The 245,676-nt window shown below is 40.1% G+C and overlaps 4 protein-coding genes and 1 long non-coding RNA gene across 15 annotated transcripts in view; 1 reads left to right on the top strand and 4 right to left on the bottom strand.

Annotated features, from left to right (window-relative positions):
* Positions 1–20,145: 20,145 nt before the first annotated feature.
* Positions 20,146–43,615, bottom strand: lrrc24 (leucine rich repeat containing 24). 3 transcript variants are annotated; one of them, XM_044135409.1, is made up of 5 exons: positions 43,257–43,615; positions 27,635–27,829; positions 26,646–26,924; positions 26,202–26,370; positions 20,146–22,285 (listed from the first exon to the last, which is right to left on the bottom strand). In XM_044135409.1, the coding sequence occupies exons 2-5, from the start codon at positions 27,794–27,796 to the stop codon at positions 21,039–21,041; spliced, it is 1,857 nt and encodes a 618-aa protein (XP_043991344.1). In that variant the 5' UTR covers positions 27,797–27,829; positions 43,257–43,615; the 3' UTR covers positions 20,146–21,038. The 3 variants fall into 3 exon arrangements, with proteins under 3 accessions (XP_043991344.1, XP_043991345.1, XP_043991346.1); XM_044135410.1 differs by having other exon boundaries at positions 43,261–43,615; XM_044135411.1 differs by lacking the exon at positions 43,257–43,615 and adding an exon at positions 43,026–43,124.
* A 22,525-nt stretch (positions 43,616–66,140) lies between these two features.
* slc6a9 (solute carrier family 6 member 9) lies at positions 66,141–158,783 on the bottom strand. Of its 6 annotated transcripts, XM_044133943.1 has the most exons (15): positions 158,218–158,783; positions 158,055–158,136; positions 131,005–131,309; positions 88,595–88,751; positions 85,390–85,521; positions 84,899–85,175; positions 83,433–83,565; positions 83,212–83,346; positions 83,014–83,117; positions 80,366–80,603; positions 79,017–79,151; positions 78,833–78,932; positions 76,523–76,623; positions 74,440–74,610; positions 66,141–73,544 (listed from the first exon to the last, which is right to left on the bottom strand). In XM_044133943.1, the coding sequence occupies exons 3-15, from the start codon at positions 131,032–131,034 to the stop codon at positions 73,278–73,280; spliced, it is 1,980 nt and encodes a 659-aa protein (XP_043989878.1). In that variant the 5' UTR covers positions 131,035–131,309; positions 158,055–158,136; positions 158,218–158,783; the 3' UTR covers positions 66,141–73,277. The 6 variants fall into 6 exon arrangements, with proteins under 6 accessions (XP_043989878.1, XP_043989879.1, XP_043989881.1 ...); XM_044133944.1 differs by lacking the exon at positions 158,055–158,136; XM_044133946.1 differs by lacking the exons at positions 158,055–158,136; positions 158,218–158,783 and adding an exon at positions 143,725–143,808.
* A 9,921-nt stretch (positions 158,784–168,704) lies between these two features.
* On the bottom strand, positions 168,705–229,003 carry klf17 (Kruppel-like factor 17). The gene is made up of 4 exons (XM_044135095.1): positions 228,708–229,003; positions 171,153–171,237; positions 169,922–171,020; positions 168,705–169,781 (listed from the first exon to the last, which is right to left on the bottom strand). The coding sequence occupies exons 1-4, from the start codon at positions 228,935–228,937 to the stop codon at positions 169,606–169,608; spliced, it is 1,590 nt and encodes a 529-aa protein (XP_043991030.1). The 5' UTR covers positions 228,938–229,003; the 3' UTR covers positions 168,705–169,605.
* LOC122841627 lies at positions 210,059–211,023 on the top strand. Of its 2 annotated transcripts, none has more exons than XR_006372414.1 (3): positions 210,059–210,172; positions 210,479–210,564; positions 210,751–211,023. It is a non-coding gene; the product is annotated as an uncharacterized LOC122841627 (long non-coding RNA). The 2 variants fall into 2 exon arrangements; XR_006372415.1 differs by having other exon boundaries at positions 210,678–211,023.
* An 11,306-nt stretch (positions 229,004–240,309) lies between the features above and the next one.
* The window catches only part of rnf220a (ring finger protein 220a), a 289,741-nt gene continuing 284,374 nt past the window's right edge, over positions 240,310–245,676 (bottom strand). For all 3 annotated transcript variants that reach the window (XM_044135093.1, XM_044135092.1, XM_044135094.1), the window contains one exon: positions 240,310–242,050. In XM_044135093.1, the coding sequence (XP_043991028.1) occupies positions 241,979–242,050 (72 nt within the window). In that variant the 3' untranslated portion in view covers positions 240,310–241,978. The remainder of the gene's footprint in view (positions 242,051–245,676) is intronic.

The raw sequence follows: 245,676 nt of genomic DNA, 5'->3' as shown, positions 1-245,676 counted from the left end.
GCGGATAGTCTTGCAAAACCGTCGCGTACGTTCACACCGATGTCTGCTGTCAATGCAATATAAGAAAAAGAACTTCTTTTTTTTTTCATTTTGTTAGCGTTTTAGTATTTTTGACACTTTTTGTTTGTGAATGATTTGCTGTTTGGGCCAAAACAAACAAACAAACAAAACCTCCGGGAGATTTCTGCTGGCGATGTTCAGAGTCGGCCAACAACAATAGCGCCAGGCTGTTTATGCAGAGCTCTTTTGTTTCAGTCACAACAAAGGTTAGCCAGGCCTTCTGCTGCTGCGGCCACCTGAGGGCCTCCGGGGAGCTTCAAGGGTTCAGCAAATAAGGCGCGTTGGGTATTCTGCGACTATATGTCCATCCATCCATCCATCCATTATCTGAACACCCTTCTTCCCAAATGGGGTCGGGAGGGTTGCTGGTGTTTATCTCCAGCTGCGTCCCGGGCGAGAGGCGGGTTCACCCTGGACAGGTCGCCAGTCTGTCGCAGGGCAACACAAAGACATACAAGACAAACAACCATGCACACACACACTCACACCTAGGGAGAATTTAGAGAAACCAATTAACCTGACAGTCATGTTTTTGGACTGTGGGAGGAAGCCGGAGAACCCGGAGAGAACCCACCATGCACAGGGAGAACATGCAAACTCCATGCAGAAAGACCCTGGGCCGGGAATCGAACCCAGGACCTTCTTGCTGCAACAGCTCTACCAACTGCGCCACTGTGCAGCCCGCGACTATATGTTCAGATGAATATTACAGACGCCGAGTTATAGGTCACTGTCTCTCACTCGGAACTTGGGCTGATTTTGCCATAATGTCGGGCGAAGCACCCGGATTTAATTAGAATCACACGGTTCAGTAAATGTGACAGAGGAGCTAAATCTGACCCACCCCCTGAAATGGGAGCTCTCTCTGCTTCGTTTTGTACAATATTTCCTATTGTTTTTGTTGCTGTTTTTTTTTTTTGTCTGTATTTCAGTCAAACTTTTTCACTTTCGCCGCTCGTCTTGCGATTGTGACTGCGTCGCAGGGTGCATTTGTAATTTCACACGAGTCACACTCATTAAAAGCGTGGTAGTTTTGTTAAATAGGATTTGTCATTTTCAATCAAATTCAATTAATTGCTGCGCTGCTCATTGCAGTGTCACAATTTGGCTCCCGCTGCTTTCTTCGAAACGTTCAGCGAATCGCACTGTTACATTCTTGAGTGTTCATGTGTCTCTATTGTAATTTGGGTTTTATGCTTCATCTCTCTCTCTCTCTGTTTCTTTCTCTCTACATTGTGGCGTCAGAGAAGCTCCATCATTAATCTTGACGCCTTTCAAGCTGAAGCGGTTCCGCCACTAGATGGAGGTCAACGCTGCATGAAATGCGTTCCTCCCATTATGCGTTGTTGACGGCGGGTGCCCATTCATGCACAAAAGGAGTGTTTCTTTTGTTTCCCTGTTCAAACGGGCACATAAAGCGGAAGAAAAGCAGGAAGGCTGTTGCTTCTCCCCACAGGGCTCTCTGAGGCAAACTGCAGCGTCTTTATATTCAAACACTGGTGTTTGTTTTCCATTCGCTCCTTCGGAAAACGCTCCACTTCGGGTTTATGTCCACATACATTATAAATTGCATTGCGTTTTTCGTTTTGTTTTTCTTTCTCGGGCTCCGCTGTTTGCAGGCAGCAATAATCAATGCCTTTTCTGCTTATTTGGTATAATGCCCTGTCGGATAATAGGGACATCATTTTTGAAATTCCAAAAGGCCAGGCTGAAGACTTTTCTTTCTTTCTTTGTTTCCTTCTGTCACTATTAGCACGAAGGCCAAGCATACGCACACAACGACAGAACCTCTTGTCCTAGTGGACGGAGCAGCAAGATTGCCTCTTAGAAAACATGAAAATAGCTTTGTTGCCGTGAGACGCATGAGTAAGGAATCCAAATGAAGCATTTAAAAGAACACTTGGTTATAGCACCGGCATGTTTAAGTGATCTCAGCACTTTTCATTTCTCAAGCGCGCTTTGAAAATGTACATTCACTTGCTCAAATGCTTTTCGGTTTATGTCGGAAATACTCGTTGAACGTCCGAGCCGCTTGTAAAGCCCACAGAAACAGGGATGTACAAACATATGGAAGTCGTGGGGAAAAAGGCTGGAGAAGGAAGTCAAGAGAAGCTTGAATGTGCAGTCATGAATATATTTTCCTGGGATTTTTATGAGGTCCGACACTCAGTAGTTCATGAATGGGAGGTGGGAGGAAAGGTATGTCGTTTTCTATTTTTCTTTTTATACATGCTTAAAATGTCGAAAAGAGCGGCTTGCCTTCTTGTCCAGTCCTCCAAGGCAAATACAGTTTCGAGTACTTTGTAGTGCGTCTCCATCCAACTTTACAAATCCAGTGAGTGAAAATTTTGCCCATTTATTAATTTACAAGCTGAAGCTCAGTCGGATTGGACGACTAGCATCTCTGAACGGCAGCGTTCGAATCTCGCCAAAGATTCTGAGTTGGATTTCCATTTGGGACCGGTACAGACTATTCGAAACACATTTCCTTTGTAGCTCTGCATGGTTGAGGTGGTTCTCCTGCTGGAAGGTGGACACGTTTGGAGCCTCCGACAGGTTTTCCTCCTGGATCCAACATCTGAATCGCCTCCCAAGTGCAGTCAGGTTCTCCAGAGTCCTGCTAATGACCTCATCATTTGACTCAGGTGTGTTGAAGTAGAGATACATCTAAAGGTTGCAGGACACCAGCTCTCCAGGACCAGAAGTCCTGGAGAGCTGGTGGAGAGCCCACTCCTGGCCTAGATGGAGAATGTGAAGGGAGATTAGACGATAGCGGAATAGCGTAGGAAGGAAATTGCCAGGCAGCTCAATACGGCAGTCCGCTCTGTACCAAACCTTACTCTTGACACAGTGCAGCCAGGGGAGTGCTGCTCCCCAGGCAACTGGCAAACCCCGACCGGTCATCTGGATGGCCAGATAGAGATGCCTGGTTCGTCCCTACAAAGAACACATGTCCTCCTCTCTGGAGTCCAGCGACAAAGTGCTTTACACTTTGCAGGTGATGTAAGGCTCGGGTGAAGCTGCACAGCCATGGGAATTATACCATGAAGCTTTCTGTGCACTATACGCTCCTGAGCTAATCTGAAGAAAGTAGGTGACCTCTGCGCATTCCACTCCATGAGTTTATGTGACCTGCCATACTGTTGCTGATCTGCTTTCACCCGAAAACTTTAATAATAGCAATAATAATACTTCTACGTGCAATAGTTACCAGCGTGGGAGGTTAAGGACCTGACATATTGCACATGTAGCATTTTATTATGGTGGCTATCCTGAGAACGATTAGAAACGCTCCACATTTATATGCTGGATTTCACACAACCGTGGGAATGGAAGTGATTAAAACGTATCTACAATGATTGGGAGGAATAGTAAGCCTCTAATTTGTTTGTTTATTTGGATTCTATCTTCTTATTTAAAAATAGGATAGGAAATAATAGAATATAAATATTATTTATTGCCCCACAGTGGGAAAATTATTGTGTACTAGAAGAAAATTAAGGTTAGGTGGAAGCATACATATTCACACAAAGGTTAAAGCTTTACAGTAAGACCACATTGAAAAGATTCTGAAAAATAATTGTGTACAGTTTCTTAAAATAGCACACTCAGATCAAAGGAAGTGTCCAACTGAGGGTAAGTTGAATAAAGAAAAATGGGCCAAACAAGAAGGTTAGGGTGAAAAGTTCGTTCGCAGGATAAGTCATTAAAAAAACATGCCGCGCCATCCTCCTCCTACCACTTGATGTCGCCAGTAGTAGCATCCAGTAGTTGTTTTACAAAATACACAAAATTCATCCTACCCCAAAGAAACCCCCAAAAACCATTTTATTGAAAAGCATGAGCTTTGTGTTGCCCTGTTTCCATTAAGCGCATTTATTTTCGTAATTGCAATTTGTGTAGTTTGTTTTAAGGTCAAAGGAAAGACAGCCAGTGACTTTTAAGCCAGAGTTCTTCTGTCTCCCACCACCCGCATTGGATGGAGGGATCATCCGAGCACAGAGCTTATTTAGCTGCTTTTTTTCCCCCCCCACAAGACACAATTAAAATGACCTTTCCCAAACTTGACATGCACTCCTTACCGCTCATTAATTGTTAAACCTGTTTACTCAGTGAATGAAAACAAGGTCCAAATGTCTAAAAGACTGTCTGTACATTATATTACCATTAACTATCAAATGCAAAGCTGTACCCTCGTTATAATTAAAAAGTTTCTGCGTCATCCAGGTAATATGCTGCACAAAACGTAATTGGATATCTTGTCCTGCTCGCATAATAAAGCCCTTGAGCTTGAAAGAATGAACTTCACTGGGGGGAAAAAAAAAAGAAGAATCTTAATGGGTCATTCAATAAAAATGGTCTATTTGATAACCACTAAAGGCTGTGCAGTTCTACTACTTGGCTTTTCTGTCTGGTGTGAATTAAAGTAATATCCAATCTCACAGCATAATGTTAAATAAAATCAGTTTTCAATTCGTTTTGGCAGTGGGAGCCACAAGAGGCATTTATTTTCTATTTTATTTATTTTTTTGCTCTTAACGAAACCAGGGAACCTGTCTCACATCACACTAACACAGAGAGAAAAGATATAGGGCACAACAAGCAGAGAAACTTTTATGTTTATTCATACCCCAGTGCCCACGCATGCGAGAGCTGCAGATGTTTAGGATTAATGTTTAGCGTCACTGTAATTTTCCATGCATGAACATTTATTAGGGTTGTGGTCACCACAGAAACAAACAAAAAAAACAAACCACTCAGCTTCGCAATTACAGCAAGGATTTATTTTCTGACCTCTAATCTACACACACACACACACACACAAACATACACAAAAAAAGGTTTTGAAGTGGAGCTGCTCATTTGAGGAGCAGGAAAAAAACCAAAGAAAAATGATAAAGTTTCAACCATTCACATACGGGAGGGGTGTGCTGTGCTGCGCCGTGCCGTGCCACGGTTCAAATCCCTTCAAAATGAGGATTGTGATTTTAAATGTCAGTGCCGGCGTGGAGCGGCGTTCTTCACAATGCGGCCGAACTGGGTCAAGAAGCATTGTGTTCGCATCATCTGCAGCTAAATGCACATTGATAACAATGGGGGACGGCGAGAACGACGCGGGCCCACTGCGAATGTGATGCTGACTATCTCTGCCTTCCAGAGAGAGAAATGCTGACAAGAGTACAGCAAATCATTTGATTGGACTGTTATTACTTGGCAGCTTTCAAGAGAAAGAAGTTAGCAGAATATTGTTTTCGTAGAATAATATTTAATCTGCAGAGCCAGCCTGGAATAATATGAGGCCCAGAGAGGAATCTGATTTTGGGCTCGTCTTCCAGCGAAGCCCATCGCCCACAAAATCCGCAGCGTCGATTTAAATGGTTCACCCTTAATTGTTTGCCCGTTTCAGCGTTTTAAACCCCTGGTTTTGTGGCATAGCAGTGAGCCAGCAATTAAATTGACCATATCATAGAAGGTGACTTGTTTCACCCTCACAATGTTCTCGTCACATTATTTATTAAGTATGGCACAGTAATTAGATTTTTTTCCTGCTGTTTGACCTACTCATTTAGCCTGGCAGTCATGTCCAGTGTACAGCTTTTCAATACAGTCTCAGTGGTTTTAATTTAATGGGCAGTGCTTAAAGGGACACACACACACTTACGCATTATTAATGAATTTGCAGATCCAGTGAGCAAGAAAGGTGACTTCAGCATAAAAAGAATTACAAATATACTGCATTATCCCACAGTGCAGTGAAAATCCCAGTGCAACAGCAGCAAAGTGGCTGACAGTTGAAGCATATGGGTTCACATTTCAGATAAGAGTCTAAATTGTTATCTAATTATGTTTTGAAACAAGGTGAGAAATAGGTAGCCGTAAATATATATTTTGTAAACCCTGTTTTGCTTGTATTTGACATAGTGGCTGTAATTCTTGTTTTTGTCAGCATGTGGTGCTGTTGTTACAGAGAGCTCTAAAAGCACCGGAAGTTGATTAAAAAAAACCTTTACGTTTTTTGGCATTCTTACTGGTGAAACGGAAGAGAAGGAAAAACGTTTGAGCCGAGACCTGATGGAGAAGACGAGGTTATGGCCACATGAGTGAAGAATCCAGGTGTTCAGTAATTAATGTCTGAACTGTATTATTTTCCATGTAAGAAGCTGAAGCGATTTTGCAGACGCCATGTTTGCCTGTTTGTCCTCTTTTAGAGGACAAAAAGTTTGTTACGGACTATTTTTTTTTCTATTTCAGTTTTCTATGGAGTTGCGTTGATACTCTGTGTTGAGTGCTAATAGTGCTGCTAACGTGCAATTTTGCTTTAGACCTTGCTAGTTAGGAGTCTTACACTAGTATTACACGGACCATTCACGTAACAAAAAATTATCCTTGCTCCATATCTTGAACTTTATATTTTTAATTTTTGCAGCTCAGATAAAGTTGTTCTTTTTGATAATAATAAAAATATTTTATTACCCCTTGTTGCCCCCTTTTTTACACCTATTCCTGCTTCATACGTTCCCCATTTTTGCCATTGTTTTTTAAAAATACTTTGGCCAACATAAAAAGCTGCTCCGGGAGCTAAATATAAATTCACATCACATTTGTCAGGTTTGCTTTGCAGAACATCCTAATACATTGGCATTTGTGGTTGTAATGTTCCCTTATGTCTGGGTACGGTTCTGATAATTCTTTTAATGACAACAAGCAATAAGTAAGGAAAAAAAAAAACCATTTAACAGTCTTTGTTGTCCTAAAATACATCTCAACGTGAGCCCAGTTATAACTGACAATTACCTTTCTTTGCGAGAGAGATGATGTTGAAGAAAACAACAGCACTTGGAGTGATCAATAACTATTTCAGGCTTCTCTGGTACCGGTTCCGACACACTGTTTATTGGAGCGATGACTCAATTCTGACCCCCCTCCCCCCTGTGAGGCATAAGGGAACATTAGGGTGAGTGCGATCATTTGGACACCAATGAGGACGACTGTGGCTTTTATGTTACAGCTCGAAGAATCTTCAGTACCGACTTCTCACCAGCGCAGCTCCGTCTCAGCAGGGTCCTAATGTTGTCTGGTACTTGGCATTCCCTGTGGGCCTTGTGTCTCGCCTTTTTCCCTTTCGGGCATCTCTGCTCATCCAAAAATCAGCGCTGGTGGAGTCATGTTTTTCTTTCCTTTTTCCTCCCCTCCTCCATCCCCTTTTGACAAGCCCGCTTGATAAACAGCTTTGGATTTACAGGCACGTTCAGCATTTGCATTTTTGTTGAATTTGCAGATGGCAGCTTAATGGCTTTGTTTATTAGCGACTAAAGACAGATTGCATCGCAGGATTTTCCCTGTCAGCAGTGTTCCGGATAACTCGCGGTTCTAGCCGTGGCCTAACTAGACAGCATCGTGGTGTTGATTGGCTGACACACAGCTAAGAGAGCCTGATGCAATCTATCAAAACATATCAGAATCTCTGCTAGCTTGAAGCTAGCCCGGAGGAGTGAGATGATGGTATGTTTGATTTTTGCTTCGCATTGGATTGAAAAGGGTGTTTACATGTGCAAATATCACTTTTAGAAATAGTTTTGCCAACTTCTTTTAGTCTGGGGAGTCAACTTTCCAAAATGGAATAAAAACAGATGAAGTAAGTCAATGGGCTTCATGTGCCTGAGCTTTTAAAGGTCTTAGCCGGAAGTCTTTACCTTTGTGCTTTCTAATTAATGGGATTAGTCACATTAATTAGCCAGTCTGAGATAAATTCACACACATGCATTTTGTTCCTTTTCTTGTCTTGTGGAAAACATTACAGAGTATTTATAATTAGCAGCCTGCTGGTCTACATTCCCTCCTCAAAGGGTTCTTCACATTCCATTTTGCCTATTTGAGCAACAGAGGTTGACGTAAGTAGTCCTTAACCATTTTGGCTTTCTTTTCACAGGCCCTACGGTCCAGTCAAGTCAGTATTTGCTTAAGTAGGTAGACACTAGTGACGGGGCTACGATGTGACACTGTAAGTACTGAAGGCAAATAATGAAATTGAAAAGAAAAGAAAATGTACAAAGTGGTGGCTGCAGGGTTCATACTGGTTCTACTTTTCAAGGCCTGGAAAGTCATAAAATGTAATTACAGGTGATAAAATTTGCAAATGAAGGCAATTTTTTTTTTTTTTTTTTTTTTTTTTTTTTTGTGGTGCATGTGTTTCTGTGGGTCTCTTTTTGGATTCGACCGCATTTGGTCTCGTCTTGGCATCAGACATTGAGGACTCTGAATTTTATTTCCAGACCAGTCAAGACCACAAGTGTAGAATGTTGTTCACTGTATTTGTCAACATTCAAGTTATTTTCACTGGATGCCAAACAAACCGATTTAAATCCAACCAATAACGCGACCTACTAAATATGTAGAAGGAAACAAAAGGACCCAGTATTACACTTGCATTCTATTGGTTGAGAGGTTACCAATGACAACGGTACATTTCTGCTCCAAGCATTGCAGAAAATGTTTCGCAAGAAAGCAGAGACAAGTTTTGAGCGCAAAGAGAAAGGTTTGAGAAAGCACAGTGAATAATTGGAAAGAGAGCAGAAGTTTTGAGTACAAGCATTACAAGTTTTGAGAAGAAAGACATGAAGTCCTGGTTTCAAAATGAAAATGTAAACACAAGCATGAGAAGTTTTGAGAACAAAAGACATGAAATTCTGCTTTCAGACTGAACGTGTGTGCTCTCGATTTATGGCAGAAAATTTCCCCATAATCTTGTTGCTATTTGTGTGTGTTTCAGAAGGGGGCAGTAGGGCTTTGGCCATGTTGGATATGTTCAGTTATGTGATAGCGACTCAGTGTAGGATTAATATCGGATATCAACATCAACTAATTTCTAGGCCTGTCACGATAGCAAATTTTGCTGAGCGATTAATTGTCTCAAAAATTATTGCGCTAAACGATAATATTGTTTGAAATAAGCAGAGAGACATCCACTTTGGATGAAGTATGCGAGAGAGGCTGTCGTCTCCACCTATCTTGTTCCACTGATCGCCAAGAGAAATAACTTTTGACCAATAACAGGTTTGGTTTGTGTGCCTTTGTTTAGGAACCAAGCATTTTTCATCAACAGAGAGCATTTAACAACACCGAAGAAGAACGTTGTAGCAAGATGATGAATGCCTTACATGCCTTACTGTAGTCCCTGTCTACCCCCAAGCTTGTGGTTTCTATGTCTCTGGCTTGAACATCCAAAGAGGTGAAACCACGGTTGTTCTTCACACCGAAGAACCAGGCATTCCACTGCGTCTCACTGGAACCAGATTTGATGTTAGGAAACGCATGGGAACCAGAATAGCCTTCGCTCAATGTTTGGTAGTTCTTTAATCACAGCTGATTCATTCTGCTTTTCACCACTATCTCAGTTTGTGAATTTTAAGTATTCTTTTTAAGATATTCTTGTCTTTTTGCACTTACTCTGCCCCACTTTTGCCTGCATTTGGATCCTTACAAACACTTCACTTGTGACTTTGGCTTACTGAAACTGCGTCAGCGCCACTTGAATTTTTTGCCTTAAAGTCCTTGAAACATCCTCGAAAGATTAATTAGACTAAAATCTTAACAAACAGCAATATCCTTAAATGTGAAACCCTTTGATTCAACAGAGTGTGTGCTTTATTGGAGGTAGCCAAGGTTGACATATGAGGAATGATTTCAGGCTCCACTGCCTAGAAATGTGTTGAAGTATGTTCAGCAGGTTATTTTCTGGTAGGTCTAAAAATGAAGTTTCACAAATTTGCATTCAGTTTTATTTCATTTCAAAATGCATTCTCAAAACTTTTGGTTTATTCTCAAAAATGATAAAATTAAATATACTCAAAATGGGTTTCGCCTTTATTTCTTACTAAATGTACTTTGATTTAAAAGAAAAAGAAATGTTTTCCAATTTGTGCTGGTAGTGTAGCTCAGAAAGAAATTGTGGTTGCAGCATTATTGCCGTTCAGTCTTCACTGGTTCCATATTTAGAAGTTATCTGAAGCACGGCCAAGGTCTGCAATCTCATCTAGCCGCTCACATTTCTCTATGTGACATTCGTCTGCTGCGAGATGATGGGGAAGGATGCAGCCACCGTGACGGTTAGGGATGAAGGACACGTGCCGGAGCCGGAGTATCATTTACATCAGGGTCACAAAGGCAACGCCAGCTTTCTTTGTCTCCGTATGGAATGCGCCACGAGATTACAAAGCTTTGCACTGAAGATGGCACTGGTGATAAACAGCTTATGGACCTTCAGGTGCGTTCTAAAAGTAATAAAACTTCATGACAAGCTATAGAAATAAATACACACGTATTCAGCATGGCAGATTATGGCTATAGTTGTTTTTTTTTTTTGTTTGTTTTTGATGGATGTGGTCACCATAATGGCATTAAAATAAGTACTCAGCAAGAAATGAATCAGTACATCAGGATTTAATGATATGTTCTGTATAGAAATGAAATCGCAATACAGAAGCACACCTTAATGGAGGAGATGCTATTGACAGAAAGGCTTAAAGCACAGGTGTCAAACTCCAGTCCTCAAGGGCCAGTGTCCTGCAGTTTTTAGATGTGCCACAGGTACAAAACACTGGCATGTAATGGCTTAATCACCTCCTCCTTGTGTAGATCAGTTCTCCAGAGCCTTGCTAATGACCTAATTATTCTATTCAGGTGTGGCGCAGCAGAAGCACATCTAAAAGTTGCAGGACAGCGGCCCTTGAGGACTGGAGTTTGACACCCCTGGCTTAAAGCAATCAATGATGCTAGTCAATGCTCATCAATATGATGTAAATAAATAATAAAGCTGTTTGGTTTTGCTTGTGACATGGATGAATTAGTGTAGCATATTTGCAGATTCATTAATGTTGAAAACACAACTTCATTTCATTGGAAAACTTGTCCCACAGGCAACTGCGAGTGCTGTCGCCGTAGCAATATATGCTGTTTGACAATTATTTCATCAAAAGAGAGAGAGAGAGAAAAAAAAGACTGCTTTTGTAAGGACTCTGCAGTCTGGTGTGTGTGGTGATATGAAGTTGAAAGATTTTTCTTTTACATTTTTATATTGCACTTATTCATAAGAATTTAACCTGGATACAGTAAGTAGCCATTATAGGGAATAAAAACTTGAAAGGACAATCATCCATTGTGGCTGGCTATTGATGGTTCATGTAGGTACAGTGCAGAGCAGGGATAAGTTTACCATTAGAGTCTGAGGATATTTTTGATTATTGTTCATATTGCACTGCAGGTTAAATGGGGAATTAAAGCAACTTCCCTTTGAACTTAAGTTCAGTCTCTATGCCACTTCTGAGACAATCACTATTGTAAACTGCTATTCTTTTGTGTTGCACAGCTTGAATTTTGATAATTTTGATTTTTACTAATGTGTTTATGAATAGTCAAACAGAACAACTTGCTTTGTCCTGTCCTTCCAACTTATGAAACTTACTTATGAAAGTTATAAACTTTATTTCACCTTGCAGACAATCCCCCATCAAACAGCCTCGGTGCAAATGCACCAAAAAAACAACTTTGCTTTAAAGATAGAAAAACTAAGCATCGACCAAAGACTGACTTTGTGAACTATATTGATATGTTTTTATTTTATTTTACTAGTTTGGAGCAGTTGGTAGAGCTGTTGCCTTGCAGCATTAGGTCCTTGGTTTGATTCCCGGCCCGGGGTCTTTCTGCATGGAGTTTGCATGTTCTCCCTGTGCATAGTGGGTTCTCTCTGGGTTCCTCCCACAGTCCAAAAACATGACTGTCAGGTTAATTGGTCTCTAAATTCTACTTATAGGCGTGTGAGTGTGTGTGAATGGTTGTTTGACCTGTCTGTCTCTGTTGCCCTGCGACAGACTGGCATCCTATCGCAGGGACATATTTGACTCATATTTCTTCTATAATGGGCCTATTATAGAAGAAATATGGGGAAAAGTAAGAATTGATTTCTATGTCTTTTGAAGCTGAAATATATTTCATGTTCCATGAAATATATTTTATGGAACAAGGATAAACAAAAATGCTAACTTGCTAATAGACAGGGGTAGCCTGGTAAGAACCAGCGCCTTGTGCTACACTTTGCTTTCTGGAGGCGTGGACTCTGTTGAAGTTTTAAATGTTACCCACTCGCTAAAGTTTGCCCATGACATATGTAATGTGTGCCAGTACGACGCTATGAAGCTTACCGGAAGATGCCTGGACTGCAAATAACCGTCCTCCACTGCACAGAGAGAAGTGCCGAACCGAACAAGATGGATGTTATTGTTGATTCAATATTCGGAAACGTGGCCAACACAGCCTGAACGACTTTGTTCACTTCCTCCGTTAAAACCACAGGCAGACTACAACTCTAAAACAGCGCAGAAAATCTTAGTCATCGTTCACAACTTAGTCTGCTGTTTGCTGATTGGTCCGGTAAAATTTCTACTGGAAGTAATCTAAGTCAGCGGAATAAAGCCTAGACAGTACTGCAAGCAAGATTTGAATTGAGTGGCAAAGTGCAGAAAGGCAATATCCAGGCTAACCTAAGGGTCAACTTAGGAAACTCAACTGAACCCAACATTTATGTCAAAGTATCCAGTGAGTACCCACAAATGCACAGCGAACAGCATGTAAGCTCCACACAGAAAGAGCCAAATCCAGGGTTTGCAGCCAAAAGTCCTTACTGTTCCACCATGCAGCCAGCTTGAAGTTCTGGATGTTTACCTTTTTTCCTGTTTGTGTCCACGGCTGTCTGTTCGTCTACGCACACAACCGTGATCAAAGCTCTTCCGTCTATGTAGCGCTTGACTTTTCAGCTGCTCTCGTGCTGTAAGGCAGCTGAAAAGTCTTGTATGGCATTATTACACCTTTTGGGGTATAATCAGAAGTGGACAGCTCTAAGTGTTCCCAGGTGGCAATGAAATGTGTCAACATGTACTGAAACAAACCTTTCAGTGAGCCCACCGTGTCACAGCTGAGCTACAAAGGAGGTAGCGCAACATGAGATGAATAACGTGTGATCTTTCACAGCTCAGTGTCGGTTTAACTGCTGATGGCACACAAATACACACTGAAGTTGTTGGCCTTCTTCAATGCCAGTGTCTCTCAAGCAGGCATTCGTTTCCCTCTTCCAAATCTCATTTATTTATTTTATTGGTAACAGACCCAGCGGTCCATTTCAGGAGATCTTTCCTCCCCAGAAGCGCTTCTTTTCAAATAATCTTACAGATTTCTGCTGCGTCATTTGAAATTAGCAGGCAGCTGTGTCTTATTTTCACACTGATTTAAAAAAAAGAAAGAAAATCCCCTAAAAAGAGAAGGTGAGGAAACATCCAGGTGGCAACGCTGCTGCTGCTGCTGCTCTGTGCTTTTCCACCTGCTCTCAGCTCTGCACAGAAACGACTGGATCACCTACGGGGTGCGAACTCCAGTTCAGAGATAGACGGGGCGTTTGTCCTGTGACTGGTGGGAGGATGCATTTGCATATCTGCAAATGCGGTCAAACTTCTGAGGACGGTTCGGCATGCATGCATGAGAGCTTGTGCGTGTTTGCTACTCATGGCGTGTTTGTGAGGAGTTTAAAATACGCAGCATTTACGTATTAAATACGCGCCGATTTAATACGTAAGCATCTCCGTTCACCTTAGGTTCTGCATTTCGCGGGTAACAGCAGATGGTTATCACAAGAAATTTACGGTTCAGGATCAGACGCCACACATTCACCACAAAGAGGAACTAAAGGTTAAACAAAAATACTGTTACCTTCGATTTGGAAACAGATTTAAACCTCAAGCACTTACCTAATTACCCAGCAGTCTGTTTATGCTCAGCACTGTTTGTCACATTCCTTCAACTCCGTCCTCCCTCATTCCCCAGTGTTCATGCTTTGTCCTTCCCTACCTCTTATCTGTCATCCCTCATTCCTACCCTATTTCTCAACCCTCATCTCTATCCATTTCGTCACCCCTACCTCCTTTCTTCTGAATTCCTACCTCACTCCTCTCTAGCCAGAAACTTACTCATTCGTACTCTCATCCATGGTGTCCACTTCCTTCATCCCTCAACGCGGCCTGCTGGAACCTCATTCCTGCTCTGCGACTAAACCATTCACCCATTTTCTTTAAACCAAGCAGAGCAGAAGGATGGGGGAATTGCCAACAGTTAAAAAGTTATGCTTTCTATGTATTTGTTCAAACTGTCACTAAGTCTTGACAATATGAGACAGATGATCTGTGAAAAGATTGAGCTCCTCCACTTCCTCCCAGTGCTATTAATGCCAATCTATCGAAATGTGCCGCTCCCGGTCAAAAACAACCAAATAGAGATAAGAAGAAGGTCTCAGCGCTGTCAGTCATCCTTGGGTATGCGTTGCTCGATGTGCTAATGACGGAGAAACGACCTACTAAGCCTGCTGACAAGCCTGATCATTCATGGCTGGCTCCGTTGTGGTGAGCTAGCTCTACCGTAGTGGAGTGCAAGCGGTAGGGTCTCAGCAGCGTATACTAGAGAGTGATTGACAGCGCTAAGGTCCTCCTCCAGACTCAACCAATGTGCTGCGGATGACAGCAGGACAGGGGAAGGCAGAGGAGCTTGATTCCCCTCCTCCCCTCACACACACAAATTTTTTATTATACTGTTGTGACATAAAGACAAAAGAAAAGTTACACAATGCAGCTTTCGCCAAATGAGGATGAGGATGTTCCTTTGTACTTGACCCTGCATGTATCATTTTGAACTTGTGTGGTGGGCTACACCCAATTCTTGCTTTGAAAAGTGACTAAAATTGTATGCGTTTTCAGTTTAAACTGGGAAATCGGTTACAAATGACCTAACGTGAATTTAGCATGCGTGCTGATTCTAGGCGTATGTAAACTCCTAGCAGGAAATGTTGGGCAAAGCTGCAACATCGGCAGAGTCTTGCTATTGGTGCTATGAAATGAAGCAGTTTGGTCAAGAATTTTTCTTCATTTTTTGCAAAAAAAAAAAAACTCTCTAGAAAATCAGTATTGTTTTAGGGAACAGAGACTTTGGCTAGATGTTGATGGAACCAACATGCAGATGCCCAAATTCAGACTGACAGTTGTTCTGTTTTCTTGTTAAGCACTCTTTATTTTATTTTTTACACAGAAGCCAAGAAGTGCTCATTTGAAGCCTTTGTATAGCCTTTGTAAGCTCTTTGTATATACATCAAACGAGACACTTTGGCTTTGGCGCAATTCATCACTATGTTTTCTTTCTGCTGAATTATGATCCTGTAGATTTTCTGATGGGGTGGGCTTTTGTTCTCTTATTTTTGAGTTTTATTTTTTTATTATCTTTTTTTTTTTTTTGTCTGTTGTCATATTGACTGATGTAGCGGCTGGTTTAAAAAATGTAGCAGTGATCTGAATTGATTTTTCTCGTTTTCTATTATCCAGGGTGAGCGACGCTGTTCATTCATGCTATGAATAAAAATAACCTTGCTTAGTGTTCGGCATTGTAGCTAAACTGCCTTTTCCCTCTGAGAAGTGTGCAATCAAATACTGCTGCTTTAAAAATACATATTTAATCTTGTGTGGACATAAAAAAAAAGTGCACACAGCCTTTCAATCGTTGATGTTTTTAATTAAAGGTAAATAGGATTTGATTTTAAAACAAAACAAAATAAAATAAGAATTGCAATGCCAGATGTAAGTGAAGCACCTTGCAACTGAACATCAAAGTCTCTCAGAAAAGGGAAAGTCCAGCGTTCTCACAGCGACGTCAAACATGAAAGAAATTTTGTACAAACTCATCTCCAAAGAAAATCCGTTGTTGAGACCGGGCCGAACCGCATCAATAATTCAGCCCGAGAAAGCTCACATTTGACCTCATGCAGGAATTCATTCTCTCGCGCCGCGCCAAGTTCATAGAAGAATGAGAGCCGATGCTTGAAAGAAACCAGAGGGGAGAAGGAAAAAATAAAAAATAAAAAAAAGAGAGAGAGAGAAAAGGAGAGCAGCATCTGTATGTGAACCGTGAACTCTCCCTGCTTTGTTGCATCCTCTCTGCGCATGGTGATTGATGGGATCACGGGCTGCCTCGGATGTAAAAAAAAAAAAAAAAAAAGATGGAGAGAAATCAAATTTGAATAGATGGAAACCTCCCTCGCCGATGAAGTCTTTTGCAGAGTGTACCGTGATGCTAAAACGTTCGGCATCCTGACACGTGCTTTTTAAAAGTGCAGTCAGAGAAGCGACACTGTGAACCTCAAAGCTGTCCTTGACCATTAAAAAAGGCACCTATTCAATCTTATCAAATGTATTCAGTTTTAAGGGCTTTACAATGTGCTTTCGACATGGCTTGTGCACACTCTGCATGTAGGCTGCATGACAAAGGGCCACTTGATTTCAGAAAAGGTTACTTATTCTCTGTGCTACTTAACCAAAATGCTTTTAGCATGTGTGAAAATGCTAAGTCCCACACTGCTCTCTGACGTGATGCAATTTTTTTTCTACCGCTCTTTTTGCCTGACAAAGGAGAAGAGAATGTAAAATCATGGGCGAAAAGAAATTCAACAATATTTTAACTGCAGCGTTTTTGTCCTTTTTTCTTCTTCTTCTTCTTTGGCTCCTTCGTTCTGTCCACCCACTCTGACTCTGAGAGAAAGAAAGATGCAGCCCTGTGACAGCAGCATTAGTCTGCTTGCTTACAAGTATCGAATCCATTGTGCCCATGACAACCATTGGGCTCAGTCGGGACATGCAATAACATGGAATGAGAATTATATTATTGCACACAAAAGAAATCCATATCCTTCATGGATGACCTGAATAGAAGCGTTCGCATCCGCTGTGCAGGAGGACGCGAATGCAAGCAAGTCGCGATAGAGAGATGTTCAGATGGGTTTATGAGATTGTCACGTCTTTTTGTGTCTAGTGTTTTGTGGGGGGTTTTGTCTTGCATATGCGGTATGCTGATTTTATTTCACTGTAGCGTTATCTAACTGCCTTTTGAATCAGATTTCCATGTGTTTCAAAGTATATGTCTGATTCCGGAGAAAGGCATTGTCCACAAAAGCTGTGCTAGAGCACCCAGTCAAATCAAAGTTGCAGTTTCAAAAAGCAAAAATCTGTGCATACATAGGCATAATTTTAATTAATTTTTTTTGCTGCTTTTGCTAAGTTAGGGGAGTCATTCGTCCAGCGGCCCGTCGTGTTTTTGAGTTAAAAAATATTTAAAGTTGGCAGGAAATGTGAAAATATCACTTGATAATGATGTGTTGTTGAAAGATTGAACACCAACTTTAAAGTCTTACAAAATACAAACCTTTTAAAAACATTTCAAATAAATAAGTAATGCTTAGCCTGGTGGCCCGCCAGGCTTATAATACACTGAGGGAAACCCTGTAGCTAAATCATGATAATGTAATATTTTAAATTTTCTCATCACAACAAATGAAATGGGGCTTCCATCCACTAACGGCCATGAATGACAGCTTTTAGGGTATGACTGAGGTAAAATGGGGTATAGGAGAGAGTTGAGTTTATTGAGATTCTTAGTTGATGTCCAAAGTACAAACTACATTGAAAGTTGTTTCTTTGCCTTTCTTATGGACCGTATCTCTCTGTGAATGCTAAATTAGGAGATATTTCTCATAATCAATCAAATATAGAGCATCCATAAAAAAACTTGGTGGGGAAAAAAATGTTCCGCTCCTTAGTAGAAATAGTCTGACATCAACGTTTAGAAACCTTTGAAGCTTTTCCTGTGACTGCTTTTTTTTTTTTAATTGACAGACTATTTTGTAAAAGTTCTCGGCAATAGAAACTTTCCTCACATACTATTGTATTGACAGTCTGCACAAACAAGCCACGGCGGTGTTCTGCTCCTCCATATATCAGACATCATGCTCGCGTCCTGCAGTGTTTAATGATAAAATTCTGAAATAGCAGCCGTTTGGAGAAAAATATCGACATGTATTTGACTCAGAATCAATACAACATTGGGTCTTTGTGCAAGGCAAAGACGACTTTTCTTTTTTTTTGACTGCGTGAAACACATTTTCAATAGCACCAATCTATCTCTGCAGGTAGTTCTGAAAGCGCATCTCGAACCAAAGTACTTTGCGGCGAAGGATGCGTATGAACCGTAGACCTCTTAGACTGAACAACACAATTACTGACAAGAGTCTCTCTTTAAAAACACGTTTTCGCAGAGTGTTGCTCACTCGGACTTGCTTACGAGTTGAAAAGTAACAAGACATAAATGTGTCAGGCGTCAAAGCCGTACCGAAGGAACGCCGACAATGATCAGAAAGCAGGACAAACAAGGACTCGTTTTGAGACGTTTTAATGTATACAAATAGGAAACTCGATGTACAGTATTCACATTCAGTTAGTTGTCACAGTCTGGTGTTAGCAGGGTAAGTTGTCGTGTTTTAACACAATTTTAGTCAAAGTGGCTTTGATGTGCACAACATCAAAAGCAATGAAAAACATTGAAAAACACAACAAAAATGGTAAGCATTTAAACATTTTTGTATAAATAATAATAATAGAATATTAAATCAGGAAGCAGAACAACATAACAAAATACACAATGTGTTTTATTGTATTTTCTCCAGATGTTATCTCTATGGTTGAGTTAGTTCAGTAAAATATTGGTAACACTTTATTTGACAGGTTGTGAATAAGACTGTCATGACAGTCTTATTCATGACAGTCTTACATAACAACCTATCATGAACATGAGTAACTCTTCACGAGTATTTATGACTGTTATCATAAAGTCTCGTTCGGTAAATCATGACGCTTTAATGCAAAGTTGACATTATTCAAAATGTCTTTATTATGTCAACTTGACATTAACCAAGAAATTATGATCTGACATCAATTTGTTATTAAAGTATTATTGATTAAACTTTAAAAATGATGTAGCTTTATGTTATTAAAGCTAAAGATTAATCAGTAATAGTTTTATAACAAATTTATGTCAGATCATGATTTCTTGCTTAATGTCAAGTTGACATAACAAAGACATTTTTGTCTGGGTTAATGTGTGGTTAAAAAAAAGAAAAACATGTGGCTGATCACTGTTAAATCATTAATTTTCACATACGGCTACCGGTTGGTTGGTTTGGGCCTCAGACATTTATCCGTGCAGGGGGGGGGGAAGAGAAAGCTAAAGCAGAACAAATCTTAAAGGAAACAAATACTTTTTTTCAAATTCTCTACTTCCACCCGTGTTTCTATCTGAAAACAAATTAATTTGAATGCGCCATGATTAACCAGTCAACATCAATTAGACAATCTAGACAAATGATCATAGCCTATAAGCTCACATGTAGCTAAATGTAATCCCAATTTTTTTTTATGATATTGGCCTATGCTTCTGCTTGACTTACTGACTTCTGAAATGTGACTGAAAATCAGGGAAAGCTACTTGAAGTCATCAGTTTGCCCCAAAATGGATGTGCAAGTTAACCCATGGTTCCTATGAATTGTTTTGTTGCAAGAGGCTTTTATTCCTGTGTTGTTGCGTTTTTTTGTATAAAATATTGTCTATGGTTTTGTTGTGTCATGTTTTGTGTTTTACTCCCAAGGACCTCCAAATAATATTCCAGATCAAACCTCCTGTTTTGGGGTTAATGGCATAAATGAAGAAAACACAAAACATGTTCAAAAGATAAAAGTCTACGGTGAAGTGATGCAAACGTTGAGAACTCTGACTTTTGCAACATTTGTTGGACCCTTTGAATCCGCTCTGGCCACATAGTGATGATGAATCTTCCATTAGACGATTGTTGTTGATCTAATTCTAATGAAATTTGTGACAGGGTTCACAAAACAGCTCTACTTCACACGAAATTAACTTCAACATACCTGGAGACAAAACATTTAAAATAAAACAAAGAAAAAAACATTTATAGAAAATATTCATTACCAACCACTGACACTTGTTACAACCATACACCGCACAGTTTGGGGGTGGGGGGGTTAATTTAACTGCAATATAGACTTCTGGTGAAGTCAGCCACTTGTAATTATCCTTAAAGGGTTTATTTGGAGACTGAAACCATTGGTCAGTTGTTATTTTCTCTGTAATTCCCTCTGTCCAGTCCTCAAAGAAAATCAGGGAAACTACTTGAAGTCATCAGTTTGCCCCAAAATGGATGTGCAAGTTAACCCATGGTTCCTATGAATTGTTTTGTTGCAAGAGGCTTTTATTCCTGTGTTGTTGCGTTTTTTGTATAAAATATTGTCTATGGTTTTGTTGTGTCATGTTTTGTGTTTTACTCCCAAGGACCTCCAAATAATATTCCAGATCAAACCTCCTGTTTTGGGGTTAATGGCATAAATGAAGAAAACACAAAACACGTTCAAAAGATAAAGGTCTACGGTGAAGTGATGCAAACGTTGAGAACTCTGACTTTTGCAACATTTGTTGGACCCTTTGAATCCGCTCTGGCCACATAGTGATGATGAATCTTCCATTAGACGATTGTTGTTGATCTAATTCTAATGAAATTTGTGACAGGGTTCACAAAACAGCTCTACTTCACACGAAATTAACTTCAACATACCTGGAGACAAAACATTTAAAATAAAACAAAGAAAAAAACATTTATAGAAAATATTCATTACCAACCACTGACACTTGTTACAACCATACACTGCACAGTTTGGGGGTGGGGGGGTTAATTTAACTGCAATATAGACTTCTGGTGAAGTCAGCCACTTGTAATTATCCTTAAAGGGTTTATTTGGAGACTGAAACCATTGGTCAGTTGTTATTTTCTCTGTAATTCCCTCTGTCCAGTCCTCAAACACGTCTTTTTGTCACACAATCAATTAGAAGTGGGTATTTGGAAAGCTGGAAGCAATCGAGTTCTCCCTCTGCAATCACTATCTGAGTGTCTCTTCTTTGTCGAAGGCCAGATAACGATCTGATGCTTTAATTTCTTACAAGATGACTGGTAATGTCTTTAAGTCCTTTGACATTTACTTTCACCCATTAAAGACGCTTCAGCAATGGATCTCATAGGCAACCTGAGATCCAAACAGAAGGCTCTGGCTGAGAAGCAGTTCTTCTGGATCTGCCGTTAGCGGGCCTTCGCCACCTTCAGTCGTGTTTCTGCGAAACCCCAGTCCCCCCGATCTAGTCAGTGTCTGGACCATTTCGTGTTCCAGGAGAGCTTCTTTCATTCCCTTCTGCTGGACAAAGCCGCTCATCATAGGACACCTGGATGAAGCGGCGCCCATGACGGGCTTGGTTCGGTTGAGGACATACATCTCATGGCCGTGATCATCGCGGTACTCTTCCAGTTGAGCAAAGGTTGTGGGTCCGTCAGAGTAGTCATTCACGTAAAGGATGCTCTCCTCTTTGCTGGTGCAGTAGGAGCCATTGTCCTCTTTTTGATACTGCTGGTGACGAGTGTAAATCATAATCAGGAGAAGAACCGCAGTGAGAGCCAGCAGGGAGATCCCAATAGCGATGGCGGTCTGTGTGGCTGGACCCAGAGCGCTGAAGTCCATGCTGTCCTGCTCGTACAGGGGCTCCTGGCTAACATCCAGAACTTCTGGCTGATAGAAGGAGCTGGACGACGACGAAATGTAGGAGTGCGTGTTCAAACGAGGCCAGAGCTGGGATGAGTACGAGGAAGAAGACATGTTGACAGCCAGGTGAAATGTAACCCTCGCCACTCCACCCGGGTTCCAGGCCTCACATTCATAGCGTCCGGCATGTGCTACAGTCACATTACTGAGGAACAGCATGCCGCTGCCCATGTCCGGATCAAAGCTGTCTCTTTCACCGCCTTCTTCGGCCCCTCGCACAAGTCCCTGAATTCCTTCGGCGCCTCCCACCTTGATCCCCCCGGTGCTAGGTAGGGCAGTCACCACTCCGCCCGGCCCTGGCCGGAATAACTCCCCGTTGGGTCCCAGCTCTTGAAAAAGACCTCGAGGTGATAACTGGGCCTTGCCATGGGAAGCTTTTTTCCACGTCACCTGAGGCTGTGGGTATCCAGAGGCCTGGCAGGACACTCTGAGGCTCTCGCCGAGTCGCACAGTCAGGTGGTTGGGCTCCAGCTGTACCACAGGCGGAATACACACCAGACTGTTCGGAGCAACCTCTGCCAGGCTGAGGTGGGAAAGACGAGGGGGTTCTGCACACATCAAGCGACGCTGCTCTGCCGAACTTAGCAAACGCTGTCCATCTTCGCCAATCCATGTTCTTAGCCACCCGAGAGCGCAATCACATCGCCACGGGTTCTCTGAAAGAACGGAACAGGAGGACAAAATTGCAAATTACACAAAGAGTGGTTTTGAAGTCATGTTTGGACTTCTAAATGATAAATTTAACAATATTAATTCTTAATTTCTTGACGTTCTTGAATTTGATCACAATGCATCCAGGTGACTGGAAGCACAAATAAACTCTTGATACACTGCCTGGCATTGTAGTACTAGGACAAAATTAAATCTTTCAGCTGGCAACAAGTTATTTAACCCAGCTGATGCAATGAGTAACTCCTCATTTCTTAAACAACCATGGCAAAGACACATCCTGTGGTCGTGGAAAAGACGTTAGTCTGTTTAAGAAGGCTCAAATCATTGGCATGCATCAAGCAGAGAAAACATCTAAGGAGATTGCAGAAACTACTAGACATTAAAAACATGAAGGATGGTGGGGAACCATCGTCTTCCAGCGGATTAGAAGAAATCCTGAATGATCGTTATCGGCGATTACTTAAGCGTTTGGTCAAATCAAATCAGACAAAACAACAGTAGAACTCAGGAGTATGTTTAATTGTGAACACAAAAGCATTTCCACATGAACAATGTGAAGGGCTGGTTGGCCGCTGAAAACCTCTAATCAGTAAGCTAACCAGAAAAAGGCTTCAGTTTGCTAGGGAGCATAAAGATTGGACTCTGGAGGAATGGAAGAGGGTCATGGGGTCTGATGAGTCCAGATTTACCCTGTTCCAGAGTGATGGGTAAGAAGAGGCATTCTTCTGCTGGAAGTGATGCACCCATCATGCCTAGTGCCTACTGTACAAGCCTGTGGGGGCAGTGCTATGATCTGGGGTTGCTGCAGTTGGTCAGGTGTAGGTTCAGCAACATTGTGTGCCCAAAGAATGAGGTAGCTGACTACCTGAATATACTGAATGACCAGGTTATTCCATCAATGGATTTTCTTCCCAAGTGGAACAGGCATATTCCAAGATGACAATGCGAAAGAGTGGTTCAGGGAGCATGAGACATTTTTTCACACATGGATTAGTTAATGACCACCGAGTCCAGACATTAACCCCATTGAGAATCTTTGGGAGGTGCTGGAGAAGGCTTTGCGCAGAGGTAAGACTCTCCCATCATCAATACAAGATCTGGGTGAAAAATTAATGCAACACTGGATGGAAATAAATCTTGTGACACTGCAGAAGCTTATTGAAACAAAGCAAAATTCAATTATATATATATATATATATATATACATATATATATATATATATATATATATATATATATATATATATATATATGTATATATATATATATATATATATATATATATATTCAATTCAGTTAAATTCAAAAATACTTTGATCCCAAAGGGAAATTTAAAGTTGTTGTGACTCATACTAATTCAAATTCTTCAAAGGGTTATTGTAGATGGTGATGGCTGTTGGCAGAAATGTTCACAATTTTTAGAATTATATTTTCAATTATATTTATGTTTTGATCATTTTCTTGTTTGTTTAGATTTGTTTGTTTTTTCATCTTCAGTTCATTCCCTGTTTTTGGTTTGACATGCACTTGGGTCCTTTTCTACCACGTACCAGACACTTTTATTTTATTAGTAATGGATAATTCCATACTTTACCTAGAAGTAGGTCAGCAAGATAACTTTAAACTGACTTGTTTTTAACCTAAATGGTTTTTTTTTAGTTTGCTCAAACACACATCCAACTTTTTTTTTTTTAAATCTATTTTGTCCATAATTTATTTTAGGGAGCATGCTGAAGCACTTGACTCTACTCTTCTCTCCTGTTCTGTGGTTTGAAGAAAGCTGCATTGGAACAAAATACTATTTCCCTAATCCAAAAACGAGAGCCTGTAGGATTTTTGCCTGACAGTTTACAGCATAGCAAACCAAGTGCACACAAGCGCTTGGCAAAAGTGCACATTTTTTTATTCTGAAATACTAGATTTCCCTCGCCGACACTTTCACCAGGGATATTTGGAGACGGTCCATCTTTTTGACACAAATTCATTTTGAGACCTCTTTACTTGGTCCTAGTTATTAAAACACTGCATCAAATCTACAAATCCTGGATAACAGACTAAACTGCCAGGCTAACCAGGCAGTTTACTCAACAATCTGCAATCACAGTGTAACGCCTCCATTACATATTAACTCTTCTATACAGACATCATGGAGAATTAAATCAACTGTAATGTGACACATATATATTTTATATATGTTTGTTTATTATATCTCACTTGAAAATACCGGGAAAAGACATTCCTGTCTATAAATAACTTTGTAAGATGAATTTTTAATGTTTTCCGTATTTGTAAGTAATGCAAAGAGCAAATATAAAAATCTATAAATTCCCACAAGCGAGACGCAACCTAACGCATCATGACATGTTTAAGCTAGGAGGAGATAAACACCAGAGGTTGGATTTTTTTTTTTTCTTCAGACGACAACGCACGCAGTCTCGCGCGCAGCTGGAGGTTTGGCATGAATGCCGTCCCTCAGGGATTCTCCTTTTTCAAACTCTAATCATTTCCAGAATCGTTTTTTTTTTTTTTTTTAAATCCCTATTTAACGTGAAAGAGTGAAGTACAGACTAGACCTTAGGAATCCCATCTTGCTGTTTTCTAAATATCGGAAACATTTGACAGCAACTGTATAATTGGAGTACTAAAATAGTGAACAGTGTAGCTCGTTCATTCACAGAACAAGTGAGTTGGCAATCTAAAAGTTATTCTGGGTGCAAACTGAAATGAAGTCATTTTGTGACGCCCCCAAGGGACGTCCAGAGTGGTGAGCCATACGGCCCTGATCAAAACCTGCCACTGCTTTAGGCTTTCCGAGGCCTTTCCACACGAAACTGCCAAACTCTATCCTTTTCCTGTAAAAAAAAATAAATAAAAAAAAAAAATCATGCATTGGACTAAAATTGTTATTTATTTTTTTAGCAACTTACTACTTAAACGATGCCGAGCACAATGTAGGATTATTGTCATTTCACCCCTTCGTCATTTTAAAGTACTTTTCTGTATTCTAGTGAAAGTCAGTGATCAAGAAATAGGGTTGTATTACTCCAGTAAAAATATCGTCCAGCACACGGTTGCCGAGTCATTTTGATTTGACCAGAGTCTATAACCAGTCATATTTTAGAAGAGTCAAATGGCCGGTACAGGTATGAGAACCCGAGAAAATGGAAATAGTAATATAACGTCTATAAAGACACAATCGTTTTGAATTATATTCGACATTTGGGCATTTTTATTCCAATATTCTCCATGAGTCCTGAAAATACTTGACTAATATCAAAACTGGGTTCATTTGGTTGCAAACACAAGACGACCAGTCATGTCGTAAATCAAAACTGTCGGACTGAAAACAACACTTTAAGGTATAATAAAATCCCAACTGTCACATAAAATGTGTCGGGATCTAAGTGAAGTAGAGTAGCTCAGTCCCACACTCCTGTGTCACCTGTGCACAGCTGACCAATTACTGCTAGAAGTATGAGTGAATGTCACAGCGCTGGTTTGAGAAAGTTGCAGAAATGGTCGGCCATTACAAAAGGTGCGAGAGGAAAAAGTCCCAAAGCTGGTTGGGATTTACTGGCTTCCTAATTGGCCTCTATGCCAACCTTCCTTTAATTGGATATTTCGCCATTATGCACTCTACAATGGTGTCTTGAAGTGCTGTTTTTAAAAGCAAGACTTTGGTTGGTCAAATTTCTTTAATATGCAAAAATTTGAAGGGCTCTTCATTTTCTTTAACCGGAGTATTTCTTCATATAAAAAGATCAGGAGCAACTCTCAGTGCTTTGCTAAACGTGGTGTTAATTCTTTAATATTCTGACATAAACTATATTTTAATGATTCAGGGGAGTTTAGATTGTAGGGGACTACGTGACAGTAATATAAAATACAGTATGATTTAACCTGTGATTCGGAGTACTTGCAGGCTGACGAGGGGTTTGAGGGACGAGGCTCCCAAAGTGCGGAGATGATTCCTGCTGAGGTCCAGCAGAGCTAGAGACGATAAGCCAGACAGAGCGTGCTCGGCCAGCAACTCTATGCTGTTCTCCTGCAGGTGCAGTTCCTGCAGGCGCTGCACATAGAAGAAAGACATAAACCAAACAGAAAGACAGGCATGGAAAAAGGTTGTCAAATGCCGACAGGTAGTAAAGCCTGCAGCTGAGACAATCTTTACCGCAGTAGGAGGAAGATAAAGATTAGCAGAATCGATTTATTTTTTTATTTATTTATATCAGAATCAATTTATTGCAGATGTTATTACACTTTATCCAGAAAAAGTCATCCTGCGTTTAATTTGTTGACATCTAAACTCAAACATCTTTATCTTTCCTAATAATCTGACCGAACCTGCAATCCCCTGAAGGTGTGGTCTTGGACGCGAGTGATCTGGTTGCCGGCAAGGTAGAGGATACGGAGGTGCTCCAGACCCCGGAACATGTCAGGGGTGACCAGGTGGATGAGGTTTCCATTGAGAGCCAACTCCAGCAGCTGGCCCTGGTTGAGAAAGGCCCCAGGTTCCAGTGCTGAGATGCTGTTGTTCTGGAGGTACAAATAATGGAGGCTTCTCAGGCGATTCAGATCCTGAAGACGAATCTGCACTATGGCGTTGTCCTGGAGGAAGATCGTCTTTGTAAAGCAGGACAGAGATAAAGAAAACGAGTGATCAAGATGTGCAAAGGTCAGCGGCGTAAGCCGTTTTGCAGGGCACTGTATTTTCCTGTGCTTTGCAGAGTTTCACAAGAATATTGACAAATACCAAAGGGAATGAGCTAGTCAAGAATCAGGACAATAAATCGATGTAGTGGCACTTCTCTGTTTTTTGTTGTTCCTTTTGTTAAACATTGCAGAGATCTGCAGAAACACTTGATTGATTTCGTCTTCATGAGAAGTGCTTTGCAAGTTTTAATCCACAATCCACGGGCACCCGCCTGATTGCTAATGCAACTTCGTCGTGCGTCGAGGTGAGCTATGATCGACGAGATAGACCTGCTGATTGAGGTTAATGGAACAATTTATGCGAGACTCGCTTTTCATCAATATTCATGAGCTGCGGTAATGTTGGAGGGTCTGAACCCTGTAGGAAAAGACGGTGTAATGTTAAACATCTTCTTAACAGACGATCAGTGGGTGTGCGAGAGTCACTTTCTAAGGTGGGATGAATAATTACGCAGCCGCCGGTGCAGTCCCTCCCTCAGGCTTACGTCAAAGAGGGTCACAATGAATTGATTAATCACAATCACTTCAGGGTGATATGAAGGGATGCAATGGGAAGGCACCTGAAAACCACGTCTCCGCATGGCTAGAGTCTCTAACTTTTAACCAGTCGGCCAACTGACCTCCGTGATGGAGGGAGCACCCTGCGGGATTTCCTTGATCCCCAGCGATCCGCACTCCACTGTAAGGCTGTAGCAGCGACATCCATAGGGGCAACCCAGGGACCGAAGAGGGATGAGGGCTGAGATGATCAGGGCGAGTCCGGAGAACCGCAGGAGGGTCATGGCAGTGGCACAACACCCCTTCAGAGACTAATCCTACGTAGGGAAGACAAAAGGCAAGTAACAATCACACACCACCTCAGTGGCACAGGAACAAACCTTTTGGTCCAATGCAGCAATATACTCTCATAATGGACAATATCTAGGGCTGCAGATGTATTGAATAAGGAGATGATTGTCAAATAGCAAGGGTGGATTTAGAAAAAAAAAAAAAAAAGGCAAGAGAAGTTAAGCATGTCTCCTCATCCCCCGGCTGATTACTATTCAGCTGTGTCTATTCAGTGGAATTGCAGCAGCTTCTATTATAGGCTTCAATAAATTAAAGATGTGATAAAAGATGTGCAGGTTGCCTCAAGGACCTCTCTCTGTTCTTTTTAACTCGTACACAAACCCAATCTCTCAGCTGCTCCGTCTGCGTCTTCCCAGCACATTCGTACGTACGTGAAGCGAGGGAAGAGAGGGCGCGCAGTTGAGCTCCGTAATCTCCGAAGCCACCTTCACCACGTCGACGCAAATCCCACGAGGTAAACAGCTCTAATGATCTGATCATGACCATCAGGGTTGGCCGCGTGGCGCACCTCGCGGCGATACATCCCTTTGATATGAACTCATCACTGAGCAACTCATCCGTGCACTGCTCTGTTTTTTTTATTATTATTTTTTATTCCTATACTGCCTGGAAGGAGTTTATTGTTCTGTCTGACTGCTCACATCAAAACGGCCTCATATACTCCCTCCCCAATAACACGCAGCCTGGCAGCATATGCAATCGTTCCTTGGCTGCAGATAGCATGAAGGTACAACGCTGCTGGAGATATAATACAAGTTGAAAATGTCACACTGCGCTGGTGCTGCTGCTGCTGCTGCTCCGATGGAGGGTGGAAGAAGTTTCTTCCGGCTGAGTTGCGCACGTCTCCCCGCTCCGATCTAAACTCTCATATTATCATAAATGATTTATGAGCGGCGTCTTCTAATCCTGTTAAGTTTGTCTTACATGCAGAATTTCTGGTTTGTTTAAGGCTGCTGAGTTGCCCAGGTGGCTCACAAGTTCACGGCCAGCTCTAGATCACTTGATATTCTGCTTTATTAATTACAGGGATATCCACAGACCTTGTTTAAGTCAAGTGATAAAAAGGCCCTGCGCCTGAAATAAACGGCCACTTATTAATATTTAGTGCCTGAGCTGCTCTGTGAGATTGATGTAAGCATGTCCCGTTTGTAATGCTTTAATCCGGACTAGTAATGTAATGCCTAAGCATAAAAGCAAGTCGGAAGTCTTAGTTTTAGTGGCCGAGAAGTAATTCCCAGTGCAGCCGTACGGCATTATTGAGCCAATAAGCAATGAACTGAATTTTAATGTGGCACATTTGATTTGGAGCACATTTGCGAGGATAGCCAGCCAGATTAATACAATGTGACCTACATAAGCTCTTCTGTCACTGGTGGCTCACTCATTAACAAAAGGGGGGGATGCCGTGTCTCTTCTCCAGCATGGAGAGAGAAAGCATGTGTTCCATTGTTAGGGACCGAGGACATGAAAATTGACTGGCGAGCAAGGTGCTGGTCTGTAATATTGTTGCTTCTTACAGTGTGGCATTGTCTAAAGTTTGACTTGGGTTTGAAGGAAAGAGAGCAAAGCACCCATCTGCCCCCAGCTGCAGTGCCTCGAAAGCCCTGAATGTTACACCAGAACTTTTTATATGTTCTATGTAGTTGCTTGTTGTAACCGCAGGGTGAATCAAGTGCAAATCATTGCCATGCAGGGTGTTTCTGCATGTGCATTTATTGTGCAGTGTGCTTTCATTTAGTTTTTTTTCTGCGCTGTATGCATTGTGTAAGCTTATTAAACGCAGAAGCACAAGCCTATCCGAACCATCGAGCAAATACTTTTGGCCCCACCTGGCCTGAATGTCAGGCCAGTGTGAGCAGTGGTATTATCCCACCGTTAGCCTGACGCTGCTAAATAAATCTTAGTTTTCAGAAGTTTCCCCAAGAACTAAATTCAGAGAACCAGTGGTTCTTGTTGGGAAATACTAGTGAACAATCAGAATCATGGAGTCCAAGGACCACAGCATTCAGATAAGGTAGAATGAGGTGGAGAAGCTTGGATTGGGGTTAGGTTATAAAACCTAACAGTATCGCAAGCTTTCAACTTGTAACGAAGCCCACTTTGATCCAATCAGCTAAAGTTTGGAAAAATAGGTTCCCCACCTCATCTGATAGACTGGGAAAGAAGGGGCAAAGACACCCGTTTTGTCAGTCTGTTTTGCAAAGTAATTTAGGAGACAAAGATAACATGGAGGAGGTTCTCTGATCAGGTGAGACCAGAAGACGCAGCGACTTTTAGCAGAAAAATAAAAGTGCACATGTTGAAGCACGGTGATGGCAACATCATGCTGAAGTCCATGCTGCCTTTCTTCAGCAAGGACAGGGATGCTGGCTTGGGTTTGAATGGTGAACTTGGTAGCAGATCTCAAAGTTTTGACTTCAGGAAGCCAGATGGAAAACACTTTATGGCTTTTTGACCATCAAAAAATGAATACCTTGTGCCACAAATCCAGTGAAACAGAACGGCACAATTTGGTAATGTAAAAAAAAAAAACACTGGAAAATGTGTCGCGAGGGATTGTAAAAAGTTGCACATAACAGATGTCTGGCTCCCGACTTGGACATAAACGCAAATGACACCCTGCCATTTAGAGAAAACAGAACGTCTCTTCTCCGCTCTTTCATTAGAGGGAAAAGAAAAGCCCCCTGATTGACAATCGCTTTGCTGATAAAAAAGTGTGACGGCAGCCTGATGGGACGCGAGCAGGACTGACGGCGTGACCAGGATCGGCAAACGAAAACTGAGACTTTCTTTAAAACAACGCTGCCCAGAGTTATTCTCCAGCGTAAAATGGGTCCAGATGTTTCAGATAAAGCATCAAGTATCTGTTCTTGACCCACTTTTAGGTTTTTTACTGGGAGGTCAATTTGTTCATTTGAAGCTGAGTAGTCCTCTGCGGAACACGCGGTAATCTGCACAATCAGACGCTTGTTAGCTAAGCCGCTGCAGGCGCCACCTCATTCTACCTCATAGAAGGGGGGTGCTTTGTTTACTGGAGAACGAACCAGGTCAGCAATAAATCGCTGTTGCCGGTTGAGTTTAAAATGTGTAAATTGGATGATTAAAGCTTAATGTTGTGTACACAGATCAGGCTGTCAAACGCGAGCAGCTGCAAAGGGTCTGCGATGCCAGATGTCAGTCAGCGAACGCCAAAAGGAAATCAAATCAAGGCGCGCGCCCGTCAAAATTTACCTCCATCAACCCGAGTCCCAAAATGCTTCTGCCGACACTTTCACTCCAGGGTTTGTTTGTTTTTTTCAGGCGTTTCTGAAGATTACACTCGGCACTCTTATTCCCGACATGGCGTTTTATTTTCTCACTCCAAACAAACCGTTCTCCTCTGAGCAATCACAGCCTCACTCTCGGCCAAACATTCCCCAGGAAAAAAAACCAAACATGTTCCCTCGTCTTTCCATGATGATTGTTATCCAGGAAGAGGTGGGCGTCGGTGTGTCGGAAGCGATGCAGACAGCTGAAGAGCTGGAGGCTGAAACAAAGTTCACATCCCTGCGCTGCCACCCGTACAGGTCGACCTCATCTGTTGTTATGGTAACTCCTGTGATGAGGTAAGGTCGGCTCACAGGGCCCGGAGGGCAGCCCGGGCTCCCGTGAGCCGCTGTTAGACAAACAACACTGCAGGAATAGAGGCTGTCATTTCCAACGGAAAATTTCTCCCAACCACTCGAGCTATCTGATGACCCACAGCTAAATTCTTTTTCACTCCAGCTTTTCATTTCCCACCTCCACCCCAACGTCGTCTGTTTGCTCCCTTTCTGCTCTATTTTCCCCTTTCAACAATTCTCTGAAAGATCATTTTCCCTTCCTGAGTCTCTGACCTCTGCCTTTTCTCATCTCCCACCCGTCTTCTCTGACTGGCAGGTGCTAAATCATTTGTCTTAGAGCATTCTTTTGTCCACAAATAGACCGAGGCCAAGCCACTAACCCAAGAATAACACACCGACTTTGAGAGATTGTCTCGGTGCGCAAAACCGCGCACGCGCTCTCGCGCTCATGCGCATACATGACATGCCTACAAAGTAGCAGTTGTGCACAAACGCCGGCCACCTACATCCAGGGGACACACACACACACACACACACACTCAAGGTTTGTGTCTAAAACAAGCAGCACCATCATCATTCACCTACGAGTCAAACACACGCGCCCACACATATTTTATTTTATTTTTTTCTTTTCCGTGTGAGCATAGTAAAGGAAGCTCTGCTCAGTTAATAAGTCTGCATTGATTTCTTTACTTTTCCACAACTGCCCTGTCGTTCTTGGCTTCTGCAGCCATCGATTTTCAACACGAAAACTGACGGGGAGGGGAAGGTCGGTTGGCATTTGCGAATGTCTGTGTTGAAGAGAAACAGAGTAAATGAGTGGACTTTTTATTTATTTTTTTTTCCTCTAATGGACCGTGTGTGTGTGTGTGTGTCTGTGTTCAGCTTGCATGTCAGACTGCCTCCAGCAGAATCACCCTCTGAGCAGCAGCAGCAGCAGCAGCACTCCACCGCTGCTCCCAGAGGAACGTTTAGACTAAAAACCCTCCATCCGTCTCCCCCTTGTGCTCAGAAAAAAACTTTATGAATGTTAGCTTTATACAAGTTCTCACGATGCACGGTCCTGACAAATAGATGCGGTTACTCCTGGGGGCAAAGGGAGTCGGCGCTAGATTTATTGATGCAAAAGCAGCGATACATGAAATTTGGATGCGCGTTAAAACAAATGGTACACATCAAATTTCCACATTTCAAATTATTCAGCATTTAATAGGTGCTGATAATTGTTTTGTTTTTTTTCTAAATACATACCAGGACTTGTGTTTCTTTTTAATTATAATTTAGTTTATAATTTTGCCATGTGATTTTATAAATTTCTCAAAGCATCTCATCCCTAATGCTCAGACCATATGCTGTACCTGAGTAGTATCACTTTGCATGCACACGTTTTCAACACTTCTTTATGTAAACACTTAATGATCTTATAACTTATCTTTATTGAACAAAGGACACATTTTTCCATTTTGGACTGAAAGTGCTACGAAAAAGCATTTCCTTCTGTTTTGCTTTTGCTTTGTCCCACTTAAACATTTGAGGACATCAAACCCATCTGTAATTGTATACAAAGACACTCAATTGATAACTTCATTAATTAAGGCTAAAAAAAAACCCTCACAGTTTGGAAAATGTTATAAAAAGTAACTTTCCTGCATCGTGGACCGGTTGCTTTTCAATCACAAGGCAACACAGGACAGAAAAATATGTAAAAAGGAATTCAGTAGACATAACAAGTCATGTTTGACTGTAGGAGGAACATGACTGGAGTATCTGGTGAGAACCCACAAATGCATCAGGAGAGCAAACTCCTTGGAGAAAGACCTGAGACCTTCTTACTGCAAAGAAGTAGTGCTACAAACGGTGCCATTCCCTGGTTAAGTCATAAATTCACGCGATTAGCCACGTTTTTGAAGAGCCAAGTTCAATATCACAAGCCACACTCTGGATTAATTACTCTGTGACCTGTAAAAATCAAGAAATCACTTGACAATATGAAGTAGGCTAAGCGATCCAAAAGCAGCACATCGTGCCTGGGGTGAAAGAAATCCAACGACAGATAATGTACAAGGTCATTACTGTCTGTCCATCTGAAAACAATTACAAAGCCGTTTCTGCAGTAGGTACATAGCTTTGCAGCGAACCAAAGTGAGAACCTTTATCTACAAATGGGTGAATCGTGGCTCTGTTGTGAGTCTTTCTATGAAATGTCAGGCAACTAAAACGGGTCCACCAGTGACTGATCCAGGAGGTCACAAAAGAATCAGAATTTACCCGCCTCACGTAGGATCAGTGGTCGGGATTGAAAGAGTCAGCAAAATTGGTATGGATGGGCAAATTTATTTGACTGAAACGGACAGGCCGGACTCACATAATCCAGACATCATAGCCCCCAAGACGTCTGAGGAAATAAAATGTTGAAAGTGGAACATTACATCTAGTGGGGTTACTTTGACACTCCTGTGGGACTTGTGGTATTGTTGGAGCCATGCAGTTAGCTTTCTTGCTGAAAATGATTAGGGATAATTTTAGTCCATTCATGAAACTTAGCCTCACACTAGCAAATCCTGCTAGAAAATGAACAAAAAAATTGGAGTGGCCTACTCAAAGTCAAACTCTAGACTTACATCTGACATAACTGAAATGTTATCTGACCTTAGTTACTGTCAAAGATACTAAAGAAGCAAAACAATTTTGCACAGAAGAGTGGGTAAAAATTCCTTGCTAGCTATGCTTCAGGTTTGCTGCACAAACAGATATTCAAATTAAAAGCTCAAATGCTCTTTTTCGCATTTGGGGTGAGGTTAAGTTGTAAATCTTTTTTTTTTCCGGCCCCCAAACAAAATCATCACATTTGCTCTGGTTGTCGTCATCTGATATCTAAATCTCATTAATGATCTGAGCGATTCGGCTAGAATTGAAGCGGAAGAAATGTTTGAGATAGCAATTAGTTTTTCACAGTGCACAGCTCTTCCATTGCACAAGAGAAGACGAATTCAGGATTTGGCAGGATTAGCGTGTAGTAAAATACCAATTTTGGCATCATAAGGGTTAATACAGCAGAAAAAAAACTTGTGGAAGACTCTAAACTGCACCAAGCAGCGGCACTGTTCCTGTAACAATACCTGGGGGAAAAAAACAGACTTAACAATCCTGTTTTGTCTCCTTGCTCTCTCAACAGGTTTCAGTGGTTTAATCGGGGTCCATTTGATTTGAGTCTGATAATTGTCAGCGACAGGCACAATGGCAAGCCGCATGGCAGCGCAATCAATGTCCATTTTCCATGGAAGATTTATTTTTCTGCACTCGCTGCTCAGACAGGGGTGATTGTAACATCACACTGTGATTGCTCAGAGCTTAAAAAGAGATTTGAAATCTCATTTAAGCCTCTGTGCGTCCTTTCTTCTAAACCCAACCGGCTTTATCTGCTTGATGAAACAGAAGCAACGTTGCAAAAGCTCTTTGAAAAATGCATGACTTCCAAACAAGACAGGGCGAGCACACCGACAACACTCACATCGCTCTCAAAGACGGATGCAGCGATCAAGATGAAATTAGAACAATACAAAAAAAATTATACTAATGAGGACACTTAATAAGAGAACACAATCAATAAAATTGCTGCTCCCTAAATGTCCGACTATAAAACAAATCCCTCAGTGCCTCGTGACGCTCTTGTTATGAATCATGCTAATACGATAGACGCTATCATAGGGTATTTATAATGCAAAGGGAATCGCTCGCGTCTGCTTGGGGCATCATGTTTCCTAATAGATCCTAAAAACAGTCATCTGCCTGAATGTAGTTTGTCAACAGCTCAAAGACAAGAGCGACGTCAAGGCAAAGAAAGTGTGAAAAGTGAGCGCTTTTTAAGGAAAGGAGCAGGCAGGGAGGCTATGTACTGAGAAAACAACTCCACCGCAAAGAAAAGACACACAGAGGCCACAACCATAATCACACAGTGTTAGAAAATGTATAGTTTTGTAGAAAAGATCTTTATATTTGTAGATGAAAAAAGAAACAGTATTTTTTTAAGCAATTTGTGACAACTTAAATCTAGCATATAGGTGATTTGATACGAGCAAAATGTAGGCTATGAAGCAGTGACACTGTTTAGTATCTCTCTATGTACTTTGGTGTGTGGAAACTGGTATGTAGCAAGGGCGTTAATGTGCCCTGTTACATCCAGGGAGTGTGTGTGTGTCCTTTTTGAAGTACCCTTGTGTTGTATAGTGTGTCAAGCATCTATGCAGGATTTCCTTTGTCCAGGGTTGTTGTTATCCCTTCCTTCCCCCTAAACGCCTATGGATAAAATTCAAATGTTCTGTCCAGAGTCTTTGGTCGAATAATTGCTAGTAGAAGTAATTAGGAAACAATTAGGAAATGTACAGTAGCACAAAAAGTGTGCATAGTGTAGCATGATATTAAGTAACATCTGAGTGGGACTTGTGTGAATTCCCTCACTGTGGTACTCATCTGGACTAGTTTTGGTGCTTTAGAGACAAAACAGTGAAGTACCACAGAATTTTTAATGTCCAAAGTATCTACGACACCCTGGCTCATCCGAAAACCACTTTATGCTACAGTATAAGCTGCGGCTAAAAACAAAGATCGCATTCTCTCTGTTAGCATGTTAGTCAAAGGAGCAATGAAGAGATCGCTTGTTTTGGTGTTCTACATCTCCAAAGGACCAACAGGGTTTTAAACACAGTTTTTGACAATTTATTTGATCAGAATACTTAGTAAAATTTCACTCAGTGGAGGAACAACTTCCCTTTTTCTGAAATCTTTTCTTTTTCATCTCTCGAATCAAAATTGGTACCAAATTTCAGCACTGTTTTTTTTTAATCCTAACTCCATAAGACAAGTAGCACTGTTTTTCCAAAATCTGATGCTCGATGCAGTTTTAACTTGCACAACTAAGCAGGTGGCACACTTTAGCAGTAAATACATTAACCATACATCAAAAAATGCCGGTAAGTTTCATGAGTACATAGATTCTAATTGCTCTTTGAAGGTTTTTAGGTTAGCATATCTACAGGCATTCTTTGTACATTTTTCTTTTTCTTTTTTTTTTGTTGGTACTTTACAGAACTGATTGTCAGGAAAACAATCTAGGAAATGGGTTAAAATAGTTCTGTTACTGAGCTAAATTAGTTCAAAACTTACTTGACTGATCAGGAGCACTTTGTATAATCTGGCAATTCTAAATCTGATTGAACATAGATCACTTGTGGGGTACTTTACGTATCTGGCACCACATAACCAATGATTTTAGCTTACATATTAGTCTCAATGTGACTCTAGAATATACCAGAGACTTAGCTGTAGACATGAACGTAACGACCACGTATCCTAATTGCAAAAATTAGGGGTTTCCTGTAAAACCAACACACTGAAAAGCTAGTGCACGCCTTTTTTGTTTTACAGTAGATTAAGTAATGTTAATGGTGTCTCTACCGGTCTCTGCAGAAATTCAATCAGGCAGCTAAAGCTTTTTCCAAATGTTGCTCCCAGAGCTTCAATATATCAGACCAGCGTCTAAATCATTGGACAGCTGCTTTCTAAAAATACATATTTTAGAATGAAACTCTAATGATCCCAAGCATTTCAGTTCAGAGTTGAGTGTCAGGTCTTAGTTGTTTTTTCCACTGTTTTCTGCAAAGTACGCTGAAATGCAGAGTGTATGAACGGTGCCACACAAGCAATTTTCAATGGCCTTATTTTTGGCTGAGAAATCTAAAAGAATAGAAAATGTGGTCGGCATAAAGACACATTTACACGTTGTTATCTTTAACAATCTGCAGGAATGTTTAATATTTAGCTCCATCCGTCTTCTTATCGACTCTGGCCAGATTCCCTTGCCTCGGCTGGAGAAAAGCATTCCCGCATCATAATGCTGCCACCACCACGTTTCACCATGGGGATGCTGTGTTCTGCCACAGATAGTGCGATAAAAACAAAACGTTTACGTGGCCTGTGGCAAAAGTGAACTTCTTTACACTTTCTTCCTTTAACCCTTCCAGGCCGAACGGAGACAAATTTGCAGTACCACAATTCCGGCACATTTTGCGCTATCTGTAAAAAAATTTCAACAGTTTCTGAAAGGGGGAGACGTTGCGCTTTCCAGCCAATATCGGGTTGTTAAGGTAGTTTCACCCCCCGCCGCAGCGAAATTCATCTGAGGGGCGATCTTTCAATGGAGGGTAAATTGCGAAAATAACTTGAAAGTTCCAGTTGTTGTCGATAAATGGGCAAATACAGATTTACTCACAGGACATTTAAAGAGGGCTGCACAGTGGTGCAGTTGGTAAAGCTGTTGCCTTGCAGCAAGAAGGTCCTGGGTTTGATTCCCGGCCCGGGGTCTTTCTGCATGGAGTTTGCATGTTCTCCCTGTGCATGGTGGGTTCTCTCTGGGTTCTCCGGCTTCCTCCCACAGTCCAAAAACATGACAGTCAGGTTAATTGGTCTCTCTAAATTCTCCCTAGGTGTGAGTGTGTGTGTGAATGGTTGTGTGTCCTGTCTGTCTCTGTGTTGCCCTGCGACAGACTGGTGACCTGTCCAGGGTGAACCCGCCTCTCGCCTGGAACGTAGCTGGAGATTGGAACCAGCAACCCTCCTGACCCCATTAGGGACAAAGGGTGAACAGAAAATGGATGGATGGACATTTAAAGAACTGCGTACAATTAAGATAAGCAAAAATATCCAGGTGAAGATTTGAAACTTAGGCCTTTTAAGGTTAAAGACAGAGTTTTAGTTGCACCACCAATGGTTTAATCTCTTCCACCTGAGCTTTGGAACGATGCAGCTCCTCTCGTGCACCTTTTTGTCAGTTTGCCGGGAGCTGAATACAAATACATGACACAATGTTCAGATTGTATGTTGTAAAACAAAATGTGAAAACCATGTATGCTTTCCCTCCTCACAGTGTAGTTAGAAACCACTCAGTTCTGGATTATCAGACAAAAATCCCATAAAAATCGATTGAAGTTTGTAGTTGCAACATGATAAAACTGCAGCTCTGAGATTTTTTTTTTCCACGGTAGTGAGTACTTTTGGAAGCCACCATTCAGTCTAGTAATAAATGTTTTTTGGCAGCGGCTGTCCACGATTTCCTGTTCCTCTCCCCTTTTCCAGAAGGCACATCTGTCAGTGTCGCGTTTCCACGTGATCTGTTGTGTCACTTCCTTTCAAACACAACCGTCCTCTGGCGTATTCCGGGGACTCGACCGCCGTGGGCGCACAAGGCGGGCGCTGGTCGGAAGAGTTGATCAGAGTGGATGCGAACGCCGTCGGAAGAGAGAGAGGGTTCTTAAAAGTTTCTCGGTTACTGGACTGTCTGTGATCAAAAACGAGAAGCAGGTTTTGTTTAAACCTTTTTTGTTTTTTTTTGCTTTTGCCCCGTTGTCGCAGCCCTCTCCTTGCACAAGTCACTGATCCATTTGCGTACGGCGATCATGTGTGACCGGCGGCTCACTGAAAAGCAGGGGATTTTGCAGCGCGGAGGGACGAACGAGATCCAACAAGTTGGAAGATGGATGCGGAAACAAAAGCCACGCTCCTCTTCCACTCAGATCCAATATTTCTTCCATTTGGATATTTGTGGAAACGTCTTCCATTCTGCTGTTTATATTAAACTTTTTTTTCTGTCTCTCTCTCCTATGTTCCAGATGGATGAATCTGGAGTAAATGAGAAAATTGCTTATTTCTTCTTTTTTTTTTCTTTTCTTTAAGGCAGTTGATATGAAACATCAATAAGAGTGAAAGATAAAACGTGTGTCCCAAACAAAAAAAAAAGAAAAAAAAAGAGAAATTGGAATATTGCCTCTATAATGATTACTTATCAACCCCACTGTATTGCATTTCTGCAATATTGGCTGTGTAATGGTGTCTGCAAGAGTCAATGAATCCTCAGAAATTATGTTTTGTTGTTGCCATGGAGGTGGCAGCATCGGCCGACTCCAAGTGATGGATGTCAAATTACGCCAAGGCACTGAGCCTATATTGGGGTTATGTATACAGCCACACATATAGACAGGGGATGATGAAGCTGTGGGGGGAAAAAATTATTTATTTATTTTTTGGTCAACTTGTTTTGTTTGTTTGTTTTTTGTCTTTTTTTTCATACATCTTTCATTTCAGCTTGTATTTACAATCATCCGCCCACGGTCGGGACGGGAACCGAGACGACAATACAATAAAGACCCGTGGAGGGATTTCGGTTATCATTGTCTGGCAGACGGAAGCCGATGAAAAATTAAAAGTCTCCGCAGGCCCAAGGAGTCAACTTGTCCATACAGATCCGTCGGTGCGAGACAGACAGATCCCAAGACGCAACCCCCCCACTCCACAACCCTTAGAGTTGAACAAACGAGGTCCTATCTAGTGGCCCGCTGCTTGGCTCCACACAGCGTCCCCCGTGCAGAATAGTAATTAACCGCAGAGCTGTGCATTTACAACTCTGACATGAGGGGCGGAAAGGGGAGAGAAACACCTGACTCTGAGGCTCGGCGATGAGGATGCGTAGCCGTCCTCCCTGTGGGGGACATGTAATATTTAACAGTAAGCAACTGCTAACCTAATCACAGCGCATCGCTCCTGGCAGCTCCCACGGCGTCGTTGCAATGTTTCTGCCAGATTCCCATGGAGAGTGTGCTGCGCTCAGCAGAGAGCGACTTAAGCATCCTTCAGCCAATGACGACAGCGTCACTTTTCACGTTGCAGTCGGATGCGGTTGACTTGACTTGCGTCTGCGTTGCGACCGTAAGATCAAACGGCGGGCGTTTCCGAGCCTTTCCAACCAACCACTCACCGAACTTATCCAGTAATTAGAGTCACGCAAAGCAAAGCGCGCCTGACAGCAAATCCTGACTGACGGAACAGGAGATCACCACAATTGTCAAGGTGTTGGGTTCAGTAACTTCGCCGGACCAAACACTGCTGTAGACAACAGCCCTGCTGCCATAAGCCAGAATCTGTGCTGGTCAGAGAGAGTGTGAGGACCTGAATACAAACTAACAGAAGATACATTTTGTGTAACTTTGTGAGCTTTTTGTATTGTGCGAGTGGCTAATTTGGTCTGCTTACAAAAACAATTTGTACTCCTCAGTTGGAGTAGGTGTCCTTCAAAGCTCATGTCTCCTTGTTGCCCACTGGCCCCCATCTACATATGTAAGATTCTCTTAAAAGCCGTACATATTTCTCTTAGAAAGGGGGAACGGGGCGAGAAACACCCATTAATATATTGGCACCCTTTTGGGAAGACTTCTCAGCGGTCGTAAAAATATCGTCATTTGTTGCAAAAAGGTTTGAGAAAACATTTTAATTAGAGCATAAAGCAAACGTACGTTAAGAAGACCATGTTTGTAACATGATGACTGATGCAACCGCTCAATAGAATCCCTTTTTTCCCCCTTTTTTTTAACCCCTGTTGGACAATAATCGAATCTTCCACTGTAGCATTTTTCACACCAACGGATGTTGGTGCCCTCCTGAGCTTACAGTAAAGGTTTTCTATGAGAGCGAAGCCTGTGGGTGACGAGGAGTCTTTGTTTGATTTTGATTGGCCCAATGATCTTCAGTGGGTCTTTTATGAACTTCTATGGACAGAGTTGACCCGTTAGGCCTGCAGAAGTTTGGTTCGCTCATATTTTCAGTTGTAGATTCCACCACGTTTTAATTTGAAATCCTCCTTGTGATTTAAGCTGTTTTAAGATGTGAAACAGGCCCAGAACATCATAGATCCTCTTCCATGCCTAACTTGCCATTATAATTACTGGCAACTACGGACATGTTTATTCGTGGCTGTTTTCACGTTTATTGCGCTGTTCATATTGGTCTCGATGTTTGCAGTTTTCTGGGGCGCAGCGCGAAGCTCGACACCATTCAGAGGTAATATATTAACTTGACATTAACAAAGACACAGTGGGACGGATCATCCGGGAAATGATGGACAGGGAGAGACTGATTAAAACTACCTTAATGACGGACAAATTCTGGGATTTATTGAGTCTCTGCTTATTTCCAAGCCCAAATGAGCAACTTCACGTTCAAAAACGAGCCCAAAAAGGCGCAACCCGCCACTCATTAAATCGGCAAGCGACTTTAAAAAATGAAGCCCAAAGCCGCTTGTAATAATCGGACTTGACAACAGAAACTCAAAATGGTTCCAGGTTTTCCCCCAACAAAATGCGCATCTCCCTCCATTGTTTACATTTCTGTCGCATAGAGACGTCGGTCACTCGACAAGACGCGTAGAGGAAATACGATTAAATTACAAAAGAAGATAGTAACGCAAAAATGATTTCGATAAGTAACTGTAGTCTGACTACTGGATTTGAAATTGGCAACGCGTTAGATTACTGGTTACTGAAAAAAGTGATCCATCATCTCCCCAAAACTTCAGTCTTCGTCTCACTTCACCAAAGAACAGAAAGCTCCAGTTGGTAAAGATAAGTGGCCGTTGCATTTTCAGGTGGGACAGGAATTCAAAGACAACCACTCTCCATATATCCGATGGTTGCTATAGAGCCTCTGCGACACCAACACTCTACAGTTTTGGTGCGGTTCTGTCACGGGGAGCTTTATAGATTGTTTCACCTTCCTCACCGTCCCACTCACTATGCGTGGGGGCAGGATATATATATGGCCCCTATTCCAGAGGAAAATGGGCCTCGCTGTCATTTCATATTTCTACCTTCAGGAAAACAAAAAGTCACAGATTGTTACTTAAAAGTTCCTTAAAAGCCTCTAACTCCAAAAAGTAAAGCAGGGATAAATAAATACTTTGGTTCTGTTTATTTTGAAGGAGTTGTTAGAGCTCCCTGTAGTTTTATAATGTTTCAACTGTTGATGACTTTGTATTTTTGTGTGCGGGGGGTTATGATGTAAAGCACTTTGAACTGCCTTGTTGCTGAAATTAATTATACAAATAAACTTGATTGATTTATTGATCTTCAGAATTTGCCAAATTGAGCTGGTTTTTACAACAATCACTGGGGGAAAAAATGAAGGATTTTCTGAAAAGAAAGCACCAAATGTCCATTGTTGGGTACAGTAGAGAACCTGTGACTCTGTTGGTATTGTATCAATATATATATATATAATATATATATATATATATATATATTTCCTAACATTGGTTTATATATATATATATATATATATATATATATATACATTTTCAGAGTGGATTCATACTAATACCAGAAAAGATCAACTGATTATTAAACATTAGCACGTCTCAATATCAGCTTGATTTTTAGCAGCATCGCTAAAGGTTTGGTCCTCTTAATAACTTTCACATTCATGCTTCATCCATTACTTCCAGCAACCACACATTAGGTTAGCTTAAGTCGAAATGCATACAAAGGAGGTCAAACAGTTCAGTTCTGATTCTTATCTAAACGATAACAGTAATATTAATAATATTAATAATAATAATAATAATAATAATAATAATAATAATAATAATAATAATAATAATAATAATAAATAAATAATAATAAAAAAACATCCTCTCACTTCGGTCGCGTCAATCACGCGGTTACTGCTGTCACACAACAACCTGTTTTTGTTTTTGTTTCCTCCCAGACAGTTTTGCGTCCACCAACCGGGAGGCGTTCTCCTCTCGCATCGAGGGATTAAACCTATCAGCGTGAACTAAGGTCGGGATGTTTTTAAAATAAATAAATAATAAAAACTCCCTCCGTGTTAGTACCTCAAGAGCATGCTTCCTTCTCCGTTTTATTGTTTTCTCTTTTTTTTTTTTTTTACCCACAATTCAAGAGACACCTACCTACCGTTTACTTGAGCTCACAAGCAGAGTTCCTACTTGCTCCAAGGACTTGAAGAGAGAGAGAGAGATAAAAAAAAACAATCCTCGGAGAGGTTAAAAAAAGAAAAGGAATAGAAGCTGCTGCGTCCCCACTTGAAATCACAAAGGAGAGCCTCTCCACCGCCGCTCCTCCGCTGCTGCCTGCCTGCCTGTCTGTCTGAACAGCGGCTTACAGCCCGGCTGCTGGAAGCGGACGCTGAGGGGATAAAACTGGAACGTCAGCGCCGATGATGCTCCACTCAGGCTCTGATATTGTTATGCGGCTTTTGATTCCTTTTTTTTCCCCCTGCCTCCACCGGATGCTCTCCACCAATAATGACCCGCTCTTCTAGTTATCCGTGCCTGAATGGACTCCCGCCCCCTTCTCTCTCTCTCTCTCTCTCTCTCTCACTCTCTCTCTCTCTCTTTCTTTCTCTCTCTCTCTCTCTTCTTCATCTCTTTATCTCTGAGCTTGATTAAAACAGAAAATAAAGGGGTGAAGGGAAAGTGGGTCCATATATATATATATATATATATATATATATATATATATATATATATATATATATATATATATTTATATATAGTTCCTATTTGCTCACTTTAATTGTGCTGTCTCGTCTGTGCGTGAAATTCATTGTTATAGATAATTTAAAGTGTGTGTATGTGTATTGGAGGAACAAAAGCCACTTTCTAGTGAAAACAAAACTAAAGCTGCAAGCAGCCTCAGCTCAGCGCCGCTCCGGCCTCCTGGTGACCCCGCCATAGCAAACTCTCTCGCGCAGTTCCTGCACCCGTCCACCAGGCGATACGCACCGATACGCACCGATGCGTTCGGCAGCGCGATCCGACGAGGCACCAAAAAATCTGGTGGAGATCCACTGATGCAGTGAGGAGATATGATATCTCAGCTGTATCATATATTAAGTCAAATTACTTAATTTGACTTAATTTCTGTTAGACAAAATTAAATATTTGGGTTTATTTTGGTTCATCGGAACCAGAACGTCAAGGTTCTCATTGTTGAGTGTCCCTTGCAGCTGTGGTCAACTGTTAAAAAAATTAACCAAACCAAAAATTAACCAAAGTGGTATCCAATGCTTTTACAATGCATCATGGAATGCCTTGGACATACAGACGTCTCGGTCATTTGCACTATTCCTGAATATGTTTAAATTGTCTGTTTCATATGCTCTTGAATTTAAGCCAGGCACTTAATATCTGATGTTATGCAGAAATGTTGCGGCAGAATGGCTGACTCGCGTAATCATACTGACCAGATGAACCCAAACACCTTTACGTGGGCGCCAGTAGTTTGTCATCCTTTCTGCTTGTAGGACATATTGTCTGAATCCAGGAGGGGGAAAAAAAATACAAACATGTAATTGTGGTGGAATTTTAATAGCTCCCAGTGAGGGAGAATCGTAATCATATTATTTCAAAATAAGCTTCTGTTTTATTTAAACTGCGTCCATCTATTTGCCTTGAGCTGCAGTAACAACTTAACCCGTCCAAAACGCTTTGCATTTTAATTCCTTTTTTTTTTTTTTAAAAAAAAAGGGAAACGTTACATAAACAGCTAAGGTCACTTAAGGGCAGGAGAAATAAACCCAAAACATGCTAATTTAATTGTAATTCAAGCTAATGCTCATTCGTTTGGAATAGGGTTTCCATCCATGTTGCACAAATAAGCAACGCGTGGCAGTGCTTCTGACCGCTCCGCTGTATACGGTCCAAACCAGTCTCCGGTCACAATGCAGCCCACTAATGAGCTTGTTAGTATTCATATTGTGGGACTTGACGGTATTGAGAGACTTTATGCAACCTTTCTAATGGATACCTGGAATGCTGCCTGAAAAAAAAAAAAACAATAACAAAAAAAATTGTATAAATGTTTTAACATTTCGCTTTGTGTTTTTTTTATTATTATTATTTGTTTGATGTGTCATTTCGGTAGAAAAATCCATTTTATAACAGTCTCGCGCTTCTTCTTTTTTTTTTTTTTTCCTTGAAGCAGAAAAAAAATCAAAGAAGCGTGACACATTTCATCAAATTCAGTTTTGTTTACATTGATTCAGTTTACAACGATCAACTGATAGGACGGTACAAAACTATTGGCATTTTCATTCCAATACAATCCCGTTGCCGTTCAATCCAGATTTAAACCGAGTTTCATTCAGTCTGGTGCATTTACTCAGGGAATGACAAAGTATTAATCACAAAAAAAAAATAAACAAATAAGTAAATATGGAAATTAGTTGAACTGATTGCGTCAAACTTTCACTTTGGTTCCCATTCAGCTCTGATCGCGCACAACGGGGGAGAACAACTAGATGACAGAACACGCTCAGGAATGGAGCCATCTTTCTCCGTCAGCTGGGGAGTTGAGAGTTCTTCATATGAGGAGGAAAAACAAAGAGAGGGTCACAAAATTAATGGCAGCAATAACTGCAAATACACACATAGGCAGCCGGCAGCAGTAAAGACAGCAGACTGAGGAAAAATGGTCCTCCTGCCTGAGGGATGGCTCAAAATAACCCGTTTATACGCAGACCCCTTCAATAAATTCGAATATTATTTGATAGTCCATTTATTTTTGGAAGTTTATCACCGAGACGCATTATATAGATTAATTACCCACGTCGCTCTCTAAGATTACGTTGATTTTCAGAAAATATGACATTTCAAAAAATTCAAACGTGGGCTTAATGAAAAGGTTGTTATTTTCTAAAAGGCTCTTTTTGTCTGACGAGCGAGACTCAACGGGGGACGTATACGTTCTAATTTATTGCATGACTAAGTTCGGTGAAAAAGACAACTTTGAAGTCTACGCAAAAGGGGGAAAAAAAAAAAAAAAAGAAAAGCATTTTGTCCACATGGCTCAGATGAAAACCTAAAACAAAAGTACAAACTAAGAATCCAGACATGCTTATAGGCTAATTACTACCTGATTTTATCCATGTAGTTTCATCAATAAATACAGGAAGTGCTGTACAAACTCTGTAAAAAATACAAAGAGATAACTCCCCCTGACGTCAAACCAGATAACACATTTCCTCTTATAAGTCAGATCAATCATTCGATCGGCGAAGATTATTTGCACATTTCAACAACAAGACCTACAGCACGTCACACAATGGGGAACAGAAACAGACGTGAAATTTTGCTCTATGTAAATGTCTGCTTTTAATTGTGTAGCAAATCCGAGTTTCAGCAGAATAACAATGGGAATTTATCTTGTGGAATCATCAAAAAAAAAAAAAGAAAAGCGTTGTTCTAAGCACTCAACCCATGACAGCCATCACTGAACTATATCCTTTCTTCAATTTAAAGTTAAATCGTAGAATCGTTTACCAATCAGAGAGGCAACCGTTTTAGTGGTTTATAAACTCATCCTTAAGACATCCTAACTTGTACAATTTCAGATTAAATCTTACATAAACAAGAAAAACCACAGTGGGTTCTGGCCACGAATCAACCAGCGTTTCTTTCTCAACGTTCAATGTTTGTTTCGTTATTAATCGTCCTGCTGGTACAAACAAACGATGACCTGAACCAAATCAGAGCTGTCCTCTCATATCCTGAGCGGCAACATCGAAATGTGCCAATAAAGGTTTGGAGGCTTTGAGGACGGCTAATTTAATTTGGCTAATTCAGGTCAATGGCACGGCCCAGCTTTCCCCCCCGTCTCCCTCATTAAACCAGGTTGAGACCCTGGCGAGCTCAAGGTCGACCCAGTCAAACACATCAGGTTTTCAGAGATCGCAGACGTCTAAAAGACAATTAGCGCATTTAAAGCGACCAAAAGAAGAAGAATAAGAGGAGAGACTCTAAGAGCAATGACACTATTTCGAGTGAAAGTGGTGAAGATGTACTGTCATATTCTTATTTCTGATTCCTTCAGTCCTCGTCTCCAAACTGCCACTTGCAATCTTATCTTGGGCAAAATGAGAAATCAATTTAGCTGGTTGTACCAACAAAAAAAAAAAAGATAAATAAATAAAAAACTGAATGTACTTGTCAGCTGTTAGCAATACATCAGTAGTGGATTAGCCGACAAAACTAGATTTATTTTTGAACCTCAAACAAAATGAATCGATCCAGCTCATCTCCCCTCTGCTCTTCATTTTTAAAATATCATATCATCTCATCTAATTACGAGAATCCCTGTGGAGAAATGGAGCTAAAGACCAAACTGTGCCACTGCCTGCGAGTTTTTCGTCTCCTGCGTCAAACCAAATCTATTATGGAGAGTGCGGAGCTTGACGCCTAATTATCAAATCAAGTCGAGTTTGTTTCTGTAGAGCATTTCAGCAACAAGGCAAGTCAAAGTGCTTTCCGTGGCGAAACACAACGCAGTAAGCTAACAGAAAACGCTGCACTGCAGTGGCAAAATAAAGAGAAGTAACAATCCAGGCTGAAACTAATCAATCATCTTCTAGTTGGTATTGGTTTTTAGTCTCATTTGAAAGGAACTCAGTGTTTCAGCATTGTTTGCATCTTTGTATATGTTTGAATAAAAAAAGGAGGTATTTCTTTTGGTCGCTGTGCTTTGTTGACTGGGTCAACTAATAAATAAAGCTTCCATAAGCAGCGGCAGACGGGATGTGAGCCATACAAGTCATGTGGATTTTGTGACAAGCTAAATACGGTGTTTGATTTGAAACTTCCTAGACTAAAAGTCTTTTCGTTTTTGACAGTTTTCGATCATCACGGACTGCGTTTGCTCAGTCAGTCATTCATCTACTAATTCATTCGTCGTCTTCTGCTTACCCGAGGGATCTGACACACGGGGCCAGGCATTCCCTTCTCCCCAAGGCTAAATCGTCCCTCCAGTGGGCTCTGCCCCTCGGCCTCCTCTCAGTGGGACTCGCTTGGCAAACCTCCAAAGGGAGGGACCGAGGAGGCATACTGATAAGACGCCCGGGCCGACTCAACCGAATTGGATCAATGCGAAAGAGCCGCTCTGACGCGTCCCCGGCCCCCGGATCACGGGGCGCCTCAGCCTGCCTCTGAGGCCCGGCCTGTCCTCCGCCGGTGAAGAAAAGAAAGCTCATTTCAGAATCAGATGCCCGTGTCTGGGAGATGCGACTACAATCCGCAAACTAATCAAAACTGATCGGGGAAACTGTTACATGGGAATGAGTTCTTTGAAACACAGTTTAGGACGGATGGAGATGTAATGGATTTGTTAAAGCTAAGAAGCGCCGGCGCGTCAGACGGGTATGAAAACCTCCATGTGGCCGACGCAAATCCAGACTGGGATTGTTTACACTGAATGCAGATTCTTCAGTTATGCAAAATCAACTTTATTGAGTTTAATATCATGTTAAAATGCTATTCCCTTGTAAAAAAAAAAATCTAAATGAATAAATAAAATACAAAAAAACAAAAAACAAACCTGGAGTGTTGCTTTGATCCTTTCCTGCATGTTTGAGGAATCCTTGAATCTGCTGTGGCAGCACAACTGTATATAGACCCCTCTGTCCTGAAGATGCAGTTTAACACTACTAAAAATGGTTGCAAACAGCATAATGAGAAGCATTTTGCTTTCGCTCGCTCAAGACGGCCTGTCGGGAGGAGCAGGAGCTTCTTAAAGAGACACAGGTCCAATTTCAAGGCGTCAAATTACAAAGTCCATCTTAAATTCCATCATGTTTGATATGTGCAGCTTTTTTTTTAATAACAACTGAACGTAAAATAGTTACTTGATTGTGCTATCAAATGGCACGATGTGGTTGGAAAATACATGCTACCGCCCCTTTAAAATGTGTGCATAGAGTATTCCTCTCAAAATAATGAGAAAATCCTCTCAAAGGCCTCAGCCGACCACTTTGTGCTAACGTGCTAACTTTAGCCTCCGTACCTTCACCGCTCAATAGGAGACTATTTTTGTAACTTCTTCTTTTTGTTGTTGTTGTTGTTGTTGTTGTTAGCAGGTCCTTCCATGTGCACCTCCTTCAACACTGCTGTGGTTCACCTGACATAAAAAAAAATAAAAATAAAATAAAAAAAACGGTTTGGAAGCGCATCAGTTGCTCGCACTCGCCTCACCCGCAGGCCTGTTCCCTTTGATGATGGTTCCAACACACAGAGCAGAAAACACTGTAGTTAAAACCACACTGACCCACATTTATGTTAGCTTGATTAACAGCTGTCCGTGTGGGTGTGTGTGTGTGTTTGACTTTATGTCGAAGCATAGCTCCACGCGAGAGCAGACACATCGGTTCGTGTCGTGTATTGTGTGTGTGTGTGTGTGTGTGTGTTATGCTGTCGTGCACGTTTTGAGCTCTGATTTTAATGATCTCCTCCCAGCCCCTCTGGCGCAGCGTGAGCTTACTTCGACTCACATCAGGATAATTAATATCGCACTCAAACCCCTGGAAGAGCGCATGGCTCCTTTTCACCGGCTTTTCCCACACCCCGCTGTTCATAACGCGCTTATTTTTATTTATTTATTTAATAAAAAGAAATTCTTTATTTCTCTTGGTTCACCAGAGAAACAAAATGCGTTAAACAACAAAGTTTGGGCAATTTTCAGGCGTGCAACTAACATCGTGGACACAAATGGTGTTAATCAGACCCAAAATCATCCCTCAGAGACAGTCTGTTTGGCTCAATAAGGCCGCTGTTGCTAATTTAAAGCAGAAAAGTCACTCCTATATGCACATTTTCACTTCTGCCCAAGTTCTGGCTGAAGTGCGTTTGAACTTGTCCCAGTTCCACTAGAGGTTCTCTGAAGGACTGAGACTGTATGGTCTGTTTCCAGGTGTATATATATATATATATATATATATATATATATATATATATATATATATATATATATATACATATGTGTGTGTGAGAGAGAGAGGGTGTCAGAGTAATTTGTGAGAGCATTTAAATAAAAACCCTTCATCCTTTTTCAAATACTCCCGTTGGAATTTGCTGTAATTAGGAGTCATCTTTCTTGCACACTTTCTCTCTCTCTCTCTCAAAAAACTTGGCTTGCAAATGAAAACATCTCCTAACTGGGAAAAAAAAGACCTGCTGCACATTAGGTCTATTCTTACTATCGAGCGTTTTCCACCTCTGATCTTCAAACAGAGTGCCTTTGTTTTTCCATTTGCTTTTCTTTGCAGTCCAGAAGCCTCATGTGGGAAGGAGATTTTCTTTTCTATCCTTTCTCTCGTGTGCGGGAGGCCCACAGGAAAGAGAAGGAGAAAAAGCTCAATACAGAAGTTGACACAGGCTCTTTGTCATCGTGAGAAATCTAATTGTAATTGATTCATTCGTCTCTTTGTTACTAAAACTGACAAGTATGAGCGACTTTCAAGCAGGCAGAAGATATAACGGGACAACACGATTCACAGTCGGATGGAAACAGGGAAACTGACAATAACCATTTACATATTTTATAGCAGTTTAAAGCAGAGTAATTTCCATATGAATGTAAAGGGAAAAAAAAAAAACGTGACCAAGTGAGGAAGTGCTCTGGTGGCTTAAAATCAATAACATGCAGAAGCAACTAGTTGGGAAGATAATAGTGATTCAATGCAAACAAACAAAAAACAAACCCAGTGCACACCCACACATTCAGACCATGTAATGAGATGATCTCCCAATAAAAAGCATGCAGGACACGAAAGCTGCACAAATGGCCGAGAAAACAACAGCTGTAATGCGACAGGCGGACATTTGTTCCACTAATCACTGGGGGGATTGTCAAATGCATTCGAACACAAGCTACTGGAGACTAATGTTATTAGGCTCTGTAGCAGCAATTGCACAACACACAAATATACACACGCGCACACACACTAGGGATGATGCCGTCGTCCAGCGCTCTGTGGATCGGTCCCCACACCTTGACAAGCTGTCACTGATTCTGACATGTAGGATGGCAGGATAAGGGGATTACACTGATCTGGGAAGAAAAGGCTCCTTTCCATCAAATATTTCAGAGGATGTAAGCTTCGAGTCAAGTAAACAACGCCGGGTGTTTCATGTAGGGTGGCTTATTTAAATCAGCCACTTCCTGTCTCTGTACGACAGGCTTTCAAACATCTGATTCTGAAAAAATATGTTTATAGCAACAGATTTTTTTTTCTCTCTTTTTAGAAGAGCCAAAGCTTTTATATTTTATTGTATTACATCATATTATAATTATGCATTTTATGACCACTGTAAGCATGGTAGAGGATCTGTGATTCTGTGGGACCTTTGTTGAGATCATAAACTATTTGTATAAATTAAAAATAAATAAATAATTATAGTAATGATAATAATGCTCGGCATGTTTGCTTTGAAGGGAATGTTATGGGTGCTATGAGTGATTTTGTTAAAATACATCGACGGCAACGGATTTGTTTTCCCCACAAACCAAATGTACAGGAATGGAAAGTTGGATTTTCATAAACCATCCAGTTACTGCAGTAAAACTTTGTTCATTTGAAGAGCTTTATCACGACCAGGACTGCGTGTCTGTGTTTTTGTTCAAATCAGCAACCTTTCCAGGGTGCGCGTCCTCTCTCGTCCCGTGTCTTTTCGAGTGCAGGCGACGCGCGAACAAGTGTGTGCAGCAGGCCGCCCTTCTGTCGCCGCGACAACAACGTCACGGTAACTGGACCGCGTCGTAGTTCCTGTTCATTCTGCCACGAACGCCGGCTGGCACGAAAACGCACGAAGAGGTCAGAGCAAATTAGTTTCCCAGTATAATGTGGTGCCGTTCGCACCACAGCGTGAGATTTAGTGGTTTTGAGTAGTTTTTATTTTTATTTTCATTCTATGACACAAACTCTTTCTTTTTTTTCCTCTCTCTGCTGAAAACACCAGCGAGAGATCAGAGATTAAGCTGGAAGAGTTTTATCTTTAGTTTTAAAATCAAGTCCGACTCTGACAGCTAGCTACTTCCGCTCTAGGTTATTGTGACCAGTGGCTGTTTCTCCTATAACCTTAAATAATTTCTGTCTAAAGCCTTGAATGAGTTTAATTAAACTGGTGGACAGAAGTTAAGTAACTATATTGTTTTTTTGTTTTTTTTTATAGCTAGTATGGTAAACTTTGCAATGTGTTGGTCAGTATTACCAGTCTGAAATTTAATTACCAGTAAAACTGCACTTTTATCACTGCTAAAGAAAAACTGGGTCAGATTTTGATTATCCAACAAATAAAACTTTCCAAGAGGAAGGCGTTGAAAGACCAGCTGGGATTTATTTATTTATTTTTTTCTCTATGGAACACCAGTTTGGTGTTTTATGTTTTTGTAGATATTTTCCTGTCTACCACATCAGATCTTTGCACTCACTCTGCTTGTAGCTGATGCTCAGAATATTAAAATGTAGATTTTATGCCTCCTGTTTAGCTTGAAATGTTTCGATTACATGTGCAGGTTTGTCAACATGAGGTAACGCTGCCAAAATTATCTACAAAGGCCTGAAGTCATCTTACAAGATGTATTTTAATTTTTTTTTTGGGGGGGTGGCTTCACTTACTTTTAGATTTTCACAATAAGAGCCTAAAATATGCCCAATGAACTTCTAAAAGCTTAGTAAAACATTTTCTCCTTACAGATTTTTTTTTTTTTGCTTTTCTCACTCCTTATATGTTCAAGAATGTCCAAAAATAGACACAAATAACAAAGTAAATAATTAGTTGTATTAGTAAATAAAAAAGTTATCCGAACCCAACGTGAAAATATGATTATACTGCTTATTAAGTCATAAGCAAATTCATTGGACATTGTTATAGGGTCATTGTAGATTAAAGGAAAAACAATACCATGTGAAAAAAGGAGTGAATATCCACCAAGAAAACTCAATGATTTCTAGGTTATTTTACCATATTTACAAGAAAAATGGAGATATTCTTTGACGATAAATGATCATTTTCATTTTCTATGATAATACACTAAAACCCTAGTTTTATGCTCTGACTTAAGTCAGACATTTGAGACAAAAACCCCCAAAACAAAACAAAAAAAACCCAACATCCTCTAAGCAGGTTCCACTTTATAACCTTTGTAAATCTTGCTTCTTCTTACAAATGGATTTTTTTTCCCCCCATATAAAAGTGACACTAATCTAGAAGTGTCTTACTTTTTCTTTTGCAGAAACATACTCTCCTGTGGTCTTTTATTCACACCGGCCGTAATTCTTCGTCCTAATTGCTGCCCATTTTCCTCCAAGCACACTCCAAAGCCGTGGGTGTTAACCCCCCATCCTTAGGGTCCACGATTTCTGCATGTTTTAGGTGTTTCCCTGCTGCTTCACACCTGACCTAAGTGAACGGCTGGCTGCCAGGCTTCAGCGGCACTCGGGCGACATGCTGAGGGAGGTAATTCAGTCATCTGAGTCAGCTGACGCTGGAGCACAGAGAGATCTGAAACAGGAAGGACAGTCGGCCCCCGGAGGACCAGGGTTGAGAAACGGCGCTCTAAAAGCACCGCGGGGCTCATTTTGCATCAGTTAAGGTGAGTCCTCATGATTGAACACTTCCCCCACAACTTGGCTAAAATTGCATCCACTGGAAACTTCCTCAGCGGAAAACAAAAAAAGACAGAACTAAGAAAAAACCTACTGATGACCGAACTGAAAACAAAAGCAAAACAGAAAATTAAATCTTGATGATTTTCCTTTGACTAGAGAGACAGAAATACACTCGGTGATTTAACTGCAGCACCGTCCATTCCAAATAAAACATCGATGCCTGGCTAAAATCTCCCCAAGAGAATTTTTTCTTTTTCTTTTATAGGTCTCATATCATAAAAGTTGAAGTTTGAGCCACTAACCCTAAAGAAAAGTGTGGAGGAAACAACGCAGGAAGAAAAAGGAAAAAAAAAAAAGATAAAAATGCCACAGTGAAACGTTTTGGTGGCAGCATCTTCACCTGGGGTTTGTCTTCTGCAGAGGGAGTTAAACTTGGAATATTTTTTAGAAACCAGTCAGATCTGACCTTAGAAAGCTGCAGAGTGCAGACACACATGCAAAAAAATAAAAAATAAATGGAGAGAATGATTTCACTGGAATAAAAAAATAGTTCTCGTCAGATTTGAAAACTTAATGTGACAAAAATAGAAAATCTCCAGAGAGCAAACCTGAAGAAAAATCGACAATCCTGTGTTTTTATTAATTCATTCCAATGTAACAGATAAATGTGTTTCGCGATTAAATGCCATTCCATTTGTGAAACCTTTTTGAAATGATTGATTATAGTCTCATATTTTGCAACAAACTAACACCTCGTATTTAACAGGGTAGACAGACTTTTGATAAACAACAGGGAGAGCTGTAAACACCACCGTCCCTCTGGGTGGAAGTCCAATAAATATCGCATCAGTTATACGCGCTCGTGTTCAATTCGGCAGCGCCGCATCTTCCTGTACTGGATTAGTGACTTTATCCCAGGCTTTGCTTGCAGTCCCAGGAGGCGTCGGCTCCAGAAACGGCCGTCTGATTGGTAATTATGTAATGTAGTGAAACGCAATGCAGGAGCTTCCTCGCTGCTTACAGGAAGTGAAGACGCAACTTTGCAGAGCGAGGTGATTAAAGTTTGACGCATCGAAACAAGAGCAGATTGATCTTGATGTGGTTTGGGGGGGATCTTTCAATACGTTTATCTGTCAAAGAAGTCCACAGAGATGGAAAACACAGAACGGGGGGGACTCCTGTGTGGCACACGCACACGATCAAACAGATAACAAGGCGCCAACAATCAGGGGAACAGCGTTTCCCTTCTTCCAGGACGTCCCTCCCCCACGATGCCTTTTCATCAGTGATTTCAGGAAGTCCATTACTATTGCAGAAGGGTATCATGCTCCTGCTCCGCAATCAATACTCTTCCATTAAGGTGATGAACGGTCCGTTTCCCCAACCGTCTGCAGTCAAGACAAATTCTCAGGACCCACTGATCCGAATCAGTCAGTGTCAGCGTGACAGCACAACAGCCCGGCGGTGTGAAGGGTACGGAGAACGACTGAACGGGGTGGAGGGGGCCGGTGGGGGGACGTCGAGCTCACGTTTGGGCGCCTGCGGCGTAAAGGATGTTGTCCTTTACCTCAGCAGAGAAATTAGACTTTAGTCGGCCGTTTCTTTTACCTGGACTGGCCCGGTATTTTTATTGGTCGAGTCTCCGGGGTCGTTTAAAACTCCTTTTCAACGCGAGTTGTGTTTTTCAGCTTAGCAGAGGAAAGATATCATGTCTTGGATGTAAAAAGAAAAACAAACAAAGACACATAAGTGCAAAGTTATCCAGAAATAATATCCAGGTACCGACCTTAGTAAAGTAGCCCCTCCACCTCCACACTTTTTTCAAATTAAGCACAATTGGTGTCAAACATTTGTGCCGGTTTGTGCTGCAATTCGGTTTGTTTGTGGCACTCTGAATAAATCTCTCCAGAGGTCATGAAAGGTCAAGCGGTCCCTGTCCCCCCCCCAAGTTACCCAAATCAAACTAAATTGTTCTCCAACTTTTGTGCAGCAAAAGTTTTGCTTGCGACATTATTGTGCCGCTATCTTCATAAATGATAGCAGCACAAACGCTTGGCACCAATTTCATTTGATTCGGATGGGTGGCGGCTGGGGCCGGTTCATTAATATCTCTAAAACGATGCCGACACAAGTGGAAGGTTTTGCTGCACAATAGCACAAACAATATGACACCAATTTTGTTTGATTTGAAGAAGGTGGTGGCGGTGGGTGTGGTGGTCACTCAGGTTGCCCCCCTCCCCAAGTCAAAACCCCTCCACTGCCATGAGGACTTCGGTGTCTTCACGGACTCATTGACTTACATGGAAGTGCTTTGAGGGAGACAGTTAAGGGGTGAAGTGATGGAATTTAGAAACCTTTGTGTTGAGTGGAAAAGATCCCCCCACCCTCCCACCCACCCTGACTCCTCCGCTGCTGCCAAACCCTGGAAGTACAGCTACAGAGGAACATCCGAGTTTGACGAGCCAAAGCGTCTTCAGACTCCCCAAATACAACACAACAGACAAACCGTATCCATAAAAACCGACAAAAATGTCTGCCAGAGCAGTCGTTATCTGGAGGCTTGGAACATGAAAGAAATCCATAAAAAGAAAGACGAGAGCAAACCGAGCAATCAAACTGGGGGCAGGGGGGAAAGAAAAATATGAACTGTACACTGAGATAAATGAAATTCGGGACAAAATTTTTTTCCCAAATTATTAGAGTTAACACATAACTAAAATGAAGTGATTTACCGTTGTGGTGAATAAACAAACCCAAACTCTGTAAAGAGTTTCAGAGTGGTTTTCACTCACATACTACTGCCACAGTGTTGCTACTCTGGTTTCAAAAAGTCCATTTATATAGTTAAAAACATTTTTTTCTAAAGTTAAAAAGAAACTTGGAAGTCAATTCAACTTTGTTTATGGAATCAAAATTCTTTACACCAGGGTTTAAGAATCGTTCTAGCATACGCTCAGTGCAGCTTGAAAAGGAAGTTGTTTCGGATTCTGTGATAAATGGCCATGAATGACACTAAATGGTCTTTGTGCATGTCACAAATAATTCAAAGTAGATGCTCCCTACAACAGCTTCAGGAAAATGAAACAATGGGTTCTGCTAAAATAAAATAAAAACCTTCGCTATCCTTTTAATTCACACAATACATGCAAAGTCACCCTTCAGGAAGCATGAATTACGTTGCGTTTCACTTCTGGCACAGACGTGCTGTGAAAGCCTCGGCAGAGACGGCAGCATGTAATTTAATAAAGTCTGAGTTGCTAGGTCGCTCAAGGAACTGTCCCCCCTCCCCAATTTAACAGCTGACGTGCTCCGCTATCTATCGGGTAATCCGAAGAGGAACGCGGTAGCGGCAAAGCAATTACTGGGTGACTGACAGGCTCACGGTCGCACATTCAGCTCAGCCAACAAAGCAAATTCTGCATAATGCTCAAACAAAGTTCAAATCTCTCTGTGGCACGGACAGAATGATAACGATAAAAGGCACTCGCTACCGTGCCGTGTGGCCCTGCCGCACCGTCAGACAAATCCGGTGATAATTATAAATACAAATGGCCGACTTAAATGCAATTAATAACCAGGCCTAATCATTTGACGAGCCAAAGCGTTCCTTGTTTCAAAGCAGAACTTGGGTTGATTTCTGTTGATTTGCTGCGCTGTTTGTGTCTCTGTTGTTTCTGCTCAGTTTTGAAGAATTAACTAAATGAACATGATTTTGGTCTTGGATGGATTTCTTTGGTTTGAGGCCACAGATTCCTCCACTGTTCGAGATGGCACCAGTGCTGTTTTTTACTGCAGGTCGTGTTTCGCCTGATTATACTCTGAATGTTTTAGCTTCGAGCCGCACATTCTCGGGGTAAATAAAAGATGCTCAGTGTCTCATGAATAGTACATTCAGCAGATGTTTCAGGTTCGCCAGGTTGCTTAAAGTTTAAAACACGCAGGTAGAGTGTGCGACTGAAGCCCGGTGGCCTGTCTGCCTTCTGGAGATTATTTTTTACTGCTGTAAAAAAAAAATAATAATAATTTTTTTAAATAAAAAATGCAAGAAGGTGTTTTCTAAGATGTGCAAACAACAAATGGTGAAAGCTGCGTAACTGAACTAAAATTATAGTAAGAATAACAATTTGAAAATATTCAATAGACTTAAAAAAAAAAAGAAAAGAAGAAATTGTTGAAAAGTTTTAGGTCAAACTCTGGAGTTGTATTGTTTTCTCCTGCTTCCTCTTCATGAATGCAAAGAGATTTCATTTACAGCGCCATCTACTGTTCTAAACAATAACTTTACTCAATGTGCTTCCCCATTAAGCCAGGGCATGAAAACGTAACAAGGACTTTCTGCAGGTCCAAATCCTCTTGAGAGAGCTGGGAAGCGACTTCATTCTGGTTCTTTTGAAAGCACTCACAGGTCTCCCAGTCCTCATGACTGAGTCTGTCTACCAGCTGCAGTCAGAGACAGAGATGTTCGCCTCACATTGACCTGGCAGCAAAATAATAATAATAAAAACAAAATCACAAATGCTATTGGCTGTTTATCTATTGACTCTTTTTGGTCCATTTAGGTTGTCACTGTCTCTAGATAACCATGAGAGTTATAGTTAAAAAACAGACCCAAACCTTTACTCTAACCCTAACCCTATTTCTGAATTGTCGAGTGGAAAAAATTTTTTAAAAATAAAGACAGAAAATGATTGTTGTGGTTCGTAGCCGACTGCATACTCCATTTTCTTTCTTTCTTACAGCCTCCATTACGATTGGAGGAACAAGATGATGCAAATTAGATGATTAGGATAAATTTTGCAAGAGTTTCTAATGACTTCTAGGGCTGGCAAAACACATTTTCCTCACTGAGGCGTTGGAAACGAAGGATTTAGCAGCTGACAGAGCAGCACATGTTGACATAGAAATGTTTTTCTGCTGCCTGTTATCGGTTTTGTGAATAGACGATTTGTGCCAAGTCATTCATTAATAGTAATTATGTGGCAAAATCCACTTTTAAAAGCTAAAAGGTCTGCAAACCTTTGTGGCTTTCTGCTGTAACGTTTGGGTTTTGTTTGGAACTCAAAAAGCTTGGTACGGATCGGAAAAATTCTTCATCCACACAACCGGATTTTTACAGGCAGGATGATGACAATACTACGGATTTTTCTTTCTTTTGCAGAGGTCTTTGTTGATAACCAGTGCCTACATTTATACTCGCCGCACTTTAGTGAAATAAGATAAAAAAAAGTAAACCAGAAAAAGAAAAGCTCAGTTTTTCTAGGGTGGTTGAAATCTGCAGGACTTCTTATCTCTGCACGGTGAATTAAAGCCAGACATATGCCTTCCTTTGATACTGGTCCATAATTTTATAGCGTGACGTGCCTTTTTCTCATGCTGCAGTGTAAAAAAAAAAAGTAGGATGTTTTTTCTGTGTGTGTGTGTGTGTGTGGCCAAAAAAAACATGTATCTGTGTGTTTAAAGGCTTCTGGACTCTCCGCAGCTTGAAACCCCCCCACCTCACAGTCGCTGCTCTTTTGTTTCAGGCTCCCCCGGGTCTTCAAGTTTCACATTCATTGTTGGGATTTGCTGTGGAAAATTGCAGTAAATGTCTCCCGCACAGATTATGAAACGCTCTTACACCCAGCCTCGGCTGCAGCGGTTCGTTCTCATCAGCAGCTCCTCACCTCATTTAACTCAAATAACACGCCCGTATATTTAACTTTGTCCGCCATTAACGGTTCCCAACAACACGACTATCTCAGCATCAGATTTGCTAGATATTTCCCACGTAGTGTTAACAGCGTAACTTTGGTTATCTAAGCAGTAAGGGACCCCGCAGGGGAAATGAAACAGAATCTAGCGATGCGGAGAGAAATATTGTAATGTAAGACTGATGATTAATGACGGACAGTGATTTGCATTCATCACTGGGCTCCTGGATTATTTCTATCTTTGGTGTTTGTTCAAACGTAAGCCAGCTCAATAACTGATTCACAAGTGGATTCCGGCTTAAACACGGATTAATTATAGATTAATCCCTCCGACAAGAAAAATGTAAGTATTTTTGAAATTAAACTGCTGGCATTATATATATATATATATATATATATATATATATATATATATATATATATATATATATATATATATATATATAGTCAAACCAGGCAGAAATAAACAGTACTAACGAGTGCATTTCAGGTTCTAAAAGTTTGCTTTCCTCCCAAAAAATGAGTCATTTTTTCAGAGATAATAATATAAAATTCTAAGAAGTGTCCTGGACCCTTACAAAAAAAATCCCATGAAAATCACATGTGACTTTCACATGTGATCACATGTGAAAGCACATGTATACGTGTGATTTTGGAACGTTTCGTGGTAAAATCACATGTGATTCACACATTTCCACGTGATCACATGTGATTTTCATGGGATTTTTTTGTAAGGGGAGACAGAGAGTCATACAGAGCTCCATCTCTGAGGATGCCGCGGTGCACGGTTACGTGTTTCAGGAGTGTCCTGCGTCTTGTCTTTCGTCCGCGAGCGTTGAGAGAAAAGGCGGGAAAACATTCTGGAAATAAAACCCGCCGTCGGACGGCTCAGGAATTCCAAGCACACAACAAACACCTGACTGGACGGGCGAAAGGACAAGTGACCACTGGGGACTGTTTACGCGGCAGCCATGCGAAGAGGACAAAACTAAGTGCAAGTAATTAGCAAACTCAAATGAGGCGTGTAGAGGCGACGAAACCTGAGAGACACCAGATAAGCGACGGGTCGAACTCTCTCTGCAGAACGAGGATGCAGCACAGAAATCCGAGGTCTGTGGCGTTACATGAAGAGAAAGGAAAAGAGACGGTGCTGCGAAAAAGTCATTCACACTTTATGGATTTCTTCTATTTTTTGCTTTTCGACCAGTCAGATCACCAAACACAGTTTATATATATATATATATATATATATATATATATATGTATAACCTATATTATTATTTTAAAAGGAGAACCTGGAGGAATATAAAAAAAGTTGTTTTAAAATTATAGTTTTGTTTCTTAAGAACAAAAGCTAACCACGCTTAGTATTGGTTAGGTTTATGACCCTAACAAACTGGCTGCACTGTTGTTGTTGCAGACATAACTTATAAAACCGAGCAGCACTATCATACGTCTCACTCCGTAGAGGAATGTCGGGCCACTTGACTTTGCAGGATTGTTTCAATTCGGCCATATTGAAGAGGGTTTCAGCCTGAAGAGCCCTTTTAAGGTAAAGTCACCAGAGCTCTTCTTCTTCTCCTTCAGCCTTTCCCTCTAGTGTTTGCCACATCTTCATTTCGTCCTCCTCCCTCACTCCAACTACCCTCGTGTCCTCTTTCACTCTCCATAACTATTCATACTAGGCCACTACAAAAACTTTCGCTTACTTTTTCAGGCGTTCAGACTTTGACCCGCCTTGTTGCGAGACCATGAGATGGCTTAGTAGATAATCTGATTTCAATAGGTGAGGCCAGGATTTGTTTCTTTTTAAAATATTTTTAGCCTACTTCCTGTTGTCAGACGTGTCCTGTTTAAGTGACATTTTTTTCCGATTCTACAAGTGAAATTAAACAAAAAAAAAAAGTCTCGCGATTCATGATTGCGACTGCGTATTTTGAGGACAGACGGTTGGGTTTCCTGTGGAACTACAGTTAAAACATGGTTGAGCAGAAACCTTGACCTAAGAGATTAACCTGCTGCTGTTTACCAGACAAGGAACCCGGTATTCTCACATAAAAATAACATTTGAATGAACTTTTTAAATAAACGTTTTAATTAAAAGTGTTTTATTGTAAAAAAATAAAATAAAATAAAATAAAATAAAGAAAAGTTCTAATTCCTCTTGACCTCTGAACCCAAACGTCAAAGCACGTCAGAGAACATGAGTTTATGTATAATCGGACGTCGCATCATGGTTTAGTGTACAACCGTAAGGTCTTGATATCAACAACACACAAACAAACAAATGTATATATATATAAAATTTCCCTTCTCACCCACCGCGGGTGGTGATTCTTCTTCCTCTTTAGCTCGGGTCCTCTACCAGAGGCCTGGGAGCTTGAGGGTTCTGCGCAGTATCTTGGCTGTGCCTAGGACTGCACATTTCTGGACTGAGATGTCTGATGTTGTTCCTGGGATCTGTTGTAGCCACTGTTCCAGTTTGGGGGTGACTGCCCCGAGGGTCCCGATGACCACAGGCACCACTGTGGTCTTCACCTTCCAGGCCCTCTCCAGTTCCTCCCTTAGGCCCTGGTATTTCTCTAGTTTTTCATGCTCCTTTTTCCTGATGTTGCAGTCACTTGGTATTGCCACATCCACCACAACGGCTTTCCTCTGTTGTTTATCCACCACGACTATGTCTGGTTGGTTCGCCCTCACCATTTTGTCTGTCTGGATCTGGAAGTCCCACAGGATCTTAGCTCGGTCATTCTCCACTACCTTCGGGGGTGTTTCCCACTTTGATCTTGGGGGTTCCAGTCCATATTCTGCACAGATGTTTCTGTACACTATGCCTGCCACTTGGTTGTGTCGTTCCATGTATTCTTTCCCTGCCAGTACCTTGCACCCTGCTGTTATGTGTTGGACTGTCTCAGGGGCCTCCTTGCACAACCTACACCTTGGGTCTTGTCTGGTGTGGTAGATCTGGGCCTCAATTGCTCTGGTGTTTAGGGCCTGTTCCTGGGCGGCCATGATGAGGGCCTCTGTGCTGTCCTTCAGTCCAGCTTTTTCCAGCCATTGGTAGGACTTTCTGATGTCAGCCACTTCGGTTATTTGCCGGTGGTACATCCCATGCAGGGGCTTGTCCTCCCATGATGGTTCCTCCGGCACCTCAGGTTCTGTTCCCCATTGTTTGAGACATTCACTGAGCACATTGTCTGTTGAGGCTTTGTCCCTGATGTATCTATGGATCTTGGATGTCTCGTCTTGGATAGTGGTTCTCACACTCACTAGTCCTCTGCCTCCTTCTTTGCGGTTCTTGTAGAGTCTCAGGGTGCTGGATTTGGGTGGAACCCTCCATGCATTGTTAGTAGTTTCCGGGTCTTAACATCTGTGGCCTGTATCTCCTCCTTTGGCCAGTTAATTATTCCTGCAGGGTATCTGCATAGCTGTTTATTGCACGGATCTTGTTCTTGCCATTGAGCTGGCTTCTCAGGACTTGTCTTATTCGTTGAAGGTATTTGGTTGTGGCTCTTTTATATATATATATATATATATATATATATATATATATATATATATATATATATATATAGATAGATAGATAGATAGATAGATAGATAGATAGATAGATAGATAGATAGATAGATAGATAGATAGATAGATAGATAGATAGATAGATAGATAGATAGATAGATAGATAGATAGATAGATAGATAGATAGATCTATATCTTGCCTTCAGCTCAGCACTCATTTTCTCTGCTTTGAAAAATAACAGCACTCAAAGCAACAGTAAAGCAGCTTTTCAAAGAGTCCAATTTGCACCGTGGGAATAAATCCAACTCCCTGGAGACAGAAATTGCCAAACATCACGGCAGATCTTAAGGACTATTCTTCCTTTTAGGTGGCAAAGGGTTCACATCACGTCAGCAAACACCGTCCTGCTCTTTTTTTTCCATCTAAGCTGAAAAGGTATTTAATAATAATAATAATAATAATGAAAGGCATGAGATTGGATTTATTTTAAAGCTGTGCATACTTTACTCCATCCCTGTGCATGCAGATGATTTTCTCTGTACGGACATGCTGCCCTCCGTTGACTCTCGCCGGTATTGTTCTGATTTAAATGGAAAGAACTACAAGCTCCTTTGATACAGTTCACGTTTAGTTTTTTTGTGAGGGTGAGGGTGATAACGTCTTCATTTTCCAGTGTCGTCCTCTCCCGACCTCCAGGCCTGCTCTGCATATTGTTATTCGTTGCAAGCTTCTGTGGCAAACACCTGCAGCACTAACCCGTGCTTAGGAACGCGACTACACATTTTGTGCTTACGTTTAGGGGGGGAAAAAAAGCTTCTCCGATTGTTTTAATGGGAAAACAATCAGATGGCTCTCCACCAGCCTCCTGTATAGTTGCTGCCTGAGGCTAAGTCAGCACAGAATTACAAACAGGCCAGAGAGGTGATGCTGCTGCAATGATGTCAGTGGGCGGAAACTTACTTTTGTACCCACAGTAGCCTACAACCCGCAGACACAAAGGCAGTAGAGCTTCCTTCCTGTGCTGCGATCTATTGCCTTGTTTCGCGAGGATAAAAACTGGACAGTCCAGAAAGAAGTTGGTTAACTGATGGTGGAGGAAACACAGCGAGGCTCCGAATGAGGTTTCATAAAACGGGATTTTAGTAACACTTTTCCTGAATGCTTTCAATTCAAATGATGGCTTGTGAGGTGGAGGGAAAGACACAACTTTGCTTGCAATCATTTGTGAAAAGCGTCGAACCTCTTTTACGGAGCAGCGTGTGGCGTTACAGTGACACCTAGCGGCGAAGTGACAGATTGCAGTCAACTCAATGCCTCTCCCAAACTGCAATGAAACGCAGTCATTTATAAAACCAGCCTTGTTTTGAGGCAATCTTTCTAGTTTGTAAGATAAATAAGTGTTTTGTTTTGTTTTTAACACCTACAAAGTTAAGAATGGCCGCACCAAATAAATGTTAATATCTGACAAAGAAAGTATGGAGCACTTCTTCAATAATGTTTTAATTATTATTATTTTTATTTTTCAGAAAACAGTCTTTCCTAACAAACCTTGCTCTGTGTGGAATAGTAAACCTGATAACTCGTGATGCCGTCCTTGAAGATAACAGTTGACATCAATTAAAACGTGACCTTGAGTCTTTTAAAATACTCTACATGAATTTTTTATGTTTTTATTTTGCCACCTTGAAGGGTTTTCTTGCCTCTTTGGGGTCATTTCACTGAATTTGAGTTCATACTTTGACTAGGTCACTCCAACACTTACATATTTTTCCCTTTGAGTCATCCAGAGGTTGACCTTCTGGTGTGCTTTGTGTCATTATCTTGCTGCAACTGAACTTACGCTTAAAGTCATAAACTAACAACCTTCTCCTGTGAGGTTTTTCTGCTAAGGAGGAAAATTCATGTTTCTGTCGACTACGGCAAGTCGTCCAGGTCCAAAAACAGCAAGGCGGCCGCAGACCATCACACCAACACCCACATCTCTGACTACCGGTGCGACTTTCTAGTTCTTAAAAGCTAGTTTTACAACCATTATACATAAAGATGTGCACCTTCAAAAACGTGTTTTTCTCCCCTCAGTGCGGCTTTTATTTAAGCAGAAATGTTTGGACATATGTAATACAAGCAAAAAGGCTTCGTAGCATTTGTGCATCCAGTTTTAGACCAGTAATATTTTTTTTACAATTTATATTTATATAAATAGATTTATTTACTCTTGATTGGTTGATTGGTTTCATCGGATAATCAGTATTTATGGCCCGAAGTGAAACAGAAGTGAAGTGAGCTGTGGTTTAATCACGTCGATGCTCAGGAGCGTTCAGCCGACGTATGAATTTCCGTTTCTGTTGCCATCAGCCAATACATTCTTTGCTTTCTTTTTGAATTTCTTCGACACAAACAGCCTTTATGTCACTTTTGCTCCAATTTGTTTATACGTTTGTCCTTCAGACTGACTGATAGGGCACCACTCTTCTATTCTCTTGTGTTTCAAGAGGGATCTCTGAACGTTCCTCTTTTTTTACAATTTGCAAGTATGTCCAGATTCCTCTCTTATCCTCGCTTGCCTTCAGCTCAGCACTCAGGCTTTCTGTAACATGTAGAGCTGTGCCGGGAAATAAACATGATTCGTGTTGAACTACGTATACATTTTGAATCGATAGCTTCACGTTCCACCGATATTTCAATCCTCGGCCATCAGTACTTCGGTTCTTCAACGAGTTCTCGATGCCCCACCGCAACAGAGAGCACGTCGTGTTTTACACTGTACGACACTTATTTTTATTTTTTTTTGTGAAAAAATATTATTTCCACCAATATAGAAGGACAGAAATTTCAGCCCGGCCTGAACGTCTACTTTGGATTTACTTGACTTTCCATTCTGCTCCTTTATTAGGAAATTAAGCTAGTTTAGTACTTAAAAAAAAAAAGAGCTAACACAAGGAAACGCATTTCAACTTCACGTGTCCTTTTCGTTAAAAACACACACACAGAAAGTGATCTTTAAAATAGATTTTATTTACCATTTTGTAATTCAACAGTTTACGATATACAGGTGACAGGACTAAGACAGTTCAATGGATTTTGGCCCTAAAGGTTGAAGAACAAGAAAGAACACACATGGTTAGATAAATACACTGACAGATATATATACATATATATATTTATATATATATAAATATATATATATATATATATATATATATATATATACATATATATATTTATATATATATAAATATATATAAATATATATATATGATAGAAGGTACCAGAAGAGCTGTGTTCTCTTGTCAACCTCTCCATCCCACCAAATGCAACACTGCAATTTCTCTCCGCCGTAACCTTGGAAAACAAATGATTTTCTTTTCTTGTGCTTTTATTTTTTTTTAAAGAAAAACAAATTGACATTTCTATATTCTGCTCTTAAAGAGGAAAAAAAAAAAATCTCACTAAAGTGCTGCGGTATGAATATGCTCGTATGAACAGTAGTAAGAAATTCAAGAGGTAAAGTTCTGTCATTTACATGAAACCACAGAGACGCAGAAGGTCACAGTTTAGAGTTTTTCTTATCGCCACGTTTCTGTTTGTCTGCTCAAGAACAACAACAACAACAACAACAAATCCTAAGTTTGTATATTTTTCATTAACATCAGTATTTGTGGAGAGATGACGTGAGTGAGTACTGATTAGTAGCTGGAGACCTGGATCAATTCTGTTTTTCCTTTAGAAGTAGTTTAGGACATTTCTGATTTCTGCCACAATCAGAAAGAAATACAGAAATAATTCAGTCTTTATGCAAAGTAGGAAATACAACAAAAAAACTTTAGATAACTATGTTGGCGTATGTAGAGGAATAAATAATCAGTAATCATCCCTACTGTTTTGTTTTGATGATGCTTTTATTTACTCACTTCCACTTTATTACTTTTGCATGTTTATTTCTGTACTGGTTTACTCTTATTGATTTTATTTTCCCCAAATGTTTTCAGTATTGTGCTTTACTTTGCCAGAAAGCCGACACTTTCAGATTCACGTTTTAAAAAAAATTCTTTACTCATTTTCTCATTTTTAACTTTTCGTTTTTACTTATCTGACCGTCATAAACAAAAAGAAAAGCAATACAAAGCTTTTCTAAATATGTCCTTATGTCAGTAAATGAAAGAAAATACATAAATGAAAATTTAGAAGGAGGAAATAAATAAACTAGAGCAGTTAAAAAGATTAAAATACAAATGACAGTTTATTCCATATTGCGAGGATAATCGTTAAAAGTATTCTTTTTTTAATCATTTGTTGGTGGTTTTGCAGTCAAACTAGTTCAATTTATTTCTGCATTTACTCTTGATCATGGCAAACGTGACTCTCCGTGTTGAACACGCGACAGTTTACGTTTCTGATTCGCTACATCTGGCATCATTTGACTGCAATGTCACCATAGAGACAACATCTCCCTACTACAACATGCCCAGAAACGCGCAGGTGAGCTCTGAGTGCGGATCCGGCCTCGGCTGCAGAGTGATTTTGGTGTTTATATTCTGCTTTTCACACGATTGGATCGACAGAAGCAGCCAGACGGCTCAAAACTGAGGCGGGCCGCACGCTAACACCAAGGTAAACACTGAAATATTGTTCGCACTGCACAGCGTTAAAACAGCTTAAAGATGTAATACTGTTAAGGAAAAAAAAAAAAAAAATCAACAACAAGAAAACAAAAGCATTGTGATGCATGAGTCTCCATTCTGTTGTAGTTCAAGTTTCAATCCAAAGCTTTTTTGTTTGGCAATGTTTTTTAATATCAGCTGGCTTTTTTTTTGTTGTTTAAAAAAAATTAAAAAAAAACTTCAAAGGGTACAACTTCAAAAACAAAGTGTCGTGAAAGATCGATAAACAATTCCTAAAATACCAAAATTAACAATAGTCTTCTTTCTCAACTTCTAGTCCAAAATCTGTTCATTTCTCTTTTTCCCCCACTAACAGTTTTCACTGGGTGTTAGTAGAATAGCACAGAGCTAATTCCTGTGGATTACGGGGTACATGGACATCGACGCTGACAGCAGCCTGCTCTACATGCAGGTTTCTGCAGCGAGAGCTAATCTATTACACATGTAATACATAATACACCTGACATCGTCTACTTTACTTTACACTACCAGAAACATGACAAGTGAAAGTCAGTCAAAGCCCGCTCTCCCTCGGACCCACGGACACACAAACGCGCTCGCACTGAAGCAAACACAAACAGTCTGATTATGTCGTTTCTTTTTTTTTTTTACATTACTGTACAATAGCAGGAGGAGATGAAGGGTCCAGCAGAGTTAGTAAGGGGGTCGGTATGTATGGTGGTCACTCGAAGACAGGAACAGGACGATGCCTGAGCTACATGGTTCCCACTAGATACTGAGTAAAATACCTTCTTCTTTCATCTTTCAGCAAGCAAAACCCTATTTTTTAATTAATTTTTTTTTTTAATTTGATGATGCTCATCAAGAGATTTAGAAAGAGGATGATACTTCCTGGGGTCAAAAGGCACCTGCTTTTGCTTTGCCTTAATATATATATAAAACATCGTAAAATACCCAATATGATTGGAATGATTGGTGTTAAAATATCCAGAGTTATTCGATCTAGATTAGCCAGGTTGCATTTCTCTGAGCTTCTCTGTACAAAGGCTGGATCACAATATGTGCTTTGTTTCAGAATGTCCACTGTGCTTCTTTGCATTTAACTTTATGTGCTCTTATTTCTTTCTTTTTTTCCTTCTTCTTCTGTTTGGTCACGTCGGTCTTGTGTCTCTCCCTCTATTTAAATTTTGTCAGCATTGCTCCATCTTGTGGTCTGTTGGAGCAACTGCATTCCCAAATTTAAATCTATCCGTATGTGCAAATCTAGTCCAAAGAAGTGCTATCGTTTGTCTTCCAGAAGTTGCAAAACAGCAACTTTCACAGAGAGGTTCACCATTTCTAGATATGTGCCTTGCTGTGCTAGAATCAGTCAAATATCAAAATAAATGTTTTTCTCATAAGGAGATTGTATTAGCTTTGCTTAACTTTGCATAAAGATTAACAATAGGCACATAATTTATGTCCAAAACGCCTTTAAAAATGATCATTCTATATTTTTGCTACGCAAAACTGTTAGGTAGTGTAAGTGTTGCTAGGCTGTCGGTTCAGTTCGACAACGCAGTTTTTTTTAGTTTTTTTTAAGCAACAACAAAAACAAAAGAAGTTATGACTGGGAATGAGCCTTTATGTGATTCTCATGGCATTTAAAACCTTCACCTAAAAATGCCACACAGTTTCACGGTATTAATTAGAAAAATGTAAGTGTGAGTTTTTAAAACAGAACAGATCAAATTTTCCTCTCTAAAGAAATACATGAAATAACTGATTCTTAACGCATCGTTAACATTATTTATAACATTAATTTAGTTTGATTTTGATACACAGATTCAAGCCATGACATATAATAAAACATAAGTGTAGCAGTAGTACTTATTTTATGAGAATAATGTTTTAACTTTTTTAGCATTTTGCTCTTTGTATATGGTGGACCTCCACTTAAAACTGGCTGTTTTTTTTATTATTATTTAAGCACCAAAAATATCTTAAGCAGAATAATCTGTAAATATGTAAAAACTGAACCACAAACAAACAGGAAAACAGCAAGCTGATCTTAGCTAGCTGGTTAATTAGCTATCTTATTTGATAGCCAATTGGTTGCTTAAAACTTTAAAAAGAGTGAATGATGAGTGATTTATTGGCCTTACAAGTAAGGGGGAAGTTTAGTAGTTTTGTTTTTTTTTTTTCCAGCTAGCTAAAAACTGAGCACCTCTTTGTTACCTTTTGTTGCACACACTCCACAGTCACAGGGAATTTCTTGGGCACTACAAAAAACTTTTTTTTTTTTTACTACAGGAGAAAAATGCTAAACAGTTTTTGAACATAATTCTTTTAATCCTAGATGTACTTTGAAACCAGCCCATGCATAGTTACGCCAAAGTAGCAAAACGGTTTGAGTTCTTTTAGCATCAGAAGCCGATGCCTCAGTTGAGCCTGCTTCAAATCGTTTTGCAAGTTGTTTTAGGGCAACTTCTATCGCCAAAGCAAGCTAATACTAACATTTCTCTCTCCATTTGAAACGTTTAAGTACTGAAATGTCACATTCACAGTATCAAGTGTGCTGTGAATTTATAGGGAATGTTAGAAATGCAAATTATTTATCCTAGCAATTTAACGTTTCATATGAACAGCAGCCAAATCAATCAAATCTGAGGTTGGCTGGGGATCTATGATATTTAATGTCACAAAACCAAATTGAGTATTCGGTTAGATTTTTCTCACAAGGAACTTGGGAATTCAGACTACAGTACCGCTCGAAAATGATTCTGGGTAGTGTCAAATTATCGTTACTCAATGTCTGTTCTTAGCTACGTAGCCTATTCACTTCTTCCGCTAAACTAAGTTAACTGGCAGTGCAATGTTTGCAGCTAATTCCAACCAGGAAGTAGTCTATTTCTACATAGGAATGTACAACATAACTCTCGACTTGAAGTTCAAACATGTTCTCAGTGCTCGCTGAAGCATAACAGTCATAAAAACATGAGTGTCAACCTGAGGAAACGACGTCACGGTTAATGTCATCTATAAAAAAAGTGGCCTCTGCTAATGAACCCAAAACCATTTCACCATGCGGAGTCACAAAATGACATTGTAAAGTTTCTGATGTAGATGTGCGGATGGGGTATAATTAGAAGTCCCACGAGGGTCGGTTCTGTCTTTACAAACGCCATGCGACACGCCACTGAACCGGACAGTTCCCGGTCAACACTCAGCCCAACAACCTGCGTCAGAAAGACGTCTCTCCAGTGTAAGAAGAGGAAACCAGGTAAACATGGTTAATCACAAATCTATAGCTTTTACGTTTTGTACAAAATAAACATTTACTGTCTTTATTATTATTCACTAAGTTACCTTACAATGAGAAGTAAAAAGACGACATCTACAGAGAGAACAATAACCGTCGCAGCTAGACAGAAAACTACTGATTTCACTGCAGAGTTTTAGTCCGTTGTCTTCTGGAAACAAGCGGCGTCTCTCTGCCTTTTGTTTCTCTAACAGCTTGGCTCAGAGCTTGAAAACAAAGAGTCTCATAATACACTTAAGGGTTCCACAGACGGCAAAGGACCAACACGCACCGCGTCCGTTTCTAAATCGTAAAATGTGCAACACCCATGTAACTCAGGTTGCATGCCAGATGGGTGTAGACGGCTATGACCCATTAGACACTGACTATAGTACACAGGTTTTTTCTTCACAGATCACATCCTAAGACGCACTTCACTCAAAAACAATTCCTGGAAGACTTAAGAAGAGATGGCACTTCAGTTTGTATGCTGAGAGTTGCATCCACTCACGTGGGTGTTTTCAGACAGCGGGTAAAATTCGGTGGTTTTAGTCGCTGTAACAGTTTCCACAGGCAAGAAACCGCAGAGTTTACCTTCACTTGGACCCTGAGAAATGGGGCAATAGGACCTCTTCTATCAAAAATGAAGCAAAAATGCTTGCGAGAATGAAAAGACAGCGTTACCAGTACAATTCATTATTATTATTATCATTTTAAAATCTAAGCAGCTTTAGTGAAAAACAAAGTAACTACTGGGGAAATTCCCGCAGAAGATCAGTCTCAAGTACTATTTATATTCTTGGGTGCAGTTAAATATTTGTGCTCTGTGTGGTTCATTTGAAGAATAAGCAGCATAAGAAAACAAGAGGCTTAGTCCTAAACTGAAATCAACTAAGTCTGAGGTCACTGTGTGCTGTGGAAAATGCTCTATTTAGAGTCTATGTACGGAAGGCCAAACCTGCCTTAGTCAGTGAAAACAGAAATCGATAAATGGCTCAATAGAGCAATTAATGGACCGAAAAAAAATCCAACAAAAACGATTGAGATATTTGAAACATTTTTTTTTTTTTTTTTTACAGAATAATAAAATGGCTAAAAAAAGTTATCATCCCTCCTTTTTATTTGGAGAATTTTTACTTTATGCTTATTTTCTTAGTTATTTATTCCTTACCATTGGGTTCTTTATTTGTATTTTTAAGACATGCTTATTTCATGTTTTATATTATTGTTTATTTAATTTCCAAAGATTCCATTTTCATTGATTGCTTTTTCTTATCACTGGTCACTTTGTCAAAAAAAAAAAAAAAGAAAATAATAATAAGGAAATAAATGATCATATGCTAATAATAAATCTTTGAAGAATAAAATTGGTGCCCATATATTTAAAAAAAATGTAATCATATTCGTCATTTTAGAGAGGAAAAAATAAATGCATGTAACAAGTAAGTAGATTAATTGAAAAATGAAAACAACGCATAAATGTGTAAATGAATATATATGTATGTAACAGAATTAAATAAATTGACATGAATCATCACAAATATTGAATATTTTGACAGCTAAAAACAAAATACAAAAATCCAATTTATGCGACTTCTTACGCCATCATACGTTTGGGTGCATTTGTTGCCATATTAGTTTATTTACTGGGCCACTTATTTCTTTCTGTTTGAGTAAAGCAGGTTCGATCCTTCATGTCTACTAGCGCGATTCGGTGTGTCCGCCTCTTTTTCTGGCTGCAGAACGAAGCTTATTTCCATTTTGTCCGTGTCAGATGCCAGTGCCGACACGGTTCGCTGTCCCCCTGCCCCCCCCTACGCTACAGCACCACATCAGATCTCCGGCTGTCTGACTGCCGCCACTACGACGTTCGTCCGTCCCGAACGGACCTGGCCGACTGGATACCGGAGAACGGCGCGCGTCTCTTTGCGGCTGCACGCACAAAACGAGCACCTGCAGCTCCACGATCTACTGTACCTCTAACTGCTGATGATGAGGATGACATTTACAAGTTTTACACCAAAAAAAGAAAAAAAAAAAAAATGAAAAATGAAAGGAAAGGAAGAACAAACTCCATTATTAAATTATGCGGTACAAATCAACAACTCACTCCCGGCACACATTAGCGCACGCTTACACGCCTGCGGCACAAACACGCAGACCTTTTGGATGATGACCCAAATTCCTTGATCCTTTCATTTTCTTTTTTTTTCTTCTTCTTTTGTCTAGAGATAACACGCAGACAGATAGAAGAGGTTAGGATAGATATAATAAGCCCTTACAATATGTAAAGGTCTCCAGCGAATGGGATCTCCCCCACAGAGGACTGTGGGAAAGTAGGGTGAGGATGGAGGAGAAGTGAGGAGAAGGGCGGAAGAGAAGGAGGAGACGGTGGCCCAGTAGCGCTGACAGAGAGAGGCGGCGTCTATGCACTGGGGTTGGGGTTGTTGTGTGTGTTGGTGGAGCCGTTGCTTCCCTGGATGGTGAGGCTGATCTCATCCTTTTTCTCCGTCTCCTTCGCTTTCTCCTCCTCCTTGTGCTCTTCTCTTAGCTCCTCCTTCTCTTTCTCTTTCTCCTTCATGGGCCGGGCCTCGATGGTGTCAGCGGGGGCCGTGGGGGCGTAGCGGCCTGTTCTGTGCTCAGCCAGGGCCGGGCCCCACTTCGGATGTGCTTGGCAGGCGTGCTTCAACCGCTGGGGGGGGGAGAAAAAAGGCGGAGCGACAGCGGGACGTAAACGTCAAGTTGAAACTGCAAACTTTAGCGCGTCGTTTTTAGTCTGTGCGACAGACCAACACAAAATAGTCTAAAATCGAGAACAGCAAGGAAAGTGACAGATTGTTTACGAATAAGAAGCTCAAATGTAGGTTTGTCTTTTTTCCCCTTTTACTCAGATACCCCATCTATGCACGCTGACAGACTGGACGAGGAGAGCATTAATCACAGAAACAGCCATGAAAATTGTGGTAACTCTGGGGGAGCTGTAGATCCATGACATTTTACCGTTTTCTTAGGTATAAAAATCCAAAAACAACACGTCTTATTCCTTTCACATCATTCTGTGGTTACTTTGTGTTGGCCCATAGCACACAGAGTTTGAAGAGTGCAAAAGATTTTGCAGAGGGCTTTACTCTAGGTTTTGTTGAGCACATTTCATTCTTACTTTTTTTTTTTTTAAATCCAGGTTACATCACTATTCAGGAAAAGCCTCTGCTGGCCTCACTGGCAAGAACCTAGGCTTTGTGTTGCCATCAACACACTGAGCTGATGCAGTAGAAGATCACAGCATTTCCCCCAAGCAAAAAAAAAATAAAATTATTTTGCTAATTCTGGATTGCAAAACCTCTGCAGCTACAAGGATTCACACAGCACCAAAACTGTTGGAGTTCTTCTTTTCCTTTTAAAATTTAAATTGTGTATTTCCATAAACTTTTTGCTTTGCAAATTATAACGTTTTAGGTTCGACAACTTTCCGATTGAAGCTGAAGAAAATGGTACTCGGATGACTTTTACAAACGGATTAACTTGAAAAAAAATATGTTTTTTTGGGTTTTTTTAATGTATGTTTGAGCGCAGGTTTCATACTGTACCTCTCTAAAGGTGGCCCCTGGGGACCTGGAAATCTTGTACAGGCCATAAACAGGTATGCAAATCACTGAGGACATGGCCATGGCGAAGCCAATAGCCAGGGACCAGCCGGGATACACGTAGTCATTGTAAGTGATGGGCTTGTACTGGATGACCGTGAAGATCAGGATGAACTGCAGACACACGGAAAGAAAAACACACTTAACGTCTTAGAGCAGCAACATTTCAAGGAGTTTTGAAGAAATGTAACATGAACTCCACATGAATGTTTTGTTTTGTTTTGTTTTGTTTTGTTAAATGTCCTTAGAAATATATACACACAATTACATATTTTGCCAATATGATTTTTCATATGGATTTAGAAGTGCAAGAACTTCACTGTTGAATTGATTTTTAGCGTTGGAGGCTGAAAACGTATCGAACACGTTCACGTGATGCTCATTCAATACTTTCTAGAAAAGCCTTTGTTTGGTAATGACAGCTTCAAGATGGCTCCTGCACTCACAGAAATATTTAACCCTAACTTTTAAGACTTTTAAAACTTGTGCCATTTTATCACGTGACTAATTCCCTTTACCTATTTTAGATCATTTTAATGCAAACATGATTCATATTCATCAGTCTATTTATTTTCATCACTTAGGCTTTATTACACTGATGAATACGAATCATGTTTGCATTAAAATGATCTAAAATACGTAATCACTTAGGTTTATGTATTGTATTCAGTCAATTATTTTTGATCACTCAAAGCGCTTGAGTCACATTCACCCACTCAAACGCACATTGTGCGAAAGAAAGCTGGAATCGAACCCACAACCTGCCAATCACAATACGACTGCCCTACCCACAGAGCCACAGTGACATATTTGTCACATGGACCTGAGTGTTGGGTGAAGTACAACCTCTTCTTCTTTTACCGACTTAAGACAGACGGCAGCCAACCTACAGGGACTTTGTGTCCGATTTCACTTCAATGAAAACAATTCACATAAAGTTTCAATACCAGAATCTTGTTTGGTTTACAACTTTAACAAATTAGACTTTGTTAGTATATATTAGCTAATTACATTCAATGCATTCTAGAATTGATTAGATCATGTATACAGCGGTTCACCTTTCCCGGCCTTGCTGCTTTGTGGATTTTTTTGTGCAGTTTTTTTTTTTTTTTCACAGTGCATTGTGTTCTGCATCCTGATTGGCTAAACAGTCTCCGCGCTTCTTCTCTACCCCTGTGTGCCGATAACGTTACGGTATTTAAATATACATAATACAGCTTGGCAAATTTTGGCAAATATTTTTGCCCAGAAGAAAAAAAAAAAGAGCGACAGCAACTACAGATAACTTTGTTCTTCTCTCGAAAAAAACTCACCTGCACCACAGAAGAAAAAGACACTAGAGAGCAGAGTGCGGCTAGTACAATATGAGTTTTTAAATAAAATCAAACAGGTGTAAATGCACGAAACTTAACTCTGCCATGAATCATTTCTGTAACAAACTGTTTCACTTTGTTTTTTTTTTTTTTTACCAACACCTGATGAATACTGAAAAATTGACACGAATCATTCAATACCTCAATACTTATTTCACCTGCTGCGTAACACAAAAACACAACAGAACAAGCAAAAGAAAGCATTTCCTTCTCTCGCAGCACGCAGGAAGTTAAAAATAACACACCCAACACCCGAGGTCAGAGGCAGCTTTAAACGTGGCGTTTTGTAGCCGGGGCATCCTATTGTGCGGTGAAGTGCGAAAGAGAACAAAAGTGCCCAAGATGTGACCAGTAATCCACAACAACACATTTCTCAGCTGACAGAGTGGGAATGAAAGGACTAATTTGGCTGTTTGGGAAATACTATTGACTGTAGCTCCATGCTTTGAGAGATTTAGACTGCAAAGAAAAGCAGTGAGCGAGGAGATTAGCCGGAATGTAGGTCAGGTCCCCAACAACTGGTCAACAAGTCAAGAAACGTTTCTCTGTCTCTTTTAAAAAAAAACAAAAAAAACATCCACTCTACTGAGCCACATTGTTCCTGGCTTCATGTCACACCGTGTGCGTGTGTGTGTATGTGTGTGTGAACTTACAGAGATAATGACAGGTGAGATGAATCTCCAGCAGACTTTGAAGAAGAGAGGAGGTGGGAAGCCCAGCATCATCTCAACATCCTTGAAGTAGTTCCTGTGACCTGGAAAGAAGAGGAAATAAATGTTCATCCAGGAAGACAAGTCTTACAAAGACTCCTATACTTCATCCTTTAAAAAAAAAAAAAAAAAAAATTGTTAACATCTATTTGTGTGCTTTTTTTTTTTTTAGGTTTTTCAGGGAACAAAATCCTGATGCATCGATCCTTTTTCCCCCTGCCTGTTGATACTCTGACAAAAGCTGATCTATATTCCTGAAAGCGTTTCAAACCCTCGGTGCCTTTGCTCAGAATAACAACGCCTCTCCTGACGCTTCTGCTTAGCTCAGCTGACAGGTTTGGTGGTTTAGTCCTAATTGGAGGGGAAATGCCCCCGCTGGAAACCGGCGGATGAGTCATCTTTAAAAACAACCGAACGGTGACCGCAGGTTAATTTACGAGAACAAACGCTCTGATGAGGCGATTAATTGTTTCAGTGCTGCTACAACTTGTGAAATTCTGACATTTGGCGTTTTAATTAGAAGACAGGGAGTGTCATTTGGATCGGTCCGATTATGGAGAGGAATACCAGAAATCTGGAACGTTTAAATAGGCCTGATCAGTTCATGAGTTGGAACTTTTTTGTGTGTGTTGGCGTGTGTGTGTGTGTGTGTGTGTGTGCTGAACTAGAGCTTGTGTTCCAGGAATCACACAATTGTTCATGGTCAAAATTACAATGAGGAGTCAGACTTTTGTTTTAAGCAGAAAAGAGAATGCTTTACTAGCTTCTTTGTTGTACTGACCTCTCTTACAATTTCAGCACAGTGGTTTCTGCTCTTATTAGGATATAGTGTCTTACAAAAATATTTTTACACCTTGGACTTCCTCCCATTTGTATGTGTTGTGCATGCAGGGCAAAATGTTCAGATTCGGACGTAGGGGACTGGAGCAGCTTCTTAAAACTGTTTGCCGTGTCCTCCTACATGGCCTGTAGCACCAAAAACACCAAAAAGAAAAACAAACATGATTTTTCTTTCAGCTGTAGAGTTCTGCAGCTCCTCCAGAGTTATCATGGATTCCTTAGAAACTTTGGTAACACTTTATTTGAAGGGGTGTGCATAATACTGTCATAATCATGATATAACACCTGTTATTAAGGAGTCTTCATGAATGTTTACGACTGTTGCCATGAAGTGACATTCAGTAAACTTTATAGACTTTTAATGCTAGGTTTAGTACAGCGTTGCATTAAAAGTCTCATTATTCACAATGACACAAATGACACTAAATGACAACGGTCAGACATTTCTCAAGAATCCTTCATGTTCACAACAGGAGTTATGTTATGTTTATGAAAGTATCATGTCAGTCTTATGCACACCCCTTCCAATAAAGCAGGGGCCTCAAACTCCAGTCCTCGAGGGCCGCAGTCCTGCAACTTTTAGATGTGCCTCTGCTGCAGCACACCTGAATAGAATAATTAAGGCTCTGGAGAACTGATCTACACAAGGTGGAGGTAATGAAGCCATTTCATTCCAGTGTTTTGTACCTGTGACACATCTAAAAACTGCAGGACTGCGGCCCTTGAGGACTGGAGTTTGAGACCCCTGCAATAAAGTCTTAGCGAAACTTCATAACTAATGCTTTCTTAACTTGGTTGAGGTGGACGGCCGTGTGTTGGGAGGTTTCCAGCTGTGCCATACTTTTTCTATTTTTCAGCCCCCATCAGCCACACCGTCTCTTTGCTAGTGTGTCCATATGTCTTAATGAGTCAATTTGTCCAAAATTGGAAAATTTATGTTACGTCAGTTTTACAATTTGTGTAACACTAGGACAGAGGAACGGTGGTTTTTCAGATTGCTCAGGTTTTGTCAGATATATTGTGTATTGTGACAAATCCCTAACAGTTAAGGGTTTAATATATAACGATATATAAATTAATATATAACTTTCTGCTGAAATAATTTAGAAGTCCACCGAATTACAAAAACAAACACACAAAATACACTGGACATTTTTATAGTATGACCTTATATACACAATAAAGTGCATCCTTTAGGACCTTCCATACTTTTGCTTTTCTGCAGGCATGCTTGTGCTGACGAGTTCTGAAATGTGAGACCTGAGTAGCAACAACTAGCCTAGCATAACTAAATAAAAAGAAAACTTGTCCGTTTCAATCAGATTTTGGTTGGTTTGCATAACAACCAACAAAGAAATATTGCCAACAGTAACATGCTGGATATTATACATGCTTGATTGTCACCCTGCGTACCGTAGATGTACATGACGCAGATACACATGATGCAGGAGATGATGACCAGAGAGAAACTGGCAGCGTAGTTGTCCATCAGCAGCAACCAATAGATTCCTGCCTGGAGACAAACAGAAAGCAAGACTTCGCTGAAACGCGTCCCAAACAGGAGAAAACGTTCAAACACTGCGGCGGCAAGTCTCACCTGCGTGGTGAGCGGGACGCCCAGCAGGAAACCCACAATGGCGACAGAGAGCGTGACCACGGTCTTGTTTCTGATAATCCAGTCTGTGCCGATCTCGTCCACGATGGCCGTCACCAGCGTCTCCAGCAGGCAGAACTGTTGCAAAAAAATAAAAAATAAATAAAAAGATACAAGAAAGAGGTTTAGGGAGTGAGCTCAAAATGTGGATTAGAACTGGAAAAGCTCTAATTCATACTGAGAGGAGATCAAACTGATCCTTGACAGTTCATGGACGGTCCTCACACGCTGGCATTTCCCGCGTCCGCTGGGTGGAAGAATGTCATTCAAACTTTGACATTTTGGTGGGGGAATAATGTTAATGTTAAACATGTGAGTTTGACTATGGAGATTTATAATACCAGTATTTTGTCTACTTAAAAAAAACCTGATTGTAAGCTCTAGATGTATAAAAATAACCCCACTTAAGATAACCAACTTTATTAAAAATGTATGTTTATACATCCTAATTTGTGCTAAAAATTTCACAATTATGAGTTTGATAATTGTAAAAAATAATAATAAATTTATAAATCCAATTATAGAATAACATATGGTTAATATTATAAGAATCAGTGCAGTGAGAGGCAGTGACAGTCTCTTGTTGGGGGACAGTCGTCACATAAATCAAATAATGTTTCAGGATTTTCCAGCTAAACCATCAGTGAAGAAGTTAGAGAGTCTGGACACAAGTAGTCGTAAAACTGAACAATAATCCAACTAGTCTGTAAAAAACCATAAACTATTAGGTTTTGTAAAAAATAAATAATGTCTTTTCTATTCTGTTAAAGTTCCAACTTCCACTAATAAAAAGAAACTGAAATGAAATCTATCTAAACTAAGATCTACATTTGGTGTTTACTCTTGTTCTTCTATCTTTCCCATTTTGAAAGAGACGTTATCTCACCTTATATTTATTTCAAGCATCATGAAAAGATAAGGTATTAATAGGTGAAAATAAACACTGTTGTTATTGTTATGAGGACAGGTTCTGCAAATGCTTTAGGCCAAAGGAAATCTTTTAAAAAGAAAAATGGAGACTCAAACAAAAATACTAATCTGCTGGTTCACCAGTGTTCTCCTCAACTCCATCGTTACCTTTCAGTACCTCCTGTTTAAGTTTCATTCATATTTTCATATTTCAATAATAATAATAATAATAATAATAATAATAATAATAATAATAATAATAATAATAATAATAATAATAATAATAATAATAATAATAATAATAATAATAATAATAATAATAATAATAATAATAATAATAATAATAATAATAATAATAATAATAGGCCTTAGCCTGTTCTCACCTGAGTTCCCAGCCCCAGGAGGATGAGCATGAAGAAGAACAGCAGCGACCACAGAGGTGAGATTGGCAGCAGGGTGAGGGCTTCCGGGTACGCCACGAAGGCCAGGCCGGGTCCGTGATCGGCCACTTCAGACACCGGGACATTCAGGTTGTGCGCCATGAAGCCCAGGATGGAGAAAATGACGAAGCCGGCGTACACACTGGTGGCGCAGTTAGTTATGCTGATGATGATGCTGTCTCTGTGTATCGGAAAAGGAAGGAAAAGACGCAGAGACTTTGGGTAAACCGCAGGGGAACATGTTGTTCCGATGGCAATAACACTGTCCTGCAGTTCAGTGCCAAACACTAAGAGTGAATCAAGACACGGTTTTATTTGGTTGTAAAACAAATACAAAACAACTAGACAAGCTCCGAATTGTCCAGTAATTTTTCCGTTTCCTTAAATGGATCAAATCGGAAAACTTCCACCATTTTTTATCTACAAACAAACAGACTAACAGCTTTTGCTTTGATGGACTTTTTGAGTTGAATCAAAAACTGACAGATAGCAGATAAGGCCTGATTTGTGCAGAACCTTGGAAAAAGATTTGGAGTAGGGATGCACAACGTTGGAGTCGATATATATCTGATATGCCAAAGTACTAAAACTCATTTGGCCGATAACCAATACCGATATTTTTTTTTCCTAAACTTGCCTACTGAAACTATATGGTTTTTTTCTAAAATACTGAATTATCTTTGTCAATTTAGCCTGCTACCAAATGCAAAAGGTAAAAAGGAGTCTGAAAATGATGTAAGACTTTCAAACATACATTATGTTTAATGACGAATTTTTGCATGACGTTTGCTCTGTCTAGACAATGACAGCACTCAAGCAGTGCACATTAGACATCATGCTGTGATGCTTTGCCACACCTTTTATATCGGTGACTTCTTTTGACAGAATGGTCGAAGTCCGATATTAAATTTTACAGCTAAAATCGGCCGATACCGACACCGTGCCGATAATATTCTGCATCCCTAATTTGGAGTAAGCTGAGCTGGTAGGGATCGATCAAAACTTTTTAAGTCTAACAATTCTTTAATCCTAAATGCCAGAGTTGAGTTTACTCTGTGTAAAGATTGTACGTGTAGTGAGATGAAATGAGACAGGAGTCAGGATGGACGCCTGGTGACAGCTCACCGACTTCTTCTTCTTTTCATCCATTCTCTGTATTGCATTTACTCAAACTTTCCGGTAGTTCAGGTCCAACAGGGGAATTGCACATTTTTTTCCCCTTCTATTTTCCACTAAGGTTATTGAAGAGGATGTCTGTCAGAACATAAAGGCCTGTTTTATTTATTTATTTTTTATTTTTTCCACCCCTGCGACTGCTCTCTCCTTCACTTTGCACTTCTGCTCATGTGCTGACTGGTGGTGTCTTTATGGGGAACAGAAGCTCGTTGGCACCTCTGTGTATCTGCCTGGGCAGATAATGCTATCTCAAGCTGCTAGCAGAGGAACAAATTATATCTTCAACCTTCCTCTTTGCCCTCTGGAGCCTGTTGGCACCGTCACTGTCAACATGTGGGGACAACCTTTGGAAATAAACGACAAGTCCGTTCCTTTTATTGCCCATTTCCTATGTTTGAACCTTCTCCAGTGCAGCTTGCTCTCTCTCCCCTGTTGACCAAGCACAGAGCAAACCGCCTCTAAGCTCAGGCCAAAAAAATTACCTTGCTCTGTCAAATAGTTTTAAAGCTATTCTTACTTACTGTGGATAGAGCAGAGGTGGATGGAGTACCCGAAACTCGTACTCAAGTAAAAGTAGCACTACTTTAACATATTTTTACTCAAGTAAAAGTAAAAAGTAACCATTCAAGAAATACTCAAGTTAGAGTAAAAAAAGTATTTGGTAAAACGTCTACTCAACTGATCAAATTATCCATCTTTTAATGTTTAAAAATTACATTATCAAATAAACCGTAATAAAACTGAATTGAAAATGTTGATATTTTGAAAATAATTCCTATAAGAAATGAAAAATAACAAAATCAGGCAAATTAAAAATGTTCTAAATCAGTTTCTTTCAATAGTAATAATAATAATATTTTTAAAAAAGTATGAAACTTTACTAAAAACTGCAGATGTGTGTCTGGTGATTTTTTGGTAAAAACAAGTTTGTTTTGTCTCAGTGTCTCAGTGGTTAGAGAAACCAAACATTTTACCCAAGTAAGACTAGCGATTCTTCATAATAAAATTAGTGAAGTAAAAGTAAAAAGAACAGGGTAGTAAAATATTCCTAAAAGAAGATTTTTCCAAAAAACGTACTCCAGTAAATGTAACTAGAGCACTGAGTATAGAACGGTTTCACTCAGGAAGATGATTGGCCGTACACCACCTCCAACCTCCACTTCCTGTTTAAATTATAATCATCTGTAAGTAACCGACCAATTATGGTTATTTTGGGACGCTAAAAATCCAAGTTCACCAGGAAATAAGAACCTTTAAAACCCTGAAATGTCCCTTTAACGCAGTTGCAAGCACATTTTAGTACTTCAGGTAAAGTCTCCTTGTGCCGTTTTCCCACTTGTGGTGGACTTTGAATTCATTTCTGTAAAATTACTACAGCACCACTCCTTCAAATCACATGTTTCGTCAGTCTTTACCTGAAACAGTTGTTGTGGAACTTGTTATAAGAAGCCATCGTGATGAGACCGCCCCAGGCACAGCCCAGGGAGTAGAAGATCTGCGAGGCAGCATCTCCCCACACCTGCAGGCACAAAACCACAAAGAAACAGAGGCAAAAAAAATAATAAAACGCTTCAATTTAAAATAAATATTTCCCGAGTTAGATCAGTACACACCTTTGCATCAAGAACCTTCTGCCACTGTGGAGTCAGGTAGTACTTAATGCCGTTGATAGCGCCGTCCAATGTGATCCCACGGATGAACAGAATAGTCAAAACGACATAAGGGAACGTGGCTGTGAAATACACCACCTGCACACGGACACAGTCGACACGGAAAGCTGCTGAAATCGGTCGAAAATACGAGAAAGGCCGTGAATTTGTACTTGCGACCTGACCTTTCCTGAAGACTTCACGCCCCTGATGAGGCAGAGGAAAACCACGAACCAGGAAACAGCCAGGCAGCCCAGGATGGGGAGGCGGACCTCCCCGAAGTTTCCTATGTCATCGGAGATGTTCAGTACGTAGTGCCTGAAAGGAAAAGCCACGGAATCATCAAATAGTCGACACGTTTCATTTACTATTCCCCACATCTTTATATTGTAGAGTAAAGAAAGAAAGCTACCACAAATTAGCTGTTCTCCATCCATGTCTTCTCACATTTTGTTACGCAACAACCAGAAACTTCAACGTGTTTATGCGCGTTATTTTTGCTGACATTTTCTGTTTCTCAAGAGAATATTGTAATTGTTTTATTGCCTGGCACTAGGTTTGGCTGTCTGCCCAGGCCCCTGAGTTAATGTTTATATGTAACTAGAGCCAGTAGTTTAACGCGTTCATTTCAATGGATTAATTACAAAGATTTTAACATGTTAAAACGTTTTCAACACAATCATTTTTTCCCCCTTTTTAGCTGGAACCTCTGTATTTGCGTGTTTCCGGTGCTCCTGTAAACCTGACGCACAAGCAGCGTCTGCTAACAACAGCGACTGACGACAAAGTCGCTTCTCTTGGTCTGCTGGGGGTTCACTTTTGTTACAAAAAACTTTCTGATGGGATGCTGGAGAAGAATTATTGTTGTGTTGCAAGTTGTGGAAAATGAAGTTTGGCTAAAATCAAGGCTAAAATTGCATCTCAAGCGTACACATTTCTAAAGCAGTGTTTCTTTTAAGTTTTTGATGAAAATGTGATTAATTATTTAAGTAGAGACCCTGCAGTTAGCTCTATTAAAACTTTTTAGTCTTTATCCTATAAGGATCCGAAATTAAAATCAGATAGATGTATTATTATAGGTTACTTATAATTTAAATAAAGTTGTTGGAGCGCTGGTGAGTCTGAATACAAATCCACAGCCTAACATTTCGTACTTTAATTTGCAATTGCAACTTAAAATAATGCGCCACTTTCAGTTTGCGTCCACATGATTTGTGGCTGTAGCCTGAGGCAGTAGGAAAACATTTCCAAGGGTGTAAATACTTTCGCGAGACGCTGTATGCCACTTGTGCTGGTGCAATCCAACGCTGTCCAAATGCTGTCGCACCTTTAGTCACATCTTGTTCAAATATTTTACGGCTGTCCGCAAAACACGAGCCATGTTTAAGGCAAGCTTATCTTGGCAGGTGTCGTTTCATTTCGACCGGCGTAGATAGAATCATCATGTAGGGCTCAGTCGACTGAGGTTAGCTGGTCGACGTCTTTTACTGTAGTGATGCATACAGATAAAAGTTGTTCAGTCTGCAACATTTCTTTGGTACACCGACTGTGGGTTGCTTAGCAAGGCTTTATGCAATTACATTTGTACAGACAAGAAAGAAAAAAAACGCAATTTCTCTCTCTGCCTCAGAAAGAGACTCTGTAATCTTACTTCCAGTACTCCTCGCTGGGGCTGGTCCTCTTGGTGCGGTTGACCACCTCCGTCACCCCGGCTGCCAGGCTGGCGGTGGCGTTCGCCAGGCTGCCGTTCAGCTGGGCGCCGCTGCCGACCACCCCGCTGCAGTCCGGCGTGTTCCAGGGGTTGTTGCAGTACGTCCAGGGCAGCAGGTTCGTCATGGACATGAAGAAGTAGTAGAAGGCGATGCATATGACCACATTGTAGTAGATCCCGATGTAGGTGGACACCACCATCATGCCGTAACCAACGCCTGCACGGGGAGAGGAGAAGAAGAACGAAAAAAATATCTGTAACAGAGGCGTGAAATGTCCTGCGAACGTTTCGCTCGACATTTTTGCAAGAAAAAACAGCCACTGTCGGTTTATTACTGACTAGAAATGTGTGTTCACAACGTTTCCTTCATCCTGTTTGCTTAGTTCGTTCTCAAAACCCAAAGTTGGACAAAAACACATTCGAATGGTTACCTTTGAACATAGGGCTGATCTTCCAGACACCCAGACACCCGAGGCTGGCAAACTGACCGAAGGATAACTCGAGAAAGAAGAGAGGGATGCCGCAGAATACCAACATGATGAAGTACGGCAGCATGAAGGCACCTGGGGCAAAAACACGGGCAAAAACTCAAGATACAATATTTCATCTGATTTTACAGGTAATTAAAAAGAACTAAATGCTGCGAGGGAATTTTCCATCTACACATTAATTGCTATCCAAAAAACAGAGGCAATTATGCACTGCATCATTAAACATTACATAAGTAGAAACGGGGGTGGGAGGGTGGGGGGGGCAGAACTGTTGTTAAAGTAAAGTAATTTAGTTATGAGTCAAACTAAGCTTCGTAATTAGTAGGTGGAAGTCTGGTAGTTTGGGACTTTTACAGAACTCAATATCCATCCATTTATTTTTCTTATTGCTGGGTTACCAGAATGAATTAAAGATATATCAAAAATGACTATTTGTGTAAAGGTGGAGCCATGCTCATGTCTGAACATAAAGTTGAAAACAGCACACGTTTCTCCATAAACTGCACGCTTTATGAAACTTTATGCTGATTATGGATAGTCTGCCTCCTACTTGCTTTGCAGGACAGAGCAATTCTGACTTCAGAGAAAAATCAATAATGATTTGTAAGGCCACCGACCAACAATTACCACAGGACTCAATTTTCAATTGATCCCAGAGAGGACTAATTGTAATGCATTATAATTTTGAGATACTAAAAAAGTTACCGTTTCTATTACACAACAATGAATCACATTTTGGCTAAGAATCGGATATTAGCCTCCCCACGGTAACATATATTTCTATAAATGACACCCTAAGTGTCAGATTCTACAAGAGAACCGCTGCTTACAACACACAGATTGTGGGAAATATTTACCAAATACCGTAAACTAGTGGGAAAAAAAACAAGAAAAAAACCCATCACAGACAGTATCAATTATTTGTTTGGTGTTTTTGAAAATCCTTCTGCTAATCATGTCAGCGGCACAAACCGTCCATGTCAAGTGCAAAATGGTTTAGAAAATGACTGTAAACCGAAGCAAGATCCTAATTCTTACACTTACAACTTATTACAATTTGTACAAAATATATGTGTTCACATATGTAATAATTGTGGGAAATCAGATAGACTTTTATTTTTTATTCTTTTCTTGGACTAAAACCAATAGGGGAGGAATATTCCTCCATCCTTTGAACTTAACAGCTTTGCATAAACATTCCCGTCACTTGCTGATGGTAGAAATACCAACCCAAACAGGATTCCTCCACGATCTGTACACCGCCTGCAGATTTCATGTGTGCAGTCAAAAACTGGTGACTGCAGTCGGGAATATTTTTGTCTTTGCAAATTTTTTATTGGTTATTTGTGGGAGGAACTCGTATTTAGATAATGAAATGTGGAGTTAATAGCACATTTTAGTGGATTTAGAGCTACATGTCCGAGAGTGAATGCTTTGTCCACTTTATGAATAATAAAATTCAATGTTGGTCTCAAGCACTATTCTTGACATGCATCTCCCTGGAAACATTTCTGAGATGTGTTTGTGACAACAAATTCAACAAGATCCAAATTCAAAAACAGAATCCAAACAGGAGCCAAAAAAAGAAACATATATATCTTTTATTTATTTATTTTCTATCCTATTTCTTAATTTCCTCAAGGTGATTAACTAGGTATGTGTTAATTGCAAGTTGACTGGTTTCACTTTTGAAAAGAAATCAAACCTGCATCTTCGACTTGGCAGGAATACATAGCAGTCCAAGTAAAGGAAAAAAAATAACAAGCAAGCAAAGATAAACCTCATCTGTGGTGAGAACATGTCATGTGTTCGCTGAGGGGTCAGTAAATGTCCAGCTGAGGGCGTCCAGCCGTGCTCAAGCAGAAATTAGACGGCCAACCGTGAGAAACATCTGCATGTGTGTCTTTCGGGTGTAATTTGTCCTACCAGCTGATCCAAGGCAAAGTTAGAAACCTCGTCACTACGGCTAAAGAGTCAGCCATCTTCTGCATGCTACACAACATCTACCGACGGATGCAGAGTCAGGGCGTGTGGATGCAGCTCTCTACCAGGATCCCACCTGTGCGTCAGATACATGAAGTACAACCGCTAAACAATCTAGGAGTGACAGTTTATGGCTGTAACTGTGATTAAATTCACTTTTTTCACCACTTAGTTGACTTGTGAACTGGTTCTGCTGGATTTTGTTTACTGTTATCAGAGTAAAGGGAGCTACTTACACGTGTACACCACACTTTTCAGATAAAAAAAAAAAAAAAAAGAATATCAAGCAGTGTTACCTCCACTTTAAAAACAAATGTGTGTTGGTCTAGCAAGAGAGTCCAAACAAAATATTAAATCCAAAGCTTGTGGGGTTTATTTGGCATGTTTTGTAAAAAAACAACAAAAAACAAAAAGAAAAAAAGTGCATATATTTTTTTTACAAGGTAATGCTTATGTAACAGTGTTGTTTGAAGTGTTGTGGTTCAATTGTAAAAGATGAAAACACAGATTAAATAAAATCAGGCAAGTTTAATTAAATGTCTTTCAATCTTCTACCACAGAGAAACTCCACAGTTTGGTAATTTTCTCTGTGCAACATTCCTGACAGATATCTGTCCAATACAAGCCACTGGCACTGAAAACTTCTTTAAAAAAATATTTAACAAAAGGTATTAATTTTTAAGCCAAAACAATTCTCTCTAAAAACAACCCAACAAGAAAAAAGCTAGCTAACTAGCTAGCAATGGTTTTTTTCAGCAGCTAGTTAGGGGTAAAAAACAAACAAACAAAAAAAACCTCTCTAACTAGCAAACAGAATGAAATGAAGATGTTTCTAATAACACGTTATCTGTGTGAAACTGCTTTTGTAATAAATGTTGTTTCTATGATGTGGTAGCCATTTTTACAAAGTTGACAATGGCTCAACTTTTGCCTGACAGAAAAGACTCAAGAGCAAAAATAAACTACATGTGATATACAAGACTAAATACTCCTGCCACCACAAATTTAATACCTCTTATTGATCAAAGGGCAAATACGTTGTCTTAAATTCATTTTTAAATAAATTTAAGACATTTTAAGGTCTTGATGCTTTTAAGACTTTTTAAGGACACCCTCTGTAACGCCACTACAGTCTTCATCCAAAGTCAGCTGGAACGCGTACCTCCTCCATTTCTGTAGCAGAGATAGGGAAACCTCCAGACGTTGCCCAGGCCCACTGCATAGCCCACACTTGTGAGGACAAACTCGATCTGGTTGCCCCAGTTTCCCCTCCGGGAGTTTTCATCCTTCTTCACGGGCTCCCCTGGAACGGCTCCATTCTGCAACAAAAAAAGAAAGAGAGAGGGAGAGGCACACAGGTGAATACAGGCTGCAGAGAAAGCAAGTGGCGTTCCGAGATAGTGTTGCTACAGTGAGTCCAGCAGTTTCACATTAGAAAAGAACAAAACAAAACACCTTACTGATCCCGTAAACTGGCCTCAGCCTCACTTCTAACAGCTCCAAGACTCTGCTGGGAGCATCTGAAGGAGTCATCTTTTCCTCTTGATTGTTCAGCTGAATGTGAAGTTCGGTTATTCAAGTGTCACAGTTATTATCAGTTTTTATTATCTCCTCTGCCCCGAAGTGGAGCATAAGGTGGGCTCGCTGGAGCAGAAAGGATGGGAAGTGAAATCAGTGCCTTTAGAAAAGCCTCCCAGCATTCACTTTGTGCCGCCCTGATTTCCAACTTCTCCTCTGCTCTCCTCCCTCCATCGCTCCATCTGCTGGCATCAGATGGCCGCTCTCCCGTGACCCCTACGCCCCAGACCCTCAGCTGTGTGTCTTGTCGGCCCTGTTTGTGTCTGCGCGCTGCTCACATGAAGGCACTTGTGCCGCTGCTGCGTGACGGACAAATACCGCTAACTCAGATCGCCGAGGTAGAGCTCGAGGTGTCGCGCACGGACTGGAAGTAATCCGACGTTCGACTGACTGAGTTCTGCCGATTCAGTTGAGCAAAAGCAGCGGCGAAACGGCAAAAAAGGTGAAATTGTCCAAACGATGGGCCGGAGAACACGAGCGAAAACGTTTGACTCTAGTACTTTAGATGGGGAAGAGCTCAAAACATGTTTGAACATCTCTGCTTCCTCCCCCCATCATTTTTAAACACTAATTTCAGCTTTTCAGTTTCACGGTGTTCAGGCTCGACGACGTGTCAAAGAGAAACGATGTGAGCGCAGAACCGTCGTCGGGCTGCAGCTGCAATGCAGAGGTGTCGGTGTTGTCAAGGTATCATGTCACTGAGTAAAAATAACCCACTATAATAGTATTTACGCATATATTCATAAAATCATTTGACTTTTTAAGACAGAAAAGGAGGAACAGTTGCTACAGTTGCTAAAGTATAACACTGATTGTTACAATAACAACTTGCAGGTATTAGAGGCACCAGAATGACTGGCGTTTTCTCTGGCTGTGTTGGAGAACAATTTACTTGCACCTGTGCACTGCCAGTCAGCTGGCAGAAATAAGGCCTGATTCCTACAACAGAGATAGTGTAAGACTCATCTCTGACTGAATCATTTAGTAAAACAGTAGCAGTAGTGTTAGAAGATAAAAAAAACCCAACACTTTTTGCTTCTCCACAGCAAGCATTGACAACTACATGTACGTTTATTCTGCATTTCTATTCATGTCTTTGTCTTGTTAAAAAAAACATTAAAAGTTAACATAAGTATAATAATCAGTATGTTCTATCAGTTAGGACATGTTGTCTTTCTTTGCTAAGTAACACAGTTAGGGCTCATTGTTTCACATATACCTTGAAACTGTGGTTTCATAAAGTCAGTGTTATTGTAGTGTATGCTAACACACAACGCAGAAGTGGTACATTTTCGCTGATAAAGACTTTTTTCCCCAACAAACACAGCTCCTACAGACACATCTTGTTCATGAGCATGAAAAAAGAAATAATTAGACAAAATAGCAACAACCACATAAACAGCTGCCGTATTTTCTGAGAAAACCCCCCAAAAAACAAAAACCCCTCTCGTCTGTGAGTCCAGATGTGCGGGCATGTTTGGAGGGAAAACAAATGCAATTTCTCCGGCTTCCTTGACCTCTGTTTCCGCAGGTCTTCGCACTGCAGGTGCGACAGACAGGAAAGATCAGCAAAACAAGCTCCGTCGCTCGGGGGAGCCTCCGAGTGAGCCGGCGGCTGCAGCGGTGCGTGGGTGGAGACCGCCAGCAGAGACGCCGCCGTCGCAGCGGGCGGCGCATTACAACATCTCCGTCCCGGAGTTGACTTTGGAAGAGCAAGAAGCGGCGGAGCACAAGTGTGCAGCTGTGTGTCGGCAGTACTTCTTGTGCCGACCGCGAGCGACCAGGTGTGGGCGTGCACGGAAAACACACGCACATGTGCAAACACACGCCGTGGCAGGTTGCGCTCGACTCTGCGACAAGACAAACTAGGGCAGGAGACGAAACTCATGGAATAGCAATGGTCCTTAGATCTCTGGTGTTTGTTCTACAAAAGCTCAACTTGATGTGCCCAAGACAGGCTCACACACACACACACCTACACACACACACACGCAGTGTGTGTAGAATCTGAAACTAGTAGCACAGGGACCGAACAGAAAGTAAATCTTGAGTGCAGGTGGGCTATGCTACACAGTGACATTTCAGCTTATAAATTCTGAAACAAACATATTTTACTTACACTTTCTTGGCTACATGAAAGTCATAAAAGTGCTTTCAAGAAGATTCTGAAATATTTCTTCTTAAAAGTTTCATGTCATCAAAGTAATACTACTAACAGACAATGGAAAGTTGAGTAAAAGCTTCAAATTTCAAACAAGAATTTCCTTCAATCCAAACCAATCTGGCAATTGCCCCACCTGTAGAATTTCGAGTTTTACTGCGATTATGCTCATTACATTTAGTTCCAAACAAAAGTTTGATCTCTGGAAGGCATATAGAATCAGACAACAAAAGCCTGACAAGATGAAGTAGAATTAAATATCTAATAAACCAGCACTTCAAATGAAACCTTTTGGAAGGGCAAAGTTGTGCTACATTTGGCATAAAACTAAAAGAACATTGAAAGGACCATCAAACATGGAGGAGGCGGTATGATGGTCTGGGCCTGCTCTGATGCGCCAGGACTTGGACAACGTTTTCTAGTTGACGAAACAATGAATTACACTCTATTTTCTTGAAGAAATTCAAATTGTAGCGTGAATGGCTGACTTAAAAGAAAGGCTTTTTATGGCCTAATCAAAATCTGGACTTAAATTCATTTCAGTTATTCCAATGCCACCTTAGAAAGTCATGCAGGCTCAAAAACCTGTGTGATGTGACTGTATGTTACACAGATTTGCAAAGAACAGTTGGCCAGAACTCTTCCAGAGTGGAAACCTACCAATTGTTTTGGGGATAAAGTTTGATTGTTGATCTGAAACATGCGACAGAAAAGGAAAAACAGCGAGAAGAACAAGGAAATAAGTTTTTCTTAATCTGTCAAACGTTCCAGTTGGAACCTTCGTGTTGGCGCGTTTCTGGTACTCCCGTAAATCTGATGCACAATCAGCAAACCGGCCAAAAATGTCAGACAGTTGTGCTGAATATTACATAAATTTAATCTGGTGACTGCAGTGTTGTTTCTCCAAACAGCCATGATGTCATATGCGAAACATTTTTGCTTCATAACATGAACACAAGCTACATATTAGAAACATCAGAAACGCGCATCTTCACTGGCACACTGTTTGGAAAGCTGAGACACCGTTTGGTCAGAGGATGTATTGTGAAACTTGAAACCTGACCGTACAAATATACATGCTAGAACCTTCATCAAGATATCTACCGTAAATCTTTTTTTTTTCCCCTTTACAATCACGTTCCTGTGCTCAGATGTCTTCAGAAAAGTGATGGTGAAGGAAAGCTAGCTGCAACAAAGCTCTTTGTTAGAACTAGACAGTTTTGCAACGTTCAAGACAACTTTTTTTTTTTTTTCTGCAGGTTTTGTCTGCTTATGATGAAATTGAACTTTTAGCTGTAAAAATCTGTTACAATCCAACATTATTATCACAAAATGATGTCAAAGCAAAGAGCAGGTGTGCTAACATTAGCATAGTGCTAAAATGAACGGCTTCACCTGAAAACAAGATGTCAGTTTAGTAAGACATTAAATACATTTTTTCAAAGTTTGGAAATAGATGGCAAAGTGTTCGGTGATGCTTTAGAAAATGTTGTATTGGATATTATGCCCAAGTTAAGTTAGAGCAGCATATTCAGTGACTATTTTTACTGAACTTTAGAGTTTGTCTGAAAGCATAGGTGGACTAATCTGGTAAATTGAAGTTAAGATGGACTTGACTGAAATATCGAATGGGGACTCTACTTTAGCGAATACCTCTGGATTGATGACTGAGATTTTTACCCGGGGAGACATAATCCTGACTGGGACCTTCTTATTAATAAATAAATGTATTTAAGACAATACTATAGTTGGGTCTGACACAAAAAAAAAGAGAAAAGAGGAGAGAAGAGAATATTCATAAGATTGTTTTTGAAGCAGATGGCTTTAAGTTGTGCAGCTGACAAACCCTGAAGAGCCTTCATATATGTCTGACTCATTCCCTGGAGATAAAGAGCCAGTGACTCTCATTTTTACTTAACTGCCATGAAATGAAAAGCGGCACATGTTGAACAGGGATCTCATTAAGACGGACCCAACGTGATGACTAACTCTGAGCTGCGACAACTAGCTGAACCCTGAGGGCGACATCGGTATCTGACCACGGAGCATCTCTGTGCCCAGGTGTTGCTAGCCTGCGGCGTTAGCTCCCTGGACCTCCTTGTCGGACATGCAGCCGCCATTCTTCCCTCCCTCCATCCACTCCTCCGTCACATGATTCTCCAGGACCATCTGGGCTTTATGCAACCATCACTCCCCTCTCTTCTGTCCTTCGTTTTAGTCCGTAGCTTTCACCAGATATATATATATATATATATATATATATATATATATATATATATATATACTTTTTAAATAACCGCTCTGACCTTGCTCAAACCCATGTCACTTTTGGACATTTCTGCCGTCGTACAAGAGCAACACAGATAAAACCCAAGAGCAGCTAACAGGACAAAGTTCAGGAATAACCAGCAGAATTTGTTTTTGGCAGATTTCTGCTTTGTTTATTATCGTCTGAGTAATAAAAACATCAACATCAACCATAAAACATTTTTGTCATGCTGGAGCTGCAAAAATGAAAGTTTTAATAAGGATTGTTTTATCTGCCAGGTCCACACAAAGTGGAGCATCGCCGTGAAGTCAACATTTTTTCAAGTTACAGATGAACAATTTTTGCTTTTTGCATCTTTACTTTGTTATTATAGCTGCACATGTTTTGAGGTATTTCTGATTTTTACTTTTACAGGTTAATCATTTTTAAGTAATAATTTAAAAAAACCCATCAAGTCTCATCATAGAGTTTCAATCGGATTTAAGTTTAGACTTCAACAGGGATATTCTAACCAACAACTTTCTTGCCTTTACTCACAAATTGTATAAATATTAAAGGGGGTGTTAATACTTTCACAAAGCGCTGCAAGATCAGCACCGACTAGACAAATCCTGAAAGTGATGTTACAAACACGTACTGGCATTTTAAGAAGCGATTCGTCCCCCTCATAAACTGATGATCGGCCACAACATTCGCTCAACTGGTTTCTGAGCGCCAAAATTAGACTCGGGTCCCCAGAGAAGCTAAACAGATTGTTGTCATAAAATATTCTGCCAGGGCATTCACACAGGTTTGAGATCAGCACTCAGTCAAAACGTCCTGTTACGAACCGTTCCCTCCGCCGAGCTGATCTCGTAAAGAATGCCGGCTCAGTGCCTCGGATGGAAATGCCAGCAAAAGCCGCTGATCGGCTCTGTGCAGACTCAGACTCCGAGCGCAGGGTGTGACATAAGTTGGGATCACTGCGGTTTATCCAGAAGGACGCCCTTTTCCAAATATCTGCGGTTGTAGTGCAAATTCTTCCCTCCAGGTAGATGAGGTGCTTATTGCACACTCTTAAAGATCACTGTTAACGTTCGGGCAGCTTGCTTTCAATAGCCGCTCCAGGACTTTTAACTCGGCTTCACATAAGGATGCAGTGATTGAGTTAGATACTTTTAGCTGCTTTTTTTTGTCATTTCTTCTTCTCTTTCAGCAGCGCAACAAGCAAAATTCAATCCACTTTTGGAAAAAAACAAAAAAGTGTTAGGAAATGTTTAAATCCCAGGCAATTTCTCATGTTTTTGTCTCTTTTAACTGAATTCTCACTAGTCTCACGGCAGCATTCGCTAAATACACAGCTAATGCTCCTTTGGTCGAAATAAAAAAGTTAAGTGCTCGTTCATTTTCAGAGTTTCTTTCCTGATTCGCTGCAGAAGCGCAGAAGCTCATGATGGATGTCTAACGTAGTTGGTGTTGTCAGTGCTATTCTCTTGAGTTTTCAGCTGTCCTGGATCTGCCTCCCAGGGTTTTGGGATATTTGATTTAGATCAGGTACTAACATTTAAATCTTCAGGCTGGCTTGGAGTAATTGTGAGCAGTCTGGGAAAAGGTCCATCACAAATTGAATTCAGTTCAGTTTATTTATGAAGCACTAAAATTCTGACAAAAGTCATCTCAAGGTATTTTCACTCCCTACCCAGTGCATTAAGTGCCGCTACTCTCCTAATCTCATACTGGACAGAAACATGGGTAATGATTTTTACACAGATCTGTCTATCGACCAATAGATCACTACATTTTTGTAGAAAAATGACAAAAAACAAAAGCAAAAGAACAGAGGCAGTTCTACATCAAATCCGCAAGACATATTCAGCGCATCATGGAGCCACTCGTTACCTTTAAGCCTCGTGATGCTTTCACGGTACTTAGTTCTTGGATGTTTGGGTTTTTGGTTTGATTGTTATTTATGGGTAATTTGTGCTTCATAGTTTCGGCCATATTAGTTTGTTCCATTATGATTGTTTTCATAGTTTGTTGTTGTGTTCCCTTTACTGAATATCTATCCATTTGATCCTATCATGACCTACAGTGTTTTTGCCTCCCCTCAGGTCTTTCCACATTTCTGTGCAGTCTCCTGTATCGGTCATTGCTCGAGAGCTCTTGCCATATTAATTAATCTCTTCGTATTTTCTTTCTTAGCTTTTTATTCTGTGTGCATTTCTATCTACTTTCTTTAGATCAGTGTTAACCTTTCTTCCTTGTTTCCTCTCCTGTTATTAGTCTGCCTCCTGTTTCTGATTGCGGGGGCCAGCTTTAGTCAGATGCGCTCCCCTTAAGTTAACAGTCCAGAGACCACTGTCGCAGCTGTAATGTCTCTAAGTTTCTAAAATACTTTTTACGTTGTTTTGTACAGTTTGTACAAATTTCCCAAACAAGCAAAAAATGCACTACATTTACCATATATCAAGGTTTAAATCTAACAAACTACAACATAAGCTGTCTCAAAGGAGTGGAGGAGAACCCTGGAGGCCGGTATTAGAGAGACCAGAACACACTTTGGACACTTCAGTTCCCAGTCAGCTGAAGCCAATTCTAAAGTGGAAGAAGATACTTGATTCTAGCGGGACCAGCAAGATTCCTTTCACGTAGTAAAAAACGGTGACAAAAAAATACAAAATAAATAAAAAATCCCATGCACCTCACAACACTGTTGGTTCAGACAGTATTAAAATTAAAACACAGCGCTCTTATTTGCTCTTCTTTGCTCTTCTTTTTCCTATTTAACTGATTCTTCTAATACTTCCGCCTTCACTCCGACCCATTAGTCCTATCTTCTTCTACAATTGCAACGAAGCAGTCAGTAACGCGCAGAGCTCTGCACAGGCCTGATAATCTCTACAACAGAAAAGTGATTTTCTACTGCACCCTGTGCGTCTCATTTGCCGTCTGAAAGAATTTTATTTAGACGTTCCCACTGAGGAGCGATGACATTTTACCGATTGCTCAGCCTTTTTTTTCCTCTCTCTCTCGCTCTCAGAGGAAGCTACGGTTGTTGCAGTGAAGGTTCACACTGCTGGTTTAGGCAAATGAATGTAGGTTTGTGTTGTTTGTAGAGTCTGAATTTTACGCCCCGTTTTAGTTCTCCAAATTTTAGATCACCTGCTTGTGCCAGTTTTGTCCAAATCTAATTTTTAAAACCAGTTAGTGGACAAGCAGCTTTAGTCGTCTTCACTCGGTAACAGCATTCACACTAAAAAGTGGACGTGCTTAAAGATGTTCAGAAACATATTTGGATTTTAAGGTTAGGAATACAATTTTACGGTACATCTACGGGTATATTTTTGGTAGATTTTAAGTCTTAAGTGAATGTTCAGTTGCATTTATCTCAACACTGCAAAAACACCAAATCTTACCAAGTAATTTTACTGTTGTTTATAGTGCAAATATCTTACTACACTGTAAAATGTAATAGTATATCTTACTCAAAAAGAAAAGTGACCTGAACTCATTCCAGCTTACTCTGTTGACTATACTAACTTAAACTTAGCAAAGACAACTTTCTACTGAGGCAAGTAATCAAACTCATCAGCAGCAAGTAACCCGAACTTGGAGTTATGAGTGAGCAAAACGCATCTGCATAACCAGCAGAAAACTCGGCATCATTCGGCAGCTCTCGTTGAACGCACATGCGCATTGGACACTGACGAGTGACGACGTGTTTGAAAGAAGCGCCAAACTGTCAACAATACGGCGGTTGCTGCAGCTAAGTTTGGTCACGGTAAGTCCCACTGTTTTTTAGCAAACTTATATTCGTTATCTCGGCCGTATAATTCATCCGTAAGTCCAGGTTTTGAGGTTAACTTTATGTGTAATGATTTAGCGATGCCTGGGACTAACGTTAGTCGAAAATATCATGTTTATTTAGTGGCAACAAGATGGCGCGGCAGAGCAAAAAAGCTGTCTGGGGCGCAAAACAAAAAAAGGAAAAGGGATAAGGATAAAGATGTTGGCGCTGTACTGTCATGGAAGGCTTATGATGAGTAGACTGCCATAGGTAGGACAGCTGTAAACTGTAGGAGAAGCAGCCATGAAGAAGAAGTGTTACGTTGATATGTAATTGTGGTGTTGCTTCTATTGTTGTTAGGACTGCGAAGACCCAGACGTGTCTCACACCCCCATTGGGATCCTGACCATCATTCCTGAGGACAGGCTGGCCTCCACTGACTCACTGCACCTCCAGTCTTCAAGTACTGCCATCATTTTGGAAGGAAGTCTTGTCATGAATGATCTTGGAAATCTTCCACATACCATGTGCTCTTTGGACTTATTTATTCTCTGAATTTGGAGTACCCTCAACAACTGAAGTACACCTTTGACTTCATCCAAAGGGTGCTTCTGTCACTTGGACATAAATCCCTAAAACCAAAAATACAATCACTCAAAAATCTTCTGATGCAATGAGTGAATGTGATGTGACATTATGGATCAACGTTGATACCTTTACCCTTATTGGAAAAGTGATTTTTATTTCTTGTTTGATTCTTTTTTTGTTGGAGAGAGCATCATTGCACTTGCAGACTACTAAATGGTTATGAAGCCTAGGCGTAAATTCAAGCTGGAAGACTCTTTTAGCCCCACCTGCATCATCCAGCCGGAACTTCCGGCTCATCACCGTTGATTGCTCAACGCCGGTCCAAGACTCGTCACGTCCAATCACCGTCCAAGCCCCAGCTGATAAGGACAGCCATCCATGGCGTCGTGCGCTTTCCAGCAGAGCTCAACCCACCTCCACCCCTTCACCTCCACTCGCTCAGCATCAGGCCACATCCTTCATCGCCTCCACCACCAGTGCCGGGTCCCGGGGGGATGACGTTCCTCTCAGCATACGGAATGCTCATCCAAGCCCATCGCAAAGTTTGCGATGATCAATGTCCTTAGCCGGGGCTCAGGCACCAAAGATTTAAATCATATTGTCATTAAACTTTTCTAATGGTTACCCTTTGTCTGTCTGAGTCGCTACAGATTGAATTATGTTAATGAGGAGAAACATTACTTCACTTCACTACTTCATTATTTACTTTATCAATGTTATGATAAATGTTAGGCTCTAGTATTGAGAATTGAGTTTTTGTTTCACACCAGTCAACAAAGACATTTAAGCAGGGATTCTCAAAGTTTTAAAGACTGAGGGCCATTTGAAGGATTCAATATTAGATTGAAAGCTACCCTAGAAAAAAAGTCGTGTCATTTTTTTTCCCTAAAAAAGTCTATGGAAAACTTTTTTTCCAGGTTAGTGTGTATGTAACCACACTTGAGAACCTTGTATTTAAGATAAACTTGTTTAATTATTAAACATTTTTTTCCATTCAAACTGTTGTCTGTTGGCTCTTCGTTCCAATAACTTAACACTTTTGGTTCATCTTACTTGAACATATCAAGGCAATTGGTTTCCTGATATTTTGCAAGTAATGTGAACGCTTAAATGTGTAAGTATAACTTATTTTTATGAGTACTGCTTAAATGACATAACTCACAATTTGAAGTAGTCATAATTGACATTTTATAGTCAACTTTACTAATGATTTTGAGTTAACGGCACTCAAGTTTACTGCCTTTATCTGAGTGGTCTAAACATAGTTATTTATAGCAAAAACACCTTAAAATGAATTAGCTACTTTACTTGGAGATTTTGAGGCAATCGGTTTCCTAACTTTTTTTAAATAAAGTGAACTTATTACATTTTACAGTGTGCACTTGAAATAAGACAAAACTGACTTACAAGTGTATATTCAGTGAGATACAGAAGCTTGTTTTAAGCCAATAATTCCTTAATGTTGGTGAGAAAGTGCTAGTTCCATTGGCAGATAAATTTACCTATAACAAAAAAAAAAATTTCCCCGAGTTGTAAGTGAAATAACCTTTAAATGGAACTTGTACTTTTCATTCAGTATCAAGTTATTACTTACCAGAAACAAGCTTCTATATTTTGCTAATGAGTTACTTTTAAGTGAATTGTGTCTTAATTCAAATTTACTAAGATATTTGCACTAGAAGTGAGACAAAAAATACTTGGTAAAATTGTGTTTTTTTGCAGTAAAAACAATTTGTAATTTTTCTTTGGAAGTCAATACATTCACCGGAGGCACAACAAATGTTCAGCAAATAAAAATGCACGATCGTTGGAAAGTCGAATCGTAGTTCTGCTCAGGAATGTAATCAGCTTTTCTACAGGTGAATAAAAAAAAGCAGCTGCAATTGATGGACTTGAGTGACACCCAAACCCTTTGTTTCAAAAACCATGAGATTTTTCCTGCCAACATGTGAGAAAATTGTCTTGTGGAACTGTTTTTGTTTTTATTGCTTGTTGCCGCAGATATTTTTGCCGTCGCCCCCTGACTACACAGCTGTGGCCTGTGAACTCAGGACGTTCTCTCAGCACAGGCTTACAGCCCACAGTGTGTTGTTCACCCTCAAGCTCATTTCATTGTTTTGGGAAATTTAAACTAGGGACAAACTTTACGTTATGACGGGACAGACAGACAGGAAATTTGGTTGTAACTATGACCCATCCTTAGTACTCAGTATCAGACTTTTTTTAATTAAGACGTTATTGAAAACAAACATCCGTCGGGCTTAACTCACCGGTTCAAATTCTAAATATGCAGATTAAATTAGAAAACTCTGTCAAAAATTTGCTGCAGCTTTTGTCCAGGATGGGTTAGCTTCTTGTATTTTCAAATTGCTTATAAAGGCTTAACCAAAGTTTCATGAGCCTTTTTGAAGGTACCTCTAATTCCATCCGCACTCAAATTTTTGGACATTTCTGTCATGGATGGATAAACCTACGACCGGACGGATTCATAAAACTATTAAAAAGTTTTATCTTAAAAAGCAACAGTGTTAATTGTTAATTTTCTGGTTAGAAAATATTTTTTCTCACATTATATAGGAACCCTGCTTTTGGAATGTTAGAAACCTAACCAGGCATAAGAATCCATCTCATTTCTAATGCATAATGTGAGTTAAGAATCCTCCATAATCTATCTATAACAAGTATCTGGGGTTATATACCAATTGTGCTACCTGTTTCTGTGAAAGAGGTGCTGGCTGGTTCGCAGCTGTCATTTGTCAAGGCTACACCATCTTTAACTTTGAGACAAAATTACACAAGAGTTGTGAGCACTAAGAAGTCAGGAGCTGCTCAGGCAAACTGTCAGCTTGAAAGGAAAAGGGGGATGCAGAAAGGATGTGAAGAAACTGCGTCGTCACCGTCGACATCTGCTTGACGTCGAAAGCAGAAAGGTCACGCAACTAAAATTAATATTGGGTGTGCCCTCAGAAGAATAGCTTGCACTGAAAACCTAAAATGACTTGTGGTTTCCATTGTCATGTTGCTTTTATTGTATTTTCTGTTCGGATGATTCGTAGCGTTTGTGTACCTCACGCAATGACAGTGAAAGTTGTATAGTGTCTGGAGGCTTGGAGAGACGCAGCAATCGGACTTTTTGTGCCCGACTTTTGATATGTGGCGCGCGTGCAGCGTTGACCACAGTCTGTTCCTAGCTGAATGATCTACACTAAATCGTCAGTCAAATATATATTTCTTTGCTTTCTCTTGCCATAAAACAATCTGAAAGCAACAATATCGGCAGTGGATTTGTACGTTAACTCAAAAACTAAAAATGCTATTAACATTCAGCCTTCATAGTGTCTGCTCTCTCTGTTGCTCTCTCTCACAACATGAATGGACCATGGGACTAACTCAGCTTTAAAATAGTCTCAGAAATCTCCATGTTTCCAAGACTGTTGTCGTTAGTTGACATGCAGTAAGCGGGGTTAGGCGGGGTGCATTTGATAAATGGGAGAAAATCGGATTTTTCAGTGTCAACCCCTTTTCTACAGGAATATGCTTTTCAGGTCTGATAATACCTAGCAGCAAACAGGGCCAGTGAAAAATCCAGCAGCTTATGTCCATTTCAGCGCTTACTAAAACATCCATCAATCCATCCAACCATTGTTTTCCGCTTATCCAAGATAAGGTCAACTTAGTGAAGCATGCTGATGCTACTCCTTCCATTAAAGTTGTGCTTAAACCTCAACAGCGCAGATGTAAATGTTGCAGACATCAAATTTGAAGCTCTCCCTGTTACTCTCTTGAGTGAATCTCTCTTCTTGCTCTTTGGTAAAGCCCAGCCAGTCCAAAATTGCTGAAAAGATTCCCGTGAAACAGGCAAAACAACATGTTGCCATTTAGTCCAGGATTCCCAGCCAATGGTCACCCTTCCACTTATTCCAAATGGCACACATAATCTCCCCTGCTGCACCTATGCAGAGTTTAGTAAACATGTCTGTCTGTGCCGACTGAACCCTCTTGGCTATTGTGGCACAAAAAGCCCACCGGATCCCCCCCGAAACCGGGCAGCTCAAAGCGTCTTTTATCGGTGGGCTGTGAGGTGTGAGTAATGGGCCTAAAGACAGTGTAGACCGTAGCTTCTCAACCTGCTACCACTGGGACCACATACCAAAGGATCCCAGTGGGCAGGGATTGAATAAATCCCCCTCCAGGGCTGATTAATTGAGTCCAATAGCTCGGGTGTCAGGAGCAAGATGAGAGGGATTCGGGTGCTTGTTAGATAAAAGGTGGGAAAAACGAATGGTTGCTCGGCCAAGAGTCACTTACACGGCGCACCTCTTCACTCGCTAAGTAAATCATTTCCAGCTCATGGTCATAGAAAGCATCTTGAAATGTTGTCATATTTAAATCTAGCATAACTTCTAAGTGCAGGTGTCTGTTCATTTTACTGTTCCAAGGCTTAATCTTTGTATCAAAATGAGGAGAAGTGTCAGTATGGGATTGTGAACGACAGCACCAGTTTAAATTATACCTCGTCTCCAAATACCTGTGCAATCCAACACCGATCTGTTTCGTGGCTGAATCGACTTTTAATTCAGACAGTTCAAAACGTTTTGACTGGAAGTGACTGAAATGATTTTCAGTCGAATGGCCCAAACTGATGACTGGTCAGTTGGAAACCCGAAAATCCAAATTTTTATTTTTCTGATCAGTTAATCAACAATGCACCATCACAATAACAACAATCTGCAGTGTGAAAGTCGTTACTGAGAGAAGAAGAATGTGTAGGAGCGATCAGATTAAGATTAAATCTGTAGCAGCAAGACAAGGCTTTAGTAAAAATATAAGCTGCTAAATCATATTAAGCTATGAACAAACTGACAAAAACAACTGTTTATAATGAAATATATAAATCCAGGTAATTTTCTGCTTAATGAAACAGAAAGACTAAACCAGCTGTTAGGAAACTCTTTAACAAGAAACAAAAACCTTTATATGAATCCAAAACTTAGTTTCTCAATATCAGAACTGCATAATTTAGTCGCAGTAATTGCCAGGTAATTTGTCCTGATTTAATGTTTTCGTAAATAGTTTTTAGAAACAGGTGTCAATAGCAGCAGCAAATTGAGTAAAAAAAAAAAGTCATCTGCAGTAGAATGAGGCACTCTACTATCATATTAAGATTTGCTTTTTACATGCAGACAAAGGTTTAAACTCAGTATTCTGTAATAAGGAACCAACTAATGCTAAGAACAAATTCACATTAGCATTAATAAAACCAGATTTCAAAATCAGCTATCAAAATGTTCACAGTATGAGACAAGCTGTAGTCTATATGTGAAGCAGTTTAATTAAAACCATAATTCATGCAGATTAAACATCACAATTGGTCTCCTCGGATTAAAAGAAAGGTATGAATTGCATGGCTTTCATCTTGCAGTGCAAGAAAAAACTATTACTAGTGACCAATGCTTGGATCCGTTTCTCAAGATCTTGAAGCATTTTTGTACCATGAGAACCTTTGTCCATCTACCTATATATAACCAATAGTCATTTCTCACCACTGAAAAGTTTTTAACAAACTGCACAAGAGAAACATTTTTTAAAAGACTTTTATCCAGTTAATTTTCAGTAACTACGGCTGCCTGCAGACACCAAATCTTTTTGCTCCGTTCCTCTTTTTCTACAAGTGTGGGACGGCGGCGGCCTGTCGGCGCATCGTGAAGCTTCAGAAATAGGATGTTCTCGGATTAAACAATGGCATTACATGAGCCTCGGCAGAAGAGATCGGGACACCTGCAGCGGCTGACTGAAACAGAGACAGACACAGATGTCACAGAAAGAGAGCTGGCAAAGGAGGGGGCAAAGGTCAGGGGAGGTAGGGGTAGAGTTAATAATAAGACTTGATTTTGTGCGGAACAGCAGGCAGGTTTAGCGAGAGCTGCTACATCCTTTCTCTCTCTCTATTTCGTATTCTCTCGATTTTGCTTAACAAGTTCATTTGTGCGTAGGCCTTCATCGGGATATGGCAAGTCAAGTGATGCGCGAGACTGGCCCGCGGAACCGTTGGCCCTCGCAAGCTGTTCACCTGCACCCCTCCACTCGCAAACACACACAGACCCACAGACATAAGCAGCGTGTTTATGTTAGTGCAAGAGCACTAGATACCGCATCCAGAACTGCCACGAGCCTGAGCAAGTGCTGTGTGAGTCGTCTTCTTCAAGCTGTAGTATTTCCACAACATCGGCTGTGGAGTCAGAATTGAAGGAGGCTCACAGACTTGTTTTGTTGATCGTAGCGCCAACATGCTTAGCTGATTAAAGCGTCGGTTCGAGGGCGCAAAAGAATCGCGCAATGACGACTGACTGCTTTAGAACTCATCGTGGAAGCTTGTGGTTCCTCCTAAAGCATGGTGATTTTCTGCGTTTTTAGAGCTGGAGTCTTTGTCGCAAAAATCACAGAAAAGGTCTTTTTTTTTTTCTTAAGAGCGGCCAGTTTCTTTTAGGTTGCAACAAATGGCTTTTAACACATGGCTTTGAGTCAGACACAAATCCAAACGAGGATGGAGCGTTGCCGTACTACAAGAAAATGACCATGAGCTAGATTACATGTGCAACCTTTTCAGCTATTGAAAAACAAAATAATAAAAAATATTATTATATCATTCATTTCCCACTTAAATATACCTGGTTGTTATTAAATCACAGATCATTTCACCAAATCTTTTAATTTGCATTGGAGAAACAAAGAAAATGTTACCAAGTATTTTTGGCCTCTTTCTAGTGCAAATATTTCAGTGTATTTGAAATAAGAAAAAACAAACTTAAAAGTAACGTTTTAGCTGTGCATTTAATGTGATACGTTGTAGTGATATTGTGGACATATCAGGGCCCAAGAAGTAAAGCATGGAGGATACAGGAGTTTAAGTCAAAATGTGGATTTTTCATTTACCCCCAAAATTATGAAAACACGATTAACAAACCCAACATTTAATCAGATGACCCAACTCTAGAAACGAGACTCAACAATCAGAACCAACCAAACCTCAAACAAACCAAAGACAAACTGAGCTGCTGAAATGGCGCATTAGGAACTTAACTGCTGGTTTAGCTAAAGCATATGGACACACAAGGTGCAAGACAAAATGGCTGCCAAATAACAACCAATACAAAACGTGGTAAAGCCCAACAAGGCTGTCGGCAGGAATCTCAACCTGTAGACACACTCTTTAGCAACCAGGAAGAAGAAGCCAAACAACTCGAACTCAAAAAAAAAGCTTTTAATATGACATGGAACTGAAATTCAGTCAATCAACGTGGTGGGAAAAACAGACATGTAGGAGAAGGTGCTTTAGTAAGATATAATAAAAATGTCACTTTTGGTTCAAAACATGGAAGAAAACTTACAATGTACATCACCCACAGCACACTATCCCCACTGTGAGGTATGGCGGTGGCTGCATCATGCAGCCACGTTTTTCCTTCCTCTTCAAAATTACATGCTACTTTGTGTTGGTTTGTGACTTAAAATCCTATCGAATGTTTTGAAGTTAGAAAAATGTAAAAAAAAAAAAAAAAAAAAAAACACAAAAAAGTTCACATTATATAAATGCTGCTAGTTGGACTGTGTTGGGTTAGGAAGATGTATTTATAACCATAACTTTTATATCCAAGATCAAACAATTATTCCAAAAAAGAAAAAAGGGAATCCAGGCAAAGATAATTTCAGTTGTTTTTACCAACTCAACTTATTTGAGTTTCTACAGGAAAACAACGAAACAGAGTTAATCAAAGTGATCTTTCCCTGCAGCTGGCATCCTGGCTAATTAATTTACAGCATTGTACCGTCCTGCTTGTTAGCTCTCCTCCCAGCACTCTCCACTGGAGCCAGTGTTAACAAACATCCTCTCTATGGAGCCGCCGCTAATCCCTCATACTGCAAAGCAAGTGTGCTGCTTCGCCGAGAACACACACATCCACACACACACACAACACACATGCAGACTCAACAAGCACTATCAGCCCTAACCCCCTCTGTATTTCCTTGCTAACACGGTGAGCATGCTGCCTCGCTGAGCCTCGTCATCAGCTGCTTTTCTCCCCTGGTGTTAGCCTGCTGTAAATCCATGACAAAGCCGATGAATAAGCCTCATCAGCCTTTTCTCCTCACCCAGTTTCAGAGTTCTGCCCAAACTTCTCCGCCCCCGTTTCAGAAAACGTGCAGCACAACGAAATGTAAATGTGATGCATCCAGATCAGGGCAGCTGAGGAGGAGAGTCGGTCGTGACGTCGACGTAATTGGGATCGATTTAAGCTTTGCTCTGTGGAGGTTCATTAAACGCAAACAGCCACCACATTTAAATGCTAATGCGAGTTTGTTCTTAGCTTTGGTTTATTCCTTATTGCAAAATGCTGAGTTTAAAGCATGTAAAAATTTATACGACAGTAGAATGCCTGCTCGCACTCTAAATGGCATCACACAAAGAAGCATTATTTTTTAATTTTACAACAATTTCATATTCATTTATCACATTTTTCCCCGTCCATCAAGTTTTAAAGAGCATTCATTTTACATAAACATTCACCCACTGTAGAAGTGTCTCTCCAAATTAAAGATGGAATATGTAACTTTTCTAAACTTTTATATGTTTATTTTTAGATGTTTCTTAAAACTGTGTTGCGACAGTATAATATGAGGCAGTTTTGAAAGTATCAAGCCCCTCTCCCTCCCGTAGTCCTTACTGTAGCTCTAATAGGGAATTTTAGATTTGCATTTGGTAAAGTGAACCAGTGTTCGTGCTGCAAGCGGGGTCCTGCAGAAAAACTGCTAAACAACATGATGCTACCTGGGTACTTCCCAGGTATATCTTTTTACGCTTTCCTCCAAATGTGACAGTGATCATTATGGCCAAACACTTAAAGTTTAGTTTCATCATATGCCCACAAAAAAGATCTTTGTCCCAAAACTGTACTGTTGGTTTTGGAGCTGTGGTTTGTTCCTCAATAAGTAGCTTTTTTTTTTTTGGTCTTTTTTATTTAATATATTTATTGTTTTCGACAAATTAACAAAACTGCAGGACAGTTATCAAAATACAATGTTATCCGCATCATCGATCAGACCGCGATGACCAGTTAGCGTGGGTTGACGCTGGCATTGGGATCTTCTATACTGTCATCATCAGTGAATGAGTCCAAACAAGATTACAGTTACAAATAAATTACAGAACACGACTGTCCAACTGTCATTTATGTAACCAGAAAACAAACAACAAAAACAGTGATACCCCGACCCAAGTTATTAAGGATAGAATATAGAACAGCAAATAGATAGATGGGGGAAACAGAAAGAAAGAAAAAAAAAAGAAAAAAGGGGGAAGGTTAATATGTACTACTAAAACAAGTAAGATAACTACATAAAGTATTCAGCTCCTCCGCATACTGCTGGAAATGAGTGCATCAGGGTGTATCAAGTCACTTGTGTACCAACCGAGAGGCCAAGCTACAGCCTTTCTGACTGGCAATAAGTAGCCTTTTAGTCCATTTCTGTGCAGGTCTTGTTTCCATGGAGATATTGACATTCTCTTACCAGTTTGTCTTCTGTTACCTTCTGAGGGTCTTCTGCTTTAGGTTTGTGATCAACATTTTGCACCAAAGCATGTTCACCTACAACACTCTTACCCGAGTAAGACGGCTGAACGTTTCATTGGTGTATACTTGTCACTTTTTACAACAGATGAACTTGGTATGTTCAGCCGATTGGAAGTTGTATCTAAGGACGAGCCACACTTTCTCTGTAATTCCTTTGTGTTTCACCCCAGAACCACACCAACAGCTGTGCCTCCAACTAACTCATATGTTGTAAATTTACCTACTAGATGAGATTCTTAACTAGCATCTGGATTTTCTCAACTGGAAGTCTTAGTGGATGTAAACGTCTGGCTTTGAGGAAATAAACAAAAGATCATCAGAACAATCTCTCTTTCTGTCATTATTCTGGCAATTAGCCAAAAGAAATAATTGTATTAATCTTAACTGACCTGAGACAGACAATGTTTTCACCACTGATGGTGGCAACAATTATTATGTGTAACCGTACCAACATGGTATTGTTTTCAACACTGGGAGCAGCTGGTTAGCATCTCAAATAAAACCTGAACTACGTGGAGGCAGAGAAGGACCAGAGCAGAGAGAGAAGGGAGACGTTCAAACCACCTTCTCGTTCAATCGTTTTATGGGCAAGTACCATATCAGCGACTCCAAAGTCTCTCTGCCCGACTTTTCAACTAGACAGCCAGAGATTTGGAAATGAGCAAATGAGGTACTTGCTCATTTTCTTGCTAATAACTGACAATCTCATCCAGGACTTGTCTCTGCTGCCCGGAAATTGAGCCGTTAACTTGTCAAGATATGAAACCAAGATACAGCAACAGACTTCGGTCAGAGGCCTCTTCAGATTTGCTGCAAGACTGACTGCTACCAGAATTCCTTCCTGCCCGCAGCATCAGATGCTTGGATGACATGAGTTACGGTAACGTTTCACTTCCCTCTGGGAAAATGAAGTATTTTTTTAAACAAACTGAATTTAACATCAGAATGTGGCTGAAAATGTCTTCTAATTGTGTATTTATATAACCGGTTTCAAATGTAGCTGCATTTTATTATTTTTACCTACGCACTATTAGTGTAAGTAAATCATCATTTTCCTGTGTTAATGCTTCCTCTCAGCATCTCTGCAGTTTCAGCGAATTAACACTTGCTTCCACTGTGCCTGAAGCTTTGCTTTTATGTTTCAACAGAAAGAAAAAACAAAACAACATACAATTGGCTTCCAATATAGATAACTTGAAACAAATATGAAACCTAGGACGAGTACAGGACTTAAAAAGAATCACACAGATGCAGGACAAAACAATAAATATCTGTTTTAAACCAGAGTGGGTGCAATTAGCGACACCGATCTTCCCCACCAATTTCCCACAGCGGAAGTCTGGTAATGTTGGGCATCGTGAGCCTGAAGTGGCTTGATGCCATTCTCACAGAGCGAAACAGAAGTGAACTCTCCACAATGGCCTCGTTAGTTCTGGTTTGTAATAAAGAGTTCCAGGAATCAGCATAAAAGGGTGGGCACAACAGCGTGGTACACTCAAACGTCTCGGGCTCCTTCGGCAGAAAAAGTTACCTGGTTACAAAAAGCCTTTGCTTGAGGCAAAGGCTTTTTCAGGAGGTAAACGTGGAGAAAACATATTATTACCTTTGACCTCTTTGTTCCTACATGTGTGTTTTATTCTAAACAAAACTTGTTCATTATTATGAGATAGTTTAGGCTGGTTAGTGTAAAACATACACAGCGGCGCTGCTGGCGTATACAAAAAGCCTCAATTTAAATCACTGCTGATTGTTGCTATGGAGACGTGGCAACCGCAGGATCCCAGTCTTTGCTGCCGTACTCTTAACAGTAAACGTACCATCGTTCTCAATGCGCGTGACGGGAAAATTACCTTCTCTGTTCCGGCTCCAGTTGTTTTAAATGTTTTAATTATTGCTCTGACTTCATATTATTATAAGGTCAAGTTCAGATCTGCAGCTATTTCTGCTTAACCCATGTTGAAATGTGAACTTTGCTTCTGTGTATTTGTGACCAAGAGAAGCAATAAGTAATCACCTAGATACTCTAATTAATACAAAAATAGTAAATTCTAACAAAAACAAAAAAGACATTTGTTCATTTCCTGGACGTCTCAACTGTTGTACCACTGATTTCTTTCACATCACAACCCATGTATTATAGTTCTCGTGCCGGTGGTCGCAGGTTCGAATCCTGGCCTGGCGACATTTGCCGCATGTTTTCTCCCTTTCTCATTATCCTCTTTCCTGTCGAACCACTTTCAAATAAAGGCCGCAAGAGTTACCAAAACCTTTAAAAAAAGAATATGCTACTGCCATAATAATAATAAAATATTTATTTAACTTTATTGGCGATGACAATAAGAAATCATTATTGCTTATCGGACAAAAAAAACTCATTTAAATGGAACATTTTTATTACAATTCTACAGTACAATCAAGTCCATTCGCTTTAAAGTCACATCACAATCCAAAGCTTATGGGATAAAAAAAAAAAAAAAACTCCCTTCATCCTTCCTGCAGATTATTACAGTGCACCCAAGAGAACATGGGAAGAAAAAAAAATTTTGCGTTACCTTGCATAAGGTTTTGCGTTCTCTCGCAATAATGTACTGATAAGTTCCTTCGACATAATTGAATACTGAAAGTCTTTCTTTTGGTGGCCACTGACCTTCCTATAAGGTTTTGGTAAGTTTTTTTTTGTTTTTTTGTTTTTAATCGGCTCTTGTGGCCTTTATTTGATAGTTAATTGACAGGAAAGTGGATAAGGAGAGAAGGGGGAAGACATGCGGCAAAGGTCGCCAGGCCGGGAATCGAACCTGCGACGGCCGCGTCGAGGACTAAGGCCTCCTTATGTGGGTTGTGCTTAACCCCTGCACCACCACAGCACATCCCTGTAAGTTTTTTAAATGTGTTAATATCTTGTTTGTGAGATATCTGAAGTTTTACAGCTTTTTTCTTGAGGCTAGAAATGCACCGCAAACCTATGTACAAAGTGGAAAAGCAAAACAGGACAAGCATGGGCTTTCCATCTCCCTGCTAAGACGTAAAACAAACTTTCCGTAAGAAGGAAAGAAAAACAAATACCTCCAAACTATTTGGACTATTTCTGAGTAATGTTCACGGGGTAATAAAGTCATATCTGACAGTTTTATGTGTCTTTTTTTGTGATGGTAGTCTGAAGTTTCATTTCTATGATTGCAATTAGCAATAGTAGCTTATTGCAAGGGAACGCAAAAGAAAAAAAGAAAGAAAAAATCACCTTGTCCCCTAGGGGGCTCCGTAGATTATGACTCAAACTAAAACTGAAATCAAAGTTTTAGTGCTTCCTCCTCAGAGTGCGAGTTTTTATAGTTTGCCTTGTGTTGCACAGTGCGGGTGAACGCTTCAGCAGGGCAGCTGTGAGCCCAGAAACCAAACTAAAGCGAAGTACGGAGGCAGACCCGAGGTTGGAGCCACCGCAGGGACACCTACACGCACATCCATCCACACACACACACAACCGCTTTTTATTCAGTCTATTTCCGTCTCCCTTTTTCACATGTGTCGGTTATGCCTGCTTGCCAAACCTTGGCTCAGAGTAAATGCAAGCTACTTTGCTGCGCTCCATAAACTGCCGACACCTGCCCCCAGATGAGCAGAGTGTTTCTGTGCGTCTGTCTGTGCGCTGGCCCCTGCTGCTGGCTTCCCAGGACAGATGTGACGTGCCGAGCTGAGAATGAGCGGCAAGCTAGCGTAAACGTTGTGTGTGTATGTGGGTGTGTGCGTGTGTGTGTGTGTGTGTGTGATGTTCGTGGATGCTTCGCATTTGATTAGTCATGTCACTTTTATGGCCGTGTTTATTTCAAACGTCCCTGGCAGATTATCAGTCTCTGCTCTATTCAGCACGTTCAGGCTGGAATGAAACATAGGAGAAGCCAAAGCGTACCTCGCTAAAACTGACAGCCTGCGGCACAGAAAGACTAAATACGTCCAGGATACACTGGCATGGATAAGGATTAACCAGAAAGGCGAGCGCTGGAGTGCAGCATTGGCCTACATTAATGCGTCTGTTTGAAAATCGATTTCAAACAGCAACCAGTTTCGTTGCTGAAACAATTTCCCTTTGAGGTGTAATGCATCAAACATTTGCGTCAGTCAGGAATTCAAACACAACGGAGTGTAAAAAAGTTCACTTGTAGCTTGATGGCGACTTTGCAAAAATGACGCTGCTTCAAATTAATGACAGGGTAATTACAGCTTGTCTGATTTTATTTTATTTTTTATTTCCACCTTCCCCCCCGCCTCCATTCCTCTTTTTCCCAGTATAAAGCATGTCAAAGCCAATCACCGGCGTTCGCTCAGCAATTACCGGAGCCATCCGAGCTTCTTATTACTCCAATTACCAGTCAAGCATATATTGAAAATCATACACATGACCTCAGACTATTGTCCCGACGTGCTGAGGTCCAGCTACTGCTGGGAGCTGCAAAATGACAAAAGAGACGCTGGAACATGTTTTTGATCATAGCCTGGTCAACAGACTCTTACTGAGAAAAGAATCCTAATGACTTTAGACGTGTTGGAAAAGTGTTGTAGAGAAAACTGAGGGAATTATATACTTTAAATTTTTTTTTAAATCTACTTTTTGAGGTTGCTACTAAGTTTAAAAAATAAAAAAAAAGTCTGACTCATTTTGTGAGATTTAAGGAGTCTTAAATATGTCATTATTTATTTATTTCAGAATTGGCATGGAGACCAGTTCTCATCAATCGCTTTCCTCAAGGGGAAAACTATTTTAAAACCTGTCCATGAGTATTTTTATATTTTCTCAACTTTACTTCATATCATCATTATATTGTGAGCAATCAGCACTTAATGGATGCTTCTTCAGTATTTTCGCATGAATCAATGAGCTAGCAAAATAAATTATATATGTATATAAATATATATACATACATACTGTCAAGCCTAATGTTATGCATATCCCTTGTGGATTTAAATTAATATTTAAATACATACTAAATATATGAAATTAATATTTTAAAGCTGCAGCAGGCAATTTTTGTTAAAAAAATAAATAAACTTTTTTTTTTAAATGAATAAATAAATAAAATTGAGCTTCCCTGTCTTCTCCCTGTGGTCCTTCTGCCATCAGCAGGAATACCCACCTCCTGCTGAGAAACAATCAATCAGAGCCAAGCAGAGGGTCTTGGCACTGCCAATCAGGCTCCTGTAAGCGCTGCTCAAGGTTCTCGGTTTGCTGTCGCTGTGCTAAAAGCAGAATAAACAACCGTTATTGGCAGAGAGGCTAACCACCATGCAGTGTCATTCATTTGGTTGTTGCAAAACCAAATAAAAATGTTGTGAAGAGAGACGGATAACTTTTTTTTTTTCTTAATTTCAATACTTTCAACATCTCAGAGATTAAAACCGACTGATGCCTGTTTATCAAAAGAAAAAAAAAATCAATCAGTACCAATCAATTATTACAAATTAAGCTGTAATTACTGTAATATGAATAAAACTAATATTCGACACACGTTTGTTAAATATGTCAACACTCTTTACTTTTGATAAGATGGAGCAACGCATGTGATAACGAGAGCAAAAGAGCATTTAAATTAGACGCACCAAGCTGCCGACTGGACAGAGTAGTTTGTCGTCGTTTTTTTTTTTTTTTTTTTTTCGCGTCGGTGTTCAGTTAAATGCCATCAAATGATCTCCGACGAAAACCAAGGAAGCACTCCCGCACTTTGTTTGGATTTTAATTGCCTGAATGTGTGCACACAGGCAATCAGCTTCATCAGCTCCATCTGCTCTGGACTCGACCTAATCAACTCAGGCGGCACAAACCTGCAGAAAACGTGATTACACTCATCAGTCCAGTGGAATGTAGTAAGAAAAAAGATAACTACGTGACAATATCAGATTTTTTTCCTTCTTTTTCAATTAAGTACAATGTGCTGTAAAAAGTGTTTTGTTTTTTTTTTAAAGAAAACCCACTGTTGATTGACTGCTCTTTTTTTACAATGTCCCTTCTTAATGACTTGATGTTCTTTTAAATCAGCAACCTCGGAGCCCGGCGTGGCACTGTGGCAGGCAAAGACTGATGACAGGAAATGAAGCGAGATCGCAGTGATCTGTGGATCTAGTGGAGACTTTTACCGAGAAATATTTCCCAATTCAACGCTTTCTGCATCCATCCCAACCTGCCGCACCGAATATAGCGACCTGTAAAGGTGACAAATGAAAAGCAATTTTCCTTTTCTTCCTTCTCTCCAGCCGTCGACCGCTGATGCTAAATTATTGTTCAGTACCGACACAGCTATATATATATATAAATGAAAGACTCAGACACGACAGATTTACTCCATGTCACACCACCTGAGACAAATGTTGTAAGCTCCCTCAGGTTGGAGGAAATGCCCGGTATTCAGAGTTGCAGTTTGGTTTTCCTCAATAACGCATAATTCCACAATTTTTTCTTCAGGCCAACTCAATTCCTCTGCAAAACAGACGCTTTCAAGTCCAGCCGTGTTGCCTCCATGCAACAAATTCTCCCAAAGCAGAGAACATCCCACACAGCCAATTTAGCAAAACATGTTTTGGCTCTGCATTTTAAAGGAAATTGCCATCTGTTAATTCTTGACGCAAACATCAAGATGTCTTAAGGCAAAACCGAACAAGTGAAAGTCAGACGGTTCGTGGCTGATACTTTATGGAACAGAAAGTACATAAAAAAATTTTTTTTGAATGCGATGACTTTGGGATCTGGCTAAACAAATCAACCGATAAACACATTGGTTTTTTTATGTTTCGACAATGTTGATGTATTTTAAATAATGTGCAGGGAAATGAAGCTAAAATAAAAGAGACATACCAAGAAACCAGACATCAGCCTTGAAGCATTTTGGACTTATTAACTTTTTTCATTTGCAATGCAATGTTCAAAGACTAAACCTTTTAAAGGAAAATTATTATTTATAGTACCACTACATGCAAAGTGACATTTAAGAAAATACTTAAATCTAGGATATAGACTTGAATAGGGCGTGACATTTTGACAGAGAAAAGCTGATCTCAAGGCGTCAAATTGGGAAGTCGAAATTCTTTTAGGTTATGTTTGATATATACAACAACAACATTACATCAACTAACGGTGAGATTGTTGACATTCTGCTTTAAAAATGGAACCATGTGCCTGAAAAACACGTGATAATTCCCCCACTTCAACAGGAGATGCGTTGAGATGTCCGTGAAGCGAGCGAGAGCAAGACGACCAGCAGATAACACGGAGGCTGAGCGGGACACAGCAAACATGCTCTGCTTTACACATCTGAGCTTTCAACACGTGTCTGCTAGAAAACCCACAAATAAGGATCGAGGTTTTCCAGGAAATGCTGCTCGCCGTGCTAACCACGCTTACAGCGACATCCAGTCTAAAATGTCAACTTGAAATGACAGTGAAAGCTCGTATTACAACTCTTCTCTCGTCATCAGTGTTGCCCCATCACATCTGCTCCTGTAAAAATCGACTGTTTACAGCATAAAAGGTGGAAAAGTCTAAGTTTCCTTAAAGAGGGGTCGGAATGAGATTGGAATGGGAAAAGCTTTGCAAATAGCCCAGATTGGAGATCAGCCAAGGAATTTTGAAAGTTACATCTTGCAGATTTAATGTTCAATGAGCATTTCTTATGTGGAGAACGAGCTCATTTGTTGTAGTTAAAACGTGACACACAAATGGAGGGGGAATGACTGGAATGATAAAAAAAAAATAAAGTGATGTAAAGAGTTGAGGAAGGCAGCAATAAATGGCATCTTAAAAGCCATGAATAACTGCCCACTCAGCGATTAGCTGGTGCCGAAGAAAAATTTTTTAGATTTTTTTTTTTTTATGGTAAATTAAGAATAGGAAGAGTCAGTAATTATGAATATAAATGTGGATCCATATGGACAGGCAGCTCTACCTGTCAGTCTCAAAGACTTACGGTCCTGCCACTCAACGCTTGTGGAGAAATATGGTGCCCGCTTGTTAGCGAATTTAAACTGTCCAGATTTGCTGGATTAGCACACTCAAATACGCACGCACACACACGCACGCACCCACACACACTCCAATGTGTACCAATGTGCACACACTATGGAAAGCTAAATAAAAATCATTCCTCCACCCACAACTTATCCCTTCAATTTGCAGGCAGGCAACTATTTGTACAATCGTGTTTGTTGTGCTAGCACAGAACAAAGGCTCAAAGCCTTTGTGAAAATGCTTTAAGGTAAGAATCTGCGTGTGTGAGTGCCTCCAGAACTACAGCGAGCTGACTCAGCCTTGAGAGCATCAGGCGGAAACAGGAGACAAGGACTTGGCTAACAATGTATGCCGGCAGCGAGGTCGGATGCTCACACACACACCAACACAGCGGCATGCGCACACCCACCTCTTTTTTTTAATTCTTTTTTGTCTTTACCTGCCATAATGGAAGTAACCGTACGTCTTATCTTACACAGATCACAGGATTTAATTGTTTCAGTCAAGTTGACTGTTAATAAAAGAAAGCGGAGTGAGGGGACGATGTGCCAAAGCGTGCAATTAAAGCTCCCTGTGGAAGTGGCAGTGGTGGGGGGGAGAGGAATAAATATCTGCCTTTTCTGCTCTCTTTCAAACCCACTCTGTCTTTTTTTTTCTTTTTTCTTTTTTCCCCAAACACACGGCAGACCGGCCCACTTCCTTACCAACCCCGTCTCTCACAGCACTGCCCGGACTTCCCACTGCAATTACTTATAAAACTTTTCAGGGCCGCCACACGTGGTCGGGTTTTTAAAGAGCTGCGTTCCCCTCCTCACGTGGTGTGGGGGGTATTGAGTCGTCACCGACCCCCTGAATGATCACTGAAAAATAAGGCGACGTAGACAATAGCTCGTCTTGATGAATTCAATTCTTTCAGGACCCTGTACCGTTGTCCAGGCAGCTCCGAGCAAAAACAATCATTGCTTTGAAAGTCCAAGAAACACACTCACTCACAGTTGCTCTTGGAGACTCACCCTCACAACTTCCGATTTAGGATCTACAGATGATATACATCTCACCGGATCTTGGGACTTTTTCTTTTTTGTCAGAATTTCTTCAGAGACCCTAAAGGGGGGACCGTTTCCCGGTCCTCGAGCCAGCGTGAGGGTTGCAGCTGTGACTCCGGGGGAATATCTGCACGCTCGCGAGCCAATAAAAAAAACAAAACAAAGATACAATCACGAAGACAGCTTTAACTGACCTGGTCTGCGGTGGAAGCCGTGACGATGTTCGACTCGGACATGATTTGATGCTGTGACCCGGTGGTGCTTCTCTGCAGGCCACTGTAGGCTCCTTCATTCACACCTTGTCTTTCCGTTCCGCAGCAAAAAAAAAAAAGGGAGGGGGTGGGGGGGCGAGAAAACAGTATACCCTCCCTTTTGCCCTGGCTTGATTAATGCCTGAATTACTTTCACCTCATTTCATCTGATGGAGCTCTGCTTCCTCTCCGCCTCTCCTGCTCATTCGGCATGGTAGCCCACTCTCTCTCTCTCCCCCTCCCTTTCTTCTGTGCTTCCAGTTCTGCCTCAAACCTCAATCGCAACCTCTCTCCCCTCCCTCCATCTCTCGCTCCCTCTGCACCTTACTCTTTACTCAACCCTCTCTTACTTTCCCCCCCCCCCACTCTAACTCATTACATTCCTTCTTATCTGTCACATTTCTCCATTTCAGGAGTGTACTCCTGCCCTCCTGTTTCGCAGTGCACCTCCCACTTTACCAGTCCCTGCCACCCCCCCGTACCCCTCAACTCCCACCGTCTCCCAAAAAAAGACACAGGAAAGATCCAGAGTCTTTTTTTGCTCTACCTCCACAATGAATGGCTCGTTGTCACTCCAGCACCTAGACAGAATACAGAGCAAGTAAGTGGGAGAGAGGAGGACCCATGGTGGCGGTGATGGCGGGGGGGGTTCAACTTCAAGTTTAGCTGTCCGGAGTAAAGTGGGGGGGGAGCGGGGGGAGGGGGAGGACCCGCTGCCAAGTTTCCTCACGCTTTTTCTCAACAGATTAACGCAAGCAGACAAAAAAAAAAAAAAAAAAGTTAGGAGCTTGCAAGCCTTCCACCGGACTCTACTGCCCCCCACCACCACCACCACCCAACCCCTCTTTCTTTTTTCTTTTTTCCTGTCTCCCTTATTTCTTCCATTTGTTTTCAGGGGCAGCTGCATGCAACTCCGCAGACCACCAACAACTTCCCCTTTCAGCGGTACTTGACTCTTCCAAATCCTCGTTCGTCTTTACACCCTGACGTTGCCAATGCCCTCCACTCGCCCACCGTTTCACACCGAGAGGCCGGTCCACGCCAGAAAGCCCACCTCTTTCGCCTCATCAGCAATGCGTGCACAGAGTCGACCACCCTTTGAAATCTAAGCGCTTCCCCTCCTGGGCCGCCGTTTGGATGCCAACATTTTTGTGTCTGTTTGCCACCGCATGGCTAATGGCCGCCCACAACAACAACAACAACAACGACAACAACAACAACAACAACGACAACAACAACAAAAAACAAAGAGAAAAAAGAGCAAAGTGGCTGAAGGGGTGATTGAGAGATCGACAAAGATGAAGAGAAAAGAATCAGTATGAGATGCTGTCACTCAATAAGTCGCTTAGCAATAACTGTGCGAGTGAATGAGGTGGTGAATGATGTGCAGAGTTGACAAGCAACTGGCGCCTGGCCTAATGGGTGTTTGATAGCTGTGGACAATGGCTGCTGCCGCTTGAGTGGAGGCCCTCCCGTTATGTTTAACACGAGACAAGCAACACGGACCGGATGCTTTTCATTTGTCTGTCAATTAAAAGCGACAGAATCTCACAGGGGATGCAATAAAAGATTCATTAGCATCTAGCCACCCCATTCAGGGCGCTGAGGGGAAGCACTGAAGGGCAAAGAAAGGAAACGCTCTTGACAGACGGCCGCGTATGTTGACACGTTTGTAAAGCATAAACTGTTTGATAGGCGGAAATTGTGTGTTTTTGCCATAACTTGTATTTCATCCCTGCAGGTTGTTTAAGGCAATAAATTTACTGTAGCGTATGTTTTACTGTAGCAGAATAATAAAGCTATAATCTCTGTTCGGGAGACAAGTTGATCTTTAATGCAGGTTAGCTTTCGATGGAATAAAGTCAAAAATATCATTAGCTCTGTTACTTTCTCTTTTTACAGAACAAAAACTTGTTTGTCTGTCCATTTATCTCTTGAAGCAGCACCGGCTTTGGTTTTGCCATTTCCTTTTGGTTACAGTTAAGAAAATTATTATGATTTCTTAAAAACAAAAAAATCGAGGCGGTCTGAGCAGTAGCAACATCTCTATAAAACAAGAGCAAATTAGTGTTCGCAAAAAATGTTGAACTACGTCCGCCAAACTGGGATCAAAAGGCTTTGAAGACGTTTTCAGACTGATAGATAAATAACTTTGTTTCTCATCTGTTTTTGAATTTGTCTAGCTCGAGTTAAAATGACTAACTTTTTGAGATCTTTAGGCATATTTTGTGTTTCTCTATAAGTGGCGGGTTTTTGGACAGAGAAAATTAACAGTTCATTCATAACAACCAGGCTGGCCTAGAAAGGCTTTTTCTCCCTTGATAAATGAAGTTAGCATTTGAATTTTTAAATTATTCATTCATTTTATTGTTGCTTGATATCCCGATGCGTTTGATGATACGACCAGTGAAATATGACGATAAAGTAAGGAAGTATGTAAAGAAACATTTCTATAACACTTCATAGCAGACCATCATTTCCTCTACAAGGAAGGACGCATTTAAACTTGTTTTTGTTAAGGTTCAATTGGCAAGATTAGGTCAAATGGATGAAATGTTTTCAAAGTACATGAACCTCAGCACACACACGCTTGCAATATATAGCACTTCATTTATTGTGGCGTTACATATTGGAGGAGACACAGAACATTCACTTTGCACTCAACTAATGAGAATCTATCACTAAAAATAATTGAGACTAAAGCTGGTTGCTAACGAAGGGGCTGCGAGGGTGTTTAGATACCCGATGTCCAATTACGTTGGGTCATTTAACTCTAATTAAAGATGCCCAGATGCTGTTGCTAACAAGTGATGTTTTTTTTCTTTCCACTTCTATTACTTCTTGTTACAGTTGTAGAGTTTCTGGGACATGAATGATAATGTGCACAATAAGGATTTTTTTTTTTTTCGTGCTGTTTAAAGATGGAAAAAAAAATAAAATAGTGCTGACACAAACACTCCACGCTGGATTTTTTTTTGTTTGTTTCAGACTACTAGCAGTCACAGATAGCAAGAGGAGGTCATGTTGTCTAATTTTGACCCCCGCAAACAAAAAAACTAATTTTAGCTGATGACGTTTGTTTTGATAAAGCAACCAGAATTTGCATTAGATTTCATTTCAAACTACTTTTCTTAATAATGCTGAAGAAAAAGGTTATTGAACATGTATCCTGTATCGTAATTGATACACATATCTGAAACACAAAGCAGATGCCTTCGCCGTCATTCCCTCATCTGTTTGCACCCACTTAATTTGTTATAGATCATGTTTTCTTTGACAAAAGTAATGACTAAACTCCACAAATAATTGTTGTTGTTTTTTTAACCAAAAGACAACTATTGATCTGATTAGTAAACTGTAAAAAAAAAAAATACCAATGGATGTTGCGCAATTTCATAAGAACCTATTGGCATACTGAAAAGTCTATATATTTTCTGGGACTGTTCTTGATTGTACAGTAACAAATACATTTGACCACTCTTTGACAGGGGCTAACTGATTGCACTACATAAAATACAAAGAAGTGACGAAATGTACATCCACCATCATCCTTTTTTCTTTTTTTATCTGCTCAAGTTACGGTCGAGATTTGAATAACTTGTAAGTCAATGACTTATATTGCATATTTCATATCAGATTAACATTTCAGCGCCAGAGGAAAGGGTAAGGCAAACATGAACCACTTGGACAAGCAGGGAGGAAAACGCCTCGCTTCCAGTTTTTTTTTTTCCCTTTTTGTCTCTTTCATCTCCACTTTTGTGGTTTTTCGCTAACTTTCAAAGTATTCCTATCTGGATTAACAAACAGTTTCAAATATCACTGCATAATTGACACAGATACACAGTATCTCTCTAAAGCCATTTTATATTTTGGCTGAAAAGGAGCTTTGTGATTTTAAAGGGCAAAAAGTGTAAACAACGTTGAGTGATAAATTGCAAATATTCAAATTGTGACTTGTGTTTCTTGCTATAACTGGAGGTTGCTGCTTGTGTGTGTACAACTGTCAGTCTAAGCATTTCTTTCCCTCACTGCTCAGTGGGAAGGAAAAGCGCTACGTCTACAATTTACCACTGAAGCATGAATGTTTATTTATGGCTTCACAGCTGAAGCAGGTTTTCTATCGCAGTGGATATTTGGCATGCTAGACTATCTGTTGATGCGTCGCAAAACTCGACTCAACTCCCAATACTTTTTATTAAGAGTTCAAGTGATTTTTTTTTTAACCCCACCAGGGGGTCTTTTTGTGGGCTCTAGAGTCTCTTATATGAAAGCAGGCTGACAGGAAAAGGGGGGAAGACATGCGGCAAATATCGTCGGGTCCGGGAGTCGAACCCGCAACGACTGCGTCGAGGATTCAAGGCCTCCAAACATGGGTCACGCTATCCACTATGCCACCATGGCACGCCCTTCAAGTGATTTTTTATTTTTTTTATGTTATCCTTGGCAATGGCATTGATGAGGGACGAAAGACTCTCTCTTGTGAAAGTCATCCAACCTGCTCTGGGTTGGTCAGATATTCCTAAATGTCCCTCGGAAGACGTGCAGAGAGCAACCGAATCATGAGTCTTCAAAATTTGCGACGTTCAAACCAAGGCGCGAAGTTTGAACAGGAAGTCAACTTTCTGTTTTACGTTTCGCTAAAAACCTAACACAGAAAAGTGGAACCAAAATTGAACCAAACATAAATTTGCCTCGAAAACAGAAAGCAAACATGCTAATGTTTATAGGAATGCACAATATTATCAGCCGATATTACGGACATCGGTCATTCCATCAAAATAATCCACCGATGTAGAAGCCGTTGTTTTTATATGACAAACCAGTGACAATGATGCCTGCAGCACAGCACAACGTCATAAGAAACTTAAGTATTAAAGCACAACTGATGGACGTTTCACTTGCTGCTTGTGAACAAGCTGAGTTTAGTTTTGTGAAGGTTTACAAATGTGCACTGTTTGAGTGTTGTTATTGTCTTTGAGTGAGCAAATGTCATGAATAAATTTGACACTAAACATAATGCAAGTTGAAAGTGTTGCATCATTTTCAGCCTTCTTTTTTTTTTTTTTTTAACCTTTTTAGCCTTTGGTGGCAGACTAAATTGACAAAGATAACACAGTATTTTAATCCCACAGTAGAAAATTAAGAGAATTATAGGCAAAAAATATTGATATCAGTATCGGCTATCGACCAAATGAGTTCTAGTGTATCAGCATATCGGATCTCGCCCAAATATCCAACATCATCCATCCCTAAATGTTTAGCCTCACACTTTAAGAAGTTCTTCTACATCAAGTAGAAGAACATGTAGAAGCAAGAGTATGACCGGATTTTAGCTGTATATATATATATATATATATATATATATATATATATATATATATATGCGCCATCTAAAAAAAACAAAACTCTAAGGATCTGAACATCCTCCTGGAGTTCACTAAATCAGGAAATGAAAGGTTACATGTGGAATATGGCTATAGAGAACCTATGACTCCGCCAAAGGAGTTACGAACTTCATCGGCAGAGATGGGAGAGACTCCGCATACGACACCTGTTGACTGGACTCTTCACCGGTCAACAGTGCCTATGAGAAATCCACTTCATATCAAGGTTTGAGTAGAATTTGTCAAAAGGCATGTGGGAAAGGCCATGGTCAGCCAGAAGGAAGCTATGTGGTGTAAGGAGACGAAACCGGAGCATTTTGACCGCTACGGATGACGAGACGTTCAGCGGACAACAAACACTGCACATCGTTGCAAACACACGTAGATCTTTATAAAGCTGTTGTGCTTCAGCTATGGTAAAAAAAAAAATTTAAAGATGGATGGTAAATTTTTGGTTTTATATCAACATGTGTAACGGGAAACAAATCGCAGTGTGGCTTCATCTATTTCAATTAGCCAACTTCGAAGAGAGCCAATGGATGTATCTGCACTCATTACGTCCAGTGCAATTTGTATATCTGTCCCTTACGGCAATTTGGTTAATTTCTCTTCATCTCTCATTAGCTCAGCGTGCCTGCGACGGGACGCCTGACTGTGGGAGAGAGGCTTCGAAGTGAAGGAAGCGCGGGCAGAGTGCACATTATTCTTCCTGAGCTTTTAGTGCGAGGAAGCACTGAAATCACAGAGCCTGTCGTGTGATTTCACAACTTTCCAGAAGTCGGCGAAACTTCACCGGACTTCTGGACAAGATGAGCACCAATAAAAAGTCACATAGGAGAGGAAAACAGACGTTTTGTAGCGTTCAACGATCTCACTTACAAACAGGAGTGTGAAGAAAGACGCACTGAAGATGAATGGAAAGCGAGACAATGAAGACTCAGACACAGAGTGATGTTTGTCCGTGGGTCAAGCAGACTTGAACTGAACACGACCTGGCCTCTCCAGGGGGGAGAGAGAAACAAATGACAGAAAAAAAAGAGAGAGAGAGAGAGAACAGAGAGACATTTCCAACGCTTGGTTAAACCTGAAGTTCTCCATGTTAGTTTCTCCACCAACCCCTTCCACCCCCACCCCCACCCCTCACTGTTTTGGCTGGGAGGGCCCCAGCTGTTCAGTCTGTATAAATAGCGTGAGGCTTCGGCTCGGACCCCCGGGGAGAGCGGGGCTCATCGGAGAGAAGGCATGGGAACAAATCGGGCTGGAAAAGCACACGGCACACACGTTTTTTTTTTTTTGTTTGTTTTATTTATTTATTTTACAAACATATGGGACCATTTGCTGGGGATGAAAAAGTGGGGAACACGTGAGAAAAGTTGGCCTCACGTGGCAAAAGTCACAGTCGCGCTGAAAATGTGACGAAAGTTAAAGGAAGAAGAAAGAAAAAAAGAGAAAACGGGCCCTAAGCAGACAAAGCACTGTCCAAGGTGCTGCTGCTGCTTCGTGATCAGAGGCTTATCCGCTCTCCATTATATGCAGAGATATTAAAGCCAGTGAGTGAAAACCTGTTCACAGCGAAGAAGAAAATCTCTAAAATGACAAAGCTGGTGAGATAGAGGAGGCAATTTTTCAAGCTTTTACTGAAAAAGAAAAAGAAGCAAAACATGGTTTTGAAACTGATTACGTTATTGTCATTATATCATCTGGTGTTGCTGACTATAACCCAAAATCCGAACACTAGTTTTTCAGAGACGATGAAGGTGATGCAGCATCGGAAAATCTGCTCCATCATGTTTTTTTTAAATATATATAAAAATTGAAACAAGCCAGGGCTGCACAGTGGCGCAGTTGGTAGAGCTGTTGCCTTGCAGCAAGAAGGTCCTGGGTTCGATTCCCGGCCCGGGGTCTTTCTGCATGGAGTTTGCATGTTCTCCCTGTGCATGCGTGGGTTCTCTCCGGGTTCTCCGGCTTCCTCCCACAGTCCAAAAACATGACTGTCAGGTTAATTGGTTTCTCTAAATTCTCCCTATGTGTGAGTGTGTGTGTGTGTGTGTGCATGGTTGTGTGTCTCTGTGTTGCCCTGCGACAGACTGGCGACCTGTCCAGGGTGAACCCCGCCTCTCGCCCGGGACGCAGCTGGAGATAGGCACCAGCAACCCTCCCGACCCCATTTAGGGAAGAAGGGTGTAAAGAAAATGGATGGATGGATGGATGAAACAAGCCTATTTATTTATTTATTTTTTTTATATACATATAAAAATTGAAACAAGCCTATTTATTTCTAAACTTAGATGTTTTATAATTTAGTAGACTCGGATCGATGACCAGCAGTTCAGAAATGACACTATTTTTCTTCCTGCAACGCACTGCATTTGATTTTGTAAGTGGCCTTTGCTTGTACAGCACTTTATCGAGTCCAGAGGACTTCGAAGCATTCAATCAGCACCGGGGAAAACGATTGAGATGAGCATAGCGGGAGTTTAAAGCGGCAAACCGCTGGTTACCAGACAACCTTCTAACTCCTGAGCCATATAAAAACACCTCTGTAGAGAAACATCTGTCCTGTAATCTGGTGGGGTTTGCTTATTTTAGAGACATTTTTCTTCTAAGGACTGTTCGCTTATTGCTTTTTTTTTTTTACCTCCAACTGCACTTCACCTGAATCGGTCATGTTTCAACAGAATCAACAGAATCTTCCATCGTTCAGCAAAAGCCAAAAGAAGCTTAGTTCTACACAAGCTGCAAAAGAAATGCAGAGAAAAATCAGCTGGTGAACGAAATCAGATGGTTTTAAGCTCGACTTACCTGAACCCGATATCTCCGGTATGTAAGCAAGAAAGAAAACTCTGTTGAATTTCTAACCGATCTAGAAAGTAGAGAAACGTATTTAGTTACTAGCAGATCTTCGAAGGAACTCTACTAACTTCCCAAAATTGGTGGTGCAAAACTGCCTGCATTCTATCCGATTGGCCCGTTTCTAGTTTCATGAGCCGAAGTTGGCTTTAGATGAAGAAATGTGATAAATAACATGCAGGAGACGTTGACAGGCGGGACAAACTGTTCCGAGAAGCCAAAACGGCCGCCCTCGTCCGAAGGAGCTCACAGCTGCCATTGAACGACCGCATGGCCCGAGAGCAGGTTCAGTTCAAGTGCAACAAATCACCTAACATTACCTCTGAAAAGGCTTTTGAAAAGAGTTCAACTGGAAACCACTGAAAACAATAATTCCCCCCAAAAAAGGATCTTTCGTTCGCTGTCCATAATTTCTCTGACTTCTGAGGACGAGAGTGGAACTAAGGGAGAGAAGTCCCCTCTGTTTAACGTGCTTGTCTCATTTCTTTGTTGGGTCTGAACGGCGAGGGACGGCCCATTAGAAGTCACATAAAAGTGGAAAAAAAAAAGAAACATCAGAAAACAAAATTTTCAGCCTGAGAGGGCCCTCTTAATGAAACCTGGAGGTCCCAAACACAATAAAGGCCCCCATTTCCCTCTTGCGAAGCATGTGTGTGTATATGCGTGTGTGTGAGCATACATTGAAAGTCAGTGGGTGGTGAGAGCTACCTATTCAACATGGCCCAGCAGTGGACGTGTTTGGCACTTGTGGCGCTTGTGTCTCAATTGTACGCTCGCCACAGTTGCGGCGGTTCGACTGACTCTGTGTACGGTTGGACGAAATCTTTTTTTTGTGCTTTTTTCCCATCTTCTTCAGCGAGCTGGCCAGTCGGGAGGCGGAGTGAAATAAGAGACCAAATCATATCTGACTTCATCGTCCTCCACCTGCCCTCTAAGCTCCATCTCTCTCTATCTCTAGCGCTCAGTTCACATCTGCTTGTCGGCGCTTTCTGCCTCGGAGGCAGTCAACATGGTTGCTGAGCACTGCTGTTAGCTAAACGGACTGACTGGCAACTCAATATGTTTCTTACATAACAGCGGGGGGGGAGAAAAAAAAAAAGAGAGAGAGAGAGAGATGAAATGTCTGTTTTTCACCTGTAGGTCGTGCGTGGAGCACGCGGTGCAGAGCAGGCCGAGGAGGAAAGAATCTGTCAGCACACGCAGCGTGACTGCTAACAAAGTCGGGGGTCAGGAGAACAATTTCTGACTCAACACAAGCCACTGAATAATTATTCTCTGATACTGGGGTGATATTTAAAACGTGTAACTGGAAAAAAAAAAAAAAGTTTGTTTTGTAGAGTTTGAGTTTGCATTAGATTCTAATGTGTGTCCTGCAATGTGTGTGTGTGTCTGTGTGTGTGTGTGTGTATGGGTCCTGACCCTATGGAGGTTTTGGCTGTTTCTTTCTGTTTAGTTTCCAATTCACAGCTTACAGTATTTCTGTACTGCCCAAAACATCTAATGTCTCAAAAGTGTTCTCTTTTTCAGGAAGTACCACATTATTGGTTCCTCTCTCTTTCTGTCCCGATTTTTGCCATGGCAAATACCCAAGATTTCATTTATTCCTTTCTTTATAGTCCTGTCATTGACATTTCTCCATCTAAGACAGTCCATTGAGGCAATAGAACAAAAGCAAAAAACCTTTTTTTTTATTTTTTTGTTGCTATCGTTTTGCTAAATAACAGAGACTAATTCTCAAGGAAAGCTGAGAGATGACTCAGCGGTACATGAGGAGCTTGTGATCCTAAACGCTCTCTGACGTGAGTTCAGCCAGGCAGTGCGCTGACAGCTACCAGTCAGCTTAGAGGAACAGACAAACCCCACTTGCACAGAGGCGAATGAAAAAGCCACACTTGAGGAAATGCACCATTGCACATCTGGGTGTGATGGTGGACACGCAGTGCATCAGTAAAAGCAGAAGTCAAACTGCAATTCAGAACAAGAGACTTCCTACACTTACACTTACACGCGACAAAAGAAGTTGAAACGTGAGCTTCAACTCAACTAAAATCTCGCGGCCCTCCCTCGCCCCGTTTCCTTGTGTGCTTTGATTGTCGTCCAGACTTGGGTGACCTCCTCCGCCCGTTTGGCCTCGGAGGTTGATGGAGCTGCAGCAGTGGTCCCCACTGCCAGACATATGAATGCAACGAATCAGCAACGCCGCAGTCCCAACTCCTTCTCCTCCTCCTACCCTCACATCCCGCGACATACATCTCGAAGCGTGGACACTTTAAAGACTGCGAGTGCAAAAAGAAGTCACCAAGGAGTGAAAACAAAGAGACAGCTCTTCGTTTATCCGGTGAAAAGCCTAATGCCAGGGCACCATCTGCTCATCCGCTCGGTGGAAGTCGCCACTTCCAGGGCAGTCAAAGACAAACGGGGAGATTGAGGGACATGGGGTTCTTTTTGAGAGCGGTGGCAGGAGATTTAAGTTTGGACAGAAAGAGAGAGAGAGTCCTGACAGAAGGCCACAGGACGAGCCAAATGGTAGCAGGAAGCTACCGCCTAGTGTGTGGCGGGATTTACGTCGACTGGTCCATCCACCAACCATCTGGGCTAGTACAGATAAATCTAACTTGACAAAAAGAGCAGGAACTTTTTTAGAAAAAGGCAATGTTCCCCTCTTCAAACGGCAGTTTGGGTGAGTACTTTACATCTAAAAGGTTAGGCAAATAAATCACAATTACAAATTGTCCTTGTGGATGTCAAGACAATGCGAGAGGAGGATACAGCCGACAAAAGTACTTAAGAAGAGGGTGGAGTTAGAATGGGCGCACTCAGAGGAAGAGGAAACAAAGAGGCGACTGGCAATGGAAGCAACACACACACACTTTCTTTCTTTGATTGGTTGCTGATGACTTGAAGTTGCAGCTGACACCACTGGGCAAACATCACTGTGCAATCCTGTCTGGGGAACAGCGGCCTCGGCCATCGGCAGGGAGAAATTAGAGAAAGCTTTGTGTTTGACCCACCAAGTCAGACACTCCAAGAAATAAAGAAAGAAACGATCAGATTGCCTTCTCTCTAAAGCTGCGGTTAAAACTCAAAGCCGAGTGTTTGTCGTCAGCTGATATCTAAGAGGGCTTGAAAAGTGGTAAGTGGGTGTCAAGCAGACTGACAAAGCCTGACTTTCAACATACTTGCTTAGACTAAATTTGGATGGAATCTGCGAGCTACAAAAGTCCAGGGTTTAGCAGCCATGTTTGTGGTGCAACAGTTTTTTGAGTTTTAGAGAAGGGACTAGCAATTATTGGTTAGAAACAAGCTCTTATTTTTGGCTGATGAGTTACTTGTAAGGTCATTTTGCCATATTTAAAGTTTTCTGAGATATTTACATTAGACGCTTGACAAAAATAATACTTGGTAAGATTTAGATTTCTTGGCAGTGTACTTAACACTACAGCAAAGTGGCAACAACTTGCACATCTTACCACAATTTCTCTTGAAACACAAAGACAAATTTGTTGTTAAATACTATCAAAGATATACAACAATACATCTCTACCATAAGACTTTGGTACAGATGCACCAAGACGTTCGCTGATAACTGGCAACCAACCAACAACTGAATGAACCCAGCTCAGTTTTGGCATGTTGCTCTGTCCGTAACCTTCTTCTGTGTTACCGAGTGAAGACGACTCACATTTCTCTATTTTCTGTCTCAATGCGATGCTTAAAACTGAACTGCATTGAACCACATCGGTGTAAGAACATGATTTAAAGAACGTTCTATTTTCTATGAATTATTGACATCATGCACCAAAGAGCAAGAAGAAACAAGACATTCAGCAGACAGGCTCCACAAAGTTTGGTCTTCTGGAGCTTCCGACCTCTCCTGGTCATAAAGCAAACAGGATTTGGAAATGTTGGCAGTTTTTTATCAATCAATCAAATTTTATTTGTATAGCACATTTCAGCAGCAAAGCATTTCAAAGTGCTTTACATCAAATCAAACACAAAAACACAATGCAACATAGAATCAACAATCAAAACAGAACATCAAGTCAGGTTCCGTCAATAAATTTGCAATTGATTACGTTTCAAATACAACTCTAAACAAGTGGGTTTTTAGTTGAGATTTAAAGGAAGTCAGTGTTTCAGCCCTAGCTTTCTAGAAGTTTGTTCCAGATTTTTGGTGCATAGATGCTAAATGCTGCTTCTCCTCGTTTGGTTCTGGTTCTGGGGATGCAGAGCAGAACCAGAACCGGAAGACCTGAGAGTTCTGGAAGGTTGATACAACAACAGCAGATCTTTAATGTATTGTGGTGCTAAACCATTCAGTGATTTATAAACTAACAACAGTATTTTAAAGTCTATTCTTTGAGCTACAGGGAGCCAGTGGAGGGACTTTAAAACTGGTGTTATGTGCTCTATCTTCCTGGTTTTAGTGAGAATGCCAGCAGCAGCATTCTAGATCAGCTGCAGCTGTTTGATTGATTTGTTGGACAGACCTGTGAAGACGCCGTTACAATAATCAATACGACTGAAGATAAACGCATGGATGAGTTTTTAGAACTCTAACTCTTAAAGTAAGGGGTCTACGTTTTCAAGGAATACGCATATGCAACTCACGCTAGCCATGCTAACTGCTAATAAAAGATGCTGCTCTCCATGAACAGTTTGCTTTTACAAAACATATCAAAACTTTAACAGCAACTATTCTCTCCCTCCTGCTGCCCAAAATAAGGAATGAATAAATGCTGGCAGCAGTTATTTTGCATACCGTATTTATGACTTTTTTTGTTATATTTCGTAAAGAGAAATCAACTTGGCTTGTTATCGGATGGTCAAAGTCAAGGCTTTCTGATTGGTGGATCATTTTTGCAAAGTTAATAAACTTTATTGAAACAAGTAAAATCGAAAGCAAAATCTTCCAGAACTCCTTAAATCAATGTTGATTAGCTAAATTATGATTATTTCACACTCCATATGCCGTGGAATATGGAGCGTCCATGAGACCATTTTCTAAAATTGTCAATCGTAACGAATAACTGCTTCATCTCACTGCTCCTAAAAGTGATCCCTGAGGACTGCCAGCACTTTCAATTCAAACGCATGTATTAAAACCTCTTCATATCTCCATTCTGTATGAATGCCAGCGCTTCTCCTGCTGTGGCTCACAAGTCAAAGCACTGACTGGCTTTTCTGAGACTAAAATGGAAACATGACAGCGACAACACACATACAAAAAAGTTGTGGAAAAAAAAAAAAGTCTAATCTTCACCCCACAACAGAGAGCAGGATGGGAGAGAGCAGGCGAGACAGATAGGTTGGAACGGTCGGTCCGCACCTCAACGCAGACGGACATCTGAAAAGGACGCAACAGAGTTGGTTGGAAAAGTGTCACCGGGGGAGAAAGGCAACGGTTCAAACAAGCAAGAACGTCAGAGAGGAGAGCTGGAAGTCTGGGTTTGTGTTTATCGCCGTCTTAAGACTGACTGGAGGACTTGGACCGAAGGGAGAGGTGGAGGGAGAAGTGACCTGACTGTCAATGATGCCACATTACTGACGCTCTGCTTCAGAGCAGGCCCAATACCGACACATTTACCTCTTGGCCCAATGTCTTATCAGGCTCTCGCCTCCTCTCTCTCGCTCGCTCTCTCAAAAAAAGAGAAATATCCGATATGAAGGGAACAAGAACAACGACCTAGGAAAACTTTTCTTCTTTGAATTGAAACAAGCTTTTTTGACTCTTAAACACCTCAGGATGAGCAGGAACAAGAAATTACTAATCAGTCCTCTGGTGGGGGAAAAAAAAACAAAAAAAGAGAAAATGGCAGCAGAATGATTTCAGAAAGTCTCTAGAGGTCTAACAAGTGTATGAAAAGTTTGAAATATGTGTCAAAAGTATCCAAATATCACAACTAAACAGAAAGGTCTGAAAAAAGGGAAGCAGAGAGCAACTCAAGTGGTGGTCCAGCAGCTGCATCTCGGCAGCGTGACGCCGCCGAGACGCGGCCCAGCATCCCTCTGCCTTTTGTGCTTCCAAAGTTCTGAGTGTCGCCGCGCGAGAGGAGAACTCACCAGGATCCCAGAGAGCGGCTTCTCTTCCATCCTTCGGGACCTCGTCGGCAAAGATCCTCTGCCTCTCTGCTGCTTTCTCACTCACTGCCTGGAATGGACTCGTCCGCCTTCTGGCTACCAGAGCTCTCGGCGTCTTCTGAGGGGCCCCCGGGTTGTTGCCTTCACCCCGTCGCGTCGGGCTCGCTCGCTCGCTCTCTCTCTCCGTCTCGGTTTCCCTCCACCGCTTCTGTGCCGCTCGCAAGTGTTGCTTGGAGTGGCGTTGCCGCTTTGTGTCAATTCTGCCTTAATCCAGAAACTTTTCTAAGCTGTGAAAAGAACACGTGACAGGCAGAGAGGGGTAGGAGGAGGGAGGAGATGGGTAGGAGATGTGGGGTGGAGGGGAAAAGGAGACACTTTTTAGTAACGTTCCCTCCCCTTTTGTGAATATTCAGATCCATCTTTATCCGGGATCTGTAAAACAAATCTAACATGGCACCAATGTTTGTTTGGTTGGGGGCGAGGGGGTTTGTGTGTAAATCCAAATGTCTTAAAACGTCTAAAAGAATTTTAACTAAAACAAAATATAAATCAATGACAGCGGATGCAAAGAATTTCGAAAGCATGTAGTGAGATATTTGCATACTGTAGCAAAGCAGCTGGCACGACAAAGTGGCCTTTTGTGTTCAGAGATTAACTGTTAGGGAAACGTTCAGACGGCGGTAAGACGGCCAAAGAGGGAAAACGGCTCTGATCCCGGATTTGAGGGCAGGTGGCGGAAAATATTTATGTTCCAACAAAACATTATTTACAGTCCCAGCCTGTCCGAAATCTCCTTTCATGAGGTTTTAGTGGGAAAAAAAACTACAAAAAACTCGTGAAAAAAAATTAAGGCTAACTGTTTGATTAAACTAAAGCAGAAAAAAGACACTGTCACGTTTGTTTGTTGTTTTAAGATTGGAAAAGTTTTTTGGGGGTGGTTTTTTTTGCAACTAAAGATTAAATATAGTAATTGAAATTCTTTTGTTTTGTTTTTTCTCAGGTGAAACACCAAACATCAAAAAGTCTTTATAAATTTATTTTCCTCCATTCAGTTTTTGCTTCTGTTGTACAAAAATGAAGTTAGCATTAGGATTTAATCTTCAGTAAATGAAATGCGGACTGCCTTCAATCAAGAGTAAGCTCTAAAGTTCTCAAAACTGACCTGGATTATTTAAAACTAAATGCAAATTCTTCCAAACACAATCTAAAACCTTTAATCCATTTTGGAAAACAAACCAAAAAAAAAGTTGAAGTCTAATAAAGGCTTAAAAAAAAGAAAAAACAGCACAGAAGGCTTTAAAATTACATTTTCTTTAGTCGCATATAATCACATAAGAACAACCAGAGCTGAGCTTCAAAAACAGCGAAATGGCCCTTTACTCAAGCTCCGAATACAACGCCAGCTTCACTGTCCCATCTGTCAATTCATTTCAGTTAGAGCAGCGAAATAAAAGCTTGTGAAAAAGGCCTTTCATGTCAATGAAACTGTCTCCTTAAAACATGATCAGATCTATAAAAGTTTTTTGAATCTGCATTATTAATTTGGCATAATCTCCAGCCCATCAACGTTCTCTTGCCTCACCAGGTTTTCTGAATTGTGCCTCATTTCTGAAATAAATAAATAAATAAATAATAATAATAATAATACAAAAAACTCCTCATGGATTAATGCAGATAAAAATAGCAATATGTATGTAATCGAGTTAGTGAAAAACTTGATACATTTTTAAATAAATTACAAAAAACATAAAAAGAAATATTATATGGTAAAAAAAAAAAAAATCAAGTGCACAGCTAATTTATTGTGTTCTTTTTTTGGATCATCTTTATAAGCAGCCTTGAACTGCGAGTTTATGTAGGGTGTATTAAAGTGTTATTATGTGAGGTATAACTTACTGATTATCACACGTTCATATCGGAAGTTTAGAGAACTTTTTGTTTTTAGCTCATAGATTCATAAGTTAAGAGTCAAGTTTAGACAAGCCATTCAAAACATTTAGTCTGAAAATGGTCAGAAGAGTGAAAACGCAGCCAAAGACCAAAGTGAAACTTCAAAAAAATAAATAAATGACATCACAGTCGCTCTGCCTGAAAACAAAACCCAACCGGTGCTCATCCAATTCCAAGTTAAATTAAATAGATCTGAACAAATGTCATAGATGACATAACACTGATAATCATTTGTTTGTGAAAATATTTTAGCAGCAACTGGAATAACTGTTGCTTTCTAATTTTAAATAAAAGCAGTGCACACTGTTTTAGTTTTAAATGTGTTTGTACTGTGAAAATGTGGCAAATATTAACAATTAGACGTCTGAATTTTGTAAGAATCTCGTATGTTCCGGTAACGGTGATCTCTACAAAATGTCTCGACCACAACCCGTCACTTCAGCTCTGATTGGGACTTCATGGCTGAAGTCTTAATCATTTTTAGTCTCAGTAGACTTTCAAAAGGACGGACACAGATTGCACAAAGCTAATAAGCCAAGAGAAAAAAAATTACACTTCATCAGCCAAACTATAAATAATCCAAACTCAATGCTAAAAAAATCTTTTATCCCAAATGTTAAGATTACGATTCGGACTAAATTAGACAGAAACAAGGACAAGAACAAGGCACATCAATGGAGGTCCCAACACCCAAAAATACTGGATCCAACATCTCCAAGACCACCAAAAGGGATCAGTATCAAACCATGCTTCATATTAAGAGGAAAAAGTTTAATGTCAGCTGAACAGAATGTTGTATTGAGGCTGTAAATCATGCACAGTGGTTGGTTAGCATGTCCTGCTTAATCTGACTCTATAAAGGGGTCATAAAAAACAAACAACAAAAAAAAGCATTTCAGCAGGAGCAAAGGAAAGGGGCCAAATATAGCCACCATTCAGGGTCACACGCATAAATAAAAAAAAACCTCCACCACATGCAAACACTACGCCTGCTTCACATACAGGAGCCCATGGAAACTCCAAAACGCCCAGGGACACACATCACACACACCACACTGCACATCCATAAAAGACGGCCGAAAGAAACACAACTAGGTTATAAACTTGAGCCCTACCGTCCACAAAGAGATGCTGGGAGAGAAAGACAACATCAGCAGAGGGCAGCTGGCTCGGGCTCTCAGGAATGATCAGGGGCCAGGACTGAACGCTGTGATTAAAGTACGCAGCTCTGGCTTCATCCCACTGAGGAACTCCACTAATGTATGTACGTGAAGAATCGGGGAAAGCCGATTGGGCAATCCTGGAAGGAGTGGCAGCAGGAAGTCACATCAAGACGCCTCAGTGAACTCGTGAGGAAAGTTGCAGAAGACAGACAATGAAGATTATGTAATGTTAACACCAAGATAAATACATAATTAATACGGACCCAGGCAGAGTTGGGTAGTAACTAGTACTCAATTACATTTACTTCAGAAACTTTGTTGTTTGTTTTTTTTAAAATGTACTTTTTGAGGAGTATTTTTGCTATGTTGTACTGTTCTCTTCTACTTGAGAAACTTTATCATAAAGTATTGCTACTTTTACTTAGAAGTAAAACTTCTGGATTCTCTACCCACTGAATGAAAAACAAACATTTAAACAACAAATTTACCAGACACAAACACACACCTGCAGTTTCTGTTGAAGTTTCAAAAGTTTTATATATTGAATGAAAATGTTATTTTGCCTGATTTTGTTATGTTTTTGTTACTTGTATGAATTATTGTCGTTTTGGTCTTTAAAATACCAAAATTTCCACTTAGCCTTATATTTTCCAGTGTTAAATGATTGATCAGTACTTTTAGCCAAAAACTTGTTTTACTCTTACTTGAGTAATTTCTTGGATGGCTACTTTTTACTTTTACTTTGGTACAATTTTTTGGGTACTCTACCCACCTCTGGACCCAGGTGGTTGAAGGAGTTAAAACAATTTATGGATTATCTTCAGTTTTGAATGATCTTCTTTCATAAAAACAAATATATACATGTTTATTACATACTTGTTAAAACTGTCACTGTGGCGTCACAGTTATAATATGTGACAGATAACCTATGAGAAGCTCGATCTTCTCCACCTCCTCCCTGAGCTACTATTGTGGTCCACAGAAATGCACAGCTCCCAGTCAAAAACAACCAATCAGAGCCAGGAAGAAGGTCTTGGCGCAGTGAATCACACTCGTGTACATGCTGCTCAATCTGCTAATGGAAGAGAAACAACCCATCGTTCAAAGAAAACTGTTTATCCAGCGTCATCTGCGGCCATGCTAACTAGCTTTAGCATTCTTTGCAGACTATCAGGAAGAAGCTGCAGAGGAAAAAGGAAGGCTGTGAGCAGCGCATATACAAGCATGATTGACAGCCCTAAGCCCCTCCTCTTGGCTCCGATTGGTTGTTTCTACTTAACGCTGGCAGAAAGCGGAGGAGCTCAATATTCCCCCCACAAATTATCTGACTCATTGCACACTGTCACAACCTGGCAAAAAAATTTAAAAAATATATTTTTTATAAAAAGTTTCATACTTTAGCTTAAAGTTTCCAGCTACAGTGTCCCAGTTTTCTCTGTCTCCTACTATCTCAACATCAAAAATGAAATTATAAGGTATAAAAATGATTCTAAGGCTTAGACATTCCTGTCTATTTAATAGGAAACAATTCCCACCAAAGAAATGACAGAATCTTTCACTTGCGGAGGAAAACGTTTAAACCAGCTACAGAGAAATCCTGCAAGACTGTAAAAGACTGGACCTTGAAAATAATGTCAAATTTGACCAAAAGACAGTAAAAAAAATAAGAGTACTTCAATATATCTATTTTTTTCCTGCCGCTGTGTATTAAACTGTTGAAGAAGACATAAACTGACTTAAACATTTATTCTACCTTATGTCAATTCGAATGACATATCAAGAGTCAAAGGTAGTCGAAAAAACAATGTTACATTTTAATAAAAATCAATGATTTACAATAACTTAGATTAAGTAAAAATAACAACTTACTTCATCAATTTAAATTGAGTTTTTTGGTTAGACTTCAGTGATTATTTCTGATTGCATTGGTTTTACTTGAACAGAAAAAAAAACCTTAAATAGCTGTAAATTTGGATCCATTGAAAATAATCCAAACAATTTGTTACCTCCTCTTATGTTAACTTAAGCCACTTGCCTGTGTGAATCGTGTCGGGTGTAATGTTTGTTGCAGAGGGTATTATGGTGGATGGATGTTTGGGTTCGTCTCTTAGTTTTATTGAAAAGAAAAATCAATGCTTCAGGTCACTTTTGAACTATCGTATGAAAGTGGAGGCCATTTGTTGATGGTGTCTTCTTGCTTTGACCAGACCTCTGTTTTAATGTGCAAACCAAGGCTCATAAGAATATGAACGAGCAAGTCCGGTGTTAACTGCACAAAGTCCTGACTTTGAACCTATGGTGGGATGAACTAGAGCTGAAGGTCAAGGTAGCCTTTTTCTTGTCCAACATCAGTGTCTGACCTCAAAAACATGCCTAGAATGCTCGAAAACTCCCGTAAACATCCCCCAAAACATTCCAGAAAGGCTTTCCAAAACAGTTCAGTACAAGAATAAGAGTGGGCTGACATGATAAACCACATGGATTAAGAAAGGGATGTCACTCCACTTCATATGTATGAAGGCAGACAAGTGAATACTTTTAATATACTCTGTACTTTTGGCATACACATATCTATAACATTCCTGGAAGGATTAACATTTCGTTTTTGAAACACATTAATTTTTGTCTGAGTTAAAACCATGCAATGTGCTGACTTACGCAAAATTTTCCTACCTAAAAAGCTAAAAAGTGTCTGTACAAGAAAAAAAATATCAGTTGACTCTAAAACCTTCTTTTTTCCACATACATCATCATATCCCTTGAAACTTTATGGAAAAAAAATCTTGTATAAACAGTGACAAAATCAGAAATTAACACTGTAGCAAAGGCAGGTAAAACCATATTTTTTTTTATTCCTCTGCTGGAAATAGTTATGTACTTTCTTAAACTCTTGCATAAGATGAAAAAAAACAACCCAGAAATACTGTACATCAATGCAATTGTAGAAAAGATAAAGCTGAACAAGTGTTACTTTATGTAAATAAGAAGTATACAGCAGAACGATAGACAGCATTATTGCTATTTTTAATTTCTGCTGCTCGATAATCAAGGCCAACAATAACTTAAGAGACATGCAAGTTAAGCTAAATATAGCTCTTTTTTCACAGAGAGATCCAACGTCGCTCTCAATGTACTGACAGTCATACATTCTGTTCTTGCAATCTGCATATGAACTGTGTCAGTCAGTGTGAGAGCCTCTCGTTCCCGGCCCCGACACAATGTACAACAAAGCAGCCTCCAGAAAACAAAGCGGCCACCTTTTATAGCTAGCCATGTTTACAATGCGTCATATTGTTGGCCTCACAAAGCAGCTGTGTCTGTTATCAATGAGGTCAATATGAGGCAGCAAGATTGGGACTCCACAAGTTCTGTTTGGTTGCGATAGACGGCCTTAGCCGTATACGTACGTGATGCCAAGTACAACTAAAGCAGCACTCAAAGCAACCCTAACTAAGCTCTAGCCTTTGCTCAGGACCATGTGAAACAGAGGCGCCAAAGCTGGAATCACTTTGGGAAAGCTGAAAACAAACAAACAAACAAAAAAAACAAAAAAAAAACAACCACGGACTAATTCCGTCAACCGTGCAACGGAAATGGGAATGGGAAAGTTACGGGATTGCACCGTAAAGATAAAAACGACGTTACAGTAAAATTTTAATGATTTTTGCACCTCAGAAAAATGTAGAAGCTGTTCGTGCATATCAGTAGGACTGCCGACGTGAGGCTTATTTTCAGCTTGTAAAAATTGTAAAATTACAATAAGGACAGCCTTTTCGAAAACGAAATGGGGTCAAACGATACACAGCACTGGGTTCAAGAGAACGGGGTTTAACAAAATTTTAGCAATATTTCTAGGGAAATCTAAAACCCTCTGTTTTGTTTTCGGACTTGGTAGAAACTGAAAAGTTGACAGTGGCAGAAAAGATGTATATACAGTGGGGGGAAGTAACGAAGTACGAGTACTTTGTTACTGTACTTAAGTACAATTTTCGTGTATCTGTACTTTACTTAAGTAGATGTAATAATGGATACTTTTGACTCTTACTCCACTACATTTTACAGTAAGTATCTGTACTTTCTACTTCACTACATTTCTACAAAACCGTCGCGTTACTCGTTACATCCAAGTCTCTATGCACTTTTTTTCCCGTTAAAATGTGAAGTTCGGGGACTTAACGTGGTGCTGTAAAATCCAAGCAGTAACGTCACTTACTAATTACGTGACTTACTAATTACGTGGTCTGTTGTTACCCATCGCGGCCTCCTTTCACTCGCACGCGGAGCTCCAAGACATGCGCAGTGGTTTCCTCTGAGCAGGAGAAAGTGTCTGTCTAATCGTCAGAAATATAATCCCGCTACGTAAATCATAAGATTTGGCGACATGTAAATTCAACAGCGCTTCGTCCAACTTTTAGCGTCACTTGGAAAGGAAGCTTAAAGAAAGGTGAGCTCTGTGGACGTGATGTTAGCAAAGCTAGTTGTACAGAGACACATTTTGCATCTGCTATGAAAAAAAGTTGTCACTCACTGAGCTGAATTATGGACCTTACCACAGGGGCCGCTTTTCATTGGCTGATGTCCATTTTACGTGGTCACGTGGGTAGCCGTCTCACAAACACACGCTTCCCGTTAGCTAAGTACAGCAACAAACAATCACATGCGCACACGCCAACACGCACCGTACCCCTGAGGACGTAACGGCTGCAGCGTAATCACAGAGGAGAGACCGTCAAATCTTTCTACTCTGCATGTTGTGTCGCTGATTCCCTTGACATCGTAGTAAATCAGGAGAAGCAGCTTCTTTGTCAGATAACAACACCTTTTGAAAACAACAAGTCTTAACATAGCATTTAATAAGCAGCTGGTTGCAGCTGACATGGCTGATGTGACTGGAGCGCGCTCTTCCAAATCTCCGGCGGTTTCTAGAGCTCGCTTAAATCCATGCATATATAAAACTATTGAGGATAAAATTATCGTAGAGGACGAATTTTTACACTTTCTTTCTATTAAACTAAAGACTCTAAGCCAGGATGAGATTGTTTTGTTAGCTGTCAACACCTTTGACTCAGACTGGATAGAAACATCAAAGAAGACGCTGTATGAGCTCTGTACCTCTTCTCAGCGTAACGTCTCGTATAAAGGAGCACAAAAGGATATCAACAATGTGAAGGCATGCCTCAAAGTGCTTAACGAATGCGGGGATAAAATTCCCAGATTTGTGTCCCATTACTTGGACGAGTTGCCTCCTGTGACTTTTTCCAACATGGATGTCTGCGGCTTGCTACGCAAAATGGAACAGCTCCACGTTTCAGTATCTGCCATGAAGCAAACACTTCAAACTCAGGCTGAAGTAAGTGAAGGTCTTCACGATGTTATGACGGATCTGCGAAGCCGGGTGTCTGCTCTAGAACATACCGATCAAGGATGCGGAATCCGATCGGTACCGTTGAAGAAAATGGGTAGGGCGCATATGGATCTGAACACCGCCCTGGATATGGAACGCCGTCTTCAAGATCTGGAGGGGGATTCGCTATCAATTGCAAAGGAAGATACTCCAGCGTTGTGTACCGGAGAATCTACGCCATCTCCGGGATCTCCGAAGTGGAGCCAGGTCGTGAAACGGCACCATCGACAGCCCAAAGATCCCTCGGTGAAGACGACGACGACTCGCTCTGGCCCTTCACTGGGACGCAGGAAAGCTGGACAGACCATTGTTGGTACTGGAGCCGCAGGGAACATCAAAATGGTGAAAACCAAACTGGTGAGTGTTTTTGCCTCTAAATTTTCACCTGACCTGGATGCGGAAACACTATGTGCTTATCTTAAAGCCAAACTTGGGCAAAATGTGACATGCCAGAGACTCACTACTGCTAATACCCGGTACGCCTCATTCAAGGTTTCTGCCGAATGTAGTGAGGTGGCTGTCATGTACAACCCAGAGCTTTGGCCTGAGGGAACCATTGTGAGAAGGTTTTTACGAGCACAAGAAACCATTATCGGCGCAAATGCTGCCCTTTCTTCCATGGACAAATGCGCGCCTACTGCTGGGGTGAGCACAAAGTCATAAAAGAAAAAAAAAAAGAAAAAAAAAAATGGACATTAAAGTCATCTCTTACAACTGTCGTGGCCTGCGCTTAGGGCAGAGTGCAGACGATAAAGCTCGCCGTTTGGTTGTCGACCAGTTGTTGCTACATTGCGACATCTTGTGCTTGCAAGAAACTTTTTTAGCCAAACAGGATTTAAAAGGTCTAAACTCTATCAATGATAGTTTCCTGGGTGCTGGAGAATCTACTACTGACCTCAGTTTGGGAATTAAAAGAGGAAGGATACCAGGAGGGGTGGCTATATTATGGAAAAAAAGCCTGGACTCAGTGATAAATGTCATGAGATTAGGTGTGGACTGGTGTATTGCAGTACACGTGAAACAGCATGACAAAGAATTTATTATTTTAAATGTCTATGCTCCATATGAATGTCATCATAACGAAGAAGAATACCTTAGTAAACTTGCTTATATTAGCTCTTTTATGCAAAATGAGAAGTCAAAAAGTATCTATGTCCTGGGTGACATGAATGCAGACATCTCAGATAAAAACTCGCTGTTTGCTAAACACCTGATTCATTTTTGTACAGACTTTAATTTAATATTGTCAAGTAAAGAACTTTTGCCAGCTGCAAGTTACACTTATATAAGTGAAGCCTGGCATACTACATCTTGGTTGGACCATTGTATTACTACAGCAGATGCTCATGCTGCTTTGATATATATTAATATCTTATATAATGTGTCCACTGTTGATCACATCCCTTTCGAGGTATCAATTAGATTTGATCATATACCTGCAACTGTAAATAAGAACAGTGTTCAAAAACAGATGCAAATAGACTGGTCTTCTTTATCTAATAAACAAAGAGCCTCTTACTATGCCCAAACTGATCAACTGTTATCTTCCATTAACTTACCGAGAGAGGCAGTTACTTGCACAGACTGTAACTGCTCTAAAATTGAACATAGGATCAATATAACTAGCTTATATTTTGACATAATTGAAGCGCTTATGGGAGCCAGTCTGCCTTATAATAAGAGTAATGTAAAGATTAAAAATAGACCAGGTTGGAACACATATGTGTCTAAATTCCACCATGAAGCCCTGGTTACTAAATATTGGGCTCTAGCAGGTAAACCTAGACAGGGCCCTATATTTGAGCAGAAAAAGCTGTCCACTTCAAAATACAAATATGCACTACGCTTCATTAAACAGAATGAGCAAACCATGAGGGCTGATTCCTTGGCAAAAAAGTTTTTAGGAAAGGATACAAAAACCTTTTGGAAAGAGGTCAAAACTATCAATAACAATAAATCCTCTCTCCCTTACACTGTTGATGGTGTTTCTGGGGTGAATATGATTGTAGATTTTTGGCAACACCACTACAGCAAGTTATTCACCTGTGTACAGAGTGAACCCTTCCAGGTTGACAAAGTTAGCACTGTAGAAACTATCAAAACACACGAGGTCTATCAAGCAATTAAAGAACTGTCTGTAAATAAATCTATAGGAATGGATCTTATTTCAGCTGAACATCTCAAATTTGCCAGTTCAAGAGTTGTCCCTCTGCTTGCCTTGTGTTTCACTGGTTTTATTATGCATGGTTTTATTCCTGAATCCTTGATGAATGTTCTTTTACTTCCTGTGATTAAAAACAAAGCTGGTAAAATTGGCAGCTCTGATAATTACAGACCTATAGCTAATACACTGTCTAAAGTCTTTGAACTTATTCTTCTGCCAAAATTTGCAAAGATAGTAATGTCTACTGAAAATCAATTTGGGTTCAAGCCCAAACATGGCACTGATATGTGTATATATGGACTAAAAGAATTACTGAAAAATTATAACAGCAAAAATTCTACAGTTTTTCTGTGTTTTTTAGACGCCACCAAGGCTTTTGATCGTGTTAATCATAGAAAACTATTTTTAAAATTGTGCCAAGCTGGTGTACCTAAGTATATAGTAAGATGTCTGTCCTACTGGTATGCTAATCAAACTATGCAGGTGAAATGGGACAACTGTATGTCTGCATCCTTTCATGTCAGCAATGGAGTCAGACAAGGAAGCATTTTATCTCCTATTTTGTTTAACTTTTATATGAATGATCTTTCTAAGCAGCTAAACCTGTGTAGAACCGGCTGCATGGCTGGTGATACTATTATTAATCATTTAATGTATGCTGATGACCTAGTGGTTTTTAGCCCAAGTTCAGCTGGTCTTCAGGAGCTGCTTAATGTCTGTTCAGCATATGGTGAGTTACATGATGTTAAGTTCAATCCTTCAAAAAGCACCATCTTGATCTGTCGCACTAAGGAGGACAAAAATAGACTATTTCCACATTTCAAACTGTCTGGGTCTTTATTGAAAGTCTCAACTAAAGTGAAATATCTTGGTCATATGTTGACAGATTGTCTGTCTGATGATGAGGACATTTACCGTCAGGTTCGAATGTTATACGCTCAGGCAAATATTCTTGTCCGTAAATTTGGATTCTGTTCGGATGAAGTGAAGCTGAACTTGTTTAGATCATATTGTACATCACTGTATACTGCACATTTGTGGTGCAATTTTAAAAAAGCCAGTCTTCAAAAATTGAAGGTGGCTTACAATGATGCACTTAGACTTTTATTAAATAAACCCAGATGGTCCAGTGCCAGTGAACTGTTTGTATCTGCCCGAGTCAGCACTTTGATGGCTGTCTTGAGAAAACTTATGTATAGATTTATTTGTCGCTTAAATGAGTCTAATAATAAAATTATACTACTGTTGGCAAATGTTAAATATAGTGCAATAAAGTACTCATCTGTACTCTGGAGACACTGGTATGATTGCCTTTTGTAAGGCTAGAAGTCATGTGTTTGTATTGTTTATTTTTTTGTACTTTTTATTCTTTTATTGTCTTTGTTTTCTCTTTGTATGTAATCTGGACTCTGAGTCTGTAATAAAAAAAAATCAATCATAATGGGGGCTGGTAAAAGATGGCGGCTAGCGTTTAGACGTTATTCGGAACTTTCTTCCAACTTCATTCTTCTCCTGTCGGAACAGATATTTTTGTAATGTCTTCAACCTCTACAACAAAACGCAAAACTGAAGGTCTTCTAGTACTTACTCCTACGAAGTCACCGTCTGCTAAGAAAGGTAAAATGGAGCAAGCCACAGCAGAGAACATAATAGCGGTGCTAAAGCTAGCTATCGAGGAGCAAGGGAAATCTCTTGGGAAATCCATCGATGACTTGAAGTCTACCATTAATTTTCTCTCAGCTGACATACAAGATATTAAAAGCAGACCGCAGGCCACGGTCAGCCGAGTGAGCAAAGCCGAGGAAAAGATTCAAGCATTGGAAAACAAAGTGCTGGAGCTAACACGCGAGAAGAAGTGGTGGAATCTGCGGCTCCGCGGCATGCCCGAAGAAGAGACGGAGGATGTGAGGCTCAAGGTGGTGGAGGTATGTCAGAATATAATCCCAAACTACAAAGAGAAGCTTCTGGAGGTTATTGATTCAGTATATCGGCTTGGCAGAAAACATCCAAACAAACCTCACCCTCGAGATATCGTCATCCAATTCTCTATGCAGCATTTCCGCAACATGATCTGGAAAATGGCAAAGAATTCTGGCTACTTGAAGCAAAGAAATCTTCTGTTCAAAGAAGATCTTTCGGTGGAAGACCGCGAGAAACGGAGCCGGCTGTGGCCAATAATCCAACAAGCCCGCAAGGATAAGAAGATCGCATACTTTGTTGGAGGACGAGCTTTTGTGGACGGCAAGGAAATTGAATAACTGTTTCGTCGGATCCCATTCAACCTGTTATGGAGGGAAAGTTCTACGTTCCCATTTAAGTTCGACTAAAACTCAGACACTTATCTTGTTTGTTTTTTGTTTTACTATGTTAAAGTTGTTCTCAGTTAATGCTCGAGGGCTGAGGGATATCACTAAAAGAAAAGCTTTATTTCTATTTGCAAAAAATTGTGGTGCTGATTTTTGTTTGCTTCAAGAGACTCATTCCATTGATAGTGACTATAAACTTTGGAAAACTCAGTGGGGAGAAGGCTTGTGGATGGCCCATGGAACTCACCGTGCAGCAGGTACATTAACTTTGAAACACAAATTTAATAGCAGCAGCATCTTCACCGAAACCGACCCAGCTGGACACTTTATTCTCACAGTTATCAAATGTGATCATTCTTTCTTTCTTATTGGTAACATTTATGGTTATAACGACGCCAAGGAAAATTTCATACTGTTTGAAACTTTGAACTCTAGTATTGATACTCTTGTTAAAAAATTTTATGATATAAAGATAATTTTAGGAGGAGATTTCAACATTACTGTAAATGATGAGGTTGACCGATGGCCTAGCAGGCGAAGAATAAATTCTCAGATTGTTAACTTTATGAATGAGCATAATTTAATAGATATTTGGAGGCTAAATAATCCAAACACAAAAAGCTTTACATGGAAAAACAAAGCTGGTTCGCAACACTCAAGAATTGATTTTTGGCTAATATCTGACTCCTTACAAAATTCATACTGCAAAGCTGAGATTATTCAAGCACCCCTTACTGATCATAAAGGCATTTTGTTACAGGTTTGTATTTCCCCTGATAGAACTACCAAAAGGAACCCTGCATATTGGAAGATGAATAACTCCCTTCTTAACGACAAGTTTGTCTGTTTAACAATTAAAAACAAAATTGGAGAGTACATAAAACTAGCACAATCTGAAAATGCTTATGGACGTTACTGGGAGCTTTTAAAATATGAATTAAGAAAGATCTTAAGTAAAGCTGGGGCAAATAGAATAAAAAATAGCATCAAGGAAGAAAACAGTTTGGTCTCTGAGTTGATTTCATTATCCTCTACTATTCCTGAAAATCTATCTGAACAACAGAGAGCCAAGTTACAAACCCTTCAGCTTAAACTTGATCAAATTTATATTAATAAAGCAAAAGGAGCTTTTATACGTTCACGGGCCAAATGGTTAGAAGAGGGGGAACAAAACTCTAGTTATTTCTTTAAACTTGAAAAGCAAAGACAAACAAAAAATGGTATTACTGAACTTAATTCAAATGGCACAATTATTGATGACCCCAAAATGATTGCTAATTTATGTGAAACTTTTTACAAATTATTGTATGAGTCTAGACATTCTCCTGAGGAGCATGATTATTTCTTCAGCTCCTTAAGTGGTATAGAAACAATTGGTGACCAAAACAAAATATTATGTGACTCCCCAATCACACTCGATGAAATTAAAGAAGCCATTAATAGTCTTAAATCAAATAAATCCCCTGGTACAGATGGACTTACATCAGAACTCTATAAGTTGTTCTCAGAAGAACTCACTCCATTTTTATATTCTGTATTTATTGAAAGCATTAGTAATGAAAGGCTCCCCCCTTCACTTTCTCAAAGTTTAATTACTCTAATCCCAAAACCTCAGAAGGATGCATTAATGTTGGATAATTGGCGTCCTATTTCTTTACTTAACAGTGATTACAAAATCTTAGCCAGTTGCTTGGCAAAAAAAAATTAAAACAGTTCTTAGTGATATTATAGAGGAATCTCAGAATGGCTTTATGGCTGGAAGGCATATTATTGATAATATAAGATTGGTTCTTGATATCTTAGATTATCCAGAAATGGTCTCAGCTAACAGCTTTATTTTATTTTTAGATTTCCAAAAGGCATTTGACTCGATAGAACATGAATTCATCTTCAAATCCCTCAGTTTATTTGGCTTTGGGAAAAATTTTCAACAATCAATCCGCACTCTTTATGCTTATGGAAATAGCTCAATAAAATTACCCCATGGAACTACTAAAAGATTTTAAATACACATAAAAAAAAGTTCCGTAAAAAAACAGGAAAATGTCCTGGTAATTTTCTGCCAGTACATTTTCTGTTTTTTTACGGAAATTCTGGTCATAAGATTTCCGTAATTTAACAGCATTTTTTATGTTAAATTTACCAGCACTTCTGTTAATCCATAATTGAAATTTTCCGTATTTTTACAGTACATGTCCTGTATATTCACAAACACTTCTGTAAATAATGAATTGAAATTTTCCGTTTTTTTACAATATGTATTAAAACATTCCGTAAAAAAACAGGAAAACATCCTGGTAATTTTCAGCCAGTACATTTTCTGTTTTTTTACGGTATTTTCACAGTTTTTCAATGTTAATTAACTTGCATTTCTGTTAATCCCTAACTAAAATATTCCGTATTTTTCCAGTAAATCTGTAGTATATTCACAAGCATTTCTGTTACTTATAAACTTGTATTTTTGACATTCAAACCATTCAAGTCTGTGTTAGACATTGACTAAGTAATAAATATAAAGCACTACATTTTAAATAAAAATAAATTTAAGCAAAACTCAACTTCTTATTCAAAAGGACATTTAGACCATGAAATTTAGTGTTAAAATAGCTCATGCAGATGGGTTAACAATGAAACCATAAACAATCCATTTGCAAATTTTATTTTGCAGTTCATGGTTTTTCAATACCATATCAACACATCATTACAATATAATTACAAATTGCATTCTCAATTATATATTCAGTCAAACATATTTTTAAAGTTGTTAAGGTCAATGTAAAGTTCATTCTTGAGTCCAGACTTTGAAGTCAATTTAATAATTTTGTTAAGTTTAATTTAATTAACACAATCCAACACTAACATTAAAAAAATACAATTTTAATCTTGCAATTTGCATTACAAGATTAAAATCACAGGTGTAAACAAGGACCAACATCCAACTACTATTTTCTGAACTGCTGTCAACATAACAGAGAACATTATGAAGCATCACCTTTTACAAGAATCAAATTTTCCATGGACTGTCAAAGTCATACAGTTCATTTACAAACTTGAGCAGTCGGGGTGGAATGTGATGATGCTTCTTCCCCTTCATTTCAGCCTTTGACCCTCGTTTGGGGTTTAAGCCCAGAAAGACTCTAAAAAAAAAGGGAATGGATACTTGAGTTTAACAAACAGACAGATGCGTCCAAATTACATTATTGCAGCTGATCACCAGTCCAGTTGCAGTCATGCAACTGGACTGTCTCAACAGTTGCAAATAACTCCTTGACAATCCTCAACTATGACTAATTTGAATGAACAATCACTGAAACAACAAAATTGTTGGTACACTTCTTTTAATGAAGGCAAACCCGTAACAATCACTGAAGTTACTTGAAACTGATAAAATTGTAAAAAAAAAAGGGGAAAAAAAGATTGACTGAAAATTAAACAATGAAAATAAGACAATGCTTCTGAACTGTGTTTCAAAAGCACAGAATTAATCAATTATTATTGCTCAGACCAAATAATTCAAAATATCAACAAAAATATACCAACCTTTGTATAAATTCCAGTGTCAGGGACATGTCTTTTGGATATTTTATGTTCAAGACATAAAACATGGAGAAGGCGTAGCTGAGGGCAGCGATGGGTGACTTGATGTGGTCATTCACAATCATTTGGTCAACAGCAACTTTAAAAAGCTGTTCACCTAAAGAAACAAATCATTAATACAAGAGTTTAAGATCCACCACAGGTGACCAGAACATGTCCATAATATGTTCTAAATACGCGCAGTAATTATATAGAAAATGTTTTATTATATTAATTTTCATATGACTTTTTTTCACGTACCTGTCAACATATTTTTCTCTGTCCTTACATTTATTCAAAATACTGTATAATCCATGGGTGTCCAAAGTCGGTCCTCAAGGGCCGGCATCCTGCATGTTTGAGTTCTCCCTGGTTTAACGCACGTGGATCAAATGATGGCTCATTAGAGGCCTAAGAGGAACATTGACTTGCTGAAAGGTTGTTACTACCACCAGGGAGAGAATAAAACATGCAGGATGTCGGGCCTCCAGGACCGACTTTGGGGACCACTGGTATTCAGTTCCAACAATGTGTATGATATTGCATCAAAATGTATATTAGCAAACTTTAACATTATTTGAAGGTTATTCTAGAAAACATAGTACATATAGAATTTTGAATCAAAAGTTTAACAGACTGAGGAAAGCAAAATAATAATAATTACACACCCATTATAAAGATGCATGGGGTGCTTGGCAGGTCAAGATCAGGACTCTCTGGATGCAGCAGCTAAGGAGAGAAAAGAAAATATACACAAAATAGAGAAATGTAAACACCAAAGCATGTAAATCTTCTAATAATGGACGGAACTAAACAGCTAATGTTTACAAAAAATAATTGTTAATATTTTTGGACAAAACGAAATGTTTACAGTGTAAATTTACCTCATTTTGACAAAACAGTTGGGCTGGTTTCTCCTTGAAGAATTTTGCGATTCCACTAATCACCTGGACAGCACCACTTCCTGGAATATCCACCCCTCTGGACCCAAGGAAGTCCTTTATTGTCTTTTCTTTCTTTGACAATTCCTCTGCCAGTCTGGTTTGTACTGGGAAGCCAAGAAGGGTGGTTGTGTGATCAAACAGGTGGATTGCTTCAAAGAGAAAAGGCCATTTAAGAATAACCACAAGCAGTATGACGCCATGAACTGCTAACTTTCACGCGCCATTTATCAACAGTTTGGATATTGAAAAGAAAAAAACGCATAACACCAAAGGCTAAATCAAGAAAACTCACAGCAGATGACGACTGTCATATATATCAATAATTTGGGGGGCTATGTGAGACACATTCTTATTAAGATGGTCGAAAAAAATCAAGCTAGCAAGTTCCTCAAGAGATAAATGCAAAAATGGGCGTGGAGTGTGGGAAAAAAAAGAGAAAAGCGGTCACCGTTATTTAGCAAATAACCTCGTCTTACTTTTACATTTCAGAACCAAAAACGCTATTTAAAAAATATGAGTAAAAACATTTTTAGTAAAACGAATGCAAAATTATACCGTATTTACAAGAAGATAGCGGTTCGCCAGTCTGAAATATTATCTATACTAATAATATGTTTAGTTTTTTTAATTTAAAAAATGTTTATTGATTTACTTTACATTACCCCAGAGGTGCCAAAAACCGATTACTCCAACTTCTAAGTCCAACCTGGGTCCAGGATACACATTCAGTGTTGGAGAGAGAGCTTTGAATGGCTACAGAACAAGATTTTGCGCTTCGTGCAGGTTCTTGTTCCCATGATGCAATGCGCCAAATTGAAAATACAGGAAAAATACCTGTAAAATGTAAAAACGGAAAATTCCTTCAAATTTCTACTGTACATTTTACCGTTTTTTTACAGTTTTTTTTTACAGTGTAGAATGTGGAATTCGTCAGGGATGCCCTGTATCACCCTTTTTGTTTCTTCTCCCTATGCAAATTCTAGCTACTTTTATTAAATAGTGATCTAAAAGGCATCTCAGTTGCAGGAAATACTATACTATTGAGTCAACTAGCTGATGATACAACTTTGTTCTTACAAGATAAGTCTCAAATTGATGTTGCACTTAAACTTCTAAATACATTTTCTGTAGCCTCTGGTCTTAAACTGAATTTATCTAAATGTGAGCTTCTTCCAATCAATACTTGTAATGAATTTTCTTTGTCAGGAATACCGGTGAAATCTGAAGTCAAATATCTTGGGGTAACTATTGTTAAAGAGCAAACAGCAAGAATTAATAAAAACTTTGATCCAATTATACCCTTCTGTCAACAAAGATTTAATCTATGGTTACAGAGAGACCTGACCATCACTGGTCGAGTCCTGCTGGCCAAAACTGAAGGTCTTTCTAGTCTTGTCTATGCCAGCTCAGCCCTTAATGTCCCAAACAGCCTTTGCACTAAAATTGACAAAATGCTCTTTGATTTCATTTGGAGAAAAAAAGCCCCATCTTATTAAGAAGAATGTTGTGATCAATAAACTAAGATCAGGTGGTTTCAATGTTCTGGACTTTAATACCCTACATTCTACTTTCAAAGTTAGGTGGATCCAAAGATATTTGAAAACTCCTAATTCAATGTGGCATTGGATTCCTACACAAGTCTTTAAATCTTTGGGTGGCCTAGACTTTTTATTAAGATGCAACTACAAACTAGAAAAGCTCCCTGTTAATTTATCTAGCTTCCATAAACAATTACTTTTATCCTGGACATTGGTGTATAAGCATAACTTTTCCCCTCATAACTGTCTTATTTGGAATAACCAAAATATTTGCTTCAAGCATAAATCCCTATTTTTTAAGAACTGGGTGGATAATGATATTCCATCTGTAAAACAATTGTTTAATGAGGATGGTCAATTGTTTAATTATAGTGAATTTCTTTCTAGATTTAACTTCCCTGTGACTCCTAAAGAATTTGCTGTTGTTTTTGATGCTATTCCAGCAGGTTTAAAATTTCTTATATCAACTTCAGGTGGAGCCCATGTCCAATATCCCAGATTTCCAGAATTATTTATTGGTAATTTGGAACCATTCCTTAGTATTAAAACTGGAAATAAACATATTAGAGAAATAATCCAGAGGAATACTATTAGCAAACCTGCTTCAATCTTTTATTGGAACAATCTTTATACGAATATTGATTGGGAACAAACATGGTTATTGCCAAGGAAATTTTTTGTCTCAAATAAAGAACGGGAGGTGTCTCTTAAAATTTTACACAGGTGTTACCCTGTAAATTCGGTACTGACTAAATATATTCCAAATATTGATCCTCTTTGTTCCTTTTGTCACATCGAACAAGAAACCTTAATCCACCTTTTTTGGGAATGCTCATTCAGCAAAATTTTTTGGTGTGACTTAAAAATCTTCTTTAGTCAGAAATGCAATATACTTATTCCTTTGAATGATAAACATGTTTTCTTTGGTATTTCCAATAACAGTATGTCTGGGAAAGAATATATGATCAATTTTCTTATTCTGTTGGCTAAGTTCCACATACATGCCTGTAAATTTGCTAAAAACAAACCCAACCTCACTGTTTTTAGAGCTTATGTAAGATGTTTTTTGGACTCTTTAAAAATGTGCACCAATTCTAAAGCTATGAAACTTATTACCATAAGCGATGAATTTGATTTGTAAACTGTTATTTTATTTATTATTTTATTTTATTTTTCTTTTTTTGTCATGGAATCCTGTGGATTTGTTACCCCAGCACCTCGAGCATTCTACTGTCTGCAATTGTAAATTATTTGTAATTTTAAAAAAAGAAGAAAAAAAAAGTACAGCATAATGGCTGTACTGATACAACTTCTACACCTTGAAGCCTGCCTGCTACACAGTCTTACGTTGGCTAAACAGATCAATATGCTATGTGTACTGTATCTGACATACACTAAAGATTTTATTTTCGCAGAAAAGGCTTTGAACTAAACTGTTATTCGTGTTAGCCACAATAGCACCAAGTACAAGCTGGTCAATCAACCATCGCTGTGTCCAGGGAAGCGCTGATTAATAATCGAGAAATAAATATCAAGCCTGGAAACTTGATATCGTCCATCCATCCATTTTCTAATCACCCTTTGTCCCTAATGGGGTCAGGAGGTTGCTGGTGCCTATCCCCAGCTAACGTTCCGGGCGAGAGGCGGGGTTCACCCTGGACAGGTCGCCAGTCTGTCGCAGGGCAACACAGAAAACAGACAGGACAAACAACCATTCACACACACACACTCACACCTAGGGAGACTTTAGAGAGCTCAATTAACCTGACAGTCATGTTTTTGGACTGTGGGAGGAAGCCGTAAAACCCGGAGAGAACCCACGCATGCACAGGGAGAACATGCTAACTCCATGCAGAAAGACCCCGGGCCGGGAATCGAACCCAGGACCTTCTTGCTGCAAGGCAACAGCTTTACCAACTGCGCCACTGTGCAGCCAATTTGATATCGCAACGGACTGAATGTTATGTTTTCAACGTAAACTTTGCTCGTCTTGCGGGGTGCAGGTGGTTGCCACGGTAACAGGTGTGCTTAAACTACAAAGAGAGCGAGAGTAAAAAGGTAAGAGTAGTTTTGAGTTGATCACCTGTTCGGGTTATTTTGCCTTTGTTTACCTTTGCTGTGGCTCATTACAGCCGCTGTAGTTTCTAAACGTTGGACTAATTACCTCGTTGTTTGTGACTATACGTCATTCACAACAAACATCAAATAGAACAAATATGTATCATAAAATTTTAACAAACAAATGGCTTCTACCGCGGTCATTATGTGAAATCAGATTTATTATATCCCAGCTCCAGAAGATTTGCTTTTACCTTAACAGAGCTCTTTGGTTCCTCCTATCAGTCTGTAGCTTCTCATATTGAGGTCATCAAACCAAATTTCAGATCTTCCATAACTGACTGACACCTGCTGGCCTCAGGTTTGCAACCAGCTTGTGACTGAGAAACCAGTAACCTCCTCCCAGATGATGACATGAACTTGTTAGTTCCTCTGTCCATTGTAGTAGCTGATATATTGTGAAAATCCGGTAGAAGTGATGCATTAATCGAGTCATTTTTACATAGAAACAAGGCGCCAGACTTTGTTTAATGAGACTTGCGGTCACGTGGGTCAGTTGTGGGCGGAGCTTGGTGGGGTCCATTGTGTGCAGGTGTTGACTGATGTGTTGCTTATATGGGACAACGCTGTGAACAAATTCTGCTATATTGTTATATGACATTCACGAACGATCTAATTCTTCTGGACGGATCTTTACTAAGTCCTACACGACTGTAAGCTCATTGAGAGCTGTTCTTTGTTCTTGTAATACTCTGCATACACTGCAGTCGGTATTATTTTATTTAATAAAAAAAGTATTCATTTAATTGGCGAATTAGCAAAACTAGAACGTAAGACATGTCTTTGAGACATATGACATTTACACCCAAGGAAGTTGAGAGATTTCAATAAGTTGTGGATTTCTACTATGAGGAACTTCTCAAAGTACAAAACAGTGGCAAATTGTTGAGTAACAATCACCATGTAGGACTTGTTTGAGGTTAGGACTTGTGTGCCACTGGTAATTTTGCAAGGACATTTCCATAATATACTTTTTCCCAAAACGGAAAAAAAAAAAAAAAAGGATTATTACATTTTTCAGTATACAGTCATGCTCTAACAAAGTATTGATTCATTTGAAGAAACCTCTTTTATAGGGGTATAAATGAGGATAATGCTAATCAGTGCTCTAAATATTTTCTCCATTATTAGTTCAGTATTTTATCTAAGATTAGTTCAATTTAGATCCAATATTTTATTTTATTCTCTAACATTTTAAAGCTCTTTTTAACATATGTTTGACCCAGCATCCAAACTGTCATTTTAATATTGAAAGAAGTGGTATTCAACATTAGGAATTACTCCACAAATTTTAAGCTCAAACACGAGACATGGTAACAACCAACAGAAATGCAACAGAAGGTATGAGGAAATGAGGAATTTGTCTTGATGAGATGCATAACTTGTTGCACAATGAGTTCCAAAGCTTGCAACTTTTGCTTTCACTCTGAGCACTTACCAGAAAACAAGAGGAACTAAAAATATCTTGAATTGAGTCACCAGAGGAAGAATGATCAGACAAATTTGTGTGGGAAACCAATTCCTGCGCCAATCAGAGAGTACGGAACAAGTCATAGCTTCACACTTTTCAACTGACAGCGTCAATCCAAATTCTTTCAGGCATTGAAGAACTTTCTTCAACTGGAGTTCATGCTTCTCTAGAGTTGGTGCTAACACTATTAAATCGTCAATGAAAACAAGCACTTCTTTTAAATTCGTGTCTCCCATGCACCGCTCCATGAGGCGTTGAAAGGTGCTAGGAGCATTGGTTACACCTTGAGGCATGCGGTTAAATTTGTAAAATCCAAGTGGACAGATAAATGCAGTTTTATTTTTGTCTGATTCATTCATCTCAATCTGGTAGTAACCAAATTTTAAATCCAGAGTGGAGAACCATGTCGAGCCAGACAGTGCTGAAAATGTGTCCTCCAACTTTGGCAAAGCATATGCATCCCTAATGGTCTCTGCATTCAACTTCCTGTAATCAATACAGAGCCATACAGCACCATTTTTCTTCCGCGCTACAACTATGGGGGAAGCAAAGGGTGAGTAGGATTCACGTATAACAGCAGACTGCAGCAGTTCTTGAATGTGTTTACGTGCAGCGTCCACGTCTAGGGGGTGGATGGGTCTTGGTCGCTGTTTAAAAGCAGTGGGATCTGATAGTTTGATCTCATGGTTAACTTTATCTGTACGACCAAAATCAAGATAATGCTTTGAAAAAACATCTGACATACTGTCGAGCATGGTTGTTATACGTCGCTTCCATTCAGTTGAGAGCGGCGAGTCTCCAAAATTGTAGTTCAACTTGGTTGGATTTAGCTCTGAACTATGGGAAGGTTGGTGCACACTCTGCTCTTTGTGAAGAATGGTTTGGATGGTACTGACTTCAGCGATGGCTGCTCTAGCTGGAATCCCAATGTCATGGTCAGATTCATTAGTGTTCACCACTACAGGCTGTACAGGAGGTAGATCAAAAAGGCTAGATTTTACTATTAAACCACCACGTGGAGAAAAAGAGGTTGGATGCTGAATAATTACTTCTTTTTTCACCTTGCAGTAATGGGCATATAAGAAGAGCATCCAACACAGCAGTTCTCTGAGCAGGAACAACCTGTGGGATGGATGACTGCATTTTTAGAATGCCATGATAGTCATCAGTTGTTAGTTTGTGCCTTATCTCCAAAGTTTTATGCACTGCTCTATATCCAAAAGGCACATGATGGAACTCAGACTGTGACTGACAGAACTGGTTATACACAACTTCCCAAGTGTTGGTGCCAATCAGAACAGGGGGTTGGGATGATCGCAGGTCTGGAACAACCAAGGCCAAGGTGTTTATGTCCATCTCTTCTCCTGTGAACTCAGAGGGAAATGTCAGAGTTCCACATATCCAATATAAGGCACCCTCTGACCATTTGCACCTTCTATCTCCAAAAGATCATTTATTGGTTTTATTTTGTGATCTGATAGATGGGTTTTATGGAAGGAATGTGAAATTGTGGTGACTTGGGAACCTGTGTCTAAGAAGCAATGAAAATTGATCACTTTAATCTTCACCTCACCAGTACTCCTTCTACTGGGAAGTACAAGGAGTACAATTGCAATGTAAAACTGTGAGTTCGTTGAGTACTGGGAAGTACAAGGAGTACTTGTGCACACTAATCTTTTAGGTAATGGAAAATATGAAGATGAGTCTTTAATCACATTTTTTTTCCCCCTCCAGGGAGTCTTTTGTGGGCTCTAGTGTCCCTTATACGACAGTAGGCTGACAGGAAAGGGAGAAAGAGGGGGGGGAAGACATGCGCCAAATGTCTGTCAGGTCCGGGAATCGAACCTGCGACAGCCACATCAAGGACTCAAGGCCTCCAAATGTGGGTCGCGCCATCCCCTATGCCACCACAGTCTTTAGTGTGGGGAAATTCACTGGTTGCAGCTCCCACTTGTCCCTCAGTAAGAACAGCTTCTAGTTTGATGATTTACTTTTCTCCCAGGACTGCTGTTTGTGTTTAAGCTGGCGGCATCTTTCTTCAACCAGGCTGGAATTTGGCTGACTGGAACAGTTGGGAGCAATGTGACCATCCTGTCCACACTTAAAGCAGAACCAGGGCTTTGGCCTATTACTGGTGTGACCAGGGGTTAGTTTCTGTTTTTTCAGCTGATTTTCTGGTTTAACAGAATTGGAGTCCTTAGACAGCTGGGCTGACATTTGACTCTGTAGCTTCAGCATTTGCTTTCTCAAGTCTTCAATAGCACCTGAATCTGATGGATGGCCACATGAACATGCACTGGTAGTGTGAGCTTGTACATTGACACAATGCAATATGTTTTTTCATTAACATTTCTTTTGCCAACTGTCTGTCTTCTTCTGTTCCAAGTGTTAATGAAACCTCTGAGAAGGGAGGTGGTTGGTCTTTTTTCTTTTCTAGTTGCAGTTTGTTTATCATGCTGTTATCCCAGCAATCTCTACAACATTGTTTTAACAAATATTTGTCCATTTCAGTGGCTGGAATCCCACCACGTTTCATCACTGTGCTAAGAGCCAATTGGAGTCTCTGCTGCAGATAAGAAGATGGTCTTTCCCCATGGTCCTGAAGCATGTTTAAAAATTTTGCAAACAATTCTTCCCCGTCCTCAACAGTGGCATAAGCAGAATCGAGTACCTGCAAAAATGTTGCAGGCAGGGCATCAGGCCCCAAAGCCCTTCACTAAGTCAGCAGCTGGAGGGAGTAAACCTTCCAAAATGCGCCTTGTAACATGTAAGGGTGCAAGACTTGGATCTGCATTTAAAAGTTCTATTTGAGACCTCCAGGATTCATAATCTGCCTCATGCTGAGGTTTTGGAAGTCTTCCTGAAAAAGTACATAGTCTAAATGAAGACAGAGGATGAAGATTTACATCATCTCTGCGCACAATGTGTTCCACAACAACCCTTTGGACCCCAGAAGGATTCAGATCATTCCCCGAGAGGAAAATTCTCGGCCCCACATTTGTAGTAGGATTTGGTTGAGTTTGTGGTCCCTGCTGGTAGGTGGTGGACTGGTCTGAGGGAATAGTAGGTGGCTGAGTCTAACTAGAATCTCTTTCAGTGGCAAGTACTTCAACAATATCCTCCTCATCACCATCCCCTTCATCATCCTTATCAAGCTCCCCTCCGGTAGCCGCTATTCCTAAATGAGCACTTATTTGTTCAAAAGCTCCTCTCAAAACGTCATCAAATGATTGTCCACTCTGCTGGGAAATACGTTTCAGTTCATTGAGGTAATCGGGAAAGGGTCGTGGCCACTGTGGCAGGGCACTCTCTTTAAAGTAATTTAAAAACAAATATAACATCTTCTGCAACCTGGGATGGATAAACGTATGGTAAAAGTGATTTTAGCTTTTCCAAATCTGCAGAATTACTGAATTCAACGGCTAGGTTTTTATAAAATGGACTCTCACGTGCAGTAACAGAAAATACCTTAATTCCACCATAACCACGTAAATAATTGATGATCTCATCATCTGCTTGAGTGTTCGTTACACCACTAATGATGACAGAATTAGCAACATTGGCACCAATTTGGTCAAAGAAATCCATATTTCAATACAACCACAAATCATTCACAGTATCAAGCTCCTGGCTAGCTCGCCAACAATCTAACAGTTATGGGCTAGGCAGCTAACTGCGGCTACAAAAGCAGCATCAGAAAAGTGTCCTTTTAGGAGCCTGAGGTGTGGAAAAAACAGGAGGCAGTGTTTTTAGTTTTGGTGAATATATATATTAAGTGATTTGTATAAAAACAACAATTACAGCAACAGCATGAGACAAGACAATTGACTCAGAATAAATTAATTGCAAAATCATGAAGTTCATAGTTCTTTTCCTTAGCTCGCCATCTTCAGTTCCTGATGAAGATCTGATCCAACAAGGGAAAAAAAAAACCTAACCTAAAAGGTCAGAAAATCCATTAAGCATTTTATCAAAATAGCAATTATGTACAAATATAATACAAAGAAATAATTATTAAATTTAAGCATTTAGTTTGTGCATATTAAACATAACAATTAGATTTCTAATAATTAGACAAACATTTCCATAATCAGGATAAATTAACCATAATTTAAATAAAGTAAAACAAAAAGTATCAATCATATTTCAAGTTAATCAATTTAAAGTCAAAGTTAAAGCGCACTTCCAAAATATCATTCAAAAAAATTAAATTAATTAATTGTCAAATACTCAAGCAGAGTGTGAGAAAGAACAACATAATTAAATACATAAGTATACTGCGCAATATCAAACTTAAGTGTAGCTACATTCTGTTCTGATAAATTTTATTTTAAAACTTCATTGCTTCAGCATCAATATAAACTGTCAGAACACGCACAAAATTCAGCAACAGATTACCTTATTAAGAGAGTGGGTATGCTTAGCCACAACCAGCTGTGCCAGAATCCCGGTGACATCCAGGTAAGCAACGCCAATAATTCTAATAAAACAACGCTCCAATGAGCAATCGAGCAGAAGTTTCACATATAAAAGCAACACTGCTTCCAAATAATAAACTCACCAGGCAATCAAGTCAGTGGGCTTAAAGATTTTGATGAGTCCACGAGGAAGACACTAACAACGAGCCACAACCACAGTGGAAACAGGTGAGGATCTTTTAACTGCGCGCTGGAGGCGGGGCATTAAATAAGCTAGCAGAGTTTGGGGCAAACAGGAAATGGGCCCGCAAAAATAAAAGTCCTTGACTAATTGCGGGTTACATACAACTCCAAATACAATTGTTTGAGTCATTAAAAATATATATATTATGGTACGACTGCTAATTCTTGCTAAAATAACGGCAATAGACATCAACCTTACCACCTTTGAAATGAACTAGTTCCTGAATTGTTCAACTGAAGACATCACGGAAAAATACCAACCAGTTCCTTGACTGCATAGGTGTGCAGACCCTTAAACTAAAAGAAGGAAAAGAAGAAGAAGAAAAAAAAACTGGTCAGGAGAGCTCAGAGCCAGACAGTAGCGTTAAAGAAGTTGCATGAATAATGGTTAATACTGGTTGGATGTATTCTATGTGTCTGGATAGAAGAGTAGGGAAGGAAATGTTTGAAAAGGAAACACTAAATCTGGCTCAAACTTACCAAAACCTGACCAAACGTGGATGTGGTATAATGAAACCAAACATAGAAAAGGAATTTGATCCCAAATCATCAAGGACAAAGTAAGTTTCACACTGAACCAAATGGACTTTGGACAGTTGAATACCAAGTCTCTTTTCTCCTTAGCCCAGGTAAGGAGCTTATGAAATTGCTTCTAGTTCATGATATAATGCATACAATATCACATCTCAGTTGTTGTCTAGACTTTGTGAATTTCCCTGAACTCTTAAACAAGCTTTCCAATACTGTGGTTATTTCTGTTGCTTGGCCATCTTTTTTCCATCACACTCTTTCCTTCCACTAGACTTTCCATTCATTTGATTTGATTCTGCACTCTGTAAACAGCCACCAGTTTCTTGATTGTGTAAGTCAGGGTTTTCAGAACTAGAGGGGAAGTGCTTGACATAAAAGCCATTGTTTTCCTTGTCCTATCTATCTAAATTTTTGGATTAACTCAATTTTGGGTTTTGATTACCTGTATACCATAATCTTACTCTTTCTATTTATTTTTTTTTTTTTACAAAAAAAAAGAAAAAGCTTGAACTATATCCCCTGTGTGTAACAAATCTGTGCAATAGATGAGGATCTGTTTACTAGCTGAAGTATCCTTTCAGTAATATTCTAAATTATCTAGATCTAAGAAAAATATTTAACAAAAGAAAAAAATGCAAAGCCTAAACACTGCAGAAAATGATGAACTGATGAAGTAAAAGTGAAAGACGACAAGAAACTGAATCCAGATGCAAAAACAAATTTAGAAATGGAAACAAGAAGCAACGTGACCAAAACTTAAAAAGGGAACAAGGAAATTCCAAACACAAGATTAAATAGTAAGAACTACAGAAAACCCATAGACTATAAACGCACATGACAACATGACAGTACTAGAGGTATTATCCACTGAACCTACCAATTAGAAATATTTTCCACCTGCTTGTAAAGTAAATGGAGATGTTACATCTTTATAGACAAGATCAAAGACATTATAGATGATTGCAATTGCAAATATAGACAGTCTCATTTCTTTAAATGCCACATATTGCTAAAAAAAACAAAAAAACTATTTCCCACATTTGTCTCAACTTAAAGTCCCACCCTACTTTCCATAAGATCAACACATATGTCAAATACGAGCAGAGATTTCAGGACTTTATTTGAATGAATGGCTGGATTAAGGAAAAGAAGTGGGGGGAAAAACATTTCTATTAATCATATTAATGAGTCTAAACCTAAACCATACACATAATCTACTCCACATTTCTTTAAAACAAAACTACTAAAAAATCTAAAGCTCTGCCTTATTTCACTTCACATTTGCATCTGTGGCTCAGATCAGGTATGCCTTTTGGCTTTAAAAAAATAAATAAAATCTGCATCATGTCTGACAAGACAGCAGCTTTGCTAAGACTATAAAACATCCTTGAACCATTGCAGTCCAGAGCGCAAACCAAATGGCAAAGTTAAGCTGAACGTTCTTGCCCTCTAGTGGTGGCTGGAGATAAAACGCGACGCAACCTTGTCTGTGACTTACACTCGCATCTCTTTCTTTGTTTATTATAAACTAAGACCTTTCGTATATAACCCAGCAGCATTGTCACTTTAAATGCAAACCACTTAAATCTGAAGATCTGAAGAATAAAGCAACATCCTCCTGGGCGAAGACCGTCACAACACGACCGCGCTTTGACACCTCTGACACAAAAAATTGTCTTTTGTAATTATCTTCTGCTTTACTGTCCACACATCTCCCTTCCTCCTCTCTCCTAACGCTCTAAATGCCGCAGCATTTGGGAATGCCAGACGTCCAGACATGTCTGGACAAACGCTTGGCAAAAAACAACACTGAAATGTCTGAGAGCCATGCTGTGAAAACTGTCCTGATCCAGGTCATGGGAAAAAGTACGCTGGGTGACATCCACCAGTCCCGACCACTTTCAGAGGAATTAAAAATTAATTCCGCTTGTTAAATTGCCGTCAGAGGAGGCGAGAATCCCTTCTGGCTTGATGTATTGACGGAAGAAAATTTGGATTTTAGTAGAGAACTGGAAATTTTTATGCCAATAAGTCTCCACCCCTGCCACTTTTGCGGCACCTGACTACATTAAAAAAATGGTTCATATCTGGTTCGGGAGGTTAATGCAGGTGGACATTTATAATTTGATTAGAACGAAATTTTTACCTATTGAGTTCTTGAAATAGAAACTGCAAGAAAATACTCAAACTTGTGTCCCCAACAAGACTTTTTCCCCACATTCGAACTTTATGGTCATAAAAAAAAAAACGTCACCACTTTGATAAAAACACTTGCTCAATTGCTTTCCACACATCCCAAATCAAGCAGTAACATGGTAGATGAAAATCAGCATCAGAAAGGAAAAGACAGGGAGACTTAAATGACTTTCACTTTCACACTTTCAAATACTTTCACTTCTTTGAACTTTCACTGGTTGTTGGTGCCAGAGCAGTTGGCCAATGTGTTTCATTAAAGTTTTGATCTACTGGATTTCGTCAATGCACAACCACATCTAGGTAAAACAACTAAAAATGGCCAGAAAAAGAGTACCATATTTTTCGGACTATAAGCCACACGTTGAACCATGCGGCTTGTAGCCCGGTGCGGCTTTTCTGTGGAATTTTTTTCAACCACCAGGGGGCTCTTTAGGAGGAAGTGAATCATTGGAAGTCAAAACTAGAAATCTAAAAAGAAAGCGCTCATTTTCATTTAGAACAAGCACATGCTAGCAGCAGGCACGACGGAGAAATGTTTTCAAACTCATACCACCTCATCATGGAAACAACACGAAGACGTTCATATGATCCCGCTTTTAAGTAGAAAGCTATCGATCTGGCAGTACAGATAGATAGCCGCTGCTGCACGTAAGCTCGTGAACAAATCCATGGTATGGAGACTCTGCTGCGTCCTTGTGGTAAACCACAAAAACGAGAGCGGCGGAGATACCAGCGGCTTACAGCACAGTTTCGTTTTTTTTTTTTACTTTGTGGGTGCGGCTTATAGTTAGATAGGCTCTATATTCTGGAAAATACGGTAAACATCCAATGGGAAGCAGTTGTGTGGACAACACTTTGACGATCAGAGGAGAACGGGCGAACAAGCGCAACATGAAGTCATATAGCTGAAATAGCTACTTATCACGACTAAGTTATGCTGAAAGAACAACGCAGCAAATCTTGAACGCGTGGCTGAGAACAGAAAACTGAGGCTGTGGTTTGCCTACGGTCACCAAGAATGACAATGATCGATGGGCAAAATGTTGTCTGGTCCGTCAGTTCTTAGACTTCAGACGCTAAGGTCAGAACTTTCGATGGCACTCAATCACTGGGTCAGGCTGATGATGGGTTTCTGATGTGGGTGTGATGTTTAACCACCACAACTTCCCAGAATATTGTTGCTGGCCTTACCTGTGACTTTATGACTACAGCGTGCCACCATCTAAATACACAAAGCTCCAGTAATCTCAGACTCATTGTTGAAGGTTAAGGATCTTCTAATAGTAAAAAAAGTGGTAAGTACATAATTTTAACATTATTGTGGAGTTGCTACAGCGCTAATTCCCTACTTATTCCATACTGTTAGTCTAATTGGTAGTTAATCATAGAAGAAAAACGGTGTCACTTATGCCAGAACTCAACGATTAAGCAAAGTGTTTGACAGGACAGGAAGTGTGGAAAGAAAAATCTTCCATCAAGCCCCTCCCTTCATCTCTAACCCCCCCTCCTCAGAGCTCCCTCACTTTCTGCATAGTGAACACAGTGATCATGAATGGGGTCTCACTATAACAGTGCCACGTGTTTCCTCCTTAAACATGCACCCAGCAAATAATGACAACACAGACGTGATCGGAACACGATGCTGATCTGATTTTAACACGCTACGGTTACTGGTGCAGACATACCAACACATTCTCACACCCCAGAGCTGAAGCCCAACCTGCCCCCCTTCATCTCTTTCTGATCAGAGATGTGCTATTGTGTGCGGAGGAGCGGCGCGCCCTTCACTTCTGCTCAAACACGGCGTTTTTTTTCTCCCGCCGTTAAAAACAAAAACAAACAAAAAAAAAAAAAAACGGAAGATGGAAGTTGCATCACCTTGGTCTTCGGTTCCTACCCGGTCAACGTCAAACCTCCTTAGAAAAGAAAGAAAAAAGAAAAAAAAATTCCTCTTGCTATAGACCCCTCCCATTTCTTTCTCTAATCCAAACCAGCCTTGGCGGGGGGTCTGCAACATGTGAGGGCTCTCCGTCCAACTGAGGCTCCCAAAACCAGGGTTTGATGCGTCTGCGTCACTTCACCTGAGCGTTCCTAATAACGAGGATAAATGATGTCAAGTGGCCTGGTATCGATCTGCAGTAACCAGGACATCAGTTTCTCCTCCCTCCCACCCCCTCATAAATGCTAACAAAACTCCGCCACATGTTTTTTGCAAGACGGAATGTCAAAGAAAAATAAGTAAATAAATAACAATAAACAGTGGGTGTAATTGTGCCGGCGTTTCTGCAGCCGCGCCGCGTTGATGACGGCGAGTCCTCCATCGTCATCAGACAGCATAAAGAGTGGAGCTGCACGTGCTCGAAAATGCATGTGTTGCTCGTTCTTTTGTCACGAGAGCATGCCGCAACGATTCCTCTCCCGTCGCCCCGGTGATTTTTTTGTTTCGTTTGTTTGTTTTGTTTGGGGGTTTTTTTGTCAATCCTTACTACAAAAAAATAAAAAATAAATAAATAAAATGAAATCACATCCTTGACCACGAAGCGAATTCAGATCTCAGCCGAGCCAACGTGATGCTTCCAGACAGGTGTGGTAGCTCAGTGCGGTGGGGAGATGTGGAAGCTTCGGGACTTCCAGATGAGGAAGGAAATTAATAATAATAATAATAATAATAATAATAATAATAATAATAATAATAATAATAATAATAATAATAATAATAATAATAAAAAGAAATAAAGGCAGAAAAGTGGAGAAAACAATAGTGGTTGTGTGAGTAATGATAATAATAATAATGATAACAACTGGACTGGAATGGACGGAGAGAGTTCGGAGGTTCTAGCATGCAGACGGGGACTTTACCTTTTTGTCAGGACCGATCAGGTTGGAGGGATGAGGGGGAGCGAGGAGGAAGAGGCGGAGACCAGGAGGAGAGAAAGAGGCATAACAACTATTGGAAAGGCTGCGGGTGAGAGGGGGCAGGAGGGCGTTTTTTCACAGCAAAGCCATGGAAATAATAACAAAGGAGCCCTAAATATAGAACTACATTATTTTTTTGTACTGAAATCCTACTCTATGAGAATAAATACGAGGAAAATATATAATTAGGAACGTGTTGTGATGCCTGTCGCTTGAAATGTTCCCTCATATATATATATATTTTTTTGCCATTACAAGGACGAAAATGTCTTGATCTTAAAAATGTAATTCTAAACTTGTATCAGTGAGAAACGCAGTGGACATGCAAATGACCACTACGTTTTATGTCGTTACCGAAGCTTTATAGAAGTTGAATATAGTGTGTTTTACTGCGCTGGTTTGCCAATTGGTTGAACTTCATTTTGATCAAAATTTTTTTGTACACATATCGACGGCGTGAACATTTCCCACTGGTTTAAAAAAAAAAACCATTCGGTAGCCAATTCTCAGTCTGTCGTTTTTTGCATTTAGAAGGAGGTTGGAGCATATGTGTAGGTCACAACGAAGGTCCACTAGGATTGAAATGGAAATGGAAAATGTTACTGGAATGAACGGGTCTTTTTTGTTGGAAGACTGAAAGAAACCGTCTTACTTTGAAACAAAAATTAGTTCCCATCCTATTTTATACCATTTATTGAAAAGGATTTTTTTCAGCACCACCTTGAGTCCAAGCATACATCCAAATGATAATAAAAATAAGAAAAAACTTGTTAATGAGCGGGAAAATATTATTATGCAATGAGTCCAGAACTAAAACTGACAGGAATTCTTCTACCAAAAAGATCTAAATTTAAGAAAGAGAGAAACAAAAAAAGAATCAGGACATGTTGCAACAAAGTATGAGCTTGTCAGTGTGCACACTTTTAAAACAATATGACAGCAATTTTTTTCATTTTTCACCTTAAATATTTTCTTTTTCATTGCAGTTGTATGGGATAAATAACAGATCAGAAGAAAAGCAACAGCGACAAAAACAACTCATTCACTTTTTCCCCCGCTTTTCCACTCTGTTACAAGTGAATAAATGATTAAAATATATATATATATATATATATATATATATATATATATATATATATATATATATATATATACATTGTAAATAATAATAATAATAAATCATTTTTATGATTTCCGTCCTAAAAATGAAAACACACTGGTGTATTTTCTGTTGCAGCAGTATCATCAACGAGTGCATGTGTAAGGCACATACTGAGAGATCCCACGGTAGTTGCAGTGAAACGTGGCTCGTCTCCAGGATGCTGAAACTGAAATCAACCTCAGGCTGCACTATTCCGTAGTGACAACTTCAAGTCACCTTTTCTGTCTGCGACTGGAAGAAGATTTTCCCATCTCTTCTGTTTGACCCACTCGAATTACGTCTACGTTTTCAGGAAGCAGCTTGTCTGAGAGAAATCCCCTTCAAAATTCCTGCTTCCTGTTCAAATATTTAAATGTGTGAGCCAAGAACGTTTTTGTCTCGTCCTGCTGCAGCAGAGCTATGCAGCGTACGACGACCGGGCCGCATTAAAGCACTTGCACTGGTACCAGCTGGTTTCTGCCCAGACTCACGACACAAGGCCTTCGACCTCTGACCTGGTGACTGTGGACAAAACCCAGAAGCCCACAGGGTTAGATAAACAAAGCTACAAGCACCCACATGGCTTCGCCTCCTTGACAACACACACACACACACACACACACACCCTAGAGAACATCTGCAGAATACTAATGCGTTATCACCACTCAGATAAAGCATGAAAAGAGTCACAAAAATGCTGTCAAAATTGATTCTGGAAGTATTTCAAAGCTCCGACGTGTCACATCCACTTACCCACATGCAGGTTTTTTGACTCTGTTCTGGTTGGTTGATCGTATCTCATTATGAAAGCCAGCTCCCTCAGACAGACGCTGGGTTGTTTTCTTGCTACTTTGTCCCTCGGTGTCTTTCATAGTTCACAAACTTTCAACTTTACCTGGATCATCTTGTTCAAAGAGATACAAATGAGCAAAGTAGAAATTAACATGAAAAACAATCTGAATATAGTCCGGGAATGGGAATAGGATCGGGCAAAGGCCTCAATGTGAGCAAAAATCTTTATGCTCCATTCAGAAAATGAGCGACTTTGTGTGACTTTCTTGCCACAAGCTCATCTGTACCGTCCAGATTTTAAACAATTTGACTATTCATCAATCATGACGAGTAGTCACAACAAAAGCTGACATATGATGCAAGAGATTGACTTCAAAAACGCAGGACTCCGCTGTACTTTGGTGTAACCTAATCAGAACCTGTCCTTGTTACTGGTTGATTTATGCGAAACATGAGGCAGGTCAAGGAAGCTTACAACAGAAGAGGCAGTGGCGGGAAATAAATCAAGAGGGACATCTAGTGGACAAACTAAGTATTTAGAAGAATACTCATTTCCACTCCAAGGATGCCGCCTGTCAATGTTTTATTTTTTGTTTTGTTTTTTTTCCCAGAGAGAAATGCAGCTGATCTCGACACTTGACCTTGTTGCAGCTTCTGGAATAAAAGATTTCACTGACGAAGTGCCTGTTGAAATAAAAACAATTAAGATTAATTGCTAATAATGCTCCCAAACAAGTGATAGACCAGATGTGGTACCACAAACTTGCGAAAGTGAAATGCGATCTTTGTTCACCTACTGCACTTAAATAGCATTTAAATATTAAAAATGTGACATTTTAACAATACATTTTGTAACCAAACAAAAAAATAATAATAACACAAAATACAAAATAAAATACCTCAGAATTACAAATATTAATTTTCTTATTAGATGTTTCTTGTTATTCCACATAAAATAAAAATATTTCTGATTTGTGTTCATAATAGGTTTATCTAGTATAGGTAAAGACTATGTTTGGAGATATTCAATAAATAAGAGTGTTCTTCAAGGATTAATGTACTTCAATTAATTTACTGAGTAAAACATGTTTGATACTTTAAATATGCACATACTCATGTACTCAAGCCTTTATCTCTGTGAAAGGGGATTTTTCTGCTTACAGTTGATGAAAACATGAAATTTATGATGATAATTACATGTTACCAATTCAAAAATAATAATAAAGAAATGTGGGGTTCATAAAAAGAAATACACATTATCACTAACCTCTGATATGAAAAATAAAAAACAAACAATAGAAAAACTTCAAAATAAAGCATTATGTCATGAAACATTTTTCACGACATAATCATAAAATCGGTAAGTAACACTGGTCAATAGTTATTGTTTTTTTTTTACAACTGTTTAGAGTCTGTATTGAGTCTTTTGTTATTTTGCAGTGAAAATAATTCGTAAGTCGACCTTCCTTTTCATCACTGACCTGAACTACGCAACTCCATGGCCACTAGGGAGCAGTATTGCACAAGCAACGAGGCGAATTTTAAAGGGCATCCTGGTCAACTCACCTGCTACGGTTCTTCTCGGTGATGTATATGAAATATTTTCCAATTGCATTCAGGACGTGTTAAAGCAGTACACCGTCAAGACCAGGATGTTTTACACTTGATGTCTTTTGTCACAACTTAAGACAGAAAAATAATAAATATTAAAAAATGCGACCAGTTCTTACTGGATGTTAAAATCTCCCGGTTGGGCTCGAGGCGTCACCGTTGGTAGAGCGCGCGCATGAATGTGCAGCGGAGGCATCTTCGACGAAGCTGCTCGATTCTCGGACCGATTACTGTTAAATAAAAATAAAAGTTGAATTATTTATTCAACTTTGTAGTTGAATAAATAAATAATTATTATTATTATTAATAATAATAATAATAATAATAATAATAATAATAATAATAATAATAATAATAAAAAATTACAAATCTAACCAATTCCATCTTGGAAAATCCACTATGACTGCTTTGTGCTTAAGATATAGTGAAAGCTGCTGCAGCAATTTATCAGCCTTTCTCTCAGTTTGTATCACATTAAATATTACTACTAGTGAACATGCTTCATCATTTTCAGTACGTATAAAATAAAACCCATTGTTATTACTTTGTACCAGTACAGGTTTTTCTGGTTACTGAGTGCAACATCACACCATGTCAAGTTCTCCTTTAGAACACGGTAGAGTCGGGTTTGGTGTTCTTCCTAAAGTTAAGTTCTGATTTCAGATAGAAAGCAGCATTAAGTGACTACCAGCACTTTGTTTTGACTTTGCTGTGCTGGGCTTTGATTTCTCCTAATGGGGTTCTGAAAATATTTAGCATTCTCCTGAGCAGTATCTACTGGAGATCAATGTGCTGAAGGTTGTTTTGGTTCTTTGTTCTGGACTACAGCCAATTTTCTTCTTGTTAGCATAAAAATGGCTGATTGAGCCACTTCATGTGAGAGCCACGGAAAGCAGCCAACGTACCACCAGTGGTCCGTGTTCCACAGTTTGAGAACCACAGTGCAAGAACAACAAAACTCATCACTTAACAATGAAAGTTGGGATATATTTTAGAGCGGTTTGACCATTTTACACTCACAGTTCAAAGCAATGGTGTGGTTAATATAAGGTTCTCGAACCTCAGGCTTGATTCAGTAACGTGGCAGTTAATTATAATTAATTATAATGGAGAGATTTCAAAAGGAGCAGATAAAGAAAGAAACTTAAATAAAGACATAAACTTGCGTGACAGTTTGAAATGAGCAAAAACAAGAGCGTGTTTGTTGTAAAAGTACTTCTTTTTTTTTATTCCAAGCCCTTGAGCACATTAGAAAAACATTTGCATTTCGTCAGCAGTACATATGCAAACTTACATTTTAGTTTCAAGTAAAAGCCGTTTGACCGGTGGTTACAGCGGATACTTCATTCTTAAGACGCAGTCGCTCAACATTCATGCATTCACTCACTCATTCATTCACTCCTGACCGTAGTCTGGCAAAATGAGCCACGTGTGGATGAGATGAAGGAAGTTGTGTCTGTTAGCGCTGTAGAAAACTAGCATAGTACCTGAATTTGGTCATTTTTGCTTGGATGAGCAAAAAAAAATAATAAGACTGAAAGTGAAACACAGGCTGATCCCACAATGCAAAGCAAGACTGTGACATCTGTTGGGCTGAGGAAAAATATGGCAACTTTGACCTGAAAGCAGTCTGGCTAAGACATTCACCATATAATCAATAACTTAGAACAAAGGCAGATGGAAGAAATTAGTTAAATACTAAACTACTATAACTTAGCCAGTGTTTGTCATATTTTATTTTATTTTAGTTTTTTTTTACAAAAATATACAGAAACCACCAGAGGCACTTGATTTAGTAGAAATGAGGCACTTGTAGAAAGTTAAAAACAAAACAAAAAACATAAAAAATATAAAATCTCCACCATTTCCCACTTTCTTTGCATCTTCTTATAAAGTACATAATGACCGCAGGTCGGCACGCTCCTCTATGTGAATGCTTCATTTGGTTCATGCACAGCAGTTCAGTTAGAAGCTCTCCACTTGCTGTGCTGCGTCTCTGGAGATGCTGACAGTGATACCCCAGAGGGGAGAGGGAGGATGGGGTGGTGCGGGGTGGTGGGAGTGGGGGTTCCATAAAGAGAGTCTGTAAGCTGAGAGTGACCTACATGTGCCTTTTCATGTGGAGAGCCAGGTGGTCCGAGCGAGAGAACGCGCGTTCGCACAGGTGACACTGAAAGGGCCTGTGCCCTGTGTGCTTCCGGAAGTGCCGAGTCAGCTCGTCGGATCGGGCGAACTTCCAGCCGCAGCCTTCCCAGTTGCAGTGGTAAGGCTTCTCACCTGGCGAACAGAAAAGCCAAAGCTGAAGTTAGGATTTGCAGTGCAGCAAGCAGCACCACCTTGTGGTAAACGGTAGAAATTCGGGCGCCGCGTGCTGCACAAACACAAAACAACAACACCGACGAGGAAGATCAGCTCACCTGTGTGCGTCCTCATGTGCGCCTTGAGATGGGAGCTCTTGGTGTACGTCTTCCCGCAGCCGGGGAACTCGCAGTTGTGCGTGGCGGCGCGTTTCCTGGTCCAAGACTTGCGGCCTCGCTTCTGCTTCACGCAGCCGGCCTCGTCGTGCGCGTAAAAGTCCAGCAGAGGCGATGAGGGCGGAGTGAGCATCATCCCCTGCAGCGAGGCGGCGGGATGGTGCTGCTGGGGATGCATGCTGAACTGTCCCTGGAACTGTGGCGCACCTCGGTGTGCGTAATGCGGGTGGTACGGCGCGTTCATGTACTGGCTTGACAGCTGGTTCTGATCGTGATCGTGATGATGAAGATGCTGCTGGTGGGGCCTCATTTGCGGCTGCAGCGTGCAGTCTGTGCGTCCCTGAAGTTGGATCTGGTGCGCGCCGAAGCCCTGCGCCGCAACGGGAGGCTGGTGGTGCGTAAAAGTTGCGGCTGAACGCATCTGGTGTTTCTCATACGCTCCTTCCGCAAAGGCTCCTGCAGCAGCTATCATGCAGGACTGCACCCTGGGCTCGGGTTTTATTTTGTATCCAAGCGGGGGCGGAGGTGACGCCGCGTGGGGGAGCGGAGGGCCGTTTAAAGCCCGCAGCTCGGTGTACTCGCAGCTGTCCCCTGCCTTCCTCGTTCTCTCCCGAGCGTCTTCCTCTGGATAACTCATGTCGGGCGTAAGAAGTTCCGCCATCAGGCTGCGGACAGGGCTCGACTCCACGAAGCCGCCGACGACGCCCGCGAAGCCCTGAGCCAGGTGAGAAGGCGGGGGGTCGGTGCAGTCTGGCAGAGAACCGCCGCCGCAGCTTTCCGGCGACTCCGGCAAAGAGTACCCGCACTGCTGCTGCTGCTGCTGCTGTGTGGGAGACGCGCTCCCTCTGTCGCTGTCCCCGGCAGGAGAGTCGGTGCAGATGGTGTTTGACAGGATAAACTCGAGGTCCAGAAACTTCCCGAGCTCGTCGTCGTCTTTGTGGGCTGCAGACGGAGAGTGAACGATGCTCAAGTCGACCTCGATGCGCGCGCTGCCCGTGCCACCTGTTGCGCCGCTCCTCACCCACTCATCCATGTCGCAAAGCTGAAAATAAACGCAATAAAATTAATTGATGAATTAAGGTCATGTCAGGAAAAACAACAAGGAAATGCTACGCTGGTGATCAACAAGGCAGTTATTTATTTATTTAAATACAACATATATTCTTCTACTTACGTTATCCATCGCTTTGAAATTTGGAAACGACGTCCAGGCGGGCATCAGTGCCTCAGCCACAGCCATGGTGAAAGTCTCTCTCTCTCTGTAAATTTAACAATCAATGCGAGTTTAAGACTTTGACGTATCTGTGCACGCACAGCGCACGTTCTGGTTTGCATGAACAACTCAGGAAAGCTCCAGGATTCAGGATGCGAGTATCAACACCGCAGACGGACTTTTTATACCGCTGCTGTAACTCAGAGTGGGAGGCGTGGCCTCTGTGTGCAGTAATCGCGTGCACACGTACTTATGCATGCGCGACCTTCCCCCGTCTAGTTAAAAAAAAAAAAAAAAAAAGAAAAAAAAGTGGTATTTCTTGAGCAGGTGAGATCAACGTGCCACAAGAATTTAAAAAGAAATAACCTGTAGTTTATACGAGCATGTGTTTAAATAAGAGGTATAGAATTGAAAGAGAACTAAGTCAATTATTTTATGCTAGACGTCTACGAAAAAAACAAAAAACAAACAAACAAAAAACACTACATCCCCGAAGGCATTGGTACATGGATATTAGTTTCATTCACACGAAACCTGACATTTTCCTTGAGGCAGGAGCAAGAGGACGACTCCAAACGCTGACATTAAATCCAGGTCACTTACATTGTGAAGAAACGTACAGCCCAATAAAGCGTTTTATTCATTTACTTTAAAACTTTAACAAAAAAAATAAGTGTTTTTACAGCGGCATGATTTTTTTATTTATTTATGTGTTGTTGTTTTTGGGTGGTGGTGGTGGGGGGAGGGGGTTTGGTCCAGGTAAGCAAAAACGCGAGTCGACTCCCCCCACTCAACCTAACACTATATTAAGCACTTTAAAAGCCCCTCCATTAGTTTCGTTTCGACCACTTCAAACTGAAACGCGTCATTTATTCATCCTCAAATCATCTCCGTCTGTATTTGTCAAACAGAAACGCGTGAAGCGGAGGGGCCCCATCAAGACAACCTGTAAATCCGGGAGTAAACAAAGGACTGGCCAACACGTATCCTTAATGACACATACACCCTACTATACCTTTGGTAATGCACAAGGGGATAAGTGTGAACAATAGGACACAGAGAGAGAAGAGATAAACACGATAACAAACAAAACAAAAAAAAAAAAGCTATTTTAAATACATATTTAAAAAATATATACTACAGTTTTGCGATTGCTGTGGTCAAAGAAAACCCTTTTCATTTGAAAATGTTTCTTACAAGATTAAAGTAGTAGTTAAGGTAACAGCGTTGTCACATTCAAGAAATGTAATCTTTTTACAGTAAGAATTTTATTTTATTTTATTTTTTACACCCCAACGTTAAACATAACCTTCTACCCCATGTTCAGTGTCTTATAAGTTCGCTTTAAGTTTTCAAAGCATACCCCACAAAGTGCAACAGAGCCAGTCAGACAGCGCTCTGGCCCTCCTGAGGGGCCTGTGTGTGAGCAGCAGCCTCCTGCAGCTCCCTGCTTTTATACGCCGTTATTTTTGACCCGCCGTGCTTACGCAAAACAAAATTCCGGTTCAGCCTACGAGCCAAGTGGAAATGGACTCCGCTTCCTGAGGAAAAACTTCACACTCGCTTCCTGTACTTTCACTCCGCTGTCACCTTCAGACGAGTTTAAGGATACAGATGCAGCTACTCTTGGCCTTTTGCCCAAACGCCAACTGTACCCACACAGCAGTAAGGCAAACCTTGTGCTTGCCGGCGTGTAAGTTTAGTGTGGACCTATGCTAAATAAAAAGAAGAAAAGGGAAATAAGATTCCTGGTGCCACTCTCTTATAGGCCAGTCAGAGAAAAATGAACAGTTACCATTTAGTCTTTAAAATCTGATGTTAATATTGCTACACCTTGGAGATAACAACCATCCGTTTTGTCTCATCAAAAGCCTTATCAAACTGGGCTTGTGTAAAAAAAACCCAAAAAAATAACTTGGCAAGTATAGTGACAGACAAAGAGTCTCCCAAGGCTCAAGCCTCTCTTTTGTGACTCTCTTTCTGAAAAAGAGGAAGTCTTCCAGCTGACATTTTCCAAACACAATTACCTGAGATTACAGCTGTGAACCGACAAACATACAAAAACAACTCTTTTCAGCACAGACAGGGAGAGATGTTAGCATGCAAACACTAACCACTTTATTGTTTTTATTTGCATTTAAAGTTTTGTTCACTTTTTTTTTTTTAACTGCCTTATATTTCATCTTAAATCTTTTTGTCACAATGAAGAAATTATTTGTAACCACAACTCCTGTTGAAAGTAGTAAAATAGAAAGCTACAGTTTGTTATAGTTCAACTTTCATAGCTAAAAGCAAATATGCTGTCAGCTTAACTGTTATGCTATTTCTAGCTCAAATTTTACAAGGTGCTAATTTCATTTAAAAATGCTAAAAGGTTGCTATTGTGTTGCTTTTGCTAAAACTTGCCATTTTAGCTAAAATAAACTAAAATTGTTGAAAAATGATCTCTTGTAGCTATTGCAATGTTTTTCTATTAAAAAAAGCATGGTTCACTCTTTCATTTTGAGAAATGGTTCTGCTTTGTAACTAAGATCTACGTTCAATAATTAAAAAAAAAAAGTTTTAAAGCTGAAAATTGCAAACTTTGCTACTTAAGCCAAAAGCCTGAAAGTTTCTGCTTTCATTGGAAATTGTGAAAGCTCTTACTGCTAGCTGGTAAAGCTAAATCGGCAACTGCTAGCTTAAAACCTAATGATTTTAGTTGACAATGTTAGAAGTTGATGCTTTCAGACGAGAAGACTAAAAGTTGCAACTTTTAGCAAAAACACAAATGCTAAAAATCTTACAGTTCACTCAGATGTTTTTTTGGTACCGCAAATGAAAGCTTAATAGTTTGCTAAAAGGAGGTTTTGGATGAATGTTAACAGTGTTTACTAGCTTACGTTTAGCTAATTTTACCTAATTAGCTAAACATCAATGGAGAATGTTGGAGCAGACAGCTTAGTGGACAGAACCTTAATCATTTACTGAATAGGTTATGGTGTAAATGCTTACTTTTTTCCATTTAAATCTGTTCTGTTTATTCAGACATGTATGACACATGCTTCCACAAATACCCGTTGTTACGCTTCGTTTTTCATTACGTGTCTACATGGGTATATGTGCGCGAGGGCATGTGCGTGTGTGTAAGTGTACATTCCTGTCAAAACATCAGAACAGCCAGGCAAGAACAATTTGTTTAACAGAATACGGGGACACACAGAGGCAAACACAAACACCAACAGCAATTATTCTCCATCACCCGCATAGAGAGGGGAAACCCAGTTGCTATCTTGGATAAATATGCCGCCGAGCATGGCATGAAAAAGCAACAAAACGATTAGAGCGGGGAGAAAAAGAGAGTGCGACGACAGCAAGGAGACAGACTCGCTACCTTCCAGAAAGATATCAACAAGACACGGAGGGAGGGGAGACAGGAAATAGGCACAAACTGAGGAGAATCATGGGAAAGGGGAGCAATAAAAGCAACGACTAGCGGTACTCTAATCTTTTATTCCGCCTTCCTGGGGCCAAAGTTGAACGCCTGTTGGGTTAAACGGTCACCGTTGAAGCAAGGAGAGCTCTGGAAACAACATGCAGGACAAAAATGTTTTGCCTTGATGTTGCATTTAACCAACTGGGACGCAAGAAAGGTTTATTTAAGAATCCAGCGGTGCAATAGTTAAGTAGGATCAAACGCTTACAAAGCAATTAGCAATTAACTTGTAGCATAATAAGATCAAAGGTACACAGCATTTTGTCTGATCAGGATCAAATGTAATTAGGAGCTCCAATAGGGCTGATAACATCCTGAGCACGTAGTTACTGAAAGCTCCAAAAGCAACCTTGTCAACGATTAATTACCCTGAGGTTAATCAGTTGTCTCACCTTTCAAGATAATAACCAAGTTCCATAAATGAGTACACACTTAAACCAATTGTTGTTGAGTCCCATCATCTTTGGTAGGTGTTTATCAGGAATCCAGGTCTCGAGTGAAGAACATTTGATGCCTCTGATTCGCAAATGCTATCAAACTTTATCATAATGTGAGGACAATTCTTGCCCTCAATCCTCATTGTCTTCTACCTAGGCTATTCTGAAACATATATTTTATAAATCTAATTACTTGGAAAGGCAAGGCTTCTTTCTCTCAACCTTTCCTAACCTAAACACATTGAGCACACAGGAGATTGTTGTTACATCTGGGACACAGTTTGTGATTTCAGAAAATTCCTCCAACTCTCCAACCCTGTCGATGTTGCTGTTTGTCTTGTGGCCGCCTGCCTGTCCAGTTTGTATCTGACCTTTTTTAATAATATCGGCAGACCAGACAGATTTAGCAATGTCACTGTCGTAACATTTGTTCTTGATAATGTCCATCAATTAATGTTTCTGTATACAAATATGCATCCCTCTCCTGACTGCTTCCTTTGGCCAATCGGATCTTTTGTAACCTCTCGGCAACTATGGTCTAGGAAGTAAACTCAATTTCACAATGATCAGATTCGCTATCGCTGATGTGAGGTGTGTAGTGAAACTTCATTAAAATTTTGCTTTAACAAAACATTAGTTCAAAGGTGTGCACACTTATGCAACCAGGTGACTGTACCTTTTGTAGTTCTCTCCCCTGTTAATTAATAGGCGTGTTTGTTTTAGCTAACCTGCTCAGCATCTGTCGCGTCGTTTTTTTGGAGTGTGTTTTGTAATGATTTGTGGTCACACGCTTTTCATTCCACCTCACCAACACTTTCCATCTTAACCCACACTTTTTCAGCTCCCTGTAGCTTTTATGCAAGTGGCACGGGTACTGCACATTTCGCAGCAGTTCGAGGCCCGAATACCAAAATGACCAACTTAAAGGCCAACTATTGTTACTCTTTTTATTTTAGTGCACTTGGAAGAACCGGTCTCTCTTCTCTCCGTTTCAGTTTCAGCTTGAACACACTGTACTGTCCAGAGCCTCTCGCTCACTGACTGCTGTGTATTCACTCACAACATGAAGGGCCTTTTACCTGTTCCACCGGTTGTTTCACACACACACACACACACGCGTGTGTGTGTGTGTGTGCACGTGGGGGTGTGTATTCGTGTGTTTGCAAGGGCAGTGTATTTTTACCTGTCATAAAACAACTTGTTAAGACACATTAAAGACTGCGGAGCTGTGAGACTTACAATGAAATGCAACATGATTGGGAATCCTTGCTCATGTAACAATGAGAAAACACACACGCATACACACCTTCACACACACACAATTATTTGACTGCAATATATTATCAACCTGACAGGACTTAAGATATTTTGCAAAGAGAGAATGGGGAATAAGTTTATCCCTAATATGCAAGATAGCATAAACATACCCCCTGCCCCCAAAAAGATATGTAGCTGTAATTAAATCAAGAGTTCAAAGTTGCTTAAAGTTGCTTTTGAAACATAATCAATGGAAAATTAAGGGACTTGACTAAATGTAATGTTTAAATTGTTAAAAGTCTGCTCTATGACTTTGCATTTCTGTGTTTTTATGATGTAAATTGTTGCAGAAATGTGCTATGCAAATAAAATTTGATTTATTAATTGACAAGATTTTCTAAAAAAACTCTAGAGTCAGGATGAGTGAATGGATGTCACCCAAACCCTTTCAAAGCAAAAATATCCAAACAAAACATACGTATAGGCTTGTTTCACATTTGCCAAAAGCATCTCGACGATCCCAAAGACCTTTGTGAAAACAATCTGTGGACGGACAACGTGAGTGTAGCATTTCATCTGACACAAAACTTCAGAAAAAGACCATCATAATGTCGCCCAAACGTAGCGGTGGCAGCTTGATAGTTTGAGTTTTTGTTGTTTCATCAAGACCTGAATAACTCGCTCTAATTGATTTACCCATCTCTCCTAGGAAATCTTGACCATAACATTGTGACAAAAAACAACAACAAAAAATCAAGTGGACTTTGTTCGTCCTGCAGAAAACACACACACACACAGAAAAAGAAAGGTTTTGCTACTGGCTCAGTCAACATCTAGACCAAAGTCTGATCCATAACGGCTATTGATGCTTAAGAACCAACCACTGTAGGTGAATTAAAGCAGTCCTCAAAGAGGAGGGGGCCAAAATGTCTTTACATCCATGAGACACCCACCTGCATGTAATCATCAGCGCTTAAAAGCAGTTATTGCAGCCGTTTATAAAGTTTATAAGGCAATTACATTTTCAAATATTGGCATTATTCAATATGGCATCAACATTTGATGTTGTAGATGCAATTTGCAATTACCCCATTTTTTGGACTGTAAGCCGCTACTTTTTTCCCACGCTTTGAACGATGCAGTTTACAGCCCGGAGCGGCTTTTCTGTGGATTTTTCTTCTACCACCAGGGGGCTCTGTAGCAGGAAGCGAATCAATGGAAGTCAAAATTGGAAATCAAAGAAGAAAGTGCTAATTCTTATTTACAACAAGCACATGCTAGCAGCAGGCACGGCGGAGAAACGTTTTCAAACTCGTATGATGCAGCTTTTAAGTTGAGGAGTATCAATCTGGCAGCACAGGAGGGCAATAGAGCCGCTGCATTTAAGCTCGGCGTGAACGAAACCATGGTTCGGCTTTGGAGACGGATTAAGGACGCAGCCCTCTCCTACCCTCTTATGGAAAACCGAGAGCGGCAAAGATACCAGCGGCTTATAGCCCGGTGCCACTTATATATGTACATTTCCAGTTTTTTTCTTTAAATATTAATGATGCGACTTATAGTTTGGAAAATTCAGTACTCAGATTGTCTTTGTCTTATTTGAATCATCAGGTTTGACTCCCTCCACCCCCCAAAAAAGGTAAAACAGAAAAGAAAAAAAAAGTCTTGGAATACTTTTTCACTGCAATGATCTGTGGGCAAATTTTGGTTTTGCTCTCTTTTGCACTAAATGAGAGCGTCTTAAAAGAGCTGCTCTACTTTGCTTGTTTTTCAGTGGCCATGCTGTGCCACCTTCCTGATAGTCTATGCTGATGACAAAGGATCAAAATCACGTCCATTGTTATGGTTTTGTAAAAAAAAAAAAAAACAGAAAACACACAATGGTCGATATTTTGTCACTCAACGTACAATGGTTCTCGTCTACTTGCCCGTGTTTAGCGTTTCAATCTTTGCATATCAGCGTTGTTGGCAGGGCGCCACTGGGCGCATGCATCACATCGGGGCTCAAAAGCTCCTGATTTCACTGACACCGATCCATCCAGCCTATTCAAGTTGAACAAAGTCATAAGTGCGGCAATCAGCAGAAAATCAAATATTTGTGATAGACGTCAAATGACGTAGGGCTCTCAAATACCTCATTTCTTTGCCTTTCTGTCATGGGCCATAGAGAAACTAAAGGCACCTAGTGCACAGCGTGGGTGAGTGGGAGGCCAAAGGGTGATGTATTGTGCATAACACCACGTATTCAGTGTCAGTGTAGTGCACTCATGTTTCCAGATGGGGCCACCCATGCTGGCCATAAATCTGTGAAGGAAGAGTTTTACCTTTTCAAGATTTTGGTCGATTATTACTTCTTGCCACTTGCTGAAGTTTGAGTTAAGGTAAAGCAATTTTATTCATATAGCACATTTTCAGCAGCAAGGCAGGTCAAAGTGCTTTACGAGAATGAAGAGGAAATACAAACAAAACAACAAAACCAAAAGAAAGACAAAAAGGTAAAAGTTAAAAACTACATATATTGGTTCGCCGTGTAAAAATAAGAATAAGTCGTCGATAAGTTATAAACCATCAGGGGTTTCTCTGGATTCTTGCTCTGATGAAACTGGATGTTGGTTCTCCATGTTTGATTTGTGAGGTATAAAACTAAATGTTGGTTACAGTTATTCTGGGTTGAGTTCTAGATTTGTACAATACAAAGTTAAATGTTGTTTAATTCTTGTTCTTGGTTGTTTAGTAAATGGCACTTTTGAAGTTTGTTCTAGATTTGAAAACTAAGAGGAGTTTCCTAAGAACTTGAATATTAAAACTATAAAGCTAAATGTTGATCTACAGTAGTGAGTACTCCACAATTTTTAAAAGTAACAAAACTAAACAGACAAATAGGGCAAAGAAACAACACATCAGGAAAAATTGAGAAAATAGATACAGTTTATTTACTTATTTTTTGTTGTTGTTCAGCCAAGAGTAGAATATCTATCTGACTCACAGACGCCAAAATGTGTTTGTTTTTGTATTATTATTATTTTTTTAAATCTTCACTCTTTTCGCAGAAGCAGATTTTCGGCATGCTGAATAGATCAGCCAGGTTTAAAAATGCATTTAACTTTGCAAGAATATCTGAAATGGGCTTGATTTCTGTATTCAAAATGACACGCACTACGATAGAAACATGAAACAACATGCTGGTCCCTCCCTCGAAAATAAACAATATTCTTTTTTCCTGCTTAATTTAATAAAGAAGATAATAAAACACCCTTCACACAGTGTGGCACCCCTGATAACAGTGTTCAAAAAGCAATAAAATATAGATATTTTTCCTTTTTCCAACGGTTTAATGTCTCGTCTAATCCAACAATCAACCAACCACTGATATGATACGTTAGGTATCATATGATATGATGATATATTAGGTCCATGCAACACATCAGGCTCAAAATCTACATAAATTCGTGCAGCCTATTCAAACTGACCAAAGCCACAAGGGCAGCAAACGACAGAAAATCAAATATTTATGATAAATGCAAAATGATGTGGTGGTTTACGTACAACTGTCATCTCAGGGCACTTTATGTACAAAAAATATCCGATTCACATTTTAGCTACATCTAATAATCGCACCTATGCTACAATTTATGCAAATAGAATACAATCATAGAGACAGATTGAGATTCAAATGCCAATTAATGCAACTGTGCATGCAAGCATGTCGCCACATTGAAAACAAATCTCCTTTTGCTTTACTTTTTTAAATATACATAATGTATAAATCTGAATATTTACATACAGTTATTAATTAATTTGTGGTACGAAGGGTGTGATACAGATGCTTGTTTTTTTTAGCTACTGGAAGCCAGAGTGGAGTGATGAATAAGTGGAACAGCACATATTTTATTTGATGTTTTTTTTTAGTTTTTTTTTTTTTTTATCTGATATGAAGCAGTGAGCCATCCCGAAGTAAAAAAAAATGGTCATCCTCACGCACGATAAGTCGACCTTCTAGGATGCGACTTGCGCACAGAGAAATAAATGGTTGCTGTAAAGCTTGAGGTGGACTTTCACAAAAACAGTTTATCGTTTGTCTCCCAAGTCGGGCACCAAAGAACCGCAAGAGTTTACCAGCGCTTTGCACGTCTGTCCATAAAACTATGAAACATCCAGTTAGAGATGGGGAAATTTGTTGCCGACGTCATAAATACCGCCAGTGCCTGTGCCGTCACACATAACTTGCTTTGTGCTTGGTATTCCAAGGAGTCGTAACATATGGGGCTGTGAGAAATGATGAGCACACAAAGGGGAGAGTCCCATTTTTTTAAAGCTTACTCACAAAACCGTGGAAATGACACAGGAGAGGAACTGGAGCGGCCCGTTGCACTTTACTCGACTTTTAGTTCTCTGCGACATGGCCGTCGGATTTCAAACGTATACTTTTGAACTTTTGAATGTAGATATCTGCGTGTCTGAAGAGGGTCTTTCCTCTAAAAAAACACGCCTGCAGCAGCAACGTTCTGCTACCAAACCTCTTAAAAATCAGAGAGAAATGTCCTAAAGACAGAGTCATTGCACCAAAAACAGACCATCTCTGTTTTGAGGAACATGCAGATGGATGAATTTGTTTAAAAAGTTAATGTTTAAAAAAAAAAAAGTCCAAAACCTCTCCAACACTAATAGGGGTCTGATCTGGTTTCTTTCAGATCAGACAGCTAAATCTTGTCGAAACCAGAAGATGGACATGAGAGCAAATAATTACCTTTCCCAGGTAGCTGCACCAATTGTCGGGGGCTGGAGGATGAATGAGGAGTATTTTATGTGAGTGTGTGTGTGTGTTTAAGTCCCCCAATGTGGAGTGTCCTTTTGACCTTGCAGTTACTGCAGACAACACACAGAGAGATGGTTTTGTGTCCCCAGACAAGAGGCCAGCTTTCACCTGAGCGGGCTCGGCCAATTACACTCTTCAATCCCCCCGTCCAGCGGAGACAAAGGGGAGCCGAGCGGGATGAGTGACTGGGACCGGGCCGGGAGTCTCTGCCTTAGTGGAGGAGGGGCCAGGAGTGAATCCGATAGGACACGGAGGGAAGGTTTTTTTTCTACGTATGTGCGAAAGGTTTTCTAATCTTAAACTGATTCTAAAAGGCTTTGCGTGGATGTCACATGATAGTAGAGGAGTGGCACACGTCATCTGGGACTATCCGACGCGGCTCCTGCAGTGTTTGGCACCGGGACGCCACATCGGTCCTGAGCAGACGTAGGTGGAGAACTCCAAAATTGTACTCAAGTAAAAGTAAAAGGTAGTCATCCAAGAAATTACTAAAGAGTAAAAATAACTATTTGGCGAAACATTTACTCAATTGCTGAGTTACAGATCACAATACACTGGGTTACAAAAAAGAAAAGAAGTTGTCAATGTTTTTAGGACTATTTTGCAACACTCAACCCACAAACGACATCCATTTTTCTCAATCAGGTCAAGTTTTTATTCTAATTTGATTTAGAGAAATCCCATCGTCGGACTAAATTGGTTACATGTCTGTGACGTTATCGGTTCATTTCCATTAATATTTCTCGGTTTTGGGAGAAGAAATGCTGTTTTCTGACGGAGTGTATTGATTAACTGCTACAAACGTGGATTTCTGTAAACTGAACAATAAACACCGATGAGGGAAAGTACATGTAAACCGAACATCACGTCTTCGTTGTGCAAAATTCTCCATCCTCTTTTCTGTCCCGATGGAGTCTCTCCTCCTGCTCGTCACTCATTGATCCCAGATTCTCAATAAACAGACGCATATGTGAGAACAAGTTATGCAGCTTGATGCTCATGCTGCATCCGCAGAGCAGAAAGTTGATGCGATCGAGCAAAAACCCAATGTGAGTTTTGGATTCAGGACATCCAAATTACCCTAAAACCGTTGAAAATCCCTGCACAATTTTTCAGCTGTTGACCGGTGTTATTAATCATTTAATGTTTCAAAATTACATCACCAGATGAACCGAAACATAGAGTTAAGTGTAAATTTTGGTATTTTAAAGACCAAAATGAAAATAATTCATACAAACAAAAAAACTGACAAAATCTTTCCAAATTTGTTTCTTTCGATGTAAAACTTATTAAACCTTCGTCAAAAATGGAAGATGTGTGTTTTTGTCTGCTGACTTTTTATTTTTTTTAAATTAAAACATGTTTATTTTTCCACTCAGTAGGTAGAAAATCTGGAAATTTCACTCAAATAAGAGCAGTGACACTTCACAATAAAATTACCCAAGTAGGAGTAAAAAGTACAGCGTGGCAAAAATACTTCTAAAAGTACGTTGTTGTTTTTTTTTTTTCTTTTCCAAAAACGTCACTCGAGTAAATGTAATTGAGTAGATATAGCTAGTTACTACAACACTCTGGGTCCCGTGAACTGCAGGGTGGAGCAGCGCCGTGGATCGGGCTTGTTCTGGCGCATCGGGCCAACATTCAGTACTGCCTGTGCTGCTCGAGCTGCTCATCTGCAACTTCTCTGGTGCGGTAAGGTCACTTTGTTCTCGAGGAAAACAAGAACAAAGAACAAATGCCGCAGCTGCCAAATGCACGTGCGTTCAATCTCCAGCAACGTCTAACGCAGAAGGCAGCAAGTGCCAGGACCCTCGGGGATTCATGCAGAATGTTGCATCAGAAACAGCGATGAGTGTCATTTACCTCACCAGACCTTTGCTTTTAATGACGTAATTTGGGATCGACTTAATAAAATCCGATCCTACGCTTCTCTGCGCCTCTGGTGCAGGGACAGGTTTAGGCAGAACTACAGAGCAGTGACACCGGTAACACGTTTTGCCGTTGTTGTCGGGATCTGGCTTCACATCTCAATTTGCGATTCAGAACTCTGGCAGAGAGCTGAGAGTCCTCGTCTCCGTCGCCTCCAGAAAGTAGTAAAAAGAGCGAGGGTTTGTCATTAAAGCCTTAGCAGTTCCATCATCGCACACAAATGCACAATCTGGTGTAGCCACACTAGAAACTTTATAAAATCAGACGAAGCAGCAGTTACACACATGTAACATTGCATGTAGCACGATAACAAATTTTGCTGGATGATACATTGTCCCAGACGTTATTGCGATTGGGATGAATGATAACTACTGTTGTTTTGAGACCATTTTAAAGTAAGAATAACGATGCAGGGAACTCATTCCTACAGATCCATAAACCTTAAATTCTGAGGACCATTTACCACTGGAATTGGGAGACATTTTTTATTTACTTTTTTCCCCCGCCAGGGGGTCTTTTGTGGACTCTAGTGTCCCTTATATGACAGTAGGCTGACAGGAAAGGGGGAAGGAGAGGGGAGAAGACATGTGGCAAACGTCGGCTGGGTCCGGGAATCGAACCCACGACCGCCGCGTTGAGGACTGAAGGCCTCCAAATGTGGGTGGCGCTATCCCCTACGCCACCACAGCACGCCCCAAACTGGGAGACATTTTAAATATCCCAAAATAAATGAACCAAACCTAAAGAAGAAATGAAATGGACAATGAAGCGTCTGTAAATAAAACTGTCCTTCAAAAATAAGGGCTAGATGAGAGCAGGCTTTATGCTTTTATCACCCAGTTTTTGGTAATATAAAGAGAAAAACGATAAATTACGCAAGTGAAAATGATCGAGTTTCTTTTAATTCATTATGGGATTAATTGATTTATTGATTAGTGTGACAGGCCTATTTGCATGTGTTCAACAAGTAAGAAACGTGTCACATCTTTGTTGAAAATGTTATGGAAATATTTATCACGCTAAGTTCAGTTCTGGTCATTTTTTCTTCTTCTTCAGAAGTTCAATATAAAAGTGGGTTGTGATTCAACACTCGGCCAAATTCCTTAGCAACGATCTTTTGTGGCGTAATCAAACAGACGCAAAAAAAAAAAAAAAAAATTGAATTAATTGCTTTAACTCTAATTATTTTTGGCAAACTAACCTCCTGGCATCGGCAGCAACCGTCACGCAGCTTCGTCTTCCTTCGGGTCTCAAGCTTCGCACCAGTTGCGATTTTCTTTTTACGAAAATCCGACTCTTTTTCCCTCCCCCCTGTCCTCTCTCCCTCCTAATTTCCTTTGACAAAAGGCATTTCATAATGTATTCCCGTGGGTCTGTGTTGTGCCGTTAGTGTGCGTTGTGGTGTACAGTACATCAAACCTGCCCGGCCTTTGAAATAGCTGTCACGAAGATAAGGTTGCTGTTATTGAAGCCATTATGAGATTAAAGCTCTGAATAGCTGCAGGGCCTCCTTCAAAGAGAGAGAAAGAGAGAGAGAGGGAGAGAGAGAGAATCCAGCATGTGCGATCTGATATATTCTCTGCCATTTATGTTCTGTGTCTGTTTGATCATTTTTTCCCAAAATTGTTACGTAAACATATCAGCCTTTATTTGAGGGGGGTTGGACTTAACTCACGGCTCAAAGTGGGAGACGGATAAAGACCTGAGGTTCAATCCATTATCGTGAGAATGTGTAACAAGGCCTTACGGCCTCACATGCACCGCACACCGTCAGCAGGCCTTCTGCAGCGCTGCTTCAAACAACGATCCAAAAGGCCGATAAGCTGATTTGGATGTTATGGAGGGAAATAAGCATTTGAAAAATCAAAAACACCCCTGGGATTTAAGATTCCTGAACCCACGCGGAAAACAATCAATCACTAAATTACAGAAACTCTTTGACTTTTACTTGTAATCAGTTTGAAGCAGAGTTTTTTGTTGTTGTTGTTTTGTTTTTATTGGCAAGACTAGGCAAAATTAGAAATGATTCTTGCATGGCTGAAATGAGCAACAAGACAATTAGTAAGAGGCTCACTAAGAGGTGAACACTGTCGGCACCTTTGACCAGAAGCAAGACAGGAGCTTGTTAATGATCCAAAGGCAGCTGGAGCTGTGGCAACCATGAACAACACTGGCAACACGCAACGCTGTGATGGATGGAGTTAATGCTGTTATAGGAGACACAGGTACAGACCTGCCTGAAGCCGGCCTGTAAACATCTGAATTCTTCAGGGTGGCTCTCTGATGGCTTTATAGCTCCTACAGACCAATGAACCGGTCCGTGCACCATAAACTGTTCTTCCCGCAGCCAGAAGATGAATCATAGTGAAGCCTGACTCCCGCCTGACAATTCTACACGCATACCTCAAAACGTAACCCTGAGGCAACGAAGGAGAGGCTTAAGAGTAAGATTAACTTAATGGAGTTACCTCAAACCAAGAGGAACCCATGGCGAGAGAGGAAGTCTTGAGGTAACAGGTGGCAGTGAACAGTCTTGGAGAGTTTAGAGATGTATTTTTTTTTTTTTGTATAGCCAAGTAGACAACAATTATTAAAATGTGTCCTTGTTGACCATGAAGAGTCCTACTGCTGTGGCTGTCAAAGAGTTCAAATGCGCACTTAATCCAATGACAAATAAAAATAATAATAACAAAAAAACCCAACAAAAAACCATGTTTAAACTTTTAGACAAACTTTCTAGAAAAAGGAAACTAAAATAAACACAAATTTGCATTGTGAGTGAGCTAAATCTTACATTTCCAGGCGGGGTCAAAAACTGATTCTTGTCACTTTGCAAGTAAAGTGACGGGAGTTTTGGAGTGAAATGGGTCAGATAGGGCTGTGAAAACAAGAGGAGGTAGAAAGAGTGTGTATTCAGGTCGAATCATGTACTAACCAGACACCCTTTTTGGTCAATTGCATTTTTCTTTGACTGACATAATTCACTTGAGGAAAGCAGTACAATGTTTAAATATAGAGAAATGTGGTTACAATCTGGGCCGATGCACAGCAAAGAACTGAAAAGTGTCAGATTTGACAGAAATGTAGATTTTTTTACGCCTCGTCAACAGTTGTCAAACGGAGAGCAGCACTGTCTTATTCTAGCTTAGTGAATTTCTGTGCAAAGGTTTAGAAACCTTACAGACGAGTCAAACATCTTTGACGCTATTTTGAGAAAAAAGAAAAGTAAGAGTAATAATCTTTGATAAAACACATCCACATCACCCGAGGGTGGGTTTTGTGGACAACACCCAACATCTCTCCTCTTTTGGAAATGTCCTTCTGGCATATTATTGTTATTTTGGTTGGGTGATCATTTTCAAATGACTTATTAGTCATTAGGCGGATCCTGCAAAACACCAGGAAGACTTAATTATTTTGATATCTTGACTAATGGAGCAGCTGTTGGCAGAGAACCTAAGTGTCAAAGAAGAGGTTGTGCTGCAGAACCAGGATGCGTCTGCACAGCATTTCTACCTGTTGCTAAAATTAGTGTCCCCCGGGGCGTGCTCCGGTGTCGTAGAGGTTAGCGCGCCCCACGTTTGGAGGCCTTCAGTCCTCGACGCGGCCGTCGCGGGTTCGATTCCCGGACCCGACGACATTTGCTGCATGTCTTCCCCCCTCTCCTTCCCCCTTTCCTGTCAGCCTACTATGACAAAAGGGACACTAGAGCCCACAAAAAGACCCCCTGGTGGGGAAGGAAAGAAGAGAAAAAAATAAAATAAAATAAAAAATTTGTGTCCGCCTTTGTGCTTATTTCAAACGGCTTATACAAGAAAAGTTCCACAAAAAGAAATCCACATTATATGAGTGAGATAATCAAAATAAAAATAATTTAAAAAACAAACAAAAAAACCAGCACCCGCAAATCGCTCTTTCTTTTAGAAGGAATTGTGCAAATAATCCCGTCGTCTGGGTTATGAGGAGTAAACTTGGCATTTTAAGCCGGCAAACAGCCGGAAACATACAAGATCAATATAAACTCAATTTCACACGAGATAAATAGATGAGAGTAGCTGTGTACGGCTTTAAACGCCTGTAATCTTAACCCGTTTTGTTTGTACTGTACAATATGTCGAAGACGTATCCGTCATCACGAGAAAGCCGTGCAGCCGCTCAGCTAACAAGACCTTTTCGCTTTGCAGGCTTCCCTTTGCGTATTTAACCCTCTTAATTTGTTTGTTATTCTCAAGAAGGCTGGCATTTATAGTCTTAATTAATCATTATGTACGCTCAATGGCGCAGTTTTCTGGAAAGCGACGTACTGACAGACTAATTCCCAAACGTCTCACGGAAACCCGAAGGTGGTCTCTGGATGTTTTGCACAGGGCTTAGCTCCAGCGCATTCATCTTTGGGCTTTTCAAGTCAGGCTGACAAGTTTTCTCCACCTCCTCCCCCTCCAATTTGTTACGATTTGTCATCGTATGTGCCTCACCGCCTGCCCCCGCTCTCCTGTCACCTCATGGAGAGCTAAAGGGGTTCGCTCCAGATAACCGTTGTTTTGTCTGCCTCCAACCTTTTGTGTCAACAAGCCGGATAGCACAAAAAAAAACAAAAAAAAACCCAAAGTGTCCACATTTTGAAAATGACAAAATATGCACAACACTAACTCACTGCAGGTAAACAACCACTAAAAAACAAAGAAAATGCAAGTATGCATGACTTTTACCTTAATTTTCTATCTTTCACTCAAATAGCAAATGTGTGAATTGTGATGGAAACTAAACCATTTGCATCCTGGGAGTTAGATTTAACTTCTCTTCTCGTCACGAATCTTTAAAGACATAACTAAACAGGACAATGATTGTGGAGCAAGAAAAATTGTATCTTCATACATCGAGAGGAAGCGAGTAAAGAGGAAAATGAAATCTATGGCATGAATTAGATTTTTCTTTCAAATTTCTTTTTGCATTTTGATCCAAGTATCTGCATCCCAGTGACGTTTCGACTGAAACCGAGGAGAATGTGACGAGCGAATCTGCCGTCTCCGTTACGACTGTTGAACGAAACTCCACTGTCCTCGTGTAGCTTTACACTGTTTTGATGCAAAATGTTTTCACACAGATGTCCAAAGTAGCCCAGCATATTATAAAATGTAGCAAAACAAAACAACTAAAACAATTTTAATGAAGAATCGTCAAGTGGTCGTGGAAGCATAACTCTTCCAGCCAGGATCGTATGCGGATTTGAACTTATTGTTCAGATTTAAGCCAGATAAATGTAACAGAAAGGTAATGAGGGATAGAAACATCAAAATAAACTGATTATTCATAACCAGAGGCGAGAATAATCAAAGGATTGAAGAGAAACGGGAGAAAATAAAGGAGATTTCAAGGACAATCAACTGGTGGGTCTAAATTTTTCCACGTGTAGCAGCCGGAGCACTTAGGGTGAGATGTTAGAGAAAAATATAAATGTTTCATATTTTTAAGTAACAAAGTTACACACCACGAACTGACAAACCCTCTTATCAATTTGTTTCATTTTGAATTTCATACAATCATTTTCTTTCCACTTAAATTTGTAAGATTTTTGAACCTATAGTTTGTATTTTTTATTTTATTTTAGAAAAAACAAACAAACAAACAAAAAAAAAACCCCAAAACAAAACAGCATCTTTAAATTTTCTAACTTGTTTCTTGTAGGAACCTCCAACTGACCATGCGTTCCCTCCGACTCCCTTGTATGTCAGGAAACCAATTCTCAAACACGCCGTGACTCAATAGGTGAGAAACGCTTTCAGCCTGTTCAGAGAGTTTCCTCCATTTTGCTCTGGAGCCCCAGTGAGCCGGTGCGTCTTATCTCCTCATCCCCACAGAAGAAGTCAGAGGACTGGACAGTTCCTCGCAGCTCTTATCTGACTCCGGCCTGCGGTATTTCCGTTAGAGAGAAGCATTATCTCAGGGTGAACCTCTGCACTGTCCGGCCTGCCCACCACAGATTAGTGGAAGCGACATTCGGAGGAACGTCTCTTCCAGAAATGTCCCACGCGGACACTGATGTTTTCATTATTTTAACAAGGAAATTTTTCTTTTGTTAGTCTTTTTGCCATGCTTTACAGAAATTCTCTCCCCCCCCCCGTTGGTTAACCAGGTAAAAACCTTTTTCCTCAACTCTACTGTGTAATGACAAAACAGAAGATGTAAACTATTTATTGCTGGGGTTTTATTTGCATTTATGATGGGTATTATCAATCAATCAGTTTTTATTTGTACTGCACATTTCAGCAACAAGGCTTTTCAAAGGGCTTCACATCACAAAAACACAAAGACACAGAACACACCGTCAACAACTGCGGCTTTACATTTAGGCAAAACGTGTCGATTATGATGTTTAATAACCAACTGGGTTTTTAGTCTCGATTTAAAGGAACTCAATTTTCTGTAGGTTTGGTGCATAGAAGCTGAATGCCTGTTTGAGCCATTGCAGCATTAAAACAATAAAACTAAACAAAACAAAAGAAAAGAAGCGGCGTACTGACAAGACTAATTCCCAAACAAGGCATCTACCAGAGCATGAAACGACCAGATACCCATGAGGCTATTTAAGAGTGCATGTACCTGTCACCATGATATAACAAAGCACTGGCTTTAACACGCCTAGCTGCTTTGGCAACGTGCATACTTCAAAAAGTGCAGGGAATGCAGAGAGCGCCGTGTGGCCATGCACTTACTGACTTGCGGCTCCGATTGGAACGAAAACCCTCTCCGCAGATGACGGCGCAGGGCCTTTAATGCCTCGCGCGTTTTGTTGTGACTGGGCCTTGGCATCGGCGCTGCGGAGCGTTTTCTGCTCTACTTGGCGTTCAGTCAGCCGCATCGTGCTCTGTAACAACACGCTCAACACAAGACTTCGTACCAATCAGCTCGTCTCCCACGCAAACATCGGACTCGCCTGCATGTGATGATGAAATGCTGGGCTTTGGGTGGTTTGCACAGCAACTTGTGGTTTAGCTCCTGGATGGGTTATTTACTGTTCTCAAGTGTAGTGTTTTATACAATTATCTAGTCATGATAAATAGATCATATAGAGTTGTTTTTCCTCCGTACGGGATAGAGATGATATATATATATATATATATATATATATATATATATCTCCTAATGGTTCACAGAAGTGTGTAAATGTCACATTTACGACAAATCACCTGAAAACTTTTTTCCGCTTTTAATATCACACACACATGTAGCACTATTTAACACACACATGAAAAAAATAAGAATTGCAGCTGTTTATTCTTGCTGGCGCCTAACTACAACAAACACACCCGCTGGGAGGGGAAAGAAATGTTGCCAACATGTGCACTCTGTGATGCACAAATTACAATAAGGTCACGTCTGCTAGTCATGTCATATGAAATGCTTATGAACTCTCACCAAAAGAACTATTTGGGTTTCATGCAGAAGGTTGGAAGTTGTTTTCTACAGCTGCATCAGATCCAGGCCGTCTCTCCCTTTCTTGTTAATAATTTATCCTTGGTATAAAACTCATGTGTCGTCTCTGCCTGACAGCTTTTCATCCTGACCTGCTTCATTACCGATTGTCCTACAAGCTCTCTGTATTGTGCACAAAATATGAATAAACCTGATTGAGGGATTTTACCTGAACAGGGCTTGGAAATAGCATTTTTTCCCATGACAACTCCATTTCACAAATCCCATATTTTAAAGCCATTTTCAATCCAATTTAGACACTTATGCTCTTTGGTTACACATTTGCCATCAAATATAGTGAGTATAAACAACCATGTATTTTGTTTTCCTGTGTTTGTAGAATTTGTTTGGGGATTTTTATGTTTGTTTTTTTTGTGATTGATGAAGTTATTGATTTTGATTTCAGTTTTTTTTTTTCCCCCCAACCACAAAAGCCTGGCATTTTGCACCAGGGAGTGTGAACGGTTTCCATATCCAGTGTATTCCTCCGTGTCGTAGTGAATTCAATTTTTTGAAGTTTTACTCCAACAGGATCCCCCATGACTTGTGGTCTTTGCAGTTATCACACAAACAGCGAGAGCAGTCGCTGCCAATCCGTATTCCAGTGCTTCTTGCGTCATTAAGAGACCACACATTTTGTTAGAAACCAGGCTGCTAGTAACAGTTAAGTTTTTTTTATATTCTGTCTTTAATTTTGTTGTCTTAACATTCTATTGGTTTGGCGCCGGCGGTTTGAAGATAACATCACCCAATGTAGCCCACATGAAGAGAAAAACCGCCAGCCAATTATACTATCACCACTGATGAAGCGCTGGGTTGCATGTTAGCTTTTCTTACACACCCACATACTTCCAGGGACGGTGGATAAAAAACACAGAGCAAATACAATTTCTATGGCATAAAATGTGGGAAACAAATGATCCTGAGAAACAAAAGCGACAGAATGTAAAATTACAATGCAATTAAATAACGTAAAACAACAATCCTGCGCCCCGTGTGAAATACTACAACTCTGCTGTAATGCAGCTGGTCCAAATACTATATGCACTTATGAGAAAAATTACATATTCATGTCAATAATGCCAGGAGAAAGAAAACAAAAAACAGCTTGATAAATAACAGCGCCGTTTACAACCTGTTTCTGATATTAAGTGTTTATCATCATCTGGCAGTTGATGATAACCATGTAGGACATACTACCTGAGAAACAAACAAAAGAACATAAGCCTCAATGCATTTTTAATAATAATGATAATAATGATAATAATGATAATAATGATAATAATAATAATAATAATAATAATAGGTCGGGGGTTAAAAACAAAAGATGTGTGGGATGATTAATACAACAGTGTCATTGACTGACAGACAAAATTTTACATTTATAACTCAAAAAAATGAGATTCATAAATAAGACATGTCCTCAATGCACAGCACAGTTATGGCAAAATGCTCCATGTCCAAATTTGGGCTAAAGACAAAGGCAGGCCTGACACTTAAAGAGAGAAATCCTGGCTTTTTATTCATTTATTAAGTCAATTTAAGAGAAAATGCAAATATTTTCCCCATAACAATGTGTGCCAGGATATAAAAGTATGTACCAGTAAAAACTGGATGCTATAAATTTAGATTCTGAAACATTTTTAACTTTAGCTTATGTGTTTGATCTTCTGCCGAATTGGTTCAAGCGGAAACAAGCTTACTGGGTAGTGTGGGTTGGGATCTGGGTATCATTAGAACTATTTGTTTTATGAATCAAACAGAATCCAAACAACTGGCATAAAAAAAAGAACAAACAAACAAAAAAAAAAAAACCCCAAAAAATGGAGCTATTGTGCAATTTGATTAAACATTCAACTTTTAGGCTTTAAAATGTGAATTTTGTAATAGTAGCTAAAAATAGTGCAGTTTTTTTTTTTTTGGTTTTTTTTTTTTGCACCTGCGTTTAAGGTTGTGACAAATTCAGTTCTGTTAATTTGCAATAAACACGTTGAGAAGTACGACGTTGAGTCTAACCCAGGTTGGTGGAACAGGTGAGCTACAACAATCGCCAGGGACGATACGACACATCACAAGACGAGGCGACGCGCATCGCTAACGTTCTGAGGAGGAAAACAGATTTTAGCAACAGATCTGGAAAAATTAAGAATCACCATGTTTTTTCAGAAATATTTTCAAGTTCACATATTGAAGTGCAAATGAGAAGTTGATTTCTAATGCTTTCGGTTCATTTTATGCTGCCGACTGGGGGCCATGTTGGATTTTGAGGCTGGTTCTTACTTCCCATGTCCGACTTGATTAAACTTAAACTTCATTCTTCCAAAGTATTTAGAAACTGGAGCAGAAGTAGAATATAACGAGTTCCTCTATGTGAAAATAACCCATAGCAGTAACTGAATATATTCTAATTAAGTGTTAGAAAGGCAGATATCTTAATAGAATATTGTTTATATTGATAGTAGACACATTTCCATTAAATGTCAAAGAGAACAAGCCAGAGATTGGTAGAAAAGGGATATTTTATTTATACGTCTGTCAGTAACAGAGGCCAAAGTTCAGGTGACTGATGACTTCTGGATACGAAGCCCGACCGAATCTATCATAACTTAAAATAAAGAGCGGAGCTGTATCCCGTTCATTAAAAAATGCTTTTAAACTTAAAAATAATAACTACTCTGCGTGTGCTGTGGTGACGTAGGGAATAGCGCGACCCACATTTGGAGGCCTTCAGTCCTCGACGCGGCCGTCGCGGGTTCGATTCCTGGACCCGGACGATGTTTGCCGCATGTCTTCCCCCCTTTCCTGTCAGCCTACTGTCATATAAGGGACACTAGAGCCCACAAAAAGACCCCCTGGTGGGGAAAAATAAATATATAAATAAATAATTAAATAATAATAATAACTACAAAAACATTTCAGGACATTTTCAGTTGGATTTCGCTCACTTTTTCTTCTGTTTTAAACAAAATGCTCAGTCTGTAATGTAAATAACCAAATATGAGAGTGTTGAACTAAAAGAAAAAAAAAAAACACATTCTGAGGCTTACGGGTGTGAGGTGTGCTTCAGCCTGGCGTACCTTTGTCATCCTTCTACAGAAGAACAACAGGTACCTTAATGTGCCTGGAGACCTTTCTTAGTTCTACCCGCCCAGGCTTCCCTTCACCGCCTGTTATTCTCATTAACTTCTGTCGAAAGCTGGTCACTTATAATGTACTTTGGACCAGATCCAGATTAAATGCTGTGTGAGAATGTCTTCAAATTTGCCTACGTGCAGCGTGTTTGTAGACCGGACTAAAATAACAGGAACTGGATTACCTGGTAAGGTTGGCTTGCATTCGTGTGAGGGATGCAAACTCCTAATATACTTTTGAAATAGAGTAAACTTTTTTTAGAGCTTTACTTAAATAAACAAGCAAAGCAAAACAGAAGGCAGAAGCAGTGGCTGTGATCATTTCTCACAGCTTAAAACACATACTGCACATTAGCTTTATTCCTGGTTGCTTTTAGATGTAGCGTGTATCAAATAATTCCTTTTGACTTTTCAGGTACAACAATGCAATGGTATGTGCAACATTTGAATCGAGGTTTCATCATAAGACGTGGCAAGAAAGAACAGAAGAAGACACACCGCATGGCGTATGACGGTGGCACCTGTTTCGTCATCGCCAGCCTCTGGATGACGGCCATCCAACGACTCAAGTTGTTGGATGGCTTCCCATCTTTCACTATGCTTTATCAGATCCGGGTTTCTCAATCACACATTTCAAGCAATATTTTTGACATGCATCGACATGCATCTTGAGAAATATCGTCCTAATCTGAATGCTTTCATAAGCCTCGCATGTTTTAAAAGATCTTAGGAGAACCATCCGCGGGGTGAACGGTTGTTTTTTAGCTCAAGTTGAAGTCGTGGTTCAGGCCCTCTTCAATGTCTTGGGCTTGGTAGAGAGTTCTGAGCGTGTTTGTGAAAATTCAAAAAAAAAAAAAATAATAATAATAAAAACTTATCAGATTTCTGGCGGGTGGTGTGACATGTTTCGTGACATGTTCAGTTTTACCACTCCTTACTGAGCAAAGCAGCAAGCCCTTTTTAAGTGGAAATTTCTCCAGCAGCAATCGGAGCTGACATCAGCTGGCCTGCAGAACTTTGACGCATGAGATTAATGAGTCACTGAGCACCAGGTTGCCCAAGGTCTATGTCCTTGTTGGTCCATGTGCGCGCTTCATTATTTATTTACTCGTGTGACGGCTTTGTAACAAAATCCTCGGACTGGAGCAAACATACAGCATACGCGCCTTTTCGACGAGTGCTGCTCGTGTGTTTTAGGTTGTGGAAAACTCTTTCAGTGTCTGGAGATAATCCTGGCCTCTGTGGCCACAACCACACACAGAAAGATTTGCTCAGCCTTGCTTCAAACTGGAGAAATTCAGCATCGACAATAACAGCCTCTAAAATGATAACTTGTACCTTTTGCAGGAAGTTTTTCTTCGAGCAAAGGTACTGACCTTACTTTGTTTTGCCAGCGTATGGCCTCTCGGTGACTTGTTTTTTTTTTTTAATCTCTGCTACACCCTTTCTAAACTCTCAGGCTCTCTCACCTGTCACTCCGTGACAGTAAGATACAGCTCTCTTCGTATGGAGTAACCTCTCCAACCTCTCTTCTCTTGACACTTTGTGTTCTCTATCAATGTAAGCAAAGCCCTTATGAGTAACCCGCCACTTCCTCAATCCCCCTCCCTCCCTTCCACCAACATCTCTTCTTCATGTTTCTCTCTCATCGCTCTCACTCCGTCATACACTTCTCTCTCTCTGCCTGGCAATGTCGTCGCTTCTTGTACTGTATTTTCAACATCAAAGAAATGACCACTGGATGTTTCGCTCATCAGACGTTCACAAACGCCGCTTATTGACACGGCAGAAATATTCCTTGACGAAACGAGGGTCAAATCCCAGTTGGGAGATTGTGCGCAGTTTTATCCCTGGCCAACTTGCAAAATATGTAGATCTCCTTTCATTCAAGACGAACCGGTAGATCTGAGTTAATTTGTTTGCACAAAAAAAAAACTACCAAAAGAAATTAGGAAGATATGAAAGCGTCAACAACTAAGCAGACATGTTCTCGTCAGGTTTTCTTCTTTTATTATCTTTTTTTTTGTTTTCCCCCTCGAGGGGGTCTTTTGTGGGCTCTAGTGTCCCTTATATGACAGTAGGCTGACAGGAAAGGGGGAAGTAGAGGGAGGAAGACATACGGCAAATGTCGGCAGGCTCCGGGAATCGGGGATCTTGACATATCTGTTGATTTTGGGTATTAAAAAAAGTCAGGATGGTTGAGAAATCACTTGACGATAACTTGTCATCTCACAAAAACAAAATGAGTATCTCTGAGTCACTGCGCTGTTTGGCTGACTGAGGACCCGGATATGTGATAAGCAGGTATGCAAACAGATTTTAACGTTCTCCCATGAGAATGTATATTAATAAAAAACAAGTTGACAGATATGGTTGGCCTTGAGACTTCCCAATGAGGAATAGATGGATCCCAAAGCTTCTGGATTTTATGCATGATCTTTCAAGATCTGGTTTAAATAGTGTTGCTACTATTTAAAACTGCTTCCAGAAAATAAATAAGTTGTTAGTCAGAGTTCTGTAAAATCTCTCCAATTGCCCCACTTGTCCTTCACTGGGCAATTTTCAAAACAAAACACGCTTCATTCTCGTGTGCAGCTGTGGTACGGATAAAAAAACAAAACAACAACAACAAAAAATGCATTCATATGTCCAGTTTAAATTTTTTTTGATTGCAACAGAGTGCTCCACTCAGGTGCTAATAAAGTAAAGGGTTGATGGACACAAGGGCACACTTGATGTGGAGAAAGTTCATCACTGCCCATAAAATAACAAGGTTGACACATGAATAACTTGTCATGACAAAAACAAAATGAGTATCTCTGAGTCATCATGTTGAAAAGAGTAAATATGAAGGAAACCATAGCAAATTACCAGCGGATTCCAGTATCGACTCTTCCGTGGAAAGTCATTTCTGAGGGATTGACTCAGACTGAGCGATAAGAGTCACTTGCATCATGAGGAATAGATGGATCCCTGAAGCTTCTGGTTTCACCCGATCTTTCAAAATCTGGTTTAAATAGTGTTGCTACAGCTTTAAAACATCGCCATGAAAGATAGGGTTCGGGTTAGACCCGCCGTTGGGTTCAAAACGCTACCATGCAAATGTCCAGCAGAGCTACGTAACATGCAAAGATGGTTTTCCTGATCAATTGGCACTAGTACAAATGCAAACATGTTGGATGAGTATGTGGTGCGACAACTTCTTTCAAGTAGGTCGGCGATTTGTTAATTGCATCAGGTTGTTTTATGTATCAAGAAATATCTGTCAACTATTCCAGGGAAATGCTTTGCATGCAGAGTGCTTGTCCCTCCCCCAGGATACTACAGTCCTCATGACAAGGTCAGAAAAACAGCAGTCATCATGTTGAAATAGGTAAATATGTGGCAATTACCAGTTCATTGCGACTCTTCCTGTTATCTTTTTAAGTGTTCGAAAATTTTGGATAAATGCTTTGTGCAGGTGGGGTTCCTTTAAAGCCTCAGCAGAGCCACAGACTTAATATCCTCCGTGTCACGCCGCACCGATGCAGTAACTCCTGCAAAAGCAGCTCTGACCAAAACTGTATTCACTGTACAACACATGGACACACTTTTCAGTTTTGAAAATAATCCATATATTTTTGAGCTTCAATCATTACCACAAAAAAATTTATAACTACATATTTGAAATATGGATATATATATATTTTATGTATTACCGAATGTGAACCATTTTCATTATTTATTGAGATGCAACAGACCTGTACAGTTTGCTGTTGTTCTGCTTTTCTAAAACTGAACTTAGTAATCAGGCCAATTCTGATACATAACTTGAGTCAAAGTAACTTAAAAAAAGAAACACTTTGAAATTTCTGTAATGACCGTTTCCATGAACCATGACGTGCTGTGATAAGGTTTAGGTAATGTTATCTGTTAAAAATCATTACTGCTGGTTTTTTTTTTGTTGTTGTTTATTTTTTGGTTTATTAGCACCGTCGGCCTGTGCGCCGATAAAGCTCAAGCATGCGGGTCAACTTTAATTGGCAAAGTAAATGTTAGTGTTTCTGCCACTCCGCAGCTCCGCTGGCTTCGTGGTGTTGTCGCCACTGATAAGACTTCAGAGAGAGTTTCTGTTAATTGTGCCGCTAAATTCCAGTCAGAGGGGAAGCGCCGCCACAACTGAGATGCCGTAAAAAAAGAATCACAAGGAGACGATGTGCAGCCAAAAACAACTCTGGCTCCACAGACGCTACGGATACGAGAAGCAGGGTTTCCCTTTGAGTTCACTCGTCACCCTAATGCAACGGCGCTTGAATATAAAAAAAAAAAAAAAAAAGGCTATGCATGTATCGGGTGTTTGGAACATGCATGACAATGCGCATATATAAACAGTATTTGTTATAAGTTAGGTTAAATTTATGATAAAGCTGGAAAAACACAACTCACCCAAAGTTGCTTTTCCTCTGTAAATTTTTATTTCTTGATGCTCATCAACATAAATTTCACTGCAATGTGCTTACAGACTAAAAAAAAAGAAGAAGCAACAAACTGGATCTGTGAACTAAATAAATAGTTGTAGAGTGTGACGGATGTTGGGAAAATGTGTTTGCAGCTTTTCTTCCAAATACTTCAATACTGGAATAACAGTCGATTCGAGCTTACAACAAACAACCTTTGGAGCTTTTAGTCCGTTTTCAAGACGCAAGCGGTTAATTAGGCTTTGTTTAGGCCATTCCACTCGGCTCTTCTGTCATCATTGTTCGGCGGGGCTGTCAAGCTTCTCAGCAGGTGTTAAAGCACCTGTATGGTCCCTCTCCTGAAGGCCCCACCCCACCATAAAATCTCACCCATTATTTGTGGAAGCCCGAGCTTCTCGAGTTACTGATGAGTGCTTAAGACGTTACTGTGTTGTTAAAGCATTTAGTAAAATGTAAACAATTCTAGTTTATTTAGATTCAAACCTGACAAAGGCTAAGTTGCCCCCCACCCCCACTGTGGATAGGAGAAGTGTGGCTTGTATGTTAAATAAATAAAAATAAGATTCACAGAAGGAAAACAGTGTTTATTTATTCATTTATTTTTTGTGGCGCAGTTGGTAGAGCTGTTGCCTTGCAGCAAGAAGGTCCTGGGTTCGATTCCCGGCCCGGGGTCTTTCTGCATGGATTTTGCATGTTCTCCCTGTGCATGGTGGGTTCTCTCCGGGTTCCTCCCACAGTCCAAAAACATGACTGTCAGGTTAATTGGTCTCTAAATTCTCCCTAGAAGTGAGTGAGTGTGTGTGTGTGGTTGTGTGTCCTGTCCAGGGTGAACCCCGCCTCTCGCCCAGAACGTTAGCTGAAGATAGCCACCAGCACCCCTCCCGACCCCACTAGTGACGAAGGTGTAAGAAAATGGATGGATGGATCTCATTTTTCAAGATAGTTCTATAAAGCTACAAACATTCATTGAAGCTCTGGCTGTATGTTTGGTGCGCTGCAGCTGGACCTCTGTTCCAGTCTCAAGCGAAGCCTAGTGAAGCCACTCCGGGGTTTGGTGCGCGATCGCCCGGCATCCTGCACCATTCATACTCGTATCCGCTCTAAGAGGCAGCCCGAGCCTGCTGGAGAAAAGTATCTCCACCTGATGGTGGAGTTTAATGGAAACTTGTCTTTATGTGGACGCGCACATTTAGCCCTCAGCCACACGCAGTGTTTTTGCACATAGATTTAAAAAAATAAAAAAACGTCGATCGTATCCGAGTTCTTACGAGTCTCCACCTCATCAATAATTCCTTTCAACAGTTATATCAGTTTAATTAGCGTTTCATGCTTAAGAAAATAGCAGAATATTTAACAGAAGCAGGGATTTCTGATTTGCTGAGATGTTTTAATTTATGACCAGTAGCTTCACTGAGGAAGGCAGTCAACCCTGTGCAGCAGCTTCTACTAACAATACCTGTTCTGACTCTTTCCTCTGGTCCTTCCTATTTATGGAGGCCCTGCAGCTCCTTTCGCTATCAGATGTTTCACGTTGAATATATTGTAGAATCTCCATGACAACAGCGGCATAATAGTTGGTATGTAATACTGCGCCTCCTTCCCAAGTCGAACGAGTCAAAGTGCGTCTCGTATCCGAACAAGCTCTCAAGCTTAGCATTTCTAATTTTTTAACTTTTGGATATAACGTATGAAAAGATAATAATCCAAATAAATCCATTTAGGTGTCTGCAAACAGATGCTCCGCAAGTCCTTTTTGGTCGATAAAACAGTTGAAGCAAAAAATATTTAGATGGACTATCAAAAGATCCAAAACCTTTTTAGTAAAACACACACACACAGTATGATGCTTCCACCTCCGTACTTCACAGTTGTGAATTTGTTTGAAGTCATCAAATCGTCATATCGTAATCAAAACCACTCCTGGTTCCAAATAGACTTCTCTACAGAAGATGCAGTCAATCCTACAAAATAAAAATAAAAAATGCTGAGTTGTTCTTTCTCTCTCTTTGCTTCCTTTGTGTTATGATATTGTGACAATTCTGTCAACTGCAAGTGCTTAATAACTTCAAAATTGATTGACAGCTTGATAGGTAGACAATGTGCTCCCATGTGACGTCTACATTTGTCTGCACAAATGTAATTAAAATATGAATGTCTAATACAAAAAAGTAAATGAATAAAAATCTAATTTCAGAACAAAAAATAACATGTAAATTGCTGTACAACACTTCCACAAAGACGTCTTCATTTGATCCAAATGTTGTAACTTATTAGAAGCTTACAATCACCGTCTTGGCTTCGACGAAATTGTCGAAACGGTCGACAACCCTGACTTGTGGACCCGTCTCGCTGAGAAAGTTGCCAAAATTTCTCTCCAGAATTCTCTCCATTGGTAACTAGCAAGCACAACAGATTTTGATAACTTCAATTGCCCTAAAACCAGAAACACGTCAGACTGCAACAACGTCTTATTTACAGACGTAAATATGTAAATGTCTTGTGTCAACTTCATGTTCTATGGACGACAGTCAATCAAGTAAAACAGCTTCAATAAAAGATTTCCTAAAATGAACTCTGTCTGGTTGCATGTGCATGAAAACACTCAACTCCCCCTGTCATCCATTGCTCACCTGCTGCCTTACTGGTCTCCAGTCGTAAGGCAGGTTTCACACTGTGGAATGCCTGCTGCCATTTAAGCTCCATTACTACCTGCTGCTGCCCTATTCTCCTTGCCCTCTATTGCCTGGGGTTCATATTGGATAAAAGCCGTAAAGCCCTGCGTTTCACGGGGCAGGGTTGGGTGTAATTGGAGGGAGGCAGGCCCCTCATTCCCAGCACGGCGGGGGGCTACAATCACAGGCTTGCCCTAGCACTTTGGGCCACCCCACCAGGCGCTAAAGAGGGCCTAAACAGGGCACCGCAGGGGTCGATATCAAACACCATCAGAGTTCCGGGATAACGGCAAATAACACCGCAGGAGAGCGAAGCCACACAGCAGCTTAACATAGTCACACACACAGTCGGGATGTCTGTCAGAACTTGTTTATTGCAGTGAAGTGTTGGGGTCAATAGACAGAAGAAGTCCCATCATTTGCAGTTTTCTGTGAAAAATAAAAGCATTTTGAAGAAAATTGCAGCAAGTCATTTGGGGTATGTCAGGTTGGATGTAGAGCGTCTGTTTAAAATCTGCTTTTAATTTGTGTCACAAGTTTGAGCTTTGAATACACGGACACTGAATTAAAATCTAAATTATCGTACTATAACCCAACTTTTTATGTTTAGAGTTTTACCCTTGCTGGATGGGACCTGATAGTATTTTTACAAATCTATTAAGTACTATGTCAGGTTAGGATATTGATCTTTTTCTTAACATGCCACCTTTTTTGTAAGAAAGGCGGCCTCGTAAATTACATCCTGCAGATGGAATCATCAAAGATTTTTACCCTTTAAATCTGTTTTCATTTCTTCAACAAGACTGCAACAAGAAACCCAGAAAATGTGTTGCAAACAAAATTAATTTTAATATCTACGCCTTCGTATTCATTTTTTTCCCCCCTCCTTCTATTGTTATCGACGGGAACTCATTTACCGAAGAAAATTATTACCAGCCTAATGAAAAATTAACCATACATCGGTTTACTGATCCAACGCTTAACTCTTACGTTGCGGGTGAAATTGATCGATTATAAAAACGTATTAAATAAAGTAGTTGAACACATCAGCTGTCGTTATTTGTTTTGGTTTGTTTCTATGTATCGATTACTTGGGTTGGCGCCTGGTGAAAATTTCACATCAACAGCACCTTTGTGATGTGTTCAATACTTATTTTACCCGCTGTAGATACTGTATGGATTGATTTGACCCGGCAGACGAACTGAAGGGTGGAAATGGTCAGAAGTGTTCAATACCATTTGGTACTTTGCAAATGTGTTCACCTTAAACACAGCCACACACACACACACACACACACACGCACACACACACAAATCCCTACCCCTTTTTCTCTTTCCCTCACTCGTAAACTGCAAGAATGCAGGTGTATGTCTTTTGACGGGAACCTTTTCTGTTCCCACGGGGAAACTCCACCCACAATGGACACTCAGGAGGGGAAAACGTATAAATGTTCTCTACAAGGAAGTCCTAAAAACATTACATACATAACAGTCGTTTTCAAAGCTACAGAAAACAACCAACCGAAACGAAAAAGACAGCCCTGAAACTTATCTTTGACCAGAACTGTGAAGTAGAGAAGGAGGTGTCTGAAGCTGAAGAGTGCATGGAGGTGAATCCTGAGTCTTGATTATTCTTGTTATGAATCAAATGATGAAAACACTAATCAGGTTCCTCCAAGCGAGACATTCCTGTAAAATAAAACGTGCATCCAGTTCAATACGGAAAATCATTCTTGAAACGACTAATCTAGAAGGAAGGCGTGTTTTAGGGGAGAAATGGAAGGGAGTGGAGCATTTACCTGGCAACTGTGAGGATGAATCAACAGGGAACTGAATTCAGGGCTCAGTTATTTCTGGTTCAACATCAGCAATTGAAGAAAATTTACCACCAGTACACACCCTCATGAGTCACTTGTATTGGTGTCAAATTAACCGGTCAACTCGACCCAGAACAAAATATCTGAAGCTCCGATATAAATGTCACTCCACAAAAAAAATATACATACATTGTATGCATAATTTCAAATAAATCACTTTCATTAAAGGGGGCCAAAAAGGGAATAGAGAATCTTATAAATCTGCTACAAGCACCAGTATTTTGTTACATTTATTCATGAAATTGAACACATATGCTCATAAGTATGTTTTTTTTTTTTGTGTGTGTGCTTTATAGCATTGGAACTAAAAGAGATCAGATGCTGTAAATTTCACTGAAAAATTTGCTATAAAATTAGCTGCTTCACCAAATGTGCAACAGCTTTTGCTTGCCTCAGAAATCATCTTAAGAACCACACAAGCTCTTCTCAGGTAGAAGGGAATGCTTTAGTTCATGTTAGAATATGTAAGATTCAGCCATTGCCCCCCACCATGGTTCCAATTAGGCCACTGTGCAGCCCTGAGTTTATATGTCTATGAATTAAAAAATAGTTTTCCTCTAAACTTTTCAACGTGACAATACAATGCTGAAGTAAAACAGTAATTTTATTTTGCTAAGCCGAAAGTTGGTCTGATTAATCAGCGAAGACTTTAAAAACTACTTCCTTTCATCACTCTGCCCTGATATCTATTTGTTACAGAAGACAACTGGCTGATGAGCTTCTTACAGTCAAATAAAGAAAAAACAACAATCTGGCTTGAATTTAGCTTTTTTGTGTGAAGAAAATTCAATATAAAGAATGTATGTAGTATATATACGTACTAATTATTATGTTCAACTTTAGCAAAGTTAAAGTACATCCAGTAGCCTGGAAAATTATTCATACCTCTCAAACTTTTTTCTGATTTATTTCTTTATTTCACAATTACAAAATTCATTGTATTTAATGGGATTTTATGCGACAGACCAACACAAAGTAGCACGGCGAAGGTGACACAAGGTTTTTAAATCGTTCCACAGATAAAAGTTTAGGGGTGCACCAATTGCAGTTTTCTGGCCGATCGGCGATGACCGATATTTCAAAAGCCTGACCTGCCAACTCCGATTTTGTCCAATACCAAATTTTTAGCATGAAATGTCACTAAACATAGAAAGACTGTCACTGAGTTGGCAACAGTGGGATAAATATTGTCAACTGAAAACATGCAGACATGATCTGGTGGGCCGGTCTGTCGGTCAAACCTCTCTCAAGGGAGAGCAAAAGAGGACAGTGGTTGATTTTTAGGCCCTCGCTGAGGTAGATCAGATTGATGGATAATATCGACTTCACGTGTAAGCATCGGCCAATCACTGATCTCCCAATGTTAAGGAAATCGGTGCACCCTTAAATCTAAAAAGTGTGGCAACCTCTGACCTTTACTCTGATACTTTTAAATACAATCCAGTCCACCATAAAGAGCATTGCTCTGTAAATTATCAAAGAATTGAAAGACCAGGACACAACCGCAAACCTAGCAAAACATGGCTGTCAACGTGAACCAAGAGGACAGGCAAGTACAGAGTTAATCAGACAAGCAGTAAATACCCAGATAAGTGATGGTAACGTTGAATATCCTCCATCATGCTAGGGGCGTGATTTTTGTCAGCAGGGACAGGGAAGCCGTTGTTCCACAGTTGATAGAGAGACAGATGGAGCTCAACTGAGCAATCCTAGAGGAGAAACTCTAGGATGCAGAAGATTTCAAAATTGAGTGAAAATTCACTTTCCAGGACAACGACAAATGCCTTCTCATGCATTAGACTTGGCCAATCTTATGTGTTAATATAGCATAGTCAAAGTACCATTAAGGGGCGACTGTGGGTTATGGGTTCAATTACAGCCTTATCCTGTTGCAAGTCTGTGTGCCCAGGGCAAAGCACTTAACCCAAAGTTGCTAACAATTCTGTGTATTAGTGTATAATTGTGTGGGCTTTGACTTGAAATCCTTTATTTAAATTCAGAGGACCATGTGAAAATCTGTGGCATGACTTGAAGAGTGTGAGCTATTCTATAACTAAGCATTGGTAAAGCTTTTGCTGTGTAAAGCTAGTGGAGACGTATCCCCCAAAGACCCGCAGCTGTAATTGCCTTGGAAAAGTGGTTCTGCAAATGATTGACCCCGGAGAGCAGAATCCAAATACATGCTTGCAAAATCTGAAAACCTTGCATCATGTGAGTAAAGTTCCAGGGATGTGCAAAATAAGATGACCGTCAATGACAAAACCATACTATTTGTAACCACTTCTCAAGCGGATCATAAAGTCTAAGGAGTAGCGACAAGTTCATGGTTGAGTTCCTGGGATTCGCTTCTTTTAACTGTTACCCCACCACAAACTGCACAGTTCCTCTCTGGTTATTAGATCCATCCACGTCTCTGATTTTGCAGACCAATATATGTGCCGTTTCCTCTCCGGTGGGAAGTTGGGAAGGCAAAAAACCCCCCAAAAACTCAGCTCTGTTTCCGTCTTCATGCTAATGAGGCTCTCCAGAGAAGCAGGATTTCCTCTTTTGAGGAAAACACACACACACACACCCACACACACACGCACACGCACACACATACTGAGACCAACCCAGACAAAAGGTTTTTGCAGTGGGGGATCCAGTCTCCTTCCCCCACTTTGGCTTGTCTCCATCAGTTAGCTATAAGCTCTTAAAAGGGCCAGTGGGGACTAGTTAGTGGTCTTGCCTGGCTGTGCCTGATCCCAAATCATCTACATTCACAAAGAGCAGCCATGGAATAACTTAACTGTGGTCTAGATTAAGAGAGTGTTTTAAATTAACTATTTTATGTTCTTTGCCTTTGTGAGCTGGCGTGTATGAGTTTATTTTTGGCAAGTATATTGCTTTTGATTCGAGAAGCGCACCACTGAATCTTATGCACTGGGGTTCACAGGCCACACAGAAAGTGGGGATTCCAGGGGGTTTTTTCCCTAAACATCCCACCTCCATGGTTGAGGTGAGCAGTGGAGACAGACCGAATGTGGGAAATATTTATCCAGGCCAGAATAGCATATTATATCTTTAGCTTGATAAGGTTGATGTAGTTCCTGTCCAGTCTGCAATTTGGTTTATGTCTCCAATTTAGGCCACGGTTACCAGAAAAGGTTGTGTAAGCCGATGAAGATCCGATAAGACAAGTTTGGAGAAGGTTCAGTGTTTCTTTTGCTCCTAATCCAATTAGTGTCAAATGTCAGGGCTTATTAATTGTTTTTGCCTCCTCATTAGGACTCATGAACGCCCCTGATGACATCAGTCTAAGTAAAAATGTAAACAACGCAGCCAGTTAATTAATGGCAGAGTCTCACACTTATCAAAGTCAGGTGAAAATGATTCTCCACAAACAAGAGTGTCATGCAATAAAGAATGTTTACTCTGCAGTGGTGAGCAGACAGCGTGACGGCAAAGTTCAGGCAGCTGCTGCTGCTGAAGAACCCGGGAATAAATACGGGAGACGAACTGTGTCATCACCGTCTTCAGATGTGGGGAAACCCCAGGTAGGAATAGAAGTGAAAGTCAGACTTGCAGACTTTCATTTTGAGGAAACTGTAGTCAGCGATTTTACAGAAGAATGCCATCGCATGTCTTACTGAACTTTTGATGAACTCGAACTCTGGTGAAGCCAGCTGCACGTTGTCCAAGGATGCTAGTGCTTACAAATAAAGTCTTCACACCGCTCCGGGTGAGAATCAGCCGACCAGAAGGAAAGATTTAGTGTTGTCAATCACCCTCGTGTTCGGCCTGCTGAGTTTGCTGGTGGCAGAGAAACAACTCACCATGGCAGGAAAACGGCTCATCTCTGTCATCCGTGGTTATGTTAACTAGCCTGAGCATTCATGACAGGCAGAACAGGACAAGCATGATTGACAGCACTAGGGCCAGGCTCCTGGTTCTGATTGGTTGTATTTTTGCAGACAGCAGTAAGACCACAGAGAGAAGGCACAGCGACTCAGCTATTTTTTTATTTTCCAGATTCTTCATCTCATAATATACTGCTTTGACATTTTGATCAAGTATTTAAAAATATTTCTAATAAAAGTTACACACTGCGGCTTTAAGCTAATTTATTTTCGTAATTCCAATTTCTGAAATTTTATGGTCAATGGAAAAGTAGCTTGTGTAAATATCCACGCCGCTTCATCTCATTATTTAGATTTGGGCGCAATCACTGCAATTTTTCCTCAGCTCCTTCTAGCAAAACTTCCCTTCTCAAGCCCTGCTACAAATTCTCTATTAAGAGACCAGACCTTTGACTAGGCCACTCCACAACGTCCATTTATACATGGGCCCTCATGTATAAAAGAGTGCGCAGTTTTCACACTAAAACTTGGCGTACGGACTGGTTTAGAAAACAGCGGTGCACAAAAAAAACTCGGATGTATAAAGCCGTACGAACCTGCACACCTTCCATTTACACCCTGTCTCCACCCATAAATTTGCTAATTTACTTGTAGCAGTATAAGTATTTATAATAATAATAATAATAATTATATATTTTATTTAAAAGGTGCTTTCGGGGCACAGAAGGTCACCTCAATAAAAACAATAAATTTTAAAGAAAAAGATAAAAAGAACAAACTAAAAAAAAAAAAACGACAAAGAGCTCGTGCAAATGTAACGCATTGGTCTGTGAGCTGAAGCGCATGAAATGCATCTACGGCGTAATTTCATTCTCACTGAAAAAGAAAACGGGGTTGGATCAGCAGATTAACTCCAAACGGGTCAGGTTTGATTAGTTTTAAGGTGATTAGGGTGTGTATGCAATCACACACATTTATGTGACAAAAACTGAGGAAATGTATTTACATTCCAGTGATGTTTTCACATCTTTCTATTTTTATTTTCTTTATTTTGTGTGCATGATTTGTTGTTGTCTGAGGGCAATACTTTCATTGCTCATGTTTAAATAATAATACATTAAAATCATGGAAAAACATCGGGCTTGATGCTTCTTGGTCTGAAAAACACTGAATCCAGTCAGATTTCAGTGTATTTAGGTGAGTTTTGACACTTAGCAGTTTGATATCGTCCACAGAAAAAGTTTTCGTGGCTGCCGCACATTTTCACGGCAGGTCAAAAGCTTGCGTATGTTTACACAAACTCTTACGCCACGTTCATTTTCATCCGTGCCAATTTGTGTGAACATTTTTTGTGTGCACGCACGCTTTATACATGAGGCCCCCGGTCTGCTTTCATCACCTTTAATTAGCCAGTTTACAACTCGATTGAGATCCAGATCAAATTTGCAGTGGGGACGTGGGTAGAAAATCAACATTGGAAGGTTTAAACAGATCAAAGATAATAATAAAAAAAAAAAAAAATCAGACCATTAAAACAGTAAAAAAGAAAAACCTAATCAAGAGGATTGACGCTGGTTGATAGATTCATACGGCTTATGCTTAAGGATAGTTTGAAATAATCCCAAAGAAAAAAACAAATCTTGAGTTCAAACTGGTGATGATTTGATTCTGTAGGAGCCAAAGCAGTTTGGTATGAACACCAAATCAAATGAAGGTCTGAGATGTTTTGGCATTCTCCCTCCACCCCCTACACTATCGGCACCCTTGTCTTCTACAACAATTTATTAGATAATTATCATTGTTTTTATGATTTACCTATTATTCATATCTCTAAGGTTTCTCACTGATGTTATGAATTAGTTCATTTCTGTTATTCCTTTCGCTTCGTCATCTTTTGCAGCGTTATAAGCTGTGTTGACCATGACGAGTTGCTTCGTACTCCTTGCCTTTCCTCTGGAGCTCATTGAACTACATACCAATTAAACAATACAAGTCAATTTGCCCTGTGGCTATAATGCTGAAAGTTTCCAAATAAAAATGCTGTAATTGCTGTCCCTGGCATGCTGTCAGGAATTCTGTTTCCGCAACATTTTTCCATTCCTCCCTAAAGACCAGGTGCCCCCCCCCTCCCCCCTCCCCTGCAAGTACACATGACAGCAAAATAATTTTACAATCAGCAGCTAGGAACCTGTGTGTTGAGGCTCATTCTAAACAAATATACAATGCAAATACATTTTTTATTAAAGCAGAACTCAAAATGACAGCTGTTCCTAAGCATTACTCCCTCTTTCTTAAGACCCGCTATTCCCAGGGTAAGCATGCCAAACCCAGTCCCCTCCAGCTAAATACCTGAGAGTTGTTAGCTAGGCTAGAGCAAGGTTGACTCGCTTGAACTAACCACCATCATTACTGTCATCCTAGCACATGATCAAACAGTTGGGGTGGGCTGAGAATGCACGCATGTATATGGCTGCCTGATTGTGGGCGTGTACGTTGTAGCGCGTGAATGCCAATGGGAACGCCAGAGGTTGGAATTCCAATTGGCACAGCGGGAGATGGGTGTGTTGGTTAGGCGGGCCAGTCTGCGGACTCCTGGAGAGAGGTGCAACTCACCGATACCGTTGAATTTCTGCCAAAAGAAGAGCCCCACCTCTGTTCCCAGGTTAAGACGATGCTTTGTGTCAAAGATTGTCATTCATTCTTTTTAGATATCCGTAAAAAAAATAAATAAATAAATAAAATTTGCCTTGATCGCGTGTGTTTGCGACAGTATTACAGTGACTGACTCACATAACGTCTAAAAGTTAGGGGAGCAAGAATTAAAATTGACTGTAACAGTTTGAAATGAGACGGCCGAGTAATTATAGCTTAGGCGATGGGGTGTGTGCTCACCTGCTGCCTGCTTCTAGGTTGTTTCTGTCGCGTCACTCACAAACTTTCAGACTTCCAAGGATGTTTAATTTCCTAATGCGTTCAACTTTTGAGTTTCTGTCGGCTCATGTGTAAGAACTGCACCAGGAGAAAGTCTAAACTAGCAAGAGTTAATTTGAAGGCTGCCAGAGCAAGTTGTTCCATCATAAAATATTTTAACATCTTCCCCTCAGCCAAAAGCAGTTGTTCTGATTTCGTGGACATATTCGTGCAATCTACGTGGTGTTGCCTTGATTTCATACTGACCAAGCTGTCACATGCGTAGAGCTCAGTGTCCTGAAATGTTCAGCCAATACAAAGCATTTTATATATATATTTCCCTGCTTTAACACACGATTCAGACAATTGCAGTTCACCTAAAGCTGGTGGTACATTTATCGATTGGTATTAATCAACCCTGATTTCCTTTAAGAGTGGGTATTATATAAAATCAACTTTTTGAGCTTTACATCATATTATAATGCTATTCCCTCATCAATAACATATATGGAGTGTTGCTTTGATTCTGTCATGCATGTTTGAGAAATTCTTCAATCTCCCGTGGCAACGGTTCAGGGGTGCACAACGCTTGATCTCACAGAGAGCCGTCTTCTCCATGCAGCTTCTCGCATAGCGTCTGCTGAGCTCGTTATGCAAAATACTTCTCAGTGCAACACTGGTAGAAATGTTACATCTTAACATTTCAAGGTATTAAATTGCCAAGTTAAATATCGTTTAGATCATGTTTGATATATACAGGATTTCCACAACAACTGAAGGTAACATGGCTACTTGATTGTGTTACAAAATGGCATTATGTGCATGGAAAAAGCATCATACTGCTCCTTTCAAGAAGATCTAAAAATACCTTCCAACATGTAATGCATTCATCCTTGTGTTTTTTTTGTCTTCATCTTCATTATCTGCAGGCACATTAACTGGCTCCATTTAACAAATTCCAACAAAAATCTGTTTTCCTCATCCCCTTTTACTGGATTTTATGTGTTTTCACAGCTGGCTGTGAACTGCATGCGTCAGTCTGTACTGAGGAGCATCAGGTACAAGAAGTACCAGGAAGGAAAAAGTGACGGGGACAGAGGGTGAGCATAAAACTGTAGCAGAGCAGGAAATGGAAGAATATGACAGAAAGGTCATTGTTGGCAGCTTTGAAGCATTCAATTTTAGATAGTGATAGGCGTGTGCATGTTTTCAGCGAGGGATGAGCGAGGATGTTTAACCAGTTTTTCACTGGCCCTTAACTAATCTCCGCGTGGGAATTCTCAAAGGTCAGAGCAGCTTGAAAAGGTTTTGGAGACAAGTGGACACAAGTCATTCCTCACTGATGTGCCAGGATGTGTGACTGGACGGTGTCAGTGAGTGGTGCTACCTTATGTGTCTCCTGACACATCGTTTTCATCAGGTTGCTGGCGCTACCCTAACATGACCTGCCGAACATCTCAGCTGAGCTTTTGTACTGTCATGTTGCAACTGTCAGTAAAATAAACATCCATCCGTTTCAAGGGTTCATCTCTCCAGCTTCCCATGTTCCTTCTGCTTGATGTTTCTGTCACAGGTTTTGACAACTCCCAGGTTTTGCTTTGCAGCTGAACTCGAAGTGGTTTGTGCTCTGTGGTTTTGTTGAGCTGGACATTGACATCCCACACTCGTCGAAGAGGTTTCTACAAACTAATCCAGCCACTCAGGGCGTTTTCACACCCGTTTTCAGCGGTAGGTTCGGTTCAGTCGGGGACCAAAATTGCAACATTTTATTGCATTTTCAGCTGGTGCAGTTTGCTTTCAAAATGCATCGTGTCAAACAGTCCAGACCATTTGAAAACAAACAAAAAAAAGACTATTCCACCCCCTTCGCATGTCATTGTGCTGTACAAAGGCCTCCTGAAGGAAACACGAAAAGCTTCGGAGAAGACATGAGTGTAACTTACTTCACAAAATCTAAACAAAAATGGAGTAGTGTCATATTTTAGCGATTGTAGCATTTACCTTTTGTCTTTGGTTAAAGATCATAAGCCATTTCTCCCGCTAGTGTTGGATTCTTGCGTTTGTTTTGATTGTATTTGCCCAGAATGCCTTGCACCACAGTCCTCTTCCTGCTCGGAGTGGTCTCCAGTCTGCCTGCATCCCATATATGCATTCATACTGCACTAGAGATCTTTTCAACTAAACCAAGCCCTAGGTTTCTAGAGTTTGCCTTTTTGGTCCAGATCAGAGTTCGATTGCGCATTCACATAGCCCACCCATCCATCCAAACTCTACGCTGCAACACTGATACAAGACAGTTAGCTGTTTTTGGGTGATGATGGTTATGCTGTTCAGTTGTGGTTGTGTTCCTTTACGTTTTCCGGGTTTCGTGATGCAGTGGTCTTTGGTTGCTGGGTGGTTTCTGTCAGTCTGTGCAGTTTGCAGGTCTTTGTCCCTTTGTCTGTGTCATTGTCCACAGGGTGTCTTGGTTCCGTCTTTGTGCCCTGTGCTTCGTTTTCACACCTGCAGACTCTGAAGGGTTGTTCCCCTCTTTCTTCAGCCAGCATCCTGCTCTGTGGGCACATTGATAGTAAAAATCCGGTGCGCACAAACTGACTGGGTTTTTTTTCATTTGCTACTCCTAAATGTTTCCTTATTTTTTAAATATTTGAAAATAGGGGAGAAATGGAAAGAAAACAACAGCTAAAATACATACACTGCACAATCTGATGATTAATAGAAATCTATCTTTATTGCAGGCACACACATTCCAAAACAAGAGCATGATTAAAGCTAAAATGTAGCTGAAGGGAGATGCCCAATCACATGCCCAGGCATGGTCTCCCAGCATGCTCACAATTGGACAGACTTTTCTAAATACACCAAAAGAAAGCTTTGCCCTCCCTTATTGACACAACGCCTACTTCTCATTGTTTCTCACACGCTGTTATTTTAGCTCTTCTATTAACACCTGCAGGATCCCCACATGAGAGATTACTCCATATATTGGCTAACACATCCTGAATAATAACCTGTTTGGGTGTGTAAAAAAAGAGAGAAAAAGTTGAGCCTTTTCCCATTGAGTGTGAATTGACAAGTTTAGGCTTTAGTGTTGTTGCTGGAAACCCTTCAGGTCATGCGGGTCAGGCATGCTACTCTGGAAAGTTAAATGACTCAACAGACCGTTACTACCCTCATGTTAGGACAGTTCCTGTCTTTGCAGCGTTAACTTCGTTAGCTTCGATCGCCTGACCTTGTTCGGGAAACCCATGCAGGTTCTCAGTTCTCTTTTTAGGTTATTAACTCCCTTCAACTTTGCATGTAAGATAATCAGACGCACAACATAACGCAGTGAAAGCACCTGGTTACTGAAGTGATTTGGGCTTGAATTACTGTACTGCACACTAGCCGTAGCTTGCAAAACTGTCCCAAGTCATTTTGCGATTCATTAAAAAAATAACCACCGGGGTGTGCTGTGGTGGCGTAGGGGATAGCGCGACCCACGTTTGGAGGCCTTGAGTCCTCGACGCGGCCGTTGCAGGTTCGATTCCCGGACCCGGCGACATTTGCCGCATGTCTTCCCTCCTCTCCCTCCCCCTTTCCTGTCAGCCTACTGTCATATAAGGGACACTAGAGTCCATAAAAAGACCCCATGGTGAGGGAAAAAAAAAACACCAAAAAAAAACCTACCAAAAAACAAATATTGCTACTCATTTGGGCCACAGTCTCGTTCCACATTCATCCCCCCACACACATCACATACACACCACACCCCGAGCTTCCCATTAAATATGAATAAAAAAAAAAAAAATCCGGTTGGTAAAAGATTATAAAGGTCCTTTGCATTCTACTTTGCTCCTTTTCATAAAGCAAAAGGAACTTTCTGATAGCTTTAACTGTATGAGACACAAAATCCAAATTAATCTGGAGTTATGATTCTGCATAATTTCTTTTTTTTTCTTTTCTTAAAATTGCACTATGTAATTTTTATAAGTAATGTTTTTTTTAAAACATTTTTGTTAAGACTGACGCCATCTTGTTATGGTGAACCAAATAAATAAAAAATAAAAAAATCAAGCCTCTCTGCCTCCTCCTTGTGGTCAAACTGCCACTTGCAGAAAAACAGCTCCTGGTCAGAAAAACCAATCAGAACCAGGAGGAAGGTCTTAGTGTTGTCCATCAATCTCATGTATATGCTACTCAATTAGTTAATGGCGTAGAAGCAACTTAATGACTGATATGTAGGTTTACCAAAGTAGTAGATTGGTAGAAAAGTTTCCATTTGCCTAGAAAAAATGAGGGGGGGAAACAATCCATCATTCTTTGTGGCTTTGAAGTTGGATTGTCTTCGTTTTGTTCAGGTTCAAGCTTCTGCAAAATGATTGTAGATTTGGTGTTACCATTAGAGCTTTTGTGGATTTTGAATCAAAATAACAAAATGACAGTGGCAGTTTCACACTCAAGAGATCACGCAGAAATAATCGTGAAGTTGAACTGTCTCAACTAAAACGTCTGGCGCTGTTTAAATGAATGGCGGTAATTACATTGACGCCAGTGAATTGATTGTTGCTTTTCTTCTCAAAGACATTTCCTCTCACCTCTCCTGTTCTTTTCGGGTCGCCTGATTTAATATTCTCGAGGAAAGACATTAACGTCACCTTCGTCCTGCTCCTCCGGTTGTCAGATCTCCCTGTTCAGAACTCAGTTAAGTCGACTTGTTTCAAGTGTGGCCTGAACGCTTTTGCACCTTTCCAAAAAGATGATAGCAAAATTCAGCCAATTTCGCTATGAGGTCCAGAGAGGACTTCATGCCTGGATTGTCACTGTGACAACCAATGGATTGCACAGGGCACAGTAGCACAAATGGAAAAACAGATATCTCATGCACTCACAGGGAGCTCCATACAAATGTTGGTTATGGGATGGACTTTGGAAACTGGCTTAGACATTTTTGCCCATAAGGAGCCTCGTTGTTCTTCACAGTTGGCCGTTTTCAAGTGCACAGTGATCTAATCAGACTTCACTGAACTTCTTCCAGAGAACCAAAGATAAACTTTAGGGACACCAGGCTCCACGCGCAAGGATTAAATGTGGTTATTAAAACCGGGTGGATGGTTCTTTTTAACCCAAATATGAATTGTTCAATAATCCAGGTTATCAACTAATCTGTGTAGCGAAAAATGGATTGATGTTGTGCAACCTGGTATCACTTTTCTTTTTTTAAAACATGAACAAATTTGGTCTGCTCAACATGTGGTCGACACTGATTGACACTGTAAAGCAATGCTTAGACCAAGATTTTATTTTCGTTGTTAGACGTGCAACGCACCTATAACTGCATAGTTGGGTGTTTCTTTTTTTCAGGAAGGAGCCATTATGCTGCCGTGACATAATGAGTCTGGGTGGAGTAAACGCAGTCTTTATCCCTCCTGTTATGTTCACTTGCTGATGTGCAGTAACAATGTTCCCGGGTCAAATTGACCTTGGGAATGTTTACTCATGCAGCCCAGTTTCAGAAGCAAAAAAAAAAAAAAAAAAAAACATTTCACAAAAACATATTTGGATCCGATTGTTAACTATTAATTATTGCGCTTTGTTTTTTATCTTTACAGTCCACTAAAAAAAACCTACAGAAAAAAGTAAATGGTTATTAATGAACTACTGACTTTTTTATCGTTAATTATTGTTACACAAAAAACAACATTTTTACTAGGTTTTGGATGAATTTCAACATGGCTACCTAGAGAGGAAAAAAAAACAACTAAGGGTATAGAACTGGCCAGCATGCCCAGAGTGATTACACACCACTTGTGCATCTGCAGAATGTGGCAAAGCAAATAAGGGATCTGTGCAAAGAGTCCTGTTTGAGCGCAGTTACAAAACGATAAGCTTCCTGTGTACTTGTGCAGTCTCTTCCTGTTTCAGCAGGGATGCCCTTTCGTATCAAAACCAGCCAGGGCCTCCTGCGGGTGCCGTGCTACCATTTTAGTTTTCAGTCCGATCGTCGATTAGCGATTTTCAAAAACCCTGACCTGCCGATTCCGATTCTGGCCGATACCAATTCTTTTTTGGTCTGAAGCGTTGCTAAATACAGCAATAAAGTCGCTGAGTTGGCAACAGTGGGGGGGACTATTGTTAACTGCAAACATGCAGAAATGACCTGGAGGCTCATGTCCGTCAGTCAAACCTCTCTCCCGGGAGAGCAGAAGAGGACAGTGGCTGATTTAAAGACCTTTGCTGGAGTAGATCAGATTGGCGGATAAGATCTTCTTCACATGTAAGTGTCAGGCGATCACAGATTTACCAAAATTAAGAAAATCAACAGCGATAGATCAGCTGGCCATTAAATCTCTGCATGTCTACCGGGAGCCATAGCAGGTTTCGTTTAGCAAGCAGTCAGTGCTTCATTCCAAAGCTAAGATAATTCACACATAGGCGCAAATTACCATGAACGTTATTGTGTTTTGTTGCAACTTCACATAGTGCCAATTCCTGATTTAGTTTACGATGTACATCTGCAACGTGTTTCCATGAGAAAAGAATGACTCAAACATAGAGACAAAGCGAGACACGATAGGCTCCTTGTGCATTTACACTTTTACAAGTGCAGGGAGTGGGAAAAAAAAAAAAAGCCAGCTCATGCTAGCATGAAGCGAGCACGTCTTGGGTTTTTTTTCCTCCCTCGAGAATGCAACCGTAAACTGGCTCTGTAATGCAAAGAGGAAGTGTTGAGTCTTGCTGCTGACAAACTTCAAAAGCCTCAGATGGAGCGCTCATTTGCTCAGGGAGATTTTCCCTTTAGATGCTCCTGCAGCAGTGGCACCACAGAAGGTATGGGGAAGCCACATATCTCCAATTCTGTCTGTTGGGCTTTTCTCCCCCCTTTTTGATCACTTGACCAGATTCCCTCCACGTTTGAAATTCTCCTTTATTCATGCTTTAATTTTGCTGTTTCTTTGGGGGGTGGGGTTTAAAGCCATCTGCATGGGAATATACACACAGCATGCATTCTTGGGTTGTGCAGCTCCCCACATCAAACGCAGTGAATGCCGATAATACCAACAGCAGTTAATTTGTTTGTTTTAAACTTTGATATGCATCTCCAGAGTTATGCGTTGGTTTTTGCAGAACCTTTCACGTGTCGATCTCATTCGTCTGCTGCTAAACGCTTTTTTATCTCTGTGTTTTTAGATTTCAATATTATACGCAAATTATTCCTCTGATTTATCAGGTCAGAACAAGAGTCTAGTCAGGAAAAATGCTATTTTCTCAATAAAAAAAACCTTTCTATGATCTTATACAGTGAATCTAAGTGGATGTGCATTTGTGTGTGTGTCTGCTGTCAGATGAGCTAAGGCCAACTCATCACGTCTCCTCTTCTTATCAGCCAATTATGTTTATGAGTTGTCTGTATGGACATAATGATTCTGTGGAAGCCTGTACACACACACACGCACGCACACACACACACACACACACACGCACACACACAGACGTAACTGAAACATGAACAGACACTCTTGAAGGGATTGTGATAGGTTATCGGAGGCCATGCCATACACAAACAAAAAGGCAGACAAGTATCCGGGCAAGAAGGAAAATGAGATCAGATGCCAATACAAATATGTTAATAGCCTATCTGTACAACCTGGTGGCCATTTGCGCCTGTGACAGTTAGTGATCATACATAAATGAAAGCAAAATAAGACAAAATGTGGCTCTGAGTGTGAGGAGCGTTAAGAAATCTCTACTGTATGGGTCTGGTTATTTGTTTCAGTCTTCAGGAAGAGTTCTTAAAGGTGAAGTGCCGCGGCCTTCAATTCACTTTAAACATGTTTGGGTTTTTGGTTTTCGTTTGTTGTTTTACAAATGGAGAAAGTGCCTGTACACTGAAAAGCTTTAGGCTCCAAATTAAAATCTGAGAAACCAGAGACGAAGAAGTGCTTAAGTTTGTTTAGTGAGAACAAGAATGACCCAAATTAACAAAGGAATGACTTAATTAGAAGGAAATTAAGAAGTTAATCTGAAGAAAAGTCTGTGGGGCCACTTAAAGAGAGCTGTGGTCAAGATATCTCGGGATGTACTTTGCCTACTAGACAGATTAGGAAAGAATCTATTATGATATGCTTCATGCACTTTACACTAGGGATGCAAAATATTGGCTTGTTGGTCGATATCCGATATGCCGATATACTAAAACTCATTTGGCCGATAGCCGATACCAATACCTATATTTTTTTGCAATACCTACTTACTGAAACTATATGGCTTTCTCTACTGAGGATTAAAATACTGCATTATTTTTGTCAATTTAGCCTGCAACCAGAGGTAAATACTAAAAAGGAGGCTGAAAATGATATAACACTTTCAATTTGCATTACATTTAATGTCAAATTTACTCATGACGTTTGCTCTCTCTAAGACAGCGACACTTAAACAGTGCAAATTTGAGGTTGTGCTGTGCTGCAGGCATCATTGTCACTGGTTTGTTATATAAAAACAAAAGCTTTAATAACAGAAGTGAGTTATTTTGACAGAATCACTGATGTCCGATATTACATTTTGCAGCTAATATCTGCCGATACCGATATCATGCTGATAATATTGTGCATCCCTACTTTAAACTGCATACAGTGTGCAACTTCAGAGAAATCCTTACACAGTGTTTGTGTAACAGCTGTATTAATACTGCTATTGTGAAAAACAAAAGTATTTATTAAGGTACTGAAATGCACAAGATTTACGATTCAAGCTGTTAAATCAATAGTGAAATATAATGTCCCTCAGGTGGTTCATGTCAACAACATATTGCAACATATAACACACAATCCATTGGTGACTATGATTTTAAATATGTTACTCTGACAGGAATTGGAAATAGCCCGCTTACGATTTACTGTCCTTGCAGAAACAATCATGCATATGGATTTCCGGCGAAGCGTTCTTAATTCGATCCATTTGAAATACTTGTCCTGGTTTACTTTCATCTCAATGAAGCGCCAGATGAGTTTGGAAGAAACAGCAAAAGCCTTACAAGAATTTATGAGAAGTAATGACTAAGACATTGGAAACATGTAGAAGTTAACAAAAAGGGCAAAGGTTAATCACGCAACACCCCACATAGAGGGGGCATATATTCTGCATGCGACATCCATCTGCGCTCTACAGAAATCTGCTACAAGCTTAGAGGCATTACAGCAACAATGTCATAAAAATAAAGTGCCATAAAAGCATTGAAAGCACACATCCTGAAACCTGATCTGCATTCAAGGTTTGGTGCTCTCAGATTGATAAGATTGGTCCAATAAAGGGGGAAGAATTGGCTGTAAACTAGAACTCTTTTAATGGCTTTGTTGCCGTTTCACAACCGTCAAGTTTTGGTTGCGCAACAATGTGGATATTGATTCGAGGAAAGAAACTTTCATTTACAGTGGTGTGGAAAAGTATTTGTCCCCCTAAAGACAGAGCTGGGTAGTAATTTGAGTAACCTTTTGGAAAAAAATTTTACTTGTAGGAGCATTTTTACTATGCTGTACTTTTTACTTTTAGCTGAGTAACTTTATTGTGAAGGATCGCCACACATACTTGAGTAAAATGTCTGGATTCTCTACCCGCTGTGAGTAACTTCATTGAATAAAGAACAAACATGTTTTAACCAGAAATTCACCAGACACAGACACACACACTACCAGTTTTTGTTAAAGTTTCAGAAGTTTTATTTTCAAAGAAACCGTCGTTGACAAATTATTTTGCCTGATTTTGTTGTTTTTTGTTTCTTATATGCGTTACGGTCATGTTGGTCCTTAATATACAAAAATTTCCACTTAACTTCTGATTCTGGTCCGTCTTATGTCATTTTAAATATTAAATCGTTGATAATTTGATCAGTTATTCAGTAGACTCTTTGCTAAATATGTTTTTTACTCTTACTTGAATAATTTCTTAGATGGCAACTTTTTATTTTTACATGAGTAAAAATATTTTGAAGTTTACATATACCCGAGTACAACATCTGTACTTTATACCTTCCTCTGCCTGAAGATTTCTTCTATTTCTGCTACCCTTAAAAGTTTCAGATCATCAAAAATATTGTTAGTGACCATTCATAGTTATTTAAATAATCATTAAAAAATTAAATATATATATATAAATATATATATATATATATATATATATATATATATATATATATATATATATATATATATAAATATAAGGCCAGACCTATGTGAAAATTTAAGAATGCTACTCTTTAGAGTTTTTTGTTCCTAAGTGATAATTTTGAATGATTAGTTTAAGGCGATGTTGAGGTGCGTCACTGTAAGTTATCACTTTATCACTGAAATAGTGACACAACCTTTAGACTGTGTAATGAGATCCACTCCACACAGATAGATTAACAATAGTTCCTGCACAAATGTAACATTATAGCTCGAGTGGAAACATATTTATTTCAAAACTGTCGCGCAATATTAGCACTGTATGCACACAGAACACCTGCCGGCTCCCTGCTGTGTCTGATTTGACACGTCAAGCCCCTTCTTCTCTGGTGAACTGCTCTGCAAGTCCAAATATTAGCAAGGTGTAAATATTGGCACAACAAATTGCCCTACCTATTAGATTTCTGTCCGAACTTTAAAAGCATATTTACTTTGTACACTGATATAAGGAAAAATAGAAGTATTTTGTTTTGTGTTTGAAAGCAACTACACAAGCCAACAGAAGTTGTTTCCATGGTCAAATATACAAGCTTTTTTTTTTTTTTTTTACTCTGTTACTTAAATTTGGGGGCGGGACCACGTTAAACATTCATCGAGCAAAAGACAAAACCTACACAGAGGAAAACAACAATCCAATCACATCTAGAATCAATTTATCAATAGTCATAGCATGTTTTGTGATACCCTGACTGCGTCATTTAAATGTGTCGCATTCTCCGGATAGAGAGGCCTGCACAGTCAACATTTGAGACCAGAAAAGTTGGGGGGGTTTTTCTGAAGCAGACTATCCAAATTACAACACAAATAAAAATCTGCACCAAATGGTTCAAAAGATGAAAATAACTATATGAAACATACTTTAAAAAGAAAAAGGCTCTGTTTAGTTAACTAAAACAAGAAAAACTGAACTAACTAGCCACTTCTGTCGCTATGCCCTGCAATTGTACAAGGTTCCATGTCATGAAATTCTTGCTCCACCACAATCCACAGGTGCTTGGTTGGATTCAGATGTGGTGACTTATGTAAGCAATTGGAATAAAGCAAATTTTCTCCAATTGCTTTTCTCCAAGGGTTGTCTTGTTATGTATTATGTACATCAGAGAACAGTTATTTATTGTTTGGTAGTTAGCGACTTCAAATTATTATTTTTTTAACCAGACTTGTCATTGTCACAGATTCTCTTGCCACGTCAGTGTTATGGATCAGGATGTCACCATCACAAGCCAAGCCTACATGAGAAAACAGAAATGTCTGCCAATCGCTGACAAAAAAATCAATTCTGACCAGACATTTTCATATGTTAATTGTGTTTACTTTGTGTTTACTTCCCTCAGTGTGTGATCCAAGTACAGGGACTAAACAAATGGAGACACAACTTAGTTTCAAAGTCCCTCAACTCTGGAACCAACGTCTTAAAAATGAAATGTGCAGTAATTGCCGCATTTTGTTTTTATGCTAGATTTATCTTTTGTTCTATCAAGGTTTTATTTATCTTACTACCTTTGATCTTATTATAAGACGGATTATTCTGCATTAGTATTCCTTGCCTCAGTTGTATACAAATGATCTTGCTTCCAAACTTTTGTAAAGTGCATTTTACTCTTAACTGCCTTTGTTTTGTCTTTACACCCTAACCCATATGTTTTGTTTTTTTTCTCCCTAAAACAAAGCATCTACTGCCATTTACCCAAAATCTAGGAGACACCTAATCTGATATAGTCTTAGTAAAATGTAGTTATCGCTTTTCTTTTTTTGAACAAGCACGCTTACACACCTTCTCATGTATCCCTGCCCCTGTCCGTTGACTGTATCAGCAGGTTTGATCATCACATATCATCCACATCCATCTTCTGAAAGAGGATACACACAAGGCGGTGCGCAAGCACACACACCGGTACCTACGGCTTTTGTTACAAGGTCAACCCGTTGGACATCATTGTGTGGAGGAACAGGCGCGGTGGAGGACTTCAGAGTGTGTGCTTGAGTGTGACAGTGTGTGTGGGTGGTGCACATTGTGGAAGAACAAGCGTGTGATCAAAGCCAACAGGTCTGTCTTCGCCGGAGGTCACAGGAGGTGACAGACATTCACAGAAGGAATCTTCAGGCGATGAAGATTCCTTCCTCATCGTCGCCTGGTGAATTGAATGAATAATCAATGGGATTCTTCATTCCAACAATCACTTCAGCCAAGGAGAAATGGAAGGGTCGCCAACACTGAGCATAAATAGAGTAGACTTGCATGGACTTGTTGTGACTTTCAATGAAATATACCAGCGCTGAGTTACATATTTAGCTAGAACTTCTTAGATTTTTAGGTATTCTGTTAAAAATTTCCTGTCTTTCTGGGGATCATTGACATCTTGGACAAAATAACAAGTGAATACTTTGTTACTCAGGGACCCTGAGTCAAGGTATACCGACTCAGGTCCCTTCCATCTACCCAAGATGGCAGGGACACGGTACACTTTGCTAAGTCTTTGCGTTTAAACAATATAGCAGACTACCTTCTAGCAAAGCTGGGTATCAGAATGTCCAAAAAATATCCATATATTGAAGTTTTGTAAGATTGAGCTGATGAATACGCCGTTTTTGACCCATTTCCGTTTATACAGTCGACTTTAAAACAATCCAAAATGATTCTACCTTTAGAAATACGATGACGATACACCTATGGCATGCGTTAGAAATGTACAGGGGCAGGAACGCAGGGTTCTTGAAAATGCCGTCATGTAAAAATACTGGAAAATCTTCCATGTGAAACCCCCGAAACCAAAAAAGATTTTGTTTTTCAGAAGATTTATAGGCGACACCATTGACTAGTCTCCATACTAAAGCAGTGTGTTATGAGATTCTGCTCTGCAGTAGGAGACTTCTGCACAGCAGAGCAGCTTTGGAGGTCCTTTGTCCTCACTGCAATAGACATTTTAACACCTTCTGATCTCCACCTGGTGTCATCTTGCATTTGTGTAAAATGTAACTTCTGCTGTATGTAGAGGTAATATTTGTAGACCAAGTCTGTTGGAGAAAAAACATGGTGGAGGTCCTCTTCAAAGCACGAGGTATACTGAACATGATATGTTTCATTTGAAGTCTGAATGTACAGAAATGATACTACAGACTTTAGTGTTGTTTCTTTTTTTCCTTACAAACTTGTTCAGTCAGCTTTCCAGAAAAAAAGACTCTCCCACAAGTTTTGTTGGACAAACTTAAAAATGTTATAATCTTCCAGAGGTGGAAAATATGTTCACTTTTAACCTTAATCTGCCTGTGTGACTGAATTAAAGTTGATTATTTAATCATTCTTTTAAAGTTTCTGCCTTTAAATTGTAAAAGTCTTTCTTCATTTCTTATTCCAATTCTAACCTGAAAGTCAATTGATGAGTTTAGGGCTTGAATATAGCAAAGGAGCTAGCAGCTGTCAGAAATACAAAATACGAGGCCCGGTTCCCACAGAGAGTTTAATATCACCATTCTCAGGTCAGGAACAAGTTGAGACAGAGAGAGACTCTCTAAATTAAGACTGAAATTTCCTGATTAAAATCATTTCAAGCATCCATGTCAGAGCAGATTACTAACCAGTATGTCATTTCCCTGAGACACACACACACACCCACACAAACTTCCAGATGTTCATTGCACTATGTTGATTTTGCTTAAGCATTTAATACCAGTACCTCCTTAGAACTCAACCCCGGTGAGGTGAATGAATTTTACTAAGAGTGAAACATAATATCCAGCTCAAAAGATGAAACATTACACAAAACTGGATTCACAAGGCAAGATGAGAATCTTAAAATTACTTTGGTAAGCCTTATTTTCACAGAGTAATAACTTTTCAAGACGCTAAACTCTAAAACTTCCAGTCCAGATTTGACTAGTCTATATATTGAGATTTTAAGCTTATTCAACTTTGACTTAATACCAAAGAAATATTGAAAATACTTTTTTACATTTAATAAACATTTCATGCATATTTAACTTGCCTTGCCAAACAAGTCCTCATACCACAAGGCTTTGCTACATCCGGCTTCAATGTAGAGTTATCCAGTCCAGCTTTGATCAATTTAAGGTTTTATTCAACGATCTTTGAACAACAGAAGACCAAATACAATGCAGGCTCAATATAAAATGTGAAATAATTCTTAAATTTAGTGAAGTAAGAAACTGATAGTTATACTGATAAGTTTTTATCAGTTGTCTCTGTCAACAGAAAAACTGCTTTGTTTTTTTTTTACTTCAAAATAAAAGTTTAAAAAATGCTTAGAATGTCAAGACTACCACTATGTATTTTGGTGCTCCTGCAGCATAACCACAAAGGGTGTGAATACAAAACTAAAACTGAACAGTTCAGTTCTGCTGAAGTTTGAAGGGAGAAGACAATGAAGGTCAGCTTACTGCTGGAATCAAAGCGAAGACCATTACTTTTCAGGCAACTTAAAACATTCAAACCCTCTAATCACCCCAGAAACACGGAAATCTCTTTAAAAACCAAATCTATTATCCGGCGCGACAAAAGCTATTGTTTCCGACAATGCTCAAGTCATCTCTACGTAGGGAGAGTATCCCTGTGAAAGCCCGGGCTGGTAGTATCAAATACGCAGTTAACACTGCACGTCAAACCCTCCGTCATTGGATCCAGCGGATAAACCACTAAATCACACCACAATAGCCGCGGACCCGTCTCATTCACACAGGCCACATGAAAAGGAAGGGAAGCCTGACTTCCATGGCTCAGGCCAAGCCAGACAAAGGGCTCTCGAGCCCGGACCGCCTCAGGACAAAATCATATGACACTGGCGCACAGGAAATCACCCAAATTGTCCTTTGTCTGGGACATCAAAATCCCTCTCCCCTCAGCGCGGGCGATGCAAGACGGCTCAGGAACGATGGATGGGAGAGTGGGACGAAGTTAGGAGGTGGGAGGCGACAGAAGAAGAGAGAAGTTTTCGATGATTTCTGCTATACGTGAGGAGGTAACCTACCAGGAGCCTCCTTTTGTTTTTCTCCATTGTTTCTGGTTTAGTTATACTTGCGTTTTGGTTGTGGACTATTGTCATTGCACAAAAAACCCCAAAACAAAACACATTGTTTTCTCTGTTGATCTTTCCTTTGTCTTGAAACATTCTTCTCTGTTGGAGAAAGCCATTCCCACAGCACTATGTAGCCGCCATCTTGTTTCATTGCAATGTGGTGTTTTATGGGTGATACAGCGTGTCGGTTTTCCACGCCATGAGGTTTTCTCACCATGTTTGCTATTTGTGTTCATTTCATTACTTACGGCAACACTCAAATTGTGGATCTCTGTTAACAATGGCTTTCTTCTCTGCTCTCTTCTCTAAAAACCGGATGCGTTTTGTCCTGACAAAATTCGAGCCAAGACACTTTTTTCAGCAACTTTTTTTTTTTGGCCTTTTGCTTCGTCTGCTATTTGATCAAACTTTGATTTGATCAAACAGAAAAAAAAAAGTTTTGTGATGGTTGTGCAAGCATTTAAATGAAGGCAAGAATGCAGAAGACAGTCAGTGAGCATGATCCAAAGTGATGTGTAACATTCAGACCCAACCTGCACCGTCACGCCCCCCACTCCTGCCCCCTAGTCCCTCCTCATGTGTTCAGGGATGTATTTGAACAGGTGAGTACAGTCAAAGAGGGATGAGCACGAAGGCAGGCAGCCGGCCAGCCAGGCTGCCAGGTACGGCCTGGGGCAACGCTGGCTCTCATCTATTCAACCTCACAACTCAGGCAGACAGACGGCTCCCCTCTGGTCTTCCGCTTTATCCCTTCCGCCCCTGTGTCCCCCCTCCACCACCTCTTAGGTCTCTTTAATGACAACAACAATACAAATCCACAATAAATCCCACTTCTTTGTACGATATTTCTGTTTCGCTTGCCGAATGCTTTGTGGTCGTCTCTGCAACCAGGGCCGGCGTTAGCCCTTGTGTGCTCTAAGCAGAGATGGTTTGTGGAGTTCCCGTAACCCTATTTAAAAAACTTTGAATTAAAATCTTTTATAAGAAGCAATTTGTAAGGTGGTATTTGTCTTTAAAATGCCAGAATTTGTACATGACATTATATTTTTGTCTGTCTGATGTTTTTAAACATTAAGTCAGATGATCTGATAGCACATGAGTAAGTAGCCTCTTAATAAAGTACTAAACATACCATGTTATTCTGTCTTCTGTGAAATGCATACATTTTTACAATTACATTTTCAAAATCAGTGGGAATTTACAAATCGGATATCTATACAAAAATAAAGCCGTGGTGTATTCTTTCGTTGGACGTGTTTAGAGTGCTGAATCTGCAAACATGAGTACCTACGAGAAACACACCAATTCATCCTGCTTCACACGGCAGTAGTACTACTAGGCCGCACAGACGGGTTGCAAAACCGGCTGCCGCAGCGGGAGAATACGGGGTCAAAAGAAAAACGGTCGGAAACACATTCAGATTGAACCAAAACGATCATTCTTTTTATCTTTACATCTTGCAACTGATTCTCAATTCTGGACTTGAATTGGACCGTCTGCTCTGATGACAAGAGAGCTTGGTTGGACAAAAGTACTCACCTGACCAAATGGTAAGTACTCGAGGTAAAATGCCAAGGTTTTCAACATTTGCAAACATCAAATCTCCACTAACAGAGTTGCCTGAAATGGCAAATATCTTTAAGGTAAGGAAGTCCACTTCTTGAAAGTCTTCATGACAACACAATACCTGCTGGAATGAGTCTGCCTCTGCTTTTTAAGGCAAATAAGTCTACAAGTCATCTGCAGAGGAGCGAAATGAAAGGCTATGCCGTGAGACAAACGTCCCCACGGGCGACTTACGGACTGCAAACTACCTGGACCTAAAATTGATCCCTAGTGCACACGTTTTTTATTCACATAGCGATGTCTTCCCAGACAAGCAGATCCAAAACCGCAAGACCAACCCATTATTGGGCCTCTTCAAAGATCTTATTAAGACCAACAGCACCAAACCACGACAGAAAGTTTGGGATATTTATGAACCAACGTCGATTAAAAGTTCCACAACTTCATCCTTGATCTTTCTGCTGTGTTGCTGTGCCATCACGATGCTTTTAACTCGGCAATGTTTTCAAATGAGTCTCTAAAGGGATACACTGGGTTTAACACAGAGTAAATCACATTTGGTGGCCTCCATAGCCACTGGATTTTAATGAGGGGTATTAAAGTAAAAAGGGGCATGCATGCCAATGTTTTCCAATAGCTCACTGCGACGAAGCATTACAGCCTTGGTCAAAGCACAACAAATGAGCAGCACTCTTTATTTTTTGAAGATGACCGAGTTTGTGTGATTGTAGGTAACCGACCCATTTAACGGTCCTAAAACAGGAGCTCGTCTAAAAACACCTTTTTCACTGAACTGTGTCACTTTCATGCAATTCCTACTCAAAAGACGAAAAAAGAAAAAAATGGGAAAAATCTCACATTGCAGTTTCTCTTTGATCTCTCTCAAAGACATGAAGAAACACGGGGGCTCGTGTCTTTGTCAGAATGCCTGGAGCAAGACATTAAATATCACTAAGAACGACGACCACAATCTCCAAACTGAGAATGAGGTGGCATAATTATTCAGGGCCCAGGATGTGGGTCGGTTGAAGTTAGGGTGACCAGACGTCCTCTTTTTCCCGGACATGTCCTACTTTTCAGACCTAAAAAAATGTCCGGGGGGAATTTAAAAATCGTCCGGGATTTTGGTCAACTGCCTCAAAACACATTACATAGCTTACAGTGCATTGTGATTACATTGCCACTCCGTTCCACTACTCCATTCCAGGTTTCTTTGTATGGCAAAGAAATCGGTAGCACATGTGTGTCCGCCGATTCTACCACCCCCGCCCCCGTCCTCCTTTTCAGAAACCCAAATCTTGGTCACCCTAGTTGAAGTCCGTCTTGTATTTGGCAAGCCAACGGGTACCGTGCCTGTCGGGTTCCGTCAACAGGCAAATGTGTACATTAGCCAGAAACAGCAGGACTTCAATCCTTTTCTGCATTAATCCCAAACCAGCCGAGCATTGTCTCACTGTTTGCTTGAGCATGAGCGCTAGGTTTACCCACTTGCTTGCAAAAATCAACAATAACAGCCACACTGGACACTTCCCCTTTAACAAACTGAAATCTTAAGATACAGGATTAGGACATGGATCAGCTTGTGTCGGTAACAAGTGTAACAAACTGATTAGCGAAGGATCTGGAGGTTGAGTGGGGGGGGTGAGCTTCTAAAGAGAGCCCAACAAAGACAAGGCTGCATTCACGACTAAACTCCACCAGATATCCTTATTTTATTTTTTTTTTCAGCGGAGTGGATGTCATCTAAACGATCCGACTGATGAAGACACCACTCCGGTTTTCAAGCACGGTATCTAAAAGTTGCTCTAAGCATCACCAGTACTCAATATAAGTGATAGAAAACATACGTAGGAAAAACATACACTGGGAAAACTGAAATGTATCTTAAACTCAAAACCATGAACTGACAAAGTAGGACCGAAAAAAAATAAAATAAAATAAAATTAAAAAAAACAAGAAGAAAAAGAAAAATCATATACTGTGACTAAATACCTTTTTCTGTTGTCGTTGTAGTTTAATTTGACGACCTACATTCAAGCCTGATTATTGCCAGATTTGCAGAAACAAGTTCAACTTCAACAGAACCTGTTTGACAACATGAAGTAAAGCAACATGCCAGCATGCTCTAAAGAAATTACATTTTGTGTGTGTTTAGAAACACGTCCTTTTTTAATGTAAATCATTCACTTATGGTCTCTATACTATGTATCTCCTAAGACCCCTGGTTTGCCCCTGGAGAATGAAGACGACACTCTCCATTCGTGCCAATTACCCACAATATGGAGCGTAGTCCAACCAGAGTGTCCATGAATGTCTGATACCTCTTAAAATACTAATGCCACTACAAGATGAATGAAGTAAACAAAGCCTCGACATAACACTACTATCAAGCCAACATAATTAATGTGTAAATTAAGCGTTGTCATTTTAGCGTTATTTGGAGCTTACCGCTTTGCTAAGTCCCGCTTTCCCCGTAGAGAGCAGGAAGCCTCAAGCAGACGAAGTCTTGGAAAATCCCTCTTGATTGTCCCACTAATGTGGGTGCATTCCTGAGAAAAGTACGTGTTCACGAGACACTTCGAAGAGACTCTAATAGCGGGAACGATGTAAGAAATCCTGTGCCTTAGTACACACGATGGAACCGAACAATTTGACTTGCTTGCTTGCAACGTCGGCATTACTCAACTCCAACTACAAAATTGCGGTGAGGGAAACAAAATATTGGCGGATTCACAAAACTGATTAGCCGACTTCCGGCTAATCAGTTTTATGAGTCCGCGAATTATTTTTTTTTTCCTCATGGGGGAATTTTTCTGGCGTAATCCAAGAGTACAAATTTTCATACTGAAAACACAATTTGATGTCTTTCGTTCTCAAAACTTTTAATACTGTACCATGGCTTTTGCACTGGTAGAAGACAAATATGAAAACACATCAGAAGGCATTAAATAATATGCCAAATATCACAAACATTTGTGTATAAGAGCAGCATAAGAGTTAGTATTGCCTGCTTTGTTGAAAATAAACAATGTCTGTCAAACCATTTTAAAGGAAAAATATTTTAATGTTTAAAGCAAATGTCTTTGTTTTTCCAAATATTGTTTTGTTTTTTGTTTTTTTGTGGGAAAAGTGATGTTATTGTGTCAAATTCCAGCCATTTGGAGAAACTGGACAGTTTAACTGGGTTTTAAGTCGTAGCCTTGTTTAGCAGTTCCACAGCAAATGTGGTGACATAATACACAAGAAAACATTACAGGCAATAAAGAAAAAATAAACAGGCTGCAAAATATAACCCAAAAAGAACATAAACACATCTACTCAGCAGGGAGAGATTATATATTTACAATATTATTTGCACTCTTAGACAGTCAAAGTACACACAAAAAAAATGCATTTAAGGACTAAAAAAGTGGATTTTGCAGTGAGACTAACCAACGAGGCGAAATGAATTCTTTTTGGAGGGCTCACATTTCATTAAATGTATTGAAAACTAAAATCATGTCAGTCAAACACAAAGGTGGACAATTGTCTTGGGAAGCTTTGCTGCTTCAGGGCCTGGACAACTTACCACAGCCGATGAAACCGTCCACTCTGTTCTCTAAGTTAGTGCAAAAGAGCAGGAACAGTTTATTTAGACAAACCCCAATTGCCAATTTAGTCTATAAATAACTAAAACAAGCAATGAGAACAAGCAGCAAGTACGGTGAACTTCCAGTGGACTCTATCCAATCGTGATCGTATTACTTTTGGATAAACTAGAAGGGGTGGTTTAATAATTTCAACTTGACAAAACACTCTACAAGCACCTCGTCTGTGCGCTGAGGAGCACGTGTGTCGTCTATCACCTTCTGCTGATCTTTTCCTTTATCCCTTTGCTGATTACAGAAAGCACCATGCAAACAAAACCTATCAATACCTTACAGTCAGGCTTAGGGAAGATTAGACGTGCCTCCGAACAAGCCGGCTGTTACCTAATATGTTCCGCTGATATTCTTCAGGCCGAACAGGACGACAGTAGAAACTGCAATGGGATATCCCAGCGAGGCTTTAGCTACATTTACAACCGTCAGACAAGACAAACATTTTTGGCATTTTTTTTATGGTTCGACCACGGTATTAAAGATACTGGTCTGCTGTTGAGTCTCACAGAGCTTGACCAACACGAGAAAATGTGCTCTCTGCCGTGGCCCCACCTAACGTGTCAACAGTTTGTCTTTTCTTCGCACCGGGCAGGTAGGATTAACTTGGACTCAAGTCAGGATCAACCGTGAGCGTGGGTAATGCCGGGGTTGCTTCTTTCCTTGCGCGAGCAGGATGTGAGTGTTGCTCTGCGCTGGCCGGATGAAATGGGCATGCTTCGAGCCAGGCAACAGGTGCTAAGTGCACGTCTTTTTACACCTGTAGACAACATGTTTGTTTCGGGCGGTTTTGGGTTGCTTTGTTGATTGAGGGTTTAAGCTAAGAAGTTTAACACTTCATTGCGTTTGTGTAAGCTATTTATTTAATTTTGTGCTGTTTGGCTGTGTTGTAGTGTGAAGAATTTCTTTTTCTTTTTTTTTTTTTTCTGAGCTGATTTCAGGAGGAAATTGGGTCTGAAAACTGACACACACTCATGTTCCACCCCTGCTAGCAACCATTATCTCAGGTTGTCATCTCTCCCTTTCAAGAAATAGGGATCCTCTGGCAAGACCCCACCACCACCTCTTTGCTCGACATACACACACCGACACACACACCGACACACACACAGTGGGTCAGTGTTCTCCCCTCGGGGGGTTGACCAAGATGAAAGAAGGTGCGGTGAGGGGTTTACTAAAGGAAGAGATGAAACAGATGACATGACCTCACTCCTCATCTTGTCTTTTGCTCTGCTTGTTTCCTATATGAAACACTGGCATTTCCTTTCAGCACCAGAGAGAACTTTATGCTTTAACACGAAATACAACACCTTGTAAATTAATTCATACTCCTTCTTTTTTATGTTGTTATTCCACAATCATAAACTGTATTTTTTTTTCTTTCTTTTTTTTTCTTTACCAGATTCAATGGAATAGACCAAAAGAAAGTATGTGAAAGGAGATGGTTGAAATGGTTTTGGAAATATTTCAAAAGTTAAAATTAAAGCACAACTAAATAGTAAAAATGGTCAACCTGTGTGTAATTTAATCTCAGTAAATCCAGGTGTGTTTTTTTTCTTTTTCTTTGTAGGAAATTTATTAGAAAACAAACTTCATAATGAAGACCAAGTGACGTAGGAGAGAGGTCAGGAAGTGTCCGACAGGAATAAACAGAACGAGAAGTGTAACTTTAGGGGCATATTCGAAGGAGTGAGTGAATTCATGTTTGTAAGGAAACACTGCCACCTCGTGGCGCCCCGCTGTTACTGCAAGGTCGACACTTGGCAAGCGCTCTCAGCATTAGCAGATTCTCCTGAGTACTGGGTCTAACTAAGCATGGGACGTCACATGACACAAACCTCACCGACATTGGTCTGACTTGGAAACAAACATTTTAAAATTCCGAGAAGACTTACTTATTTACTTAAAAAAAAAAGAAGTCCCTAAATTTTTACATATTCAAAAACTTCAAGATGAAGAAGAAAGCTCCTTCTCTTACCGTGACTCTTACTAGCTCCCCTCTTCTGCTAAAACAACAACAAACATAACTCCACCATCCATCAAGCTGCTAACACGTCATGTTTTGTGGTGGGTTGATTGTACATTAAGGTGTTAGTTTGCTACCGACTTTGCTTTGTATCTAGGCAACTACCAAGCGGTTTTACATGTGATTGATCGCACTGAACTTAATTTCAGGGCAATATCAAAGAGTAAAATGTAGCCAGGAATTTTCAGTTTTATTCATAAAATATGTTGAAAACTGCATACCATTTTCCTTCATCTTCACAATTATGCAGCACTAGTGTTTGTTCATCAGATGCAATCCAAATAATACACACAATCTTATATATTGAAGTACATGTTATATATGATCGTAACACGTGAAAAGTGTATTCAAGGGGAATGAACTCAACGCATCACAAAAAGTTGGTGAAACTATTAAAGGAAAATCCATTTGACTTTTACTTCACCCTGATGTTGCCAATTTTGCACGTGAAGTTGCAATGCTGGAGGATTTTATTTTGGATTTTATTTGCAAAAAAAAAAAAAAAAAATCTGGGTGGAGCTGCTTGATGACATTAGTGATCCTAATGGCTGCTAACCAGCCTCCAGGGGGTTTCTTCTGTAATCTGGTTTAGTTTCCTGCTTCTTCTTGCAGGCGCCTCCCGGATAGATCGCCTGGTACCTCTGGCACCCAGCCTGCGGCTAAACAGTCCTGTTGTGTGTATTAATCATCAAATCAATATGTACTTTGTGCATCTGTACTGTTGTGTGTATTAATATATCAATATATATATATATATATATATATATATATATATATATATATATATATATATATATATATATATATATATATATATATATATATATATATATATATATATATATATATATATATTGCATGAACCTTCAGGAGTTGCTGGATGCAAGAGTGGACGTGGAAGGTGCTATCAAGTGTCATATTGATTCGTCTGTGCGGGCTTGTGTTTATAAAATGCCAATAATGACCACAGCGCACTGTGTACATCATCATTAGGATTCACACTGTGTGACCTCCAAAAGACATGGCTTTGATGTCAGAGCTGCGCCGATGGAACAAAAGAAAAAAAAAAAAGAAGATAAAAAAAATAAAAATGATTGGTTTTACTTTCATGCATCAGATGATAAAATACAATTCTAAATGTACCAGCTTTAATAAGAGAAATTGTCTTTTAGATGTATGTTTTATAACCCATTCACACTTTTTTGCGTCTACTTTATTAGGCAAGGCGAGGCAACTTTATTTATATAGCACCTTTCAGCCAAAGACAATTCAAAGTGCTTGTACAAGAAAATTAAAGACAGCATACAAAAAGAAGGTAATAAAAAAAAAATCAAGCAGATTAAAAATAGACAAAATAATCCTAAAAATTTTAAACATAATGAATGAATAGAATAAAAAACAATTTAAGAATAGACAACTTCAAATAAGAAGGTTTGTAACCTTGTTTTAAATAAACTGAAGGTAGGGCCAGTCTGACAATGAGCAGGAAGCTTATTCCAGAGTGTTGGAGCATAAAAACTAAAAGCTGCTTCACCATGTTTAGTTCTGACTCTCAGAATAGTTAGTAGGTTTGATTCTGATGATCTTAAAGGTCTGAATGGTATATATGGCTGAAGAAGATCAGAAATGTAGTCTGGGTTTCTGTTATGAAGCGCTTTGTAAACCATTAAGGAGATTTTAAAGTCTATTCTTTGAGTAACAGGCAGCCAGTGCAGGGATCTTAGAACTGGACCGATATGCTGATCTCTTTTTGTTTTAGTAAGGACTCTTGCAGCAGCATTCTGGAGAAGTGGAGCTGTCTTATTGCTTTTTTTGATAATCCAGTAAAAATGCCATTGCAGTAATTGAGTCTACTAAAAACAAAGGCATGAACTCATTTTTCAGAGGCTTGTGGGGACATGAGACGTCTAATATTAGCAATATTTTTTAGATGGTAGTATGATGTTTTTATGATAGATTTGATGTGGTTATTAAAGTTCAGATCAGGATCCATGATCACCCCCAGATTCTTAGCTTCATCAGAGCATTTTAATCCAATGAAGGTGGGTGATTATTTTTAATCTATGCTCTTTTGGTCCAAACACTAATATTTCAGTTTTGTTTTTATTTAATTGGAGAAAGTTTTGGCCTATCCAGACATTAATCTGCTCAATACATTTAGCGAGTTTCTGAACCTGACTGTAATCTCCTGGTGAAAGACTAATGTACAGCTAAGTGTCGTCAGCATAGTTGTGGTATAGATATTGAAAAGAAGCGGCCCCAGGATGGAATCTTGGGGAACTCCATAGGTAATTTCATTCTGCTTGGATTTAAAGTTGCCTATGGATACACAGGCAGTGGATACAAAACTAATACTGACATTTTATTGCGGTCAGTGTTTAGACGGAGGTCATTGAATACTTTGACAAGCGCAGTTTCAGTGCTGTGATGTTGACGGAAGCCTGATTGATGGACATCAAAACAATTGTTCAGGGCTAGAAAGCCATTTATCTGTTGAAAAACAATTTTTTCAAATATTTTAGACAAAAAAGGTATATTTGATATTGGTCGATAATCGCTAAGAATTGAGGAGTCTAGATTATGCTTTTTGAGAAGTGGTTTAACTACCGCCGTCTTTAAAGGGAAGACTCCAGAGGAGAGAGACTTATTAATTATTTGTAAAAGATCAGAAGCAAAAACATCTGAGACTTTTAAGAATAAACTCGTGGGTATGATGTCAAGGGAACAGGTGGATGATTTCATATGATGCAAAGTGTAACTCAAATCTTTTTGAGGTTAAAGTGGGTCATCATAGGAAAGTTCTGATTACGGGAAAACATAGTCAATTGTTTCCCAACAGCAGACACAGAAGGGTTTACGGTCTCCCTTATTTTCACCGTTTTATTTAACAGAAGAAGGTGGATTTGTCAATCTGTCAACAATCGAGAACAGAGCACGAGAGTTGTTGATAGAGGTGAAAATGACATTCGAAAAAACACAAACTCTCTTGCATTTCTCAGTTCAAAATTAAAAAGTTTGAGTTCATCTTTGTAGATATCTAAACAGGTTTGTAGTTTAGTTTTACGCCACCGACGTTCTGTCAGACAACACTTTAAAGCAGTAGGTTATACGAAGCACAATCTAGTGACAAACCTCCCTGTTGGAGATTAGAAACTTGTTGCATAAATTACCTGCAGTCAGTGAAGTATACCCGCAGTTTTTAGGCAGCTGCTATGTTTTGTTGTTTTTGAATAAGAATGTCAATCAGTTCCACATTATACACAGTACACATGCTAAAGTGCTCAACTTACTTAATTTTTATACTCATGTATGTGTTTTACCACTTTACAACAAGAAATCTCACAATATGTTTTTGGGATTATATATTTTAGGCCAATATAGAGCCAACCACAAGTGGGAAGAGTAAGGTAAAAGAAAAGTAGCTTCTTAAAATCACTACAAGCATGGCATAAAGTCTCTACTCTGATATCCTTAACTAAAAGTGAGTGCAACCAATTGCCTTAAAAGTTACTTAATTAGTAAATAGGGTCCACCTGTGTGCAATGCAGTCCAGGAATAATTCCAGCTGCTCTGTAAAGGCCTCAGTTGTTTGTTTGAGAACAAACGGCAATCATGAACACCAAGGAACAGAACAGACAGGTCATGGAGAACGTTGTAGAGAAGGTATAAAACGCTTTAAACATCTTACCATAAGCCACTCAGTCCAGCATATAAGATCCACTTGTGCGTTGCCGACCACCTAAAGTGACAGCCCAGCCTTGAGAGGAGCAACTCTGGTAACTCTGGAGGAGTTAGAGCTCGGGTTGATGAGTCGTCGTTATATGGACAACTATTAGTCAGGAACTCCATAAATCTGGCTATTACGGAAAAGTGGCAGGAAGAAAGCCATAAAAAGTGTACCATTTGGCATAAAAAACACAGTGCAGTGAGTAAACACAGAAAGATCCTCTCTTCAGGAGGAACTCATTTTCATCTCATTAGTCAGCTAACATTGCAACTTCACCCTGAAGACACGCACATCATCGCCATGGTAAAAGATGCTGGTGGCAACATCATGCTCATCTTCAGTAGGGGCAGGGAAATTGGACAGACGGCGAATCAGATTTTTATTCATAGGACAAATGAATACATCGCATCCTTTTCCCCCTGTCGCTTAATTTTGCGCCATTTGGTCAATGATACCATGGTTAGATTAAAAAGACACCAAAAAAAAACAAAAAAAAAACGTCAAAGGTGACAAACAACAAGTTTACATAGTGGGAATAATTTTGGAAGGCATTGCAATATGTCCATGCAACACCTCCGTTGCCTTCAACATCAATCATAGGCTGAAACAAACTTGTAAGCTTATGAGCGCTGATGTTTTCCCACTGAATGGAAATGCTAAATAACACACAATACCAAGTATAAGTGTCCAGATTATAAATTGGTTGCACACTTGACTGCTACTTGTATAATCAGTGCATCACTTTTGCCCAAAATGTTCTGCAACACATTACTCCTCATCTGATTACCTCTCTTCCAAGACTTTATTAACATCTGACAGCACTTACAGGAGCCCTTAAAGGGTTGGGTCTTCACGCTGGGTCTAATAAGGCCCTACCTTGGACAGCTTTTCTTTGAAGCTTGGATGCAGATCTGAGCAGCAGTCCGTCGTACTGAGAGAGGATATACTGCAGTAATTCCCCCTCTAATTACCCACCGCAAGCAGCTCCTCGATCATGAGCTCTGATGTTTGGTGCTGCAGGTTTCTCTAAAACAGTTTAACCAAAGGTGTTGCAAGTACAAAAAAAATCAGAAAACACAGAGTTTTCCTGGACAAAGATGCCATCTGAGGATCTGGCGTCAGATATCCAACGGCAAGCGCAAGATTATTTATGGGAAAAACTTGGTACATGTCAGGTAAAAACCTCTAGATGGCAATACTGCCCTGCGTATGTTTTTCTTCCCGATTCAGAAAGCAATTAAACTGTTCCTGACTACTATCAATTTGCTTAAGGATTGCTTTTGTGGCTATGTTTACTTGTTACTATCGCTGTTACCTATTACTACCGTTCTGCACCACAAGATCTGTTCACTTGCATTGCAATTGCAAAACGAGGCATGAAAGGCACAATTACACTTAACCCCTATGCTGACATTAATCTCAGTTACATCTCCCTCTCTGCTGCGCTGTTTTCTGTGTCATCTTTCTGTTGCCATCACAATCCTCTGATACCTTGTGGTTTTGGAAGCGATATTGCCAGCATGTTGCCATTCCTTCCCATCTTGATTTCAGTGAGAGTTTGCCTTTCAAGCGAGGCTCCTATCTTGCTGCGGTTTTCAACCCAGGTGTAAAGTTTTATTGACATCTGACAATACTTGTCTTAATGACTGACTCATAATCAAACACTCATACATGTTGGTATTTCACTTTATGGAGAACAGGCCTCGGTTTTGGCAACGTCTGTCGCAGCAGGATTTTCTGCCAGTCTGCAGTGGTTGGAGAAAACATTTAGAACGGCGGTCTGCTGACTCGCGGAATGAATCGTGCACTATGCAAATTAATTAATTAACGGCTAAAAGCCATTTGTTTCAATCTAGACACGTTATTTTTTACCAGATCTGGACCAAACCTGTTTTTCTCCCAGGCTTTCATTATTTTTGGTTTTACGGAAAATGGAAGTCATCGTTAGCGGCAGACCTACATGCCTAGATTTGAACTTGTGGTCCGTCAAACATTTCTAAGGACTCTTAGGATTCTCCATAGGATTTCTCGTCTCACGTTTATGTTTTTTGTCAGACTGAGATGCACAAGTCAAAATGTTCAAGTAAACGTTTCTGACTTGTATAGAGACATCTGTGGCCAACATAGCTGTCCTTTACAGCAACAGTCGAAAGTCTACCATCCACGGAGTCTGTCACTTTAATTCAGCCAAGCTTGAAGCCAAGATCGTCCACCAAAAAGCCTGGGAGTTTGAGGTTTTTACATGGCCTCTGAACTGTTCAAAGGACTTAACAGAAATCGCTGAGGTTGTTTCATCAGGAAGCGGGAGCCAACGTCTGATACGGGGGTTGAAGTATTGAAAGCCCAGATTAACGCTGGAACAATCAGGCCTTGATCTTCCACAACTGCACCGTTTTCACCTTTGAGCTCTTTGTGTTTCTCTTCTTGATGTTGCTTGGGAATGCTGCAACTGCAACTACTGCCTCCTTCTGTAACTCATCCTTTTCACACCCAATATCAGAAAAGGGTTAAGACCAGCAAGTTATTGTTCTACATCAGCAAATCCCATTGGAATCAAGTGCAATGGTTTAAAATGTCTTGCAATTGCATACAATTTTGGGGAGAATTTCTTCCTACTCCACCCATTAACAGTGTGCAGAAAAGCCCACTTGACTTTGGACAACTCTGCCCAGAAAAATCATCCAACCTTCCCTTCTGCATGCTGAAAAGATAGTTTTTTTTCTTCACAGCTTGAAATTGTAAATATAGCTACATTCTGAAGATGGTTACAATGTCTTTGAAATCTTATTTTCAGAAGTGATATCTTTGACACTACAGTTGTGGTTGAATGACATGATCTTCTAAGGGTGAGGTGAAGGGGTAATCAGGGCAGGGCTGGAAGGTAATGTGATCATCAATATACTTGTCATGGTTTCTACAGTTATTGTACCTGGCCAATGGCTGTAGTCCGGCCATTGCCTTCCAAATATTGAATTGACATTAACAGCCGCCTTGTTGGGATTGGCACGTCTCTCTTCGCAGGATGGGGGATAGGTGCTGAAAGGAGAGAAAATTTCCAGTAAGCTTCTCAGTGGTATCTAAACTGGCGTATTAGATACATTACAGGCCAACGTTAGCGATCAGATAAAATTTAAAACCTCAACACAGGAAGCAATCGCCCAGATCCTCTTGTAGCAGTCTGTATTGGTGCAAATGTGAAGGCATTTTTGACGGAAGACTCTTTTTCTCTTCTATCTTTTTTGATAGCCTCATGAAGGGGATACGCAGGGTTGTCCATAATTTTCTTGATTTTATTTAAAATCCTTCTTCTCACCATTGTCTCCTGAGGTTCCACGAAATCCATAGACCAGAATCAGCTTTCTTTATCGGGTTAAGTCTTTGTATGTCACTGTTACCGATGACGGCAGAAGAAAGGAGACTCAACAACAGACTTGTACATCTGCAGTATGTTCCTGTAATCCTTTAAGTATCTAAGCTACGTCAAGAAGTACAGCCTGTTCTGTCCTTTCTTGTAGACGGGTTTACTGTTGCATCTCCAATCAAGTCTGTTGTTCAAATGAATACCAAGGTATTTATATTCCTCAGCCACCTCCACTAATGATTGCCTTCATGCCAAACCATCTTTAAAACTTGTGCTATCCAGCTAAGGTCCAATATGGCATGTAGTTCTTGGAAAGTTAAGAGTTGTCCAACCACAGTCTGAAAGACAGATTCCTCTATTTGATTCCGATTCCTCATTGTACCTCTTTAGATGAGTAACCGTAGCCCTAGTTATTTTTGGCTGCCTTCGCCGTCTCTTCATTAGACCCCTCATTTATTCAGACACAGTTTAACCCTCACTGTGTTGCTCTTAACATAGATCTTCTTGTTCCTAATAAAAATATCTTTCAACAACCAGATTTGTGTTCACCTGGGTCACGACTGAGCCAGTAAGAGTTTATTTATATGCTTTTCACTCATTATTTGCCAAAGGCGTGAAGGTTGGCCTGGGAATTCAATTTGACCAACATTATAGCTCATACTATTAAACGAGCTAACACCTAAAATAACATCTTCCCTTAAAACAACAACAAAAAAACACCAATTACTACAAGAAACAAGGGAATCTGCAAAAAAAAAAAATGCACTGGATGCCATTTGATATTTAGGTATTTAATCCATGTCAGTTGTATCTTACAAATGGGAAAGACACGTACCATTTCCATGAACGTACAAGACAGAAACGGGAACTGACGCAAATCTCTTGTAGTTTATAAGAGGAAGCAAAGTCCGATGGACTTGTCCTAAAGTAATGGGGTAAAGTTACAAATCTTGTTTAAAAGTATTTCACCTGCCACTGTCGAGCTAGCTGTAGAATTAGGTATACCTAATGAAAAAGCTACATTCGAGGTGACAAAGACAGAATTTTCTTGTTCTATAAGTTACCCATAGTGTTGATTCCAAACATTTGGTTCTTAGATAACTGACTGAGCAGGAAAGCTTTGAAGCTGTGGGACCCATTGACAACATCCAACACTGGATGGCATCCAAATTGCATAAAATGACTTTAAAAATGACCAAAATTGTGGGCGCCTTTGCATTAAAGCCGTATCTGCCATAGTTTTTTTTTATTTTTCAAACTTTTCTTCACCTTTCATCCTGTGAGAGGAAGTTCACTCATGATATTTGAGAAGTTTTATTTTTCTTTTTTTCCAATATTTCTTACAACAATACAGACATCACAGATTACATAGTTTTACAAACACAAAGCACACCATCTTGGCTGCTGATGCTGCTGTGGTAAAGGGAAAAGGGGAAAATGCTCTGCGTTGGTCGAGATTGCCAGTGTAGCCTTGGGCATCTTTCCTTTAGAGTCTTTACTCATTTGTTACTGCTTAGGGGAAAAAAAAAAAAGAAGAAGAAAAAAAAAAAGCCCTTTGGACTTGCTTCTTGGGACCTTTTTATGCAGCACAGCATTATGGGAATACTAGGAAAGAACTTTTTTTGGAGACAAGTAGGGGTAAAAAAAAAAAAAAGTGTCTGCTGACTATGATCTGATCATGGCATAACCCCAACAGAAACAAAGAAGAAATGGCTGGCAAAAAGAACAAGCTATGCTAAAAAAAACCAAATCAAAGAACATTTGGGCTGCTCTGCATGGTTTCAGGAAGGCTTGGGGCGATAGAAATCTCTCCACTCAATAAAACTAACATTTGTCCTGGCTTTATGTTCTGATCTATTTTTCCAGGGCAACCTGCAGAAAAACTACACCACCTAAAATCTTGACAATCTAGTCTTGAGTAGTTTATTATTTTTATTATCTTCTTTTTATTCCTGTACATTCAAATAAAACTTCAACAGGCCTTAAAATGTTTTTTTTTTTTTCTTTTCAAAAATACAGAGGCTTTTTATTCCAGCCATTTTTTTCCCCTCACCCACACATTATTCCCAAACCGAATTTTGACTCAAAAAAAAAAAAAAGGATTTAAATGTATACTTCGGTGTGTGTCTTTTGATGGCAATGTGAGTATTTGCGTGTACAAGTGTGTATGAGAACTCCATGTCATTTACACCCAACATTGTAAACTTACATAGAACTATATTACATGTGCTTGCACTGATTTTTGGAGGGGGGCGAATTTTGGTTTACTTCACTAGAACACCACAAAAAAGGAAAAAGAAAAGAAGAGTTTCGGGAAAAGAAGAAGTGGAGGACAGGGAGCGTCAAACTTCTTTGTAGAACGGTTCGGAGGGGTATTCTCTGTTTGGTTGAAAGCTCAATCTTGATGGCTGGTCCAATTTTTTTTCCCCCCCAAACACTTAAGCAAAAGTTCTGTGAGGAAAAAGTTTGCTTTTTCAGGAAGGAAAAAAAAAAAGATTAAAAAAATAAAATTAAACAAAGAAGCTTTCTGTCAAGTCATCAACGATGATCCTGCTGTCCAAGCTGGAGTCAAATTTTAAAGAAGCGCAGGAACGAGGAGTTCGTCCCCAGCAGCGTGAAGCTACCAGGAGTCAGCAGGACTTTTTTTAAGGGTGGGGTAAGGGTTCTCCGCTGACAAAGTCCTTCAGTGGAACCTATTTGTTAAAACATCTGGAACTTCGGGTCGCCGCATTTTCTTTTCTTTCTGCAAATGGACGATCGGACAGTCAACGAGAGTGTCTACACGTCACTTCTTCAACAGAGTGTTAGCCTCCCAAAAGAGCCAGTGGAGTCTCAAAGACTGCTGTCTTGTCTCTAAATGCTCTCGGAGGCATGGGGCGAACAGTCCACAGGAGAAAGCTAAAGGTGACAGTGGGGCAAAGGGAGAATCCAAGGTGAAGGAAATGAAAGAGGCAGCCATTGTGCTCTTTACAAGTAGACACGCCTCAGGTCTCCAGGTGAGGTGATGGTATTGCACTGCGGGCACAGCTTCTTGTTCCCCTGTGGTGAGCGGACAGAGAAGAGTTAGCTTGGCTGCTAATGAGATTTAGGCCACTTTATGAAGCTATAGGTGTTTGAGGTGAGGATGTTTGCTCACATAACAATTTAGCTCAAAAAGGTTAAGAGTGATGCAACTCATGTTTTTATTTGTGTTCATTTGAGTTTTCATAATGTACAAGCAATGGAAACTCTACGTTGTGCGTCTCATCAAGTATGTCCTCAACATGAAAACGCAAAACAACTTCACCGTGCATCTAAATCTGATTGCTTTCTTGACTCGTCTTTTTAGACTCTTATTCCCAAATGAAATGCAAAATTGACTGCTATCTACCACATAAAGTAGCAGGCCGGTTCTGTCTGTCCTAATCCCAGTAAGACGTTTCAGGAGTGACTTGATAATTTCCATTCTGATGATTAATATCTTTCGTAGGGTCATTTTGTTTACTCGTAATCCATTTTATGTATGGTTTTGGCTATATGTGTTCTTTTTTAAAATTTATTTTAGTCATTTTTTAAAATTAGTTTTTGTGTTTTATTTTGGATATTTAAAATGTGTTCTTTATAAAGTTTAAGTTTTTTGTGTTCTTTGAGAGGGAAAACGTTCTTTGTTTTGCCATTATTAATATGTCACTTAAAAATGCTCATAAAAGAGTACAATTCATCGCAATAATTATTGTGGTATTTTATTATCCAGCAAAATGTGTTATTGTGACAGGCCTATTCTTCTACTACACTTTTCCCCTTCCAGTTAACTTTCCATAAATATACTTCAATATGACACCTTGTCAGCTTCCTTTCTAAAAACCTTTAATGTCTTACTAAGTCCTTTTTCTTGTTGTTATGAAATATTGCAATTTTATTATAAACGAATCTTTGGTTTTTCATTGTGAACAACGAAGTTAGCAAATAAATCTTTCAAATACATCACTCTGCGAGTAATTAATCGATATATCAGTGTCGCTTTTTGTCCTGTGTTACTAAAACAAAGAACTTTTAAATGATATTAATGGCCTCATGTAGGTCAAGATAAATCACTCGGCTCAACAAAGCAACATATGTAGACTCTCCGAGTTCTTAATTATGTCAAAGTTTACCAACGCCTGGCAAAAGTACTAACATTTATGGCGACTCATTACCTTCTTCCTACAGATGTGGGTATAACTTAACCTGCTTACAACAGTGCACCGTTTCCTCTTCTCGCCCTTCCCCCTCTCCTCGCTCTGCTTTGATAGGGCGCCATCTGCAGTAAAGCAGCAGGTGATAATACGCAACGCAGGGCAGAGAGAGCTCTTCGATTCGAACTGGGTGGTCTCAAGAATTTTTCCTCCCCCTCCCGTCTTTTCAGCTTCCCTTCCATCCTGTTTGTTCCGCGTTGGCTGGTAACTGCTAGCTGCAGGCGCCTTCTGTTTACTCGGTTTAGTCACTACAGGAGAAGCTGGGGATCGTCGTCTTCTCGGACAACGCTACAGTGTTTGAGTTGAGTAACTCGCAGCAGCAGCAGCAGCAGTTTAAGGTTGCACCACATAACTGCTTCGAAATAAACAAGAGCGGCGCGGTGTGAAGGGAGAAAATGAGTAACAGCTCGAGAGGAAATTGTGGATAAAACAGGAAAGGTCACGCCTCCGCCTTGGCTGCGCTTCAGATATTTAAAACAAAACACTAAATCGGTAATTACCGACGTCGACCGATGTGAAACGTTTATAACGTGGTACATTTGTCAGCCGTATTGTCCAGAAATGTGCAAAAGAAAATTGCACATTTTGTACTTTAGTAGTGCCAAGATCTTTGGGGGGGGGGTTATTCCAATGGCGAAGACTAATGTCATCCAACCGCCTGAAAACAAATTAATACTTTCCAATGACAGATGCAAAAAAAAAAAAAAGGCTAGCTGGCTAGCAAGACTTTATTAGCAGCTAGTTAGCAGTAGGGACTTTTTCTTATGGAGAAGTCCTGCAAGAAAAATAATCAAAACAAAACGTATGAGATTAAATACCCCTGCCATGGAAAATGTGAGACCTGTGATCACCTTATTTAATGCCAAATTGCAATTATTTTTCAGGAATTTGAGACATTTTAAGTCTGTTCGAGACCACCTTCAAGCAATATAATAGTGACGGCTTGATAATACAAGAACACATTCCCAAAGATTATTAAACTTTAAATTCTAATGGACATTTAACACTGGAACTGGAAGACATTTTAAATATGCAAAATAAGCAAACAACAGAAACAACAAAGATCGTCTATCAAAAAAAGGTCTAGTTGAGACCAAAACATCAAACCGAAGACCAGTTTTGGTAAAAAGAAAGAGAAAAAAGAAAAACTGAAATAATTATCGTACGATTAATTGATTTATTTTTTTCATACATACATGAATTTAAGACTTTTTATTTAAAATTGATAACAATGGGTGTATGTAAAGCTAACCAGATTGTCTTTTGTTTTGTTATCATATATTCTTAACTGTGACAACTCCACAGCGTGATCTATTTCTGCCCGTAAATGGTCGACATGGTAACGTCTGCGCATTAATTTCAAACGCTTATATCGGCACCCATCAAAACGAAGAGAGACAAAAGAATGTCTACCTGTTATTAAAAAATGTAAATAAAAAAGAAATGCAACCTTCTATTGTTTTATTTATTTTGCCTCAATTGCCGCTGGACCAGATATTTAAAGCACACTTTGGGTGAAGGTAATCTGAAATGTGCTTTAAGACCTGACAGATAAAGTCCTGCTAACATTCGTGGCTCAACTGGGATGAAAACAAACAAATTCAGAAACAAATATCAGGCCAACTTCTCAATAGATAATCATTTTTACTGATAATTTGAGCATACCATTTTTATTTTTTGATTTGAACACCTATTACTACTCCTGTGCGGTGCGGTCGGTAAGAACGTACGGGTGAGCTCCCGTCATGCTGCGCTCCAGCTGCCTTATTCATTGCTGCAGTAAGGAGCTGGGGGTTGGTGTTAACTAGATTCCTCGGCATTTACTTTGATCAACTCGGCCCTCCCATTTTTACAGCCGTCTCCAGGCTACGGGTTTAATGCCGCATACATTAGCACGCACAGCAAATACAGGTACACAGAACACTTTTTTCTCGAAAACTAAATTACAGTTTAGGTAATGAATAAAACATGCGCAGGCGGCGGCTTCCTTTGTACCCCGATGAAGTTCTCCATGAATCAGCATTGATTTTAAATTAAAGTCATGTTCCAAACAATCATTAACAAGTATAAATGCCAAATAAAAGCTTATTAAAGGCAGGCCATAATATCCCACTGTGCTAAATCGGAGATGCTCTGATTGAGCCGGGACTGGATTTGATCCTCACCACCAGAGGAGCAGCTCCCTTTCACCGTACGCTGAACACAGCTGCTGCGGTTCGATTTTATACATTACAACTAGCGTCAGATAACATTTATAGATGCTGAGTTACTTGGAAAACAATCTTCTAAAAGTGAAAAACACAAAACGAAACAAAACAAAACAAAAACGCAGGGAAGCCAGACGTTTTTGTGATCAGAGATCGTCACCATCGGATCAGGTCAGCTTTTTGAACACTAATGATTGGCCGATAGTGCAGCACAAGCAGGAGGAAGAGAGGTTTGATATGATTG

This window comes from Gambusia affinis, linkage group LG12 (assembly GCF_019740435.1).
Source record: "Gambusia affinis linkage group LG12, SWU_Gaff_1.0, whole genome shotgun sequence".
Taxonomy (NCBI): domain Eukaryota; kingdom Metazoa; phylum Chordata; class Actinopteri; order Cyprinodontiformes; family Poeciliidae; genus Gambusia; species Gambusia affinis.
The sequence above is the reverse complement of the archived record's forward strand: the minus strand, read 5'-3'. Positions and strand labels throughout refer to the sequence as shown.

Coding starts and splice junctions, on each gene's coding strand:
- slc6a9 (XM_044133942.1), bottom strand. CDS start 116,692: ATGTCCGAGTCGAACATCGTCACGGCTTCCACCGCAGACCAG. Junction 76,624..78,832: donor CTGCGTCATGTACATCTACG/GTACGCAGGGTG, acceptor TCTTCTTTCCAG/GTCACAGGAACTACTTCAAG. Junction 73,545..74,439: donor CAGGGGCCACCTTTAGAGAG/GTACAGTATGAA, acceptor TCCCCCCCCCAG/CGGTTGAAGCACGCCTGCCA.
- lrrc24 (XM_044135409.1), bottom strand. CDS start 27,796: ATGACCCTCCTGCGGTTCTCCGGACTCGCCCTGATCATCTCAGCCCTC. Junction 26,371..26,645: donor ACACCTTCAGGGGATTGCAG/GTTCGGTCAGAT, acceptor TTCTATGTGCAG/CGCCTGCAGGAACTGCACCT. Junction 22,286..26,201: donor GCAAGTACTCCGAATCACAG/GTTAAATCATAC, acceptor CCGTTCTTTCAG/AGAACCCGTGGCGATGTGAT.
- klf17 (XM_044135095.1), bottom strand. CDS start 228,937: ATGCCGACGTTGCAAGCAAGCAAGTCAAATTGTTCGGTTCCATCGTGT. Junction 171,238..228,707: donor AAGCGGGACTTAGCAAAGCG/GTAAGCTCCAAA, acceptor TTAAATTTACAG/AGAGAGAGAGACTTTCACCA. Junction 171,021..171,152: donor ATTTCAAAGCGATGGATAAC/GTAAGTAGAAGA, acceptor GTTTATTTTCAG/CTTTGCGACATGGATGAGTG.